Source organism: Girardinichthys multiradiatus, chromosome 3 (genome assembly GCF_021462225.1).
Source record: "Girardinichthys multiradiatus isolate DD_20200921_A chromosome 3, DD_fGirMul_XY1, whole genome shotgun sequence".
In the NCBI taxonomy this organism is placed as follows: Eukaryota; Metazoa; Chordata; class Actinopteri; order Cyprinodontiformes; family Goodeidae; genus Girardinichthys; species Girardinichthys multiradiatus.
In genome coordinates, this window is record NC_061796.1 from 8,661,308 (window position 1) to 8,949,665 (window position 288,358).

General features: G+C 39.3%; 7 protein-coding genes across 16 annotated transcripts; 1 reads left to right on the forward strand and 6 right to left on the reverse strand.

Annotated features, from left to right (window-relative positions):
- Positions 1 to 842: 842 nt before the first annotated feature.
- On the reverse strand, positions 843 to 52,731 carry sntb1 (syntrophin, basic 1). 2 transcript variants are annotated; one of them, XM_047361044.1, is made up of 8 exons: positions 51,449 to 52,717; positions 32,773 to 33,013; positions 22,562 to 22,679; positions 22,320 to 22,409; positions 20,416 to 20,552; positions 19,059 to 19,255; positions 6,777 to 7,006; positions 843 to 4,508 (listed from the first exon to the last, which is right to left on the reverse strand). In XM_047361044.1, exons 1-8 carry the CDS (start codon positions 51,984 to 51,986, stop codon positions 4,416 to 4,418), a joined length of 1,644 nt encoding a protein of 547 aa, XP_047217000.1. In that variant the 5' UTR covers positions 51,987 to 52,717; the 3' UTR covers positions 843 to 4,415. The 2 variants fall into 2 exon arrangements, with proteins under 2 accessions (XP_047217000.1, XP_047217001.1); XM_047361045.1 differs by lacking the exons at positions 843 to 4,508; positions 6,777 to 7,006 and adding an exon at positions 8,038 to 9,650 and having other exon boundaries at positions 51,449 to 52,731.
- Positions 52,732 to 63,007: 10,276 nt separating this feature from the next.
- On the forward strand, positions 63,008 to 71,361 carry LOC124863161 (E3 ubiquitin/ISG15 ligase TRIM25-like). 3 transcript variants are annotated; one of them, XM_047357443.1, is made up of 3 exons: positions 63,035 to 63,089; positions 63,669 to 67,178; positions 69,487 to 71,361. In XM_047357443.1, the coding sequence occupies exon 3, from the start codon at positions 69,489 to 69,491 to the stop codon at positions 70,647 to 70,649; it is 1,161 nt and encodes a 386-aa protein (XP_047213399.1). In that variant the 5' UTR covers positions 63,035 to 63,089; positions 63,669 to 67,178; positions 69,487 to 69,488; the 3' UTR covers positions 70,650 to 71,361. The 3 variants fall into 3 exon arrangements, with proteins under 3 accessions (XP_047213392.1, XP_047213399.1, XP_047213384.1); XM_047357436.1 differs by lacking the exon at positions 63,669 to 67,178 and having other exon boundaries at positions 63,008 to 63,089; XM_047357428.1 differs by having other exon boundaries at positions 63,669 to 71,361.
- A 14,409-nt stretch (positions 71,362 to 85,770) lies between these two features.
- On the reverse strand, positions 85,771 to 89,002 carry LOC124866173 (CCN family member 3-like). 2 transcript variants are annotated; one of them, XM_047361852.1, is made up of 5 exons: positions 88,841 to 89,002; positions 88,370 to 88,598; positions 88,023 to 88,277; positions 87,509 to 87,732; positions 85,771 to 86,588 (listed from the first exon to the last, which is right to left on the reverse strand). In XM_047361852.1, the coding sequence occupies exons 1-5, from the start codon at positions 88,889 to 88,891 to the stop codon at positions 86,295 to 86,297; spliced, it is 1,053 nt and encodes a 350-aa protein (XP_047217808.1). In that variant the 5' UTR covers positions 88,892 to 89,002; the 3' UTR covers positions 85,771 to 86,294. The 2 variants fall into 2 exon arrangements, with proteins under 2 accessions (XP_047217808.1, XP_047217807.1); XM_047361851.1 differs by having other exon boundaries at positions 85,771 to 86,591.
- Positions 89,003 to 97,748: 8,746 nt separating this feature from the next.
- On the reverse strand, positions 97,749 to 119,743 carry LOC124865275 (secretagogin-like). Its single transcript, XM_047360237.1, has 11 exons — positions 119,543 to 119,743; positions 119,153 to 119,223; positions 115,359 to 115,451; positions 109,357 to 109,446; positions 105,947 to 106,003; positions 103,926 to 104,003; positions 103,330 to 103,385; positions 103,173 to 103,218; positions 102,994 to 103,053; positions 99,750 to 99,818; positions 97,749 to 98,316 (listed from the first exon to the last, which is right to left on the reverse strand). The coding sequence occupies exons 1-11, from the start codon at positions 119,610 to 119,612 to the stop codon at positions 98,188 to 98,190; spliced, it is 819 nt and encodes a 272-aa protein (XP_047216193.1). The 5' UTR covers positions 119,613 to 119,743; the 3' UTR covers positions 97,749 to 98,187.
- Positions 119,744 to 119,900: 157 nt separating this feature from the next.
- On the reverse strand, positions 119,901 to 200,986 carry LOC124865643 (F-actin-uncapping protein LRRC16A-like). Of its 4 annotated transcripts, XM_047360904.1 has the most exons (40): positions 200,844 to 200,986; positions 200,456 to 200,687; positions 194,780 to 194,877; positions 167,717 to 167,767; positions 163,341 to 163,400; positions 160,036 to 160,157; positions 159,455 to 159,552; positions 159,190 to 159,260; positions 158,953 to 159,026; positions 158,642 to 158,717; positions 149,185 to 149,273; positions 148,764 to 148,858; positions 147,242 to 147,328; positions 145,977 to 146,080; positions 144,834 to 144,911; positions 144,204 to 144,280; positions 143,459 to 143,563; positions 143,222 to 143,291; positions 142,284 to 142,295; positions 141,224 to 141,305; positions 141,012 to 141,111; positions 140,389 to 140,443; positions 138,499 to 138,671; positions 138,073 to 138,141; positions 135,577 to 135,670; positions 135,336 to 135,434; positions 134,957 to 135,085; positions 134,604 to 134,735; positions 134,209 to 134,384; positions 133,973 to 134,060; positions 133,660 to 133,800; positions 130,652 to 130,718; positions 129,830 to 130,056; positions 129,529 to 129,641; positions 127,501 to 127,764; positions 127,213 to 127,426; positions 126,679 to 126,715; positions 125,270 to 125,530; positions 124,998 to 125,135; positions 119,901 to 123,390 (listed from the first exon to the last, which is right to left on the reverse strand). In XM_047360904.1, exons 2-40 carry the CDS (start codon positions 200,496 to 200,498, stop codon positions 123,224 to 123,226), a joined length of 4,236 nt encoding a protein of 1,411 aa, XP_047216860.1. In that variant the 5' UTR covers positions 200,499 to 200,687; positions 200,844 to 200,986; the 3' UTR covers positions 119,901 to 123,223. The 4 variants fall into 4 exon arrangements, with proteins under 4 accessions (XP_047216860.1, XP_047216863.1, XP_047216859.1 ...); XM_047360907.1 differs by lacking the exon at positions 200,844 to 200,986 and having other exon boundaries at positions 129,830 to 129,960; positions 200,456 to 200,832; XM_047360903.1 differs by lacking the exon at positions 200,844 to 200,986 and having other exon boundaries at positions 200,456 to 200,832.
- A 9,990-nt stretch (positions 200,987 to 210,976) lies between these two features.
- Positions 210,977 to 215,992, reverse strand: LOC124865939 (tumor necrosis factor receptor superfamily member 6B-like). Of its 2 annotated transcripts, none has more exons than XM_047361469.1 (5): positions 215,630 to 215,992; positions 212,229 to 212,604; positions 211,889 to 212,068; positions 211,672 to 211,753; positions 210,977 to 211,575 (listed from the first exon to the last, which is right to left on the reverse strand). In XM_047361469.1, the coding sequence occupies exons 1-5, from the start codon at positions 215,783 to 215,785 to the stop codon at positions 211,353 to 211,355; spliced, it is 1,017 nt and encodes a 338-aa protein (XP_047217425.1). In that variant the 5' UTR covers positions 215,786 to 215,992; the 3' UTR covers positions 210,977 to 211,352. The 2 variants fall into 2 exon arrangements, with proteins under 2 accessions (XP_047217425.1, XP_047217426.1); XM_047361470.1 differs by lacking the exon at positions 215,630 to 215,992 and adding an exon at positions 213,079 to 214,514 and having other exon boundaries at positions 211,028 to 211,575.
- Positions 215,993 to 217,239: 1,247 nt separating this feature from the next.
- On the reverse strand, positions 217,240 to 240,196 carry LOC124865347 (tumor necrosis factor receptor superfamily member 11B-like). Of its 2 annotated transcripts, none has more exons than XM_047360357.1 (6): positions 240,077 to 240,196; positions 229,150 to 229,377; positions 228,523 to 228,667; positions 220,835 to 221,050; positions 219,102 to 219,320; positions 217,240 to 218,544 (listed from the first exon to the last, which is right to left on the reverse strand). In XM_047360357.1, exons 1-6 carry the CDS (start codon positions 240,122 to 240,124, stop codon positions 218,150 to 218,152), a joined length of 1,251 nt encoding a protein of 416 aa, XP_047216313.1. In that variant the 5' UTR covers positions 240,125 to 240,196; the 3' UTR covers positions 217,240 to 218,149. The 2 variants fall into 2 exon arrangements, with proteins under 2 accessions (XP_047216313.1, XP_047216312.1); XM_047360356.1 differs by having other exon boundaries at positions 220,823 to 221,050.
- Positions 240,197 to 288,358: the final 48,162 nt, after the last annotated feature.

Here is a 288,358-nt window from a genome sequence, read left to right on the forward strand (position 1 = left end):
CTCAAAGCAAAGGACAACTATTTTGAAGAATCTAAAATATAAAAATGTTTCAGAGTTATTTCACACTTTTTGTTTATGACATATTTCCATGTGTGTTCATTCATAGTTTTGTTGCCTTTGTTGAGAATCTACAATTTAAATAGTCACGAAATTAAAGAGACCCATTAAGTGAGAAAGTGTATCTAAAACATTTGACCAAAGAGATAGATTTGATTTGGAAAGATGTTTTTCTGAATTTGTTATTTTGTATTGATATATTTTAACACATTATTTGAAATACCAGAATTTGCACAAAACTTTAATATTTTTGCTTGCCTGACTACATCATTGCTTATAAATGAAATCCATGTCTTGAGTAGCCTTTTGCCAAATACTTTTTTTCCTTCAAATTTTTTGGATGACTGCCTTTTACTTATGCTAGAGTAAAAACATATTGAACTTATGTAACTATTACTGGAGTACAAATATTTGACTACTCTACCCACTTCTGCACTGCATATTGCTTTGACACATCAAGGTGTGCTGGACAGAGTTGATGACAAAATGGATAGAGGGCAAGCTTGGAGCAAAACCTGTTACAGGCCACAGAGGACCTGGGACTAGTGTAGAGGTCTACCTTCCGGCTGGACACCAACTACCAGAACCAGAACTACAACGTAATTGTTTAGATTACAGCATATGCTGTCCAGTCAAAGTGCTGAAACTAAATCCAGTTCAAAATCAGAGGCCAAAACTTGCAAACACACCCTTTTTTATATCAACACAAAATATGAAAAAGTTCAACGGGTATAAATATGCTTGCAAGGCTCCGTAGTTTCAAATATAAAAAGCAAGAGTCAGTATTTATAGCAAACAGATTTAATTTAAATCTTTATATGACAGAGGTGATTTGTATTTCCTGCAGATGAAAAATAATAAATCACAGCTGCGGACAATAAAAAACAACTAATCAACTGTTGTTTATCACAGGGTTTATGTGCAACATCTGAATTAACAAGTCAGCATCATCATTCCGAGTGACAATACAGTACCTGCCGAAGGCATCAGAGCTCTGCATTCGAAAGCATCGTGTTACTCAGAGAGCTTCTCTTGACTTTACTTTATCAGCAATGCTGGATTCTTCAGTGTTACAAATCTTTACATCAACAAAACATATAGTTTTCTCAACAGTGTGCTACGACTGCAATGCATATATCACTTTGTACAGTGTATGTGTGTGTGGTATCTCTCTACAGAGGGCGGAGCATGTCATATAACCACCACTGAAGATTTATCGCTCATTATGCTCAAGCTGTAATTTCTAGTTAATTTATTTCAAAATTTAGACGTTTATTTTCCTCCAGTTTCTGCAAGAAGAAAGAGAAGAGAGCTGGCAGGTAGCCGCGGCAGAGACGCATAAGTCCACAGACGTGGATAGAATAATGGCCTGCACAGCTGCTGTGGGACTGACACAGGAAGCCAACATTGTGATGCCTCCGCGCTGTAACGATGATGCTGGATGTGATGTTATTTTATCTTTGTTATAAAGACTGGCCATCCATCAAATTACTAATAGCAATTATCATCTTGATGAATGTAAAACTGCCACGGTACGACTGTCATTGGTCCTGGGAAACATGATCTAGCAAGATGCGAGTTGATGAATGGTGCTCTCTGAAATAATGACAGAAGCACTAAACAGCATCATCATGTTGGATCAGACAAATAAAACTTAGATGAATATTTCAGCATCTTGAGAAAGAGTCAGTATTTTTCTTGAGCAGATTCTGATACGTTCGAGGTTGCTGTTTTATAGACCTCTCAAGCTCACCAGGTAAACTCTCTCTTTTGCTTAAACTGGACAAAACCAACCAACGTCAAGCTTTGCTCTAAAATAGGCTTGATGACAAAATAAAGTCGTCTAAAACCAAAACATTTTCAGTTTGAAGGTTGATATGTCATTGATATTTGGATATTTACTATTTGAAATAAACTGGAACTATTTGATGGTTTCTAAATATTTTTCATGTATGAAATGCAGGAGGTTATTTAGAGTACTGGAATTATCTAAATTAGTGTTTTCCCACAATCACAGATCTGCATTTTGGTGGCTCTGTCAGAGAGAGATTGCTTCAGAAATCTTTTAAGGACAAACTTACGTTTTAACTCACTGTTTCTGTATTTTTGGCTTGTGTTTAGGTAAATTATATTGTTTTCCTGCACAATATCAGCAGTATTATTGAATATTTTGCAATGAATCCACATTTGTCGCCTCCTTTCTTCTTACCATCATCATATGGTTCCCATCAATCTCCGTGAGCTTCAGCATCTATCATATTTGGGATCCAAAACAATGTGACTATCTAAATAGCCAAAAAAACAGTGTCCTCTGCAATTATCGTCAGTCCTTAAATTGATATTTTATTACAGAAGCATGATCTCATAGTGTCTGTAACCCATGACGTTTGTTTCCCTGGGGTATGAATATGACATCAGGTTGTATCATCATGCTACTAGGTTGGATAATGACCTATTTATTTTGAGTTATTTTGCCACCATGCACAGTGAATAGGATGTTAAGTAAAACAACCTCCGAATCTCTCTGTTACAGATCTGCAGCAAAGATTGGCATCTTAGGGTCACCAAATCTCCATAACAACCATTAGACGTCATGTATATACCTTTCTGTTGTTTGATACGCTAGCTAGAAAAATTCTCGCTTCTCCGATCAATGATATCATAAATGCACAGTTTGCAAAACACAAAAACTGGGACTTTAGCTGGAACTGTCTGCTTTGGTTGGATGAGACTAAAACTGATCTTGTTGGCAGCAACAACTCCAGGTGGGTTTAGTATTAAACAAAGCATGAATGTGTGGAAAAGCACTTCACGACAACTATTAAGTATGATGGGGGATCTGTGATGCTGTGGGCTCCCTGGGAACCACGTTAGAGTGCATGATATCATGGAGTCTTTGAAATAACAGGAGAAAACTGTCAGAAAACTGAAAATGTGTTGTCATTGGGTCTTTTAGCAGAATAATGATCCAAAAAATCTGAACAAATCAATACTGAAATAGTTCACTGTATGTAAAATCAACCATCTATCATAGACACCTCAATTCTAAAACCTAAAGCCTTTAAAAAATGCAGTGTGCTAAAAAGAAGAGTGCATAAGAGATGACCCAGGACTCTGGATGACCTAGGGAGATTGTGCAAAGAAGAATGGTCAAGCTCTCCCTCTCTGAATGCTCCAACTATGTAAAATATTATAGATGAAGACTAAAGGCCAATACATACACTGCAAGAACAGTACAACTCTTTTAATAAGTGCCAATAAGTGTACCACTGGGAATTTAATGTTAAAAGCATAATTTTAGTTAAATTGTATCTTAGCTGTCCTTTGTAATTTTAACACTGTGTGTGTTGACAGAGGTTCTGATTGTGATTTGATAAATGGTACAGTTCTGGTACACAATTTCAGACTCTGGTATAAGAAAGGTAATTTTGAAAACTAGATTATTTCTGTTATAGAATACCATGACTTTAAATCAGTTATTCATCTAATGCTGTGAGAATTTAATAATGATCATTTGGCTAAAAATATCAAATGTTTACCTTAAATTACTAGCTGAGACTATTCCCAAACTCTCCCTAGTCTTATGCTCCATCCAGGGAAAAATAAATCCTCTGTATCTTCCATCAGGTCCTTAGCCTTCATGTGTAAGTGTCACACTGGAGTACCTTAAAACACAGCATGGTCATCATGAGCAAGCTGTTAAAAGAAAGCTGTGACAGTTTAAATCTGAGTGAGCCGTCATTTTGTGGGAAAATGTGCCCCCCAGTCTGGATGACGAATGCCGACACTGATAACGAGACATCCCGGGGGGACTCTAATAAAGACTAATGTGCAAAGTTTCTCCACGATGTGTCATGTGTTTGAGGAAGACGGATGACGGGTGAAATTAAGAATGTCCTTTCAGAGATGGTGGTAAATAAATTATATAATTGGTAAATGGAAGGCAGGTTGCTATTACATTTTGATTGAATTAAAAGTGAATTAATCTCCACCCTGCTACATGAGGCCAGTCCTTCCCATCCTGGACGTGACAGTAATGCCCAATGTTCTCTTGTCATTATGTTGGTACGTCTCTCTATATATATATATCATCCATCTGCTTCAAGTCCAGTTCACCTTCTCTCTGGTTCTTCAGCCAACATTCTTGGAGCCCTGAAAGGGGGTCATTTACCCCGCCCCAAAATATGTCTGAAGTATAACCAGTTTCAGGCACCTTCTAAGACACAGAACCCAGAAAAGTTACAAATTACAAATAAAGGCCACATTCATTCAGTTCGGGTTTGTAAATGAAGAAACCAGATGAAGAAACAAGATGAGTTTGGTTTCAAAGGGGTTTGAAAGTCCTTGTAAGGAGTTGATCAGGCTACCAAACCCAGACGGGCGATCTTAGCAGACAGGAAAGAGTGGAGGATGAAGACAATTGGTTTTGGACACGAGTGAAGATCCAGCTGCTGGAAGTAGAAGGAAAAACATTAAAATTAAATAGCAGAATATTCATGAAAGAAAAAGGACAAAAAGACAAAATAAAGAAACTAAAGCCTTTGTTCTAAGACTTACAGAACGTTTTACTGTATACCAAGAACTAAGAACACAATATTATTAGAATTGTTTTTCATAAAAACTTAGAATAACATTAATTTGTTTTTTGACATCATGCTAAATTCTGTAGATCACATTTGAGCACCATGTAAAAATCATTAAAGATTACTAAGAACGGAGCCATCACTACAAACCACTCTACAGCTATGTGATCGGACTGATTTCAGCTGTACTGAAACTCATTTGTTCAACATCAATATATTTAACTTATACGTTTACCCTTAACTATTCTTTAAGTGGTCAGTTTATGTCAGAGGCCTCCTCATGTTGTGCCAACATAGTTCAAGTGAAACACAATCATGGACTGAGCAACAAATCTTAGCCAGCCAGAAATGTTTCCTGAACGGGTAGATCAGGGCAGCCCCATGAATTAGACATGCACAGTTCCTGCCAAGTCGATACTATAGTAAACAGTGAAAAAAACACCCAGCTGACTTTCAAACTCTGAGCTAATGAGCCGTCAGCTGCATTCACAAGTGCCTTAGGATTGTTTATAGTAGCTTGTCTGAAACTGTGCTTGGATTTAGAAATAATACAAACGCAGAAATCTGTACTGCTCAAGTAGCCAAGAGAAGGTTTTGAATCAGTGCTCAGAAGTCGGTGCTTATTTGCCTTGAGCATAATGAGAGCAGTGACAACTGAGTGTTTCTGTCTGAGAAACTGTATACAAGGACTGTTGCTACAGTTTGAAGCATTGATATAAATCACTTCAGTTTCCAATTTTCTAAATCTAAGGAGCTTAGGGAGTCCATATTTCAATTTTCAGAGTGACGTTTTATCCACTATATAGCAGCAGGCCTACACATTATGAATAATAAAACCTCTACCTCTTGGTAGAAAAAATAAAGATAAATAACCAATTAGATGTTAATATATTTGAGGTAAACACTGTGAATAAAAAAAACTAAACTTATTATATTGATAGAACCTGATTACTTTGCTCCCATGGGCCAGCCAGACTTTTTCCAGAGAGCTGCTGAAAGCTGCAAACAGATTAAAAGTCTTACAGTCAGCGACAGGCTAGCCTCCATCTGAAACTAGCTAGTGAAGTATATTTTATTCCAGGTGTTATTTTCTAACCAAGTGCTGTAATTTACTTTCAGCAGCACTCCCTTACTTCTTCTTGTCATGTACACTCTATACTGCAGTTTTTTTCTTGCATTATTTTCCAGAAGCCCGTCTTAGAGACAGAATGAGCTGCTCCTCTTCAGAGCAAGTTAGTGGCAGCCTCAGCCACACATCGGTAAAAGCATCCCAGCACACTCTAAAGCCATTAGTTTAATCGCAGGTCTGTTTAAGTGATATTTAATTTTAGCTTCAATTCAGTTAGTTTTTTCTCATAATTAAGCTCGACATGTTTTGCCCTGCATGTAGTATGTATAACTGTCTGATATTTTAAAGATAATTCTGAAGTGTTTGGATTGAATTACTGTTTTGCTCTGTTTTAGGTCAGTTAGGATTAACGCGATTATTTCTACTTGCTAAATGCCAGAAAAAATGCTAATTAGAGAAATTATTATTATTATCATATGATGGTTTGTTAGTCTTTAATTCACAATATTATCGAGGCATACTTGTAAGTGTATTTTTAGGCAAAATCTCACTCACTTCCTTTAGTGACATCAAGAGAAAATTGAATTATTCAACCAGGATTTAAAAAAAAGAGGATTGTAGGACTGTAGGATGCCTGAAGGTGCCACCTTCATCTGTTCAAACATAAACAAGTATAAACACCATGGGTAAGTCCAATGAAACCTTTCAGGAGGGAGATAGCTTCCATGTTGCAGGGATAAATGTTTTTGTTGAGTAATGTGTGAAGCAGCCTCAGAAAGACCTCATGGAGATGCTGCCTTTAGCATTCTACCAAATACTGAGAAAATCTATGTAAACTTCTACATTTTTTTTTTGATCCTAGTTGACCTAAAACAGGTCAGTGTAATAAAGTTTTAAAAATCTAAAACTACCCTCTATTAAGAGCTTGATATTTTTCCTCTCAAAAGAGGCTGAGTTTATTTATCCTGTTTGCTTTTAGTTGGACACCAGCACAGAAGAAAATTGTATTCAAGTTAAAGAAATACTGTTACATTTTAAATTTCAAACCAAAATTCTTGAGAACTTACAATCTCCCCCTCCTTTCCTCCAAAGTCCAGAAGGAGCATGCGTACTCCGTCGTCCGCGGACATTTTTAGTTTTTCAAAGGGATAGGAGAGGAGCACTTGGGGCTTGACCGATGTGTCGATTGCTCTCTCCTCATCGTCCTCCCCGTATCGTACTTTTGGGTCCGCCAGCACAGAGAAGCCCTTCTCATAGTGAATCACCAGCCGACACTCCTGACCGCTGTACAGGCAACCTAGAAAACAGAGATGATGCATTTATTTACGTTGCTCAGAAATAGATTTCCTGATCTAATAGGTTTTATTGGGACTTTATGTGACTGCAGTTTTCAAGCCTTGCCTCAAATTTGACTAAGCCATGCTAACACAGTTATTCCTTAAACTAAACCGATAAATTATAGCTCTGTCTGCATGTTTGGGGTCATTGTGGGGTCACAGCGCCTTGAGTGCCTTGTTGCTGAAAAGCGCTATATAAATAAACTTGACTTGATTGGCCTGCTGGAAGGTCAACCTCTACTCCAGTCTCAATTCTTTTGCAGACAGATTTTCTGTCAGGAAGGGTCCTGTATTTAGCTCTATCTATCTTCCCATCAAATCTCACCAGCTTCTCCATTCCTGCTAAGGAAAAAGCATCCCCACAGCATTATGCTTCCACCACCATGCTTCAAAGTAGGACTGATGCATTCAAGGGGTTGTGCAACACACTGTATTTTAAATGTAATCCAAAACATAAATAAATAAGTCTTGGTCTTATCTAACCAGAGCACTTTCTTCTACATTTGCTGCGTCCTCAACATTGCTTGTGGCAAACTGAATGTTCTTCGCAGGTTCAGTTGATGGACTGAACAGTACTCCAGAAGATGTTAATATCTTGGAATATTGTTTTATTTCCTAACCTTCCTTTACACTCTGCCTGGTGTGTTTCTTGCTCTTCGTTGTTCTCTGATATTCTCTAACAAACCACAGAAATGTTTTAAATTAAACACAGGATACTACTAGGTATTTAGGTAACTTCCTCAGGCATGTGGTAGCACTATATTTTTTTCGTGACTTTAAAGTAAAGGGGGATGAATTAAAATGGATGCCCTGCTTTTAAAATTTTTATTTGTTAAGAAAAGTTTAAACCATATATCATTTTCTTTCCACTTTACAATTATACACTACTCTGCATCAGAATCAGAATCAGAATCAGAAAAGCTTTATTGCCAAATACGTTTTTGGACATACAAGGAATTTGTTTTGGCGTAGTCGGTGCAATACAGTACAAATTAAACAGTATAAACATATCTATAATATAATATAAATTGGTCTATCACATAAAATCCCAACAATGTACAATAAATGTTTGTTGTAACGAGACAAAACATGAAAAAGTTCAGGGGATATGAAAACTTTAGCAAAGCACTGTACGTTTTTCCTGTAACTCATGTATCTAACATGTATTTACTTCAAGATCCACCTTTAGGCTGCAACATTTCAGTAACACACACCGCTCTCCTGTTGGAGATCGCTATAAGCAGAGAGTGCAATTTCTCAGATTTACACCATTTCTTGCCACTTATTTCCAGCTCCCCCTCCTTTCCTTTCTTCTTCTCACAGCAGGCGTCTTGCCTAAAAGCCGAGTGAGGCCCACCATCTTCATCAACTCTCGGTTAAAGTGTAGCTTCTATCATCTTTGTCTCAGTCCTGCACAGCATAATTGTGGCACACTTACTTTTGTTTGTCAAAAACAGCTGAGTACTCAATCCCTGGCAATGGCATTAAGGTCACTTGCCGAAAGGTTTTAGTGTACAATAAGCTCCTGTCTCAATGACATCTGATCTACCAGGCTGTGAGTTTGTTTGACAAAGAGACAACAAGCGAGAGGAGCTGTTATGTCTCCACTGTTTGCTAAAAGCCAGAGTAAGATGAGTGTGTGGATGTGTCTTTGTACAGCGGAGTGTGTTCATGCTGATAGCAAAAAAAAAAAGCTAATATGTGATAAAGAAACTAAGATACTGTGTTATGATTTGAAAGCATGGATGCATGTGTTTGTTTCCGCGTTGGATGTGTTATTTCCACGGCATCAAGCTGAAGGTTATCTCTGATTACTAACAGACCAATCCTCATACAGCCAATCATATTGGATGTCAAAGTTTGTGAGCTGCTCAACTCAGTAGAAAAATTAAGATAAAAAAACACACAAACATGGCTAAAAATATTCTTATAACATTGTTTTACCCATCAAAAGGTAATACAACAATTTCATGAAAACATTAAAATGCATGTTAAGTTAATTTTCCGGCCATGGACTTCTGGGAGATCAATTTATAAGCATGTTCACACACTTGTTCACAATTACAATCACTGCTAGTAAGCTGACTGCCACTTACAGTAGCAGCAGTTGTTCACTAAAAACAGTCCACCAATCAGAGCCTGAATGTAGAAATTTACCAAATCATTTTTATTTACAGAGCAAATTTTAAGCAAAAAAAGCTTACAAAGGTGATTTAAAATAAATGCTTAAAACAAACAAAAACAACATAAGTGAACACATTTCAAAAGACATAAAATCAGTAAAAACAGAACTAGATAAAAATTAAACATCATCCAAATGGTAAAAATACAAATTCTTTCAAGCACCAAGATACTAAATAGCAGGGAAAATATACCTATTTAAAGTAGTTTGAAAAATGCTTTATTACAAGATTCACAGACAGTAGGGAGGCTTTTCCTATGCTAGAGCAAAAGCACAATGGTCTACACGTAAAATATATTCTGGTGACAGAGCTGCAAAAACAAGCAAGATGATTTTAAAAGCAATTTGTAAGAGTAACAGAATCACGCAGCATGTCTGTTTCTGGATCCAGTCAGGAATCTGGCTTCATAATTTTGAACCACCTGCAGAAGAACATCATATCACATCAACATAAACGGGCTGATTCCAAAAACAAATTTACAGTGTGCCTAAAGCGGTGGTAATCCTGTTCATGTCAATGTGAGAACTGATCTGAGTTTTGAAATTTTTCTGATTTGTAAGAAACAATAAGAGTTCATCTGTATGTCAAACTTTAAATGTTCATCAAAAACAAGTGCTAAATTCCTGGCTTGGGTCAGAAGGATAAATGATGATGGCTAAGTGGCAAGCAAGGTTCAATGAGGTCTGAAAATGACCATCTCTCACTTACCATCATTTAAGTGTAGAACGTTATTAGTAGTCTAGGCTTTTTACTTCTTTAATAAAGAAAGCACAGAAAGCATATGTAATTAAAATTAAACTTGTCCAAAGATTAATTCCTGAGGGACACCTCAAATTACAACAGCATAATTTCCAGAAGTTGATATCTACAGGGGTTGGACAATGAAAATGAAACACCTGTCATTTTAGTGTGGGAGGTTTCATGGCTAAATTGGACCAGCCTGGTAGCCAGTCTTCATTGATTGCACATTGCACCAGTAAGAGCAGAGTGTGAAGGTTCAATTAGCAGGGTAAGAGCACAGTTTTGCTCAAAATATTGAAATGCACACAACATTATGGCTGACATACCAGAGTTCAGAAGAAGACAAATTGTTGGTGCACGTCTTGCTGGCGCATCTGTGACCAAGACAGCAAGTCTTTGTGATGTATCAAGAGCCACAGTATCCAGGGTAATGTCAGCATACCACCAAGAAGGACGAACCACATCCAACAGGATTAACTGTGGACGTAAGAGGAAGCTGTCTGAAAGGGATATTCGGGTGCTAACCCGGATTGTATCCAAAAAACATAAAACCACAGCTGCCCAAATCACAGCAGAATTAAATGTGCACCTCAACTCTCCTATTTCCACCAGAACTGTCCGTCAGGAGCTCCTCAGGGTCAATATACACGGCCGGGCTGCTATAGCCAAACCTTTGGTCACTCATGCCAATGCCAAACGTCGGTTTCAATGGTGCAAGGAGCGCAAATCTTGGGCTGTGGACAATGTGAAACATGTATTGTTCTCTGATGAGTCCACCTTTACTGTTTTCCCCACATCCGGGAGAGTTACGGTGTGGAGAAGCCCCAAAGAAGCGTACCACCCAGACTGTTGCATGCCCAGAGTGAAGCATGGGGGTGGATCAGTGATGGTTTGGGCTGCCATATCATGGCATTCCCTTGGCCCAATACTTGTGCTAGATGGGCGCGTCACTGCCAAGGACTACCGAACCATTCTTGAGGACCATGTGCATCCAATGGTTCAAACATTGTATCCTGAAGGTGGTGCCGTGTATCAGGATGACAATGCACCAATACACACAGCAAGACTGGTGAAAGATTGGTTTGATGAACATGAAAGTGAAGTTGAACATCTCCCATGGCCTGCACAGTCACCAGATCTAAATATTATTGATCCATTTTGGGGTGTTTTGGAGGAGCGAGTCAGGAAACGTTTTCCTCCACCAGTATCACGTAGTGACCTGGCCACTATCCTGCAAGAAGAATGGCTTAATATCCCCCTGACCACTGTGCAGGACTTGTATATGTCATTCCCAAGACAAATTGACGCTGTATTGGCCGCAAAAGGAGGCCCTACACCATACTAATAAATTAGTGTGGTCTAAAACCAGGTGTTTCAGTTTCATTGTCCAACCCCTGTAGCAGCAAATATTTAACAATATGGCTGAACAAGAAAGAAAGAAAATTAAAGTATTGTAATGTGGTTCTACAAGGTTAATCAGATTTCTACAACTACAACACAGACATCTATAATCAAATAAAAATATGTCCCAACAGTTGAATAACTGTATAATTCATAGCCAACTGTATAATACATACTAATGAATAGATCAGTGCACCTCTGATGGCATAAATTTGGCCATAAATTAAGCAAAGAGTGCTGATCTTCACTGGGATCAGGAGTGAATATCAAACCTGAAACCGTACTCTTCAATCTGAGAACATTGTTCTGGGGGGAAAGCAAGGTTTCCCTTCAGAATACGCTCTCACATAAAAGGGTTTTTCAGGCTGCGACAAAGACCCTTTTTCTGACACTGAGTGGAAGAGACAGAAGGAAAGATGGAGGATCAGAGAGTGATAACAGAGTGAGTGAATAAATCAGGGTAGAGTCAGACAGCAAGAGAGAAGAGACTACTTCTGGGACCACTTTAGGTCTAGCAACTAAAAGGTCACTAAAGACACTAATCTATTGTTTTTGTCAGGCTTGTAGGTCATCACAACCTGAAAAAGTATCTGAGATTTTGAAACTGCACACAACTTTAAGGGTCACAGCAGGTTAATAGATTAGTTTTTCACTACCGCTGAGGTAATTCGATTTTTAAGGAGCTTCAAGCCATTAAGCTGTTTACCTGTTCACCACCAAGACCACCTCAGTGACCCCAAATGCAATCAAACAAGTTTTAAAGTGTTCACTCAGACAACTTTAATAAAAGTTCAATACAGAGATGAGGGATTGCTGACTTGAAACAAATCTTCACATCTTTAACTTAAAGTAGATGTGCATCCTGACCTTTGAAAGAGAACTTAAGGGGACAAAACCACAAAAGATGTGTTTTGTCATTGGTATTTGAACAGTTTGGGTAGTTTAAAATAAATAGTTCAATTATTAAAAGGTTACATATAACTCTCTTGGTTGTTATCATTTAGTATAAATCCAGATGAGTTGAAGCTAGTGTTTTTTTGAGAGGGGCAAAGACCAAAATGGACTTGTAACATCCTAAACAATAACTCAATTTAAAGATCATCATATCAATTTATGTTACCACTATTTTACTAATCTTTGAATCTTCCTATGTGAAACAAACATGTAAATCTTTTCTGAACAGATAAACTACCAAAGTAAGGCTGTGTGTAAAAGAAAAACCCAAAACAAATGAATAAAATAGCATAAACCATAATAGCATAAAATTCACATAAACCACTATAATATATTGGTTTTTACATCACCTTTATGTCTTTTCCCATGCAACTCATTATTGGCTTTCTTATCAATAGCCACCCAATGCAAACAAATAGATAGTTTAAAAGTTTATAAATAGCGATCATACAAACCACTGACATATTTGAGACCGGATTTATTTTAGAACCGTAGAAGTCCACTTTGGTCTTGGTCTCTCTTTGACAGGGGGTTAGCTTCAGAACGACTAATCAGGCTGTTTTCAACTAAATTAAAACATCAACATAGTTGTCTATTGCAGGTAAGATATCTACTGCTTATAACATTTCAACACAACTTCACAGAGATCTGAACTAAAGCGTCAATATTACACAGAAATACTAGTTAAAGCTCTAAGTAATTTGATTTTCAGGATTTTCTTGGTCTTTTCCAGTTTACACTAAACCAGTAATAAGTTATTTGCTGAGTTTTCGCACTTCGAAATCTAAGTATGTACAGGTCCTTCTCAAAATATTAGCATATTGTGATAAAGTTAATTATTTTCCATAATGTAATGATGAAAATTTAACATTCATATATTTTAGATTCATTGCACACTAACTGAAATATTTCAGGTCTTTTATTGTCTTAATACGGATTATTTTAGCATACAGCTCATGAAAACCCAAAATTCCTATCTCACAAAATTAGCATATCATTAAAAGGGTCTCTAAACGAGCACTGGACTGTTGCTCAGTGGTCCAAAGTACTTTTTTCGGATGAAAGCAAATTCTGCATGTCATTCGGAAATCAAAGTGCCAGAGTCTGGAGGAAGACTGGGGAGAAGGAAATGCCAAAATGCCAGAAGTCCAGTGTCAAGTACCCACAGTCAGTGATGGTCTGGGGTGCCGTGTCAGCTGCTGGTGTTGGTCCACTGTGTTTTATCAAGGGCAGGGTCAATGCAGCTAGCTATCAGGAGATTTTGGAGCACTTCATGCTTCCATCTGCTGAAAAGCTTTATGGAGATGAAGATTTCATTTTTCAGCACGACCTGGCACCTGCTCACAGTGCCAAAACCACTGGTAAATGGTTTACTGACCATGGTATCACTGTGCTCAATTGGCCTGCCAACTCTCCTGACCTGAACCCCATAGAGAATCTGTGGGATATTGTGAAGAGAACGTTGAGAGACTCAAGACCCAACACTCTGGTTGAGCTAAAGGCCGCTATCGAAGCATCCTGGGCCTCCATAAGACCTCAGCAGTGCCACAGGCTGATTGCCTCCATGCCACGCCGCATTGAAGCAGTCATTTCTGCAAAAGGATTCCCGACCAAGTATTGAGTGCATAACTGTACATGATTATTTGAAGGTTGACGTTTTTTTTATTAAAAAGACTTTTCTTTTATTGGTCAGATGAAGTATGCTAATTTTGTGAGATAGGAATTTTGGGTTTTCATGAGCTGTATGCCAAAATCATCCGTATTAAGACAACAAAAGACCTGAAATATTTCAGTTAGTGTGTAATGAATCTAAAATATATGAATGTTAAATTTTCATCATGACATTATGGAAAATAATGAACTTTATCACAATATGCTAATATTTTGAGAAGGACCTGTATTATCAGGATGGCCAGGACAAAGAGATTACCAATCTCAATGGATTTATTTCCTTGAAAAATAAAGGTTTAATTAAATAAAATTTTTGGAAGGAGGCAATCAAGCAGTTTCCTCCTGTTTCCTTCTCCCCTCAGAGTCCACTGACTTTCCAAGTTTGAACTCTGACCTCAGGGTGCGTTCTTGTTGTATTTCCAATTTGGAAATCCAATTTTCAAGTACAAAAAGGAACCAGCATTATTGATCTCGTGTCCTTCATAATTACAAATCTACACCAATGTAGGCTATGTTTATTAGCATACTCTTTGAACTGAGCATAATATGATTTATTTTCAAACTGTTTAATTCCTTAGCGTTAATTAGGATAAGTAACTTGAAATACGTTTTATCAAGTAGGTCAATAGAATAAAACACCAGAACACACACGCCTGCTAATTGCGGAAATTATCAGTATGACCTCAGAAATGCCCAAATCAGAAAATAAGATATGCCACAAGGTCAAGTGAAATTTGATTTCAGAGCCATACAAATTACCTCCCCTTTACAATCCCCAAAGAATGTCTCAGCGCCTGCTGAGTGAGTATGAGTTGATCTATTTTCAAAGCAAACCTTTACTGTAAGCTCTGACAATGAATAAAGCATCAGAGTTGAGGATGTTGTACAGATAACTGACAAGGTCAGAGGGATGACTCCTGGCAAGTGCTTAAAACATGAGTGAATGTATTTTGTATGCAACGTCACACTCCTTCACAGGGAAGCGTAAATTACTCTCCTACCTTTGTACGATCCAATGAGAAACTGATGTATACACGAGTGTTTGAATAAGGTCACTTCATGAAATCCAGTTCAAATAAAAATTTAAGGTGAGTCAAAAACTAAATACTTTTTAAAATTAATAATTAACCTGCATTCAGAATCAGAATTAAATATGAGAGGTTTTATAGGACATGTCTTCATCTACAGTTTAGTTTAGCGAAGCTTTTTAAAGGTAATGTCGCTCCGGTGGTCAGCCAGACCTTTAGTAAAGTCTAACATTATGTAATTTATTGAAACACATGAAATTTTAAAAACTTTGTGATTTCCTAAATTGATGCCAAGATTCAGGCAACAAAATTGGCTTTTAGTATCACTATTAGGCTCAGAGAAATGTCACAACTGCTGAACAAAGAATAGATTAAAATCTTTCAACCAAATAAATTAGAATGAACCCATGAAATTGTCCCTTACATCATCTACTCAAAATGGTGCCTTCTGATGACAGCAGATCGACTGGATCTTGCATCTAAATTCAGCCTCAACAAAGATGAACATTTATTCATCAACAGAAGTCTTTATGAATCCCTTTCCGAACACATTTTTACATCGATGGAAGGCAATGTCATTCTTTCTCTATTTTTTCCAACAAAAGTCTTTCTTGTTGATTATTACTTTCAGGAATATTATAAATGTAGATTGTAGACAGTCTAGGGAAAGCCATCTGATGTCTTGAAGATCCTGGCTGCCCCTCAAAATATTTTCCCAATAAATAAAAAATAAATACTAAAACGGTCCAATTTCTAATGACTTGTTACAGTCGTATTATCTCACTTGTTCAAACAGATTAATATGCAGAAGGTCCTTTTGAAAATAGTTTCTTCCAAAATCCTTAAAAAAACTAGGCAGGTATTGCAAATGGATGGAAAAAATACCATATGTTTGTGGTGCACTGATAAATTGGCCAGCCGATCGATCAGCCCCAAGGTCCTTAATTTTGAGTGATACTTACATGTAAAACCTATATTATCAACTAATCTTATCTACCTCCGCAAAGGTGTGAAAATCACCCACTGTCCCCCTTAGGTCTGCCATGAGGGAGGGCTGACTGATGGATCCACCCACCAGGTCATGTCTGCCCGTGCGCAGTCCCCAACTGTATCAGTTATCAAGAAAATCGGTATCGACCAAAATTGGAATTGGGAGATCAGGCTTTTTAAAGATTGGTAATCGGTGATAGCCAGAAAACTCGGTGCACCCCTACTATATAATACTATGCTCTAATATAAAATATACAGTCAAAAGTAATCTATTAGGTTTTAATATGATATCATCCCACCCTTTTCACTAAAAACAGCTTCATATCTTCTAGGAAGGCTTTTCACAAAGTTTATGGGGGGGGTTTAAGAGAATCTTTGACCATTCTTCCATGTTGGAAGAGAAGTCCTAGCTTTCAGTCTCTGCTCTAATTCATCCTAAATGTGTTCTATCGGCTTGAGGTCAGGACACCAAAGTTGCTCAACCAATTCGAGCCTTGCGTTGTGCGCACTGGTGGACAGTCATGTTGTAAAAGGAAGGGACCATCCCCAAACTGCTCCCATGAAGTTGGGAGCATGAAATTGTCCTTTCAGTGGAACTAATGGGCCAAGCCAAACTCTGGAAAAACAGCTCCTTAAACAATGCAGTAAAGGCAAGAACCATTCTCCTGGCAATCCAGATTCATCCATTGGATTGCCAGACATAGAGTCATGATTCTTCACTCCAGAAAACATATCTCCGCTGCTCTAGAGTCCAGTGGTAGCATCTTACCCAACTGCAGACCCCAATACAGTTGCTCAGCTAGGGAAACTAATTCCATGAAGCTCTCTCCACATTGCTCTTGAGCTAACTGAAGGCCACATACAGTTTAGAGGTCTGTAGCAATTGGGTCGACACAAGGTTGCTGGCCTTTGTGTGCTCGGTGATTTTACAGAGTAGGTCCGTTTACTTTCATTTTGTTATGATGCCAACAGTTAACTAGTGGAATATTTTGTAGCGGGAAAAATTCAATTCACAAATTCGATTACAGTACAATGCTGAAATTCACTGAGCTCCTTAGAGCAAACTGTTTCTTCACAAATGTTTGTTTAAGCAGTCTGCATGCTTAGGTGCTGGATATTATGCACCTGTTTCTATGGAAGTGACTGGAACACCCAATTTCAATGATCTAGATAGGTGATTGAATACTTTTGACAACATAATGTATGCTGTCAGGGCAAAAGTTTTAAATCAGTCCTAATTTCTTTATGCTTTGCTCCAAGGAAGGCAGACCTTCCAGTAATCATCTAAAGTATTCTTCGCCAACAGATTTCCAAGATTTTCAAAAGTTTTTCAGTCTTTCTGTGGACTTTGCCTGCTTTTTAAAAAATGTTCAAACTTCTTGTTATACCATGGTACCTAAAAATTCAATTGGTCTACAAATTCTTTGGTGAACAATTGCCTGTTACATGCAAAAATAATACTCTTTCATTCAAAACAAACAAGTAGTAAGTGATCAGATACTGGACTGAAAATTGGTGAAAAAGCAACCAAAGTCCAAATAAAACATTTCAAAGACATTTAGAAAGCCTGAAGATTTTATAGTCAGGATCACAAGATGGAAAAATCGAAATGCAGCATGATTAAAAACTTTTGCACGGTGTTGTAAATAACTTCTCTATTTATGTATCTTCACATCCACCATCCTTTCAAATATATGCCTACCTACTGCAACGCCAAGAAAGCTAGAGCTGAACCCCAAAAACAGTGAGCCATAAACCAAAGAAGGAGGTTACAGGCAGCCGGTCAATTAATTTATACACAGATCATTGGAGACAGATGGAGATTAAAACACACACATCTATCAGGTACTCAGAAAGATGTCTTCTAATAGATACACTAGATTAACCTAATGGTGGAAACATAAAATAATGAATGAATTGCTCCATTAACCTAAAAAGCAATATAATGTTACTGCATTGTGTTTGAAGAATAAATTACGTGAATAAAAGTCCACCAAAGCTTGTTGCAACGGCTCTGAGTATGCCTGCAGGTGCTTTTACTGATTGGCCATCTTATCAACGTTAGGAATGAGACAGAATGAGTACAGAGCCAAGAAACAAGGAACACGCCAATCAAACAGTATCCACACACACAGTAACACCCCCTCTCCCACAGAAGAGGAAAAATTACGTGTTTGATTGCACCAAGGTTGTGGAGACTGTAAAACCTTATCTAAAGATGCTGATTTAAACAAGAAGATGTTAGCAACTTGTGACTTTCAGCTTACACCGTACATTTAACCTTTAATTTCACTTTGAATCAAGCTTCCCACATGTCAGAAACAACCTGCCAGTTACGGGAGACACTTTAGACCCAGAACAGTGGGTGCAAACCCACTTTAGGTATGTTTTAACAAGAACTTGGTGGCAAATGACAAAAACTACTATGTGTACCATATGCTGCTGGATACATGCCGTTTCATAGATATAGGAGAAAAATCTGAGGTAAAGCTTAATTCGGCACATAGAAAGAGCAGAAGGACCCAGGGGAGAGGAGCTTTTCCCAGGACATTTAGAGAAAGAGGAAAGCCATGGGAGAGGGGTGGGGCTGAGGGGGTTTATACCCAAATCCCCTAAACAACACATATTCAATGCCAAACTGCAAACACACACATTTGCACACACATAATTCCTTACTTTAAATAGCAAGTGCTTTGTCCACATCTTCCATATGGCTGTCATATTATATCAAAGCACCTTTTCTAGCTCACAGGATGTGGGAGTCTGCACTTACATGTATACATACTGCTTTATGCAGTGAATCCAGGCTTGCTTGACCTAAGGCAGTGCTCACCACTGCAGCCTCTTAAATCTCTCTGGATGTGTTGTGTCACTACATGGAAGAACAAATCTAAGGAAGTGTTGCAGAAACCCATAAAGTGACCAGGACAGCTCACCTTGCTCCTTCAAAACGAACCCATATGCTTTTTCTGTCTTTATGTTCTCTAAAGTATCCCTTTCTGTGTGTCTTCCAATTATATAACATCACTTGTAATGAAACTCACTTGTCGTGACTTCTTTAATCATCTCAGCTGATGTATGACATCCGTTGACGATGTGTCTGGTCCACAGGGACAAATCCTTAGTGGTCTCAGCCCGGAGAAGGTGAGTTTCGATTCCAAGTCGCGTGCCGGTCCGAGTGGCAAAAAACAGCTCAGTACCAGAGCATGGTGATCCCCGGTCAGGACCGGAGTGGACCAGACTATAAGAATGAAACTTGTTATCATCAGGCATATCATATGTACATTTATAATGTCCAATATTTTTAATACCCAGAAAACAAAGATTGTATGACTCTAACATCCAACTGGGTTTGCAGGTAGAAAGGAAGTGAACAGGGTAATTTAATGCTCTGAAAATCACAGAGGTAAGTACTGTATAAAAAATGTTTCAGCTTTTAAAAATGTTCTGTTTTTTTCTCTCACACTGACAGATCAATAATTTTATCAGGTTTTTTTTTTTTTAGCCATTCAGAGGTAAGATTGTCCTCCTACATAAGCCAACTCTGTTTGAGCTTCAAGCCCCAAAACTGGTGCCTGGACATTTTCCTTGAGGATTTTCTAACCGAGAGATCATCGCACTAACGTCACCATGTTTGACTTTCGGTAGTAGTGTGTCAGTTTTCCAACTTTTACCTTTTTTTTCTCATCAGTTTGCAAAATAATTCCCAAAAGTGTTGGGAATCAGAGATATATTTTTTAGCAAATATGAGACGGGTCTGTTCTTTTTCGTCAGCTGTGTTTTTATCCCTGGAACTCAGTTATTTATGATTTTACAAGGGGGAGAGAATTGTTTTAGACAGGGTCAGGTTGACTGGAATAGCTTTATCCATTAATAAATGAAACCATTTTTGGAAAACTGCATTTTGTACAGTCTTTCTTTAGGTTGCCTTTGTCTGATAATAAATTATGTAAAAAAAAAAAAAACATCAAATCACAGAAGAATTCTGTTCGAGGGCAAACTACTTTTTCACAGCACTGTCAAGTCAAAATAATGGCACAGATGTTATCTTTCCGTACGGAAATAAGCCGTAGCATATACAACTTACAGCTGCTTTTGACAATAAAAAAAAAAAAACAAAATAGAAAAAGGGGCACGTAAATAATCCAAACAAGGCCAAGTTGCAAATGGTGTGCTAATGATCTTTATAAATATTTTCAAACTTTAATAAAAAATGTGATCAAACTATGAGAACTAGTTCATTTTTTTGTTTATTTATTTTATTCTGTATGTTACGGTAATTAACTATGAAAAGAAATTAATTCAGTTTCAACCTGTGTGAGCTAGAACTACCTGTTGTTAAGCGAGGACTTGCAAACCTGAATATTTCCCCTCCTTGTAAAACTGAATTAAAGGACCTACCGTGTTGCTAAAAGTGGAAAATTATGTGCAGGGCTTTGCCAAGCATCTTTGCTTCGAGGCAAACTGTCGTACAGCAACAAGTCCTTCTCTGTCACCACCACCAACACCGGCTTCCAACACTGCTTCCCGCTCTCCGTCTGCCGTATAAACAGATAAACAATGAGCCAGGAACAGCTGCTCCCATCTAGCCATATGCTGGGTAATAAGGCAGTGTGCAATAAAAGAAATGAGGTAAAAAACAGAGGTGAAAAACATGCAACCTGTGCATTTAATTCAGGTTAGTTATTTTGCACAATACAAACGTTGCCATGATATGATACATTATTCTTTGCATTTTCTTTGCCTTGTTTTGCTGATTTGTTTCTTTTCTCACTTTGACACTCATTGAAATGATTACACTAATCAGGGAGATTTAACTGCCAACACCAGGTAATTGTGGATTTGTTTGTCTCAAGTCATGCACGATAATATTCAGCAGTCTAATTATGTAAATTGTGCAAATTTACAATAAAAATAACTTTTTATCCCATACATTCCCAACCCATAAATAGTCTGACCAGTAGAAAAATACTAATTTAATGAGTACGAGATGAATGATTAATTTAAACTGAACAAGTGATTATTGAAAGCTGAATGTAATGTCAAGGGACCAACTAAACAATTAATCCTGCAGGGTCACTTAAGTTGTATTTGATTAGTTGCACGCTGCACAGAACACAGAACATTTGACGTACCTGTTTTTGTGTTTAATGTATAAAATATCTACAAAATACATAAAAAATGCTGGTAATCCATGGTAATCCGTAGCTTTGTATTGTGTATCCAACAGGAAATGAACTAAAAAGCTATTGTGAAGATGCTGGTCCACATTTTTTTATCCCAGAGCTTTGCCCCCTCACCCACTCATCTCCACAAGCCTCTCACTTACACTCTTTTGCTCTCTGTCTCACACACACATCCCCATCACATGCACACACACAGACGATTCATGGGCATTTTATGCGACAATGCTCCAGAACTCTTCTCATTATGAGAGCTTATCTGCAGCCGAACCAAGGAATCCAAAGCAGCTCTTTGAAGTTCTGCTTCAACCAATCACTCCGTGGGACTCACAGGGTCAAGGGTCAGCTTTCTGACATAATGAGGATATGTTGCTAAGTAACTGTATTGTACTGCATTTGGAGGATCAAATATTGGCAAATTCATGAGGACTAAATTAGATAGATATGGATGTGTGCGTCTGTTTGCACAGGTGCTTGTATATGAAAGAGAGAGTGAAGCTGTGGATGTGGGAAATTCACAGATATGTCGCATGTGTGTTTGCAGGAGTTGAAGATAATTCCTAATTTGAATGCAGCCTCAGGTAGATGCACACAAACACAAATAAACACTGAATATTTTCGTCTGATCCAATCTTATTGAGGTCCTCTTAAACACACTTATCTGATACATTTTTGACATGCAGAAAGCCAATCTCACATTTTCTGCAACAAGAGAAAGGGTGACAAAGTACAAACTTATGAATTATAGGACTGGATTTTCTAGCTGCTTTAACGTGGGGTTGTTTTTATTTACTTCCAGGACAGAATTATTGGATTATGTAGCTTAATCAAACATGTGTAAATGTTAAACACACACACTATATCTGTGACATTATAATAACACTTGGCCAAATTAAAGCAAATTAACCGTAGGCATGGGCTGGTATGAGATTGTATGATAACCTTAGTAAAAGTACCAGTTTCATGGTATTCATAGTATAGTCTCATATTTCCACCAACCCCTCGTTAGTATTAAATTCATTGCTGTGCCTTATGAGGACATGTTTTCCCTACCACAAAGCCCAACAGTATGACTGCAAAAAGACAAATTCATTTCTGAGTTGTTGAAGCACACACACCTACCTTCTCTGCCAGCCATCCCAGGTGTCGAATCTCTTTGCTGCCAGCTACTCCGGTCCTGGATGTATTCTGGACGACCTCCGCCACCGCCCGCTGTGATGGGGTGACAGGTTTAAGCCTGGATGATTATTCATCATGTAGACCCTCAAAGCAGTGCAGAGGAGCCGAGCAACGGTCACTGACACATCTAAATGTACTGTGATAATAGGAGCTTCCAGTGAAAAAGATTCACAGTAAAAACAGACCTGTGCCAGCGCGGATGTGACCGAGTGCATGGAAGAGAACCAGGACAGGGCAGATGGTTGGTCTGGGCACCGGAGCACGATGGTGTGCCTGGCATCAGGACTGTGCAGCTCTAGTTGTCTGGAGGAGGAGATAAGGAAAAGTTAGGAAAGCTTTTACCTCTCTGTTCTCACAAGGGGGAAAAATCCTTTTAAAAAACAAAAATATTTTGTACTTGAATCAGGCAACCCTATTTTGGTCTAGTAACGAAAAAGTTTCCAAATTACATATCAGCTTCAACAGATGCTCCACTTATCCCATCCGCTTTACTATGGGCATTCAGTTAAAACAATGAATAAAAGTGTGTTCAAATTTGAGTTAATTCAAGCAAGCTGAAAACAGTAAAACAGCAATATCCATGCATTTTGTGTGGGAGAGATGATAAATAGCTGTATCTCAGTATATTTCCATAAACAATCTGCTCAGTTCATATGGGAGCGTTTCTGGTCTGGAGAGGCCAAGCATTCGCTTCTCGATCTCTCTGGATGGAGCTTTGATTGTTCGCTCTCTGAGTTTGAATTTTTTAAAAAGGTGCATGTGGTTGCTGCTAAAGAACATTCCAGCTACCTCATGCTTTACTGTGAAGGATGGAATATTCAAATATGTAAGTAAAACATGCATGAACAGGCGAAGGTGGGCTGGTACTACAGTGTTTAAGACAAAAATTACCGAACAAATCTTTTAATTTCAAACAGAGATTCTGTAGTCATATAAATGCCTGACATTTATCTATGCTGAAAGTACAGTACTGTGCAAAAGTTTTAGGCAGGTGTGAAAAAATGCTGGAAAGAATGCTTTCAAAAATGGAAATGTTGATCATTTATTTTCATCAATCAACAAAATGCAGTGAATGAACAAAAGAGTAATCTAAATCAAATCAATATTTGGTGTGATCACCCTTTGCCTTCAAAACAGCATCGGTTCTTCTAGATAGACTTGCACACAGTTTTTGAAGGAACTCGGCTAGTAGGTTGATCCAAACATCTTGGAGAACTAACCACAGATCTTCTGTGGATGTAGACTTTCTCAAATCCTTCTGTCTCTTCATGTAATCCCAGACACTCCATGATGTTGAGATCAGGGCTCTGTGGGGGCCATACCATCACTTCCAGTAACTCTTGTTCTTCTTTGCGCTGAAGATAGTTCCTAATGACTTTGGCTGTATGTTTGGGTTTGCTCATTTTGTAAATTGATAAAAATAAAACAACGATCATTTACATTTCTGAAAGCATTCTTCGTTTACAGCATTTTTTCCCACACCTGCCTAAAACCTTTGCACAGTACTGATTTTAAATTGTTCAATGCTGTGTGTGTATGAAAAGAAAGCTACAACATTTGCAAATAAAGCTCTGAAAAAGACATATTGAATTTCATCATTTATTAATATAGATAACACCATTTGTTTTTGCCCAAAAAGAGGTACCAATGATAAAGCAAAAAACATGGGCTGAAAATAAAGATAAAACAATGTATTGATACTGAAGGCTTATTCTCTGTGCCGTGCTGGTTGAGGAGGAAAATTATGCATTTTCTATTTATTCACATCACTGTGAGCAAACAACATAATCTACATTAAATGAACTCCTGGCACTATTCTCTGGGTTAAAATTTAGCACAGGTTCCTGTAAAGGGCAGGTGTATAAAGAACAGGCCTAGGGGAAGCAGATCACAGAAACTTGAGAGGCAGATCTGTGTTTGTCAGTGGAGATTCTTTAAATATGTTGCTTTGGCATCAGGTTAATCAGCAACATTTACACAAGAGCGTACAGAAATACAGAAAACAAGGATTTGGAGTGAGAACAGAACATTAGATTACATTGCTGCAATGCTTTTACAAAATCATTTTCTTCACGTGGCTGTTCTCAAAGGAATGTTGCTATCTTCCTGCAACAGACTCTCAATTGGATTTTGGTCTGTACTTTGACTGGGCCATTGTTATGCATAAGTATACTTTGATCTAAATCATTCAGTTGTAGCTCTGGCTTTATGTTCAGGGACATCTTTTGGCAGCCTCCAACAGGTTTCCTTCCAGGATTGCCCTGTGCTACGCTCCATCCAGGTTACCTGTCTATGCTGGTGAAAGGCATTACCTCAACATGATGCTGTGGAGACCATGTTTTATGGAGGGGTCCAGGCTGACTTTCTGTTAAAAATTTTCTTTCTAACATTCTTCCATCAAGACCTGATTTGTAAGGAGGTAAACTAATAATTGTCCAGTCAAAAAATTATCCTACCTGAGTCGTGGAACTTGTTGCCTGGCTTGGTTTGCAGTTGTTATATTCAATTTAGTTATATTCAAAAATACTATATTAATTCCAAAAGAAAATAAAATGTTTTAGCTCATGTTATGCAGATTTCTTTAAAGAGCCGTTGTAGATGCTGATGGCTGTGGGCAGGAAGGATCTCCTGTAGCGCTCCGTCTTACAGCAGATCTGAAGAAGCTTCTGACTGAAGACACTCTGTTGTTGTAAGACAGTCTCATGAAGAGGATGCTCAAGGTTCTTCATTTTATGAAGAATCCTTCCAATATTCTCTTATATAATATATTATTTTCATAATCAAATAATGGATTGAACATTGCTCTGAAATGTTCAAAGCTTGAGATATTGCATTAAAACCTATTCCTTCTTTAAACCTCTCCACAAGGTTCTCCCTGACCTGTCTGAAGTGTTCCTGAGTCTTCATGATGCAGTTTGTTCACTAATGTTCTCTAAAAAAGCATCTTAAACCGTCACAGAACAGCTAGATTCATACTGAGATTAAACATGTTATGGACAATTTAGTAATTATGTGACTTTGTTTAGAGTTAAAGAATATACATGCACACCATTTATTTACTTTACAGTTATGTGCTGCTTTGTGAATTGAAATGAAATATGACATTTGCAACATGAAAAAACTTAACGTAAAGTATAAGAGCAGCGAATACCCTTGCAAGTTACTGTAGATATCGTCCATGCCATGACTTTATTACAAATAAGAACTGACTCAATTTGTATTCTTAGCAGTAAAAAGATCCATTTTAATGTTTTCCTTGTTAGGAAAACCTTGTTAGGGAGTTTTTTTCATGTATCCCCACTTACCTTTCACTAACCAGAGCATGCTGGGTGATCTTTGAACTGTAGAGCTGCCTGAGGCAATTTCTTTTTTACTATTAATAATGTACAACATACCTGAAATAACTTGGCTTGATTTAAAAATCCCATTTCTTCCCGGGATTAATACATGATATGTACAGGTCCTTCTCAAAATATTAGCATATTGTGATAAAGTTCATTATTTTCCATAATGTAATGATGAAAATTTAACATTCATATATTTTAGATTCATTGCACACTAACTGAAATATTTCAGGTCTTTTATTGTCTTAATACGGATGATTTTGGCATACAGCTCATGAAAACCCAAAATTCCTATCTCACAAAATTAGCATATCATTAAAAGGGTCTCTAAACGAGCTATGAACCTAATCATCTGAATCAACGAGTTAACTCTAAACACCTGCAAAAGATTCCTGAGGCCTTTAAAACTCCCAGCCTGGTTCATCACTCAAAACCCCAATCATGGGTAAGACTGCCGACCTGACTGCTGTCCAGAAGGCCACTATTGACACCCTCAAGCAAGAGGGTAAGACACAGAAAGAAATTTCTGAACGAATAGGCTGTTCCCAGAGTTCTGTATCAAGGCACCTCAGTGGGAAGTCTGTGGGAAGGAAAAAGTGTGGCAGAAAACACTGCACAACGAGAAGAGGTGACCGGACCCTGAGGAAGATTGTGGAGGAGGGCCGATTCCAGACCTTGGGGGACCTGCGGAAGCAGTGGACTGAGTCTGGAGTAGAAACATCCAGAGCCACCGTGCACAGGCGTGTGCAGGAAATGGGCTACAGGTGCCGCATTCCCCAGGTCAAGCCACTTTTGAACCAGAAACAGCGGCAGAAGCGCCTGACCTGGGCTACAGAGAAGCAGCACTGGACTGTTGCTCAGTGGTCCAAAGTACCTTTTTCGGATGAAAGCAAATTCTGCATGTCATTCGGAAATCAAGGTGCCAGAGTCTGGAGGAAGACTGGGGAGAAGGAAATGCCAAAATGCCAGAAGTCCAATGTCAAGTACCCACAGTCAGTGATGGTCTGGGGTGCCGTGTCAGCTGCTGGTGTTGGTCCACTGTGTTTTATCAAGGGCAGGGTCAATGCAGCTAGCTATCAGGAGATTTTGGAGCACTTCATGCTTCCATCTGCTGAAAAGCTTTATGGAGATGAAGATTTCATTTTTCAGGACGACCTGGCACCTGCTCACAGTGCCAAAACCACTGGTAAATGGTTTACTGACCATGGTATCACTGTGCTCAATTGGCCTGCCAACTCTCCTGACCTGAACCCCATAGAAAATCTGTGGGATATTGTGAAGAGAACGTTGAGAGACTCAAGACCCAACACTCTGGATGAGCTAAAGGCCGCTATCGAAGCATCCTGGGCCTCCATAAGACCTCAGCAGTGCCACAGGCTGATTGCCTCCATGCCACGCCGCATTGAAGCAGTCATTTCTGCAAAAGGATTCCCGACCAAGTATTGAGTGCATAACTGTACATGATTATTTGAAGGTTGATGTTTTTTTTATTAAAAACACTTTTCTTTTATTGGTTGGGTGAAATATGCTAATTTTGTGAGATAGGATATTTTTGTTTTTTCATGAGCTGTATGCCAAAATCATCCGTATTAAGACAATAAAAGACCTGAAATATTTCAGTTAGTGTGCAATGAATCTAAAATATATGAATGTTAAATTTTCATCATGACATTATGGAAAATAATGAACTTTATCACAATATGCTAATATTTTGAGAAGGACCTGTATCTGAGAATGTTAGGTCAGGATAATGACATTAGGATGAACACTTTTTTTGAATTCTTGAAGGTACACATAAGGAATTTAAATCAAGTCTACTTTTATTCCAAAGCAAAACTCATCTCACCACTTCTTTAGCATTGTTTTCTATCGGTTCTTTTCATCGCTGTGTGTGTACTGCCTTTTCTCAAGGCCCGCTCTTGTGTATTTTCTCTTGGGCTTACACATGGTTTATACATCATCTGGTGAAATGAATTGAAACCCCTCAGGGAGATGCAACATTGCACTGAGTCTAGAAAAGGAAGATAAGCCAGTCATCTGTCACTTAACATAAACCCTTCTAAACCATTTTATCCTTGAAAGCCAAATAAGAAAAACAGAAACCTGGCTTACAGGCTCACATTGCGATCTTTGACTTTAGCCTACTACCTAGGGACAAACAAAGGCTGAGAAACATCCAACTTTCCAGGATAAACATGAGCTCATTTCCTGGATTAAGAAAAGTGAATAGATTTCAACTTGGGTGAATTTCCGTTTAAACATTTACTAAACTTTATCTGGGCGAGTCAATCAGGAATTTGTTTTGGCTGTGAAGATACGGAAAAGACTTCATAAAATCCTGCTGGTCAAGATAAATTTGTCTAAGGAGTACATCTTCATCCACAAATCTGCTTGAAATATTCACAAAGCGATGCACAGTGCAATCTGTGTACAACAAACCTTTGCTGTGACTGTGAAATGGGGCATTGACCTTAACTCCTCATATAACTCACCGATAAAGTCAAAGTTATGGGCAACAAAGTCAATGTTCAACTCGAGGTGCTCTAAAATAGTTTAAAATTAAGCTTTACCTGAAACTTTATCTAAACAGTCTTAGGTGATTTTTAAAGTCATGACAGAATTTTAAAGGGTTGTTTTATTTATAATGTTGAAACTCCTGAGGTACATCTATGAGACAATATTCTAGAAACTAACGCTGAATTAATGTGAAAAGCGAACAAGGGCCTCCGAGGTACAGACACCTTGGGTCCTTAAGCCAAAAACAGTCTGAAAATACCAGAGGAATGCCAATATTATGCCAAGATTGTACACGGATGTTAATACACTAACAAAACTGCAGGAAAATGAAACTGGTGAGGGATTGGAAATAAGGGAACCATACAGAAGAAAAAAGAATCTGGTTTTTAAAACTATGGAAAATCTGAGTCTCTGCATTTCTCTGTAATTAAGTCTTATTATTTGCATGTTTTGTGGTGGATCCTATCATATTTGTATGGGTCCTGGGTTCTTATTATAGGTCCTATTATATGTATCATATGCCCCTCGTGGCTTGCCAGCTTTTTAAACAATGTTACCTTAATAAGAGAGATGGGTGCCGCTCCTTTTAGCTGGCGCAATGCTTTCAGCCTTTTTTAGCAATCTGACTGGCAGTGCACACAGCAACAGGACATTCTGAGCTGTGTTACTCTATTCTCCAAACAGCTGGAGAAAAAGTAACTTTTTCGTCTCATGTGAAAAACTTTCATCCAAAGGAATATGTGATGGAAACTGTTACACCTTGATACTGATGACCAAGCCATGTCTAGTCCATCCTGAGGTGCAGCAGGAATTTGTCAGGGTTGTGAAAATGAACTCAAGTAGGCAGGACTCATGCTGTCTGTACATATACATTTCTAATTCTAAGGCGAAAAATCTTTCTTTGTAAGTTAGTCTAAAATCAATCATTTGGTTTATGTGTTAAACCCACCATTAAAGAAAAACTTTCAGCAAGCCTTGTTTTGATGAGAAGAATTTGAAAACAAGTTTTTCAAGTGAAGTTTCAGGAATAAAGAAAGATGGAAGCAAACGTGTTATGTTTTTTTCTTCTGTGTGTGTAAAAAATCTTTTATCTACACTTGGCTTGACATGAATCTTAAAAATGTATTTTCACAGAAATATTTGAATATGCTTTGAGACAAAAATTGTTTGCTTTCATGAAAATTTAATATGTTCAGGAGAGCAATTTAGTTTACACTCTTCCCCAGACGCCTTTCAAACAAGTTCATTACAGCATGAGATTGCTCTGTTAAGGATGCACATCACAGCTAGAAAAAAAGGAGGAAGAAGAGACATGGAAGAGTTTCTCTGCTGTGTAAGAAACAGAATCTGATGCAAAGAGCTTGGTGTGGAAATCATTACAATTTTTTTGCAACACAACAAGGATGAGTAACAAGGCCCACTGACAGTATTTGAGTTTCGGTCACTATAGGACATCTGAAACATGTGCAACTTATTTGCCGAGGATGTGATAAAAGATTACACACATCCAAAATGTCTGGAACAAATGTTGCATTCATCTGCATTTCCTTTTATGGGAAATCCTGTAATGTAAACTTCGTAAACTTAATTTAGAGTTCATTTTGTTGATTTTTGTGCAGCTTTTTGTTTTACAAACGGAATATTGAAGAATAAAGATGCACATTTGGTAACTTTAAGGGCACTGTTTACTGTTGCATTTTGGCTTCATTATGCAAAGCCTTCGAGATAAAAAAAACAACCAACTCTGCGGAGACGGGCATACAGATAAATGGACAGAATCACAGGGAGATCACTGAGTGATCTGGTGAGAACAAAAATAAATCAAACAACTGAAAAGGCTGAATGGCAGGAAGACAGGCTCGAATTTCGGTGCAGGGAGATGATGAAAGAGAGGAAAAGATGAGGACAGCAGGAAGTCGTCGGGGGCAGAAAAACAAACAAGTTCAAAAGACTGAAACGCAGACACGAGAGAGCAACAAGGAGAAAGTATTGCACGTGGAGAAAAAAGGAGACCATATTAAAGAGGGCAGAAGTACACAGCACAGAAAGTGAAAAGAGTAAAGTAAATCACTCCTGTGTATCTTTGCTGTTTGAATGAACCACCCTCAAATGACCAACCTATCAGCTTAATGACACCTAAGAGCTACTTCAAATGTCTGTCCATAAGGACAATTGCCTGAAAAACTCACTTTAGTATTTCTTTTTTTCAAGATAGAGATAAAGCTCTCCTTAAGTTCCATAAAATGCCCAAAACCAGTGTGAGTTTGCATGATTACAAATCCTATAAATGGCACTCTACTTCTCCAACACATTGCATTACAACCACAAAATTCTATGTATTTTATTGGAATTTTACTTGATACAGCAGCACAAATAAGACATAATTATAAGCGAAGGGAAAGTGACAGGGTTTTCAAACCGATTTACAAGAAAACTCTGAAATAAGCAGTTTTCATATATATTGACAAATCCTTTACTCTGATACTATTAAAGAAAATTCTGTGCAACCAGGCCTTAGAGGTTTGCTAGAGTAAACAACAGAAAGATCAGGGATAAAGTTAAGGAGATGTCTAGGGCAGGATAAGTTATAAAACAACATCACAAGCTTTGAACATTGGACTGAGAAATGAGAAGAGTTCGGCACATGAGCCTTACCAACAGGACACAAGGAAGGAGGTGTTATGACTAGATGAAACCAAATTGAACATTTTGATCTAAATACAAAACCTTTCATGTTGGAAAACTGACATGGCACATAACTGCAAACAGAATATCCTGACAATGAGACATATCTGTAAACACCATGTCATAATTGGCTGTCTGAGACCAATTTAGCACACTAACATCCAAAGATGACATTCAGTAAATATTAAGGAGTCTATAAAAAAGTTCCAGGGAATTTGTGCATTGACTGCTGCAACAACTAACAACTGACAAGATTATTGTCCTCGTTTCCCCTCCTCCTCTCACCTGTTTTAGAGTGTGACTCTGAAATAAGAACACCCAAAAATTGGTGTCCATTCATTGTTGCACTAAAATCTCCATCAGATCAGTCTGACGTGATTCTGCTGCACCAACTAATCGGCAGTCTGGCATGCTATCATATTTAGCTCACACATTGTCCCTTGTCAACTGCTGGGCTTTAGAGACTAAAAAAGACTTAAGACTGTGGTGGAGTTTCAACTTCAACAGACAGAGCTTATAAAGGGATGGTTTAGATGAGGGCTGCAGGATTTCAAAAATTTTTTTAATTGCAACACTATTTAGGAAAAGTGCGACAAATATATTAATTACGAATAACTCTCATTTTCTGAACACTTTTTTTTTACCATTACACAATGTCCTGACTTCTCTCTATGAGCTGTAGCATTTCAGCCAATAAGGACATAAACCTGGTATGGGCATTAGGGACACTAGACGTCTACATTGTCAAATATAGCCCCTTTTCCATTCCAGGGACTTTAAGCCATTATCTAGGATTTTAAAAACCCTCTTCATGTTTCAACCTATTTTTGTCCAAGTTATTTCAATTTAGGTAGGACTTTCAGATTACCCCAGGTTATATGTTGACCAACAGTGATTTTTGACATTAAGACATTCAGCCGGATTTTGAGTCGGCGACATGGAATGATAGCATGTAGTCAAAACAATATCTTATTACTGCCACCCGCAGGATTGGAGGTGTAGTGCAGTTATCTTCACAACTTCCACATGTGTCATTAGTCTGATTTAAATACATTTTCTGCTGCCTTGTAGAGCAGCCGATACAGATAGCACACAAATTACCCAGGATTCCTTTTACCCGGGTAAAAAAATCGCAGGTATTTAAATCCTGGGACTTTTGGTGGAAAAGGGGCAAATGGTATAGATATGCATGAACACATGACACTGGAAACATTACATCTTACCAAATATTGCATCCAAGCAGTCTTTTGGGATTGAAACATTGCACACATGGTTTAAAATTTTAATGCAAAATATTTTTTCTTCCACTTTACAACTATACACTATTTTGTGTGGATCTACCTCATGAAATCTAAAGTTTATTGTTGTAACAAGACAACAAAATGCAAAAGAATCCCTCAAATGGTGTGACTATTTTTGCAAGGCACTGGACAGCGTCAGTTAAGGATGTTGTTAATGAAAGACCTAATGTAACAATTTTGAATTTGATGAAGAAATACAAGTGAATCCAGGAGGAACCTGTTAAGGGACAGTTTATTTAAAAGTGCGGGGAAAAAACTTTCAGGGTTTTTAAATGTTGACCATCTCAATTGCTGGCAATGTTGTTTTATTTTCTTCAACTCCTGTTCAAATGTCCGTAAGGGGAAAGACAGACTATAATTACCACAAACGTGTTGGATGAATAATTCCCAGTTTTTAAAGTTGGCTTCATCATAGCAGCCTGAAATCCAGTGAGACAATAAAGATGGGATACATTTCCAGACTTAAAAGACAGGGGGAGTGTGATTGGTACAACTGCATCAAGCTTTGACATAAATTGGTTAATTTCATTCCAGTGAGCTTCTACTTACCTGTTCTCAGGATCTGCTCTGGTCATGGCTCGTGTTACACAAGCCATCTTCAGTGGTATGCACCTCCTATCACCATTCAGAGACAAGGAGGGCTGGTAGGGAGAGCTTGGCGAGGAGGAGAAGAAGGAAGTGACTGGAGGACTGCTGGGGCGTGGAGACTCAGGAGGAGGCGTCTCCCAGCTAATCTCTGACACAGGGGAGCCTTTTTTGACATACGGTGTAGCCTCACGCATGTACTTAACTGGGAAGAAAAGAAAAGAAGCAAATTCTTGAGTGTAAAAAGAAAACACAATTAGGAGTGCTTAAAAACTTAATATAAAACAGATATTGGTAAGATAAACTTTTATTTGTCATAACTATTCACTATCTTGATAACCAAGGAATACAACAGGCAGGTCAGTTGAAATTTAGGATTAGGTTATAAACAATACATTAAGCTTTGAACATCTTAGGGTTCATCAGTTTCTAGATGTGAAAGTTGTTACTAATTATAGACCTAGGTGGTGGAATACAAATAAATACGTTTTTGGACTTTCTTTGTAAAATCAGTCAAAAACCATGTCTCTTTTTTTTTAACATTTCATAATTATAAACTGCTTTGTGCTGGTCTACCACATAAAATTGAAACAAAATACAGGGATGTGGGTTGTTATGTGACAAATGTCTCCTCCAATCGCAGCGTTTTGCTGCATGTTTGATGCAACTTTACTTTCAGCTGTCCAAAGATGCAGCAAAAATATCTTAACAAAGTAGACAACTTGTGACATTATGATTAAAAAGCATGCAAATAAAAGGGCTCCTGTTTGTTGCAGAGACAGGAGGAGACTCTGTGAGATGATTACCGTTTGCCTCGTCTATTACAATGAACTGGCACAGGCTGCCAGTCTGAAACGAAAGCAGAGATCGCAAACATGCCAAAAAGCCCAAACACCCTGCTGTCTTTTTTATCTCCCAATTAATTTGTTATATTTATATATTTATTTTACCTTCATCTCGCCATGAAATTCCCACTGAGATCAAAATCTCTTTTAGAAAACGGACCTGGTTGAGTGCAGCATTACAGACATGGTATAAATCCATAATGTTGCATAATGTTGATTTATGCAACTATGTCTAAGCAGCAACAATGATGGATAATTAAGGATTGAAACAAAAAAGAGATGAAAAAACCCCTTTTGAAACCTCTGCTACTGATCTGACACGAGCAGCTGATGCTGCAAACCTGGGACGCTCTCCAAGAGAACAGAGAGCTCTACATGTAAAATTCAAACTGTGCATCACTGCAAGCTTGATAGTGACTTTAAACGCTTCATATCCTTATCTGGAGAGGGAAACAAACAAGAGAAAATAAATGGTGAGACTCAAGAAAAAGTGGGTGTTCTGCCTATTCTCTGTGTACTGAACGTTCCGGATGCCTGGTATGGATGTTGGATGTTTAATTGGATACCCAGAGCCGGGAATAATTGGAAAATAGCTCTTACCATTTGTAACACAGCTTGTGAACTATTCTGGGTAAAGAAAAAATCACCATAGATTCCTGTGAGATGGCTTAACGGGCCTTACTGCCAACCTGTAGAGGAGGGATGACTGACTCATAGCATAGAGGAGGAGACGGGGAAGATGTAAGGAAGTCCTCAGCGGACCCTCTACGACGACATGATCCAGTTACAAACCAGATTCATCCACGCAGACAGATTAGATTAGAGGGCTTTAAAAAAGGGCTGATACATTTGTTGCAATGTATTGGAACAACCGAGGTCAGTGGATGGGAAAGATAAAAATCTGTTGCAATCAGCTGAGGACAGCCTTGTCTGGCTTTGCCTGTAAAGAGCCCCAGCTACAGTACTGAGTGGGATTTGAATTCAGAAAGGAAGAATAAAAACATACAGCTAACACAGTGAGCACCTTAATCTATGGTGATGAAACATGATGAAGAAAAATAAGTCCATAAGCAGGCACAGCTACAGGGGTTGGACAATGAAACTGAAACACTTGTCATTGTAGTGTGGGAGGTTTCATGGCTAAATTGGACCAGCCTTGTAGCCAGTCTTCATTGATTGCACATTGCACCAGTAAGAGCAAAGTGTGAAGGTTCAATTAGCAGGGTAAGAGCACAGTTTTGCTCAAAATATTGAAATGCACACAACATTATGGGTGACATACCAAAGTTCAAAAGACGACAAATTGTTGGTGCACGTCTTGCTGGTGCATCTGTGACCAAGACAGCAAGTCTTTGTGATGTATCAAGAGCCACGGTATCCAGGGTAATGTCAGCATACCACCAAGAAGGACGAACCACATCCAACAGGATTAACTGTGGATGCAAGAGGAAGCTGTCTGAAAGGGATGTTCGGGTGCTAACCCAGATTGTATCCAAAAAACATAAAACCACGGCTGCCCAAATCATGGCAGAATTAAATGTGCACCTCAACTCTCCTGTTTCCACCAGAACTGTCCGTCAGGAGCTCCACAAGGTCAATATACACGACCAGGCTGCTATAGCCAAACCTTTGGTCACTCATGCCAATGCCAAACGTCGGTTTCAATGGTGCAAGGAGCACAAATCTTGGGCTGAGGACAATTTGCAGTTTTATCAGAATATCCATATGAAAAAAACATAGTCCTTGAAGAAAGTAAAAATGTTGTCCAAATAGTATTTCTGAACTAAATTTCACCTTGTTTGCAGTTTGTGCACAACTTTCTGTAAGTATGCATGCAATGCCAGTCAGTTTATATACAACCATAAGCATCTCAGATTAATTTAAAGCTTTTATAGAAAGAATCAGAATCAACTTTATCGGTCACGTTTGTGTGCGCAAACAAGAAATTCGCTTTGCATCATTCACAATTTCTACCAACATCAATCCAAACAACAACCAAAAGTTAAAAAAAAAACCCACTTAAATAAATAATAATAAAACGGATAAATAAATTAGGACAAGGAGAAGCATTTACAAGTGTTGTGGGGGGTGTTCTCCAGAAGTCCACTATCATCTCCACTGTCGGGTGGAGATAATAATGGGTTTAGCTGAAGGCGGTTCTGAGCGCACCACTAGACCAGCCGATCCACCGCATGTCTGTATGCAGACTGGCCACGGTCCTGGATCAGACCAATAACGGTGTTGAAAGCCGAGATGAAGTCTACAAACAGGATCCTGGCTTATTTGCCAAGGTGGTCGAGGTGACCAGTATGAAGTGTGGATCTGAGTTGATTGCATCATCTGGTTACCCGTTTGCCTGGTAAGCAAACTGGGGTCCAGCACGGGTCCTGGGATGTCCTTCAGAAGCTTCAGCACCAGACGTTCAAAAGATTTAATGACCATAGACATCAGAGTAACAGGCCTGTTATGGTGCGTTTCTGGGGGACCAGGAGCATTTCAACCAGGAAGGAACCTCACACAGCTCCAGAGACTTATTAAAGATATATTTGATATATTTATATTTGAACCACAAAATCTTTTTCCATAAAGGGATACATAAGCAACGTTAATAAACACAACTGCTTAATTTAGAGGTTTTATTTTATTAAGATTTTTCCCTAATCCACACAGGTTAAAATGACGTAGAAAAGCTAACATTTCTGCATACACGTCCTACATATATTCAGGTAAATATTGGAGAGAAAGTACCGTTCTTTTGGACCTGTCCTGATGCAACACTCAGATGTGACCAACTTTCAACCAGCTTAAAACCAACCAAGCCGAAGGGGGTAGTTGCGGACAGTGACACTTGTACTGCAGTTAATGACAGGCTTGAACCTTGGTGGTTCTTCAACATTTTAACCAACTTCCTGTAATCTGAGGTCTGTTTGGTCAGATGAGTGAAACTTGGATGCAACTGCGTGTTCCAACAGGACAATTGATCCCAAACAAACAACCAAACTGGTTTTGGAATGGCCAAAATAAGGTTTATAGAAAAGCAGCAACTTCTACACTGTTAAAAATGCATGCTCCAGGCACGGTGCTGGTGGTGTAGGGGTTGAGCGTGTGACCCATATACGACAGCTTCAATCCTCAACGCAGCCGTCCTTGATTTAAGTCCCGGCCTAAGCGACATTTAGTGTATGTCTTCCCCCTCTCTCTCTCTCTGCTCCCATTTCCTGTCTGCCTACTTTGAAAAAACAATTCAGTAAAAATAAAGGCCACTATTGCTGCAAAAATAATCTTTTAAAATAATCAAAAAAGCATGATCATGGATCATGCTTTTTTGATCTAAGACACGTCTGTACCACAAAACCAACAAATTGAAATAAAATCTACTATTGCTGATAAGAGAAGTGGCCAAACATCCAGACGAATTATGCAAGGATGCCAACAATTACGAGTTCACCAAATTCCTGCTTTTTAAATGATTTGAAGGTTGATGTTGCATCATCATTGCAGCCTGGTACAAGGCACAGTTCAAGTAGTTTATCAAAAGCCAATAATTGTTATGACATTCACGCTGACAACGGGTTTATGTAAACTTCTGACTGGCCTGACACTTAAAACCTGAAGCAAACTCAATCTCAGACTTTTTTTGCCTAAATCAAAAAATATATTTTATATAACAATAAACAGCAATAACAATACATCAAAGCCAGTTTCCAGAACTGTAGGAAAAGGGGGAAAATAACACAGCTGTAGCTGTCCATTTGTGCAAGATCTTAGAACAACAACGGATCGAATGTGCCACATAGAAAATATCACGACCTCTCTGCTTAGGCAGGTCATCAACGTGTTGTGTTCCTCCATGATCCAATGTCCTTTAAGGGCTGCAGCTACAATTATTTTAGTAATCGAGTATTCTATCGATTTTTCTGACACTTAATCGAGTAATTGATGAAAAAAATTGGCACACTGCAGATTTTGTATTTAACTATTGAAGCTTATTTTAGGAGAAATATAAATACATAAAAGAGCAAATGGATGTAAACAAATAATTAAATTCCTTTATTAAAGACAAAAATCAACATTGTATTGCCTAAAATGCAATAACAAAACATGTCATTATTGCACATTTGAACATTTGTAGCAAGAATACATCTGCAGCAAAAATGAGAAGTTTGAACATCAACATGTCAAAGGCTCAGCCCTTTCTGGTTGACCAATACAGTGCCAGCTGCCTCTGTAGTGAAATTGGTCACAAACTAAAAAGTGCATAGTGTCACTTGCATATTAAATTGTGGATTTTTAAAGAGATTTTTTTTTTACATCAGAAAAGCATGTTATCCAGATAAAATACAACCCTTGCAGTGTTTTTGAGAAGAGTTACACTCAGTTTTGACTTATTTACTCACAATTATTTCAATAATCACCTATAATTGTTAGACAGAAAACAGGTTCAACTCAGTTGAGAAGGTTCAAACTTCTTTTATATTTAATACAGCTAGATATACCTGTATTTATTATGTCTATATTTGGTATAATATATAATGGTATTGCGAATTAAACCCCCAGATTGATTGGAACCCTGAAAAATATTGTGCTCCACATGGTAAAATAAGAGTTTCTTTATTTGCACTGCAGCTAGACCACAGTGGATAGACGAGCAGCAACAAAACACCTCCTCTAAAATGAAAGCGAGCAGCTAACTTGTACAACGCATGAATACACCTCATGGAAACCACTGTGGTTCATCTGCCTGTGTTTCATCTTTGTGGTGTATGCACATCAGAAAAAAATCACGAAAACATCATGATGTGAGAAGAAAACAAGCTCAATTACCTCTTTCTTTTCAGTCACACGCACGTAGACAAGCAATCCCCATTGTCATTTCTCCTGTTATTGCTGTTCATTTGTTTTCACAAAAACATCCTCAATTGAAACTGTATGAGATTCCTAAAAATAACTATGAATATGTTTTGAGTCATGTTGGTTATTTTACTGATCATAAGGAAAAGAAGACTTCTGAATCAAACAAATGATACTATTTCATCCCATTTACAGGGCTCATCCTCAGGAATCAGTTGAACCCCATTTATTTGGTTCAATTTCATTTATTTGGTTCAATTTCATCAGCCACACCAGGCCCGATGAGTACCTGACCCATAGAATCAAGAAATCTCTTGAATAGAACCCATCTCACAATATGAAGTAGGCTAAGAAATCCCAAAAAGCAACACGTGATGTTCTGACCTTAAGGAATTCCAGAGCAGGGATTCAGGATTAAAGGAAACATGTAACAAGGGTGAACCTTCCAAGAGGTGGATGACCTACAATAGTGTCTCCACAAGGGCATCAATGACTGATCCAGGAGAACCCAGATCAGCATCTAAAGTACTGCACGCCTCACAAGTTAAGGTCCGTGCTTATAATTCAACAATAAGAAAGAGAGACTGAACAATACTGGCATCCATGTGAGAGTTCCAAAACCACTGCTGACCAACAAGGAACACCTCATGTTTGCCCAAATGAATCTTGATGATCCACAAGACTTTTGGAAAAATAATCTCGGGACTGACGAGACAAAAGTGAAAATTGTTGTATAAAGCGTGTCCTATTAAATCTAAAGTAAATCTAGCACAGCATTTCAGAAAAAAACTAAACAAAATACCAACAGTCAAAGATGGTGGTGGTTTACTTGTCTGGGGCAGCTTTGCTCCTTCAGAGCCTGGACAACTACATACATCATGCTCTCTATCAAAAAATCCAGAAGAAAAATATCCAGCTGTCAGCTCTGACTTTAAACTCACTTGGATAATGCAGCAGAACAAAGATCTGTAACACACCAACAAGTTCACGTCTGAGTGGCTCAAAACAGATAAACATTAAGAATATTTTAAATGGGCCTGGACTTAAACCTGGGCTTTAACCAAAACCCAGGCTCAAAACTCTCCAATGTGGCTGTAATAAAACATAAAGGGGGCAAACTTTCCTCCACAATGACTGCTAGTTATCACAAAAACTTGAAAGCTGGTATTGCTGCTATGGGTGGCACAACCAGTTATCAGGTTTAGGGGTGCCATTACTTTTTCAATGAAAAATGAATACTGCATTTACCAAGGCTCTCTTTGTCTGATAATAAAATAATTTTCATAATCTGAAACATTTAAGTGGGACTAAAAAGCAACAACAGAAGAAACCTGTCAACAAACTAAGATGATTTATTTATTTATTTATTTATTTTTTTGCAAAATGACAAGATATTCTATCGGGAGCAACTTTAATCGTGACCAGTGTAACTATCCACAGATAAGAAAGCGGTAAGTGCGAGCGGGGATAAATGGGAAGTAGTTCATGTAGTCGTGACCCTGGAAGTGTCTACAAGTGGGTCTCCCTTGGGTCATGTTTCTATTTCACTCCAACACAGCCAACTCTGCACAATAACCTCAACAGCAGAAGATGAAATTGGAGAGATTATCATGCTACTTGAGCCTTCGTTTGAAACGAGCCGGCTTTGCATGTTACATAACTCCAACCAAAAGAATCTGAATAAAGGCCTGCCCTCCCCCATCTGTTTGACTTTATTTTCCTTTTTTTTCCTGGCCCAGGCATGTGGATGCATGCATAACAAAATCTTTGTCATGACTCCATTTCTTCAATGCATTTTTAAATAAGAACAGGCTGTAAATGCAGAGGCTCTTGCTCTCTTTTTTTATTTTATGCATAACAGTCAAATTAGTTTATTTTAATCTTTATTCACTCCTTCGTTTGCATATTTTGCAACTGATAAAATACATTTATTTCCTGCTTTTGGAGCTGCAGGATCTCAGTCCATATTAAACAATGACAAACCAAGGCGCAGCCCCATACTTTGGCGAGTTTGTTCATTTTGTGCCAACCCTCTTGACAAACATACACTGCACTCTAAAATAACAGGTATAACTACAATATCTGTCACTTATTTAATGGTGTTTAGGAGTACTTAATGAAGTCTAAAGTCAGAGTACTTTCTACCACATGCTTTGAATGTGATTTTGTCTTGGTGAGATAATACGCCACAGGTTGATGGAGGCCTCCTCTCATTAAAGCTTGTGGGAGAGGAGCAGAGGGTGGAAAGAGAACTCATCAGAGCAAAGGGAGTACAGAAGAAGAAATAGACTCTGACTGCCTAATGAGGCATTGCAAGCCACTGTTGATATCTGAGTACCAGAGCAACACAAAATGGGCATTAAAAATCCACCCCTGAGGCATCTGTTATTGAAAGATTCTGATGAATGTACCAAAGACTCCATATACTGTCAAACCTATACAATCTACCAAGACAAATCATCTATTAACAGAGGAAAAGTGTCATTAAAATTTGCAGTAAATGCAAAGATCAATGACACAAAAATTTAGAAAGTGATGAACTTCACATGCAAAGCCAGAATATATGTTATATGTTTATATCTAATTAAAATAGTTGATAATCATCTTCTAAATATTAAAATAAATACTGTATAACTATTAACAAAAGACAAAACTCCTGCTTTATTTTAAATGTAAAAACGTTATCCTGATGCCATTTTAGGGGACAACATAAACAGGGTTGGTGCTGTATGAACAAAGACACCAGAAAAAATCTGTATCCTCAGGCTCTACTTTTGATAATTTGTTTAAAAATAAAATAAGCTGTGATTTTAATAAATTCTTGTGTAACAGCCCAGGACCTTGCAGCTACAAAGTGCAGGGAAAATATGAGATTTCTAAACCAGAAGTGGGACAATAATTGGTGAAGGAATAGTGAATCAGCAGAATGGCTGGAAATGACCCTGAACTAGATCTGGATAAAGAAAAACAAGCAGTGGATAATGTGATCCCAAATCAGGCTCAATTCAGAAGGTTATTTATTTATTTAGCTATTATGGTCACTTTAACAACTTGCTATGTACATCTTAGTCATTTATTCAAAATAATTCAGATAACTTTTATCATAGAGTCAAGCATCGGTGTCCTAATTAGAAATGCACCACCCAGAATTTTGTGCCAGATTTCGGATCTCCACATTTTGTGAAGCTCTGACTTACCAATACCGATTTCAATTAAATCAGATCTGTCTTTTAAAACTAACATAGAAGGAGATTTATGGACAACATCGAGAAAATTTCTTTCAAGGGTTTTCTCTTTAGGGTTTTACAAACATTTGAAAACAAAGACAAAATAATTATGGAGTTAACATTTTATTCTGTTTTTAGCATTTTATACGAGCAATTAATCCAGTTATTTGGACTACCATTACATACCAAAGAGTGTCAGCATGACTTTAAATATGGTGCATTCACAGATGTATTATATATATATATTTTGTTTAGTTCCCAACCCAACGTTCAGATTTGATCAGGCTGATCAACACAGTGAAAATATAACATATAAGAGCTGTTCGACCGATAACTTTATGTTTTTTTAACAACAGCGCGATGTTGCATCCGGCTATCTGCTGTAGACATGGTATATCTGCAGTTCTTTAAAGAAAACCTACAATCCAACAACATACATACATCATTTTCTTCATATCACTTCTGTTAGTCCCAAAACATTTTTATGAGCAGCAGGCAATTTTATATGAAATACTATACTTTTATTAGCTCTATGTTGTAATTGTAACTTTAACATGAACAATTTGATACAGCTAAATTAACTGTACATTTTTTTTTTGCATATCTAATTATCAACTTTATTAGTAACTAAGAACTATAATGTCAAGCTCTTACCAGAACAACTTCTTCTAAAAGCTCTATGAACATCGTATATGGTGTTTCAGCCACTGAAAGTATTTTACCCAGTGAAGAAGACCAATTCTGCTTTTAAAAAGTGGAAATAGAGTACTCTGAGATTGCAGAAGAATGGCAAATTGTCCATAAATCTGTCAGTCTAACATCACAAAAGCCAGTAGGCCCATTAAGTAGACCAGCGAAAACACCAAATCTGCTTTAAAATTGCCTTGGAGAATAAAAGTAGAATTGATGCTACCTGAGGACAAGATGGTGCCTAATCAACCCTCTTCTTTAGAGAAGTGAGAGGGGCTGATTTTTAAAGCAATAAATACAAAGGGAAGCATTGGAAATGTACATGTAGACTGGGGATGGGCAATATGGGCTTAAAAAGTTGTTTTAATAATATATATTGCAATGACAATAAAAGTGATAAAATATGTTAAAAATCCAACACATCTTTATGACTACAAATCTCTCACTGCATACAGTTGGACTTCAAACATACGTATTCCTCTAAAACTAAAAAAGGTACCCATCAAGAGGTTATTCACAACACTATTTACTTTAAGTACTGCAAACTAGAACACAATATTTACACCAAATCTTGTGTTGAATCATAAATGCTAACTTTGTTCATGATCTAACCAAACTTACAGTGGGAAAATGGTTTCACACAATCTATGATCTCTATAACGATATTTTCAATCCATTAAAAATATGGTTGGTTAAAAATCAAATTAATGTAAAATCAATGCTGGTATCAAATGGGGAAATATTGTACATGTTACAGGGTTCCTACATTTGTTTTAAATGTAATAAATTCCTACCTTTCCAGAGTTTCCAGAAAAGGAAACAAAGAAAAAAAAAGGGGGAATAGAAGAAAGGGAAGGAAAGGAAAGAAGGGATGGCACAAATGCTTTCTTTTTGTTTTAGGAGATGTTTTTGGCACTAGCAGCCTTTATTGAGCAGTTATCAGACAGGAAAGCAGGTGGAGAGAGAAGGAAATGACATGCAGCAAATGACCCGGGACTTGGAGTCGAACCCAGGACAACCGTGTCGAGGACTATAGCCTCTGCACATGGTGTGCAAGCTCTTCCAACTGAACCAGAGAAAGGATAAAAAGTATGTAAAAGAGATAAAAAGAAGTGGCTATTTAGATAAGGAATAGGGCATAAAGCCTGGAAATACAAATATTTTTTCATATTCTCATATTATTTTTCTATACTTCTAAATAAATAAAAATTTTTCCCTTTTCCAGACTTTTAAAATTTACTCAATTTTGTTTACAAAAGGTAGAAATAATAAATGTTAAAAAAGCTGAGAAAAGGGGATAACTTGGGCATGGTGTTGTAAGGCGCCATTTATTCTGTTTAAGTGCAAAAATTAACATCTGCAGCACTTTCTGGTATCAAAATCAAAATGCTTCCATAAAAGTACTTACTTAGCAGCACAGAAAGCCTGATGCTATCGCCACGGTAATGTTTTCCAAATTTCCTAAATTAGCAACATTAACCACCTCACTTCCTGAAAAAAACCACAGACTTATTTGCTGTGTGAACATTTGGTAGGTTTCACACCTCACAATGTTGTGTTTTCAGCTGACACAAATTCAAATGAGGTCAGTGATGTGTGACTCAAAATATCTTTTATCCATCATCTCGGCCACTCATCTTTTAATCTAGTGTATAATGTTATAGTAACTCCAAAACTGAAAAGCTTCTCTAACATAGAAAACAGTTACATTTATAGATGAGCTTGACAGATGACCCGACTGTTCAATTTGAGTTTTGTTTCTCTTAAAGTCTACAGGAGGAGGCCAAGTCTTACCCACAGGTCTATGGTTTTGTTTTGGCTGTATAAACATTTAAACACGACAAGGACTGAGTGATTCAATCTGTTGCCTTTGCCACAATAATCACCAGTGCAACGCCACAGCTGCTGTTATGATCATCCCCGTCTTCCACTGAGTCAGAACCTGCACGCAGTAACAAAGCAAGGAGATGATAGTTTCTCTGATGGCATAAAGAGTCAGCTGGTAGACACAGTGACTTCGTCTCACACCCACATCATGCCGTAAACCACACACACACAATCTCTGAGGCATCAGTCTAGACTACACTGCTGGGGCCTCAACTCTCATTGGCACAAATGAATACACGTACAATAAAGCACATGTTCAAAGACAAATACAGGGGGGCAGCCAGAGTGCTGACAGTGGCACACCCACATCCACACACACAAAGACCCTCCAGCCATCAGCCAATGACAGGTTTGGTTCGTTAAGGACTCACCATAAGAACTTACAGGACACTGACTCATTTCCTGCCTACTGAAGCTTTGCAGGTGTTTTTTTTTGTTGTTGTCTAATTTTTAACAGTTTGCTCGTCCACCTTCTTCCTAGGGCTTAGTCATGAACTTCTTACATATTTTGTCAAGTTTAAACCAAAAACTCATTGTCGTTTCCTGGGATTCTATGTGATAGACCAACATAAAGTACGACATAATTGTGAAGTGGAAATAAACAAATTTGACCACATTAAGCTCCAATTACAGCTACATGTTTTTGGAGCATGTCACCAGTTCTGATTAAGTTCTGATTAAGTTCAGACAGAATGGATAAAGAGGGCCTATGAAAATCAGTTTTCACGTCTTGCCAGAATCTGTCATTTGGATTTAGGCCTGGACATTGACGGGGGAATTCAAACTTAGAAATGTGCTTAAAGGGTGAACCATGGCTGCACTTTCAAGTGCTTTGCATCTGCTGAAAGGCTTACTTTCAGGATTGTTCTGTTTTCAACACCATCTTTTTTCCACTAAACTCTGGACAGCCATCTTGTCCTCGCTGAAGAAAGCCACTCATGTGGTAAGTTCCTTGAGGTTTGTTTACTGGGGGTATCACTTATTTTCAAGATTTTCATTTGTAAAAAAAAAAAAAATTAAAAACAGGTTTTCCTTTCTTAAATTTACATGTATGTCAGTGTCTGTCACATGACAAAATGTGAATAGAAGAACAAGGAGTATGAGTAACTTTGCAAGACTCTGTAAAATATGGTGAGGTACAACTTACTAGTACATTTCATCTGTAAAGGTAATGTTGCAATAATTGGCTTGCCAAATCAGATGCAAACTGCAAGCTTGATTTGGGTTTTCAGCTAAAAGATAGCTGAACGGAAAGGTAAATGTCTTCTTCTAATTCTATAATCTTGGAAAAATAAGAAATTAATACAAAAACAAATGACGCCATGAAGTCTAAACTCTCCCGATTCAATATTTTAATCAATCAGCCTGTCACAATAAACCCCTGATTTTTCCTTTTAGTACTACTCTAGGGTTTTGGTTGCATAAACCTAATTGGAGACAGTGTGAACAGTAAAGAACGACACCTGAACCCACAATGTGCTTGAGAAAAAAACAAGACGATAAACTCCCTTCTGCCTAGCTGTTAAACTGATAAAGTTGCAACTGTACATGATGAGGGTTGCATGATCAGGGTCTTTAAAATAATGATTCCACATAAACACAAAGAATGTGCATTAACTGAAGCTGGGGCTGTCTTCTTCAGCCGGGTCAGAGTTGAAACCCGGTCAGAGTTGATGTGAAGATGAACAAGTAAAATGCAGGGTAACCATGGAGGAAAAAAACTGTTAGAGGTTGCAGAAGACTAGAGACTAGGGCACAAGTTCATCTTCCAGTAGGACAAGAACCTTAAAACTTACAGTCAGAGTTACGAGGGCATGCTTTAGATCAAAGCATATTCATGTGTTACGATGGCCCGGTCAAGGTCCAGACCTAATTCCTACTAAGAATCTTTGGCATGACTTAAAATTTGATGTTCACAGGCAGTCTCCACTCTCTGAACTATTTTGCAAAGAAGAAAAAACAATAATTGCAGTGTCCAGTTGTGCAAACTTGCTAGAGACATACCCTAGAAGACTTATAGCTGTAAATGTGGCAAAAGAAGATTCTAAATTGTATTTACTCAGTGGGGGCTGAATACAAATGCACATGTTTATGTTGGTCCATTATATGAATTCCTAGTGAAATACATCAAAACCTGTAGCTGTACTGTTACAAACATGATGGGGTATGAAGACTTTTGCAAGGCACTGTATGTACAGCAAGAACATTACTTCTTTAAGGAAAATGTTTTAACTTCCATCTTAAATTACTCTTTAATATGATAGTAAAAATAAACTCCCTACTTACATGGCTGAAATAAATTAATTATTGCAGAAAACATTAGTTGAAAATGAAGGCATAAAAAAACGTCCTCATTCCTCTAGAGCCAGATCTATATGTTGGCCCTGTGTCTCCTATGGAGGCTTGATATTATGAGTGGAGGTGTTCGCATATAAAAAGCAGTCAAAGTCCTTAGGGATCATGTGAAAGAGAGATTATGCTGCCCGTGTACTGAGTCACGGGAATCAAACATCGTCGAAAAGCCAAAAAGTGAGAGAAGCTGCAAATGATGGCCCTCCACTGGCTGCCTAACGATCTCTCCACCTTTAAATGTTTCCTAAATGAATCATGCAGATGGAGAAAATGCTACATCTTCATAGGTGGCTTCAGTGGTGATGCTCCGTGGTGCTCAAAGCTCCAGAGAAGCTGTCTCTTTTTTATTTCTTCTTAGCCATTAAGCCCTCATCACAGAAGACGTTTTGACATGTTATAGCTGGAAAAGTACAGGAGCAAATAAAAAATAATGGCTTCTCATATCTCTTATGTTCACTATGACATGTCAAAACGTCACAACTGAAGCTCAAACTAGGGGTTTTATTACTCTGACTTGCTGTATGTTGTCATTTAGGGGTATTTGAAGAGGTAGTGGGCCAAGAGGACCTAATTATAAAACAATATGTCAAGTTGAAAAGGTGCAGCAGAAGATGGGATAGTTTTAGACTTGATCTCACAAATTTCTGCACATAAATCCCACTGTTTTATTCAACACTACTTTTATCAGTATATATTATGATCTTCTTTTATTTTATTTCTCAAAGGCAGTTTTGCATTGAACCACCATAAGACCACTGGCTGTGATGGTTGCTGGGAGCAGAGACAGCTACAGAACTGTACTCCCCGGAGCATTTCCCATTTGGCTCATCTGTTCACACACAGGGAGCACTGAGCACAAACAGCCTATTTAGGTGACACTTGAACAAAGAAGAGCCTCTCTGGGACTGTTAGGAGGTGCTGCAAATTATGTGTCCTAGGTGATTCTATCAAAAGTGGACTGCAGTAAATGCAGGTGTGAAAGCATTCAGAACAGACTGACAATACATTAATCACTGGATTGATCCAAACTGATGCCTGTGGTGGGATTCGCTTTGGTTTTAGATCCTATTTTTTACTTTTGTGGTAATGATGACCCTTGACTGTACTTCGCATCTGAATGCATTTCTGATTTTAAAGAAACATCAGCCAACTAAATGGAGATCTCCTGTTTGTTGCTAAGCTGACCGCTGATCCTTTGACATAGGCGGCAACTTCGTTTGCATGTTGGCCAGGTAGCTAGGTTCAAGTTACAAAGAGTCACCCATGATGAATATAAACCTCTAATATAAACAGGGCCTTTTACATCTGAGTTTAAACTTGGTTCTGCAGTTGGAGTGCAGGTTTAAACCTCAGAGTCAAACCGCTGTCTTTTAACTGCTCATGTCTGTGCAGACCCTATCACTTTCTATCTTTGAAACTATAAATTCACACCACTTTATATGGTGCTGGCCAAATTTATCGAGACCCATGGTAAAAGTGGTCAAAAAGGCTTCATAACAACAGATTTATTGCAGCATCATAACCTGGCACTGCCCATTTTTGAAAAGTCAAAACTAAAATAACTCTTCTTTTCAGCTCAGCCTACTGCTTTTCTATGATATTTATTGTGAGGGACTGATATGGCTATGGAAAAAAGTGGATTTTGGGTGATGTTAACCATTTTAATTTGATCTGGCTGTTTATCATTAGCTTGTAGAAAGACCTGACGGAAAATCATTTTCAATTTTCTGTCAGAGGCCAACAGATTTGTAATTTAAAATGTTCTGGTATTTCAAACACTTCATGAAAGCAAACACTCTAATGAGGTTCCCACAGCTACTGACAGGTAAACAGGCCCACAGCATCATAGATCCTTCCTTATATACAAAACAATGGACATGAGGTGCTTTTTTATTTGTCCATCCTTTGTTTTATGCTAAACCCACCTGGAGTGTTTGGAAAAAGCTGAATCTTAGTCGCATCTAACCAACCGAAGCAGTTTTAGTTTAGGTCGCAGTAAAGTTTAGAACTGTAGCTATATTATTGGAACTTGGGAAAACCAGATTGCCTTTCCCTAAAGCATATGGGTCTTTGTGTTATATTTATACCCCAGGGAATCAAATTAGTAAATAAATAATTTGAATATCATCGAGATCCACTCAAGAAAATGAAGCATAATAAAGAATAAAACACTTTAGTTACATTTATTTTATAGGAACCTGTGATTTTATTAAAATAGTTTTTTTTTATTTTATTTTATTAAAAAGTCTTTTTTTGAATACTCAAATTTAAGGTGGATGCTAGTGCTACGAAAGATGAATTTATATGAAGAATTTGTGCAAGTCTTTACCACATGTGTATTTCCAGAAACACTAATCTTTGCTTCAGTAAAATACACAGACATGCTCAAGGAAGCACAGTTCGATACACAAAAACACACAGCAAGCATGCATAAAGTAATGGCAGCACACACATCATTCCCAAGGGACAGGTACTTTCCTCTGCAATAACTCAGATGTGTTCCCTTGATCTCTTTCGTCATGTGATACAATCTGTCTCTCAAATTTTCACTGCGACTTTTGCACAGGAAGTAGTGAGGAAATATCACTCATTTTTCTGGCTATCACAGAACTCATCATCATACTGACGTCAATTTGTGCATGATACAAAGGATGTTCAGCACAAGTCTCACATCTCACAGACACATATCTGATATAACTCAAATGTTTTGTCACATTTGTATAATGCAAATGATCTTTGTTAATTTGCATTTATCTAAAAACACATTCTTTTTATCATCTCGAAGCAAACTGTCAGCACTTTCCCTATTAAATTCACATTTCAGCTCTGTGCCCTCCCACTTCCCTCTCCTTGAGCCCCCCTGCTCTCTGCCCTCTCTCTCCTTCTCTCTTATATCTGGATAACTTCCCACAAGGGACCAGCTTTTTCCTCTACAGTGCAACCAGTGGGTCTCCTTGGCCAGGACCATCTCTTTGTTTGCATGTGAGAGTGAAGCACTTCATTCTTACGAGTTTCGCTGAAACGGGAACAACAAACTCAGAAGCAGAAGCTTGTACATGTATGGTTGTTAGCAGTTGTCAAAAGGGTTTGCATTAAGCAACTCATACCAGGAAGTATGTTGCCACTTTATAGAGTCTGAATAGGCATGATTACACAGAGGAAAGGTGAAGATCAGAATTGGTAGGCAGATCATCATGAAATCGGGATTTGAAATCTGCTAAATGATCTCTGATTTGTGCATCTCTGATATAAACAGGTGGATGAAATCTGTGTCTATAAAAACCTCAACTGTTCTTTTTTTGGGACGAGGACCGGCAAAACGCAAAATTAAAATTAAACATCTATTGTGGGAGAAAGGTGAACTTTACCCTTTATTCATACTTTTCAGAGACGACATGGACTACATGGTAAATAATTTAACTGCTGGGTAAAGGGTAAAAATAATTATACAGGATTTACTTAAGCCCTGAGATCCAAAAGCCAGGCTTACCTTACAGGTGCGTCTCAATCAATCAGAATGTCATTTAAGTTTAACATTTTTTCACTACTTCACTTCAAATAGTGAAACTTATATTATCTAGGTTCATTTTTCACATGTTGATGTATTTGCTTGTTATTTCTGATTATTATTACCTAAAGCTCATGAAAGCTAACTTTCTCAAAAACTTAGAATATCACCTATAGCATCACAAAAGTATGTCTATGTAGTCTACAAAACAGGCACTCCATACTTCTCCTTTTATATGAATTACACCATCAATGCAGTGCGGCATGGAGATGATCAGCCTGTGGCTCTGTTGACGTGTTTAGGAAAAAGAAGAGCCTTCAGCTCATCTGGAAGGGCCCGAGACATTAGTCTCTCATTTTCCTCTTGACAAAACTCCATAGATTCCCTACATTGTTTAGAACAGGTGGTCAATAAAGCACTGAGATATAATGGTCATTAAAGCAGGTACTGGTACATTTGGCATTATGGAGAGGTGCCAAGTCCTGCTGGAAAATGAAATCAGTATCTCCATATAGCTTGATTTAGAGTGCCATGTCATCTGGTGGGACCATGATTTCATAAATATATGTAAAGTTTACTTTCATTTAAAAAAAGAAGACTTTAGACTGATGGGCAACAGTACAGTCTTTTTTTCCTTAGGTAAAAAAAAAAAAAAAAAAGCCTAACGCTGTCTCTGGTTCAGGAGTGGCTTGACAAAAGTAAAACTGTTACGGTCCATATCCTGCTTGGTATCTCTTGAAGAACCAATTCCAGCTGCAGTCAGCACTTTGCAATTCTGTCCAAAATTCTTAAGTGGCAATTGCTTCCCTATCTCTCTTACGGCTATGGTAGTCATACTGTAGTTGCTTGTGTCCCACTTTTTTCTTCCACTCAATTTTCCATTTAAATACTTGTGTGCAGTGCTCTGTGAACAGCCAGGCTCCAAACCAACGACCTGTTGTGACTTATCCAGTTTGAGGAGGGTGTTCATAACTGTCTGCTGGACAACTGTCAAGTCTGCATTATTTCCCATGATTGTGTAGGCTGTAGCATAACTTATGCATCATTTTTTTTTTACCTGGTCTAATGTAATATTCAGATTTTAGGTTTTATTAGCTGAAACACAAACGCTTGAAACATCAGTCTGTGTGTACTGAATCTATTCACTTTCACTTTTTTGAATTAATTCACTGAATTAAATTAACTTCTCAATGATTTTCTGACTTATTGAGATGTATCTGTAAACTGCAATAAATTTGTAATCTCTTGTGCCCCCCTCCTCCAGTGATGCTCTATCCTACCTTCTAGTGTCACCTCCTTTCCTGCTCGTTTCAGCGCCTGCACAGCCTCGTCGTGCGTCGCGTCCCGCAGGTTCATGCCGTTCACGGAGAGGATGGCGTCCCCTACATAAAGAGCTTGGGTCTGATCCGCTGCAAGCCCCTTGAATATCTTGCTGATGAGTATGGGCATTTTGTTTTCCTTCCCACCTTTAATGCTTATGCCGAGTCCTCCGATTTCCTGCTTGGTCACCTTGACGCACCGCTTTATGTTGGCGATCGTCTCGGGCACTCGCTCCGGGAGGTCCGTGAAAGCGGTGCGCACGGCCTGGGGGCCGTTGTTGGAGTTAGTGTTGCTGTTGTCCAGGTAAGATCCGTTGGTAACCCCGTTGGAGCTGACGGTTTCGTTAACGCCGCAGTCCTCGCAGCTCAACGAGAGCGCCTCCTCGCTCAAGTTGGCCAAAACTTTGTGCCAGCTCTCCCGCACCAAAACCTCCACAAATCCACTTTTATGCACCCCGGAGCCACTTGAGACTCCGGATCCCGCTGCTACCACCGCCATCTTTGGAGCATTGCTGTGAAAGAACTCACAGGTGATTAAGTTCCAGCGCGCCCTCACACACTTTCTCACTCATTCGCTCACACACCTCGAGCTCAGGCTGGACTTTGGTCCCTGTGGAGTTCTCCGCGGACTCGTCACGCACGGCGCGCAGCCTGCCAGAGCTCACTCTGCACGGGCTGCGCTCCGCCTGCCAGAGGATCCTGAAGCTGCGGGGTGGAGTTTCTTCCGCGCTTCGCTGTCAACGCATTTTTAAACATAAAAACGGATCTTTTTAACATTTGCAGCCACGTACCGATCAAAGGGTAAATGCGTCAACAAAAAAATTACTAGGAAAATGATCCATATCTGGTTACAGACATGAAACCACTATAACACAATAAACTATTTAAATTCAACAAAATTAGTCTGAATGTTTTAGTTTTGTGTGTAATCCGGACACGAAACTGAAGGGAATAAAATGTGTCCTTTTTGGGGTTTTTTTACTTAAAAAAAATATTATCTTTCTCTTCTTTAGTACTTTAAAGGATCAACTATCTGGTAAGACCACCTTTACTAAAACTTCACTCACACCACTGAACGGTTGCCTGCGTACAGGAATGCGCCGGGCACGGCTTTGACTTTTAACGAAATAAAACAAACAAAAACGTAGGCTACATTTGATCGAGCAGTTTAAACGGTCATTCTCTTATTTCTTGCAAAGGAATTCTCCACCAATACGCGATCCTGATAGTTAATTTAATGTATTTGGTCCGTGAGGCATCCCCAGCATCTGACCAGTCCTGCTGGTCTAAGATCTTATCATTTGCAACCCAGAGACAACAAGGATGCAGACAAATGCAGCGAGTCTGATCACTATTTCAGAGAGGAAAACGAATGTGCATCATCTCTTATTGTAACGAAAGCTGCAATCCCATCGCTAGTAATACTTTGGATGAAAAATATTTAGCTGTACTCAATTTTCTAATTTAAAATGTCTTTTGCATCCATTTTTCCACCTTTTGCATCCATCTCTCAGAAGACGTTTTAAATGTTCGATGAAAAGTTAGCGCTTCACACAAATGTTAAAGCAACGTGACAGCGACATCTACTGGTGAACTAAGAACTATGGTTATCTGGTGATTACCTGCAGTGCCGTTTCAACCACAAACCCTTTTTATACTTTAATATATAGTTTAAACATTGAGAAAATCCTTGAACCACCACCTTAACGTGGTGGAGGGGTTTGAGTGCTCAACTGATCCTAGAGGCTATGTTGTCTGGGACCTAAATGCCCCTGGTAGGGTCTCCCATGGCAAACAGGCTCTAGGTGATGGGTCAGACAAAGAGTGGTTCAAGGATCCCTCATGAAGAACAAAATATCGAGGTACGTGACGTCGCCCGGTACGGCGGAGCCGGGTTCCCACCCTGGAGCCAGGCCTGGGGTCTGGAACCCATCTCCTTGAGAGGGGTTGGACTCTGTTCTACTCTGGAGTGGCCAACGGGGAGAGGCGGCGGGCTGGTGTGGGTTTGCTTGTTGCCCCCCAGCACAGCCGTCTCGTGTTGGGGTTTACCCCAGTGGATGAGAGGGTCGTATCCCTGCGCCTTCGGGTTGGGGAGAGGTCTCTGACTATCATTTCAGCCTACGGGCCGAGTGGCAGTGCAGAGTACCCGGCCTTCTTGCCGTCCCTGTCGGGGGTGCTGGATAGTGCCCCTCCCGGGGACTCCATTATTCTGCTGGGGGACTTCAACGCCCACGTGGGGAACGACAGTGACACCTGGAGAGGCGTGATCGGGAGGAATGGCCTCCCCGATCTGAATCCGAGTGGTGTTTTGTTATTGGACTTCTGTGCTAGTCACGGATTGTCCATAACGAACACCATGTTCAAACATAAGGGTGTCCATCAGTGGACTTGGCACCAGGACACCCTAGGCAGGAGGTCAATGATCGACTTTGTTGTCGTATCATCAGACCTTCGGGCGCATGTTTTGGACACTCGGGTGAAGAGAGGGGCTGAGCTGTCCACTGATCATCACCTGGTGGTGAGTTGGATCCGCTGGAGGAGGAGAAAGCCGGACAGACTTGGCAGGCCCAAGCGCATAGTGAGGGTCTGCTGGGAACGCCTGGCAGAGCCCTCGGCCAGGGATGTATTGAAGTCGACCAGATCCCGGGGGATGTTGGAGACATAGAGTCCGAGTGGACCATGTTCTCCGCATCTATTGTCGATGCTGCTGCCCGTAGCTGTGGCCGAAAGGTCTGCGGTGCCTGTCGCGGCGGCAATTCCAGAACCCGGTGGTGGACACCGGCAGTAAGGGATGCTGTTAAGCTGAAGAAGGAGTCTTATCGGCTGTGGTTGGCTTGTGGGACTCCTGAGGCGGCTGACGGGTACCGTGAGGCCAAGCGTGCTGCGGCCCGGGCTGTGGCAGAGGCAAAAACTCGGGCCTGGGAGGAGTTCGGTGAGGCCATGGAGAAGGACTACCGGTTGGCCTCGAAGCGATTCTGGCAAACCGTCCGTTGCCTCAGGAGGGGGAAGCAGTGCTTCGCCAACACTGTTTATAGTGGGGGCGGGAGACTGCTGACCTCGACTGAGGACATTATCGGGCGGTGGAAGGAGTACTTCGAGGATCTCCTCAATCCTGCCATCACGCATTCCGTGGTGGAAACAGAGGCTGGGGACTCGGGGTTGGACTCTTTCATCACCCAGGCTGAAGTCACCGAGGTGGTTAAAAAGCTCCGCGGTGGCAAGGCTTCGGGGGTGGATGAGATCCGCCCTGAGTACCTCAAGTCTCTGGATGTTGTAGGGCTGTCATGGTTGACACGTCTCTTCAACATTGCGTGGCGGTCGGGGACAGTGCCTCTGGACTGGCAGACTGGGGTGGTGGTCCCCCTTCATAGGGGGACCGGAGGGTGTGTTCCAACTACAGGGGGATCACACTCCTCAGCCTCCCTGGTAAGGCCTACGCCAGGGTATTGGAGAGGAGAGTCTGACCGATAGTCGAACCTCGGCTTCAGGAGGAGCAGTGTGGTTTTCGTCCCGGCCGTGGAACACTGGACCAGCTCTATACCTTCTACAGGGTGCTCGAGGGTTCATGGGAGTTTGCCCAACCGGTTCACATGTGTTTTGTGGACCTGGAGAAGGCATTCGACTGTGTCCCTCGTGATGCCCTGTGGGGGGTGCTCCAGGAGTATGGAATCGGGGGCCCTTTACTAGGGGCCATCCGGTCCCTGTACTGAGCGGAGCAGGAGTTTGGTCCGCATTGCCGGCACTAAGTCGGACCTGTTCCCAGTGCATGTTGGACTCCGGCAGGGCTGCCCTTTGTCACCGGTCCTGTTCATAACTTTTATGGACAGGATTTCTAGACGCAGCCAAGGGCCGGAGGGGGTCGGGTTTGGGGACCAGTGGATTTCGTGTCTTCTTTTTGCAGATGACGTGGTCCTGCTGGCCCCCTCTAGCCAAGATCTACAGCATGCGCTGTGGCGGTTCGCAGCCGAGTGTGAAGCGGCTGGGATGAGGATCAGCTCCTCCAAGTCCGAGGCCATGGTACTCGACCGGAAAAGGGTGGCTTGTCCTCTTCAGGTTGGAGGGGAGTTCCTGACTCAAGTGGAGGAGTTTAAGTATCTCGGGGTCTTGTTCACGAGTGAGGGAAGAATGGAGCGGGAGGTCGACAGACGGATCGGTGCGGCTGCCACAGTAATGGGGGCGCTGTGCCGGTCCGTTGTGGTGAAGAGAGAGCTGAGCCGAAAAGCAAAGCTCTCAATTTACTGGTCGGTCTACGTTCCTACCCTCACCTATGGCCATGAACTTTGGGTCATGACCGAAAGAACGAGATCTCGGATACAAGTGGCTGAAATGAGCTTCCTCCGTAGGGTGGCCGGGCACTCCCTTAGAGACAGGGTGAGGAGCTCGGCCATCCGGGAGGGGCTCGGAGTAGAGCTGCTGATCCTCCACATCGAGAGGAGCCAGTTGAGGTGGCTCGGGCATCTATACCGGATGCCTCCTGGACGCCTTCCTCGGGAGGAGGCCCAGGGGACGGCCCAGGACACGCTGGAGGGACTATGTCTCTCGGCTGGCCTGGGAACGCCTTGGGCTCCCTCTGGAGGAACTGGAGGAGGTGTCTGGAGAGAGGGACGTCTGGGCATCTCTGTTGAGTCTGCTGCCCCCGCGACCCGGTCCCGGATAAGCGGAAGACGACGAGTACGAGTACGAGTATATACTTTAATATATTTTATGTCGTAGACAACAGAGGGTAATGCATGAGAGGAAGCAAACTGATGCTTGGTGTTCAAATGTTGTTGAAATAAAAATCTGAAAAGTTCGGAGGGCATTTGTATTCAGTTATGTCTACTAATCTCAAACTCAGTTAGGAGGTGAAAGTTTTTATTATTATTTTTTTTTTTACAGACTTTGCACTGTATTTTGCTAAATCCATCTTCACATCAACTCTGATCATCTTCCCTGTTCCGGCTGAAGAAACGTAGGTTCTCAGCATGATGCTGCCAACACCTCAGGGTTTTCATTGGGTAATGTGTATTCAAGGGAAATAGCTATTGTTATTTTTTTTGCACAGTATTTGTAAGCTAAATCCATGTAAAATTATTGTCTCATCTCACCAGAGCACCGTTACATGTTTGCAGTGTCCTTTATATTTCTTGTTACAAACCTTAAATGGGCCTTCATGTTGCTTTCTTTTAACTATAGCTTTCTTCTCACAGGTCTACCAGAAAGATCAGATTTGTGGAGAGTACAATAAATAGTTTTTCTTTTTTTAACCAACATATTGCCTGGGTGTCCTGACCTGTGGATTTTCATTACTATTGGCCTCCTGGCTGATTCTCTGATCCATGCTGTTATATTATCCAGACTGTTAGTTTAGCTTGATGACCATGTCTTGGTAGGTTTGCAGTAGTGTTGTGCTATTTTCATTTCTACATGATGAATCAAAGAGTGCTCATGGGATGTTCCAGGCTTGGAATAACTCTGCTTTAAACTTCCCCTCAGCCTTATCCCTGACTTGTCTGCTGTGTGCCTTGGTTTTCATGATGCTGTTTGTTCACTAATGTTCTCTAACAAACCTCTGAGGCCTCCACAGAACAGCGGGATTTATATTAAGATTAAATTACGCAGAGGTGGACTCTAAATACTACTTACTTAAGTGATTTCTGTTGGTTGCACTAGATTTTAATTAGGGATATCTGAGTAGAAGGGGCTGGATACAAATGACCACCATACTTCAGATTAAATTTTCTTCCACTTCACAGGTTTACACTACTTAGTTTTGGTCTATCACACAAAATCCCAATTAAATACATTGAAATAATTTTTTTAATGTGATAAAATGTGAAAAGGTTCACTCTACAGCCTATAAGGCAGAGTGAAGATTAATTATGTATCTTTCTCTGAAACAACCTTTGTGGTGTATTCATTTAGTTTAATTTAAACTGACAAACAGACCACAGTTTGTGAGACTGAAGGGTTGTGAGTCTAACCAGGTAGTCAGCAGCACAGGAACACCACAGGGGACTATACTCTCACCATTCCTTTTCACTCTGTACACCTCAGACTTCCAGTACAAGACAGACTCCTGTCATCTGCAGAAATACTCAGATGATTCTGCAGTCATGGGGTGGATCAGAGATGGGCAAGAAGCTGAGTACAGGAAGGTGGTGGACCACTTTGTGGCATGGTGTGGAAACAATCATCTCATTTTGAACGTGACTAAAACAAAGGAGATGATTGTAGATTTTAAGAGAAACAGGAATAAGTCGAAAACTATTTCTATCATGGGAGAAGAAGTGGAGGTGGTGGAGGAGTATAAATACCTCGGTGTTCACCTGGACAACAGACTAGAGTGGAGATGCAACTGTGAAGCCATCTACAAGAAGGGACAGAGCAGACTGTACTTCTTGAGGAAGCTTAGGTCCTTTGGTGTTTGCAGCAAGATGCTGCATATCTTCTATAAATCTGTTGTGGAGAGTGTGATCTCTTCTGCCATCATCTGCTGGGGAAGCAGCATCAGAGCCAGGGACTTACAAAAGCTCAACAAGCTGATAAAAAAGGCTGGCTCTGTTCTAGGGACTCCTCTAGAACTTCTGGAGATCATTGTGGAAAGACGGATTCTTCATAAAACGAAGAACATTATGGAGAACCCTGAGCATCCTCTTCATGAGACTGTCCTACAACAACAGAGTGTCTTCAGTCAGAGGCTTCTTCAGATCTGCTGTAAGATGGAGCGCTACAGGAGATCCTTCCTGCCCACAGCCATCAGCATCTACAACGGCTCTTTGAGGAAACCTTCAAAATATGAACTATAACAACATTTAATTTCCCTTTGGGATTAATAAAGTAATTTTGAATTTAAGTTTCTCATATTTTTATTGGTCAATTGTAATTGTTTAGAAATAAAAAAAATAAATTGCATCAAATCACTTTAAAGGTAGCCTGTTTTTCTTGTAGTTCTACGTTTTTATCGAGACTATGAGTTGAATTTGGTTTATATGTTCTGGAGTGTTGGAGGATCTTTTGGACATTTCTCTTAATGTTTCTTTGTGTCACATATGTTGGACCACATGTTGTGCTGAATATTGGACCATTTGCACGTTGCTGGACGCTACCTGGCCGTTTGGCGTCATCGGCCATTTTGTATCCCAGGATAGCCGCTACTACGAATCCCAGCGGACACTGCGGCTGATATGACGGGGCGTCCCAAGTCTGACGTCACGGGAAAGCATAAATGAAGGTGGCCCCTTTAAAAGCTTTGCTTTTACGCTGGAAACTGGACCAGTAACTGAAGCATCCCTCTGGAGAAGAAGAGGTCCCACGTGGATTCTTCATTTATTCTCCTTCGTTGACCAACGAAAAATTCATGAAAGAGGTTTCTGGAATAAGAAGGCCAAAAATTTCACTTTGCCGATCGAAGACGTGAGTTTAACACGTAACAGAAGAAAAACCCTCACAGTGGTTTCAAGGAGACAGATCGCCACCTTGTTTTGTTCTAGTCGACTGCTGACGGTCAGATCATATTTTTCCTTTTCGCCAAGGAGGCCAAAAGACGGAGATTGACCACTTTCTTGGAGTTTAACTGCGGACGCGCAGGAACTCTTCACCCCCTTTTCTCTCTCACTCGCTGCCCCAGAAGGAAGACTTCAACAAGTAAAATCCACCTTTTATTTTCATTTTTTTATTAGGAATAGCTTGGGCAGGGTAGAGGAGATTTAGTGTGATGTAGAATCGCCACTTAGAGTCTAAGGTGTTCTGAATTGTATGTGCATGCCATTGTTCTTTTGAAACGTGATTACTGTTTTCTGAGGCCGCCGAGTCTCGCAGTATTGTGCTTTTACTGTGTAAACACCTGAGAGCAGGTGCACTGTGAAACTGCACCGTTATAATAACCTTATGGTGAAAATCAATCATTTTCTTTGTCTTATAACCCTTTGTGTTCTGTAACATCCCCAGCGGCGGGGGAAGTTTTATGACTGCCTGTATCTCACTGAGCTACACTTTCTGGTGGACTGCGCTCCCAAAGCTTCGTCCAACCATATTCCCTTTGTACTTTTGCCATAACTGCTGGTTTGATTTCATACACACTCACTGCTGTTTTTATTTTGTGTAGTTAGATATTTTACCCTTTTGTGTAGAACTTTGCATGTTTAAGTAGGTGAAGATTATTGAATCGAAGAGTTGATTGTGTCTGGCTGATTGGTTTAATAAATTTTCATGTAGATAAAGAGAAGTCGTTTGTGTTTATTTTGTGCAAGAGTGATTTGTCAGTCAAAATAAGGTTAAAGTTCCCCAAGTTTCAGCAGAAAAGGTTGATTAAACAGTGAAATCTCTGGTAATAGTTATTACTGAGTATTTAACGGTTGTAATTATCAAAGGCGTTGAGCCACAATTACAACACCAGAAGACATCTCTGGTTTCGATTCATAAATGAGGATTTTTGGTTAAGAAATTAATTCTCAAATTATGATTTTTAATTATAATTATTGGTAAATATTATTTAATCAATAATCATAATCCCAACACATTTCTTTGATTTTCTTAAATAACGTGATCAAGTACAAAGAAAATTTTACATTTATATCTGTCATAATGTTTCGAACAATTCAGGAGACAGAGCAATTCAGGAGACAGAGTTTAACAGTAAGGAGTTTTACAGTATGTTGAAATGTGCAGGAAACTGGAACCGGGATACCAACTGTAAAATAAACAGAACAGTAAGCAAGGGGAAACTCTGGACCTATGTTCTTAAATGATAATTCTGTCTTACTGATTTGAAGGAGAGATCCACCAGAGAGGGGTGGAGAAACCAGGAAGTTGTTTACCCGTGGGACTGGAGACTGTGAATACTGGTGTGCCAGGATGATAAATGGTCCAAGAGTTTCTGTAGTTGGTGTAAGAAGGAGGGTGGACAGGGTTCGCAGAAGGAGATCCACGGAACGAAGGAATCAGGAGACTGCCAGCTGGTTTGATCCAATGAGGTAACAGGAGGCTTGAGTCTTGGTTCATGGAGCTGGATAATTTCTTTCCAGAAGACGGTAATCCAGGCAGGGTTCGATGCTGAAGGCAAAGTCAGGTTCAGGTAACCTGCAAGGCAACAAATCCAAAATTACAAAGAGCAAAGCAAGGTCAAGGTAATGTGGATGAGCTGTACCACAAAGGGCAACACTCTGGCAGTGAGTTGCTGGCAGCCTCCTCCTTAAATACTCCTCAGCAGATCATCAAGAAGATAGAGAACACCTGTCACCTCTCCTCCGGTTCCAGCGCCATCTAGAGGCTAAGAACATTAACAGCAACAAGCAGACAGACATGGCACAGATCCTGACAATATCATATGTAGATCTGGACTCATCTTAAAGGATGTTTGCAATTAAGAAAGAGAATGAATGAAACTGCACAATACTTGGAATGCCGGCATGCTGTGTGTTTTCTTTTAGAGCCAAGCAATGTTACATTTTCACTCTGTGATCTGGATTTGGGTCGTTATATCCGAACTGTGCCAAAGTGTAGATTAATTAGTTTTGAGAAAAAAAAAATATTTACAAATGTTTTGGTTTAATGAGGTGGAGGAGGTACAATAAATATTTTTTTACTTTTATGTGGAAATGAGCTATCAGATAAAATAGTGCATTCCTTCTTGTGGTAATTACCTACAAAATAAACAAATAAAGTGGAGTCCTACAAGAGGTGTGTGTAATTAACAGCTGGTAATAAAACTTGCTTTAATCTTCAGTGAGCTCAGCATTTGGAGCTCACTGTTTGTTTTCATAGCAGCAGGAAGCAGCTGCAGAGAGGTGTGGTTGTACAAAAACACATGGGGGAGGAATTTCTGGTTGGAAAACTGTCTCTCTGGGATGATTAAAAAAGTGAGGAACTGATCTGAATAGATTTTGAGACATATGTGTTTTCTATTCATACCGTCATTGATTTGGTTTCAAAACAGCAGCTACATATAGATTATCACAATCTATATGCTTCTTTTACTCTCCAGTCAGGAGTCACGCTGAACAAAGACATGTTTGACTTGTTCCCTAAAACATCTCACCCATGTTTTCATCCAGTCTGATGCTTTAAATTAACCAGTTAGCATGAAAATATTGTGTCTATTGTGTTCAATGATCATCACTCAATAATCTCACTGGATTTCAACAAATAAATAGCTTACTTAAGATCATAAAGAAAAAATACATTTAGTAGGTAATTGTCTAAATCAATTCAGTTTATTTATTTAGCGCCAATTCGCAACGAAATGTCGTCTCAACTTTACAAAGAAAGTCAATTTAATCCAATCACACAGACATGCTCAAAGTTAATTTCATATATTCCAAACTGATCCTAGTTATCAAACAACACTCAGTGTATACTTACTACTAATGTATTAAATTAATGCTAAAGCAAATAAACATGCAAGCCTACTCAACTGCGAAGCAGGGTAATTACATTTTTTTTTAAGCAGGACACTTCATTAATAAAAATTTTTCAAAAAGGCACATTAAAACCCTATAAAGGGCCAATATTCTGTTTGACATTTTATGACATAAGAATAATTTTGCAATAAGTTGAGAGAGGATGACTAAATGAAAGAATCAGCCAGTTTGTTATCTAGCTTTTTATAATTTTTTCTGGTTGTATTACATTATTAAGATATTATTTTTATTGTTTCAGTATAGTTTGTATTTGCTGATTAAGTTAACATTTATTTTATACTGTGTGCTGCACTTTGGTCAACTGTTGCTGTTTTAATTCTTCTATAAAAGCTAACTTTCATGTCACTTTTTAGTTTTGGGCATCACAGGAGGTGTGGCGTATTATACAACCAATGAGTTTAAGGGAGTTCCTCTGTCACACCAGAGAATCTCACAGATGTGAAAACACTGGCTGCCAGGAGTTGCTTTGCACATTAAAGGTATCTTCACAAGGAATCATTTCAGTTCCACACTCAGAACTTTGGCCTAAGAAATATTCAGCGTTGAACCTTTACTATGATTAGATGTGGATTTTATTTAGGTCATTAACATTCATGAACTTGTATTTTGTTTAATAGGACAGTCCTGAGCAGTTACAGGTAGCTTTCTATAAACAGAATTCGGAGAAGTGATTTTTTGTTTGTGAAACATTTTTGGTTTTGCTGACTATAAGTTGAATGTGTCTAATTAAAACATGTATGTATATCACAATTTAATTTGATTTAGTAATTTTACTCATCACTTTATAAGGTAAAGCAGCTAGTCACAATAACAAATAATGTAGGCATGTCAAGATCCCTGCTTACATTATTGGTAGACATAGACATCTAAGGTTTGGCCTGTTTTATAGTGGATGTTGACTTAATTGACTAAGTTGTTAATTTCATTGAAACAGACACTATATCAAAGCCGATAACCATAATCAATAGTTTACCAGCTGACAGTTTTCCCTAAATCCAGGTAAATTTATGCTATAATATGTCTTACAGCTGCTACTGATATATTCTTACATAACAAGAGTAAAACATGTGACCATATGGGAGGAGCACGTCTGCATCATTTTCAGAGAAATGAAACTAAATGTTGCTGTTGTTCTCTCCACTGATAAACACCAGTCAGTTTGTACTCAGATACAGAGGATCCTGACTTTACACCTGGAACAGGTTAAGTTTAACTTTTCGGTTTTATTTGTTTATGATTAGTTTAAGCATATATCATAAAACTGCATTTAGTGGAGTGCAATAAATAGGTTTAATCCCTAATTGAATACATTTTCATTGCAAGGTAAACAGTATGCTGCTTTGTCTGTGTTTATTGAAGGGATTTCCTTTTACTACACAGCACATCATTCATGTGTGCTCAATATGTGCACACATTCACCCATGTGAGCACATATTGAGCTTACTTTATGCAAATCAAAGTGAAAACTTTTATAAAGACCTGAAGGTCAATCTGCCTTTTAAATTGGTTTTAATTCTTAAAAGGCCAATCATTAGCTGTTTACGAGAGGTAGACACACTTATTTTAGTTGTCATAAAACACACATTTGTGTATGTGTGTGTGTGTGTGTGTGTGTGTTTTGTGTGTGTGTGTGTGTGTGTGTTTGAGTGTGACCCAGTTTTATTTGTCTCATGTCACATAGCAGAATACTGAAGACGTTGCTCTATTTTTAAGAACTGGTGGTTTCTAAGGACTTAATACTGATTCTGTGTTAATTTTCTGTATGAAACTATTTGTTGCAGTGATCATCCTAAGAATGACTCCAACTTAACTTGTAAGAACAGGCCTAGACTCGTTTGCAGCGTGGCATTTTACAGCTGACTGACTTCCTATTTTTGTGCTTCCGTCGAACACAAAACATTTGTTTTCACCAGTGGGTGACGGCAATGGTGTCAAGAGGTGTGGTTTATGAAGATGAACCCAAATGCAGACAGGAGGGCAGGAACTGCCCGGTGATTTACAAAATGTTCATGAAAAAAAAGGAAAAACCCACTGCATGGCACAAGGAGAATGAGACATGGATCATGGGTAAAAAACAATAGAGCAAAGAAGAAGAACCGGGCATGGAAACTGATCTGTAAAAGAACAGAGCAAAGAGAATGATCAAAATAGAGACAAAAGAAAATCAAAACCCAAACAACTCGAGATCGTGACAAAGAGGTCATGATTCCTACATTATCCACGATCACATTTACATTTTTCCGCATTTATTTAGTAATTTTTACAAGTAGTAAGAGGCAAAACAGCTATATTTGAAGTGATTTGTATGTGTTTATACAGAATTTTAATATTGAAAACTACTTTAAGACCTAGTTGGAAATAATCTGATCTGTGTACGTTGTACTTTTTTTGGCTGTTATCGCGATGCCACCGGGGTATAATTTATATATTTCATCTTAACTTAAAAAAAAACAAACTATTATTTTATTTAAGCTGAGTAAAAAGTGAAATCAGTGTTGGCCTGCGACCACACTTTAAGAATGGTACAAATTTGGTCTGCCAACACAGGCAGTTGATGCTGAAAAAAATGTTTTTGCTATTTTCTTTGGGTGAAAATCTGACTGTGGTGATTGCCCTCCTTGGTGAAATTCTTTAAGTGGTGCAAACAAGAAAAAAAAAACAAAATACTAGTATTTTATAAACCACACTTTTTACTTTTATTTTAATTTCATGTAAGGTTTCTTGTTCTTTTACATTTTTACGTTCGGCATTTTGGTCAGTGCTTGCTGTTTTCAACAGTGCTTTACCTACAAAGCTTACTTGGCTTGGTAAAAAGGTGCCACAAACATCCAGTGAGTTATTTGAAAGAAGACTTGCTTACACCCATTCATTAAACTTGGCTAAATAAAGTGTGTTTTTGAAGAAAGTGTGACCCATATCCCATTGTTGTTGCTGAGTGTAATGAAGGTCTACTTTACTATTATTGAGACACATTTAAATGTCAATTTGTTTGCATTAAATGAAATAATACTGAAGCATTTTTATTGCTGTTGTTTGTAGTTGTGCTCTGGCAGCTTCTTCTTGGCTATCGCTGTAGAAGGCCAGTCCTGTAAACAAACAAATGGATAACAAGTAGTGGTGTGTCCTTCTGTGTCGAGGCTTCGAAGCATGAGTTCAGTAATCCAGGGAGATTTTTATGAAGCTTGTATCGAGGCTTGTGTTCATGTAAGTGGTGACGTTCGAGTTCAATTCCCCTGTCACATTTTGTTGTCTTGGGATTGTATTGTGGGTGCCTAGCAATCTATTTGAGTGTTTGTTTTTTTGCTTTGGAATCAGCAAGAAAGAGGAGAGTATTGGAACTGACAGAAGGATGTTTATCCAAATGTATATATTAACCATAGCTTTTCTGCCTCCCTTGCTTCATCTGTGTCCTGTGAAAGCGTGATTTCTAAATCATTTTGAATACATGTTCCCTGGTGGTCTAGGGGTTAAGGTTCGGCGCTTTGCCCTCGGAATACAGCATTCCAAATCTATTTTGAAAAAGAAATTATTAATCTCAATGAGGCTTTATCTGATTAATTAAAAGGTCATTATTATAAGCAGGTTACAAAGTACGACCAGCAAATTCACGTCAAAACCTTCTCCCCTATCTCTCTACACGGTACCCTTTGATCCAGGCATTGTATTGCAAATAGAGACTAAGATTATATTGAGACCATATTCAGAATTTATTTATTGGCATCACAAACACCGTTGTTCTTTTTATTGTGATGGCCCCCTCCTGTCTACTAGGTATCTCTGTCTCATTTTCAATCAGGAAGCAGTTGGATGGCTTGGCTGCCTAATTGAATACACTGGGCTGGCTTTCAGCCAGTTACGACCCTGCTTGGTTTGGCTTCCAGATTAGACCTGGTTGCAGCGGGCAGCAGTGCTTGTGCACTCATTCCTCAGACTGGCTGTTGTTGATCCTCACATAGTTTTTTTTCTTAATAAATTATTTTTCTCATCGATCTGCTCTTCTGTTTCCCATTTTTGTCATAGCCTGTGAGCCGGGCGTGACATTATTTAATTTGAAGCTTCACAGCCCTGTCATTTTGATCACTCTGCCTGTTTTACATTTATTGTCCACTCGATGGCATAGTAGAGCAAATAAAGCATCATGGCGCTTCGGCTTATTAGTCGAAAGCTTCAGCTCTTCACGAGACATCATCTCGCTATCACTAATAACAAGTACTACTTTAATCTTGGAAATGAGTTGTTTAAGACTGATGTTTTAAAGTGTATTGTAGTAGTTGTTGTACAGGTGACTTACCTGTCTCTTCCTCTGCAGGGTGTTCAGGCTGAAAGATATCCCCCAGGGTCCTGATCACCTTTTAAAGGTTCTTGAAGAGAACATTTATGGATTGAGAAGCGGGGAAAGTAAACTTTGCACTTTAGGATTTAGCATCATAGATTTAAATCTGGAAATGGAAAAGTGTTTTTAGATATTTTAGTGAAAGATAATGTTTTTTTGAAGGTTTTGACATTTTAGCCATTTTGTAGATATTTGTTAGTGTAAATATGTTGTGTTTACTCTGTTTATAATTAGGTCTTGGAGAATGTAGTGGGCTATAAAAGGCAGCCAGTTAAGATCATTGTAAGCTGCTGCTGAGATCTTGTGTGACCTACTAAACAGGACTCTCTTCCTGTTTGTGTACCTGCTCAATGTGAGTGAATAAATACTTGGTTGGTCTGCACCTCATCTTTACCTCAAACCTGCTGCTTAATCCAGCTGCTAAAGGCCATTCTAACACCGAGAATAGAATAAAAGAAATTCTAGAAAACAATCAATCCAAAAACCCTATTTTCAACTAAATCAGACTTTTGTTTGTTTCATTCAAATAAAAAAAATAACAAAAAATGCTCTGCGTTTTCATAAAAAAAAATAAAAAAAATTTGTGGCCGACAATTACTTTTGACCTAATGATTCTGGCCCACAAAACAAAGAGTTTTGTCAGTGGCAATAAGTCAACACATATTATGTCCTGAGGAGCTGTAGCAGGAACCAAACACAGACAAGAAGATGGCAAACTCATGAAGGGTGATTTATTTATTTTTGCGGTACTAGTGGCCTTTATTTTTGTTATTTTCCCAAAGTAGGTAGACAGGAAGAGGGGTGGAGAGAGGGGGAAGACATGCAGCAGAGGTTTCTGGGGTCAGGACTGCATTGAGGACTAAGGCCTCTGTATCTGCGCCGCGCACTCTACCACAATGCCACACACCCCGCCCCACGAAGGGTGATTTATCAGGAAGAAAAGGCTGGAGACACAAAGGTAAAACAATGGAGGAAATAGGAGATAAAGGCTGACAGACAGAATACACCGAGAACCACAGAAGCATAGACACAGAAACTTGTAAGGCACGCAACCCAGAAACACAACCGATCAGGATTCCAAAGAAAAGGCAACAAAGAAACACGGAAACAGGAGTTACAGAAAAACATAAAGTAGAACATCAAGGAAAGATAAATAAAACAGAAATTTGCCTCAACAGAGAATAACTTCAACTAAAGATTGCAACCCAGAGCAAGTGACAAATAAAAATAAAAAATAAAAACACAAAACCACAGATCAAAAGATCATTACAAATTTGTGTAAATAGAAAGGAAAATAATACATGGTTTGCAAAATGTTTTACAAATAGAAATCTGAAATGTGTGGTTGGCATTTGTATTAAACCCCCTCCCTCTCTTGATTTAAAACTTTGTAGAACCACCTTTTGCTATATTTACAGTTGATATAATGGGGTATAAATGTATCAGCTTTGCATATCTGGACACAAAATTGTTTGCCCATTCTCCTGTCTGGCAGTGTAGCTCTCAGAATTGTTGTCTGAGTGCCAAAACTAAGCTCAACAGATGTGACAAGTGGAGCATTACAGCTTTCGCAATATTGTTCCTCTTGATATATATGTAAAAAAACTATTGCTTTGGGATTATTTCAAATGCAAAAGACATGGAAATGAAAAGGAAAAAAGAATAAAGACATGGACAGAGGTGGGGCAAAAAGTTAAAAGCGAGAGAAGATAAGAATAGAGGAGAGAAAAGAAGGATGAAGAGAATACATGATAACAGCATAGAAGTCTGCTTCTACACCTGCAGAAAGAGAGAGAGAACGCAGGAAAAAACACAAAACACCGGGACAAATGTTAAACGCATATTTAACAATAACAAATTACTGAAAAGTACACGGTACTAAATAATACAAGGTGTATTTAGTAGCAACCACACATCAATATAGAGTATTTCTGTGTATCTGCAAACACCTGAATCCAAACATCTGTAGGTGTATGTGTGAGCACACTTGTGTATATAAGGTCTCTCCATAAGAATATTCAATAGCAGGCATGAGGAGCCACAGACCTGCCCCCAAGGACCCCAGAGAGAGATTTTAGCCACAGAGATCCAAAGGTCCCCCAGAGCCCAGGAACCCAGGGACAACCTCCCCAACCACCCCAGAGAATAGAAGATTACAGCCCCGGAGTAACCACCTAGCAGCCACAGTGCAGAAGCCACAGGGAGCTGCAGCGAAGAGCCCACAGGCACTGTCGGCAGCCGGCTATGCTGGAGCAGATCCAGCAAAGGACCTAGATCTGACTCCCAAGGGCACACAACCCCCCAAGCAGAGGCTCGACAGAGCCAGGGGACCCATGCCCTGCCTAGCAGCCACCAGGAGTGAGCCGGCACACACCTGAGCACCCATCCCCAGACACCGAGAACCTACATGTCAAAGATGTCAAGAACTTTGCATTTCAAAACATGTCACATATTCTCAATTGGATCTTGGTCTGGACTTTGACTACACCATTTCATCACATCACTATGCTTTGATCTAAACACAAGCTCTGACATTATGGTTAGGGCCTTTGGTATATTGGAAGGTGAACTTCCACCCCAGTCTCAAGTCTCTTGGCTGCTTCTCTCAATGGTCTTTCTAATTCCCATTAAGCATGTTCAGACACCAGTGGTTTCCGCAAACAAATTTATTAAAAATCAACATGTAAAAACTGAAGAAAACACATAGACAAAACAACAATTATCTCTTAAGAAAAATTAAACACAAAACTCAATATTAAACGCTTGTACATGTATTAGAAAACAAACTAAAGATATAAGACATAAACATACCTCGTTGGATGTGTGCTACCAAAGGAATTAGGCTTGTTTCTTCATTTCAGATTCCTGTTGTCTTTAACTATAATCCCTTCGTACTTGATGCTAATCTTTCAGCATTGCATCTGTCTGACTTCTTCTGGTTGCTTTTCGCATACTTGAATTCAACGCCATCTGAAGGAGGTGTGTAATACTTTATGTAATAAAACAAAGCACAAGCCAAATGAACATGAAGCATAAAATAAAATGCGTGGCCCAGCAAAAAGCATAGTCATGCCTGAGTAGTTTTACATTAGCTTAACTATCATGCACTCCTTTGTGTTAGTCTCTCAAATGAAATCCAAGTAAATACATTGAGGTTTGTGGTTGTGGCATGGCACAAAGTGAAATAGTTGGTATGGATACTTTATGTAACATTCTGTAGTTTATGGTTTACTCAGTGGCTTAAACTGTAAAAATCTGCCCTTTAGGCATGGCCACATCCAGCGATTTCCTGTCTGAGAATCAGTTCTGCTGCTCCATTTGTCTGGACATCTTCACTGAGCCTGTTTCTACTCCATGTGGACACACCTTCTGCAAGACCTGTCTGGCTAGGCACTGGTCCGGGAAGCAAGAATGTCATTGTCCTTTGTGCAAAAAGAAGTTCAGCAAAGACCTCAAATTATCCGTCAACACCACTTTCAGGGAGGTTGTGGAGAATTTTAAGAAACATCACGTGACAGCTGACGCTACATCCTCAGTGAAACCTGGGGAGGTGTCATGTGACATTTGCCCAGCGAACAAGCTCAAAGCTTCAAAAACCTGCTTGGTGTGCTTAGCTTCTTTTTGTGACAAACATTTGGAGTCTCACCTGAGAGTGGCTGCCTTGCAAAGACACAAACTGTCAAATCCTGTTTCCAACCTGGAGGAGAGAATTTGCAGGGAACACAACCGGATTTTTGAGTTTCTCTGTTTGAATGATAACATTCATTTTTGTGCCCTGTGCACAGAACATACTGGTCATGACACAATTAATTTGAATGAAACACATGTACACCTACCTCACATCAAGAGGAGGAATGGGAATGTACAGAAAACTAATAAAAAGAATGAAAGGGTACAGAGTAAAAAGAAGGCTAAAGGTGAAAGAGCAGAGAATGTGAATACTCATCAAACGACAGCCCCACATCATTTGAATGGATATAACTGCATGTTTGATCATCTCGGTATCATCACAGGAAAAGCTATTTATGAGTTTCAAGTCCACAGAAGTGTTGGTTGTGATTTAGCAGCAGTTAGAGCGTCAACTTTAGGAACAATGACTTTCCCATCGAACTGGGATGGATGCTGCATTTTGAGATTTACGCTTAGGAGGAACACTAAGAAAATACTCCTGCTTGTAGATTATGATAATGGCCTTGTACTTTTCCTTGATCCAGATAATGACATCTGGATGTATCAACTTACAGGCCGTCCTTTCAATGAGCCAATTTTACTGTGCTTCATCCCCAGCCAACATAAACTTTTAAGCTGGGTGCAGAGCTTAAAAAGAAGAATTCAGAAGATACCAGGTCATGTAGATCCTTTCTGCTTTTGGCTTGGTTTTTTTGTGATTCTTTACATCTTAGGTTTGCTTTTAAGCTTGCCAAGTTAAACCAACTTTAGATGGGGATTTCCTGAGACTAGACATAAACAAGCTATATATGCAGTATGTCATCAGATCAATAACCTGAGTCATACATTTTGAAATACTTATATCATTTAAGGTTTGCATTTAATAAATTTTTTTCTTTTTCATGTATTTTATTTCTGTTCATTTTTGAGTACCTGTGTATGTTAAAGAAGTAATCTACAGTATATACACAGTTGAAGTAAAATACAAATCCCTCTTTTTATGGGGTTTTATGGGAGTGGTATGTACTATTGTACTGTATACATAAAATTCTGTTGGTTAAAAAACATCGGTCTTGAAAGTTTGTGCATTGTGTAACAAGATTATATGGCTTTTAATATAGTAAATATGTGCAATGTATTATGTTTCTGGGACTTTGCATTGCTGCTTATAATGGTGAATGACATGCATGCTCAGTATGAGGGATTCCTGCAAAGTCAACGCCAGTCACTGTCCACTGTCTCTACATGCTCATCCGGGAGGAGGGAATGCTGCAAGTCACTGACTGGATGCAATCTGCTGGGTTTCCTTAGACAGAAAAACTTTTTATCCCATTTGAATAAAAAGCTAACTCCGACTGCACTGTTCAATTGTAAGGATTAATTGGAGTGTATGGACCTGACTGTTGTGAAGTGCCTTGAGACAACATGTGTTGTGAATTGGCGCTATATAAATAAAACTGAATTGAATTGAATTGAATTGAGTTGATTTCATGTGTATGTCAGTATTGCACAAAAAGTACATCACAAAATTATGTCTTTTCTGTTAAACTAATCAATCACCCTAGACTTTCTCAGATTTGCACTTTCCTGACTTGTCCCATGTTTTATTAAGTCTTTTTGAAACTAGAAATGATACACATTTTACCGCTTTGTGCATTATATAATTTTACAACAAGGATCAGTCTCATTTTATTCATTTATCAATAAGTGTAACCTATTGTCAATCTGAATTTTTGAATATTTTACCTTCCCACTGAAGGATTTGTTTTGACCTGCCACAAAGACCATAATAAATAAAGGAAAACCATGCAGAGGAAAATTCCAACTTTGCAGCTTGCAAGGTCTTTGCACCTCCAGGTGACAAATTCACAATCACACATACCTACTGCAATCAAATTCAGAAATGTGTCAAGTCATTCATTGAATTAATCAATCTTCTGGCAAAACCACAGACCGATTTCTAAACTTATTTGCCTTTTTTGACAACTTCCAAACACGTTTTTCAAGCTCTGTGATGCACCTCTGAAGTATATTATGTGCCCCACAAGGGGAAAGAGGAACACAATTAAAATAGAGATGTCACAAAACAAACACAGTGTCTCAAAACATTTAAAAATAGAGATGTGACAACCTACATAAGGCAATTCAGGATGTGGTTGGTTAGACATTTACACCAATAATGGACAGACACCAAGTTCTAGAAGACATGCAAGCTGCTTGAATGCTCCACGTTTGGTAGTGCAGACCACTGAAGTAAAATGAATAGTTTTTGGTCTGAGTTCAAAGTAATTCTGCCACAGGGGAGACTAAAGTCTCTTGTAATTCTGGTAAAGGAAGCTGTATCTTATGCACAAAACATTAATAGACTCGTTGCCAGGAAGTGATGTCAAGCATGCTCTTCAGACAAAAGGCACACATTTTGTAGTTCATGTTGTGTTTTTTGATTCTTCTCGCAAGAACAAGAGCTTCAACTTTACACCAGCCATTTATTATAAGCTAAATATTGCTCTTGCTTGAAAAAAGAATTCTGAATATTAAACAGCGATTTTATTTTCAGGATTAAACATCTATCGTGTTTGGCCCATACAATAGTCCATGTTTCAACTCTGGCACCTTCTCTAATTTAATTTGACACCTCTGCAGGTCTGAGACAGATTTTTCAACAAAGACTGATCTGTCATGGTTGTCAGTAGTCAGCATTTGCTCCAAAAGGAGTTTTTAATTCTACTATGTGTTTTAGCTTTTACTTAATTACTGATATAACAAATGACTGAAACTAGGAGGAGCAAATCTGAATCATTTGCTGAGAAGTGAAAGTAAACATTGCAAACAAAAACTGATGAACACAAGTCCATTACACACAGACACAGGAACTCACTTTACAAAGCCTGAAAGGTGAGATAAAACTTTTTTTTATCAAAGGTAAATTTGATCCTTTATGATAAATTCAAAATTCAAACTATTGTTGGATATTTCGAAAAATAACCTTTGCTGGATGACTTTTTTGTTCTACTTTCAGTTTGGTTTTACAAGTCCTGAAGACTTGTTCCTCAAGAAACTCACCAAAAGTAGTATATTTCATTTGACTGTTGTGCAGACCTGGAGGTAAATAACCTGTTTAAAACTGTTTTATTTCTGACATATTAGTAGCTGTTTAGGGCTGCACGGTGGCGCAGTTAGTTGCACTGCTGGCTTGCAGCAAGAAAGTCCTGGGTTGGTCTTTCTGCATGGAGTTTGCAAGTTCTCCCCGTACATGCCTGGGTTCTTTCCGGGTACTCCGGCTTTCTCCCACAGTCCAAAAACATGACTGTTTATTGGTTTCTTTAAATTGCCCTTAGGTGTGAATGAATGTGTGCATGATTGTTTGTCCTGTGTGTAAGGATTATGATTATTGATTAATTAATATTCATCAAGAATTATAATTTAAAATCATAATTTCAATTTTTTTTATTTCTTAACCAAAAATCATTACTTACGAATAGAAATCAGAGATGTCCTCTGGTGTTGTGATTATGGGCTCAAAGCTCTTTAATAATTACAAATTATTAACCAAAACCACCAACTGTCACTGTTTATTCAACCACTTCACTGAAGGTGCGGGAACTTCGACCTTGTTTTGACAGATAAATCACTCTTGCACGAAATAAACACAAACGCTTCTCTTAATTATATATATGAAGATTTATTGAAGCCAAATGATCCTGATATACCATTATTCTGGTCTAAAAACCTTCACCTAACTAACAAGCACCATTCTGCACAAAGGGAATAAAAATGACTACCTAACAATGACAATAAAAGAAAAATATATATGCGCATTTAGTGTCTATGAAGATCAAACCAGCAGTTTTATGGACAAAATGTGTAATTTGGGTTAAATAGAAAGAAATCCTCTTGTCGTGTTGATGTCTCAATTGCAGCGATCAGCTGATAAAACGGTGGAGCCACGCCCCTTTAGCCACAACCAGCTGATCGCTCCAAATCTTGACAAAGAGTCATAAACTCTGAGGCGGGAACTCAGTGGAAAATCTCCAGCAATAAAACTGGAACAAAGAGTGGTCGGGTGAGGCCCAGTTGCTTTGAATGAAAAACTTTTAAAATCCAACTTCTAAAAACATTAACTACACACAATTCAGCAGCAAATCAAAACACAGCTCAGCATATCATAATTCAATCATTATTGCAGGCAACAAGTTAATACCTGAGATTAACTACTGGTGATCCTACATCACCTTAACTGCCTCATCCTGCCCAGACCTCTAAATGCACCTATCCGGTTTAATATGAAAAGAATAAAATGATGTTGAGGTTGATTTCTGCTCTCTGATCGTGGAGGGATCAGGTCTGAAGAAAAGGAGGGGAGGGGGACCACGCGTCCGTGATCAAATTAAAGAAAAGAAACGGTAATTTCTCATCCGTCCAGGAGGGGAAAAGATTAACCTTTAGTCGACTGAATCTCCATAAAGCTTTTCAGCAGATGGAAGCATGAAGTGCTCCAAAATCTCCTGATAGCTAGCTGCATTGACCCTGCCCTTGATAAAACACAGTGGACCAACACCAGCAGCTGACACGGCACCCCAGACCATCACTGACTGTGGGTACTTGACACTGGACTTCTGGCATTTTGGCATTTCCTTCTCCCCAGTCTTCCTCCAGACTCTGGCACCTTGATTTCCGAATGACATGCAGAATTTGCTTTCATCCAAAAAAAGTACTTTGGACCACTGAGCAACAGTCCAGTGCTGCTTCTCTGTAGCCCAGGTCAGGCGCTTCTGCCGCTGTTTCTGGTTCAAAAGTGGCTTGACTTGGGGAATGCGGCACCTGTAGCCCATTTCCTGCACACGCCTGTGCACGGTGGCTCTGGATGTTTCTACTCCAGACTCAGTCCACTGCTTCCGCAGGTCCCCCAAGGTCTGGAATTGGCCCTTCTCCACAATCTTCCTCAGGGTCCGGTCACCTCTTCTCGTTGTGCAGCGTTTTCTGCCACACTTTTTCCTTCCCACAGACTTCCCACTGAGGTGCCTTGATACAGCACTCTGGGAACAGCCTATTCGTTCAGAAATTTCTTTCTGTGTCTTACCCTCTTGCTTGAGGGTGTCAATAGTGGCCTTCTGGACAGCAGTCAGGTCGGCAGTCTTACCCATGATTGGGGTTTTGAGTGATGAACCAGGCTGGGAGTTTTAAAGGCCTCAGGAATCTTTTGCAGGTGTTTAGAGTTAACTCGTTGATTCAGATGATTAGGTTCATAGCTCGTTTAGAGACCCTTTTAATGATATGCTAATTTTGTGAGATAGGAATTTTGGGTTTTCATGAGCTGTATGCCAAAATCATCCGTATTAAGACAATTAAAGACCTGAAATATTCAGTTAGTGTGCAATGAATCTAAAATATATGAATGTTAAATTTTCATCATGACATTATGGAAAATAATGAACTTTATCACAATATGCTAATTTTTTGAGAAGGACCTGTATAAGTTCAGTCCATTTACCATTACCATAATTAAACATGAATATCTAATCGCTATTCACTGAGTCCTAATGATATATACAAAAATAGGCATAACACATTTTTTGTTCCTTCTAAGACTTGGGAGGACTGTGAAGATAACATGTCAATATATAAAGATCCAACCTCCCCCCATTAAAAATATTTTAAGGACCTTCTTAGGGAGGCTAATCATCATCTTATTTTTTCTCACTTGTGTTTGTATTTAGATCATTTTAGTATTGATTTTTATTGCCACTATGCTCTTTCCATATTATGCTGTTCCCTTCTGTTTGAGTTTCTTAGTTATTCCCTGTGTTCTGTTCCCAGTTCCATTTTGGTTTTGACTCTTCTTTTAGTGTTGGTCTTTCTCCCCTTGGTTAAAAGCTCCTTTTGTGTTTTGCTTCAGTTTCCTATGTGTTTTCTGTTAATAAGTCGCCTTCGCTCTGCTCCCAAATCCCCACTCTCTCTCAGCTGTTCAACATTCCTCTGATTCAACTCACCTGGTTTCTATGTCACCTGGTTTCATTATTCCTCAGTATTAATGCTCCTTGGTTCTCATTGCTCTCCCCTTTTTTCTTTTGTTGCGTCCACCTTGTTTCCATACAGCCCGTCAGTCTGTTTTTGGTTCCTCTACTAACATCAATCATGACACAAACAAAAAGGATAGATTTTTGCATATCAGTTCTGGTGCAAAATATACTGTCATCTCATGTACAGTACAGACCAAAAGTTTGGACACTCCTTCTCATTCAAAGACTTTTCTTTATTTTCATGACTATGAATATCTTTGAAGGTTGACGTTTTTTGTATTAAAAACACTTTTCTTTTATTGGGCGGATGAAATATGCTATTTTGTGAGATAGGAATTTTGGGTTTTCATGAGCTGTATGCCAAAATCATCCGTATTAAGACATTAAAGACCTGAAATATTCAGTTAGTGTGCATGAATCTAAAATATATGAATGTTAAATTTTCATCATTACATTATGGAAAATAATGAACTTTATCACAATATGCTAATATTTGAGAAGGACCTTAAATGGTGGTGGGACCATCAGTTGTGTTTGGCAGGAGGTGGATACAGTACACAGCTGATGTCTATTGAATAGACTGTTAGAATTTGTATTATGGCAAGAAAAAAGCAGCTATGTAAAGAACAACGAGTGGCCATCATTACTTTAAGAAATGAAGGTCAGTCAGTCCGAACAATTGGGAAAACTTTGAAAGTGTCCCCAAGTGCAGTCGCAAAAACCATCAAGCGCTACAAAGAAACTGGCTCACATGAGGACCGCCCCCGGAAGGGAAGACCAAGAGTCACCTCTGCTGCGGACGATAAGTTCATCCGAGTCACCAGCCTCAGAAATTGCAGGTTAACAGCAGCTCAGATTAGAGAACAGGTCAATGCCACACAGAGTTCTAGCAGCAGACACATCTCTAGAACAACTGTTAAGAGGAGACTGTGTGAATCAGGCCTTCATGGTAAAATAGCTGCTAGGAAACCACTGCTGAGGACAGGCAACAAGCAGAAGAGACTTGTTTGGGCTAAAGAACTCAAGGAATGGACATTAGACCAGTGGAAATCTGTCCTTTGGTCTGATGAGTCCAAGTTTGAGATCTTTGGTTCCAACCACCGTGTCTTTGTGTGGCGCAGAAGAGGTGAACGGATGGACTCTATATGCCTGGTTCCCACCGTGAAGCATGGAGGAGGAGGTGTGATGGTGTGGGGGTGCTTTGCTGGTGACACTGTTGGGGATTTATTCAAAATTGAAGACATACTGAACCAGCATGGCTACCGCAGCATCTTGCAGCGGCATGCTATTCCATCCGGTTTGTGTTTAGTTGGACCATCATTTATTTTTCAACAGGACAATGACTCCAAACACACCTCCAGGCTGTGTAAGGGCTATTTGACCAAGAAGGAGAGTGATGGGGTGCTGCGACAGATGACCTGGCCTCCACAGTCACCTGACCTGAACCCAATTGAGATGGTTTGGAGTGAGCTGGACCGCAGAGTGAAGGTAAAAGGGCCAACAAGTGCTAAGCATCTCTGGGAACTCTTTCAAGACTGTTGGAAAACCATTTCAGGTGACTACCTCTTGAAGCTCATCAACAGAATGCCAAGAGTGTGCGGAGCAGTAATCAAAGCAAAAGGTGGCTACTTTGAAGAACCTTTAATATAAGAAATATTTTCAGTTGTTTCACACTTTTTTGTTCAGTATATAATTCCACATGTGTTAATTCATAGTTTTGATGCCTTCAGTGTGAAGCTACGATATTCATAGTCATGAAAATAAAGAAAACTCTTTGAATGAGAAGGTGTGTCCAAACATTTGGTCTGTACTGTATGTTATTTTAAGTTATTTGCTTTTTATCCTTGGTTTTATAACTTTTTAATTTAATAAGATTCAGTGTAATATGGAGACCACAGACATTATACCCGTTTAGTACACATATTTGGTGTTCTTTTAAAACTTTTAGAAAATTATTATTTGTATGTTGTGTAAAGTGACTTCACACCATGAGTTACCTAGCTTGTGTATTAACTGATGGAACATAACATTAAATATTCTTCATTTAGATATGGCCAAATCCTGCTGTGGTTGCCTGTCTGAGGATCAGTTATGCTGCTCCATCTGTCTGGAAATCTTCAACAAGCCTGTTTCTATTCCATGTGGACACACTTTCTGAAAGGCATGTTTGACTTGGTGGAAATGGAAGCAAAAATGTCCACTGTGTAATGCAAAGTTCAATAAAGGGCTCATATTAGTTGTTAACATCACAATTAGGGAGATTGTGGATAACTTTAAGAAACAGCATGTGAAATCTGACATCATACCATCAATAAAACCTCGGAGGCAGTCAAGTAATCTCTGCCCATCGATCAAGTGAAGAGCAGCAAATATACGGTTGGTTGTCCCCAAACAGTCTAAGCATTTTAGCTGGACCAGAGGTTAAAAAGAGGAGTTCAGGGTCTATCAGAACTCTTATACAGCTTTTTTAATTGCATAGACCCAACTACCTATTGGATTTTTATATATCCTTTGTTATGGCGAAATTAAAGAAGAGCCAGATGTCAAACCTCTATGAGGTAATTTTCTCAGTTGAAGTAAAGTATAAATGGAGTTCTGGGGAGTAGTATGTACTATTATATTGTTTACAGAAAGTTCTGTGGGTTAGGAAGTATGTCTTATTTGTTATTACATTGTGTTACTGCTCAGGTTAAGATTTGTACTTCCTTACCTTCATGAGAACCACCTTATATTGAATAAGGGACATTATGCCTCTGCTGTAACAGCCCCCAAACTCTGGAACAACCTTCCATTTTTAATAAAGCTGCCCCCTTTGTTGAGGTATTTAAATCATTACTGAAAACACATTATTCCCCTTTGTTTTTTAATACAAATTATGTTTTTCCTTTAATGTAGTTTATCTTATAAGTCCAAGCTTTAATTATTTGCTTGATATTGCTTTGAGAGTAGAGAGTTAATGTACAGCACTTTGGTCACCCATGGTTGTTTTTTAAGCGAGCTTAAGAAATAAAGTTGATTGATTGATTGAAACAGGTATACCCTACAGTGATTGTCGAAAGCAGGCAGATAAAACTAATTATTTTCCATGATCGATATAAGTGTGTTGAAGAAAAAAACAATTACAATCAGTACAAATCCAAAGCAATACAACACAATAATTTAACTGTTGTCACTACTTCATCAGAAGACAGTTAAAGTTCACCTTGCTGGTATCATCAAGTTGGTAAGTCTGGATACTGGCAACAGGTGAATAGGTAAAGATAAGAATCAGGAGTTGACCGAACCAGCAATCTTCCAGATGAAGGAGTTGTCTTGAAAAGCTCCCAGGAGTTGATGGAGGTGAAAACCAAGGACTGATGTCGAGGGCTCCGAATGGCATTCAAAGAAATATACACCGAGAGGGGAGAAGGGAACCTCAGAAAAGGTAGAAGAACTCCCAGAAGTAGTCTAGGCATTAGCAGATCAGTGGGTGATTCTGGTGTGAGACCAAAAGGAGATAGGAAAGGGAAGGTCCCTCACTTTAATCTTATCCTTACAACTTTTTTGTTAATATAAATTAAAGTGTACCTTATTAATGGTGAAAAGAATAAACTTAAAAAATGTATTTATAAAATGAAAATTAATATTTATACTAATTTCCCAATTCTTATGTCAAACCTAAACAGATTAAAACACAAAACAGTGATGAATATCTCAAAAAATTATAATAGCTGATAGAATTGATTATAACATGAGGGCAAAAAACATCTCAAAATATCAAAATTGATTATATTCACAAGGAGCGGACTGATGGATTGATGACCTCTTCTAAGTCAGTCATCTTTCTCAAAGCAGAGAAGATCAGGTTTGTTGTTATATTAGATCACAATATATCTTCTTTGAAGGACAGATCATTTTCATGCACCCTGGTGCCCAACCCCTCCTCCCTCACATACAGCATTACGCAGCAGTGGGGTCTTGGGATGTGGGATTATAGACCTTGTGGGCTATACACTGTCAGTATAAGTTTTCACTTTTGTTATTTCTTGTGTTATTTTTCCTGTGCATTTTGTTTTTTTGCTTAAATTAGTATTAGGCTTTTCCCCTTTTTTAGTTTCTAGTTCATTTTGTGTTTTGATTCAGCTCCTTCTATTTTCTCTGTATTAGTAAGTCTCCTTCCCTCTATTTCTCTGCTCGGTACTCTCCCTCAGCTGTTTAGCATTCTCCTGATTAAACTCACCTGGCTTCCATGTCACTAATCATAGTATTTAAACTGCTTGGTTGCATTTTCCCCTGCTGGTTCTTTGTATCCTGCCTGGTGTCTTGTCCCGTTCTCCTTGTGTCTTACCAGTAATGTTGTGTTTTATTATCCTTAAATCTGCTCCCAAACCTCTGCTACAACCTCGCAGAACATAACATGTTGGTATTTGTTCAAGATAGAAATTTTAACATTTTGAGAATAAAGCCAACAATTCACATCAAACCCATTAATGTTTCAAACTCTCAAATGAGTACTACAAAAACACAGTCAATAGTATCCAAATCAAATTTTAATTTGAGGATTTCATTTGTGGGTTAAACCTAAAGTATTTAAAACTGCACTGCATTCATTTTATGGATGTGTGGAACAGAAATATATCGTTTCAGGTTTGATGTCTTTAGTTGGTTCGACCAATAATGTAGTCTAAGATCCCTCAGCAGATGCAGTTGTTGAGTGTGTGTGATCCTCAGTCTGTAAAGACTATGAAAGTCATGTATAGGTACACTTCAAAAATTAGAATATCATGAAAAAGTTTAATATTTTTTGTCAGTCATTTCAGAGTGAAACTCATGTAGATTCATTACACATATAGTTAGATATTTCAAGCCTTTATTTCTTGTAATTTTGATGATTTAATTATTTGACATGTTTGTCTCTTAATAATATTTTTTGTACAACCCTTTGGTCAGCCTTGGTGTCGTTTTTAAAGCGCTTTATATATAAAGTGGTAAGGTTATCACAAAACGGATCACAGAGATCTTGACAGAGGCAGAGCTGTTAGCTGATGTGTTGGCCACAGTCTGGTCCCCAAGTTTCCAAATTCAGGAAATCTTGCTGTCTTGCAGGAAATAGGTTTTCTTTTCTTCCATTACGACCTGGCTGTGTGGGGTCAGGGAAAGATGTCAGAGGGTCTCTTCCCCAAAGCTGGAGGGACTGATTAGCCTCCCTAAGATGGTCCTTCAAATATTTTTAAGGGGGGTTGGATATTTATATATTGACATATTATCTGCACAGTCCTCACAGCAGATATAGTATCATAATTTAAATATTGTGGACAAACTGGAGTAAGAAGTTATAAAAATAGGATGCTTGTGCAGAGGTTTGGGTGAAAACTAAGTCTGTTTTTTCAGCCTGATGGAGACTAATATACAGAATGTTAATGACAAAATAAGGCAGGCTGCAAGGTTCAGCTTATCACAACAAGACGAAGTCTGCATAAATTGCTAAATCCTAAAACCTGATCCCTGCGCAAAAGTACGGAAGAACATGGCAACAGTGAATTTTTCAAGAAAAGAACGTGTTATTGCCATTAAAGAAATGGTTAATGGGAAATGGAAGTTCTTCTTTTGTTTACTGTGCACAAATGTGGACAAGCATGAATTTGCATAAGTATGTGTTTTGCGATAGCATGTGTGCACATGCACCCAAGGGTCATGTGAACGCCCCGCTACCCATCAGGTAGGGGGCGTTAAATTTTTCTTCTCACATATCCTCATAAATCTTTTCATCTACCAATATCAGTTCAATAAAACATTTCATTAAATGTACTTTAGATCTTAAAAATTTATTTCAATTTTTGAAATAATATTCAGAAAAAAACAGAAGTAAGTTCAATCAATTGTAGTGAAGGTAAAAAAACACATCACATATAACATACAATATTAACATTGTGTATTTGATACACAGTCAAGCAAGCTATCACAGAAAAATATGTTATGAAATATGTTATGTACACATAAAAAAATAATGAACCTGACCAAATGGGAAAAATAACATAAAATTAAGAAATAATGTTCTAAGAAAATATTTATTAAGACAATGGTGATATTTCAGAGATGTTAAAAGTGACACTGAGACACTACAGTGACCTCTCTTTCATAGGACAAGCCTCTTTTGGGGTCCATGTTAAGGTACAAACTTCGGTTATTCCTATTATGTGACTTATAGATAAAGAATTTGGAAGAAAGTTGAGTTAAAAAAAAATCATCCCCCTTTTACAAGCTTTTAGGCGGTGGGCTGGGGTGGGTTTGCTTGTTGCCCCCCAGCTCAGCCGTCTCGTGTTGGGTTTTACTCCAGTGGATGAGAGGGTCGCATCCTTGCGCCTTCGGGTTGGGGACAGGTCTCTTTGTTGTTTCGGACAACAGGAGTACCCCCTGTTGGGGGTGCTGGATAGTGCCCCTCCCAGGGACTCCATTATTCTGCTGGGGGATTTCAACGCCCACGTGGGAAATGACTGTGACACCTGGAGAGGCGTGATAGGGAGGAATGGCCTCCCCGATCTGAATCCGAGTGGTGTTTTGTTATTGGACTTCTGTGCTAGTCATGGATTGTACATAATGAACACCATGTTCAACCATAAGGGTGTCCATCAGTGCACTTGGCACCAGGACACCCTAGGCAGGAGGTCAATGATCGACTTTATTGTCATATCGTCAGACCTTTGGTCGCATGTTTTGGACACTCGGGTGAAGAGAGGGGCTGAGCTGTCCACTGATCACCACCTGGTGGTGAGTTGGATCCGCTGGAAGAGGAGAAAGCCAGACAAACTTGGCAGGCCCAAGCTCATAGTGAGGATCTGCTGGGAATATCTGGCAGAGGCCTCGGCCAGGGACGTGTTCAACTCCCACCTCCGGGAGAGCTTTGACCAGATTCCGGGGTATGTTGGAGACATAGAGTCCAAGTGGACCATGTTCCCCGCATCTATTGTCGATGCTGCTGCTCGTTGCTGTGGCCATAAGGTCTGCGGTGCCTGTTGCGGCGGCAATCCCCGAACCTGGTGGTGGACACCGGCAGTAAGGGACACTGTCAAATTGAAGAAGGAGTCCTATCAGCTGTGGTTGGCTTGTGGGACTCCTGAGGCGGCTGATGGGTACCGTGAGGCCAAATCCGGGCCTGGGAGGAGGTTGGTGAGGCCATGGAGAAGGACTACCAGTTGGCCTCGAAGCGATTCTGGCTAACCGTCCGGCGCCTCAGGTGGGGGAAGCAGTGCTTCGCCAACACTGTTTACAGTGGGGGTGGGAGGCTGCTGACCTCAACTGGGGACATCATTGGGCGGTGGAAGGAGTACTTCGAGGATCTCCTCAATCCTGCCATCACGCATTCCCTAGTGGAAACACAGGATGGGGACTCGGGGTTGGACTCTTTCATCACCCAGGCTGAAGTCACCGAGGTGGTTAAAACGCTCCGCTGTGGCAGGGCTTCGGGGGTGGATGAGATCCACCCTGAGTACCTCAAGTCTCTGGATGTTGTAGGGCTGTCATGGTTGACACGCCTCTTCAACATTGCGTGGCGGTCGGGGACAGTGCCTCTGGACTGGCAGACTGGGGTGGTGGTCCCCCTTCATAAGAAGGATGACCGGAGAGTGTGTTCCAACTACAGGGGGATCACACTCCTCAGCTTCCCTGGTAAGACCAATCCCAGGGTATTGGAGAGGAGAGTCGAACCTCGGCTTCAGGTGGAGCAGTACTGTTTTCGTCCCAGCCATGGAACTCTGGACCAGCTCTATACCCTCTACACGGTACTCGAGGGTTCATGGGAGTTTGCCCAACCGGTCCACATGTGTTTTGTGGACCTGGAGAAAGCATTCGACTGTGTCCCTTTGACTGTGTCCCTCATGGTGCCGTGTGGGTAGTGCTCGAGGAGTATGGAATCGGGGGCCCTTTTTTAGGGGCCATCCGGTCTCTGTACAGGCGGAGCAGGAGTTTGGTCAGCATCGTCAGCACTAAGTCGGACCTGTTCCCGGTGCATCCTGTCCATAAAAATTATGGACAGGATGGACAGGATACCCTCACCTATGGCATGAACTTTGGGTCATGACCGAAAGAACGAGATCCCGGATACAAGCGGCTGAAATGAACTTCCTTTGTAGGGAAGGAAGGGTGAGGAGCTCGGCCATCCGGGAGGGGCTCGGAGTAGAGCCGCTGCTCCTCCACATCGAGAGGAGCCAGTTGAGGTGGTTCGGGCATCTATATCGGATGCCTCCTGGACGCCTTCCTCTGGAGGTGTTCCAGGCATGTCCCACCGGGAGGAGGCCCAGGGGATGGCCCAGGACACGCTGGGGAGACTATGTCTCTTGGCTGGCCTGGGAACACCTTGTGCTCCCCCCCGGAGGAGCTGTAGGAGGTGTCTGGGAAGAGGGACGTCTGGGCGTCTCTGTTGAGTCTGCTGTCCACCCCCCAACCTGGTCCCGGATAAAGCGGAAGGCGACAAGTACGACGAGAAAATAAGTCGCTTTTTTTTAACTTTATTAACTCTTTAACTCAGGTTGTTTTAAATTAACATCTATTTACAAACACCTATCAAGCACAGTCTGTTTGGAAAGCATTGCAGAACTCCCTGCAGCACTTTTGAGAGAACAATTTAAGTGCTTTCTTAGAATTCAGTAATAGTTCACACCGACTAAATTGTCCTCAGGATGCAACACAATTATATCTCTCTCCTGGGGAGATAGACATATTCACTTCTCTTTGAATTCAAACATAGGATATTCATTCAAAATTAGCAAGGATCCCCTTTTATACCACTGGTTTTGACAGGGCCTGCCCAAGATGGCAAATAATTGATTCATGGCACCACTTCAAGTTTTGACCCATCAGACAGCACAGCACCAGTAATATAATTTTAAACATTGTCTAATCTTAATCATTAAGTGTAGTGCATTTCCCTAAAAGGCACTCAAAAGGTAATGGTTCGCATGAGGCGACTGAGCTCAGTTTGAAATTATTTTGAAATTATTTTGAAATTAGAACATGGGTTCAATTCCAGTTTCCTTCTGCCAGATGTTGAAGTGCCCCTTTGGGAAAGCACTTAACCTCATGCTGGCCAAAGTTGGCTTGTTGCTCTACGTATCGGTGTTTGGGCGTGAGCGCATTTGTGAGTGCTATTGGACGAGATAGGCTCTGGTGTAAAGAGCTTTGATTGGTGGGTATGATTAGAAAAGTACTTTATAAATTCATCCCATTTACTATTGTGAGTCAACAAATAAGTCAACAAATAAATTCATTGCAGAGTCGATGTCCCTCTGATTATTCACTTGACATTATTTAATAAACAGTGGCAGTAAATAGACTGTTGAGACAATGTTATTTCTCTCACTGACCCGTTTGGTTTGGCAGTGTCCAAAGGACAGTGGGTTATATTGAACCCATCGGAGTTGGGAAGGAGGGCCAATTTTATTGGTTGTGCTTACAGTAATATATTTATATATGATAATAATTTTTTTATCCACTACATTATTTGCTGTTATGTTGTGTGTTAAATGAAAAAAACAGCAGAAATGATGAACAAATTATGGACTGAATTTAAACTGTTAACAATAGGAGTTCACGGATTGATCGACCGCCTGATCGATCAGCCCTTATTTCGTTAATTTTGGGAGATCGGTGATCGACCGATACTTAAATGTGAAACCGATTTTATCTCCTTTTCTAACCTATTGTTCAAGTTTTGTTTCTTTGTAAAATGTGACAAATAAAAGACTAAAGGAACTGCAATGCTCTACATGTTGTATTTATATTTGAGAGCACTGCCTCATGTGCAGTTAAGACAAGTTTGTATTTTTGTACAGGTATTGTTTATCAGAATCAGAATCAGCTTTATTGCCAAGTTCGTACATACAAACAAGGAATTTTACTCCGGTACACTTTGCTCTCTGGTTTTATGTTTTTGCATAAAATAAGATTGGAACTTTGAAGGTGTATTGTGACCTTATAACACCTGACAGTGTCAGTTATAAAAAATAGGTATCTGTGAAAATTGCAAACAGCAGGTCAGGCTTCTTAAAGATTGGTAATCGGCCAGAAAACTGCAATCGGTGCACCCCTAGATAACAGACATTACAGTTAGTGTAGTCATCAGTTTATTAAAAATTCCTTGAAACTGTAAATAATTTTGAATTATTTTAATTTAGCTTATTATAAGCGTAAATATTAATTTGAAGTTTTGACATCTGTAGTCTGTGTTGAGCACTCTTTGGGGCCCCCTGCTGATCTGGCAGGCCTAAGTATTATTTTTGCCACAGTCTGTTGTTTTTTTTCCAGAAATCATAGGCAGCATTAAATACTGTACTGTATAATGTTAGGCCCATATTTTGGAGAAAAGACTTGTGTTTCAATAATTTGAAGTCCACAGCTGCAATCTAGAATCATCACTGTCTCATGTCACTGTATGGGAGCTGTGATGGCTCCCACACAGTGTTATCTCGAGGGCAATGGGTGTGGCAAACGCAGGTCAGGATCGCCATCACTGGCTTACGGCTCATTTTACCGTTTGAACACTGGAACTCCACCAAATTGGTCTTGGTTCTGTAAGGAGTGCAGCAGCGGCCGTCTGTGCAGGAGCCACAGTAGCGAGGTTTGTAGGCCAGAACACTGGTGCAGTTCTTATACGAGAGGTGAACAGCTTTGTCACTCCTTACCACTCTCTGGCATCTGCTGCCTCTCTGCTGGGGAAGGAAGACATGATATCTTGAAAACTAAAAAAAAATAATAATTTTGTTTTGAAAATGTCAACATGTTGCTATTGATAGTAAACATTATGTATTTTTACAAAGTTAATTGAAATGGGCAAATTAGCTACAACGCTACAACACACTACTGAAAGCATGTTGGTTAACAGCAGCTTGTTTGCAAATATTAGCTAAAATGCTAACATAAACACACTAGGTAGTAAACGTGAGCATTAACCACTATGGTAAAGTTAGATAATATATCCTAGCATTTGCTATTATGATCACATTAGCGAAAAGTGTACTTGTGTATGTTAGCTAACACTAGGAAAAACTATCTACTATGGTAACAGCACCTTTTGTGCTATGATTAGCTAAAATGCTAACTTTAGATTACAAACCTAGCAAAGTCTATTTGGCCAACACTAGCAGGTTAGCTAACAAAATCTTTATTATGGTTCTCTCATGTCACACAACCCCATAATAAAGGTGTTTGGAAATTGCTGTTAACAGCAAACATGCCATTATAGCATGTTGCTATCAACAGCAGTTATGTATAATGCTAAAGTTAGTCATACGTGTACAAGTTAAAATGCTAGTATTTGCCAATAAGCTACTAAAAGGATGTCATCAAACTGCAGCTTATGTGCCAAGACAAGCTAAATTAATACATTATTGTTAGCCAGTGTTGGCTAATATGCTGACCTTACCATGTTGGTTAACATTAGCATAACTGGCAATGACATTAACTCTATCTACTATACTAACAGCTAATTATATGCTATCATTAGCAAAAATGTTACATTAGCTAACATTAACATTCATTGCTATTGTGGGCACCAACGTGTAGTGTGTATTTCTCTGGAACATAGGAAGTTACTTGCTAAATTAATGAATAACTAAGTGACGCTTACCATTAGTGCAACCTGAGTCGGCTGTCCCTGCAGCTCGTTACAGGGTCTGATCAAACACAAGCGGCTCTGTTTTACCATCTCACAGCGATCGTTCTTGTTTGTGACCCTGGTGGACACCCCAATGCCACATGTTTCAGAGCAGGCACCCCACTCTGTGGTTTGCTCAATGCAGTTCAGCCTTGGGTCCCAGCCGTCAAAGCTCACAGACTCTTCCTGACGAAAGGCTGAATGAACACAGAAGAATCAAGGGTTAGATTGTGTTAAAACGAAAAGATCTCCCAGGGGAAAAAAACCTTTTCTAAATGTACTTTCTCAATGTACTTCTATCACACGGTGTAAACACATTACAAACATGATTAACCCATCATTCTTCTCCTCATTTCCCAGTCTTTACTGTTTTCTCTGTTTTTTCACTGATTCTTAGTTCTACCTTAACCCTACAACACTAAAATATACATAACATGTCAGATATATGTGTAAAGCTCAAGTTCCATCACAGTATCCACTCACTCACCGGCCATGGCAAAGCCCCCCAGTGCACTGGATTCAGCCTGGGGCTCACACACCCACTTCTCGCAGCATTCTCCAGGCACCTGGACCTTGCGTGGCATTGGACAATCGGGCCCAGGAAGCATGATATCCAGGTTGCAGCGAGGAATGCAGGCTATCTGACCATTCTGGCACACACACTGGTATTTACAGCTGGGGAAGAAGATCTGTCCATGCTGATAGACTAAACCATCCAAAGCACACACATTACCCACACTGACTGGAGGAAAGAGACAAGAAATTGTGTTATGGTTTTTAGAAACAAACAACAATCGCTAGTATCGGAATGTCCATTGTGTACAGCCCACTCACCTGCACAAATACCAGTCCTCTTGTGAACATCCACTGAGTAATCACACTGCAGCCCTTTATGTGTGTCACAGGGTTTCATTTCAGAGCAGATTTGGCCCTTTTGACCCGCGCAAACCAGACAGCATGCACAGTCATCCAGGACCAGGGGTACCCCGGGGAGGCACATAGGGACCTCCTCAGGACAGAGGCATCTCCGAGGACATACCTGAGCCCAGGTAGTTGTGAAAAGCTGAATGGAAAGTAGACTTTGTTTTAAGATTCCAGAATGAAACAAGATAACTAAATGCAAAACGATGTGATTTAATGTTGATTTATTAAACTCTACATACATCTCCCAGAAACTTAGAAACACTATAGAGGAAGCTGTAATTTTCTACATTTTATAGCTTTTTCACTTGTAAATAACATAAAACTGATCAATTTAAGTGAAATGTCCATAGAGTTAACTTGACAAGTAACTTTAGTTCTTACCTGTGCAGTCACAAAGAAGACTAAAACAGCTTTAACTAAAATATTTGCCATCTTCCTGTGGTAAAGAGCAAAAATCAAAATACTTATGAAGTAAAAAGTCTACCAAGTCCTGTGGTTCAGGATTTAATCTCCTGTCCTCTTTGGAGTGAAGCAGAAGGTTAATCTGTCTTTGTCGCTCTGGCTCAGGACTCAGGAGAGGAAGACCTTATATAGCAGAGGCTGTCCTGCTGCCATCATGACGACAGAAAGGAAGGAATGCTGAAGATTTGGATCAAGCTGAAAGTCACATTTTGTTGTCAAATTCTTTAAAAGAAGTGATGATAAGCACGAGAGGTTTCTAACATCCTGACGTTTCAATTTACACATGAATTGATCATTGTCAATTACTCGTATCAAGCTGGAACTACACTGGATCATTGCTTAAGGTCCCAAACTGGTGACTGGAAATTCTTCTAACGTATTTTCTTCTAAAGAGCAAAATTCGTGGTTCCACAGGTAATTCTTTCCAGACTGATAGATGCCGATATCTTTGTTTGTCATTTATTCTTGATTTTTTTTTTTAGATTGCATTGTTCTCAGACAGATTATGTTTAGGTGGGATTCTACAGGTCAGACTCTTATCGGACCTTGGTGTGGCTAGTGAAATGGAAACAAAACGATGTGGCTAATTGCAGTTAATGCATAACTAACAACAAGGGGCAATTATATTTTATCATAGTGGTTGATTTGGATAGCTTTTTTTCTCTCAATAACTGGAATTATTTGTGAAAATGTATTTACTCACTTTGTCTTTGCCTAATTTTTTTATCTAAAGTATGACAAAAAAGCAAAGCAGAAGTAATATGTAATGTGACTAAACTTTTTTCACAGTAATGTAGGTTTTGTTCTTTGTTGAAGATCCCCTCTCTTTGGAACAGTGTTTTTTTTTTATGACATGCATCCCACCAGTTTCCTTTTTTTAGAACCTTTGACCTCTCCAACCTGGGAGGTCACAGTGGAAAATCATCTTATTCCCTGCAGAAATGTTTCTGTTTCTTAAAATAGCTGTACGGTGGAAACTTCTGTCAAGGATGAATCTAGGGGCTTGGAATAACATCTTTGTTGGCACATCTGGTTAAAGGAGTGTCATGGTGCTCTCTGAGCAAACGTTTATGTGCAGGTTATAGAGTAAAGATGACTGGAACAGTGGCTGGAATAAGTAGAGTAAAGCTGGAAGAAAACCAGTTAGAGGCTGCAAAAATCTAGAGACTTGGATGAAGGTTCACTTTTAAGCAGGTGTTACAATCACTTCCATGATTGCAGGTGTATAAAGTTTCGGGGGGAGAATCTTGACTGGCCTACACAGATTCCTGACCTCAATCTTCTTGAACACCTTTAGGATGAATTAGAGCAGAGGCTGCAATTCTGGTTTTCTCATCTAACTATGAACACACTCCTAAACCCTGTGGAAGATGTTTACAGAATAGTTAAAGTTGCTATTGCTGGCAACTGTGGGTACATCAATAAATTGGACCTTATAGATTCAGATTAGGAAAATAAAGTTTCATGTAAAAGTAGACAGACAAATAACTTTGGGAATATGGTGTATGATTTCTTTATCCACTTTCTTGGAAGACTTTGTCCCCATATGCATAAAAAAAATTGGCATGGGCTTGCTGCCTATTCTCTGTGGGTTTTCTCTCCCAGATTCAGCAAAAAGAAGTAAGTTTTATGTAAGTAATTCCTGTGAGTGTGGACGGTTGCTAGTTTAGCCAAAATCTTGATTCAGTGCTATTTAAACAGTTTTGCCAGTGGATGTTGAAGAATGTCAAACTTCACAAAATGGCTTTCTCTGTCTAGTCTGTTTAGATTTCTGCTTTTCTACCCCATCTATGTCAGTGTTCACTATAATATACAGCTGCTGAACAGAGTAACAAGTGGCCATTTGTACCAAACATTTGATCATATATCATGAGAGGATCCCATATAAATGGGAGTTATGTATCAAGGACATTATAACCATTCAAACTATGTTGTTGGAGTATCCAGCATTCCTCCCTACATTTTCCCTCATAGCTTCAAAATGGCTGAGTGAAGTTAGAATTTCCCATGCCCTTGTACTTCTCTGTTAGATAAGCCAGGTCACATTTAGCTTTGGGTAAATATCCTATCTTTCTGGAAACAAGACAATTATTGACTACAGAAAAAAAGTTACCAAGTACATTAAATATGGTGGAAAAGAAAACCAAATTTTAAAAAAAGAAGCAAAGAACACATTGTTTCATGCCTCCCTTGCAAACATGTCCCTATGGGCCCGACATGGGTTTTCTCTGGTGCAGCAAATCTGCACCTATTCCAGATATGACTCACAATGAGCTTGTGTAGCAATCACCTTATAGAGCCCACGGAAATGTTACCACTTTGGGCCCCTGTTGGAGATTCCTGTGGGGAACCCAAAGCTGAACTTTTTTGCATGTGAGATGTACTCAGTTGTGAATCAGGTTTGAACAAACATATTGTGTAAAATGCGAGATAACAATTTTGAGGCAGAAACTACAGTAAGTAACATAAAAAAAAAAACACTTTGACCGATGTTCAGAAAAAAAAAAAAATTACAGTCAAACTAGAAAACTGTATTTCCTTTAAGAAATATGCAAACGTGGGGCCCATATGTGAGGACACTGCAGGCAAAAACCTTGGCTCATGCATTGCTTCCCTCAGTGGATCCATTGGTGCCCCCATCAGTTACAGTATGATATGCCCACTGGGTTAAAACTGGGTTGTTCCACTTGGGACCTAATTGAGCCCAACAATGAGTCGGCCGTACTTGCCCCAAATTTTGCAGCAGTACCTGAGTCCACAGAAATGGACAACCCACAGAGGTCACACTTAGGTGTTGTGCTGTGGGGAGCCCCACATGGACAGGTTTTTCAAGAATGCCTGAACCCACAGAAATGGGAAGCCCACCATAGGCTCCCTAAACATTTTTTTTACAGAATCATATGTATTTTATTTACAGTGCCTGCTTTATTAATTTGGATGACACAATTTTCTTTAAGTTACCCATCTCCATGTCATTGTTAGAAATTATATCAGTTTAGATGTGATTAAAGTGGGCCTTAACATTTTTAAAGCATTTGCATGAGTTTTACTGTCATGTAAACACCTTTTATACAGAGATCCCAAACTTCAGGATACCATGTCTGGAATAGTTGGCTTCACATGTGTTTGTGGTTTGCTTCATTACTAAGGGGGGAAAATACCGTGGTTTGCTTTTTACCATTCTATAAGTAATTTGAATCGACATTGGGGGAAATCCCAAATTACAATCTATTTGTTTCATGTTGTGTGTTTAGACTGGTAGGTTTCTTAATGTTTCAAACCTGCGGCGAGCCACTTGAATGTGAGTCCTGAAAAAAATTTGGGGAATGCCGGGGCCCCACACTGTAGGGTCCAAGTGGGGCAATAGGGGTCTGCTCAGTTCTTTGGGCCTAGGTGGCTGTGTCAAATATGGGGCAGATGAGGGGCCCATGTTGTTGGGCCAAAGTAGGTCCATGTAAGGTCTTGAGTGAGAGAGCCCATTATGAGCATTTAATCTATTTTGACTATGGGCTCATACAAGCGGCCAAATGTTTTCCCCACAGTGGCCCCTCATGGGGTCCGTCTAAGGCATGTTTGCTGGGTCTGCATTGAGAGGGTTGGGGCATAGACAGAAGCTGCTGATACTTTGCGCTTTGTGCTATTTTCAGGCATCCTCTGTTTACCTCTTGAATGCATTTTATGATTCAGTAGTTTGTCAAACTCCAAATTAAAGGTTAAACAGTTGTTTTAGACAACAGCAGGTCACACGGTCCGAATCTTTCACTATCGATGGCCTGCGGGCTGTTGAATCTGAACTGTACTTTGGAGCTTCAAACCTTCGCCATGTGGTCAGGCCACACAGGGGATGCCTCCGCTAGGTTTACATGGATACTCAGGCAACATTGTGCGCAAAATAATACAATATTGTTTGCGGTCAGCAGTGTGTGTGGCACAGTGTGGTGAGGATTCACACATTTACTCCTGTAAATTCTGATGTACTTTTCACAGTTTTGCTTTATGGTTTTTTTTTCTTCTCAGTTTTTTTATAGGCTTCTTTTATGAGTTTAGGTTAGAGCTTAAATTAGTTCACTATTTAAAAGCAGGATTTGGCTAAACAGTTCACTAGCTTGGCAAACACTTGTGATGAACTCCATCAGGGCATTGTTGTATGTTGAACTGGAACAGTGTCCACCACCTCACCAGCTGAAAGCCATATGCAACAAGTCATATGGATCCAAACATCTGGAAGATCTGAAGAAGGCTGTGAAGTTTGCACTCTTTGTCCCAGAATAATATAATTATAGGCACATGCTGTTGTCTTTAGAATCACCGCATAGGAAAATCCTTTTTTGTATGATGTCATCATTTTCTCCAGTTTTACAGTGCATTAAAAATATTCTTATGACTTGCAATTTTACAGATTTTTCTTACAATAGCACTAGAAACTATTTGCTAGACCAACACATACTAGCATAATTGTGAATGGGAAGGAAAAATATGTATGGTTCATTGTTTTTTTTCAAATGTAAATCTGAAAATGTTGCATGCCTGAATTCCAGCCCTATTTTGTAGAACCTTATGTTTCCACAGAGTTGCAATTAGATTCAGGTTTGGACTTTGACTATAGGTCATTGTAACACATAAACAAGCTATGATCTAAGCTTTTCTATTCTTTTTTGGCTGTATGTTTTAGGGTCATCACTCTACTTTGTGTTGCTTTATCACATACAGTCCCAGTGATTATTGAACTTTGTAGCTGTTATGTGACAAAATCTGATAAAATGATCAGATTAAGCAGGCAAAGTTCAGGTTTGTTAAAATATCTTTCTGTCATATGTTTCATGCATACTGTGACATGATAGTTTATATTTTGTTCAAAGTGTGTGAAAGAGGTATGCCTTTTAAAAATTTTACTTTACACTCCACTTTCAAACAGTGTTTGCCTTTGCCCTGACCCGTCTCTTATGTCTTCCATGTCCAAATAAGTGTTTGCACTGTTTTCCCAGCCATTCATGTGTCGGATCATGAGTGGTCATTTAGCTTTTCTTTACAAATGGCCAGTCAGTGGAAATAACAGCTTGGGGGGCCCCCACAAATCTCTCACCCATAGTTTATTTGCTCCATGCCACTGTACATGAACTGAATCACAGAGAGTGAGGCAACTATCTTTTATGGTGGGTGGCTTTCCACTACTATAACATATTTCATGGAAAAACCTCAAGGTGCATTTCATTGGATGGGAAAAGAGTGGCTTGCTTTCTCAAAACGAGAATTGGCTTCTTCCTTCCTGGAGGGGGGTGGTCTTGGAAATATTTTTTAAATATGAAGCCTCTGTTGAACTGCTGAAAATGGTCATAGGGATGCATGTAGGACTGATTACCATTTAAAATCATATCAGAAAATGTACCAATCAGGATTATAGCATTAACTTTTATTCTTCTCAATCTGAAAGTACTTTCTAACTCCTGCTGTGTATTTCTAAAGCGAAAAACCCTTTTATGTTTTCCTAGATGATTTTTAATAGCAACCTTTTATCATAAAGTACAGGTACGCTGAGCAAAATGGCGGGTTCTAACCTCTTTCTAATTCTTCGTTAGTGTACATCTGAAATTAGCTGCACATATTTTTTTAGAGTACAGCCAATGAAAAACCTTGATGTTTTCATCAAGCTCGCTGAGCATAATAAATATGATGGAGAAAGCAGCAGATGCAGCATAAAGGTTTGCATTGCAAACATTTTGGGATGGATAAAGGACATAAAACACTTGCAGTGTAAACTAAACGCAGCTGTGGCAACTCTTGCCCTGTAAACTCCAGCTGACAGCCCTGTGACTCAAATGACCGATTATGGGAGAAAATCCAAATTTCACTCCTGTTGCCAAAGCTGAACCTGACTGATAAACCAAGAATCTTCCAAGGAACAGAGTCTCTTATACTTACATCTCTTCTAGAGGACCGATACCAGCATTACATTTTACTATTTCTGCACCATTTATTGTTGGAGCAGATGGTGGATGTTGATATGCACCAATACTGGTGAAAGTGTTGGTGCAGATATACCTTCAAAGAAGTTACACCTGACCTGGTGTTTCTCTTTAACTGTGACACCTTCATGGAGGGTGGCATCAACTGAGCTATGGTGGCCAATAACTTCCTGTGCAGAATTCCGTTTATTGGCCCGTGAGCTGTATTTACCACTGGTGTTTTAAGAAAGAGAGGGCCAGGCTTCACCAAGGAGAGGAACAAAAACATATCCTGAAGGAGATGACTTATATGGTCAAAGTTTACAGAACTTTGTTTGCCATTTACACAAAGAGGCAGACATCGTCCCTGTGAGGAGCCTGGTGCCAGCCATTGTTTTCAGTCAAAAAGCGTATGGCACCACACAGCTGTTTATCTGCAAGCTGTTTGTATAATACTGGCAGTTCATGACCTTCAGACACAAAGTGATGACAAGCATTTGTTTCAGTCTGATTAACACCGTATGTTCAAACAAAGGTTAGCTACAAACAACAGTTGGTGGTAGCTAGCTCACTGCTGATCTGATTCTACACATTGCTAAAGCCTGGGCATTTTACTTTTTGATTCATTTTACTTTGGTGTTACAGACACCATACAAATGTCTGTTTGCTAGTCATGGCCATAGAGCTCCCTGTAAAGTATAAATACGTCTTGAACGTTTTGTCAAATTTACATTTTGTTGTTTTACCCGGGTTTTCTGGGATGATATTCTGACAAAGTAGCACATACTTATGGAGAGGAAGTGTAAAAAATATTTTAGAGTTTCAAATTGTAGTTATTTCTCATATCTAATTATTTTTTAGTCGCAGCAGCAGAGAGCAAGGGCCCGCCCTTCTTATAGAGTTCGGTATGTCTTTAAATTCACGATTCAGAGGCTACAAGGCTGCAGTTTTGCCGCCAGGTGGCAGCATTGTACAGCATGCAAAAAGCAGATGCTTTTCTTTTTCATATTTACAGCATAAGCTCGACAGACTTTAGTATTGAAAGGACCACCTGGAAATATAGTTACAAGGTATGCAGATGTAGTCTTAGCATAGCCCTTTACTAGTTTAGTATGTACTGGTTAGAAAGCCAACAGTACATTGATATATCTCTTCAGACTGAGTGTAACTTGTGACTTTAGTTGTACATTAATTTAATTTATAAAGATGTATTCAATTAGGATCAACAAGGATACAAACATGGCGCTCTATTTGGCCATCACTCCCCTCTTTTTCCTGCTTTAATGTTTCTGATGTTTCGGGTATCCAGTCCTGGTGCAAGGCCTCAGGTGAAGGTATGAGGATGATCACTGTTCAAATGCATTTTGGTAGGTCATTACTTATTGGCTGAAGATACCTTTAGTATCTCAGACTAACACTGGTTACCAGCGGTTTTAAAGCCATGTTTCTCAAGGATCCTTGCAAAAAAGATGTGTAAACTTATAAAATGCACTGAAAATAAGTCATTCTATAGAAAAGATTGAGAAAATAAGCAAGCAGCACAAGTTGTTTTGCCAATTTTGCCAAATTCATCAGAAAATAGAAGATCAAACTATTAAAACATAATTCTCTGAAAATTCCCCACATATCAAAATCTGTGAGCTAAGTTTTAATTCATTTTATGTTTAACTTCACTTCAAAAACAAGTAAAGAAAATACACAATAGCCCCACTGATTCTAAATTATTCTGTGCTTTAACCCTGATGATTCGTTTCATTCAAATCTCCTGCCCCATAGTACATGTTAACACCCATTGAGCTCAGTGTTTGCTTTACAGCAGCTGCCTGTGTCTCAGCTCCTCCTCTCACACAAAAACAATCATAAACCAGACTGGGACACTGTATACAGGCAACCAAATCCACTTCCTGTACAGTAACAATACATTTAAACTGTTTGTAGTGGTGATGGTCTGTTTATTTGAAGAGATAGAGACCAAATCAAAAGCACTCACTATATGTTTGTTTTGACTCAAAGTGCACCTCAGTGTGATGGAGAAAGCTTTTATGTCTGCACCATCAGGTCCCTTTTAGTCGCTGAAAAGATTTCCACCTACTTGGTTTAAATTTTCTCTCAAACTTGGAAAATTGCCTGTAATTTAGCCATAGTGAAAGTCACCGTATGTTGAAGTTTGCGCAGTGGTGTGAAAAAGCCTTTATCCCTTCAGATTTCCTTTTTTATTTGTCACACTTTCATGTTTCAGATCAAACACATTTTAATATAACCAAAATAACTACAAATAGGAGTTTTCAAAGGATTTTATTTAGGTGAAAAAGCTATTCAAACCAACTTAGCCATATGTGATAAAGTAACTGCACCCTAAACCTAATGACTGGTTGTTTCATCCGTGTTGGGAAGAACTGCAATCAAGCGTTTGGTATAATTGTAGTCTTTTACATCACTGAGGGGAATGTTCACCCCCTTGTCTTCAAAGAATTGGTTTTATTTAGTCACAAACATGACTGCTTTCACCCTATATATGAATCACATTAAAGTTCATACTTTGACTAAGCCACTTAAAAACCTTTCTTGTTGAGCCAATCAGAGGTGGACTAACTGGTGTCCCTTGCATACCCACCGTTTCCTTGAGCTTAATTCTTTTCTAGTAAAGAGCAGAAATCATGGTTCCATCAATCACAGCCGTTCTCATTTTGGATTGGACCTTTATACATTTATCATAGCTCCATAGGGTTACATACTATATTGATCTAATTAAAACGAGATGGCACCACCAAATGTATTTGAAATATATATATTTTTTAATTTCTTTAGCATTTCCAGTGTGAGGATGCTGGAGAAAAAAGAAAATATCTGAAACATTTTGAAATAAGGACAAATAAACATCAGTATGCCATCATATGCCATTTTTTATTTTCTTTATAGCCCATTACTGTAAAACATACACTACACAACAAACCGTTACATTTTAATATAGAAACATGCAAATATAATTTAATTTATTAAGCTTCCAGAAGACTTTATACTATTTGGCAAGTGTCCACAGTAAAAGAGACTTTCACTTTGCTGACCAGCATACCAAGTTATACCAAATAGGTTTTATACCAGCAAACATGAACGTTTTACTGTTGGCCCTAAATAATGCACAGGAAACCAGTATCAAACCAGATGAGACAAGATCCTAATTGGTCATAAAGTTGAGTTTGTCATTCAAGAATTAGGTAAAACGTCATGCATGATAAATTAATTTGATATGGATGACATTCTGATGTTATCAATGATAATTAATACAGTCAGTGTTTCATAAAAAGAATGGTCTTAAGAGTTTTTTTAAGGTTTTGGCTTCACTCCCAGACATAGAGCCAACTCATTTTTCTGGATCTTCCCATCTTTGTTGACGTCACAGTGACGCAACAGAACGACTCGCAGCTTGTCGAGATCAGGACCTGTTATGTTGGGCTAAAGTGAAAAGAATTTAGGTAGGAAGCAGTACATTAATTAGTAAATGTGAAATTAACAATAACAGAAAACAAATATTTTACTAAAACTTTGTAGCTTTCCATTAAGTTGTTTCAGCATGTCAAACTCTACATTATACTCTAAAATGTTTGGATCACAAATCCCGTCCCTGCTTTAGCACAGATGCTCCTTTATAGGGAAGCATTTATAGAAACCATTTTAATTTTGTTGAGAAAAAGCTGAGATAGACCCCCGGGCACACTTGAAAACACTAGACCTGGGTTTATTTTTAAACTTAGCAGTAAAACAAAATGAGTATTATGTAGAAGATGTTTGTCGTTTCCATGCCAATATCAGTGGAGGTCTCTCCAGAGTAAGTTTTCATTGTTCTATTGAACATAGGATCTATAGTATATAGATATCTATAGGATAGAATATTTGAGGTTGGTTGCTTGCAGTTGGACAATTACTGTGGGGAAACAGTTCTGACTGTATACGGTCATTCTGAACAATAAAAACAAGCTATTGTGTCAGCAGTTTCTAGAAGAAACGTATGACTGAAGGTTTTTTACCAAATATTTTAACACTTGGTCTGAACTAGACTGCTTTAAAATGGGGCAAAACAAATTTCATAGGTCATTTTACTTTCCTAGAAAAAAACAAAACAGTGAACTAATACAAAATGTGTAGCTTTAACTACTGTTGCGCAAGTTACCAGAAAACCACTTTCTGGTCTAGATGCTTTGTAGAATAAAGTCTCATCAATGCAGCCCCTTCCACTTAGGACCTAGATGGTGGGAAGCGGTCCGCAAACACCAAAGCCACTTGTGGCTCTCTAGGTCGCCAAAGTTAAAAATCTTAAATTATTAAGGCTAACTTTAACAGATTTTCTTAGTATTTTCAAGCAATTTCTACATAAAAATTCCACATCAGGAGGACACAAATAATACAGAAATCCTTTTTCTAAATTTCCATTTTCTCTTTCTTTAACAGGCCACAAGAATTAATTTTATATTTTTTCCCCACATATATGTAATGTTCCATTCAGGACAAAGTATTATTTTTCCATTTGTGAACATATTTCTTGATTTTAACATGTAAACATTGAAATAAGCCCATCAACATACAATTTTATATAGCCGGTATAGAATTTGATAAGCTATCTTTTTCCAAAGCTTCAGGTTGGTTTTGTGACTCTGGACAAATATTTATTAGGTGCGAGAGTGAAAATGGCTACTTGGACAGTAAAGATTGTCGAGAAGTGACTCTGGATCATAGAATAAAATGACAATTCAGAAAATGTCTTATGTCATGTAAACTAATATTCCAATAGCTAATTTATACCAAGTGAACTTAAGTGTAATACTGTTTTGAATAAATATTAAGTGGTACTCTGAGTTTTACAGTGGAAAATGACTAACTACGGCTCTTACCCTGACTAGCTCCATCATGTCTTTGACAAACCCATCCACCTCAGGACCCTCTAGGGCTCCGGTCTTACTCTGAAGATGGAAAACCAGAGAGAGGCAGAATAAGGAGAGGGAAAAAGACAAAATAAACTGTTGAGAATCATGATGCAGGAAAATATGTTTTTTTTCTTCCAAAATCCTATAGAGCTTCAGTGTTATTTCTTCACACAGACAAAAAAGGCTAACAAGGCATACATAAGCAGAAGAAAAATGAATCATTGCATACTAAAATCTGATTGATGGCTGCTGTGAACCTTTTTAAGAGACTTTCAAATTATATGGGGAAAAGAATTAACTCCTACACCTTTGTGTGACACATCTCATTGTACAAACATCAATCTTTTCGCCCCACTAAATGACAACTGTTCATGCACACAGCACTCACTCTGTTGCTAAGCCCAGATTTGACTTTTGTCCATTCACATTTTGCCTGGAGTTTGATATAATTCAGGTCAACATCAGTACAAGCATAAGGATAAAGATGTTTTACACTGAATTACACTGGTCCTACTATTGTGAACATTACCTTTATTAAAGCCAACAGGTTCAGTAACTGGGGGGCCTTGAAGCTTTTCAAGATTAAATTGTGCATAAGCAGAAGAGGTTCTTAGACATTGATGTCATTTGGTTTCACAGTCAAGAAATATGAATACACCCAGAAGCTTGTTCAAGAGACATTATTTTACTAGACAGAATGAACCAGAGTGTGTCTTCACCACATTTTGGCTGTTTTGCATTTTATTACATAAAATTAAGTAAGTGGACTCATTTGCTCTATGCTGAGCTTTGTGCACATTTGAAAATCTGACCAATTAGCTGACATACATTATAGCCGGAGATTTACATTTAAATTTAAAGAGTAACAAATTACCAGTTTGTTGGCTTCAGCTCTGATAAAAACAAGAAATGACAATCTTGAAACTATGTTTCATTTTTTTAAACGGGCAAAACAGTTTTGAGGCTTAAGATAGTCTAATTTTGTGTTAGAATATTTTTATGTGTGAATAAAAGTGTCTTGAGACACCCCTTCACATTTTGAAGCAGAATACCTAATAGCTAGAGAAAGACAAGGTCCTTTTCCATCATTTGACCTATCAAGCCAAAACTTTATACTAATTACACCCCAGAAAGTGCATTCAGACATTGTGCAGATGAACAGGCATCTTTAACATCTCCCTCAGTCAAGTGTGTCACTAGATACTTTAAACCTTCAACAGAGGGTAATAAAGAAACTTCTCCTCTCTTTTTAAGCATTTTTGTGGATGTGACTAAAAGGAACTGATTGAGTGTCTATGACAGGAACAAAAACTAAAAACATGCTTTTAAATATGCTCCTCTCCAAACTGTTTCATGTATGGTCAAATTAAACACAGGGACCATTGTACTTGGAAATATACACTACCGTCACTTAATAGGTCACTTTATTTTCATGACTATTTGAATTGTAGATTCTTACCAAAGGCAACAAAACTATGAAGGAATATATATGGAATTATGTAGTAAACAAAAAGTGTGAAATAACTCTAAACATTTTTATATTTTAGATTCTTCAAAATAGCCGCCCTTTGCTTTCATCACTGCTTTGCTCTCTTGGCGTTCTCTCCATGAGCTTCATGAGGTGGTCACCTGAGATGGTTTTCCAAAGAGTCTTGAAAGAACTTCCCAGACGTTCATTGAGAGACGACCAAAGGTTAATATTTCAGTCATCACAGCAAAGGGTGGCTACTTGAAGGAATCTAAAATATAAAACATATATAAAGTTCTTTTACAATTTGTTGTTTGCTACAAAATTTAATTTGTGTTCGTTCACTGTTTTCATGCCTTCAGTGAAAATCTACATACAATGTAAGTAGTCATAAACATAAAGAAGGCCATTAAGTGAGAAAGTTTGCCAAACATTTGACCGGTAGTGTATATTAAAAAACTAAACAAACCAAGACTTTTGCAGTACTGTATATATGCACAGCGAGGAAAATGGAATGAATTTATCTCTCATTCTCATAAAATACACACCAGATGTGGGCACAACCCAAAAAAAAAATACACATATAAAAAAATCAAAGAAAATTAGTCCACAAATGATGTTACACGTACAATCCCTTTAAATATTCCTTTGCCGTCTCTGTAAAAAAACCTACAATGGACACCTGGCCATTGCTGGTTTAAGCTGGATTGGTGTTTCTTTCGACTTCCGGATTATGGGTCCAATGGTGCTCACTGGAACATTCATAGGTTCTGAAATGTAACTGTAACAAGGAGTGTCACTTTGTATGTTTCGCAACACTAAGACTGTCTTTAAGGTCTCTTGGCTTTTCCTAGTTGTACCATTCTTTGTAATATTTTGGTAATGACAAACCTTTTTATTAGCTAACAGTTCATAACAAACCAGCTCATATTATTTTGCATATAGCGACAAGAATGCTTTTCAAATACTAACAAATTTCAGCCTGCTTTTTGTCTTTCTATGCCCTTTTTGCACATAATTTTCTTAATGTGGGCAACACTTATTCCCAGTACCTTTCCACTTCATTAAACAATTTATGGACAAATTTACTTTGATTTCTTTTTATGTTCAGATTACTTGGGTTGTTACCAGCATCTAGATTGAATTTTATGTCAGTAGCCCCATTAGAGAAGCTTAAACTGGAAAAAACGTTGACATTTGAATTGTTTCATGGCAGACATGGCCTCTCGCCCGCAGTCTACGGGCGAGAGGCAGGGTACACCCTGTACTGGTCGTTAATCCATTGCAGGGCAACACAGAGACATAAAGGACAAACAACCACGCACACTCCCATTCACACCTAAGGGCAATTTAGAGAGACCAATTAACCTAACAGTCATGTTTTTGGAGTGTGGGAGGAAGCCGGAGGACCTGGTGAGAACCCACCCATACACGGGGAGAACATGCAAACTCCATACAGAAAGACCCCTCGCCGGGAGTCAAACCCAGGACCATCTTACTCGAAGGCAACAGTGCTACCAACTGCACCACCATGCAGCCCATGGTTCCAACCATGTTTTCTTAATTTATTTACTGTATTTATGTCCAGATTTAGATATTAACATTTTATGCAAATCCCATTGTAAGCTGCTAAAGTTTGGCTCATCCTACATTTTCCATATAACATTTGTTGTACAAACTTTACACATTAAAAGGATGATTTTATAGTGGAAATGTTCAGACCAAGCTTCTTAATGAACTTACAACATCATAATGGTCAAAGATCTTGTCAAAGTCCCTCTTCCTCTCCTCCTTACTGCAAGCCTTAAATAAGATTAGGAAAGGTGTCTTTAATCAAAGAAATAGGAAGATAAGGCAAATATAACATAATAATTAGGTTTATGCTTTTTTCATTGGTTTTTCAAACTGAATAATGAACTTACATCCATCTGGAACTGGAGCATGAAATTCTCTTCCAATGCCAAGATCCTTCAATATAAACCCAAGTATTAATTGAATTGCTCATAACTGGAAAACAATGTAACATGAACAAGCTTTACACAGCTTCAACTTTTAGCACCAAAACTTTGCAAAATGTACCTGGCTAAGTCATTCAGATCCAAACGGCCATCTTTATTTTTGTCAAAGATTTTCATCTGCAAAAGAATAAGATGTATTTACTATTAATTGTCAAAAACCTGTCCATGCAAATTGACATCTGCTGTTTCTTTTTATTATGGCTTAAAACAATCTGCAAGTCAGTTCAGTTTTACAAAATGTAGATGTATGAAATCAGAATAAAGTCATGATGCGTCTGGAAGGTTTGTAGCGACTGTAACCAAGACTTTAAAATGTTGGCTCTTTACAACAATAAAATGAATCATACCGAAAAAGTTTACAGTTTTTAGTACTGTTAGTTAATACACAACATAACTCCATAACTGGAAGATTTAACTCAAATTATAGGAGTTTGTAAAACAATATTTTTTAAAAAGGTCTTATTCTTTTCCTAATCCATTTTACTTAGGGAACAGAAAAAATGAAATGCCTAAAATGTTTCAGAGATAAACTGTATTATATTATAGCTGTGAATAAATTATTATATAGACCATTTATAAACAGCATGGTGTTGCTATATGACATGGACACCAGCCAAGCTTTAATAAAACGAGAGAGAGCATGGATATTTCATATACCATGGCGTCGGTGTATTCTTCCAGTTTGTCAGGGGACACTTGTTTATGGTGCTGCTGAAATAAATCTTTCAAGAAAGCCTGGAAGGGAAAAAAATACAAAAACAGCAAAAACACTTTCATTCACTGAGCCCAATTACCTGCAGAAGAAACTGTTAATGATCATTCTCTCAGATCATTGCCATCCTTTCTCCTCCACATCTTCCAAACAAGCAGACCCAACCTCTTTGATCAGCTGATCAGCATATCTTACTTTTTACCTCCCAAATGCAGTAAATTTGTAGTAAAAAAGTGATAAGATACTTCAAGTATCTTCTAGTTTTACTACATTTATTTTGGATTACATTTGGATTAATTACTGCCAGGCAGCTTGAAGGTATTTTAGACCAAGACCTGTCTGAGCAACTGCCTACACAAAAATATACAGGGGTTGGACAATGAAACTGAAACACCTGTCCTTTTAGTGTGGGAGGTTTCATGGCTAAATTGGACCAACCTGGTAGCCAGTCTTCATTGATTGCACATTGCACCAGTAAGAGCAGAGTGTGAAGGTTCAATTAGCAGGGTAAGAGCACAGTTTTGCTCAAAATATTGAAATGCACATAACATTATGGGTGACATACCAGAGTTCAAAAGAGGACAAATTGTTGGTGCACGTCTTGCTGGCGCATCTGTGACCAAGACAGCAAGTCTTTGTGATGTATCAAGAGCCATGGTATCCAGCCCAATGTCAGCATACCACCAAGAAGGACGAACCACATCCAACAGGATTAACTGTGGATGCAAGAGGAAGCTGTCTGAAAGGGATGTTCGGGTGCTAACCCGGATTGTATCCAAAAAACATAAAACCACAGCTGCCCAAATCACGGCAGAATTAAATGTGCACCTCAACTCTCCTGTTTCCACCAGAACTGTCCGTCGGGAGCTCCACAGAGGCAATATACACAGCCGGGCTGCTATAGCCAAACCTTTGGTCACTCATGCCAATGCCAAACGTCGGTTTCAATGGTGCAAGGAGTGCAAATCTTGGTCTGTGGACAATGTGAAACATGTATTGTTCTCTGATGAGTCCACCTTTACTGTTTTCCCCACATCCGGGAGAGTTACGGTGTGGAGAAACCCCAAAGAAGCGAACCACCCAGACTGTTGCATGCCCAGAGTGAAGCATGGGGGTGGATCAGTGATGGTTTGGGCTGCCATATCATGGCATTCCCTTGGCCCAATACTTGTGCTAGATGGGCGCGTCACTGTCAAGGACTACCGAACCATTCTTGAGGACCATGTGCATCCAGTGGTTCAAACATTGTATCCTGAAGGCGGTGCCATGTATCAGGATGACAATGCACCAATACACACAGCAAGACTGGTGAAAGATTGGTTTGATGAACATGAAAGTGAAGTTGAACATCTCCCATGGCCTGCACAGTCACCAGATCTAAATATTATCGAGCCACTTTGGGGTGTTTTGGAGGAGTGAGTCAGGAAACGTTTTCCGTCACCAGTATCACGTAGTGACCTGGCCACTATCCTGCAAGAAGAATGGCTTAAAATCCCTCTGACCACTGTGCAGGACTTGTATGTCATTCCCAAGACGAATCGACGCTGTATTGGCCGCAAAAGGAGGCCCTACACCATACTAATAAATTATTGTGGTCTAAAACCAGGTGTTTCAGTTTCATTGTCCAACCCCTGTATATATTATTGGGAACATTCTAACTGTGCAACTTTAACAAATTTGGAAACATCCTTCCCAAAAGTGCTATAAATGTGGTTCTTCTAGGTTCAACTATTAATTTTCTTCCATGAGAATGTTGAAAGAAATAATTGAAAAACTGATTTCAAACACTGGCTCAAGCACTGTGATGAGAATAAGAAATGATGTAAGGTTTGCCCACCACTATTTGGCTAACTGCAAAATAAAATGTAATTAATATTTTTTTTCCAACATGTGCATTTCTTCTAGCTAAGCTCCAAGATATTTAAGATTTTTTTTTAAACTAGCTGATTTTTGGTCAGAGCCTCACCTTTAGCTCCAGGGCTGATATGTAGCCACTGCAATCAAGGTCATACTTCCTCCATATCTGCAGCAAGACAGGTAAAAGAAAATATTTTAAAAGAAATATTAAATCATGTCAGCCAATAAAGTTATTCGGTTCGGTTCGGTTCTGTCCGTCCGTCCGTCCATCCATCGTCTTCTGCTCATCCGGGACCGGGTTGCAGGGGCAGCAGCATAAGCAGAGAGACCCAGACTTCCCTCTCCCCAGCCACTTGGGCCAGCTTGGGGGAATACCAATGCGTTCCCAGGCCAGCTGAGAAAAATAGTCCCTCCAGCGTGTCCTGGGTCTTCCTCTGGGCCTCCTCCCGGTGGGACCTGCCTGGAACACCTCACCAGGAAGCGTCCAGGAGGCATCCTAATCAGATGCCCGAGCCAGCTCAACTGGCTCCTCTCAACGTGGAGAAGCAGCGGCTCTACTCTGAGTCCCTCCCAGATGACCGAGCTTCTCACCCTATCTCTAAGGGAGAGCCCAGACACCCAAAGCTCATGACCATAGATGAGGGTAAGAAAGTAGATTGACCGGTAAATCGAGAGCTTCGCTTTTTGACTTAGCTCTCTCTTCACCACAACAGACTGGTACAGCGCCCGCATCACTGCTGACGCTGCACCAATCTGTCTATCACTCATACGCTCCATTTTTCCCTCATTCGTGTACAAGACTCCTAGATACTTGTACTCCTCCATTTGAGGCAGGACGTCCCCCCCGACCCAGAGAAGGCATTCTACCCTTTTCCGACTCAAGACCATGGCCTCGGACTTGGAGGCACTGATTCTCATCCTGGCCGCTTCACACTCGGCTGCAAACTACTCCAGTGAGAGCTGTAGATCACCAGCTGATGAAGCCAATAGGACCACATCGTCCGCAAAAAGCAGAGACGCAATCCTATGGCCACCAAAACCGATCTCCTCAACTCCTTGGCTGCGCCAAGAAATTCTGTTCATAGCTGCTATGGACAGAATCGAACCAAGCTCTGACACCGGTCGTACAGGGACCTAACAGCCCGTATCAATGGGCCTGGTACCCCATACCCCCCAAGTACCCCCCACAAGATTCCCCAAGGGACACGGTTGACACAAAGCAGATGTAGACTGGTTGGGCGAACTCCCATGAACCCTCCAGGACCCTGCTGAGGGTACAGAGCTAGTCCAGTGTTCCACGGCCAAGACAAAAACCACACTGCTCTTCCTGAATCTGACGGAGCCTCCTCTCCAGAACCCCCAAATAGACCTTACCAAGGAGGCTTAAAAGTGTGACTCCCCTATAATTGGAACACACTTTTTGAATAGGGGGACCACCACCCCGGTCTATCAATCCAGTGAAACTGCCTCCGATGTCCACGCGATCCTGGAGAGCCGTGTTAACCAACACAATCCTCCAGCATCCAGAGCCTTAAGGTACTTCGGGCGAATCTCATCCACCCCCGGGGCCTCACCACCGAAGAGCTTTTTATCACCTCGGTGACCTCAGCCCCAGAGATTGGAGAGCCTGCCCCAAGCTCCCCTGGCTCTGCTTCCTCAGTGGAAAACATGTCGGTGGGATTGAGGAGGTCTTCAAAATACTCTGCCCACCGACCCACAACATCCCGAGTTGAGGTCAGCAGCACACCTTCCCCACTGTAAACAACTCCCACCTCTCCCGGACGTGGGAGTTGAAGCTCTGCCTCACGGGAGACTCAGCCAGGCATTCCCAGCAGACCCTCAAGCTTTGTTTAGGTCTGCCAGGTCTGACCGGCATCCTCCCCCACTATTGGAGCCAGCTCACCACCAGGTAGTGGTCAGTGGAAAGCTCCACTCCCCTCTTCACCCGAGTGTCCAAGACATGCGGCCGCAGATCAGATGACACGACAAAAAAGTCGATCATCGACCTGCGGCCTAGGGTGTCCTGGTGCCAAGAGCACATATGGACACCCTAATACTTGAACATGGTGTTATTTATGGACAATCCATGATGAGCACAGAAGTCCAATAACAAAACACCACTCAGGTTCAGAACGGGAGGGACATTCCTCCCAACCACACCCCTCCAGGTCTCACTGTCATTGCCAACGGGACCGTTGAAGTCCCCCAGGAGAACAAGGGAGCGCCCCAACATCCCCTCCAAGGACTCTAAATAGGGTGGGGCGTCTGAACTGCCGTTTGGTGCATAAGCACAAAAACGTCAGAACCCGTCCCCCAACCCGTAGGCGAAGGGAGGCTACCCTCTCGTTCATCGGGGTGAACCCCAACGTACAGGCAACAAGGTAGGGGGCAACAAATATGCCCACCCCAGCTCGGCGCATCTCACCAAGGGCAACTCCAGAGTGGAAGAGTGTCCAACCCCTTTCAAGGAGACTGGTTCCAGAGCCGTGCGTCGAGTTTAGCCGACTATTTCTAGCCAGAACCTCTCTACCTCGCCAACTTAGGCTCCTTCCCCACCAGAGAGGAGACATTCCACGTCCCAAGAGCCAGTTTTTGCAGCCGAGAATCAGACCACCAAGGTCTCCGCCTTTGGCCGCCACCCATACCACAAGTTAATTTGACAAGGGTTTCCAGACTTCACAATAAAAAGGTCTAAATCTGATATGTAAATAAGGTCAAAGATCTGAAATGGCTAGCGCTGCAGCAAAAAAAATAAAAATATGCCACTTCTTGCCTCCAGTAAGTATTTGTTTCAGACTCTAAGCCACTCTTAAGTTTTGACAATTACGTGCAATGGTTTCCCATTTTTTAAGTCTCTACAAACAAAGATATCTTTACACACAATAACAGAAAAAATAAACTACATTTAAAGTGCAACTAGATGCAGTTACATCAAAACAACTGTGGTAAAAGAAATACCCAGAGACAGTTGTACCACATACAGCCTGGAAAAAGAAAAACAGCAACATCTGGATTCTTATGAGCTGCCCATTTATTCACAAATTCACAAAAGTTTTATGGGTTCTTATTCTTTTCAGAATTCAACATTTTACAAAATAAACATGATACTGCAACCAATCAGGTGGAGACTGCATGATTTTCCGTAAAGCATTTTAAAACATGTTTTCAAATCTTAAACTGCATCCTGAAATTAATAGGAAGCCATTGTAGAAAGGTTGAGTGTTCATACTGTCTTCTTCCGATCAACAAGCGAGCAACAGCATTTACCACAGGGTTGACTGATCTGAGTCACAGTCCAAAGATGTACTACTCTAGACAAGATGTCAAATGTGTGGATGACTTGCACAAACTTGTTTTGAGGAAGGTATTTACACCAAAGTGCAACAGCATGAGGCTAGCATACCATGAAACCTATCAAACCCATCCAGCTGATCATTAATGCTCGTCTTTTCATCATGTAAAATGTGCCAGATTTACCCTACAGTTTTATGTACCTCATTTAAATGTCTGCATCCATACCTTCATAAAATCAACACTGTTGTCCAATGGAGCTTCTCTTCGGAAAATTAACAAGAAGTTTTCCTCTTTGGGCAGAATCATGTTGGCCAGCTGAAAAACAACGAAGCAAGCACAGATCTCAGTGAAAAGATGAACTCAGAGTTATGTTTTACAGAAATAAAATGCTAGAGAAAAGTCTACTCTGTTTCAGTTTTATCTTTTAATCTTGTTAAGACAAGACTGTGTTATTAAGAACCACTTCCTGCCAAACATATCTCGAAATAATTGTCTCTGCGGTAACATTTGGAGACATCTTTCTAAATAACTGGTGCATTGTACAAAATAAATCTATTCTACTTTATTAAATTAAGGTGGAAAAAGCTATAGATTAAAAGAAATCTATTTGGGTAGCAGGAAACTGTTAGGGATAATTCACAAACCCACCACTGAACGACCTCTGCACCAGCTCTCCTGGCTCCACTACAGTTCTTGTTAAGCCTGTAAGGCGTCTTAAAGTCAGGTCTACATTAGTAGATTAAACTGTCCCTGATGATAATGATAAAAAGAGTGCAACCCATCAAAAGACAAAGATGAAGTCTTAACAAGGACAATGCGCCAACGGTATTGCTCCCTGCAGAGAGCCAATTCCCTTTAAGGCCTTGCTACCGGAGGACTGAGAAGACACTTTAGAACACGGATTGGAATTAATTATTAAAGTTGATTTTCTAAACAAGTGACCACTAAAGACACATTCAGGTTTTTGCAAATGATAATTGTGTCCACAATAATAGATGTGTTCTCCTTATGGAGAACCAAAAAAGGATTTCCAGTCTTACTGGTAAAACTGCATCTACGTCGTGGCTTTACGTCACCAATGTGAGGTATTTACTGTTAAACATGAAAGTACTGTTCACAATGTAGTGACAGTTGATCAGTTTGACTCAAGTGGTCATCGTTAAACTTTCCTATGCTAGGAAAGCATTAACTTTGCTAGTTTATCCTTTTCAATAATGAGACTATAGCAGCTAAAGCTGGTTTATTTCTGTTTCCACTTAAGTGAACAGATACTGAAGGTGTACCAGCATTTAGGGAGCTATAACAGGATCTTGTGGTTTGAAGATAAAATTGCTGACTTCCTTTTTGACTTCCATGCATATGTAAACACATGTCTTGACACATGCTTTCAAGACGGTAAAACCTTTTGTAAGCACAGAGAATATCAAATGTAGAGAAGTGACTCTCGCAACATTGAAGTTTATTTGTGCAAAATAAATCTATTTAAATATGCATCTCTGCATTAGATAGCTTAGAGGAAAATTGCTCCACAAACAGCACATTGAATAGTAATAAATGTTGCTTACTAATGGTCAGCATCCTGTTTAGCTTTTCCTGTTGCCCCAAAAAACATTAGTAATGTTGTTGTGAATACTACTTTAAAAGCTGGTAATATTTAGGGAGATTAACATTTTTAACACTGAACTGCTGTTATTAAACTGTAATAAAACTTTGCTGCACACAAACTGTGTGTTTAACTTTTTTAAAGTTATTTTTCGGGTTTGATGGTCTTTATTATTTTTTCAAAGTATTTTTTGACAGTAGTGAGACAGGAAATGCTGTGGAAGGAGCGGGGTAAGGGAGCGCAGAAAGCGTCAACGGGCCGAGAACCGATCCTGCAAAACCCTGCGTCGGGAACTAAAGCCTCTGTACAGGTTTGCTTGCAATTTTTTTATTATGTCACCTTTCAATTGACTGGTTCTGATTCCTGTATGAGCTAAGCTGATTCAAAATAGGAGACATTAGGTCCCCTGACCAAAGCAAAATAATCTTGTGTCTTCTTGCTGATGGATTTACAGGACTGCAACAGACCGTGTAGCGGCCATCACAGCTGGTGCAAAGCTCCCCCCAAGATGGACATGAATTAATGCAAAATGCCTTGTTCAACAGAACCAGGTGAGCCAAATGGGGATCACAACCATAACTAATACAATTAATGTGTAATATGTACAACCTTTAATAAATATGCAAATAAACTCAATTATACTTCAAATTTGAAGATTTGTGTGATGATCTAACTCAATAAGTCAACCAGAAATAATTTCAGTGCCAAGAAAAACAAAGTGACAATACGCAAATAGAAATAAACAAATTTATTTATAGAAAGATAACGGTTCCCAAACGGGAAGGAAGCACACACTAAAAGGGAATTGACTTGGAACATCTCCTGCACCCTCTATTTGTAGCTAAAAGAACCACAGTAACATTGTAGATCTAGTACTGTTACAATTTTTGCATTTACATGGCATCCTGTCAAGGGTTCCTGTGACATCACACCTTCAGCTTGTGAACACATTGCTGCTAACCAATTGGCTATGAAGGAACGTTATGTCCACCAACACAGTTACTCTTTGAAGCCTGATATAGAAAAGCATTGGGTGTTACTGATGGGTTTACTGGATGATTTTAAGTATTGTTCTTCCTTTAAAATTAACACCTGGATTTCTCAACCTGTTCTACCATAATTGATATGCATTATGCATTCATAGCTTTGTTTTTAGCATATTTTCTGAATCAAAAGTAACTGAATATTGTGCCTTAAAAACTTAGTAAGTAACCCATTAAATGCAACAGACTAAACACCTAAAGAATCCCAAATAATACCTTCACTTTTCGCAGTTTTTCTGAAAAAAATAAAAATAAAAAACACCCCAAAAAATCTTCATGATAACAGGCTCATTTCTTTCCCCAATTCCTTTAATTTCAAAAGAAAGCCTTTAAACTTAATTAAAGAGAAGGTCTGTTTGGCTATCTGTGACTCAGATCTTTCACCAGAAGGCAGAAGACATGAACAGGATTAGATAGAGCAGGTTTTGTGGAAACTTTGTTACTGCTATAGAGATCTCAGAAATATGCATATTGAAAAGTATGGGTTTAGCATTACAAGACAAAGTGAATTATATAACAAATCTGAACACCTATACACATACATAAAACTTCCACCGAAAACCAATTTAAAAAAAAGTTGCAACTGCGTAGGAGCTACACAAGAGATACCTGATTCATCTTGGTAAAATAAGTGCATGTTGATTTAAAATATAGAGCTTGTTCCTTGTTAACAATCAGAGAGCTATAACAGCAATCGTTGGAGCGGATTCTTGGCAGGAACTGTGATTAATGGATTCAGAAGATGGTTTTTATATATAAATATCAGATAGGGAGAGGTCCACAATGTTGCTCTCTGTTTCTCCATCAACCACAATGAATCATTGCCTGTAACAGGCCACTTATAAAAGGCACATATTGATTTCAGCTTTCACTATTAGAGGAAGTTGAAGCCAAGGAGTCTGGGGGAGTAATTCATCAAAGGAGTGATCCAATGAATGATTTCTTTCCAGGAGAATAAAGCCTTTTCACTTAGTTCTTCGGAGCTTGTGAGAACACATGGTTTAGATGGCAGTTCTTTCATATGTTCTACAATGTAGATGTTTAGTTTAAATGCTTTTATATTTGCAGGAACATAATTGACATGATTGGCCCATAGCAGTTTCAGAGCTACTTGTTCTGCAGTTCTTGAATTTAATTAAAAATTTGACTAACGGAGAATAATTTGACTTACTTCTGTATTCCGATTTGTCCAAAGCACAATTAGTACTGAAGAGTTACTGTTTACATGGTCATGTTGAAGCAATTCTTATTTGTAGTTTGTCATACTTGTTTGTGTGCCAAGCCTGAAGCTTAAACACCAAACTAAGCAGCCATAATAACACACACTTGGAAATAACTCTGGTAAAGGATATGTGCAATTAAAAACAATTTAACTTCAATTCTTACAGGAGCTGATATAATGTGACCTGACAATCACTGTGAATCATAGTTAATATTCACCTTTATTTAGCTTTACCTTTCACCTTTTTTGCATACAAAATTAGTCCATTATCATTAAAAAAAATAAAACACATGTGGACATCAATCTTCAAGCAGGCAAACCTATCACCAAACATACAGATACTTCCAATGTTTATAAAAGCTTGACACATACTTGCACAATGATCACCTGCACTGTTGTGCTGCTCTGGCATCCTATACTGCTCTACATTTACTCTCACTCACTTAAAACTGTGCACATATATATATATTATATTGTAGATATGTTTATACTGTTTAATTTGTACTGTATTGCACCGACTACGCCAAAACAAATTCCTTGTTTGTCCAAAAACGTACTTGGCAATAAAGCTTTTCTGATTCTGATTCTGTGTCACCATGTGTCAAATGGCACAAATGTACACATATAGTTCCTCAGTAAGGAATGAAAAGTTGGGAGATTTTCTTGACAAATTTGACTTGCAGATGTCCATCTGGGAACATTCTAAATGCATCCTGAAAAGCCACTTGCAGTTTTTTCATTATGACTCAACATCGTCTGTGCACATGTAAGATTTACGTGACAACATATCACCTTACACGTACAACTTGCAGCACTGTCGCTTCTACATCATCAGCACAAAGATTACTTCTAAAAGATGTGACTTTGCTCACTACATTCAATACTTGGACCGCTAAATAAAAAGATGGAAAATTTAGCTTCTGACCTCCATTAGGTGCAGCAATCATAAGAACACCCTTTTAGGGTTAAACAAAATATCATACTGGGCACCAGAAGTAGCACAGACTCTGTGTAGCTGCTGAAAACCAGCACTGCATGGGGGAGGAATAACCAAATCAACAGCATACATAAAATGATCAGCAAGGTTACCCACTATAGAACAGACTTACAATCATTCAGCCCGGCAGCAGCTAAATGGTGTTAAACGTTTGCTGATTAAAAAATCCCTAAATACAAAAATATACAGCCGGAGATAGAAGGTGAATAACACTAATCATCTTTTCCTCATTTTACCTGTTAATGGGTGGAATCCATTAGGAAGCAACAGCCCCCTGAATGCTGGTGAACTGATAGCAGGGTCATGGGTGACAACTGGCCCAATCGAACAGCTCAGCTTTTTAACAGCGCTGAATGAACACGCACTGGAATGAATATTTTAAATCAACACTGAAAACATTTTGTTGACAACTGTTTTGCCTGGTACAAGCGTAAAAACTAGATTTCGATGGGATATACATTTTAAATTAAACTACAAGCTAAAGTCAGATTTAAATTTGCCTTTAATGTCGATTATTTAACATCAGTTTCTTTTATGTAAATGCTTTATGGTTTGTGGTTTCCATTTTGTCTTTTCTTTGATTTCCTATTAACAACTTTGGATTGCCTTGTGTATGAATGGTGCTATTTAAATAAACTTGCCTTACCCTTTAAACCGTTTATGTCCAGTGTTCAGAAAAAAGCTTCTTAAAGAAGTTTGGTGCTACCTGGATGTCTAAATGAACTTTCCTAGATAAACTGGAGCCACATTAATGTTAATTCTGATAGAAAGGTGTCAGAATACACAGTGTATCACAATTTGTTTTATATGGGGATGCAGAGTGCCCCTGCTGACTCCGGTCCACTCCCAAAAGAACCAAAAATGGACATGTGAATATCAGAACAAGATCACAGAGCAATGGAAGCAGATGGCCTGGTCTGATGAACCAGGAACACATGGCACCAGGATGCATTATGGGAAGAAGACAAGCTGTCAGAGGCACTCCAGTCCTGCCGTTAAATTATTTGATGTGTCTTGACCTGGCCTCCAAATTCTCAAGATCTCAACCCAATCAAACATCTGTAGGATGAGCTGAACAAACAAGTCTGATCCATGGAGGCCCCACCTCACAATTTACTGGACTTAAAGAATCTGCAGCTGCCGTCTTGATGCCAGAAACCAAAGCAAACCATCAAAGGTCTAAATGAGTTTATGCCTCATTGGGTCAGGGTAGGTGGACCAAGGATCTATTATCAGCTGTAAAAAAACCACTGTATCACCACTTCTGTGTAACTGAAGCAGCATTTTGTTAGAAATGTCTGTAACTGAGTCTGTGTGAATGACATAAATAAGGCGTGAACTCAGACTCATAAGCAACAGTACCTCTTGAATCTGTAGTTTCCCATCAGCAGTCACATCGTAGGCAGACATGAACCTCTGCTTCAGTCCCTGAACTCTCTCCTCAGTGGCTTTCTCCTGTAAACAAACAGCAAATTAAAATTAAATCGCTGACTTTTTGTCTCCTTTCCCTCCAAATCTAAGACAGGATGAATAAAGTGTGATTTTGAATGAACTGTTGCACAAAAGTATTTTTTGAAATAAACTCTTTTAAACCAGCGTGCATGAAAATTAACATCTCTGGCTTAGTTAGACTTTTTTTTGGCAATGTCTCCATGGATACTCCTTTAAATGCAAGACTTTTTTCTCCCTCAAGGTCTCCTCTCTGAACTCAAACAATCTGACCAGCTCTACAGTTCACTGTGCGGCACTTGACCTAACCATGTTGTCCCACACAGAGAGGAGGAATTTTATATATTTCGAGTAAAGCACACAGAAATCCTTCATTAAGCATTTAGTACTCTGCAAATTAACCGTTCAAATCAAATGCTTGCTTTGTGAGATGTGGAAATCTGTACATTTATAAAAAGGTATCAGTGTAAGTGTAATCTGCAAACCACAGACATAATTTAACAGTCAGATGGCAAAGGTCCAATAAAGGGCTGCAGATAGACTGAATGCAACATTTCAGTTCCCATGTGACCCACTGATCCCATGTGTTCCTCATCGCACTAATTAAGAAGCAGGGGAGTCATAGCCTCACCAAAAAGGGACCTGCAGGGGTCAGCACTGCCTGTCTACACATTCCAGCCAAAAATAAATAGGAACAAATAGCACTTAGAAATTGCTGATAGATTAAAAGTATGTGCAAAACACATTCGGCATGTAAACAATTGTTGAGACGGAGCACAAAGTAAGATCCAGTCACTTCTGAAGTTAAATATAATTTCAGGTGCTGAACTTATGCCACTTAACAACCAAGTTTCCTAATTGTTTGCTCTAATTATCAGTCACCTTCCTGTAACTATGGAAACATGTTGGTCCATGGTGCTTAAAGCTGAATCATAACTTTGTGCAGAGCAGAAGAAACAGTCTGCAGACAATAAGGTGCCTGAGAGACATTGTGAATCAAGATCAAGAGACACACTGACTAAGGGAGACTTCAACAATGACACTAAAAACAAAAACAGGCATAACATCTGGCCCCTAATGGGTCTTAGATAAATACAGCCGGATTTTGCCAAACCACCTACAACGTTAATAAGACATTCTGTTATATTCAAACCTTAACTGAATAATTTTAATACCATTTAGACATCTGAATTTCCCCACTGTGGGACAATAAAGGATATTTGTATTTGTATTTCTATACCCTGCTATACATTTCCTGTTATGCCAAATCTCTGTCCAGCTGGGTGAAGAAACACCAACAGTTCTTTGACAGATGCTACATTTCAGCCTGGGTTATAAAGAGAACATAAATGATTCACAGTCTGCAATGTGTTCAGGTCACATGACAAAAAAAAAAAACACATCATTAATGAACTCTCAACCTCCGTGCTCAACAATTGCACGACGTGTTTCAAAGATGCTGTATTTAGTTTACAAAAGAAAGTGAAGATGTGCATCAAGTACAAATATTTTCACGTTAGTCGCCTCATATTAAAGGACATTTCCAGAAATCCTCTGGTTTATTAATATAAACAATGAAAACACAACTCATGCTGCCAAATATCAGTTAGACCTTGTTGACTGTACCATGTATTTTCTGTAGCAGATTCCAAAGTGCTTGAACCTTATAAGTTTCACAGATTGGTGGGCAGCGACAGTTCTATCTCAGATATTATTGCATTGATAAATACCTGAAGCATTTAAAACAGCAGCTACAACTTCTGCTTTAACAGACGCGTTTAGACCAGTCTGAAAGAAGTCCTGCTAAAATCCGCCGATTTCTATTTAGTAACGTTGTAGTTCTCGTTTTTATCAGATGCTTTTGGAGAAATTACATGAGGCTGCCAGCCACTAGACGTTTGTTTCTTGCTAATTGGTATTCACTAGGGGGATGTCTACTTACTGCTTTTACAGACAAGGACTTTAAGTAATTTTCCATAATGTACTGATAGTCAACTGCAAGGATTTCTTTTGTGACCGGAATAAAAAATATCTACCAGTAAGAGTTATTTTGGATTTCTTTTGTTGATTTTTTTTGTTGAGTCATAATCTTTCATATTTCATAGGAGTCAACATGTTTGATTTCAGCATTTTTATTACTATCAAATGCAAATACTTAACGACAAAGAAAAAAAAAAAAAGTGATCCTTGGTGGTTTAGGTAAATGGTTACAAAACAATCATCATCATAAAACCAAAGGAGGCTTTAAAAGTTTGCCTATTTTTTTATGTGCATTTTGCCACAGGTTGTATAGTGTTTCCTTAATTTCAAACCTGAAGAGGATCAAGAGATGTTTGTTTCCTGATGTACACTTTTTTTTATAACCGAGATGAAGACTTCATTTATTATTTTATACTCAAGGACCATTTTGGTTCTAATTACGTCATTTTGTTTAGGTAAACACATTGTAATTTGAGTTTTCTATTTTAAAATTTTTACTTAACAGTAAGTTGTGGGGTTTTATTATCTGTATGTTCGCCAAAGCATGAGGGCTTTTCTTCTTTTTAACCATGAATCCATGTGGTTGTAATTATTAAATTTTGACGAAGTGAACACATCATCATTTAAAGAGACAAAATGTTACCTCCACATCAAATAAAATTAAAATTTTACTGATACAGTAGTGTTGTAGAGCACAAATAAAATTTTCTTTCCTTTTTAAACATTTTGTTTCTGGTTTTGCGCCCCTGGTACGGCAAAAATCCACAAGGGAGGGAGGGAGGCCCCTGAGGTCGGACTACAAAACGAATGAAACAGAGAACAAAATAGCTGGCAAACCAATGTAACAAATGGCATCAGAATAATGCACTAAAGTACACAGCAACAACAGATGGGATCGCTGTGGAGTGTCTTTGTAGCTTGACAGAAATCCATTGAACACCATCCCTCCTGAGGGCATTAGTGCTGGAAAGCAAACATTGGAAAGGACAGAGTAATACAACTGCGGTGATCTGTTTGTTGTAGCACAATCCAATTAGTATCCATGGGAGTCTGCTCAGAATGCTGAAATGAACAAATGTATTCTCATTGGAGTTTCCATTAAAACTGGTCAGGGAAAAGGGCTCGGCCATTACTCAGCTTAACCACATTTAACTTTGGTCTGCAAACATGATGTGCCATTAATGAACATGCTCTTTTCTCCACATCTCAATTTGAAACTGTATCAATTTAAATTGTTCTTTGGTATTTTCCTGAATGTTTAATTCTATTGTCCAACATCATTACAGAGATCTCGCCCATTCAGAGAGCTGCAAGCATCTTCAGCTGCCCACACAGCAGAGGTTTAAATTTCTGGACCGTTCAAGGTCATTTACAGGAAATTATGTTAAGCTTTAATTTTCTCAGACTGTGTCCCATGAAGATATGAACCTAATCATTAAAAATATGGAAAACAAATGACAGAACAACTTGATTTTAGAGACAATTACAAGTACTTGAAAAACAAATCACTATGAAAAAAACTGAAAGCAAAATAAACTATTTACCAGCCATTTGCATTTTACATAGATCGCTGCACTATAAAACCACACTGTTGCAACTTTAAGGTTAAGGCATCAATAACACCTGCAAATGATGCCACAAACTGTTGCTTGCTGTCTGTGAAAATGTATTAAAATTTTGTCAAAATAAGTCAGAGATATATTCCTGCAGATCAAACATTTGCTCACCTGTGGACCCAGTCTTTCCATCATGTGCCGGAAAAAATCATCAAGCTCCTTGCCCTCGATGTAGCCATTATCTACCAAAATGACAACACAAATCAAAAAGTTGGGTGTGCGTAAGGCAGTTTTTTGTTTTTGTAGATGAAAGCTAGTTAAATTTCACAAAAGATTTTCAAGCAAATACAGAACAAAAAAATCAATTCATTTTCTTACTTTTTCTGGTACTTATATATGACATCACAGTTACCTCCTACACCCATCAATTTAAGTAAGCCTTCTAAGGTCCAATAATGTCAGCCCAGAAAAATGGTCAAATCTAAGAGTGAAACTGCTTCATATTAAAAGATTAACGCATATAGATGAAAAAAATAGCAAGATGCCACAAAATGTCCTTACCATCTGCATCAAAGTGTTGCCAGATTTCCAAGAAACCTGCTGCATCCAGGTTGTCAAAAGTACTGTCCATCTTACTAGAGAAAAGGCAGCTTAAAACCTTTGGGCGTTAAAAACCAGAACGTCTGAAAAAATGAACCGTGCTGCACCCCTCAGCAGCCTGCTTGGTTGACATATGCTCTTTCTTACCAACTAAAAACCACACCTCCTCTTTCTGTATGTCAGTAAGTGTGTATGAATGTTAGGTGTTAGGTTAGGTGACAAAACACATGTGCCATCTAGTGGATAAATTGTTACACTGCAAAGCAAATCGTTAAGCTTTCTTCCTGGAACTGTGCCAAATGAGACCAATGAAAACATGTGACAGCATGTAAAATAATTTTAATCAGTATTAATAGTTGCATAAAAAATCCCAACACAAGGATTACTTAAACATGCCGACCCATGACACAATACGAAATGATTTAATTAAATAAATGAGCAAACATGCAATTTCTATCAGGTACTCCCAGTTAAACAGTTTCTTTTCTAAAACAAGTTCAAAGGGTCAACAAACATCAAAATCAACAAAGAACAGCCATCAGTTGCTTTATTTTATTTCAAATAAGTTACAAACAGATCCCTAGTATAGTAGTGTACTTAGTACCAAAACAACACAGGATTTCATGTTTTCACATAGGCGTGTGAGTATATTACATGTGCTTATGTTACGCATACATAAACACGCAGGCCTATATGTAGGAAACCACATATATACATACAGAAGAACTCACGGCCACATCATGCAGTCACACACAGACACACGTCTAGACTGAATGCTATCGAGTACTGGCATGTTTGTACACTGAACAGCAACAGAAAGAAGATGCTCATGTGGTAGAATAATTCTCAACTTATTTTCAGTCTCTAAAACAATGCAACAGAAGCTGTGCTCTGTTGTGCTGCAGCTACACTAAAAAGGTCAGAAGTAGCAACTGAACACAGCCACAGATGAATATTTAATTTAGACAACATGCGATGTAGAGCACCCGTCATTTTTAGCATTCTGGTAAACTTCGGGGACAAAAAAGATGATCCAATCTTGACTATATACAGCAAAAACAGTGTTATCTGGAAACAGTGATGAGTGACAAGGAAGGACCGTCCCAACACCATAGAAGGGCACCAACAGACACCACATTGTGGGAAAGGTGGACCAGTCAGAGCTCTGGACCTAACTTCAAAAAAATAAGACGCACATAAAAATCACTTAGTGCAGTTTTTGTTGATGTTGCAAACTGTTAAAAAAAATTTATCAAGATCTCACCAATGTTTGTAGATTATACAGAGGTCCCTACAAATTTCTCATTTAAACAACTTGGATCCCATCTGTTTTAAAATCAAAACACTTAACTTTTCACAATCTGGACTGGATTAGTTTGGATTATGCAGATGATTTACAGCAAAATTCATGATCTGGCATAACTAATTTGCTTGCAAAGTTTCAAGAACAGAAATAGGAGAGCTAATACTTTCTTTGACATTTAGACCTGAACGGGTAGATTATGTTAATGTAGCTAAAAATCACTGGGTTTTTCACTGGGCTCCGTCAGTAATCCAAAAAGCAAAATAGCCAATGAGGTGAACTAAAACATACGTTTTCATTTGGTAAATCAAAGATAAAGAATGGCAGCAATGAATAAATCAAAGCTCTTGATGTTTTCTGAGATTTTGCCTTTCTTTAGATTATGTGATAATAAATACAGTCTAGTTACTCTGACTTTTTCTATGCATAATTGTCTTTTTTCCAGATTTACCCAGACAGGAAAAGTGATTAAAATTGAGTCAAGACTATGTAGGAACCCTGTACATAATGTTACTGGGAAGTCTACCATTATAGTTCATCAATCTGTTTTTACCCAGTAACAATGATGCCTTCTTGTATGTCTATAGCGCTTCACCATAGTTACAGAAAATTGAGAATTACCCCAACAGAAGCATGACAGAGATGCTGCAGAACAGAATTAAAATGAACATCCCAAACTGTGTTCCTGTGTAACATTGAAAAATTTGAGAAAACAATCAAATGTTAAAGTTGTTAAAGCGGTTTGAGTTCTTGGAAAAACAATTTAAAAACAGAAGAATCAGCCTGATGGCCACGTTGATGTCACACAGTAAATATACACCTACCCACAGTTCACTTTCACGCCACACAGTGCATTATTGTTTTTTCTTTTAAACAAGCAGTATGATTGCTGCCTTATGCTGTGCGTTTCTTTTTTCTTAGGCATAAGAATTAAGACATTTTCCAAATTTCTAATGAAAAGAAGAAAGATGAGGCAGATCAAAAAGAAACTGAGGGAGATTATGAAGGCTGGAGTTCCTTCAGTGTTTTGCTTTTGCACAAAGAACACACTGAAACGATGTCAAACTTTATCTTTCTACTGAGAATTCCTTAAATAATAGTCCTCTTTTACAGTAGGTTCCTTGCTTTCACTGGACATGTAGGAGACTAGTGAAATCTTAATGAATTGACTTGTTCTGAAAGCGAAGGATCCTTGTCTTTTTAAGAGCAAATCAGAGTTCCAATGTTATTTATTTGCAAAAATAACAAAAGTAGAGCTCAAAACTTATTTAACAATTTACACGAAAGATATGCTCCAGGAAGGACCCAACACAACTCTCTATTGCACTTTTATTATATTCCCAAAGCTCCTTTCCCAGATAAATAGAAAAAGAAATCATGTTTTCCACAGTGTTTGAATATAAAGGAGCAATTATTTAACAGTGCTGAAGCCATACTGATTATCAGTAAAGTCAAAGTGTACCACAGTGCTCACAAAGCAATAACACATCATATGGCCACTCCAGCTCTTACACGGAGAAAAACTCTGTATTACTTGGTGTTCTTCAGTCTGCAGCTCTTCCACTTATAAAGTAAACACAAGATCTCTGATTTGTGTCTTTGCTTAGACACTCGACTGAAACCTGCTTGTTCCTGTAGATTAAAAAAGAAATTGCATAACATTTTCAGTCACTTTGAAGCCTGGACTTGTTAAGCTGAACATACTGAAAACAGAGTGTTAGAAAATCCATCAAAAATATATCAGAAAAGGTCCTTGTTTCCTAATATGTTTTGGCTTCAAGTACAGTGATCCTTGTATGGCGGTTATTGTTGCGTTTGGTCCCTGGGTGTCAGGCTATGGCAGCAAGCAGTAAAAAAATAGTAGACTGTTAGTTTTAATCACAGTCTCTTAAAGCACCCTGCTTTATTTTTTAGAGACTCTAAACCTTGACTAGACTTCATGATTTTTTATTTATGGTCTAAGGGAGTTGGAACAACCCCTGATGATTCATCTTCTCGGACACTGAAGTGTTAGAAAGAAAAGTGAGGATGAGCAAGGTTGACACCACATCTAGGGAAAATGCTGTTTGGACCAAGGAAGCTCTCTTCGGACCAAGCGCAGTTTTGGTTTTGCTTTGGAGGCATACTGCATCCAGAGTGGTTAATATCTGTCATGCATTATAAGGTTTAAACTTTGAGTTTCTTCTTCTAGAGCAGAACTCACGCCTACCAAATCTGATTTGTACTTTGTAGTCAAACACGACTTGTAGGGATGTATCATACTGTAAATAAATGAATCATGGAAGTTTTGTTCCCTTGGTTTAGTTTTCTATAAAGGAGCCCGAGACCTGGTAAGTTGCTCATATTAATATAAAGTCCTTGTCTGCCTCTTCCCCTGAGTCTGAGGACTTCTTGCTGGTTGCCTTGTCTGGGTTTGGACATTTGTCCTTGGTTTTGACGGAGCCGGGATCGTCAGAGTTGGTGCAGTGAGGCCTGGATCTCTGAGCAGGGTCTGATGCTGACTTCGCTGAGAACAACACAAATAGAAAAATAATTAATTAATTGAAAAAAATGGAAATTAAAATAAGAGGATACCAAATGAAGCAGAAAACCTAAATCTAAACAGATATTCCTCAATATTTCTATGAACTAATCTCCAAAGAGCAACTGACCGTTTAGTGAGTTTTACAGGATTTGGTAATAGACAACTAGAGGAGACGTGTTTTCTTGGGATTTAAACTAAGTATCAGGCTCTGGGGTGGACATTTGTTTCCTTTTTCCTGCCACTGTAGCTGAAAGGAACCTAGATCAGCCACTCCAAATTTTTACAATCCATTATTCGTTTCAAACACACTTTTCTGTAATATTTGTTTTGGTTAAACAAACAAATAAATACATGGCATAAAAAACATTTAAAATTGTTTACAGAATAATACTGAGGTCATTTTTGCTTATTTTTATAAAAACACAAACTGTACTATAAAAGAAAATGTGTGTAGTCCAAGGTGCTACTTAATACACTTTATAATCTAATATTCTGGTCTGTTTTCTTTTTTGAATTAATGGTTTAGAAATGCATACATTTATGTGACAAGCTTCGGTATTCATGTACAAATGAAATGACAAAGGTTCAATAGAAAAATAACCCAAATTTCATTAGAGTAAATTAATAATCAAATGATTCTCATGATCTACCTGTATTTTTGTAATTAGACGGGGAGCATGCATATTTATTATTAAATAGGCAACGGATAGCAGTACAAGCACTTGAAGGCCGTCATCAGGGTTTAAAACCGTCAGTCTGACAATATCATTGTGATTTCTGCATATCGTTCTCTTTTTTTCATTAAAATAAAAGTCAGAAGGTTTTTGGTTTGGACCCACTGAAAAAATGATCTCCATGACTGCTTGATCCAAAGGAAGACACAATGGATAATAATAGTTTGCATGTCTGATTCATTATGCATTACAGATAAAAGACTGTTTAATAAGTAACACTTTTGACCTGAATCTATCAGTCACGTCTGTTACTTGCTTGACATACAGCAGCAACATGAGATCAGAGAGGGAGCCAACACTGTCAGATTATCACTGTTAAAGGCATTCAAAAGGGGCTGACTTTATTTTTTAGCTGCTCACATTGGACTGTGTCTGTGTGTGTGCGCATGTATATATAAATTTATGTGGATCAATCCCTGACAGGACACCAACATTGTATATATAGCCAAACCTTTGGTCACTCATGCCAATGCCAAACGTCGGTTTCAATGGTGCAAGGAGCACAAATCTTGGGCTGTGGACAATTTGAAACATGTATTGTTCTCTGATGAGTCCACCTTTACTGTTTTCCCCACATCCGGGAGAGTTATATAGCAAAAGGAGGCCCTACACCATACTAATAAATTATTGTGGTCTAAAACCAGGTGTTTCCGTTTCATTGTCCAACCCCTGTATATACTGGTAAGGGTGGGTTTAGGGTAAGGGTCAGGGCTAGGCTACAGCAATGAATGGAAGTCAAAGCAAGGTCCCTGTAATGATAGCAAGACGTTACATAGGTGTGTGAGTGTGTGAGAGAGAGAGAGAAATAACACCATGAGGGGTTCTCTAAAGGTTTGAGCTGATTTTGTGACTCACCTTCCTGAGTGGTTTTGTTGGTGGAAACTCTTGTCTGAAGGCTGGACTCCTTGTCTTTCTCTGACAGCGCCCTCTTTAGGGTGGAGGGGAGAACTTTAGGAGACACATGGCCACTGCTGGGGGAAGCTGAACTCTCATCTATATGAACAGAAATAAGCATAAAATGTAACTTTGTTAAATTTGTATGTTTTTTTTTTAAAACAATGTAAAATGACTAACATATATAGTATAAAAGCTGCCTATGCAGACTGTGGACTCTGACAGGCGCATACCTATGCTCCTGCTGCTGCTGGTCCTTGGCTTTTGGGGGATGGTGGGCCGAGCAGCCAGGGTTGGCTTTGCTCCTTGTGGCACTGGTGGTTTAGGGTTTACTGGTCCTGCAGGGGAAGTTGAGGAAGATGTTGCTCTGAGACGAGAGGCTGGTTCAGGCTTAGTTTCACCACGTGCTAAGGGCTTTTCAGAAGGAGCAGCGTTGGATTTGTTAACGGAACAACTGGAAGGATTGCTCTCGGTAGCTGTGGACTGAGGCTTGGCTGCCAACACATGCAAAAAAGACAAATTAAAAAGTATTACAATTACCAGCAAAGAAATATTCAAGTTCAGTCCCTTGCAAAAAAGTATTCCCTTAAGGTACATCACATTTGGTCACAATACAAAACATCAGTGTACTGTAATACAAAGTTGCACATGATTGCAAAAGAGAATAAACAGCATAGATAATTTTTTTGAATGATTTACAAAAAAATATTGCAAAGGTGTGGTCTACATTTGTAATCAACCCCTATGGGTAAATACTTTGTACAGCAATGACAGCTGCAAGTCATTTGGGCTCTACCAGCTTTCCAAACCCAGAAACTGAATTACTGCCCATTCCTCTTTGCAAAATAGCTCAAGCTCAGTCTATCTGATGACTATTTTTTCATTGCCTTAGTTGTATGTTTAGAGTTGCTGACCCTGCTGGAAGGTAAGCCTGAAAACAGATTCTCCCATCTGAGCTGAATTGTGCATCTTTGCAGCTCCTCCAGAGTTAGTATGGGCCTCCCAACCCGCAGTTTGGGTGGATGCCCGTGTCTTAGTAGCTTTCCAGCTGTGTCATACTCTTGCCTCTTTCATATGCTGATAGAACAGTGGTCTGTGAAATGTTCATTTTTAACCTTTCTTGTTTAAAAATTCTCCAAAACTTTCTCCCTGATGCTTCTACTGTGTGCCTTGGTCTTCATGACGCTGTTTGTTCACTAATGTTCTCTAACAAAGTTCTGAGGTCTTCACATAATAACTGTGTGTATACTGACATTAGATGACCTACTGGAGGACTAATTAGGTGACTTCTGAAGGCAATTTGTTGCAGCTGATTTGCAGGGGTATCAGAGCAAAGGGGGCTACATACAAATGTATGCCACCGTTTTTAAAAAAGTACTTGTGAAAATAAGTTTGAAAAACCATGTATGCTTTTCCTTCCACATCACAATTCTGCACTACTTTGTGTAGTTGTGTACGTGTTGATCTAATAAATAAAAACCAAATAAAACACGTTAACACAAAAGGTATGACTATTTTTACAATGGCTGTCGCTGCCTTTAAAACAGTCATACTTAATCAACTTCATATACAAGGATCATCAACCATTTGTCATCTTTTTCCAGATTTTAAATCTTAAATCTCGCCCCACATCCGATCTTACCTGATGCATTGCTGTCTGGCCTGTCAGGGCTGGAAGACTACAAGACATACAAAGACAAAATATGGAGTCACTGAGTATTGCAAGCAGATATTGATATCATCTTTAATGCACAGCTTTCTGAAGCTGGGTGATCTGGAGAATGTGAAGCAGGTGACATATTTCCAGGATTATTCCCTGCTGTGAATCATACCAGAACTGGAGTGTCAACACTATATCCCCCATGGACCCAACACACTTTCCCTATCTATCTATCTATCTATCTATCTATCTATCTATCTATCTATCTATCTATCTATCTATCTATCTATCTATCTATCTATCTATCTATCTATCTAGTTTATAGATGTTTTGCTGCAACATGTTGGATTCATGTTAATGTGCGTTTAAAGAAATTACTTTGAAATAAAAAAAAAGTATTAAAAAAGTCTAATTAACCAAAAATCGCGCAACACCCCCCCTGCAGTACCTACCCTAGGGGTCGCTTCCCTGGTTCTAATCCACAACATGATGTTTGCTTCACCTGACATTATTCACCTTATATGCTCTCCTCTCGTGTTTAGCCTTCATCTCTGCCAGGAGGCCACTTCCCATCATCTGCACCCCTGTGTACCTCTTCCCGCCTTGAGGACTTCCCCTGCCATCTGAACCCTCCCAGGGTTCATCTATGGAGTCTGGAGTCCTCAGCTCCTCAGACCGGTCTGAGCTGCTGCTGTAGTCTGTAGTGGGCTGTGAGCGGGTGGAGGAGTCTCTGAATTGGAGACAGGAACATTAGGGGAGATGAAACTGAGGTTCACATCAGGTGTGATTAGGTGTTAACTATACCTCGACTTTGGTTCAGGGGGCGGGCTCCTGACTGCCACCTTTGGGGAGGAGGGCTCCTCTGGGATCACAGATGCTGCAGCAGAAGCTGCAGAGACTGAGGATGCACCACAGGATGTTGGAGCTGCTTGACCTTTCTCCAACTTATCTGATTTGTCAGACTTATCAGACTTATCAGATTTGGAAGATCGCTTGATGAGATTCAGAAATCCTCCTTTACTCTTTTTCTTCTCTCCATCTTGAGATTCTGAACTCTTTAAGGAACGTCTTACAGATAGAGCAGATCATAAGACTCATGTAATATTTATAAAACTCAACAGATGATCAAATAGAATATATTATTGGAATACATACATGTTAAAATTATGTATATACAGGTCCTTCTCAAAATATTAGCATATTGTGATAAAGTTCATTATTTTCCATAATGTCATGATGAAAATTTAACATTCATATATTTTAGATTCATTGCACACTAACTGAAATATTTCAGGTCTTTTATTGTCTTAATACGGATGATTTTGGCATACAGCTCATGAAAACCCAAAATTCCTATCTCACAAAATTAGCATATTTCATCCGACCAATAAAATAAAAGTGTTTTTAATACAAAAAACGTCAACCTTCAAATAATCATGTACAGTTATGGACTCAATACTTGGTCGGGAATCCTTTTGCAGAAATGACTGCTTCAATGCGGCGTGGCATGGAGGCAATCAGCCTGTGGCACTGCTGAGGTCTTATGGAGGCCCAGGATGCTTCGATAGCGGCCTTTAGCTCATCCAGAGTGTTGGGTCTTGAGTCTCTCAACGTTCTCTTCACAATATCCCACAGATTCTCTATGGGGTTCAGGTCAGGAGAGTTGGCAGGCCAATTGAGCACAGTGATACCATGGTCAGTAAACCATTTACCAGTGGGTTTGGCACTGTGAGCAGGTGCCAGGTCGTGCTGAAAAATGAAATCTTCATCTCCATAAAGCTTTTCAGCAGATTGAAGCATGAAGTGCTCCAAAATCTCCTGATAGCTAGCTGCATTGACCCTGCCCTTGATAAAACACAGTGGACCAACACCAGCAGCTGACACGGCACCCCAGACCATCAATGACTGTGGGTACTTGACACTGGACTTCTGGCATTTCCTTCTCCCCAGTCTTCCTCCAGACTCTGGCACCTTGATTTCCGAATGACATGCAGAATTTGCTTTCATCTGAAAAATGTACTTTGGACCACTGAGCAACAGTCCAGTGCTGCTTCTCTGTAGCCCAGGTCAGGCGCTTCTGCCGCTGTTTCTGGTTCAAAAGTGGCTTGACCTGGGGAATGCGGCACCTGTAGCCCATTTCCTGCACACGCCTGTGCACGGTGGCTCTGGATGTTTCTACTCCAGACTCAGTCCACTGCTTCCGCAGGTCCCCCAAGGTCTGGAATCGGCCCTTCTCCACAATCTTCCTCAGGGTCCGGTCACCTCTTCTCGTTGTGCAGCGTTTTCTGCCACACTTTTTCCTTCCCACAGACTTCCCACTGAGGTACCTTGATACAGCACTCTGGGAACAGCCTATTCGTTCAGAAATGTCTTTCTGTGTCTTACCCTCTTGCTTGAGGGTGTCAATAGTGGCCTTCTGGACAGCAGTCAGGTCGGCAGTCTTACCCATGATTGGGGTTTTGAGTGATGAACCAGGCTGGGAGTTTTAAAGGCCTCAGGAATCTTTTGCAGGTGTTTAGAGTTAACTCGTTGATTCAGATGATTAGGTTCATAGCTCGTTTAGAGACCCTTTTAATGATATGCTAATTTTGTGAGATAGGAATTTTGGGTTTTCATGAGCTGTATGCCAAAATCATCCATATTAAGACAATAAAAGACCTGAAATATTTCAGTTAGTGTGCAATGAATCTAAAATATATGAATGTTAAATTTTCATCATGACATTATGGAAAATAATGAACTTTATCACAATATGCTAATATTTTGAGAAGGACCTGTACATGTATTTGGAAAAATTTGATCTATCTCATTTATGACAAGAATATGCCTCACTTTGAATCCATCTTGGTAACTTTCTTAGAAAAGAATTCATCCACTCCTTCATCCACTCTGCCCATGAGGCCATTCTGCTCGCTGCCATCCTGAGATGGAGTGTTGTTAATTTGCTGCAAGAAATAAAAAGCATCTCATATCTTTCCAGAATACATTGTCAAACAGAAGATCTGCTCTTTTTCTGTTTTTTTCTGCACTTGCAAGGTCCAACAACTTAAATTACCGACAAATGACTTCAATATATTTAAACTATAGATTTATCCTGAATTTAAGTTGTAAAAGAGAGCAGTGCTTTACTTACAGCTACTTTGCTAGAATGCATCTTTTTGTTCCTCCGAGGTCGTAGTTTGGTGAAGTGTTGCAGTTTCTTCTCTTCTTGGGACGGCAGCTCTGCGATCGCTCCTGATGGACGCTGCTCTGCTTTGGACCCACCTATAGATAGGGTGGGAGGAGTTTGGGATGAAGTGGAGGCGTCTTCCATGTAGATGGGAATGTCCTCCAGGGCCTTGTCAAGATCAAACTCCATCTCTGCATGTTTGTAATTTTATAGGATCATTAAACATGTAAACATTGTGCCATTAACTTTATTAGCCTCACGCAGAAAAATTTAGAACAAATAAAACCTCTGACACAGAAATATACGTGTCTGCTCAGATGTTTAGATTAACTCATCAAGGACATCAGTCTCATTCATTTTGGGCTTTTCTTGATTTATTTAAAAAATTTTTTGTGTTTGGGATCAATGTCCTGCTGAAATATCCAATGTGTCCAAAGTTCAATCATCTGACCCTAATTGTCCGTCTCAAACGAACGCAAAAGGGTTGGAAAGATCAGGTACGATCTAGGAACGCTGCAGGATTTGCCCACATGGACAAGCCAAATGGCAAATCCGTGAACTAAGCTTAAAAAAGGTCTGAAAATAAACCAACCATTTTTTTATTTATTCTACTGTTTCTTCCAAGAGCAGTGACCGAAAATCCTGCAAGCAATACAAGATGAACATGACATTCATAGGCATGATGAGTATATAAACCTATGACTAGCACTGTGTCTAAGCGTATTGTTTTTTAAAAAGCTTACTGTTACATTAAAGTTAAACTCATACTGATCAGAAACAACTTACCAAAGGCACGAGACACAGGTCGCAGCATTCTGCTGTGGATGCTTTTCCTTTTGGACTTAGGGGTCATCTGGAGAGACAAGAAACAGTTAGACTAGCATCTCAACTGGAAAAACAATTGAACATTTCTAAAATCCATTAGTGAGTTCATTAAGTACTAGTATGTGCCAAAAAAACAAAACAAAAACTATTAAAAACAAAAGAGGCATTCCTTATACATCAATATCACCAAACCTGGAGCTGCTGAATCTGACAACTGTTCACAAGGAGAAATCCGGTTAAAACCATATAATAAAACACTGCTGTTTTATCCCTCACTATATAATGATTAATCGAAGTAAACTTTTCTGTTTGAGGTTAGAATTACCAAAATGCCAGAATGAGAAAGATTTGTTTTTAGATAATTTCTTATTACATTTTTATAAACAATATGATTACTATGCCTTTATTAATTTTTTGGAAAGCATTAGCCTTAGATCTTAGTTGCATAGAAAATTGGTGGGCAGAGCTGAAAAGGTGTTTGGAAGCAAGGTGCCCAACAAACCTGACTCAGTTTCATCAAGTCTGTCAGGAGGAATAGGCCAAAACTTCAGGAAATTGTTGTGAAAACCTAGTGGAAGGATACCCAGAACATCTGACCCGGTCAGAATTTAACAGGAAACATTAACAAAATATAAACTTTTAAATAAAGAAAAAGTAAATCTCATTATTCTGGTATTTGGTCAAACAACCAAACGTTTGATAATCCTATCTGACCTAAACCTGGAAACCTTTCATCTGATTCAATGTTTGACAGTGATCATGGAAGCTTACAGGTCTTTTTTACAGTGAGCTGTCACATTCTGTCCTCCACCATGGTTCTTTATAGCTGCTAACTGGAACGTTTGGTAGAGCTCACTTAACTATGTTGTCTGCAATTATTTCCTCCAATGCTAATACGAAAAAACAAAACATTTCACTAATTAAAATGTTGATCTATACATCCCTCACTACCAGGCAAACATAGAGAAAAACCTGAGCACTTTTACAGGCCATCAAATAACAAAACATATATAAAATGCCAACAAAACATGTAGATCATATAACACTATTATCTAAAAACTGGATAATATTAGAATATTAAATGACTGAAATGGGATATATCTCCAGGTCATAACATGCACTCTGTTCATACTGACTTCTCGATGTAACCCATTTTGATTCTGACCCACATTCACATAGTGACAATGACAAACAGTGTACTTCTTGAAGAGGAGCAGAGCAGTGTGACAAAAAAAAAAAACTAGTGTCAGCATTAATGAAATCAACTGCTCATCAAGATGATAGGAAGAACATGTCACAGCCAAATAAAGAGCATTTTCTGTGTCGATTTTTAAGCGGATGAAACAGCGCAGTTTATAAGACACAGAAGCCTGAACAGCAAGCAAGCACATCAGAGAGAGAGGTATATGAATAAATAAATAAAGTGGGAAAAAAGGGGAAGAAAGGGAAGTACAGAGGGACAGTGCTGTGTTACGTACGCTAGTGCAGCACAGAGTCTCCAAGGAGCAAAGGTAGAAAGGGCATGAAGGAACAGAGGAGATGTTTGAAGACAAAATAACACACAGTAAGACTTAAGGAGGAAAATAAAAAAAACGTATGCAGCAAGAGGAGGAAGGACAGGAAGAAAGAGGACCAAGAGCAGGGGTACAATGTAATAAAGAGACAAAAAGAATAATAAATGTGTTAGGAGACTGTGCTGCTTGTGCTACTGCAGACTGTACTAAGACCTCCCTGCCAAGTGATTACAACTATTGTTTTACTAACTGAAATGCCACCAAAGTAAATTAGATAAAAAATTAACATCTCAAGCTAAAGTTAAGATCATTCCCTGGAAAATATTCTAAAAACACCCAGAGAAGTAGAAAATGAATCTTCAGGCTTTCTATTCATTTATTTCGATCCATTAGTTCAGTTTAGTCTGTTTGTTGAAATGATTTAAAGTGTAGTGGAAAAATGTTCAATAATTAACCTTCTTTTATAAAATCAAGGCAAATTAATTCATTTATGTATATTAATACCAATCAATGAAAACCTAAGTAAATAATATTGCTTTGTATTTTAAATATAAAAAAAAATGAAACATCTCAGATCAAAGGACACCAATAATGAAATGAAATGTAAAAAAAAAAAAAAGTAGAGTAGTAATAAACATGTCAGAAGAGATATACTGACAATATAAAACTAATTATTCTTAATTCTGAGCATGTGCAGATGAATAGGGAGTCATCAACTCTGCCACATTTTATGTTGGAAGTACCATGTTCTATTTTATATGTTCTTTACTGGAGGCAGAGAGGCCAGCACCCAGATGGTGTGTAAATATTTGCTTTTACATCAAAACCTGAGCTGCTGAATTCTGCCCCATGTGAGGAGCACAGAAACTCTCGTTAGGTCACCTGATCAAACAACTTTCCAGTATTCTAACCTGTATACTACGGCATTTTCTCGAGTAGAAGCACCATTAAATGACAGGATTGGTCTAATCTTTGCAATTTTCCTGAGAAGGAAAAGAAGGATATTTTAATCAATGTTTTAGGCTGTTATTGCAGTGGCTCACAAACGCATGCAGAGACAGAACAAAATGATCATGATTGTTTAGTTTAGCTGGACTAAAGACAATCATCTCTGCTTTTAGCAGAGAAATGTGACAGTTTTTAAAAGCACCCCGACAGAAGCCTCACAAGCCTCAAGTGTATAAATGTAACCCATTCTTTTAGGACTACAGGCAAATACAACCAAATAATCTGCATAGATGTCAAAGCAAACCCTGAATGATCAAATTATACAACCCAACGTACCATGTACAAAGAAAACAAACTGTGAACTTAATACAATCCTCTGAGACCCAATGGCTGATGGCAAGAGATTCTGATGCTGACTGAGTCTACAGCCAATAATTAATCCTTCTCCACTTTTGAGAGTTGTGTCTGTGGAATGGTTTACCCACAGAATACTAAATAATCACCTACCATACATGTTTCCAGATCCTCAAGTCTTTCTGCCTCCAGGATTTCAGCCGATGCTCGTTTAGGAATCTTCTCCTCGTGCACGTCCAGATCCACAGACTCCTGCTGCACCAAGGGGCGACCTCGTCGTACCAGATGGTCTGCCTGATGAGATGAGTTAGAAGAACAACAATCGTGAACTTAAACAATAGTAGCAAACATCAGGTGTTAACATAAGAATCCCAGGCTTTCGACACCAACTTGGATCAGGCTTTGTTTGATTTTTTTAAATACAACGTTGTCTGAGGTATGCAGAGGTGCAATGCTCTCATCTTACCAGTGTAAGCTGTGATGTGGAGAGAGCCTCCAAGATCTCATCAACAATTCGATCAGACAGAAAGGAGGCCAGACTTAGTTTCACCTCACTGAATGATTTTCAGAAGGTATGCAAAGATGAGGAGAGAAAATAAATAGTTATTAAAGAGCACTTCTTTATTTATCCTTCAAAACTAGTCAAGTGGAGATAACAGTGCATATACAAATACTGTGCCCTCCACAGGCAAATGTACAGACCTGATCTTGTTGAGAATATCCACCCCAGACTGCTCCAGGAGGGTTTGAGTGACAAAGCTTTTAGGTACAACCATCTTGGCTGAGCTTGCCTTCATCAACTCAGGACGAAGATTTCCCCTCTTCATCACATGAGGACATAGGGACTCTGCAGTGTCCATCATAGACCCCAGGAGAGTCTGAAAGGCAAGTATGAAAATAAGTGAATACAGCACATGTCAGAGACCTAATGAACCTGCCTCAAACATTCACACATTTCAGACAAGCCACTGGCTACTCCTGTGATCTTTGTACCCTAAACTACTTCACAGAATGGCCATGCCAACTTTGTTTTAGCATTGTTTGCAACAGTTAACAAATAATTCATTTTTTCCAGATCTTCAGCCAAAACATCCCACCTGCAGTTGCTGATCCATGACGGTGGTGACCTCCCCAGCCATGGACTGCAGTTTCTCCTGGATGGGACCTGCTGATGAACTGTTCAGCTGCTCTCTGGATGCTGATCCAAGGTGGTAAAGGTTACGGAGCAGCTAAAAGCACACAGAAAAGACAATATTCACAACAATAACACAAACATCTTGATTCATTCTAAAAACTATTCTTAGGATAAACTATATTAACCATGTTTGTATTCCTGTAGTATAATCACACAGTCACCAAAGTATATAAAACTAGATTATTTTGTGAACCTAAAATATTGTTGCTTCTAGTTTTTGTAAATAAAAGTCAAGTTTATTGCACGTTTCCTCACCGTTTTAGAGTTTCTTGCGTCTTTGATTAGATTTTCCGCAGATCTAACATCTTCCAAGATGGCATCAGCCTCAGAGTTCTTCAGAGAGTTCAGGTGGTCCTGGACCTTGACACAAATCCGGTCTATCATCTAGAAAACAAGCACCAGACGTAAATGTTGGTTGTTTATTAAATAAATCGCATACAATAAACAGTCAAACCCCCATTAAAGATAAATCCGTAACAAACAAGCGCAACTTAACACGGAAAAGAACTGAACAGAAATTGATGAAGGTCTAAAACCTTTTGAAAACAAACTATAGCATGAATATGGAATAAAGTAAAACAGATTATTGTGCACGAATGGGAACCTGTGTCTTTGTCCATTTGTATTCACTCACCTGCTGAGTGGTTGTGGTTACGATTCCCTGCTGAAGGCGATAAGCCTGCTCCTGGAGGTACTTTCTAGTTTCATGATTCCTGTATAAATACGTCTCAATCTGGGAAGAAAAGAAAAAAACAGCAAATACCTGGTTAATAAACACTAGTAGTGCAAATCTAAACTAGAGTTGGTTGTTTTGTTGATTTCACAGCATTTATAACAAGGTAAAAAAAGAAGAAACTTGTTTAACCTTAGTGTACCTTTAGTAAGGCATCCTCTGTTTTCTCAGGGCTGGCTTTCAGGGCCTGGGAGGCATCGATGATGGGGATGGGCATGAAGCGAATGGTGAAGTTTCTAATTCGCACAGAGAGAACATCATTCCAGTGTGTGTTTGCATTATAGAGGAGGAGAAAAATATGCAGAGATGAACAGAAATAGAAAGAAAAATGTTTCCTGATGTTGCAAAAGGAATTCAATAGACTATTTGTATTTACGAATAATTGGAATAAACTGACTTATGGACAGAAGTAAGGATGGATGGATGGATGAAAAGAATAGATGGATAATTACAACATTTTGACCACAGCCCAGTGTATAAAGTTTGAAAACACACATCGTACTCTATTTTGTTTTTTCACACTTATGAGAATACTTAAATCAAATTCTAGACTTTTCCAGACTCCACAAGATCCTGATAAAACGCTTGTTCTAACACAAACATAAATCTAACCTTCTGTGCAGTATTGAAATTTAGAAAGAAACCTAAAATGAGTGAATAGAGCAGCAGCGACAGAAGCACACTGAATGAATGAAGAAAAAAACATACATAACAGCCCTGCTGTACAGAATCAAGATCAGGGACGAAGAAGGACAAAAAGGCATTATTCTTTGAATAATGCAACAAAACAACTCAAAGTGGAAATGGGAATGCACTATGCCGGGAGAATCAGAGGAAAGAAGTGGATGTTCAGATGTTTGTCCCAGAAATTAATGTTCAAAATATTCAACATTTAGACAGAAGCGTCAAAAGACAGATATCTGATCTGTTTAAGACTAGATGTTTTTCTTTTTCCTCCCTGCCTTCCTTCATTCTCTCTCCTTCCTGTCTAAAAGCTCCGCTAGGTTTCTTCCTGCTCAGCGTGAACATAGAGGAAACCGCTGCTGTAACACAGATTTTAATATAGTAAACCAGGGGATGTTTAACGTTAGGAGGTAGAATAGCTGTATGATGTTCTTCATCGTTTCACCTGCTGTGCATTTGTTACAGAGGTTTTTACTCGAGGCACAGGCTCAGTTTAACGATGTGAGAGCCTAATTTCAAAATCACAGCATGAATGCTCATTAAAGCCCTGATTTTAAGATCAGCCTTTTCATCAGGATGCACATTGCTTTTAGCAGTAACATTGTGAAAACCTGTCTGTGAAAAAGCCAAACATATACAGGGGTTGGACAATGAAACTGAAACACCTGGGTTTAGACCACATTAATTTATTAGTATGGTGTAGGGCCTCCTTTTGCGGCCAATACAGCGTCAATTCGTCTTGGGAATGACATATACAAGTCCTGCACAGTGGTCAGAGGGATTTTAAGCCATTATTCTTGCAGGATTGTGGCCAGGTCACTACGTGATACTGGTGGAGGAAAACGTTTCCTGACTCACTCCTCCAAAACACCCCAAAGTGGCTCAATAATATTTAGATCTAGTGACTGTGCAGGCCATGGGAGATGTTCAACTTCACTTTCATGTTCATCAAACCAATCTTTCACCAGTCTTGCTGTGTGTAATGGTGCATTGTCATCCTGATACACGGCACCGCCTTCAGGATACAATGTTTGAACCATTGGATGCACATGGTCCTCAAGAATGGTTCGGTAGTCCTTGGCAGTGACGTGTCCATCTAGCACAAGTATTGGGCCAAGGGAATGCCATGATATGGCAGCCCAAACCATCACTGATCTACCCCCATGCTTCACTCTGGGCATGCAACAGTCTGGGTGGTACGCTTCTTTGGGGCTTCTCCACACCGTAACTCTCCCGGATGTGGGGAAAACCGTAAAGGTGGACTCATCAGAGAACAATACATGTTTCACATTGTCCACAGCCCAATATTTGCGCTCCTTGCACCATTGAAACCGATGTTTGGCATTGGCATGAGTGACCAAAGGTTTGGCTATAGCAGCCCGGCCGTGTATATTGACCCTGTGGAGCTCCCGACGGACAGTTCTGGTGGAAACAGGAGAGTTGAGGTGCACATTTAATTCTGCCGTGATTTGGGGAGCCTTGGTTTTATGTTTTTTGGATACAATCCAGGTTAGCACCCAAACATCCCTTTCAGACAGCTTCCTCTTGGGTCCACAGTTAATCCTGTTGGATGTGGTTCGTCCTTCTTGGTGGTATGCTGACATTACCCTGGATACCGTGGCTCTTGATACATCACAAAGACTTGCTGTCTTGGTCACAGATGCGCCAGCAAGACGTGCACCAACAATTTGTCCTCTTTTGAACTCTGGTATGTCACCCATAATGTTGTGTGCATTTCAATAATTTGAGCAAAACTGTGCTCTTACCCTGCTAATTGAACCTTCACACTCTGCTCTTACTGGTGCAATGTGCAATCAATGAAGACTGGCTACCAGGCTGGTCCAATTTAGCCATGAAACCTCCCACACTAAAATGACAGGTGTTTCAGTTTCATTGTCCAACCCCTGTATATACGTGTGCATGAAGCATGCAAAAGATTTACAGTGCTACTTACTTCTCCAGAGCAGCTGCTACATCCTGAAGACCCTGAGGGCTGGTGTTGTTCTTATCCCAGATTACAGTCCTGTGCAAACAAAAACACACACCATTTTAATCACCAGAATTAAAGGGCATGGATTGGTTTTCATTGCACGCAATTATTGAAAATTTGTGCTGCATAAAGGTAAGTAAACTAAAACTTTGTTTTTGAACCACTTTGTTTTGTAATCACCTTAAAGTTCTGAGGTAGTTACAATTGTATTTAAGCGATTCATACTGCTTATTAATAACTCCTCCAACAACAACAATTAATGGGAGTATAATATCTGCTGTAGGAAGAAGAAAGATGATTACTCCCTGCATTTAGAAGAAATAGCTTGACGAGTCTATAGTTGACAGACATGTGGGATGGTTTATTTTTCCCGAACACACTGTAGATAACCTGAGTTTCGAGTTGATTTGCAATGCCTTCGCCAGCATCTTAGCTCCCATGTCTCCCATGGCGTTACCGCTGATGTCCAACCTGGTGAGCGTGGAGTTGCTACCGAGCGCGTTGAGAACAATGGTCAGGTCACTTTTGAGTCTGGAGTCTGCTAAAGACAGAGAGGTGAGGGGCTGGGGTGAAGGGGAAGGAATGACAGAGGGGGAAAAGGAAGAGCACAATATATCAAATCACAATCCTCATCGCAGTCTCTCTGTCCGAAAGAACTGTTTGGGATAAATATTCAGTAGGCCTAAATATTTCAGGTGCCATCAGCTATGGCCATTTGGATGGCAATCACTGTCCTTTATTTGTTGGAATACTGACCAAAATTATTAGAATGGCAGCAGATAGTATGACAATCCCCTCCAAGCAACTTAATATTCTCATTCTGGTGTGTCTCTACAATAACTTCCTTTAAAACATATCTTAGCAATGCAAAAGATTTATGTTTTAATACTAATATTATGACCAGATGGTTTTTCCCTGCAGCAAAACACCCACTGAATATGATGCTGGCACCCTTATATTTATTCTGACTAAACACTTTAATTTGTTGTTTCAACAGACCACAGGACATACAGTTAAGCAATAAATGTTTACATCTGGCATTTTTAGGCTTAAGTAATCTTTTGATTTCAACTACATGTTTCTTCTGACTGGGAGTAATGCTAACATTCTGGAGTTGCTTAGCCAGAGTCTCGCCTTGAATCTGAGCAAGGAACTAAAGATTAGGGTAATGGCAAGGAGGCTTTTCCAACCTCAAAGACTTGTAGCTCATCACCAAAGATAAATCATCAAAACACCGGTGGAAACATGAACCAAAAAAAAAGTTCAGCAATTATACAAAACTTAAACATGTACACTGTTTTGTCTTTTGGGAGACGTTTGTTTCATTTCTAATCATAAAAGATCTTGGTTGAATAAAAACAATTTAAAAACTAAATCTGCCAGGGATTTATTTATAATTCTGGGCTTAACTATGTCCCCAAAAATAAAGTATTTGTCCCTGGGTGCGCTTGCACACAGTAATGTGTCTTTTTATGTTGCTTTTGGAGTAATGGCTTCTTCCTCTCTGAGAGGCCTTTGAGTTCATGTAGGTGGAGGACTTGCTTTAGATGCTGTGGATAATGTCACCCTCTTACCAGCTTTAGCCACCATCTGCACGTAAAAAATGTAATACTTAAAGTAAAAGAATAATTATGTCTACAGCAGTGTATTAACTGTAAAAAAACACACATAAGCATATTACCTCAACAAGTCACCACTTGACTAATCTATAACAATATATCCTTGCTTATCTCAGTCTGCTCACACACTGAACATATTTTGATTTATCATCGTCCTCCACCTCCCACCTTTTCCCCCACTATCCACCTTGTGTTCTGCACAGCCAAAATAGCAGCTTTTTTAAGATTTACAACCCCCCACCCCCCCCCCACCCCGCACAAATAATGATGCACCTGCATTATTGCTGTACTAGCACTGAGAGAGCATTTGAACTCATAGCAGCACAAAAGGACCATCAATCCATCACATCCATCATGGGGGTGGAAAAAGGAGGGCAGACACCACGGTAAAACTTGTTACAGCTCTCATTACAGGGTGAGATAAGACGACGCAGATGGATAGAGGGACTGTAGAAGTTTAGGCTATCACTCATGGTTAATTCTTAAACTCTACATACAGAGAAGGATTCATCACACAAGACAGTTCCTTGACATGACAGGTTACACAAGTCCTTCACTTCCTTTCATTTACTTTGTGGGTCACAAATGTAGCCTTTTACATAGATAGATAATGTTGAAGTGAAGCTACCAGAGAAGGTGGTGGATAAAATGACATACTTACTGACTCCTCCTCTTGAATCATGTGAACCACGCCATCCAGTACTGGAGCAAGGTTTCTAATACAAACAACACAGACAAGAGAGAGAAAGAATCGGCAAACTATTTTTTTTGACAGACGGTGTATTGCAGAAGTACTTTAACTTTTATTACATTTTATTATGTTACAACCACAAACCTCTGTGCTTTTATTTAGTACATAATTGTAAAGTGGAATAAAAATGATTTTAACTAATAAAAATCTGAGTATTGTGCCCCCCAGTGTCCATTCTTTTTAGGACCACGCCTAAGTGCAATCATAGCTGCAAGTCTTATTGGGGTATGCTAGGTGACTGGGCACTGCAAATGACATTTTTAACTTAGTGTGGTTATTTTAGCAACATAAAAATGAACTTGTAGGAATTCATGTTGTGGTAAACAAGCCTCAGCAACTTCAGCAGCACATAAAATCTTGCCAAGAGAGAGTTTAGTATGTTTTTAAACTCACTTTGTCCGTGCACTGCTTCAACTTCAAACAGAAAACCAGTCAGATCAAATTTTATCATCAAGCTCATTTTAGTCTGAAACAGACATATCTCTCCCTATGCAAAAACCTGAACATAACAGTCCCCCCCATTAAATGCTTACTTTGACTTGATGTTGTTGAAGTTCTTTCCCAAAGACAGATGTTTGATGGAGCGGTTCTTGGCTAACCAAACAAGAAGAGTGGACAGCTCCGAGTCCAGGCCTAAACGGAGAGAAAGTTAAGATCCTTACATATCTATTGATTTTATTTTCACAATGTTTTGTAACTTTTGGCTTTGTACAGCAGTGAAAAAGTATAGGCATTGCCATCGCACCATTATCTGAGAGGTCCAGGCTGGAAATGTTTGGGATCTCTGCAATACAGCCTTCAAGGATCTGAGAACCGCCCGATCGAAGCTGAAAACAAAAAGAGAACAGAGGCTTAGGTAGTAATGTTACTCTTCATTTTAATTGGGTGATTTTAGTTTTCACCTACTTTACAGCTGGAATTAGAGTTAGGTACATTCAGTTCAGAGTAAAGGTACAAATTTAAACAACAACAAAACATTTTGTAAAAATTATCTGACTAAAACTGTTCATTCATTTTTTTTAAACACATCAAATATGTAGAAATAGACAAAGAAATGGGCTGGTGAGACAGGAAATAGTCATTTTAAAGCCTGACTGGCTCTGACTGGTGGTAGGCTGGTCGGTAACTAAAAAGTCTGATCTTTTTCAGATCATTGAACACATCATACCTAAGTGCTACCATGTAGGCCAAACAACAACATTGCTCAGTTTCAGTGAGGTGTTAAAGCGTGAGGTCAGAAGGAAATGTAGATGGAAGAAGCTGTATGTAAACGATTGTTTATGAAATCATTCAACAGGTCTGTGGGTCGGTCAAGCTGCATAAGAGTGAGACAGAGCGTGACTTCAGCAGATATTTAGGGCATATACACATATCCACTCTAATGCTAGCCACGTTAGCCCTTAATATCAAAACCTAAACACAGTGACATCATCACTTCATCACTGACATCTTTGTTTTAAAATAAAACTACGTATGCCAACTTCTCTCTCTCACACAAACTCATAAACACAAACACAGTGTGCTCTGCAATGATTGTTCAAGGCACAATGACCAGAAAGAAATAATTTGAATGTTGTTTTTTTGTTAAATTGAGTTATTAAAGAGAAATTGAATTGAATAAAACTAGTATGGCCAAGTCCAGGTTTTACAAAATCCAGAGATGGAAAATCTGCTATAAAGGTCTGATTTGCCTGATTTATTTATACAAATGCTTTTTAGGTGAGAGGTACAGGTAGAGAGTCCTAAAGCAAATGTAAAGAAAGAACAAGACATTTATTAAAAGTAATGAGCGCATAGATACTTACACAATGGCCAATCTTACAGAAGCATTGGGAGGAGAAAACAACATGTTAAAGCTCAGCCAGCAATTACCAACAATGAAACCCACAGATGCTTAATGACCATTCTTGTATTTAAACACAAACACACTGGCATGCAAAACATGCTCAACAGGGAGTTGCAGAAATTCAGGATTTTTCACACTGTTTTGCTCGCTTAGAGCAGCTCGGGGTAGCCTCTATTGAACGGTTCATCGGAGGCTATGAAAAGCATCATTTCACCCTGAAGTTGGAGATGATTTTTAGAAGAAGACATCCTGTATAATTTGTATTCATAAGCTATCTTTAGCCATTATGTTCTGTAGCAATCTGTCTCTGTTCAAACAAGGGGGAAGGAGATGGCAGCAAGCCTCAGTGCATCGTCTGATGAAACAGAGGGAAACTAAACTCCCCTTTCTCTGTTCTCCGCCCCCTTCCATCACCCACTGCCTCCCGTTTGCCAACGAGTCCATTTATGCAGCCTCTTGGCACTGCCTCTGGCATGTCAAGTGTTTTTTTTTTAATGGCATCCTAAAAAGCTCATCGCAATAAAAAGAGAAATAATTTCAAATTTAGGAAAACTGAAATCAATAAACTGTTGCTAATAAAAGGATTTCAACCAGAGCAGAGTACAATCAGGCAGGCAAAACATTAGATCCAATGGTTAAGTATTTAGATTCACCCAATAAAGCTCACACCAACTAATAATAAGGTTTAATTATGCTATCAGCAGCATTATTGCTATTCAATAATATCTAATGGATGTTAGAAGTCCTAATCATACAGATGTGTTAGTGCTCCCATTATTTAGATTTATTCTTAACACGGTGCGAGCTTGTTTCCAGATTTTTGGTTGTGCAAACTGAGCAACTGAACTGGAAATTCTTTAACCTAGAACATATGCGTGATTATGCACTGGGTCTTACCTCACAACAGCTGAGATCCAGTGAGACATCCTTCAAACTGGGATTACTGGCCAGGCCAAGCAGAAGTGCTCTGTTGAAATTTTACAAAATGAAAACAGAACAAAATAACTTGACAAAATATAAAAAGGTATATATACATATATATATATAGCTTTTATAGGAGAACCATCCTATAAAAGAATTACGGCTAAGATGTTGAGGGAAGAATATGAACTTGTGAATGAATTACTGTCTTACTTGAGAGCCTCTGGCGGGAGCTTGGTTCCTGACACATTAATGGAGCTGAGAGACGTGGCACTGCTGAAGAAATGCTTAAATGATGGAGGTACCTCTTTGCCTTTCCTGCACAACCCAAAAGAAAACAGAAAGAAAGAAAAAAATAAAATGGCTATGATCTGAAATTCAGACCAGCATTAGCATTCTATTGTTCTTTTCACAAAGAACCAACCTATGACCCAGACTGTTTTATTTAGCCTTTAAAAACATATCTCTGCACTCCACAAACCATGTTATATCACCTGAATTTTAAGGAATGAGAGCTGCACAATACATGGAGACAGACAGGAAAGAGAGAGATGCATTCTAGATTTACAAAACCACAAACACCAAACAATAAGGGTACTTTCCCTTGTATGTATTAACCCATTGCACTTGTTGACCAGCAGGTGTCACACACTAACATGAGTACTGTGATATGAAAGTGCAAGATTGCAAGAAGGAAAAATACAAGGGGAAACTCTCAGTGGAATGCTGAATTACTACAGTTTTGTACATTTTTCATTACAAAATTTCAGATTTTCCAGACTCAAATTTCTTAACACAACCCTCCACTTTAGCATTGATTTGGTATTTGGTGCTTTGTCAACTATTATTTTAATTGACTCCTCTCGTATGGGTTTCTTTGTTTAGGGAATGATAAGTACCCAGAAGATACAAATGCCCTCATTCAGATTAAGATGATAAAATGTCGACATTTATTTACCTGTGAGGGAAAATACTTTTGGACACATTCAGAACAGAGAGGTGTTGAACTGAGCCTCGCAGCAGAGCTGAACAAACCTGGAACACAAACATAATCCACAATTACTGGAATTTGTCTCTGAAACTTTGTTTTGGCCTTTAAATATCAGTGAGTTTCAATATGTAAGCAGTTTTTTTTTATTAACAGCCAATGCCCCTGTCCACACTAAAATCTGACTGAAAAGACAAAATATGATTTAGAGGCTAATCGATGAGTTCAGTGACTGTCTGACAGTTGGCTACATCTCAAACTAATCAATAAGCCGTGGCTGGCTCTCAGACCTACGTCAATATGTCACTAACACTATTCAGACCACTTCATCGCGCAGTGACCTGCAACAACAAATTGAATGGGTGTGCAAAATTGGATTAAATCTCCTGCAACAAAGTTATTCATGGCTGGCGTTTCATTTTCTTGTTAGCTACAACTAACAGCTTGTTACGGTTTACAGAAAGCAGTGTTGTAGATTTTAGGAGCATGTTCTGTCGAAGGGTGCGTTCTGTTATCATGATGGATGGAAACATTTGCTCAGTACAAATACATTTCATTTAGCTACTTTTTGTTTCTCGTGTATCTGCCTGGGGGCCTCACCTGATCCAGTGAGCAGTCTGTGTTGGAGAGGTCAAGGGTTGCCAGGTTGTTGGGTTGACCGAGGAAGTTATAGAAATGCTAGAAAATGGATAAAATGACAGCAATGTTTTAAATAACATATCTGATGGAAAACAGACATCACCCCAGAAAAAAAACACCCTCTCCACCATGGAATGTTTTTTTTTTTTTCTCCATTGGTTAGAGTTTATGGGAATAAGGATGGAGCTAAATAAAGAAAAAGTATGGAAAAACACCTGTTAGAGGCTATGAAAGACTTTATTCTGGCGTGGAGGTTCACCTTCGATAAGGACAATGACTCTAAATGTACAATCAGAACTACAATGGAATGGTTTCAACCAAAGCACAGTCATGTTTTGGAACGTCCTACTTAAAGTCTAGATCTGAATCTATTTAAGACTATGCGGCAAAACCTGCTCATTTATGTTCTACAGTTCCTCTTCACCCAACCTAAACTGGTTTAATTAATGTTTTCCTAACAAGAATTGGTAAAAATGTTTGTTTCTAGATGTACAAAGCTGGTAGAGGGACAACCCAAAGGGCTTTTAGCGACTGCAGTAAACAAATTGGCTTAATTGGGGCTAAATACAAATACTACCAAAATGTTTCAACTTGTATTTGCAGATAATTATTAAAGTAGGTATAATTTTCCCTCCACTTTTACAGTTATGCACTACTTTGTGTAAGTCTATCACATACACACAATCAAGTACAGGATAATAATTTTTGATTTGTTCTGTTACTTAAAAATTGAATCAGGTTGAATACTAAAATAGAATGAATTGAACTAAAGTTTCTCTGTGTTCTTTTACAACAGTGTAGCCAAAAGTTGTATTTGGTAGTCTTTATATAAAACAGTGTAACTGGAACTATATTTTATCCATTTTCTTTTCTTTTAAACATGCACCTAAGCTCTTTAATAAAACATAACGTTCTTTCTTTTTTTCAGTTACTAGACTTAAACATGTCTAGAGAAAGAACAGATAAACTTCTTATGTGCAGGTTACACAGGCCACTGAGCATTTTCCAACATATTAGCTATTACTAATCTATTACCCTTATTTTGTTTTTGCTTTTTGTTACTTATAATCATAGTGAATGGTTAAACTTGAAAGGGGTATTCACCTGCATGTCGTCTCCTCGAAGCATATTCCCTGAGAGGTCCAGATGGACTAGGCTGCTGGCGATGGATGGGTTGGCACTCAGTGACTGGCAAAGGCTGTTCACCCCTAAACCCCCCCCCCCACACACACACACATATATATATAGAAACAGCCCTGCAGTGTCAGCTTTATCACTACGTTCAAATCTCTACTTTAAGTTTTTGACAGCATAGTGAAGGAAATGAGCTGTGTGTGAAGGCTGGAAATAAGAGGATCTGATTTTGAATAAGATGATTCAGTATTTTTATGGTCGGAAAATGTCCTGCTACACTCATTGACTTCCATTTTACTTCCATTTTATGCTCTAAAAGCCGCCAAAATTAAAATGGAAAGGTATGTGTACAGATTTGAGACGCGTTAACCCTTCAGAAGCGCTCCTGTGGTTTGTGGTTTATGTATTTGAGAGGTGGAAACTGCTTCTATGGCAGCCTGATGGTGACATATTGTGTGTTCAGCCACAGATCTGTGTCATGTCCATTACATGGCTTACATGCTGACCTGACACATTTAAACAGTGAAGTCCTGACAGACTGTCAAATCCAGTTACTGTTCTGATCAAGTTAGACAGGTGGAAAAGAATATAGCCAGTATAGAAAAATAAACAGCTAAAAATATATTTAAAAGGTGCCCTCAATACTCTAGGGGCACAGAATATGGATTGAGCCAACAGCAAGAAAATCAAGCTACAGTTTAGGCAGCACAAGACCTTTCAAACCCACAGAGTGGAAATATGATAGCTCCATTGATTGGCCGAGAGCAAAACGTGTTGGCAGTGAGTCCTGACAGGCTGTGCCTGGTACTGAGAGCAGGAATAGGAAACATGAGGAATGTTATCCGCGAGTAATGTTTGACAAAATACGCATTATTTTAAAAAAGGACTTTTTATGATGTAAAAATATGCATAGATCAATTAACTAAAGTCAAATGCTGCAGAGAACACTCTTTATGCGAATAGAAATGCACATTATGCTACTAAACGGTCTCATCCTCACTCACTATATTAGTGCAGTAGTATGTCTCAGTGGCATGTAAAGCTGGAGATGCAATCAGATTAATGAAAGATATGAATTGTATTGGGTAATAACGGAAATTAAAACAGCAACAGTTTAAAACAAGATGAGCACAAAACACTCATATTTAATGCCTCTATCAAAACATTAGCTTCATTACCAACATTACATTATCTGCTCCTCTTTCTACAGCGGTGTGGGGGGAAACTCCACATACCTTTGGGTGAGAGTGAGGTTTTGGAAAAGTTTAAATGCTTGAGCCCCAAACAAAGTTTTGCAAACTGAGCACTGAGTGAATAAACACCTGCAGCAAGAAAGAAGAAAACAATGATTACATAACATTTGACCATTAAATACAAAAGTACTTTACAGGCTATTTTAGCATGAATATCATTATGTTTTGACTTTTTTAAAGATGTATTTAACTGATCTTTTTGCAAAGTGGGCTGACCTGAAACCAACAGATTAATGGCTGTAACTTTGATACAATTTGATACAGTTCCAACATGACAATGACCTAAAACACGCATTAAAACTGGATTTTCAAAAGAAAAAGTAGGCTAACAATGAGATTCTGCATTTGCCTCAATGTCAACCCTATTGAAAATGTATAGACTATCCCAACCTGTTTTAAATTAACTGCCAATTGTGTAGAGTGGTTACATTTCCAGCTAATATTATCCTAGAAGCTTGGCTACAATAAAGTGTGTGGTTTCTCTGACAACTGCTAAGGAAGATTTAGTGAAGGCATATGTATTTATTTAAGCCTGTATGTATAATTTCAATCGCATTTGGATTACAGAAAATCCATAATAATATCAAAGCTGCGCTTCTAGTTCCAGTTTTTGAAATTCATAGATGTTGTGTATCATCTTCCTCATTCCATCATATAAAAAAAAAAAAAAAGAAAGCCCAAATAAATTCATTCTGAGGATGAGTTATGTGAACTGCTAAAAAGAAGTATATGATTTTTATTTATTTTCATAAATACATATTATAGTGCATCATTGGTCTAAATACACAAAATATAATGACCAAAGGGAATAAAACACTAAGTTGGTCAAGATGCCAAAATAAAGTAGTAAAATATAAAACATTTACAAATTACTGACAAGTCACTGACTGGATGCAATCTGTTGGGTTTCCTTAGATAGAAAAACGTTTTATCCAATTTGAATAAAAAGCTAACTCCGACTGCACTGTTCAATGGTTAGGATTAATTGGAATGTATGTACCTCATTGTTGTGAAGTGCCTTGAGACGACATGTGTTGTGAATTGTGGCTATATAAATAAAACTGAATTGAATTGAATTGAATTAGTAAAAAAAAGTAGTAAATTAAATATATAACTAAATACTTCAATAGATATTTGGGATATAAGTAGCAGTATTCATGCAGGCTTTATTTAACAATGTGCTTTCTATTATATTGTGCTTAATATTTTGTCAGCTCACAATGTTTTGTCATCACAAACAGTATTTTTACATGTAGTTCTAGTTATATTACTCTAATATAGAAAAACAATATAAAAGTACAGAGAATAAACAGAATAAAGACAGAGTCTTAAGTATCTCTTCTTACTAGATTTTGTTATCTTAAATATGAAGAGAGTTTTAACCATTGAAGGATGAAACAGAAAAGCAGCACAGTAAAATAAGGTAGTGGTTGTAAAAGACCAGAAAAGAAACTTTAAAACCGTAATGAGTCGAACAGAGAGTGGATCACAACACTGACTGTACCTCTGTCCTCCAGTGGGTTGTTAGCAAGATTAATGGAAGTAAGTCCTGAGCTGGCATTGTGGGCCAGGGCAGCAGCGAGCTTCTGGGCAAACTCTCTGTAATTTGTGAAGGGGTTTAATGATAACAACATTCATCCATCCATGGAAAGACTCAAACACAAAATGATTAAATATCGGTATAAAGTAGAAATGTGCAAAATCAGACAAAATTAAAATTAGGATTATTTAAAATGTCTGAAAACAACCTCAAACAGCATTCTGTTGGTTTATCTATCTCATTGCAAAATGAATGCTTAATTTACGGCAAATAACCCTGCTTTTTATTTCCTGGATTTAACAAACTTATGCTACAACAGACATGGGCAGAGGGATGCTTCCATGACTAAAATGAAGCAGAAATATGATGAAAAGAGTCTCGTTACGTTTTGAGTCCGGCGTTGTCCAACACCAGCTCTTCCAGTCGACTGGATCGAGACACCACCCGAAGAATCTGCTCACATACGTCTGCAGACTAAGGGTACATGAGACAAAATGATCAGAATTACATTCTATAGTAGTCTTTATAAAAGGACCTTTTCATAACCAAACAAGTCAGGAACTATATAGTAGCACCATCACACAGTGATGAGCAAAACAATATATGCACTGAATCCAAATATGAGCAATTAAAAGGATGATTTATGTAAATAAAGCACAGAGTGACATTTTGGTATCAGCCAACATCGAGATTAGAAATAAAGTTTGAAAGTAAATAATGGCATAATAATGGCAACAATAATGGGTGTGCTTTGATTCAAAAGCAGAAAGTTACTGGCTTCAGAATAAAGCCCTGTCCACATGCAGATGAGCTTACATGTATCCGCAGAGGTATTTTGTCTTTTAGGTGTTGCATCCACACGAATCCACTATTTTGGGAAACCAAAAACAATCATTTTTGAAAACAAGTCCTAGAGTGGAAACATTTTAAAATGCCTTTTCTGAAACAATGAAGCCGTAGCTCCGCCGCTCTCTGTAACCCGCCGCATTTTCACAAGAAGAACAAACATGGTGCCGTTCAGTGTTGCGTTCATACAAAGGCGAATGCTGGCTTTGTCATGGCAGTGACAGCAGAATCTACCGCTCCACTTCTATAACTACGACTTCATCATCAGTCCAGTAAAAGCTCTCCTTCGAAGCTTGATTGTTCTTGTTGATCGCCATGTTGCTATGTTTATCCCGTAGGAGGTGTTCGCGCATGCCTGGTGTTTTTGTCGAACTGCTTTTGGTGTGTTTTTGTGGCAAGTGTCACAGCGCCACCAATGGGCCAGGCAAACAGACTACAGCGTTTTCAGTGGTGCTGGATACTCTCATGTGGGGACACATTTCTTGTAATACGGTGCCATCTTTACGGAAATCATTTTTGAAACGATACCGTTTTTGACTTTCTGTGAAGTAGGCCTAAGTCTGCTATTTTAGTAACAAGGACAAGTTTATGTAAAATAAATTTCCTTCCACTATTGAATATAACCCTAACTACCTGAAATGCTTCATTCATAGTCCTGACTTTTCTTTCATTGCTTGCCCTTATAACCAAGTGAAACATTTGCAAAACACATGGCTATTTGGACTTTTTTGCCACATTCTACAAAATAAAAAAAAAACAACCTCACCAACATTTTTAATAAATACACCGATATATGTAAAGCTGTGTAATAACTCTCATCCTGCTGTTCTATTAACATGGTTTGATTTTCTATACTTCAATGAATTAAATAAATAAAAATAATCTCATTAATTTTATATCAGCCTTAGATTTAATTCTCCCCGTGTTGCAAAACGGAAGACTGAAGTATTCAAGGTCACAATAACAGCCTGCAGAACCCCTCAGGTGTTTGTTTGCAAAAAGCCCTTCACAAAGTTGCCAATTAAAACTGTGCAGCAGAATGTGAAAAAGAAACAAGCAGATGAATTCTCTGTCATACACCTGAAACTATTCATGTGTGACAAAACATTGGGGAGAGCAGATCCCAGGGAGGAAGAAGTTGCCTTTCTTCTGTGGTCTCAGCACAACAGGAGAACCCGTATTTAGACAGAATTAAAAATTCAACAGCTAAAAGTCCAAGCTCCTCCTAGATGTTCACTGACCCGCTTCACTATGTGCTGCGTCATAGCCAGGAATGAACTGTATGATGCATCAACACATTCAGAATGAGTTTTTCAAGTTTTTAGAGTTGGCACAAACAGTTTCCATTATGATGACAAAACGTTACTGGAACGTTGTGTTATTATTCCTGATTAACAACATCAGCGCTACAAGGACTGCTTCTGTTTGCCTGATGCCTCAGTGTGGCAGAGACAGGGGAAGCTTTGTTTGACAGGATTCAGTGGCCAGGAGGAGAGAGAGGCAGGAGTGATATTGGAAAAGAGAGACAATGACAGGACAACACAGAAGAAGAGGGCTGTTGTTCACACAGCTATCCCGGAGAACCATGAGCATTAAAGAGGCAGAAGGATGGACGGCAGCAAACTGAGTGGAAAAAAACATGAGTGGTGAGGGGTGAAACGTGAGAAAATAGTCAAGCAGAAAACACACAAAGAAGTCAGTATTTTCCACAGCAGTCACACCAACACAGTCAGGCCAGCACAGTGACCCTGTCACCATGTGTACTCTACTACAGGTCCTTCTCAAAATATTAGCATATTGTGATAAAGTTCATTATTTTCCATAATTTCATGATGAAAATTTAACATTCATATATTTTAGATTCATTGCACACTAACTGAAATATTTCAGGTCTTTTATTGTCTTAATACGGATGATTTTGGCATAAAGCTCATGAAAACCCAAAATTCCTATCTCACAAAATTAGCATATCATTAAAAGGGTATCTAAATGAGCTATGAACCTCATCATCTGAATCAACGAGTTAACTCTAAACACCTGCAAAAGATTCCTGAGGCCTTTAAAACTCCCAGCCTGGTTCATCACTCAAAGCCCCAATCATGGGTAAGACTGCCGACCTGACTGCTGTCCAGAAGGCCATTATTGACACCCTCAAGCAAGAGGGTAAGACACAGAAAGAAATTTCTGAACGAATAGGCTGTTCCCAGAGTGCTGTATCAAGGCACCTCAGTGGGAAGTCTGTGGGAAGGAAAAGGTGTGGCAGAAAACGCTGCACAACGAGAAGAGGTGACCGGACCCTGAGGAAGATTGTGGAGAAGGGCCGATTCCAGACCTTGGGGGACCTGCGGAAGCAGTGGACTGAGTCTGGAGTAGAAACATCCAGAGCCACCGTGCACAGGCGTGTGCAGGAAATGGGCTACAGGTGCCGCATTCCCCAGGTCAAGCCACTTTTGAACCAGAAACAGCGGCAGAAGCGCCTGACCTGGGCTACAGAGAAGCAGCACTGGACTGTTGCTCAGTGGTCCAAAGTACTTTTTTCAGATGAAAGCAAATTCTGCATGTCATTCGGAAATCAAGGTGCCAGAGTCTGGAGGAAGACTGGGGAGAAGGAAATGCCAAAATGCCAGAAGTCCAGTGTCAAGTACCCACAGTCAGTGATGGTCTGGGGTGCCGTGTCAGCTGCTGGTGTTGGTCCACTGTGTTTTATCAAGGGCAGGGTCAATGCAGCTAGCTATCAGGAGATTTTGGAGCACTTCAGGCTTCCATCTGCTGAAAAGCTTTATGGAGATGAAGATTTCATTTTTCAGCACGACCTGGCACCTGCTCACAGTGCCAAAACCACTGGTAAATGGTTTACTAACCATGGTATCACTGTGCTCAATTGGCCTGCCAACTCTCCTGACCTGAACCCCATAGAGAATCTGTGGGATATTGTGAAGAGAACGTTGAGAGACTCAAGACCCAACACTCTGGATGAGCTAAAGGCCGCTATCGAAGCATCCTGGGCCTCCATAAGACCTCAGCAGTGCCACAGGCTGATTGCCTCCATGCCGCATTGAAGCAGTCATTTCTGCAAAAGGATTCCCGACCAAGTATTGAGTGCATAACTGTACATGATTATTTGAAGGTTGACATTTTTTGTGTTAAAAACACTTTTCTTTTATTGGTCGGATGAAATATGCTAATTTTGTGAGATAGGAATTTTGGGTTTTCATGAGCTGTATGCCAAAATCATCCGTATTAAGACAATAAAAGACCTGAAATATTTCAGTTAGTGTGCAATGAATCTAAAATATATGAATGTTATATTTTCATCATGACATTATGGAAAATATTGAACTTTATCACAATATGCTAATATTTTGAGAAGGACCTGTATTTACCACTTATTAAATACCAGCATGGTTATAATTTGCTGTCCTGACCCTACATCGGGTCAAACTGCACATCTTTTCACACATACTGTCCAATCATGAGGAAACCAGAAAGCTAGTCCTCTTATCACTGCAGTCCGCTCATCCTCCCTTCTTATCTCAGTTTTGGCTCAACATCTTGATTGAACTGGGGATGAGTAGCATAATCCTACGCTGTGAAAGCCGGCTGTGTGTGCATGGTGTGTGTGTGTGTCTGTGTGTGAGAATAAGTACAAGTTGCTTATCTAATCAACAGCACAAAGTTTCTTTATCTGTTTGACTGAGGTGGTCAGAATGCAATATGCTCATCTTCTCACCAACGTTCTTCTCTCTTCATGCTCTACACACAACCATTTTATTCCTTATGATACATTTTAAATGTTCATTAGCACAGATATGGTGTTGAACATCTGTAACTTTGTATGCTTAATTCTCACTGGTTTTGGAGGCATAACAATTCTAGTTTGTCTTTTCTATTTTCCTTCCATTCTTCCAAAGTTTTTTTCAACTTTTTTCCAAACTCTAACCTGTCTTCTCTCCGAGGCCCCGCTACTTCTCAGTCTGCTATGTCATCACTTTTTTCCCCCGCCTTCACTCATATCCTTGTGATTTCCCATATATATATATATACAATAAAAACAACACAAGATATTTGCAATATCCTGGATATTTACAGTAAATTCTTCCGTCCAATGTCATTTTAATCTGTTTAAAATGCTTTAATAAAGTCTACTGATAAAAACAAGCTAGGTTTCGTCACACAAGTCAGGATGTAAAACTTTGCTATGGCTGGGCCGAAATAAAAACGTTCACTAAAACCTAAGGCACATATATCTGCAGTGGTCAATATTCAAATATGGCACCTGCAAGAACCACATGGAAAGACATATGATGGATGTCGGATGGATTAAAGCACATAACCAGGTCCCAGTGTTCGAAATCGAAACTCTCTCTCTTATATCTATATAGATATATATCTATATCTATATAGATGTATATATAGATGTATATCTATATACAGATATACATCTATATATATCTATATCTATATAGATGTATATCTATATATATCAGTGGCAGATGCCGGTCTTTCAAGGAGGGAAAGCTCAATTTCAAGATCGCTGATTCGCTCATTTTGCTGTCAATCAAAAAGGGATTCAGCCTCAGACAGATCATCCAATCATCATGCAGAAGCTGAGCGTCCAAGCCAGCCGGGGCCAACCCACTGCCCCATAGACCCCCAGAGATGCTGATCGTCCGATGGGCTAGACCAAGCCCAGCATTCTTGCTTTGCTATTGAACTCACTGTTTAAAGCACTGTGAAGCTGTGGGAATGAATGAGAGGAAAGCTGCATCGTTACCAGTGATAAGAAGCTGATTCTGAACAAAAGTTGAGCGCGTTGTAGCGCATATTTAGTCAATGACATGTACACACAACAGTATATATTTGATCACTTAATTTTTGACATTTTAGGAGAAGCTGAGCTTCCCTTGCAGTCTTAGAGCAATCGCCACTACACTGAAAGTGTAGAGAGAGAGAGACAAAATACATACAATTCAGTTTCAAATACCGAGGAGGGGTGTAACAGTCGGCCCTAACTAATGCCCCTTTTCCATTAGTACCTAATCTATTCAGGTCGGGTCAGGTCAGTTTAACACGATTTAATTAATTTTCCAGCACATTAGAGTACCATCCAATGGGGACGGGATAGTTCATAGCAAAGCGACCCCATGGTCCGAAGTGATGTGATAGAGACACAAAAAAACACAACAGCAGCCTAGACTGCTGCTCCTTTTTATCAATGAAATACGAGAGACAGAGAAGACTCTGGCCAGCAAGACCCGAATCACTGTGGTAAGTACAGGAGAGAGAGAGGGAAACCATGCGGTGTCAACCGGAATGATACGAACCAGAGCATGTGTGAGGGTTAGCTAATGCTACCTAATGCTAGCTTGCTACAGTGGTCATACACACAATAAGCCTAGCGTAAAACCATTGAACAGTTGAAGATTTTAGTTATTAAAATACGCTGTGACAAGTGACACCCCCCCTTACCCAATCAGTGACCGACTGTTTTCTGAGGTCGTGTATTCAGAGCCACTCGGAACAGTAGGAACCACAAGCAAGCAGGTACTAAAAAAATTCCATGTAAATGTTACTGATGGAAAAGCCGAAAAGTAGGGACTAGTTAAAAAAAAAGGGCACAAGAGATGTCCCAAATGACTAGTCCTCTTATTGGCAAAAATAGGAAGACTCGTAAAGCCTTGGCCTACAGTCAGTTTCACAACTTGTGCCAATGTTTGATGACACATTTTTGATCTCTTTAGGTAAAGGGGAAAATTTAGTAGCCAATAGAATGTTTGAGTCCCTATAGAAGGGAGGTTTAGAGACCAATACTTCATCCCTGCTAAGATTCATAACTTTATCATAACAATTCTTCAATACTAGGTCATCATACCCTCTATCTCTAAATATTTTGCATAAATCTTTAGCTTGTTTGTCAAAAGCTTCCACAGTGCGGCAGATTCTTCTGATTCTCAACAACTGGCTGTAAGGTCTTTTTCATACTAGAACGATAACTGCTGTAGTGTAAGAAAGTGTGCCTGTTAGTAGGTTTTCTAAACTTTGTTCTTAAGAACAAAGTTTTTTACCAAGAGGCCAAGGAATAAAAAACACTGATTCTCTGCATTATTCCAATGAAAATTTCAAAGTAGGCATTTTAGAAGCCTTTAAACTCTTCCAAGTTATTCAACAGTGCCGCAGAATAAAGAATATATTATCTATATCAGTGTTTCTTCACCCTGGTCTTCTGTCCCACATTCATTTATGTTTTAGATGTGTCCCTGCTCCAGCACACCTGGTTAAAATGATTGCATTACTTCCTCAGGTGCCCTCAAGAGCCACAGAAGCCTGTTAATTACCCATTCATTTAAGTCAGGTGCGTGGCAGCAGGGAAACCCCTGAAACATGCAGGACACTGGGCCCTGAGGACCAAGTTTAAGAAACCTGGATCTGTATAATGAAACCAACATTACAACTTTGGCTAAAAAGGATTATTGTGATAAACATGGTCTTCTTCAAGCAGATTCCAATCCAAGGATAACCATTCAGTATTGTCGAAAGTGCACAGAGATTTACTTTTTGGGTTGACTGCCTGATCTGCTTCTGCTTATGAGTGTTATCTGGTCTGTGTATGAATTCGTTTGTTAGTTTTTCCATTTGTAAATCTCTGAAGACGGCATCTAGCCAAAATGCATACACCTTGCCCTCGTTAAAGAGATAAGTAAGAATACGGAGTACTGGTTATCTATTTTTTTTACTGTTGAGCCCTTATCTTCATGTGAATAACTCCTTTACCTTTTGCAACAGGTGTGTAGAATTTCTTTACCTAAACCAAGAAAAGCACATTTATGGCCCTGTATAGACCACTTCCTTTTCCTCAATACGTCATAGTAGAGAAGGTGGTGCAGTAATCTAGCAGTATGTTTCTTTAAAGCTATGGTGCAATTTAATTCAACCTATATTCTTACAGTGTGCTTTGTTAAAATGGCCATGCTGATCTGAAGTATGAATTAATAAAAAAAAAAAAAGACTATCTACAATTGATGCATTGTTACAAAGAGCACATTCTGGTTGGATTTTTGATAAACAGATCTGTTGGACCAGCCAACCAAAACCGTGAAATGGACTTTCTCCAGATTCTGCATCATCAAAAAACATCTGCACCACATATGAATGAGACACCAAGGGACATGCTAAATAAGTGCTACCCAAAAGCCTTAGTCAAACATATGCCTGTAGGAACAACTGTTCCTTCAATCTTGAAATGCCATGGAGAGGGACTGCTTTTTAAATTTCTATACAAAGGGAAATGTCTGTGACGGAGGAGTGAGGTAATTGTTTAGACAGAGGAAGCTGCGTGTGATAATTTATGAGACTGAGAGAAGCTTTAGATGCAGAGTTGGTAATGGAGTGCTGAACTAGGGGTGGGGGGCGGCAACAGCCTGAGACACCGAACCTCTTTGTCTCATCTGGATTAGGAGTCTTATCACACAAGAACATTGCACTGATCCTCAGTCAAAACACTGCAGGGGAAGACTGAAAAAAGAAAATATTCTCTAAAGAAAGAGAGATTTGGCTATACACAGTCCGACACTGTGGAGGAAGAGATGAGCATAAATTCACACATGGGAATAAACATAGAAAGTAAGTATGGACTCCGAAAGTGATAGGAAAACAGAAGTAAACAAAAGTACCAAACAGTAGAATTGATCACTTTTTCTCAGGGTCAAGCTGTGTTTTCCAGCCTCAACTCAGTAGAAACAGCCTCACAGTATAAGTGGATGTCTATCTCCTGGCAAAATTATGTTGTTTTAGTTTTTTTTGAGCAACAAATAGCTGAATATTTTTGAATGATGCCCTGAGTGAGAAACATTTGGAAGGCTGACGTCAGTTCTAGAGAATAACACAAATGGCTGACGCTCTACTTGTGAATGAGATTTGTTTAAAACATTTTAGTATTGCTGTAATAAGGAAAACTAGTGTGGGCCAGTATGATATTCTAATGTATGGTAACCCTCAGCAAAAATGACATGTTTCATTGTATTAAAGCAAAAAATATGTTTTGTTAAATACATAAAACGTTCTGTGTCATTTAGAAATACAAAAAGCTTTGTACTATTGGCCGTAACCTTAAAAATCGATTGTTGACTGTATTACACTCTTAAGGTGAATGCTGTCTTTCATTCCAAGGAATGATTAAAGGTTTAAAAGAATTACGTATGATTTGCTGGCATTTTTTTTTATCTCTTTTAGTCTGAAGGTGTTTAATGAAACAAATGATAATCCATTTTTCTTTTGGCTAATGTACCAGAACTGACAGCCTGCCCGTAACCTCTAGGCCAACAGAACCCGCCGCTTATCCAGGGACCCAGATCCAAATCCTGAGATATATATATATAAATTTCCTCCTTGTGCTGAGTGGCAATGTAAAAATCCATTCTGCAGAATGAGTTTTAGATTATGGGAGTTGATAGTTTTTAAATAGATTACAAAACTGGCTGCTATATGACGATGCCTTAAACTCAAAGTAGCTCCGTTTTGCTACATGGGAGAAAAGTTTAGCTTGTTTGCCTTTTAATAGCAGGTCACAGCAACACTTAGAAGAGGGGAGTGCTTCACCTCCTCCATACAGTCCAAGAAAACTGTCATGCTTTCAATAAAAAAAAACCTAAACAGGAAAAGTATGGTGCGGCACATGGTGTAGAGTGTGCAACCCATATACGGAGGCTTTAGTTCTCAATTCAGCTGTCCCTGGTTCGAGTCCCAACCCCGGCAACCTGTGATGCATGTCTTGCAACTCTCTTCACCCCACTTTCTGTCTGCTTGCTTTTAAATAACAAAAATAAAGCCCACTAGTGCAGCAAAAAATAGCTTTAAAAAATAGAAACAATAAAAACAGTAAAAGTACAAGAAAAGAATTCTAGTTCTTTTGAATTTCATTTCTTTTGAATAACTTCAAACCAGAAACTGGTTAAAACTTGATGCTTTTTTCTGAATTTCTGAGCTTAGGAGGTACTGACCAGTTTGTAATCCTTGGTAGACAGCTTGGTGAACCACTGGTTGAACTCCAGGACTGCTATGATAGCTACCAGATCCCTGATGACACACAGAGAAGAGAAAAGGTCCGAGCCAACACTGAATATTGTTTCAGTAACATTCAATATGGCCATACTTGCTTTTCCTTTTTTATGATATAAATTATTATTCTTACCCCTCCAAAGCACGTTGATTTTGCTTAGTGCAAAATGATTTTTTTTCAACGTAAATAACCTGAATTCTGACATCTTGATGGTGTCTTTTGGTGATATCTAAAAAAGAAAAAAAAACTCGCCTGTTCTCTAGATGGCTGAAGTCCTGCAGGTTGAGCTCTCTGCTGTCTTGTGTCAAGTAGATGGTATCGACATCCTGCAGAGGGCACAATCAATTATGCATTCATCATATTGTTGTTGCTCTCCTATTTATTAAAAGGGCTGTATTCAGTTTTATTTAGCCAGTAGACAGCAGCAAAACACAGTGGCGCACAGCTCTGATGTGCAACTCCACCAGCATGAAAGTGAGCCATCCTTACCCACTGCACTTCTTCTCTGTAAGGCAGTCCTAACCAGTCACACACACATCTGTACATCTGAGAAAACCCACCTACAGGCAGAGATAGAGAGGCATAAAGAACTATATAAGGTGGAGTGACTGACATAATCACAGTTAAGATGAACTTGTGCAGGGGGAGTAAAGCACCAGCAGTAACTAGTGATGATTTCACATTAACACACACTCGCTTTTTCATATTAACTTATAAAGGCAGACAGGATTAAAGCAAAGTGACAGGATCCTACCACAGGGTCCAGGTTCAGCAGGCTTGTTGTTTTCCCACAGAGTCTGCATGGAGCTCAGCCGGTCTGGAGGCTCCATGCAAAGCTTCTTCATCATCTTACTGTTAAGAGAGGTGAAAACGTTTAGTTAGTCCGTGTCTGTGTTGCAGAGGATGAAAGACTCAGAAATTATCCTCCTCAGAAAGAAATTTGCAGCTTCGTTTGAGTCTGTTAGGGATTTAAAATGTCATCAAAGGACCTACAGCAGGCTCTTACTACTGTAGACTGTAGTCAGGCTGTGGAAACAACTTTCCCTTTATGGGACAATAAAGATATCTATCTATCTATCTATCTATCTATCTATCTATCTATCTATCTATCTATCTATCTATCTATCTATCTATCTATATATATATGACTGTACAATCAGGAAGAATGTACAAACATGCAGAAGTTTAACTTTCATGGGTGTTGTGCAAGGGGGAAAAACAAAGGACAGACAAATTTTGCAGAGAGAATGCAGGCAAATTGCAGAAAAAATTTTATTTGGAAAGAAGAGTATAAAACGGAATTATCTGAGATAAATCTATACTGACTAAACATACCTCGGGGGCAGACCAGGACATATCCTCAGCAGACAGTTTCCTATTTGGGCGACCACATTGTTCACCTCCTCTGTGGAGGGCAGCTTCAAAGAGAACGAGCCTCGCTCGTACTCTACAAGTAGCTAAAAGCAGATATTGATAATGAATGATCCATACAACAGTTAGTGAAACCACCCGCTCATAAAGCTGACCCCAGAGGGCCTCTGTTCTTAAGAATATGTTTGAGAGACATGGGCAACAACAGGATTCAACATGGACATATTTCCTGTTAACTTGTTTTTATTTAATTCTCCATCTTTCATCTAAAATGAATTTTACAACACAGTAGCTCAGTCCTGTTTGTTTTATTAACACTTGCCATTTCAACAGTTGCACAGAAACAAACTAAAGTTAAGGATTTAATACATATAGGTATGGACTTAACATAACCAAGGTTGTTAACCATTTCAGTGTTTACTGCAATTATGCAAATACTGACACACGTACTTCCTCTGTGGGCTAGAATTACCATAATCTTCCTGGCAGGGACACAAGAGACCCTCAGGAAAAATACTGAGAGGACTGACAGTAAAAATGAGCAGGACAGGGCTTCAGCTACAGGAACAGGATGGTCTGTGACAAATTATTAGTGTCTGAATGTTGGTTCTGCTGACCGGCAGCTTGCTCGCTCCAGTCAAAAAGCCTTTAGGGGCTCAGCCTAGATATGTCTGCTATTAATGAGGTTTAAGGATTATAGGAGGATTCAGATATTGAAAGGGTATATTTCCAGATTTGTCCATTTCATCTCTTCATTAAAAATGTATTGTGATTTTATGGATGATTTTCAGAGCAGAGATGGAAGATTTAACCAAACGTTAAGGAAAAAGCCTTTCAGGTGAACTGACGCTTCACAGGATACTGAGTTATCAAAATCCTCAAAAATAAAGTACTTCACAATTTTTTTTATGCTTTTTCACTGATGAGTCAAAATATTACAATCTAACAAAAAAGAAGCTAACAAAGTACATTTTTTTATAGCATCTAACCAGGTCATGGATAAATTAAACTGCGATTAGGCTGCTATTTTTTAACTAAGAATGAAGGACATAAGGCTAACTGCTAATAGTATGTGTATATGTGCAGGAACTCTGTGTCTGATACTTGTAGAGTTTAAATTTAGAAACCAGCACACTTTCATGAGCTTTTCAGTGGTAGTGTTCATTACTTGGTTTCCTGCTTCATACACACTGCTGAGATATGTTGTTTCAGTGTCATTATTATGTTCTTTGCTAGTTTTACAACATCAGCAAGATTAAATCTCTATTACTTTTGACAGTTTTACAGGTAGATATTCAGTACACCTTTGGACTAGGTCATACACAGATAAGTAGTACCTAGATGTAGTAGAAGAAGTACTTTGAATGTTTTTAGTGGTGTAACGATACACGCATTCATATCGAAAATGTCATGTACAGCCCTGTCAGTTCGCTACACACCTGTACCAAACCAAACAAAAACAGCGTTATTTAATACCTGAACACATGCAAAATGTTGATGTGCCAAACTAAGAGCGCAATGCGACATCCTGTAGCGCAACTTTTAAATGTGACACCAAAACAAAACAGAGCGGACTTCTATGGGGTAAGAACGCTGTCAAAAACAATGTGAATGTAAAGACGGAAATGTGTGCATATTAGTCAATAGTTGTGCGTAAGTAAAATCCAAAAGAGCTATTGTATATTTTCTCTATAAGAATACAAAATAAAATGTTACAGCTTCAAGAAATTACAAACACAAAGTTCAAGTTTACAGTTGTGGTTTATTCTTTATGAATACAAACTGCTATAACAGTTTGTGAAAACAATTTCTTTTCTATGAGAATACAAATTTACATCAGCAACTTGGTGTCACGTGATCTCAGGCTCAGAATATAGTGGGTGGAGTTATACAATGATGTACAGTAGGTGGCAGTATGCACCTCTGAATTTGTTGCGAACTGCCAGCAGAAGAAGAGAAGAAGAAGAAGAAGCAGCACTAGCGCCAAATAAACGGACCAAACGGTACAAAGCCAGGTAATGTTAAAAAGTTTATATATGTCTTAATGTCGTTAAGATATGCTCTTGGTCCGTTTATTTGGCGCTAGTGCTTCTTCTTCTTCATTCAGAGGTGCATACTGCCACCTACTGTACATCATTGTATAACTCCACCCACTATATTCTGAGCCTGAGATCACGTGACACCAAGTCGCTGATGTAAATTCGTATTCTCATAGAAAAGAAATCGTATTCACAAACTGTTATAGCATATTGTATTCATAACGAATAAACCTCAACTTTAAACTTGAACTTTGTGTTTGTAATTTCTTGAAGCTGTAACATCTTATTTTGTATTCTTATAGAGAAAATATACAATACCTCTTTTGGATTTTACTTATGCACAACTATTGACTAATATGCACGCATTTTCGTCTTTACATACATATTGTTTTTGACAGTGTTCTTACCCCATAGGACTCCCATCTATCACTAAATTTGGGAAAATTAAAGTTTCTCATGCAGCTATAGTGGAGAAAAAAGGTGGGCCGAACCAAACCTTTATATCCTTGTATGCATTTTTCAACAGCAAAAAGCTATGTATCACTTAACTGAATTTTTTTCAACTGAAACGATGTCAAGCTGAATATAAACATCATAAATACTGGAGAAAAAACACATAAAACATAAAAACCCAGGTTTGTGGTTGTAAAATGACCTAATTAGAATAAATTCAAATCAGTTTCAAGCAGAGGTGGCTAGAGTAGCCTAAAATTGTATTCAAGTAACTCAATGTTTTCACTCAAGTAAAAGTCGAAAGTATTCATCCAAGAAATAACTCCAGAATAAAAAGCATTTGGTAAAAAGGCTACTCAAGTACTGAGTAACGGATCATAACATCTGATTTAATTTCTAAAAAAAAATATAAAAAGGTATGATAAAATTCTGGTATTTTCAAGAATAAAATAAATATGAGAAAAAATTTACATCACCTACAAAAAAAAAAAAGAAATTCAAGCAGAAGAAACATTCATTGCCAAATCTGATTTTTTTCAACATAAAGCTTTTGAAACTAATAACTAAAGACATTAATGTTTAGAACAAAGAAGCTTGTGTTTATGCAAAAAGTCAGGCTTTTTGCATAAACACTTTGTTGGTTTGTGCATACAGTTTTAAACAATCCCCTCTGAGTCTATGAGTCAGTTTTCTTCTACTCTGAACAAAAACTTAGTTTTAATTCCTAAAATGTAGAGTTTTCTGTTATATTTTATGTTTGTAGGCAATGTGCAGTACCTGTGTTGGCTTGCTGCAAGCAATTCCCTGGATTTCCAGATAATTAAATGAATGTTCCACCTAAAAATAAAAACAAAAAGCAGGTAAAAAAAAACAAACTATTCTAACACACAAAGCAAGATGCGTTTAATTCAATCGAAAAGAAATCCTTTTCTTTTTATATGTTGTTTTTAATTTCCAGAAATCTTCTTCTTTCCACAGTTTAAGTTTGTTTAGCATTGCCATTTTCCAGCAAAAAAGGGTAATCCACTCTTGCACTAACATGTTCTATTTGTGTTTAAAGAGGACATTTTAGGGCAAAGTAAACAAGGAAAAACCTCATGGCTCATCATCTCATGTCTAAGAAGCGACCAAAATAAGTTATTTTATGTGAGATGGGAATCCTGCACACAATCATAATGAGCACATTTTCCACTGCTTCTTCCTCTTTTAGAAAGGCAAACAGTGGAGAGCCTGAGGGCAGGCCAGGCAGCGGGGCCAGACTATATCAGGTGGGAACTCTGTTTCTGAGGCTTGGCTCAGAGATGACAGGGTTGAAGAGGAAGCAGTCTGTCTACTGTCTGACTACAGTATAGAGTGTATGTGTGTTTCTTTTCCCAATGGCATTAACCCCATTGTCAAAGATGTGAACCATAACACTTCGTCTGTTTGCATATGGCATAAATGGATGCCCCAACCCTTGATTCCCATTCTATGTTGTAATCATTTAGATTCTCTTCTAAAAAGGAAATTAATAAATGCAAAAAAAGGTTAAAAAAATGAAATCAATCAGAGATAGGCCCTACTTAGTGACGTGTTACCATAATCAAAAAGACAAAGCTTGGCTCATCATCATAGTTTTAACATCAGATTGTGTACAGTTTGAAATTAAAACAAAAAACCCAAAAACCGAAAAAGGTAACTTTATCAACCATTGTAATATATGCATGCTTCTTGGTTCTTTGTCAAACATCATTTCACATAAGCATAGGCTTAAAGGCTACACATATTAACTTTAGTGAACATTGTACAGTGAGAGGCTTAAATTATGGGCCCCTGTAGCCACAGGCTCCTTGTTATCAATACATCTACTTAAGTGACTGTGCTACAGCTTTGCTACTTAGTGCTGCTCCTGATAAGATGCATCGTTTGTGTTAAGCACAATGTTCCAGGTTTATCAACACGTCCAATCGGTGCAGTTTCTACCAATGCCTTGTGATCTAACACTAATCTTCTTTTACACAAACTGCACACTACAACAATTGTTACTCTTTCTTGTGCGTGATCGTGAATAATGCAAGAGTTGTTTTTTTTCTATTGCTTATTTTAAGCATGGATTTTTTTATCGCTTTATTTGCAATTTTAACTACTTCTGCTATCCAATGACAGGACAGCTCTCTGAACTTTCTGAAGTCAATGTTGTGATAAATGTAAGCTAACCAATGGCTCAGGTGTCATACTGGGAGGTGTATGGAGGAACCAAATGCTGTTCAATCATTCATTTACTGTCCATTTGTCAGCTTATTTCGTTATCTTTCTATGTTTGTTGTGTTTTCCTGTATCTATGATCATGTAAGTTTTATTGTCTGATGCAAAAAAATTAATGAAAACCAGTTACAACTAATCACTTCAGGGAACTTTAGTTTTTATTTCTATAATTTTAAGTATATCTTAAAGTATTTGTTAAAAATATATGAAGATGAAATGCTGCAAGTCTAAGACAAAAGGATTTGAATAGTGAGAAACACTTTACTCTTTAGATATTTTGTTTTCTTTTAAGCAAAGTATAATAAATAAAGTCTGGAAACTTAATAAGATTTCGTTCTTCCATACGTATACAGACCTGGAAATTGCTAAAAGATAATCCCAGACTATTCCAAACTGCGCAGGAACCATGGTACGAAAACAGTGGGGAAAAAGGCAGGAAGAAGACATGAATGAATATGTGTGAGAAACAGACTGTGAACGCTTCGGAGCACTCACAGACTGTTGAGCCCTGAAGCTTTTTACAAGAGGAGCCAAATCATCAATCGAAGAGACTCACACAGGAAAACCCGCTGAGAAGACAATAAAAGAGCTACAGGCAGTTTTCAGCGCTGAATTTACAGCCAGGGGCAAACAGAGTTGCCATACTGAAACACAGTAAGTCAATGCCGAAGCATTGTACTTCTAAAAATCAATAAATCCAAGAAAATAAAGACAAAAGGCAGGATAAATTCAGATTTAACTGAGCTTTAATAAGCTGAATGAACAATAAAGACTCAGTAGCTTAGGAATCAGTCGTCATCTGCTGCAGACGTCATGTTAAAGCTTCAACAGTTCATGCACTGTTGCCTTTAAGAAAGGAGGTCCTGGGTTCAAAACTTGGTCTGTGGTTATTCTGCATGGAGTTTGCATGTTCTCCCCTTGCATGCATGGGTTCTCTCAAAGTACTATTTCTCCCTCCCACAGTTCAAAAACATGACTGTTAGGTTAAATGGTCTTTCTGAGTCATCTTTAGGTAAGAATGTTCTCCTGTGTGTCTCTGTGCTGCCCTGTGATGGACGGGGGACTTACCCAGGGTGTACCCCACCTCTCACCCAATGACTATGGAGACAGGCACTGGCCCTGATCAGTGATCAGGTAACAAGTTTCTGTGTGAATGATACCTTTGTGAAAATGTATTTTTATCCAACTAAAACTGATAATGTATCATTTCAGCAGCATATATGATCACATTTTCTGTGGATTGCCTACTAAAAGGATGTATGTTTTTTTTACATTAAGATATGGATTTAAATTATAAAATTATAAAAAATATCTAGTAAATTAACCAAACAATTAAAAGGGAAGAAAATTCTTTTCTGTAAGTTTTGTAAACTGGGATAAAAATATATATATTTAAATATTTATTCTCACTTAAAATGGTTAACAAACAGATCAATCAGATAAATCACCCATTCCAATGTACGGAAACATAATCTAAATGTCAAGGACATTCAAAACAACTGCCAACATGTCCAGGTCTAGCCATCAAAGCAGGTTCACCCTGACAGTTCAGCGCCAAATGGTAAAAGAAGTCTCCGAAAACCTAAAATCACACAATGGGGTCTCTAGTAGGCTCTCGCTACTGCTGACATGAAAGTGAGATTACACAAGATGAACTTTCATGGGAGGTGCCACAGAGAATGTAGACAAATAGCAGAACTTCTGGAATAATGTTCTTTGGACATATGAGTTAAAAATGTAATTGTTCGTTCACCACAACAGAGGACATGTTTGGCATAAACCAAATACAGCAGTTCGAGGAAAGCATTCACTTTCCAACTGTGAAGCATGTCATGGTTTTGGGATGCCTTGCTTCAGCAGGTCCTGGCCAGATTTCCTTCATAGTATCATTCCACCATGGATTCCACTGTGCATCAGAGGGTGCTGAAGTTTGAGGTCATCTTTTAAACCATTTAAGTGGAAGCACAATTAGACCCTGCAACATGACAATGACCCAAAACATACCACCAAGGACTGCCTGAGAATTACCAAATGGAAAGACCAGGTCTAAGCGCAGATCTTGAGATGTTGAGGGGAGACTAGAAAAAAGCTGAACATACAGAAAACACTCAAACATCTCACAGCTGAAAGTGAGGAGTGGGGCAAACTATCTTCACACTATCAGAAACTGGTAGAGGGCTACAAGAAGTGGCTTAATGACGTTAATTCAAACATAGGGGGTAAAACTTAGCGGTAGAGGGATTCATTGACTTCTGTTGTTTAATTAGTAAAATAACACCTTTCTTATCTAAAGCTAAGATTAGAGATGGGATTTTTTTTTTTAAAGATTAGAGATTAATATGTAAACATTTATTTTCAAACAATAATACTTATAGTTAATGGGGTGTCTAATTTTTCCACATGACTGTGCCTATACCAGACTGATTACAAAGATTCGCAAACTAATCTTTCTTCATGTGCATCAACAGAGTAACTGACAAGTTTTTCTTGATTTGATTTATAAACACATTATGACTGTTTCTCATAAATTGTCTGAACGACAATAAAACTAAAAGGAGATCAGTATTTCATACCTCACAGACATGTTCATGATCTCAAAACATAGTTAATAGGGAAGTGTGGTCTTTAGAAGTTGCTGAACTTCACCTCAGATTAAATTAATGTGGTTTGCCACACCTTCAATAAAAACAGAATATTACTGAACCTTGTCATTTGGACGCTAACAATCTTGATCATAACTTCAAAAAATTTATTTTCAAGCAATTCATGTATAGTCTGTTTTTTAAGATTCACATGACATAAATGTACCCTCTTGTTTCAGCCCAGTTCAAACATTACACTGGTGTTATTTAAAGAGAAAGAAAATTCCTCTGACTGCCAGCCGATTACAGCTGACCTGTTGTTCTTACCTTGGCTGGAATGCGTGCAGTTAGGAGGTAGGCGCGGTGAGTCGCAAGAGCCTAGGAGAGAGAGAGAACAGAGGGATTAAGGAGTGTGTTGCAGGAGATGTATATAATTAGCAGCTGTAAAGAGACTCTGAGCAACAAGAGCAAGAAAATGACAAGGAACACGGAGGAATGTCCAGCTGAGTCAAGAGAGCTTCAGACATGTGACTCATACATTTCTGTAAAAAACACAAAACAAGGAAGGATGAGAAGAAGGAATCAATGCATTAAAAAGGAACTTTAGGAGCTTGTTAACATGCAATAACCCAATAAAATTACTTGAACACCACTTCTTAGAGTGATGCAATCATAGATATGTGTGTACATTTAGCAGATTTTGCCTGCTGAACAGAGCACCTAAAGCCCAGATAAAAGGAAACGTACAGGGGTTGGACAATGAAACTGAAACACCTGTCATTTTAGTGTGGGAGGTTTCATGGCTAAATTGGACCAGCCTGGTAGCCAGTCTTCATTGATTGCACATTGCACCAGTAAGAGCAGAGTATGATGGTTCAATTAGCAGTAAGAGCACAGTTTTGCTCAAAATATTGAAATGCACACAACATTATGGGTGACATACCAGAGTTCAAAAGAGGACAAATTGTTGGAGCACGTCTTGCTGGCGCATCTGTGACCAAGACAGCAAGTCTTTGTGATGTATCAAGAGCCACGGTATCCAGGGTAATGTCAGCATACCACCAAGAAGGACGAATCACATCCAACAGGATTAACTGTGGACGCAAGGGGAAGCTGTCTGAAAGGGATGTTCGGGTGCTAACCCGGATTGTATCCAAAAAACATAAAACCACGGCTGCCCAAATCACAGCAGAATTAAATGTGCACCTCAACTCTCCTGTTTCCACCAGAACTGTCCATCGGGAGCTCCACAGGGTCAATATACACAACCGGGCTGCTATAGCCAAACCTTTGGTCACTCATGCCAATGCCAAACGTCGGTTTCAATGGTGTAAGGAGCGCAAATCTTGGGCTGAGGACAATGTGAAACATGTATTGTTCTCTGATGAGTCCACCTTTACTGTTTTCCCTACATCCAGGAGAGTTACGGTGTGGAGAAGCTCCAAAGAAGCGTACCACCCAGACTGTTGCATGCCCAGAGTGAAGCATGGGGGTGGATCAGTGATGGTATGGGCTGCCATATCATGGCATTCCCTTGGCCCAATACTTGTGCTAGATGGGCGCGTCACTGCCAAGGACTACCGAACCATTCTTGAGGACCATGTGCATCCAATGGTTCAAACATTGTATCCTGAAGGCGGTGCCGTGTATCAGGATGACAATGCACCAATACACACAGCAAGACTGGTGAAAGATTGGTTTGATGAACATGAAAGTGAAGTTGAACATCTCCCATGGCCTGCACAGTCACCAGATCTAAATATTATTGAGCCACTTTGGGGTGTTTTGGAGGAGCGAGTCAAGAAACGTTTTCCTCCACCAGTATCTCGTAGTGACCTGGCCACTATCCTGCAAGAAGAATGGCTTAAAATCCCTGTGACCACTGTACAGAACTTGTATATGTCATTCCCAAGACGAATTGACGCTGTATTGGCCGCAAAAGGAGGCCCTACACCATACTAATAAATTATTGTGGTCTAAAACCAGGTGTTTCAGTGTCATTGTCCAACCCATGTATATTCTTGGAACCCAAAAGACATTTATGGCCACAAGGCTAATTTACTGAAGCAGCTACCTCTGGATAAAATGTATTGGTCATCATGACTAACACATGACTTATGTAACTACTTTGTGTCCATAAGACAGCCATAAGAAAATGGTAATGTGTCCTAAAGTAACATCTTAAAGGATGTGCTTCTGACACAAAAAATCCCAACACACTAAAAGCTGAACTTTAAATAATCAAAGAGAGACTTCCACCTTCTTTATACAGAACAGCTGTGATGGTCAGAAACTTTCCAACAGTCCAATCATTTAAATATCTGGACATAAAAATTTCAACAAATGACTGTGTTCAAGCATTCCAGTTTAAGTAAAAGCTATTTAGCTTCAGCAAAACAACAGCCAGGAGTGGAGTGATAATGATGCCTGAGGGAAAGAATATTTATGGAAGGTGGTTTAGCTGCGTGAACAAATCCAGCAACAAGGAAAAGGAGAGCTAAAACGAAGCAAAGCAACATTAAGGGGTAACAGGATTTCTAAAACTGACAATATTTCTAAAAGATGTGAATAAAACAGAAGTGTGTGAGATAAGGCTAAAAAAGGATGACAGTGCTTTCTAGCCCTCTGCGGGTCAGCTCCACTGGCAGCGTTTGCATGTTTTGATGTGATGGGGACAGACAGGCAGGCCTGTATGGCCAAAGATAACCTCTTCTAAAGAGCAAGAGTCACGACTAGTTTGCTCAGCCTTTCCTCTCGGTGCACTCTGGTTCCTGTGCGGTGGTGCTTACGTACTGTGTGCTTGCAGGGAAAGGGATTCTGACAAAGCATCGCAGGATGATAGCTCACACCACCTTAGTATGTTAATGGGCCTGCTTAATTACCACAAAATAAGCAGGTCAGCTTGAATAATTTACATTTATACATTCTTTTTTCTTTTGACAAAAAGTGTAGTTAGCTGGCCGGTTATCTCTTATTTGATTTCTTATTTATATATTTAAAATAGGACAATGCATATTAATTAACATGAGCACAAGTTCACATGTAAATATATCAGATTTAGCCATTAAGGCTAATTTTCATCTGCAGTTTAGTGACAGATTTACTCTGATAAATAGCATTTAGGGGTTTAACATAGACTCTTTGGGGTGTACTTAATTTTCGCAAACATTTCATTTTGGCTTAATCTTTGTCTAATAAAATAAATCATTCACTTGGGACTTGACTGAAAAATTTTATAACCTTGATAAGGTCAATACAGCTCCCTCACTGACTTTAACACCGATGAGAACAACCCAAGATGTTTTGGACACTCGGGTGAAGAGAGGGGCTGAGCTGTCCACTGATCATCACCTGGTGGTGAGTTGGATCCGCTGGAGGAGGAGAAAGCCAGTCAGACTTGGCAGGCCCAAGCGCATAGTGAGGGTCTGCTGGGAACGTCTGGCGGAGCCCTCGGCCAGGGATGTATTCAACTCCCACCTCCGGGAGAGCTTCGACCAGATCCCGGGGGATGTTGGAGACAGAGTCCGAGTGGACCATGTTCTCCGCATCTATTGTCGATGCTGCTGCCCGTAGCTGTGGCCGTAAGGTCTGCGGTGCCTGTCGCGGCGGCAATCCCAGAACCCGTGGTGGACACCGGCAGTAAGGGATGCTGTTAAGCTAAAGAAGGAGTCCTATCGGCTGTGGTTGGCTTGTGGGACTCCTGACGGGTACCGTGAGGCCAAGCGTGCTGCGGCCCGGGCTGTGGCAGAGGCAAAAACACGGGCCTGGGAGGAGTTCGGTGAGGCCATGGAGAAGGACTACCGGTTGGCCTCGAAGCGATTCTGGCAAACCGTCCGTCGCCTCGGGAGGGGAAAGCAGTGCTTCGCCAACACTGTTTATAGTGGGGGCGGGGGACTGCTGACCTCGACTGAGGACATTATCGGGCGGTGGAAGGAGTACTTCGAGGATCTCCTCAATCCTGCCATCACGCATTCCGTGGTGGAAACAGAGGCTGGGGACTCGGGGTCGGACTCTTTCATCACCCAGGCTGAAGTCACCAAGGTGGTTAAAAAGCTCCGCGGTGGCAGGGCTTCGGGGGTGGATGAGATCCGCCCTGAGTACCTCAAGTCTCTGGATGTTCTAGGGCTGTCATGGTTGACACGTCTCTTCAACATTGCGTGGTGGTTGGGGACAGTGCCTCTGGACTGGCAGACTGGGGTGGTGGACCGGAGGGTGTGTTCCAACTACAGGGGGATCACACTCCTCAGCCTCCCTGGTAAGGCCTACGCCAGGGTATTGGAGAGGAGAGTCCGACCGATAGTCGAACCTCGGCTTCAGGAGGAGCAGTGTGGTTTTCGTCCCGGCCGTGGAACACTGGACCAGCTCTATACCCTCTACAGGGTGCTCGAGGGTTTATGGGAGTTTGCCCAACCGGTTCACATGTGTTTTATGGACCTGGAGAAGGCATTCGACTGTGTCCCTCGTGATGCCCTGTGGGGGGTGCTCCAGGAGTATGGAATCGAGGGCCCTTTACTAGGGGCCATCCGGTCCCTGTACGAGCGGAGCAGGAGTTTGGTCCGCATTGCCGGCACTAAGTCGGACCTGTTCCCGGTGCATGTTAGACTCCGGCAGGGCTGCCCTTTGTCACCGGTCCTGTTCATAACTTTTATGGACAGGATTTCTAAACGCAGCCAAGGGCCGGAGGGGGTCGGGTTTGGGGACCAGTGGATTTCGTCTCTTCGTTTTGCAGATGACGTGGTCCTGCTGGCCCCCTCTAGCCAAGACCTACAGCATGCGCTGTGGCGGTTCGCAGCCGAGTGTGAAGCGGCTGGGATGAGGATCAGCTCCTCCAAGTCCGAGGCCATGGTACTCGACCGGAAAAGGGTGGCTTGTCCTCTTCAGGTTGGAGGGGAGTTCCTGCCTCAAGTGGAGGAGTTTAAGTATCTCGGGGTCTTGTTCACGAGTGAGGGAAGAATGGAGCGGGAGATCGACAGACGGATCGGTGCGGCTGCCACAGTAATGGGGGCGCTGTGCCGGTCCGTTGTGGTGAAGAGAGAGCTGAGCCGAAAAGCAAAGCTCTCAATTTACTGGTCGGTGTACGTTCCTACCCTCACTTATGGCCATGAACTTTGGGTCATGACTGAAAGAACGAGATCCCGGATACAAGCGGCTGAAATGAGCTTCCTCCGTAGGGTGGCCGGGCACTCCCTTAGAGATAGGGTGAGGAGCTCGGCCATCCGGGAGGGGCTCGGAGTAGAGCCGCTGCTCCTCCACATCGAGAGGAGCCAGTTGAGGTGGCTCGGGCATCTATACCGGATGCCTCCTGGACGCCTTCCTTGGGAGGTGTTCCAGGCACGTCCCACCGGGGGGAGGCCCAGGGGACGGCCCAGGACACGCTGGAGGGACTATGTCTCTCGGCTGGCCTAGGAACGCCTTGGGCTCCCCCTGGAGGAACTGGAGGAGGTATCTGGAGAGAGGGACGTCTGGGCGTCTCTGTTGAGTCTGCTGCCCCCGCGACCCGGTCCCGGATAAAGCGGAAGACGACGAGTACGAGTACGAGTACGAGTACGAGAACAACGTGCTGCAGGTTCTGTGACAGAGGTCACAGTTCTGAATCAAGAAATAAGAATGAACAGATATTCCACATTAAGGCATCAAAGTACTTCTGACCTTTATCTTACTTTTAATAAATGAAAAGCATTTTGAAATACATGTTTGTTGCTTGATGAATTTGAGTTTTTAGTATCAATAAATTTAATGCAAAGCATAACAATGAACTTGTTTTGATGGGAAAATCGGTTTGCTCTATTTACATATCCATTAGCTTTTGAACCATTTATGTCGTCATGCTGTTTATAAGCATTTATTTTACAATGCAGTCATATAAATGATGTCAGGATTTCTGGACCTCAGCTGATAAGCTTTTATAATCATTTGCATCATTCTAGTACTACACATTAGGTGACTACAATGCAGAAATTCCTGAGCTTTCCTCTTTTAATCCATTCAGATCTAAGACACCTTATAGCTGTGAAACTGAAAATAAACAAATCATTTTCTCAGGTTCCTCAGTAGAAGTTTAAGTTCTCATAGAAAATACGGAGATTTTAAGATTATATCCCAATTTACACAAAAACACACATCACTCTAACCTTTAGCTGATTTCTAGTACACTCCAGCTGTATTAAAGCCCATGCGTTTCCGAACAGGGAAATAAAATCAAAATGACCAACTTCAATCACGAGTCGACTGACTGTTGCATCAATATTTGTAATCATATTTTTGGACATCAGGTCTCACCACAGGTGAACAAGACAATATGCCATTTATTACATGTGCTTTGATTATTGCATAAGAACATTAAAAACCAGAAACTAACTTGTTCAAATATTTTATCTGCTTAGTATGAATTTGGCATGACCTCTCAGAGTTTATTTTAGCTTGTAAACATGCTATAATCTCCGTCAATGCATGACTGCCCCACTCAACTCTTCCATCTGCCCTTTCAAATGGACAAAGGCATTACACTCCATGATCTCCACACCACCCCACCCCCCCCACTTACCGCTCTCCATCTCTCCTCACTATCTTAAGTGGATTTAAGCCTTGAGCCTTCCCATCCATCAGTGATTTCACAGCGACCAGCGCTGTGCCCTCAGCTACGCTCACACAAACAGATGGCAGTGGCATTGGAGCATGTGTACGCGGCCGAGGAGAGCATCTGCCATTACTCTATCACTCACTGTAATACACACAACTTACCACACACTGGTGGTTTCCATACAAAAGCACGGCGACCAGCTGTACTGCACCATTTTTCTCGTTGGGCTGCGACACGGAGCCCACACAAACAGTGACACGGAGATTAACCGATTGCTCAGCAGGTGACTGGAATCGGCCGATTTTCAGCTTGACTGGACTGACCGATGACCAAAAAATCCAACAATAAAAAAAAGAAAGAAGAAAAAGATAAGAAATATCAGTGCGCCTTTTACATTGCTGTTCATGTTAAAAGTGCAGGAAAACAAGGTATTTCACAGCTTCTATTTTCTGTCCCTGTGTGAGGTGAATACAGAGCAGCACACCATCAACACTAATCTTTAATAACTACAACTTCAGAGCAAGGCAATTACACTTAAAAAGAAGAGAGCAACTCTTTCAGTACGTTTCGTTTGCACACAAGAATGATTGGAACCGCAATGAGGATAGCCAAATAATCAACCCGGAGCATTTCATGTTTCGGTGAACTGTGCAAAGATTTGCTTAAAGATTCACCTTTCGGAGAAACCAAAACGAGTCATTAAAGGCTTCACAATGGAACAAGGTGCCAGAGAGTTTGATACTTCCTGAGGCAGAATTATTTAGCATGCAGCCCTAATGCCAGAAAATCAGCTGAAAACATACAGCAGCCATAACATTAATTCCTAGCTCCACTGCTGGCAGGCTCTTTGTTGCATAATTATTGCCAGCATGTCCTTCACGTGCAGGCAAATCTAACATTAATGAGTTGTGATGTGGCAACTACAAACTTAAACTGTCATCACAGCATGACAGAAGGGACTATTTTTAGTGCCATGCACAAAAGGAGGGACACATCACAGTCAAAGACCAACTACTGCCACAAAGATACAAAAGGAGGCCATGATTAAATAAAGGGACACAGAGGATGAAAAAATTTGAAATTATTAACTAGATTCATAATTCTGTTGAGCCAAACCAGAGCACCTGTTGAACTCTAATGAGAGTTGAGCATATTTGTTCAAGTGAAAAGTTTAAAAGCTTTTTTATCTTTCAAAAAACCAATGCTGCTAGAAGGATCTGTTATAGTTTATGGTTATCATTTAGCTTTCTGTGGAAGAACATCAGATTTTTCTTCTTACTGTTTGTTTTTTTCATTTGCATCTACTTTTTTTCATAACCTCTTTATACCCTCATGCTTGTTCGACCATATCATCTCAGTGTATTTAAAACATAACATATGGCAATAACATATGTAATTTATGTATACATTGTTAGGTCGATGTGTAAGACTTGTCATCTTGTAAGATGAGATATCCAAATCATACTTTACACAGGAAGGTAGGAAATGCTCCGTTTTGTGCATTTTGTGCCGCCACTGTGTCTTTTATCTTGAATTAAATGCCATCTGAACAGTGGCAGGAAAAGATTTATAAAGTCCGTACTGAACAAACAACAAATCACAAAGTGGAAACAGAAATGATTTTTCTTGTTTCATTTTTAATGCCCTCTGTCCTGTTGATAATATAAATGGCGTAGCTGTAAGGACTTTGTGTGTAAATGAGACAGAGCAAGAACAAAGTCAAATCATAAAAGCTAAATCTTGAATTCATTACATATTGTTAAAAACTAATATTTTTACTTCTGTGTAAACGGAGAAAACAGAAAGCCAAACTGATGCTGAAATAATGGTTACTTAGTTGTTGATATTAACCTATTGAAACATAAGGAAGAGCCATTCTGAGCATGTTTATGATTTTCTTAAAAATAGCACCTTATTTGTTATTTTACATTGTTACCTAGAGCTGCCGTGATTACAAATTCGTGGTTGATTAATAACATATCTGTGATTTACTGACATGAATTTGGCCGATTTGTATTGCTTTTTTTTTTTACCGTGTCCTGTCCCGCAGATTATCGCTCAGAATTGTTGTCTGAGTGCCAAGAAATTGCCCAACAGATTTACTTTCACAAGCGGAGCATCACAGCTAATGCTTTAAAGCTCTGCTTCATATTTATAAAAGAAACTTTATTATAAACTTCTTTGGGAATATTTCAATTGTTACAGACACGGAGACTGAAATGAAAAGGAAAACAGAAGCTTGAAAGAGAGAGAGATGGGGAAAAAGGGAAAAAGGGGTTAAAAGAAGGAAAGAGTGGAGGAGAGAAAGAAGGATGAAGAGAATAAAAGATTACACCCTGCTTGCTTATACACCTGCAGCTGTTTTTTTGTTTTTTTTAACAAAATATCACACAGTATTTACGAATGTAAAATGTACTTAGTGAGAGGTGCAGCCCAACACCTGAAGCTTAACACCTGTGAGTATGAGTGTGGACGCGCTTTGTATACAAGGTTTCTCCACAAACATATGCAATAGCGAGTGTGAGGACCCACCGACCTGCCCCATGGTCCCCCGGGCGGACACTGAGGAGATCCGAGCCACATGCATCCAAAGGCCCCCCAAAGCACAGGAACCCCAGGAGAACCACCGCCGGGACTACCGCAACCCCCCAGAGAAGAGCAGTGGAGAGTCCCAGGGGAGCCACCCAGCAGCGACAATGCAGAAGCCCCAGGGAGCCAGAGCGACGAGCCCACAGGCCCCGCCGGCAGCCATCCACGCCCGAGCAGATCCAGCCATGGGCCCAGAGACCCCCGGGACACACCACCCCCCAAGCAGAGGCCCGACAGAGCCCAGGGGGCCAGGCCCCAGCAAGCATCCCCCGGGAGTGAGCCAGCCCACACCAAAGCACCCAGCCCTGGACACCGAGGGAGACTAAATGTACATCCTTCAATCAAACGAGGTGTGAAAAGTTTGACAGGTGGGCGGGACTTCCGGTGGCTGGGACATCCTAGGGCGGGACTTCCGGTGGTGGGCCTTCCTGTGACGTAACCGGATATCATCATTAATCGGAGGTTGTCATTAGCCGGATGTTGTCATTAGCCGGATGTTGTCATTAGCCGGATGTTGTCATTACAAGGAAGCGAATCTTTCTAATTGTATGTTTTTAGATGTTTTTTACATCTAAAAACAAAACATGTAGTTTATCCACTTTAAAGGTACACTCAGGTTAATGCAGGCACGGAAGACAAAAAGTAGATACAGAAACTTTCTTCCTCTGCTCAAAATGTTTGAGTAATCTAATCTGCACCAGTAACTTGTAGAGATGATCTAAAAAACAGAGAAATAAATGAACTGAAAAAAAAAAAAAAGTTAAAAGTACTCAGACATGTCACTGTTTGTTGAATTAAGGCATCCACAGCTGTTTCTTGCGTATTGTCTCAGACAGTCTTCACACCAACTGTAGTCAAAGTAATTAAGAGGAATTTGCTCCTTCCCTGCCCAAAGTGTCGACCATTGTCTCAGACAATCCACATCCACTGTTTATTGAACAGGTGATCAGACCTCAGACACATCAGTGTTTGTTGAATTAAGGAGTTGTCTCGAGAGCTGTGTGTATATTCTTCAATGCGAAAAAAAAAAAAAAAAACAGAGAGCAAAGTGTACCGGAGTCAAATTCCTTGTTTGTACATACGAACTTGGCAATATAGCTGATTCTGATTCTGATTAAGGGAATGGAGAGAGGATTTGTCAGCTTAACTGTCAAATAACAAATATTTGAAATAAATGCATTTTTTCCTGCCTTTGTGTGAGCATCTTTCCGTCAGTCATTCTCCGTTAATTTCATTTCATATTTTTGGCCCATTAGTGCTAACAGTCGTCATTCTCTGTAATGCTGGCAGACTATCTAAAATATGTCTTGCTTACAGATAAGCGCTTCTCTCTAAACCTCCCAGGAAAAAAAAAAGGACATTTAAAAATTGCTGTCATTTCCTTTCCTCAAGGCACCTGAGCAAGTCTTTTGTACTTGTTGTAATAGGGAGCCAGGGTTTCATTAACATAACTTTTAAATATCTTTGCCGTGAATTGGGGATGGGTTTGGTTCCTCACTGATCACTTTAGAGACACCTGCAAAATTTCTTTCAATCTAATTAAATTTAAAGTAAACACAGGATTAAGCCACAGTTTAGCACAGTCAATATGACATGACTAGTGAATGCATGATGGGGTAATAAAACACCTGGTTCTCTTTTTACTTCTTCACAAAACTTCCACTACTATTATAAACTTTATTCTTTATCATCAGCCTCATATTAAATTATTCAAGATTTGATATTTCATTTAATAATTATTTCATTTAATAATTATTTCATTTGGCATATCTTGCTTTTTCTGTTATTCAATCTCTACAGACTAATTTTGCATTTTTTCTCCAGGAGAAAAGACACCATCTACTGATTCAATCTATTGAGATACAACTGATTCAAATAATTAAAGAGAATAAAAATAATTAAAACAATAAGATGATAAAAAACATAAAAAATTTAAAATTAATGATAATATGATTGATAAAAAAAAATGAATGGACTGAAATTTATTTATTGATTTACTGAATAACAAAAGTATTTTAAAGTCTATTCTTTGAGATATGGTTAGCCAATGTAATGACATTAGAACTGGGGTGATGTGCTTCACTTTCTAACTTTTAGTGAGGACTAGAGGGTGACACGGGAGTGGATTTTCTCTCCTGTCCCATCCCGCTCCCACAGAAAAATGCCTTGTACCATCCCAATCCAGGCCAGCATAAAAAATAAAAAAAATCCTGTCCCGTCCCACTCCTGGTAAATTGACTCCCACTCCCATCCCGCTCCCATTTAGAACGACTCCCACTCCTGTGCCACTCCCATTTTTGTTTTCTACATTTAGTCTTTTGGCAATTTCTTTGAAAGACCAGTTAGGTCCCTGTTTTTAGCTGTAGTAAAGGCCAGTTAAAGTAAAAAGAATAATAATCAAGAAATAAAATATCAAACAAGGAAACAGACCATGCCTATCTTAGTTGAATAAACAAAATGTACATAGTTGTATTTTACTCATTTATTAAGTGATTTCCTTTGAACAATGACATTACTTTTATGTTTCAAGTTGCTGAAATGAAAGAAAAATGCACCTAGCAAGAGAACTGTACTCAGTGAACAAAAGTGCAAAAAGGCATTACCTTCACAATTTAGAAACTGTACCTCAATGGTTCACATCCCTGGTCCTCAGGGACCCCTTCTCTGCAAGTTTTAGATGTGTGTCTGCTCCAGAACACCTGATTCAAATTCTGACATGACCTCCTATACAGGCATCAAGAATGGAGGGTCAAACTGGACAAAATTAAAACAATAAAATTATCATTAAATATTAAGTGTACCACTAATTATGTCATGTCATCTTTAAAGTTATACTTAATTATTCAGTGGCACATTTAATGGTACATTACATTTTTTCTATTTCACAACGTATTTATTTAATATCTTCCCTTTATAAAGCCTTTCCCCTCTACTGTGGCAAAGGCGCTGTGTAAATGCTTAGAAGAAATCAATGCTTGGAAACACTGAAGGTGCTAGGGTGTTAGGGTAGATATCCAATTTTTTCCAGTGAAGTTGATGTGGGACCAATTTCTGAGATGAAACATGTTCAATAAGTGGAAGGAAGGATTGAAGAGTTATTATGAATTAAGCAAATAAATCATATAGATGCAGTACGGTGGATTATGCAGTGTGGAAATAGACATACATGTGGACAATCTTTGGTTATTTCTAATGTCATCAGTGGTACTCCAGAATTTGCTCTTGTAAAAAACAGATATATTGCAAATGCATCAGAGTATTGCTTTGAAAGCCAACCTCTCTCTACAGTTGGTTGGAATAATAATTATTTAGCTTATGAGGTAGAAATTCCCTACCTCGCTCAAGCCAATATTTTCATGGATGCCAACAAACTTATTGATTATACACCATACTCCTATATGAATTTCAATGACAGCTAGTACATTGCAGTGAACTATGACCTCAGACACCATCAAATGTCAGTCTTGAATCAGTGGTGAGTCTGTGTATTTGGACCAAACAATGTTTTAAAGTATTGCCAATTACTGTAGTACTGTACTGTAGCTGTCTTCTTTCCAAATCACGTGAACGTTTGGTTTGACAGAAATGTTTTCAAAATAGCTACACTTATGGAATGTTTTGTAATGCACTGTGAGTTGGGTATGCTGTTGATATGCAGTTATCAATAAAGCAGATTTATCTTAATTCAAGTTAATTATTTTTCTTGAAACAAGACACTCAATGCCATATGTCAGCACAAGGTCCAGAGAATGAAGACAAAGGTGGGTAGGTTTGTTAATGTTTTGAGCAAAGCCAATTGAGTCTAAGATAACCTGAATATAGCGTTTAATGCTATCACTTTCAGCGTCTACATGAATGTTAAAATCCCCCACTATAATAACTTTATCTGTATTTAACACTAAATCAGATAAAAGGTCTGAAAACTGATCTAAAAATTGAGAGTAAGGGCCTGGTGGACGGTACAAAACAACAAACAGAAGAGGTTTTAGTGCTTTGCAATTTGGATGAGGAAAACTAAGGATTGAATATTCAAGAGTTGTAGCTATTGATTGGTCTAGGACTAATCAATAAATCCGACTGAAAGATGGTTGCTACTCCTCCTCCTCGCCCAGTAATTCGAGGAATGTGAAAATTTAAATAATTAGTAGGAGTTGACTCATTTATAGTAACATAATCCTCTTGCTGCAGCCAGGTTTCTGTGAGGCAAAATAAATCAATCTGATTGTCACAAATCAGTTCACTAACTAGTCTTTGAAGAGAGAGATTTTATGTTCAGTAAGCCACATTTAATTGTTTTCTTTTTCTTTTAAGTCTGAGTTGTTTATTTTTATTAGATATTCCTGATTTCCTCATTTTAGATTATTTGTTAATCTATAAAATGTTTGCCTTGGGTGAGACACTGTCTTAATAGGGTAATGGGTGAGTAGCAGTACAGAAGCTGCAGAGAGGAGTGTTAAACTACGACCCTTCTTCCTGGTCTGAACCCTGGGTTGTCAGAGGTTTGGAGAACTAATAAATTCGGCCAGATTCCTAGAAAGAAGAGCTGCTCCATCCAAAGTGGGATGGATGCCGTCTCTCCGGATCAGACCAGGTTTCCCCCAAAATGTTCGCCAATTATCAATGTAGCCCACATCGTTTTCTGGACACCACCTAGACAGCCAGCAGTTGAATGACAGCATGCGGCTAAACATGTCGTCACTGGTCAGATCAGGGAGGGGACCAGAGAAACTTACAGAGTCTGACATTGTTTTGGCAAACTTACACACCGAAGCAAAACTAACTTTGGTGACCTCCTATTGACGTAACTGGGTGTCATTACCGCCAGCGTGAATAACAATCTTACTGTATTTACACTTATCCTTAGCCAGCAGTTTCAGGTAGGATTTGATGTCGCCCATTCTGGCCCGTGGCAGACATTTGACTATGGTCGCTGGTGTCTCTAGTGCCATGTTTCTGACTATGGAGCTGCCAATTACCAGAGATGGCTTCTCAGCGGGTGTGTCGCTGAGCAGGGAAAATCTATTAGAAACCAGATGGGTTGGTGGTGACCTGTGGGCTGGGATCTAGGACTATGCTTTGTACGTACGTCACCCAGCCGGCCTGAGGCCCCAGCTGCACGGGCTCTGTTGGAGGACTGCTCCGGGGAGCTACCCTCGGTGGCTCCGCGCTGGCTAAGGGGCCTCGGCTATCTGCTGGTGTTTCAACAGCGCAGAGCCGGGCCTCCAATTCCGACACCCTCGCCTCCAAAGCTACAAAAATGCTACATTTATTACACGTTCCATTATCACTAAAGCAGGCAGAGGAGTAACTGAACATCTGACACAGAGAGCAGGAGAGAGGAGGAGACTCAGAAAGAGAAACAGCAGAACGGGTAGTCATGGTGGAGCTAACGCTAAGCTAGCGACCACTTACCATAACTAGAAAAACCGTGTAAGACACGGAGAGTCCCCAAACGTTAAATACAGCAACAGAAAGTATGTGTTTTAACGTCCTTATGTATTAGAACAAGCAAGAGGTATCACTGTAGAGAGAAATCAGATCAAACGAGAGAGCCTTCACACACCAAACAATCCACCGAGTGCAACAGCGAAAACAGGAAGTGACGAAGACGCCTTACAATTCTCTCAGTCATAGTATCCACAACCAAGAGTTTTGTAATCCCTGTGACATGATAACATTTATGTATAGTGCATGCACTGGTCAGAAAAATATCAAAGTTTTGCGATTCTGACTGTCCGTTCACCGATTAGACCTGATCAAGCTGAAAGCTGGCGGATTCTGGTCACACAATTTCTCAGTGAATCTCTCATTTTATTATTTCAGTAAAACAAAACAAAAAAATAGACGTCACAGACAAAGTCTAATGACATCAAGGTCATGAGAAAGCTTACCATTTGTAAAATTGGATCATTCTTGTGGTTTCCACCGCATGCTTAAAATACCAAGCAACACTGCCCACAATATTTTCCAAAAACCTCAGCGTAGAGTGTAGTGAATGTGAATGACAGAGACAAACACATTTGAACTCTTACTGAGTGTGACCATAGATCTGGGCCTCTGAGCAAACAAAGAAAGACTCTAAGATACTATGCAGGGCAAAGACATTGTGCAGCACTGTATGCTAGTAGAGCTTATTATGCATGAGAAACATACATTAACCTAATCTCACTGGGACAGTTACAGTCTGACAGCAATGAGTAATAGATGTATGCATCACATGTAATATCATTAAACACGATAAGAAGAAGGCATTTTAGGTAATGTGCATCATTTCTTTTTTGTCCCCAAAGCACCAACAGTCATACACAGAATAAACACCAATGATCTGCTGGATAACACTTGTCCCTAATTATTACAGTATTTAAAGCAAAACAGAGATTATAAAGTAATTCCCCTTTTCCACTGGCTCTAGTTGGGTGGCGTGGCTCCACTCGGTTTCGCTCTGCTTGGGACAGTACCTGTTGTGTTTCCACTGGCCCACAGGCCGTCAGTGTGCCCTGTGCTGCTATTAACCTTACTGTGTGACAATGTTACATTAAAATAATTTGCGAGGAACGATACAGGGTAAAAAACTGTTAGTTTTGTCTTCATGGCCACCAGAAACAAGAAATTAAGAGCCAAATTATCAAGTCATCTCCCTCTCTAAGACCTTCAGCAGACGTGAGATGTGCATTTACTGAAGACTTTTTAAAGCCGTTTGGACTGGGTTAGGTTTTAGAAATGAATAACACAATAATTATCTTTATCAGTTATTTATTAAGTGGAACACAATATACAATGCTACTGTAAGCTACTCATATTTACTTTCATATTATAAACACGTGCTACTTGTTTCGCAAAATATATTTACAAAAAACTGGTTTGTTTGTATAAGCTAACTGATTTCTCAGATTTGATTTCATCCCAATACATTTAGATGTTTTTTAAATTGCTGAACTTGTATTAATTTACCTTATGAATAGCTACCTTTGAGCTGTTTATATTTACTTCAAAAACATGGTATTTATATAAATAAAAAGGTAGAACAAAATAACATTTGAGAAAAATTAAAGCATAATTTGGAGAAAAATGTCAAAGATTTGATAGGGTTCTAGGAGCCATAGAGATCATTCCCATGGGCTTTAAGACGTGGTCAACCTGGACCTAAACTGATGTTAGAGTTCAAGCTAAAGCAGAGAAAATCACTTGTTTTACATTAATTCTCCGCAAGAAAGACAAGCTGCTGAAAGTGCCGCTGAAGCTCCTACTGTAACGTCTGCAGACTTGCACTGCACCAAAACCATAGATCAATCTATACAGGTAATCATGGCAAAACATGCTTAAAGGTTATAGCAGAGGAGAAAACAGAGAATTATTAATGCATATCATAAATGTCTCACCATATAAAATTATTTCTAGCATCTGTGGTTTAATAAAAAGCTTTACCCCAGTAAGAATAAATGCCTACAAGAGAAAACAATTGGGAGCAAAAATGCTTAAAATAAAATTTTTCTAAGTGAAGCATTCTCAGATTCCACAGATACAAATCAGGCAGGCAGCATGAGACCACTTTTTTAATACTAAAGCTGAGACTATTATCATTCTCATAAGCTTTGCTGGCAACCACTGTAAAAATAAAAAGACATCAATTTTCCTTTATCACTACCCTGCTCATCATTATGTGTTTAGTGCTGGAGAGGGAAGCTCAGAGAAGAACAAAGGCAGCTGACAGTGGTGCTTCCTGAACCGATTTGATTGGCTGGTTTTATCAGACCACAGCTGCAGTGAACTGAGGCATGTGGTGTCTGACTGTGTTACATTTCATTCTTTATTTTAATGCAGTTTTTGGTGTTGCAGCTGGTTCTGTTTTTACTCAGTGTATAAACTGCCATTGCATACATGCTGCATTATGAATAAATGAAATAACCTACATTTTAGTGATGAAAAATACATGGGAGCAACTCGGAGATAATAAAATCCCATGTCGCGCATAAAAAAAAATATGCTGCATATCTAAAATATCCAGACGACCTCCTTCGCCAAAAACCCAACTGGGACCAATCAAACAAACAAAAAGGCAGGATGAGGGATTATTCGGGCTTTTAGATTAGGATTATAGGTTCTGGCTCCAGGATATATGTAGATAGATAGATCTGTGTTTTTTAAAGCAAATGATGGTGGGAATGAAACAGATTGCTCTTTGTTTCGAGCTGCAGAAACCGACTAGAGACATTTGTGCCTGTTTAGTTAGAATAAAAATCCTGTTCATTCATCAGTATTCCAGCTACAGATAATGGGGAGGACACGGGTTTGGGCTATGTCTGTGCAGCAATGTGATTCTGAGTCAGGGCTTCTAGGTAAATAAGCAATCACTGCAGACCACAGGGATAAACAAGACAGGCAGAGAAAAGCTGAGGTACAAACAACAGCACAGGAGGAGTATACATGTTACAACTCACTGAAATTAAAGTGGAAAATGCCCTCATACTGGAACATAATAGCGTGTTACTGACAAAGACACATACTGTATGTAGGACAAAAATAAAAACTAAAAATTAGATAAAAGCAGAGTAACATGGAGAAGAGAGAGGAGGTGTCGATCATGTTTGGTGTGGACAGTACCTTTTGAGATAGTATCAGCCAACACTGCGAAGACACATAGATAAACACAAACCTACTGCTCAGCACTAAGATAATCCCACTACAGAGTGATAAATGTTCAATATCATCAGGGTTGTGGAATCAAATATGAATTAATAAAGAGCTGTAACAAGATATAAACAGTTAATACGAGGTTTCAGTCAGTAGCTAAAAGGGAGCAAGAACCGTACAAGAAATTTTTAATGCCATACCCAGGATTTCACCAAAATATCAACATTTGAAAACAAGCAAAAAAACTACTGTTTCTGTGATGTGAACAGCTGGTTAAATTGGTGTCATAAAAGGATCATTCAAATGGCAAAAGATATTGAAAACAAGAAACAAAGAGATCAATTTTTGTACAATTCAATGCTATATGTAGCCGAAACAAGTTCACCTTGCCCAAAGATACACAGTGAGTACTGTATCAAAACAAATAAAAAAACTGACATGGAGCTTTATTTTTCAGAGGATGAACAGCATGTTTAAAAGATCCCAAAAGATGTGAACTAGTCTCATTAAAATCCTCAATGTTGGTGCATAAGATAAACAGGATAAACAGCAGACTATTACTTTGCTGACAATGGTAAAAAAAGATATTCTGGTTCTGTTATACAAGTTATGTGGCTAGATTTCGAACTTGTTTTTACCTGGTGTCAAATCCTTTTTTCTTTCTCAATAAATGTATTGGGGGGAAACAAACATGTATACAAATACCACAATTAGAGAAAAATCATAACTATGCAAATTCACACATGACACATATAAACACTGAATTGGTGCAGTTTTTACCAAAACATTTTTTTTATTATTAAACCAGATCCTTTTTCAGATCAGGTCAAAAGAAACTTTAGGGTCTACAACTGTATACTGCTGATGTATCTAAAAGGTATTGTAAAGGTAAAAATGCAAAACATACTAATAAATGTTCTTAAATATCTGCAGAAATATACAAACACAGTATGTCAGCAAAACAAAACGCCGTAAAACCCAACAAAGCACCAAAAGCTGTGTAGTGAATTAACCGTGAAGTAGCTTAATGTGTTCAACTTTCTATGACACAGTCTTTGAAAACAAACTAAGGTGGTAAACATGATTAGATTCTCCTCTGGTCTGAGGTGGTGGTAAAATCCCTGCTTAAAATCCAATCAATCAAAGAAAATGGAACTGGTCAGGAGGGTCAAGTATAAATCGTTTTCTTTCCTGAATCTTTCTTCAGTATTCTAAACAAAAAACATATTCAGCCATATTGTTTTCTGTTTGTCTAATATAATATGGACTGTAGTGTCATCATTTTTAATTCTGATTGCTTCTGTGACCTACAAACGTAGTTCAATTACACCAAGTGAGAAACACACAGACCCACTGCGATATCAGAATACATTTTCTATAATGCTGTTAGACCCGATGTCGCAAAAAGGCACTGGACCAGCTGGACAGGAAAACAAGAATGTGTATAAACCAAACTTTAAAGTATTACTTAAAGAGAAGTCAATAAAACACAAAAGTTTGCCCCTTTGATGACAAGGTGAAACTATATTTACTAGAAATCAACTATATAAAGTTATCAAAAGAAAATCATTCAGGTCACGGATCTAAAACAGGGTTAATTTCATCACAAAGATGATGTGTTTGACAATGACCCTGACCTCTGAGATAATTAAGATAAATGCCTGAGGAGCTTGGAGCCAGGCAAAAGAGAAAGATAATATGTTTTCAGGGAAGCTTTGCTGGAGATTGTAAATTGGGAATCTTATTTTATTAAGATCTTGTCTAGAGAAGAATTTTCTCTAGACAATTTTTGTTCATAATTTCATACAGTGGGGGCAAACATGGGATGCTAACCAGTATCAAGGTATACTAAGGTTGTAAAAGGTCACAGTGTCAAACCACTGAGATTTTCTGTACTACCATTCCTTTAGTTTAGACTGGGGATGATCAGATGGTAAAATACCAAAATAATTTCCTATTTAATAAAGCATTAAAACTAAGACACTGACACACCATTTTTGAGAACCAACATGCACTTGATGCAATTTGTGCAATATAACAATCACAGGAATGTTAAAATTGTTAGCAGGCAAAAAAAGTCTATATGTATTAAAACTCTCTTCTTAACCAATAATTTATTCAACGACTTTGAAGAACAGTCACTGTCTTTATGGCCAGACTTTTGTAGATCTTAGTGAGCAAGATCATAAAGTTCAGGATCTATGTTAGATATTGTCACCAAAATATAGAACAATATTATTGCAATTTCATGTTTTTCTAATATCATACAGTCCTATTAGGCACATACATGCTTTGATGCATACATGGAAAATCTTGTAATTCCATAATTCTGCAAGCTACTACTAATATTAAAGAACCTGCAGCACACTTCATTTTATAATCCTTAGAGAAAAAAAAGAAGAAAAAAACAACCCAAAATCGGCAGTATCAGACCTCAAACAAAAAAATACATCGGGATTTGTCAACAGAAGCCTGATCAATGCTGTGTTTTTCTCCATTCCTCATTGGTTACTGCACACTGCTGGTCAGATGGCTGAAGGCTCACACAACTCCAATATTTGGTTACGGAAAACAGAATCATGACAACGAGCTGCACCCATCACTAAGGGAACACTTATTTACAATTACAGTTGGCCAGCTAAGAGGCATTTCTGATAGCAGGGTGCCAAACTGAGCAGACATGCTGATTTGTCAGCTCGTTATACTTGTTAGTATTTAAAAGAACAGCAAAAAGAAATTATTTTCTTAACATTAAGCCCATTCATGTTTTGAATTTGTTGTTGTTTGTTGTTATTTAACCACCTTCAGATTTTGTAGGTTTGCTTCCTCACAAAGACATTTTTATCAGAATTGTGTCCATCATGGACCCGGTCAAAAACAGCCAAGCAGTTAGCTTGGCACTGCAGTGCAGGGCAATGTGACCTCTCTGGCATAGTTTTTCAGCCTGGTTAACCCTGAATGTCAATCCAATTATACAAATAACCAGCTAAATATAATGATGAAAACACAAAGGACCTTGAAGGAAAATGAACACTTTAATCAAAAAAAAATGTAGTGGGTGGTAAAAACTGAAGCTGAACTCAGGGCGAAGCTCAAAAGAAAAAAAACTGATTTTTTTTTTTTTTTTTTTTTCCTGGTGAACAGGAACATAAAAAGATTTCCAACCTCAGAAATGAAATGTAATCTAATGTTAGATTTATCTCGGCAGGAAAGACCCCTGCAAGATCATTGTGGTTTTTTTCTGTCCCATTTTGCTCCGACCACATGTCTGAGAATACAAACAGCAGCTGGATGATATGTGCCTAGTACCAAAAACAGAGTGTGGTACCTAAAGACATACACCATGCAGAGAAAAAGTCATCTTCATTCCTAACAGATTTCTTATGGTTTTGCTTTAGCGATACATCTAAAGTGTTTTCATGAAATTAATATTTATATCAGACAAACATAAGCGGAGTAAAAATGGAAAGAGCAACCATTCCAATCTGGTCCAGTTTGAAATAAGTAATTTCTTCTTTTTAAATCATTTAACTGTGATCAACGACAATTTTGAATAGAATTTTACTAGTCACACTCACACCCAATTACTGCCAAACCTGTAGATTCAAGAAATAACCTAAATAGAACCTGTTTGACGACATGAAGTAGGTTGGAGATTCTGTAAGGCAACTCTTTTTACTCCAATCTAAAGAAATTCAATAGTCAAAGAGAAACAAAGAAAAACAAAGTCAGTGACATCTCTCAGCCTAGAAAGGAATACAAAGTGATTTCTAAGGCTTTGGGACTCAAGTGAACCATGCTGAGTATCAGTATCCAGTATCCACAAATGGAGAAAACATGGAGCAGCAGTAGAAGGTTGGCCACTTCTACATTGTAGTAGTGACCAACCTACCAAAACTACCTCAAGAGCACATAAATGACTTGTACAGGAGATCACAAAAAACAGATCAACAACTAAAAATCTGCATTTAATAATAAAGAGAAGGCTGAGGAAAAATGGTATCCATGGGGTAGGTTCACAGCCAAACCACCTGCTAGCCAAAACAAACACAAAGGCCTGTCTAATATTTGTGAAAACATACTAATGACCCCCAAAATGTTTGGGACAAAAGTGAATGGTTGTGGAAGGTGTGCATCTAGCATAAATCTAGCCGAAAACTAAAAGGAGGATTTTCAAAAAGATCATCATTAAAATGGTCAAACATGGTGGTGGTAGTGTGATGGTCTGGGGTTGTTTTGCATATGGAATGAATTCTAATCTTAAGCAGAAAATCCTAAAGGAGAATCTCTGGCCATCAGTTCAAGCACAATTTATTCATCAAGCAAAACAATTGTCTGAAGACCACCTCACTCTAAAAAAACACCAAAACAAGTTACAAGGTTTGGAGTGGACATTCACAGGTTAGCCTTTTTTCCTTTAATAAAAATGGCGATCATGAAGGCAAGGCTGTTGCTCAGATTGCTGGTTCCTGTAAATGCAACAAGTAACTATCACAGCGTGAAGAAATTGGTTACTTTTACTTTCTAGATGCCCTCAAATAGTTTGGTCAAAGAAAAGGATTTTAGACTGTGGTCTTAGTTTAACACCATATGTAATTTCTTCCCTCATAAACCATAAACCACTGTTACACTTCAAGATTATTCTCAATTCATTGTCATCCCCTTTCATGCCCTGAGCCCTGTACAGAGTATTTTGATGGCTCTGTCTCCATTTATCTCTTCCCGAGGGTGTGTTTGATGGACTGATGTTATTATCACTAGCCCCTTCAATCCCTAATCTTTAAAGAAGAGTGACTACTGTATCCATCAAGACTGAGTGTGCTTAAGAGACACCTCGGCCATTGGGGCACTTCGGTCCTAGGTTGTGCAAAGAGAGAAAGGCCTGTGAATATTTCAAATAGAAACTAATTGTATTTCTACATCCAAAGCAAGTAATCGTACTGTAAATGGATATGCCAAAATAGACATAAATAGCTGAAACTGGCAATAAAGTGAGTGATCGTCTGCTGACCCAAGTCAGCTGATTTTACCCTTGATCGGAAAGTTAAAACTCTTTTTCTGATCAGTGAACGCCCCCCCACAAGCAAGCGTTATATCCTCACAATGGCAGCAACCCTTCAAGGTCTGGAAGTTGCTGCTGTAGGAAGAAGACCTAATCTTCGATGTTACTGAGCGAAGGAGCGAATTGACCCTATCTAACTTCAGCAGATTCTAGGAAGACTGGATGTTTTACAGCTTAGTTGCTCTGTTGTATCGTTTTAAGCTTTCAGCCTGAACATGCTGGTTCTGGGGATTGGCAATCTTTGGACATATCAATGTTAAGAAAATGATTTACATTCTGTAGGTTATTCCCTTGTGAGGTTATGCTAAGAAAATAAATGACTCTTCAAAACCCTTAGCTGCATCCTGTCTGTAGACCCCTGAGAAACTCTTAAAACTAGTGTTTGATCACAACCTCTGATCTCCAAACCATCTGTAAATAAAATGCTCTGTCATCATGTCTCATTAGACCAACACTCGCAAGTTACAACCCAATGACAAGTTTGTTTTCTCTCCAAACAACTTCCTCCAAAATGCCTCTTCAAACTCAGTTTTTCTGCAACAACAAACAAACATTTGTTCAGTTCAGTGATGCGGACAAACCCATGCTCTGCGTCAGGATGAAATACCACAGCCGCTCCACTGGAATTCCTTACTTCCAAGTACTGACTCCCACTCCGCTACATTTTTTTCCTTAGCATGTGCATGCACTACTATGGACTCTGTGTCCTGTTCCCATGTGATGACGTTGCGATGTCCATTTCAACATGATTTCAAAACCAAAAGCCAAGACAGACTTTATAGGATATGAAAGAAAACTGTCAAAATGTTAGGGAACTTTTTAATCCCCAAAAAATGTATTGTTTGAAAATAAAAATAAAATAAAAAAAACAAGCATTTAAAATCACAATCACTATTTTCTTATAACACCTGATCCACCTATAATCCACCTGAAAGGTGGGACATTCATTATTTCATTTAGATGTGGGAAGGCATGAGCTGGATATCTAGTACCAAGGTTTCAATGGTGCAGATAATTTCCATCATTGCATTGCTAAGGGCTATAAAGCCTTTTTTATGAGATGCAGAAAACTTGCTGTAGTGACCAGTTTTTTGTTTTATAAAGCAAAGAGTACAGTGCAGCCCCTCCCCCACCTTTTTGCTGTGTACTTGCAGTCCAGCTGGCTGAAGAAAGGCTGCTACACTTTTCCTTTGCTTTCAGAAAGATAAAACCAGCTGTTTGGAAGGATTTCCAGTAACTAAAAACACAGACAGTCATAGTGTGGAAAGAAACCTGTCCTTCCTGTTAAGTCATCACAATAAAAAAAAACACTGTACTGTACTGGAAAACTGTGAACAGGATGTCTGTTAAGTAGGTGACTGAAGGTTGGCCACTGCAGCAAATTGCAGAACTAATAGATTTTATAATGCCTGCTTGTTAAACCCCCACAGTTTTTCTATTAAGAACAAAAAAGTATAACAATGTGTCTGTAAATACTATTAAATCTAGCCGGTATTTGTTTCCCTTTTTGGTTTGGTCCTTGTATCAAAATTACATGAACTATAATGAACTGTGATAGAATTAGAACAATAATATTCACTATGATATACACTACTTGTCAAAGGTTTTAGAAACATTTAATGGTTTTCTTCGTGTTTATGACTATTTACACTGTACGTAGATTCTCACTGAAGGCATCAAAACAGTGAATGAACACATATGGAATTATGTAGCAAACAAATAATTGTAAAAGAACTTTAAAAATGTTTTATATTTTAGATTCCTTAAAGTAGCCGACCTTTGCTGTGATGACTGAAATATTAACCTTTGGCCCTCTATCAGTGAACCTCTGGGAAGAACTTTCATGAAGCTCATGGAGAGAATGCTAAGGGTGCAAAGCAGTGATCAAAGCAAAGGGTGGCTATTTTGAAGAATCTAAAATATAAAAATGTTTAGAGTTATTTCACATTTTTTGTTTACTATATGTGTGTGCATTCACAGTTTTGTTGCCTTTGGTGAGAATCAACTATTCAAATAGCCATAAAAATAAAGAGACCCATTAAGTGAGAAAGTATATCTATCTATCTAGTGTAGTATTTAGCAGCAAATGAATGACTGATTTTTGTTTCATATAAAACACCAGAACCAAAACAGTAAATATTCCTGTTTTACATTTTTTTCGCTAATACTGAAGCCATGACATTTTTAATCAAGCCATGATTTGTCAGAAATAGTGTGCGGGGTTCTTTATGGTCACACAAAATGTAGATTGATTGTTCACCCTCTCAGGTGCCAGCTGTCGGTCAGCAGTATCCAATGACTGGAGGTTGGAAAACTTAAATACTTTTCAATTGTTTGAGAAAGATGAGTTCAGTTGTTCCATCATTTCTCAGTTTGTGAAAAACATAGCGGCTGCTTACAGCCAGAGGAGAACCACCAATCAGTAATGATTCTTTAAAACAACAAATGATAACAACGTGATAGTATAATGATTATGATGATAATAATGGTTTCTATGTGATTTATTTTTTAAACAATTTAGTTTTAATGCTGCCATATTACAAAATCGTGGTATTTACGTTTAAAGAAGAATCGTATACTGGCCTCTGAGGAGGCTAACAGTTCCTTCCTATTCCTACCTATTCAAATATAGCTCTATTTGAGCATTAGCTGGTAATTTAATTGAACTAAATATAAGCAATTATTTCTCATGATCACAAATGTTACATCAATCCATCAATCAAAAAAATCATATTGCTTTCAAAAAATTTGGAACTTCAGATTGCAAAGATAATACTTTCTCTCACTTCAGTTACTGAATTTTTCAAATGGCTAGAATATTTTTGTTTTTTTGTTTGCTAAGCAGACTTTCACATAGCAAGGGATATGCACTGTGTTTGCTACTGGATTAGGGCTCTGAGCTGGGGAGAAGGAAAAATAAATATTTTGTCATTTATTTAAGGGGAACAAGAAGCTATGAGGGAAATGTCACATTTCAGGGTAGTTTGCAGTTTTTCTTATAAATGCTATGTTTTTCCAAACTACTTGACTAATTGTTTAAAGAACTGTGATTTTATCCGTGAGCAACAGTAATCGTGATTAGAAATTATTTTCCATAACTGAGCAGCCCTATCTTCCATCACACAACACATACCTAAGAATGGGTTTGAAGCGGTGCGGTGCGCCCACTGCCTTTTATCTGAACGCCTCATAAGGAAACTTGTTCAGCTCTCCGGTTTCTCACCTCAGTCTTTTCCCAGAGCATTTACCAAGTAAAGAGGGTGTGGTCGCTAGAGGACTTCCAAAGAGTAACATTTAGGTTTCCTAAAACAGTCAATAATGTTTGGAAATGCTGGAACTATTGAGTATAAACCAACATCATCTTATTATCCCTGTTCTTCTCAGAGGGAGTTAATATGCATTTGTAATCATCTACCAAGTATTAATTATTCAGCCGTTGATGGATTTATGTCTCTCAACCAAAAGGTAATAACTGAAGCAGCCATTTCCACCTGCTTTGAAGGGCTGATGTTTAAACACAGCTAGAGCTGTTACCAGATGAATATATTGACCAAGTATGTGAATTAAACAGGTGCAGAAAAGAACATCCCTTGTTAATCAACACAGATAATTTTGGCTTTTAAATAAAGCATATATGTCTAAAATGTATTTTATGTCCATATTGTTCAACTGCATAAACATTCCTTTCCTGATTTGGAATGCAAACACCATCAAAATGTGCAGTTTTGTTGAAAACAGAACTTTGCCCAGAGGAATTGACCAAAATCAGATGATTTAAGCTTGACTAGGATAACCTGTTGGCAACTACAAAATCATACCATTTTCAAATCACTGAATGCGCCAAACCAAAACATTACCCAATCGAGGTAACATCAATGCTAACTTTGCTTTGCAAAAAGAATACATTTACAAATTGGAAATGAATTCAATTTGCAATCATTTATTTTTTTTTATTAATATTTGTTTTTTTACGGCACTGGAGACCTTTATTTTTCATTTTTTTCCGACAGTAGGTAGACAGGAAAGAGGGCAAAGAGAGGGGGAGACATTCGGCAAACGTCACCGGGTCTGGGTCACAAACCTGGGACAGCCCCATTGAGGAATGTAGCCTCATTAGAAGGTCGCACGCTTAACCCCTACACCACCAGCACCGCGCCCCTATTTGCAACCATTTATAAATGTTTTTTCAATGTTAAGTTGCACCAAAGCATGCCTTAACAAAGAACATGTTTCGCTATTCTGACCAGATGTCAATCAGTTAGTTCTGAAATTGTTGGAAATTGACCCAAAATTTAGGTACTGAATCAAATCAAAGAAACAATTTATTACATTTAAAAAATACAATTAGAGTGGTAATGACAATAGCTAGAAACGCTGGAAAATTGTGTTCAAAACAAAAACTGTATATCTTGAGAAAAGGAATAGATTGTATTTGACAGATGATTTTACAACATTTAATGAACATCACCTTAAAGATTTTACAACAATTAATGAGGGAGGACTTTAAAAGCCTTTAAATTTGACTCACCAAAACTCTGTTCTCCGTCTTGTCTCCTTTGATCTCTAGTTTGACTTTCTTCCTCAGTGACAGGTTCACCTTCCTGCCCACTGCATCCCTCACACTCTCTACATAGACACAAGAAAAAGGAGAAAATGAGACAAGATTTAGGTTCATGAGGAAACTTTGTCATATGGTTTCTCAAACGAGGACGAGGAGAGGAGAGGAGAGGAGAGGAGAGGAGAGGAGAGGAGAGGAGAGGAGAGGAGAGTTTTAGCTCTGCTTTCATTGGCCAACACAAATCAGGATGCTATGGCCACGGGGGGGATGGGGGAGGGGGGGGGGCGATAACTCCATATTTCTGCTAATTAGAAAAAAGTAGATATATTTAATGAAACAATCATCAAATCCAATTTTAATCAACTATAGGAAGGCAAGTTTTTAGTAAATTTCATTTAATCTCTCCATCTGAAATCCCCCCCTGTGGGGATATTTTTGTGGAGTTGTGTATGTAGGTGGGATGTCAGCAGTCAACAGAAGAACTTCTCACATAAATCCTTCCATATACGATAAATGCTTTACTAACCTTGCAACTGTTCTAGATCATGTTCAAAGGACAGGTTTAAAACTAGACAACTTGCACTACTTCCATTTCTTTTGTAACCTTAATGAAAAGGTAGTTTTAAAATTTGTATCATAGTTTCTCTCAGACATTCTTGATGCAAATCAGTCTTTCTTAATTTGTTTTTTTTTTTTACACTTAGGCCAAATATTTGCATCCTATCACCTTAAAATATGGAGGCTAAGGCTGCATGATATTAGGAAAAACCTGTAATGTGCTATAATTGTGGTGAAAGCTGCAATAATGACATGACTTGTGATAAATAAAGAATAATTATGATAACAATGAATAGTTTATGCAATACTGGAAAATACATCAATATTTCCTTACAACACCAAGTTTTTTTTAAGTTTCTTTAAGCCAAAGTCAGTTCTTATGGCATTGAAACAACTTAGAAGTAGACTTTACCACCTTTACCATTTCACAAGTTTCATCAAATATATAAAAGCCATAGGAAGTCTTAATCTAGGGTACTTAAATAATTGGCTAACATTTACTATAGTCCAAGCGGTTCCATGCGACAGTCATATTGCAATTATAAACTTGTAATATATTGTGCAGCCCTAAGAGAGGTCACATGACTTGTTGTTTCTTTACTATGCAGATGACACTCAGTTGTACTCTGTAGTCACACCAGATTATCTGATGTTGTTAGATAGGTTCACAAACTATCTCTGATATGTCCAAATAGGTGAAGGACCCCAACCCTCAATTAATCTATTAAAGTTATCTTTAACTGTATTAGAGCCACACAATATATCATGAGTATATCGTCATCATAGTATCACTGTGCACAATATTAATATTGTGCCGGGCAACTTGGGATGTAATAACTATTGGCTATTATATTACTGTTAAGTGTCAACAGTTCACATTTTGCATGCCAATTCAACATTGAGTCTCACTGCCTACATCGAACACAGATTGCAGTGCCCACAATGCCGAACTTCACAAAAAGTGATGGAAGAACAAATGGAAAAGATTAGTTTGGAAAAGGTGGATTTAATGTCACTGCAATATTTTCTGATAGCACAATTGCATGAAAAATTGGGATGTTTTTCTAATATATGTGAAGATGGGGTGTTTAATATCAATTTTAACAATACTGAAAACTTTCAAGTAATAAAAACTCAACCAAGCTGAATAAAATTTCTGTAGAATGTAACAGAAATGTAATTTATCCTGACAAATGAAATTAGAGTGAACACAATGGTAAGTTAAAAATAGTTGTCTGAGGCCTTCAGAAAGAACGATGTATTAGCTATGAGTCTTTTATGACAGATGTCCCCAACCAGTGGGTAGTAGTATGCGTGGTAATTTTGCCGATATTAAATAGAGGACCTTGTGAGTGATTTTATTTTTGAAAAAGCCAGAAGCATTCCTCATCTGAGATCATCACAGGTCTGGCTGTGCAAGTAAGTTCATTGTGAAAGCAAACTGCAAGATGCTAAAGTCTCCAAAATTCTAAGAGTAATAACAGTATAAGACCTACATTAGGCTGTTGGTACTGTTGATGTGAAAATGCATGCTTTTATAATCGGAAAGAAACTGCACATGTTTAACTTTCAAGACAGGTGTGCAGGGAAGAAAGCTTTGGACATGAGTCCAAAATTGAATTATTTGGTCACCAAAATACTTGTTCAATGAAAGAACCTCGACCAATTGTTAAGCACGGAGTTACAAGTGTTGGTGTTTGGGGATGTTTTACTATAGGCAAACCTAGCCTGCTCACTATAATAAAATTCCATTACTTTAGAATCTCTGCATCGACAACTGATGTATATTTTTAGCTGAAGGAAGCCAATCAAAAATGATGGAGGCACTATTTAATAATAAGGAAGGAAAGTGTCGGAAAAGTATGTGGTAATCAAAATCGACACTTTCATCACAAAATTCTGCAACAGTACTGCAATTAGTACTGCAGCCATATTCAACACAAAGGTTCTCTGTGTTTTTCCTTACCAAAATATTTTTAAAAACATTTGTCTTTCTTGTAAGTATATCTGCTGCAAGCCTTTATTCAGGGAGCTCACTCAGCAGTGCACAGCAACATGTGTAGGAGGGGCATCACTGTGCCAGTCTATGCACCATACAGCCAGAGAAGACTTTGGTCTTAAAAAGAATTTAAACCTTAGAAACTGTATGGCAGTTTAGTTTAGTGGTTTTAAAACTGTATCTTTACTAACCCTGTATACCTGGAAACCGCTGTCTGGCTCATGCGAATTTGGATCTTAAAAGCCAAACAAAAAGATACAAGAGGCTGTATGTTGAATCATGTGGTTTCCTGCTCAGATTAATTGTTCACACCCAATAGGATTGTCAACAGGCAGACAACCGATTTAAAAAGGTATAACTGGGTCAACCACCTCTTCACACTACTCACTAACTTCATACACACATTACAGCTGACATCCAACAGTCTGTGCACGTGTGTGACACGGCCAGTATTTCTAAGAGTGTACATCTGTGTTTGCATGCATGCATCCCCACCTCCAGGCTTCCTCCCACCATCATCAGATCAAAGGAACACTAATAATTAGGTGCAAGGCAAGAATGGTTCATCTGCCTGCCTGAAGCTTCCAAAAATAAACATCACCAGAAATGTGCAGCTTTATCTACAGCAGAATTGCCACCACACAAGCACAAAGTAAAAGTCAGAGTTGTGTTGTTAATGTTTTATCCAAATATTAGCTATATTCTGAGTTAACAAGCCTTGACAGTTAGGGATCACATGCAGAAGGTGGCTAACATGGTTTCCCTGCCAATTACTAAAATATAGTATTCATTTATCTCAAAATGAAAGGTGGTATGTGCTCTACATTACAAAATGTTGGTGAAATATGACACCAAAGACTATTATACAGCCTAATTAAACTATTCAAAAACTAAGATACTCACCTTTCTGTTTTTACCTGATCACATGTCAGCAAAGACGGACATGTGGCTCGGTTGTAGATTTTATAAATTTATCTCCTATCCCATCTTATACTGTGGTTAAAAAGTATTTGGCCCCTTAAAGATTTATTTTGTTTTTGCCTTCTTTGCCACACTTAAATGATTTCAGATAATTAAATGAGTTTTAAGACTGGATAAAATCCCCTTGATGAATATAAACTGTCTACCAAAGTGAATGTTGGAGTCACTTTGGTAGACCGCCATGGTGGGAAGGGTTACCACTGTTTCGTATTGTTTTTTTTTACTTGTGGATAATGACTCTCACTGTAGTTTGCTGGAGTTCCAAAGCCTTTGAAATGGTTTTGTAGATGTCAATGACTTTGTTCAGTCAGCAGAATTGTGAAGAATTTGCCTATAAGCTGCATGCCAAGAGGGATAATGCATGATGGCAAATCATAGGCAGCATGGTAGCTACCAACAAATGGGTGTAGCTCTTGAGACAACAGCTCATGACACGGAGTCATGACTTGCTTGGTTTCCTATTCCTATGGTACATGCACAGAATTGAACCAAAACCTTAGCAAGAATTTAAAGAAATTCCAATCATGAGAGATGAAGTTTCGAATATTAATATTAATTTAAAATGTTTTGGCTGCCTTAAAAAAAAAAGACTCTGCAAGTGCAGGATTTTCCAATTTTAATGAAATTTGATCTTTTACTTCAAAATTACAACTGAAGAACTCTTACATATCAATGTGACTGACCTACATTATATACCAAAAAAAAAAAACGACATATCCACCAACTGATCGGGTCTACACTAATCTGCCATTTTATTAGGTACACCTGTCCTATTGCTTGTAACATAGAGACAAATCAGCAGCCAATCACTTGGCAGCAACTGAATGCATTTAGGCACCTAGCTGTGGCAAAAACAACTAGCTAAGATAAAACTTCCCTTCCTGCAGTTGTCAGAAATTCTGTCTCGTGTTTCCATTGGTGCCCCACAGGAACAGGAAAACATGCAATAGCAATATTATAACAGTTTGATTGCAATTAAGCTAATTTTCTTCACTTTGTTCTTATTTTAACTCATCATGATTTCTTCGTAGCTTTCTGTAAGCTTACACATATCAGACCGCCAAGTCTGTAACAGGTTTGGGCATCGAGGCCAGCGACAGTACATCCAACTGGCCAGATCATTTGCATGCAGAGCTTTGATGCATGTCATTTAAATTACAATTGTGACTGTGATTTGATATCATGTGCAGCTGTAGTTTCCATCTTAGTCAAAAGTGAGACTCAAGGCATCGACAAAATCCTCTGATTCTCAGTTATCGGATTGAAAGTTCATTCTGGAGTCTTCTTCTGTCTTTAGACATAAACTTTATCCTGGAGATTGTTACATAACTTTGCCTCAACTCTCAGTTTGGCAGAGGGAAGAGTTAAGCCAACTATACAGAGAACACTGAGAAGGAAAAAAACCTTAATGATATTCTACCACAATTAAAAAATTATAATACGCCAAAAGCATCTTGGGTTTGTAAGAAATGAGGACTGAGGCCTACTCAACACTTACACTGAGGTGACAGACACTGAATTACTCTCCCAAACAAAGAAATCTTAATTTGCTCCCAAAGAGCTGCAGGACTCAGAGGTTGGACCCTAATCAGGACAAATTAGTGATAAAACAGAAATAATGAATCTGCTAGGAATGTTAAAACTCTAGGACAGAGTTGGAAGACTGATCCAGGCTTTCTGTATGGGAAAAATGATCCTGTGAGTAATGTGCACATCCCAGACAGGCTGACCACTCACATCTAAACTATTTGGCTTTTCTTCCTAATATAGTCCACATAATGAGAGTGAGCGTTCAGTGGCAGAGCTCCATAGATAAACAGCTTCATGCAGCTGAAAAACCTTCAGTTTTTAAAGTCTGCATAAATTGCATCTATTCAGAAAGAAAATAGCAAACCCTACAATAATATGAAATGTGCGTCAGAAAACCGTTGTCCTGCAGAGTTTAATGTTGCATGTTTAGGAAGATAATAACACAACTTTAAAGGTCATAATGAATAGCCGCTCACTCTAACCCCGCATGGAGCGAATGATCTGAGTGGAATAAAGCAGCAGGATCAGTGATTGTTTGCAGGAGGAACACATGGTTACAAATCTCTGTCTCTTCTTACCCAGAAGCTCTTTAGGAACATCTGACGATTCTTCGCTCATCATGCTGGAGATAAATATCCCAAACAGTGCCGAGAAGTGAGTCAACACATGGAGAAGCCCGTAATTTGGAGGGGAATAATGAGGAAAGAGGAAGGGAAGTGTCAGGTGGTGGCGGTGCGGTTCTCCCGGTTACATGCTTCTCTCCTCCGCTCCTGTCCGGACAATGTATCCGCGTTTTGGTGGGCGCATCTCCTATGGGTTGAAATGCGCCGGGTTCCGAAGTCGTATAAGAAAAACAGAGAAAGAAAACAACAAGCTGAAGTACTGTTTAAATCATATCAAACCCCGGAGCTTCGGGAACATAAAAGGACCACCGCTATGGCACATCGTTTTCGGCCGTGGCCCTACCGGAAAGCTGTCGGTATTACAGTGCGACCCAGTAGTAATGAACGGAGCCCCTCCCAGCTCTGTGATGCCACAGCCGGGAGCCGATACGATGCCGGGGCGTCGTGGCTTGGCAGAAGGGGGCGGCGGTGTTGGTGGTGACAGACTGTTATTAATAAGGCGTCTACACAGGCGGATTCTATGAAATAGTGACCTCTAGAGGTCATTCAAGGGTACTGATCCATAGACCTGAAGTCAACCATAAATTGACAGTTCCTTTAATGTAAGTATTCTGTTGTAGTCTGTTGCACATATCATCTGCCTCAACATTTTTTTGCTTTTGCCTCCATCAACAATTGATGTTGTCATAATGTTAAGCTGTAATAATATTTTCATTCTTCATAGGAAACCCATAAATATGATTTTAAATCTCAGTGGTCTTGTGGTCTCTGTGTATACCAATTTCAAAGTGGAGCCACCATCATCCAACTACATGAATGACATCAAGCAGTATGCTAAGTATGAACGAGGCAAGAACTCACGATGCCAATCACACTAGATAAGTGTGGCCGAATGGTATTCAAAAGGTTCAACCACTAGAAGCCAACATATAGTGCTATTAAAAAAAAAGTGTTAGCCATTTCAAGACTTTCTCTGTTTTGGCTTTTTTGTCACACTTAAATGTTTCAGATCATCAAACTAGTTAAAATTTTGGATAACCTAAGTAAATGCAAAAGGCAGTTTTTAAGTTTTGATTTTATTTATTTCATGATTTTGTTGATGTGCTCTTGGAGAATTTTGATTGACCGACCTCTCTGGGTAGATTAATCACTTCTGCATGTTTTCTCCAGCTGTGGATTATGGTTTTCACTTTGGTTCACTAGCCTCCCAAAGTCTTAGAAATGGCTTTGTAACCCTTTTCAGACTGATGGATGCAGATGACTGTTTTCTACTGTTTTTGATTTTTGTTTTTTATTATTATTATATGTTGCTCTTCAAAATCTTTCATTTGTTAGGTTCTTTTCAAATTATTGGTTATATCTGTTGGTGAGGTAATAACCAGGGATGTGCTTGGCTTGGAAACCTCTAAAAATGTAGTTCAATCACAGTTAATCTACGATTTAACAAGGGGGACAATTACTTGTCCCAGAGGGTCAGGTAGGTTTGGATAACTTTTTCACTCCAATTTAATTTAATTCAATTCAATTCAATTCAAATTACTTTATCAATCCCAAAGGGAAATTAAATGTTGTTGTAGCTCATATTATGAAGGTTTCCTCAAAGAGCCGTTGTAGATGCTGATGGCTGTGGGCAGGAAGGATCTCCTGTAGCGCTCCGTCTTACAGCAGATCTGAAGAAGCCTCTGATTGAAGACACTCTGTTGTTGTAGGACAGTCTCATGAAGAGGATGCTCAGAGTTCTCCATAATGTTCTTCATTTTATGAAGAATCCTTCATTGCACAATGATCTCCAGAGGTTCCAGAGGAGTTCCCAGAACAGAGCCAGCCTTCTTTATCAGCTTGTTGAGCGTTTTTGAGTCACTGCCTCTGATGCTGCTTCCCCAGCAGATGATGGCAGAAGAGATCACACTTTCCACAACAGACTTATAGAAGATATGCAGTATCTTGCTGCAAACACCAAAGGACCTAAGCTTCCTCAGGAAGTACAGTCTGCTCTGTCCCTTCTTGTAGATGGCTTCACAGTTGCATCTCCACTCTAGTCTGTTGTCCAGGTGAACACCGAGGTATTTATACTCCTCCACCACCTCCACTTATTCTCCCATGATGGAAATCATCTCCTTTGTTTTATTCGTGTTTAACATGAGATGAGTTTCCACACCATGCCACAAAGCGGTCCACCAGCTCCCTGTACCCAGCTTCTTGTCCATCTCTGATTCACCCCACGACTGCATCCGAGTATTTCTGCAGATGACAGGGTTTGTACTGGAAATCTCAGTTGTACAGAGTGAAAAGAAATGGAGAGACAACAGTCCCCTTTAGTCTCATAAACTGTGGTCTGTTTGTCAGGTAGTCTTTATCCAGGAGATTGTTGAGTTCTCCTGATTCTTCTGCAGTTTCAGAATGAATTGTATTAAATGCACTGGAGAAATCAAAGAACATGATCCTCACAGTGCTACTGGCTTTGTCCACATGACAGTGGGTTTGTTGAAGCAGGTGTATGATGGCATCTTCAACTTCAAATCCACAACAATAAGCAAACTGAAGGGGGTCCTGATAGTTTACTGTTTACTTACTCAGGTGGGTCAACAGGAGTCTCTCTAGGACCTTCATGATGTGAGATGTCAGGGCAACAAGTCTATAGTCATTGAGGACTGATGGGTGAGTTTTCTTTGGTACCAGAACAAGACAAGAGGTCTTCCACAACACCGGAACCTTCTTCTGGGCCAGGCTAAGGTTGAAGAGGTGCTGCATAATTCCATAGAGCTTCTCTGTGCAGACCTTAAGGACTATAGGGCTGACACCATTTGGACTTGCAGCCTTATTCCATTTCAGTCTATCTAGCTGCCTCTTCACCTGACTTTTAAAAACACACAGGTGGAAGGGGGAAGCAAAGGGAGCATCAGCATCTTCTGATTTGGTTGAAGACAAACATGTAGAAGCAAAAGGCTCTAGGGCTGAGGTGAAAAATAAAACATTTGAGGTGTTACTGGACAGCTGTGGGTCAAAAGAGGGTGGGATGTCTGTTTGGCTGTGAGCAGGAGAGGAGGATGCTGAGCTTGTTTCTGAACTGAACCTATTGAAGAATGTGTTCAGTTCATTGGTTCTGTCCAGACCTCCATTGGTCTGATCATCCTTCTGCTTAAGGCCTGTGATCTTCTTCATCCCTGACCACGCATTTCTGATATCATTTTGCTGAAGCTGCTCTCCAGCTTTTTCTTGTACATCTCCTTGCTGTCTCTTATTTTGACTATAGGTGGCTTCTGTATAGTTCTCAATAATTCCCTGTCTCCCTCTCTGAAGGCTCGTTTGTCTTGTTAAGCAGGTCCTTCAGATCACTGGTGATCCAGGGTTTGTTATTGGGGAAACTTCCTAGCGTTCGGGTGGGGATGTTGGTATCCACACGGAAGTTTATGTAGTCGGTCACACACTGTCATGGCATTGATGTCCTCTCCATGTGGCTGGCACTGTGCATCCCAGTCTGTAGCCTCAAAGTTACCTCGCAGGGCTTCTTCAGCTTCCTGGGACCTGGGACCTTCTTCTGACAGTTCTTTATTGCAGGCTGCCTCTGAACAAGGGGGTAATATTTCTAGCAGAGAAAAACAAGATTGTGATCTGATTTGCCTAGAGGAGGTCTTGCTTTAGAGATGTACGAGTCCTTGACCCATCATTTGAAAACTGCTTTTTTATTTACTCAGGTTATCTTTATCCAGTATCAAAATTAGTTTGATGATCTGAAACATGCAAGATCCCACAGACAATCGGCAGCCTTGATAAGGGTCAGGAAGTCAGCAACAACCAAGTACCTACAAAGAGTCATCGACCACATTAGGTTAACGAGACTGGCAAAAAAAACTTTCTCCAAGGAAAAACATTTTGTTAGCAACAGTCCTGTAGTTTAGGTAAATCCCCATTAGTATGGCTTATTATGTGGAGATTATTTTGACTTGAACAACCACTGCATAGGTCTCTGAGATAGAATAGGTTATACAGTTGTTGTGAGGAATGTGTCTGTGCACATGGGAGTAACAAGGCTGGTCAGAACTGGAGCAGAAACTATGTCTACCAAAATGCTGCCAAAATTTTAAATTACAGTTATTTTTTCAGGTTTTACTGCAGTAAATTGCAGTCTGATTGGGGACTGTTAAAATCCCTCCATAGTGTCAGTTTGTCAGGTCTCCAAGCTGCTGATCTGAGAAAACATTTGTCAGTAACTTCTCATTACTGGATACTATACCATATACATCTTCACTTTATGTTATATTAAAGCTAGAAAATCTGATACTACATTTGTCTTGGGCAGTTTTCAACTGTGGCCTTGGCAACCTTTTTACATCTGACTTGCTACTGTGAGCTACAACTCTGACCACATCTGAAAAAGTTGTAAAAATTATGAAACCTTTAATTAAATTATAATTTACCTTTGATCTAACCAAATGTGGCATTTAGCTCTCACAGTGATTCAGTGTTGAAAAATACAAATAACTGTTTAAAGAAAACTACAAATCTAAAACAATAGATTTATTTGACTGAATAGGAAAGAGTATTTGGCTGGTGAGCCCAGACTGTATTCATAGTCAAATAAGGAGCCTTTTATTTGAATATCTCTGTTTTTCCTGTGGTGAATTAAGTTGTAAGAAAATACATTGGAAAGGTCAAACGTCTTTACCATCTAATGGAAAGTTTTGCTTTTGAGTTATAAATCAAGCTTATAAGTAAATCCTGTTAAAGTTTCCTGCTATGTGTGATTCAGTAGCAGGTGAACTTGTTTAATTTTTTAATTTTTTGTTTTGATTTTTTACATTTTTTTGTTCTCTCAGTATTAGTATGCACAATTAAATGATGCTGTGGGTCTAAGATCGAAAGACAAATAGACAAATGTTTAACTGATTCACACCTAATGTTTGTGTTACTTTGAGAATCATATATGAATCAATTTGAAAATGGAAACTACTCTCATAAATGTCTCTCCTGGTCAGACTCAAGCCTGTACTTTAATGTCTGTTACATCTCCATGCAGACCAGAGAAAAGTGTCCAATTATTTTATTATTGGATGTTAAAAAACAGAGACATTTACACTGCATCATGATACTCAAAACTGCCAAAACAGTAGTGTTTTTCTATCTTTTTTTTTGTTTAACAAACATATGAAGAAAACTTATCTGTTTTCTTGCACAGCTTACCTTTGAGTAAAATAATGTGGGATTTTAAACAAAAATAAAGAAGGCCGTAGTTGTCAAGGAAAATGCATACAAGGTAAATTTTAAGTTTAAACGAACCAGACTAAGGCTTGAGTTTTCTGGACAGAAACTGACACACTCTGGACCAGCACAGTCAAGGTTGTTTAAAAAGAGTGTTTTTCATGCAAAATACTCCTCCTGTGCCCGTAGAAAGTAGAAACAACGCCACCCCGTGTCTAAATATTATAACTACACACAGAGAGAGGACTGCTCAGCCGGTCAAAACAACTTGAACTTTATTTTGGTGCAGTGCATGAACTGTTTAACGTTTCAAATTAATTCATAAAAGTTTTCACAGGCTTTTCATGACTTTTAACAAACATATTTTTGATTTATATTTCAGTGATGTCTCATTGCAACGCTGAAGATATAGACATCAGCTTGAGAGTTTAAGTGGGCATAGACAATTGATGGATGTTGCATTCCTCCATGTAGGTATAAATTAGCCCCATCATAAAGGAAGCAATCATAACAACTGCGACAAGTAAAACAATTTAACTGCTTTCAAAAATCTTTTTTTCAGTCTGTAGAGAAATTAATGTGAGGTTTTTGACAATACTCATACCTAGTTTTATTGTCTGTGTATATCTCTATACCTCTCTATCAAAATATATGCAGCAAGCAGCAAAATAATAAGTTTATTTCTTTTTTCTAGAGCTGTGAACAAGAAATGGGCAGCACAATGGTTTAGTCGTTAGTACTGTTGCCCTTGGGTAAAAACACAAGCCAGGGCCTTACTGCATGAAGTTTGCATGTTCTTCCCATACATGCATGTTTTCTCCCTGATTAGGTCAGCTTCCATTCACAGTGACCACTGGTGATAAGTACCACCCCCCTGTGACCCTACATGAATAAGCAGGTAGAATAAATCAATGTAAATAAGAAACAGGTGTTTGAAATCATTTCATACCAACTGCATTTTCACTCTATACCTACAGCATTGATATTTACTGTTATCTGACAGAATGGATGTTTTACAGGTAAATAATGAGTTACCTATCATCTGATCAAACTTGCCATTTAGTTCCCACCATGACCCCCCAGTGTTGAAAAATACAAATAAGTCTGTAGTTTAATGTCACTGCAAGTCTAATTTAGGTTCAAAACAGAAACACTTTGAGGCCACTAATTGAAATACAAATAAATAAAAATGTTATTCACTCTACAGCCCTTATGCACATAATTACCTGACTCATGATGTTTTCACTTCTGTTAGAGGGCTTTGAAAGTGGGACCTTGTTTATTATTATTTCCAGTCAGATAAGGAACTCATCTGTATGCGTGGGTGGTTTCCTGCAGTCTAATGAGTCATAAAATCTACATTAGAAAGGTCAAACTTCTTTCCATGTTATGGAATGTTCATGCTTTTAGATGTGCATGACAATAACAGAGAAAAAGGGTGTTGGAAGATTTGTACATTAATTATTAAAAGACATTTTCATTTATTTATTTGGGTGAACTTTGATAGAAGTGGTTTGAATACTTTTCACAAATGTTTTTTGATCTTTACTTTTATGAACTATTAACACAATTGTCATCTTGTCTTAGAGTTGCATTTGGGTGGTTGCTATGCAGACTGAGCAGGAACTTGTGTGTGTGGAGGAGTTCTGGGAAGCAGCCCGTTGGCACCCCAGCTAATCTTGGTGTCCTTGGATGCCAGATGTGGAAGTGTGGGCTGTATCAGTATATGGACAGAACCAGTTTTATTCAGTAGGATATGTATTTGTGAAACTGTGTGTAGCCACACCCACGATTCTGTAACATGAGTGTTCTTTCTGTCCTTAATAAAAAGCTGTGACACAGGGCAGCTCCTTTGAGAGAATGAACTCTCTGCCTGGCCAGCCAAAGATAACTTTGACTCGCTTGTGTCTTCATTGCATACCTTCTCTAAGTTTATCATTATGTCTAACTCTGACATTTCTTTGGTCCTTCGAGCCGGATCACAGGTGTCCCTGTTCCGAGGAGCCCGGTGCCTGACTGAGGGTTAAGTCTGCATGCAGCCACGTCTGGGGAACCAAAAACCTCTACAGTAAATTCTGTGTGGGTAACCGCTCCGTGGGCCGTGGGACTCCGGACTGTAGACCAACGTGATCCCGAACAGAAGGTGTGATTGAACGCACGAGGTAAAAAGTTAAACCTGGGTAAAACGCAGGCAGAGGCCTGGCGTCTGCGGTAAAAAGAGCTCTAAAAAGAAGTGTTGCGTAAATAGGAGTCTTGAGTTTCGCTGCCGGCCCCCATAGACGTGCTTACTAAAAATAAATGTTGCGCAAATATGGAGTCATCGATTCCATATAAAAAAAAAGGAAGAAGATCTCTAAATAAACTTAAAGTTGTTCTCCACTGAACCTGTGCTGTAGGGAATTCTGATTTGTGTTATAGGCATTTTACCAGTAACAGTCTAAAACCTCTTTCACCTCTGGGATTAGAACCCTAAGTGGAAAACCGGATGAAAACCAGGGTTTTCATCTAGAAGCCTGTTTTCCGGGAGGAATTGAGGGTCCGGTGAGAAATTCTGTTTGCTGGTGGATACACATACATATTTTATGTTCTGAAAGTAAATGAGATAATAATAATTAGTTAAATCAGAAACAAATAAGATAATAATTAGTTAAAGAAAGATAATAATAATACACAGTTAAAAGTTATTGATCGGGAACTATTAATTAAAATATAAAATTAGTATATAACCTCTCCAAAGATGGGCAGCTGCGTCCGGAAGCAGCCCCCGTTGGAGGGAGATGCGAAGTTCATGCATTCAAAAGATCCAAACCTTGCTAAATGGCAGAAAGGTTATAGTTTCAAAGGGACTTCTCAGTCTCTGCTGCAGACAGTTGATAAACAGATTAAAACAAAAAGATGAATTAAAAAACAGCAAGAGTAGCCGTTAACTAACATAGCCATAATACTGAGGCCTTAAGAAAAGCACAGGGCAAAAAACTTTCAGCTTAACTGAAAACAAAAAAAAGGGGGGCAGACCGCCACCCATCCCAGTTCAGAATACCGAGGTAGACCCAAATTATTCAGTTGACGTCCCTCTCCTGGATGGAAAGAGCCATCCTCGGCGTGGGTAGGGGGCTGGTGGGGGGGAACTTCAGGGTGGGGGTTGGAGGTGCCAAGGCCCCTCTTGAGGTTGGGGAGGTGGATTGTGGCTGCAGTTGTTGGGGGGTGTCATGTGGGATGGTTGCAGGACTGTCCCTTTGTCTTTCAAAGCGGCAGTAGAACTCGTTCAGGTCGCACCTTTGACCAGAATGTCCAAATATTCCAGAGCAGTAGGCAGAAAAGTGGGAAATAACTCCTCTCCTCGCACATTTTGACACACGCAGCTTAACAGACGTCGCAGCTCTGACGTCACTGGGAGTATAAACCAGCTGAGATGCAGGGTTTCGTTGCCATTTCCCGCCTGTCTCACAGGACAGCGCAACGGAGGCGCTTATCTGGAGAAACAAAAGCTTGCAAGCAAACTTTTGCTCCACAAGGCCATTCCCGGAAGAGCTTGAAAGCTGGAAATCTGTCTGATACGAGAAGATCAGAGGATTTATTTACCAATCGAAGACCACGCCGACACCTGGCGCAGGTGGAAACCTACAGAGGTTCTATGTCCAAGGACATGAGTTTTCCTCCTTGTTGATTCAATCGACTAAAGGTTCATCTTTTCCCCTCCTGGACGGATGAGAAATTACCGTTTCTTTTCTTTAATTTGATCATGGACGCGTGGTCCCCCTCCCCTCCTTTTCTTCAGACCTGATCCCTCCTGGATCAGAGAGCAGAAATCAACCTCAACATAATTTCGTTCTTTTCATATTAAACCGGATAGGTGCATTTAGGCCCTGCGATGGACTGGCGATCTGTCCAGGGTGTACCCTGCCTCTCGCCCATAGACTGCTGGAGATAGGCACCAGCTCCCCCGCGACCCACTATGGAATAAGCGGTAGAAAATGACAGACAGGTGCATTTAGAGGTCTGGACAGGATGAGGCAGTTAAGATGATGTAGGATCACCAGTAGTTAATCTCAGGTATTAACTTGTTGACTGCAATACTGATTGAATTATATTATGCTGAGCTGTGTTTTGATTTGCTGCTGAATTGTGGGTGGTTAATGTTTTTTCCGGCTGATCCCAAATCAGCCAGGAGTTAGACACTGGACTTTTAAAAGTTTTTCATTCAAAGCAACTGGGCCTCACCCGACCACTCTTTGTTCCAGTTTTATTGCTGGAGATTTTCCACTGAGTTCCTGCCTCAGAGTTTATGACTCTTTGTCAAGATTTGGAGCGATCAGCTGATAGAGGCTAAAGGGGCGTGGCACCACCGTTTTATCAGCTGATCGCTGCAATTGAGACATCAACACAACAGGAGGATTTCTTTCTATTTAACCCAAATTACACATTTTGTCCATAAAACTGCTGGTTTGATCTTCATAGACACTAAATGCGCATATATATTTTTCTTTTATTGTCATTGTTAGGTAGTCATTTTTATTCCCTTTGTGTAGAATGGTGCTTGTTAGTTAGGTGAAGGTTTTTGGACCAAAATAATGGTATATCAGGATTATGTGGCTTCAATAAATCTTCATATATATAATTAAGAGAAGCGTTTGTGTTTATTTCGTGCAAGAGTGATTTATCTGTCAAAACAAGGTTGAAGTTCCCGCACCTTCAGTGAAGTGAATAAACAGTGACAGTTGGTGGTTTTGGTTAATAATTTGTAATTATTAAAGAGCTTTGAGCCCATAATCACAACACCAGAGGACATCTCTGATTTCTATTTGTAAGTAATGATTTTTGGTTAAGAAATACATTTTTTTCAAATTATAATTTTAAATTATAATTCTTGATGAATATTAATTAATCAATAATCATAATCCTTACAACACCAAAACGAGTTGCTCTCAGACGCACCTCAGAACAGGAGTAAAAGAGGGGCCTGTGGAGCTACAATAACAAGGAATTCAGACCAAAGCATCGCAGTTCTACTTTATCTAGACCACAACTGAATGAAAAGGAAGAATTTAAAAACATGATATGTCTGCTTTAAGTGGGTTGGTCTCAAACCTAAAAAAATGATTCCCATCCCGCAATGTTCATGGTCTCTGAGAAGTTTTAAATAAAAAATAGATTTTTGAGGCCACAAAGAAGAAAAACAACTTCACATGGTGTCCATATATTAAAATTACACATGGTGACAGGACTCCCGAGTCAGTTAAAACAACTAACTTTACCTTTGTTGCTGTGTGAGAACAGTTTCATATGTCAGTTTTATTTTAAACAGTTTAATAAAACATTTTACATTCCTTTCATACAAGCTTATTTTATTACTCAAATATATTTCAGTGTCCCATTGGGATATTCAAAACATTTGCAGTCATTATTTATACATTTAAATTAAGCCATCACATTGGAAACACTAACAATTTTTAATGATAAAAAACTATTTAACACCTGTAAAAAAAATACTTTTTTTAACATTTGGTAATACTGATGAGTTTAGCTGTCAATAATGTTACAGATTATTCTAAAATGAAATCCAGTAATTGTTTAAAAATATTTTCAATAAACAGAAATAATAAGAAAGGTTGCTTCAGTCCAGAATGGTTTCCCCACATGGAGTTTTGAAACTTTATAGACTGCAGCCAGGGTTCTGTCGCTTAATTTCTTTAAGAATGCTATCTAGTCTATTTCCTATGGAGCTAAACTGAGGAAGCCTCAGGGTGTTTGGAAGTTCTTTAAGCTGCTCTGCAGAAGCCTGGGCCAGCCATGCTATGATCTGATCCACAAGAGGGCCTTTATGCTTCGGTAGAGCTGAGTCCCCGTTACGCTCATCCTCTTTCTTATGAAGGATCCTGTTGTGGGAATAAAGATGTTTTAAGTTTTAGCAAGAGATGAACAGAAAATAGAAGAGAACATTTTATAGCAGAAAATTCTAAGTGTAATCTTACCTGTGAACAAATCTTTTTAAATCTCTTTTTTGTATCCTGTTCCCGCTAAATAATGCAGACAGGACTGCCCTGAGATCATCACCTGTGGATGAGAATGCCAAATGTTTGAAATAAAGTCAAAATTTCTTGTCTTACATAAATGTACTAAACTACTTTGTGAATTTTAATAGTTTTTTGAGTGCTGATAACATAAAACTCCAGAAAACAATATTCGCACCTCCATTTGCAAAACTGTCACAGGTGCCACACACTTTGTCGTAGAACGCTGAACCGTGGAGGAGCATGACGTTGCCGCTTGAGCAATCCCGATGTTTTACACACAGATCTAGAGTAGACGATGAGCTGGAAAAATACCCCTTGGGGCATTTTTCACACACAGTGTCCTCTGTTCGTGTACCTACAGCAGGATAATAAAAATGTATAATTATATTGAATTGGGAACAAGAAGAGTGAACATTAAGTTCAGCTGTAAAATAAAAGATCTCATAAAGATGCCTTTATGATGTGCACATGATCGTATTATTAGCCTTGACTATGTTTATTAAAGGTGGTGTTACCTATGGTCTGAACTCCATGTCCGGGGCCACACTGTGAGTGTCTGACACAGAAGTCATCTATCATGTAAAAGCCTTCTTTGCAACGACAGACTCTGTTGTTGACCGGGGAGCACTCTCTCTCCACCTCCTGGTTTTGTGTGCAGAAGATATTGCAGTACAGACACCTGGGCAGGTAGTTCCACAGCTCCGTGAAGTGGCTGCTCTGGCACGGTTTACACTTTGTGGGTGTGGTGGCAGTGCAGTGAGCGGTCATGTGACTCCCCGGTGGGCACTTGTTACACTCGAGCATTTCACCAGTTAACCGGTCTTGATGCTTATAGGTGGGTACTGCCAAGGCGATGCAGAGAACGCCAGGGAGCAGGACTGCTAGGGAGAACTGAGGAGAGAATCATTAATGGATGAGAAATTAATAGATCCCTGCTAATGCCACCTTCTTTAAAACAAACTTCATAGCAGGTCTCACTGCCATCATAAAACATCTTGTGCACCGTCCACTGCTTTGAAAGGTTAACCCCAGCTCCTTAAACTCACCCACCTTTAATTCCCCTGATCCCTGCATGAAATGCGTTTAATTCTTACATCAGCATGTTTGGTTTGCAAACTCGTTCTCATAAACTGACTTTTGGAAACTACCTACTGAATAACTCAATCAAGATAACTGGGTATTGCAGTTGCTGTAAAAGGCAAAAAGAAGTAAAAAAATTATCATACACCAGTGGCATAAAATTATTAGTTAAATGTATGTATAAGTAATTTGTCCTACATAGTTCAAATAGTTCTGTTTGTTCAGGATCAAAATAGTTTAAGTATAAAATTAAATTTCATTCATTATTAAAGCTCTAACACTCACCAGGCTCATGATGTCTTCACTTCTGCGGAGAGGGTTTGACATCGGGACCAATCTGAATTTATAGTGACAGAGACGAGGAAGTCTCTTTTTGCGTGGGTGTTTTTTTGTGATCTAATGATTTGTTAAACATGTCAGAAAGGTCAAACTACTTCCCAGGTGATGGAAAGTAAATGGTTAGAGATGTATTTCCTGTTGTTAATGTACACTTTGTTAAAAGTGACTTCTGTGTGTGATTAAGTAACTAAGAAATAGTTAAAATGAGTAGAAAACTGCTCATTTTCTGGAATTTTATTGCTTGCTGTATAAGTACATGCAACATTAAATCATACTGTTGTTCTAATACAAATATGTTTCTCCTGCCTTCATGAAAATTAAGAAAATAAATAAAGCAAATTACAATAAACAGCAACATGATGATCATAAAGACTCAGGTTTGGTTTGCAGTTTTGTATCATTACGTGGACTCTGGTGTTGGTTTTATGCCTTAATGTTTTGATTTTTACTCATATGTATGCATTCCAGTTCAGCCGCTTCTTTCTCAGGTCCACCTGGTAGCTTTGGCCAGGTACGATTTCCAAATGCTTGAAGTTGATACGTTCATCTGTGCAAACAGTTGAATTCAAGCATACATACCATGGGGATGTCCTGCCATCTTACTGTGCAAACTGCGCTTATCTACGTCTGAACAGAAGCAGAAGACTTAGTGAAGATCCTGGCCGAAGATGGTAAGAGAGTTTTATTATCATCAGTGAAGTCTCGGGCTGATATGGGCTGAAAGGCCACTCAGCAAGGAAGAAGTAAGTTCTACCCAAAGCAATATAGAAAGGCAAAATTACAGTGTGCAAATGCACACAGGGTCAAAGAGACACGCCCCGCTGTCTGGTGAAATAAAAATTAAAGTATTTGGCTATAATGACTATGGAAGCCTCAGAACATCATTCCATCTGTAAAGTAGGAGGTTGGCTGTGTCATATTGTGCGGTGAATTTTGCTGCATGAAGGACTGGTGCACTTTACAAATTAAAATGTAATATCATGAACTTTATATAGAAATATTGAAGCAACATCTCAAGACATTAACGAGGAAGACTAAACTCTGGGGCAAATTGGTCTTCCAAATGAACATATTGACAAAATAATTACAAAGTCTGTACTTTGGAGGGGCCATCACAAAGTCCTGATAGAAAAGGTGTGTGAGACCAATGAGGCCTACAAACCTTACTCAGTTACTCTATTTTTGATTGTTCAGATGGAAAGCCAATTGGATGTGCTTGAGATTAGCTTGGCTACAATGGGATAATGCATGTGAAATGCATCCCTGATAAATAAACCTAAGCAGAATTTATTTTTGGCATTTAAATGATCAAATTAATTCACATTTACAGAGTTTTTAAAGAATGCAATATGCTGAAGAGACATGGGCAAAACACTGACACAGACAGGCTCATCTCTCCTCTACGTGCTCTTTCCAGCCTCACTGCAAATAAGTGTCTGATTATAGGGTTTGAATTAACAGACAGACATTTCCATTGTCAGTACACTGTTTCATGACATTTGACTTCCCTGAGATAAAAGTAAATGTCACTCTTTAAAGTCAATAACTGCAACTGCTCTTTTTTTCCACCAAAACTACATGAAATTGGTAGAGCACTATTTTTTCTCTAATTTCATTCATTGTTGAAGTAAAAAGTTTTTAACAACTAAGTTTCAAGAAATTGTCCTTTTTTGCACAATTTGAAAGACTCCGGCTTCCTCATCTTCCAAGAAATGTCTCTTCTCATACATTTGCAAGAGTATGTGTAATTTTGCACTACTTTGTAATGTTTGAAAAACCTGAATGATCTTTTTTTGCCTGCTGATGTAAATGAGGCTGATAAGTTCCTGCTGTCCTTTGAAGAACATGTTGGTGACTCAAAGGTATGTAAAGTGTAACGATTTGCTGTGTTTGACAAAAAGTCGTTGTTTCAGTATATGAGTGTTCTGTGAGTCAGATAGATACACGTGGCATCTCTTCCTGTTTCCGCAGAACACTACATTCACGAAATGCAGCGTCGGATTTAAATGAGCTTACTGACATTTTATATGCAAAAATCTGTTATTTTTCCAAAATACACTGAGCTACGTGTATTTTAAACTATAAAAAGGGGCATAATTCCTTTTACACATACTGTCAAAAAAGCCTTAATGCAAGCCACCTTTCAAAAAATATTTTGAATTAAAAAACATTAATACAACATTACTTAATTATATTTTCCAGATCATAAAGCATTTACTGTTTGTCTAAGTAAAATATTAACTTCATATTGGTATACATTTCAAGAATCGGCAAAATATTTAATGTCAGTGCAGCGAATATAAAAAAAATAAATAAATCAAATCTACCCTTCTGCTTACTAAGCAGAGCTATGTCGATAGGTTGGACAGCACCTATGAGAATAACATGCAAACTTATTTTCCACGTACGTATGATTTCCCCTTCTTCTCCACCCTCTCCTGGCAAACCACTATTCTATAAAGGCCACTAGTGCCAAAAAATCCAAAAAGAAAATTACCTTAGATATTCCGTTTTTCCAGTTCTGGGCTTGCACGTAGGGTTGCTTCAACTGCCCGAAAGGATGAGGATAACTACATTCCAGTAAAAGAGCGCAAGCTTTCACTTCCATCAAAAGCTCCAACTGACCATGGTCTGTCAATAAAACTGCAGCCATCAGTCTCTTTCACTTTCAGCAGTGGCACACAAGCATGGAAGACATTCCTTTGGTAGCCAGACGACTGCAGACATAGGACTTGGAAGAAAAAGCTACCATTTCAAGTTATCCAGGAGTGAACTTTTCAGGAAATATAAGTGACCAGAATCATTCTTTAGAGTTTTAAAAAAGGACAGTCTGAGTAGTATTGGTCTTGCATAAGAGGCGCTCTCATTTGTTTACCCTGATGCATCAGTCACACAAATGGAGTTCTGACGAAAATTCAACCTGGAAGACTCACCTCTACTTCCGGCTACATCTAACTACTCCACCACGTTCTCCACGCCAACCAATCAGCTCCTGGTCCGCATTCCTCTTCAGCCAATCATCCCTACAGGCTTCACTTTAAAAGACCTTCATACGCAGATTCTCCTGCTCTTTAGCTGAGCTTCGATCCTCCTCCACCTCATCTCCACCATCAGGCTTCAAACTCTTTACGACTCCCTTATGTCCTCAGGCCTCCACTCCACCACCAGCCTCCACCTCATGCCTTCCACTGGGGTCCGAGGGCCAAAAGAAAGCAAACATCAGCTAATAATACATAAACTCCTCTGATTGCTATCTCTGTGTTTCTCTCATTGTGAGTCTTTCCAGGTTGAAATCTCCATTATCTCTCTTATGTACCAGTACTACACATTTTAGATTATTATTCCACTCTTCCCAAGAACCATTGATTTGTTATCTTTATACCAAGAGTGGTTGAAAAACATAAGGTTATCATCCAGACTCTGATATCCAAGAAGCTAACTGGTCATAGCATAGGTTTAGAACTAGCTATTTAATAGCTATTTGACTGATAAACATCCTTAACTAAAATTTTGAGTAGGTTCAGTTCAATGATTTGTGATATATCTTCAGAGTTAAAGTGGCAGATCCATCCTCTCTCAACTCATTTTTGTGTTCCAGTCAGCCATCTTGTTACGTCACAGTGACCACACCAACAGGTGTCAGCTGCCGTCAGTAGCCAGTACTTGCACAACCCACACTCAGAAGCACTTACGTTAAGACCTCCTCGGAGATGACACATCCTGCTAGTATGCGACAGTGTTTATTAGGTTGGACATGGCAGATTTGAATCATTGCTATATTTTTTTAAAATTCAGTGGTGAGTTTTAAACAGGAAGTGATAATTTGTGTTTGAGTGCTTGCTGGTTGAAAAGCCTGAATTCAAGTTTTCATTAATTTGCACTATAGATGCTGTACTACTTCCTGTTCTCCGGTTGATGCCACAAGAAATAAATTTTATTAATAATTAACAGCTCCCTTTAGACACTCTTACAGCTAGACCCGCTCCTGACGTGACAGCACATGGCGCACCTTATTGGTTATGTTCTTTTTAACAACATGCTGCTGGAAGAGAAAAACCTTTTTAGGTCAGGATTTTAGTTGACAACAGAAAAGTAAAGGCAGGTCAATCTTTTTTTCTGTTCAATGCTTATTTATAATAAAACAAGACATTTTTTACAAACTAATTGTCATTTGAGTTTTAGAAATGTTCACAACTTAGTTATACAAGCTCAAAGAGAACTAGACAGGCATATATACAACTCAGACCATCCACTTCTAATATAAAAGTGACAAAACAAAATATAAAAAAATATCACTTCATGAACTTGCAGCATGTCAGAATCCAGTATTTACGATAAAAGTAATAAAAACAAGCTTTTACACTTTAAAAAAGAAATATTACACTTTAAATAAAAAAACAAGCAATTGCACTCCTTTATACATTCATATAACTGACCAAAAAAGAAAATATAAAAACAGCTTTAGTTTCAGCAGTCCAGAACAAATAAAAATGGACAGCTAAGGAAAATAAATGTATTTCATTATGAAATCAAATTCTTGCTCTCAAACAGCGAGAAAGCTCTAATAGTACAAACCAGAATCTGCCGGCCTTTTTATTCCTATAAAACAGCCTGTTATTTATATCTTAACAAGATTTTAATTTTTAAGACTCTAGTCAAGCTCTTTCTAGGAAACAGATGTGTGAACACATTAGCTATGGGAGTTTTTTTTCTTCCTGTTTTCAGGCTAAATAGTAAATCCAGGTTGACAATATTTGCATCTGATCTTATCTGTAGAACAGCAAAGAATTTACCTTCTGTAGGCTTTGCCTATACCTCTATGCGTCAATGTGCTTTGCTTGGTGTTGTTTTTTCCTCCTTGACACCATTTTTTTTATGAATGAATGTTTAGCTGTCCAATGGTTCCAGTGTCCTCATGCTTCTTATGTATCTTATACTACATTTTCAATCAGACAATGCATGTGTGTTTTTGTAATGCTGTGGGCTGCAAAGTTTCTTGTTTGCACACTTTAGGACCTCATTCATTTAGTGGCTTATAAGCTTTAAAGCATGACTCATCCTGAAACATGCTCATAAACATCTTCTCATATTTCTTGTGCGCTGACGAGGTTCCTATGATGCGATTGATTTTCTTGAGGCCTTTGATTAGATAGCGTGGAGCCCCTTGGTTGCGCAGCACCCTCAGACTATGAGACAGACCTTTGGCTAGATCCAGGTTGTAGTTTGTGGTTTTCCACAGGTGGAGGATCTGTAGGAGGTACTGCCTGGGCAGGCAGGTAGAGACAACGGCCTTGATATCCCGCTCCTGGATTTTTATCCCCGGCAGGCTGTTGGCCACCTTAATTAGGTCATCTATGGTCAGGTTTTTTAGAGCGTTGCAGCGGGAGACTTTCCTCTCACAGTGGTTCACACCTGGTGAAATGCAGTAACAATATTAATATGTACAACCAACCATTTAAAATAAAAGTGTGCAGCAGCTTCCATATTTTATCGGCTTCCCTGGTTCAGACAGCTTTTTAAACCCCACCTTTCGATTTAGCTGCAAAAAATACATACAATACATTATTTTTGTAACTACAGCATTTTAGTTGTTTTAAACTTTAGTTTTTAAGTTGATCAGAGCATCCAAGGATTTTTAGTTTCTAAACTACTACTTCCTGTTCCCCCGTGGTATAAATAGAAACAGAGGCGCATTTCTCCTAGCAACTCTGCAAAAACATAACATAACATAAACACATCCACACTTGTAAGGCAGATGTGCATTGATCTTCATAATTTAGGAAGCGGTTACAATATAATAGTTGCTCCTTTCAAAAAACCAAAGCAATTACCAATGCGGACCCAATTTTTTTATTTCACAAACACTATGTGAGTCTCCATAACAACCATTCCTTTTAAAGCATTTCTACACCTCTTTACCAGGGTTGCTAATGATTATAGCTTGTGATGGATGAGTTTCTTATCCATACCTTGTATGATGCCATACAACGCGTCTTTGTTCTGCTCCCTCCATAGTCGCAGCACGTGCAGGACCTGCTGCTGGGGAGAGCACACCTTCTTCAGCCTCTCAAGGCTCTTGAGATCCACCTTCTGCCCAGGAAGACTCTCAAGGATCTGCTCCAGAGGCACCGAGGACAGAGGCAGTGAGGCCAGAGATTCGAAAACTGCCTCCTCGCAAAGAGTCACATCTGGGAGGAATTATATAACAGAAAATATTGGTGGATTTCAGCAATCAAACCCTGTTTATATTTGCTGACCCGCTTTTTGTATGTTTCCACTGGTATTTTGACAATGCATCTTTGGTGATGAGCTCCACATCTTTGAGACTGGAGGCCTACTCATCATCACCGTAATCTTTTGCTTCCTCCACAGATTCAGAGTCCACTGGTTGGTTCACTCCAAAATGTTAATATTACTTCCAGTCAGAAGAAACTTGTTGATAAAATTACATTTACTTTAAATCTGAATTTACCAGGAGTCTGAAGATTTTTAAGCCTAACTGTATACTTCTTATTCAGAATATAATATATTCCATCAGACTACACGTCTTTTCCTGTCTGCATGTGGTAAATGTGTTTTTAACGTGTTATCATAACAGCTCAGTCTTCTGTCTGATGAGCGAAGCGAAAGCAAATAAGCTGCACAAAAGTGATGGTCTAAAGCTGCAGATAATTCCTTATAAGGCAAAGTAAAAATTGCAAAGAGCAGGGTTTTTTCAGGTAAATTTAGATATTATAAAATGTAAATCATCCTGTCACTGAGGACAGTCCCGACTTACATTTGACATTCAGAGTTGAAAGTAATCAGAAAACTATAGACTTTTAGATTCATGAATTTGATCAAGTCATGAAGCATTTCTGTGCATATGTGTGGTTTTCTGATCAATTTGCAAATATTAAGTTTCAGGCATGAGCAAAAAGAAGGTTTTTGTAAAACTAGTGGTTGGAATGGCATTTCAATAATCACACTGATCTTATTTTCTCATATTTGTTAAAACTGCTCAACCGATGCAGGATTATAAGCAGTTTGCGGCTAAGTGCCTAAAAGGCAGACAGCTGGTGAATGAATGTTTGAGGGAAGCATCATTCTTTTTGAGGGATGAGAGCTTTGTGACTGTTCCTTAAAATATTCTACAGACTGTGCAGAAGTGTGCCCGGGCTTGGACATGCTTGTGATTTCTAAAGCTGCAGGAATTCAGCATCATATTTGAGGCTTTGCCTTCCAAATTATATTTCAGCATAAATCATAGCTGTAGTCTGAGTAACAAAGCCCCAAAAGCTTGGCTTGTGCCTCCTTTTGACTCCGTTTCCTCTGTTATTGTGTTTGAGGATGTCACAGTTAAACGGGTAATTGATCCATCATGGGGTCATTCTGAACTTAGTGCCATAAACATTTGCTGCAACCCCTGGTGTTTCTCTCTGGAGCTGGTTTTCAGACATGCAAGGATTTGTGAAAAACCCTGGAATCTGGAAGAGGAACCTAACCGAGGAAATCCCCTGCCTCAGGAAATGAAATTGACCACAAGTCTGAAATAGCTCAGCTTGGAATGATTCAAGTTGTTGACAATTGAGATTTACTCTAAACATGCTTACTATGCCTGTGTGAAGGGGGGTATGTGGTGGATATAAACTAACCCCTGCTGCATTGGTTCTAAAAGGTTTCACATAATTCCAGTCCTTTTGACCCATACCTATGTTCTCACCATTATGACACAGAGTGTAATGCTGGGAGCAGTCCAGTCTTGCTTTAATGTCAGGAGATCCACACAGGCTGTCTGAAGTGGATGTGCCCCGTTTCAGAGTCTTCATGCCAAAATCCCCACAGTTTCTGTGCAGCTGACATGGCTCGGTGGAGGAACTGCCAGCAGAGAAAGAACCATCCGGACAGCGTTCGCACAAGGTGTCACTTTCTGGTGTGCCTGCAAGTCATCCACAAATAATTCTTTTGATTTTAAACTGGCAGAATGGATTCCACTCATTTTAAAAATTCTCAACAAGAAAACCCCAAATGCAGTACAGTAAAATTATAACTTACTCATTCTAGCCTCTTCCACCACTATGTGTCATTGAGACACTTAACTACATTTCCTACCAATCTCAATATTGGTGTTTAAATGTTTGTGTCTATGTGAGTCTGGCTCTATTGTGAAGACTTTTAAGTGGTCAGAAACACTAGAAAAAAACACTATATAAATTCAGTCTATTTATTATTTGTTGAAATATCACATCAACCTGAACACCCCAACCCTCCATGCAACGTGGTGGTGTTAGCATCACAAAGCATGCTGAAGGCATACATTTTCTTCAGCAGGGACAGTGAAAACACAGTGGATGGAGCCAAATACAGGGCAATCCTGGAAGAAAATGTGTCAGCAGAATGTGGAGGATCACATTCCAGCCAGACAAATGACTCTGAACATACAACCAGAGCCACAATGCAAAAGGTTAGATCATGGGTGGCCCGTTGAATAATTTTCTTCAGTCCCTGACCACAATTCAAGAATGGAGCTAATGTGGTCTGCAAAATGTTCACATTTATTAAGGGGAGATTTTCACAGACAAATAAAATCTTCTTAAAATAAAAATAAATGCTAAGTACAACACAAAGTATTAATATTTTATTAACCATGTTCTATTGTTCCATTTTAATTTTGTAGTAAATAGAACATCTAGTCTCCCCTGCTTCTTGTAGCGAAGCATAGTAAAAAAAAAATCTAGCCCAAAAACTATCGACACAAAGAAAATCTGAATTGTATGCCTGTCTTTTCATAAAGCAATTATGCAAGACTCTCTTTATGTTTTGGATCATCAGCAAATTACAGATTATTTAAAAAAATGTTTATTGCTTTGTTCATTTTATTAAAACCTTGCATGTTTGGTATAATGAGCAGGAAAAAAAAATCATAAAAAATCAATTTTTCTGTTTTTACACTTTTGTGGCCCGCTTGTGCTTTCAACGTGATTTTGAGTGAAGCTTAGAACTAAATGTGGCACTGCCTTGTGTTGGCCTATGGCATAAAATCCCTGGAAAATACACTGAATTTGTGATGTGACAAAGAATGAAGAAGTGCCCAGAGAATGAAAACCTCTGCAAGACACCATAGCAGATTTATGGTCATCTTACAAACAGAAAGCCATCATTTCCTTTCCCATCCTCCACATGTCGAAACTACTCTATCACAGGTTTTCACACAAAACAATCCAGTAGAGCACCTTCTTGAACCACAGGAAGCTAAAAAGATGTTGCATCAGTTTCGATAATTTACCGTCAACCTTTCTTTTTATCTGACACACACGTTTTAAATGTGTGAAAATTATCTACTTTGTGAAACTCATGAATTAATCTGACGTAATTCCAAGAACTAAGCCCGCAAACATGTGATGATCAAGCAAAGCCGCAGAGCACTGTATGGGAATCACTCATGCATGTCATCCTCAAGACACCCACATATAGTTTCTATTGCTTGCACTGTATCCACTGCTACTACTATGACAACATGAGATGTGAACCTTAGAGTTCTACTAAAGAAATTTCAGATTTTTCTAAATCTAAAAAGCTAGATTTTATTGTGCTTCTTTTTTCATAAAATGCTATTTTCATATCCTATAACATGAGAATGGAGTCTACTGATTGAAACCCACATTATAGATGGTATTGAGGGGTTCCCAGTAGGTTATATTACAATAAAGGCTCTCAGCTTCTGGTATTTTACCCTGCAGATCACATGACTGCCTGTATGTAACAGAAATAGTGGTTTAATCACTTCTCCTTTTAATTGAAGTCTTAACCAAAGAAGTGAAAATGCGTGGGAAGACACCATGCTTCCAATGTGACCTTTTCATCTGTTTCCATCTCACATGGTATGGCGTGTGCTGCCTTTTAATCAGTACGCAAAAACAAGGAAACACTTGCTGATATGCATACGGCAAACGTTTCCTGCACCGCTGATGACAAAGCACGCACAGTACAGACTTGTAAATGTGGCAGGTGATTTAAAACATATGCTGACATTAGTGATTTTTGCTTCTGGAAATTTACTTCATGCCGAATTGTCCCTTTGTCAGAATGCTTTATAGACATGTTTTAGAATAAAACTGCTTAAACCAAAAGTACATTTAAAAAAAAGTTACCATACATAGAAGAGGAATTGTTGATAACAGTAAAATTCAGTAGTTGTAAGCCCATGTAAACTAGTACTTGAATAATCTGTTCATTGAATTGTTTTGAAGCATCGTGCTTTTATGTTCAATCAAAAACCAAAGAAACAGGGGAAACTAATAGTTCCAGCTAAGATCAACGATCAACTCATGCTTCTGCAGCTTTAATGGAATCCCTCCGTGCTCAATTGAGATGATTAAACATGAGTTGGAAAGGAAGGCACAGGTTCATATGGCGACTCACAGATGACCATTCATATCAGAGCTGAAACCAAGAAATGAAGTCAAAGAAATTGCCTGTAAGACCAGATTGTGTGAAACCACAAATTTGGGGAAGGATAGTAAAACAGTTGCCAGTTTTGGATGTCTCCTAAAACACTGCAGTCTCTATTATTTGAAAATGGAAGATGTACAGAAACACAGGGACCTTCCCATAGATTTAGCCACTTGACCAGACTGGTTAATCGGAGAGGAAAGGCCACTCTTGGGGTCAGGTGACAAACCTGGGTGAACTGGGTGTCTAGCCTGCATTGAGGCTAAGATGACAGCAGCCAAATATAGACAGACTGTTTAAGAAAACCTGTTCCAGACTGCTCTGGGACTCAGACGTGGGTGACCTGTCATCTTCCAGCATGACAATTAGCAGATTAACAAAACCAAGGAAACAAAAGAATTGCTTCAGCAGCTGTCTGTGTATGTCCTTTGGTGGTCCATCCAGAGCCTGAACTTAAATCCAATTAAACATCTTTGGAAATACCTCAAAAATGCTGTTTACTACTGTTACCCATCCAGCCTGACTGACATTGTAAAGATCTGCAAAGATGAACAGAAAAATATCACTAACCTTGTGTGCCAACCTTGTAGAGAAAACCCATGTTTCAACAAAGTATTGAGGCAATAGGTAAATGTTAAATTTAAATAGTTCCATTTTTCTTTTTTTGGCTCTTGTGGCCTTACTTTTGTAAGTTGACCGACAGGAAATAGGGTGGCGAGAGAGAGGGGAAGTCATGCAGCAACGATCAACGGGCCGGGATTTTAACCCATGACGGCTGCGTCGAGGAGTTTGGCCTCCGTACATGGGTCATGCGCTCCACCTCTGCGCCACTGTCATGCCCCCATTTTTAATAAATAAATGTCAATAAACATGTTTTTACTTTTACACTTTGGACTATTTTGTGTAGATTCTTTAAAAAGAATTATTCTGACAACTAAATCAAACAATTATCTAATGAACAGCATAAACCTAACTTTTTGTATTGGTTGAATTATCTTTATGGTTTATTACCAATTATTCACTCAGCTATGACAATGAAAATCAGCTCAGATGTCTTCATTTCATTTAGCTGCAAAAAACAAAGCCAGAAACAACTTAATGAGAGCCCGACGGAAAAACAGCACACTTATAAACAGAATGGGGTTCAGCGAGACTGGACCAGCAACTTGTGGTTTAAAAATCTAAACCACAAGTTGAGGTCTTGTGCAATGATTCCTTCTGGTTCACAAGAACCCCCCCCCCCTCCAAATGAACAAACTGACAGCATGACTCTCCAAGTCTGAATAAAGGAGTATTCATGACAGATTTTATATTAACTAGCATGGGCCAAATTTCAGTGAAGTCAAAGAGGAAGCAGTCTCAGAAATTCAGTGGAATGATTGTCATTTTATTGAGACTAAGCAAATGTTTTGCCCCCTAGTTTCCCTTTTACCTCAGCTGTGATGTACGTATGACAGGAACAATGACTGTTTAAAAATGTCAGTGATCTCTGACATTTAATCGAGTGACATTAAGAGATACTTTGACCCAAAAAGCTCTTTACACATGGCTGTTTAATTTCTTGATCAAACACTGTAGCTGAAAATTCTAGGGTTGATCCAATTTTTATTTTAGAAATTGTACTACTGGAGAACACATTTATAGTATACTTAGAGTGAAACCTACATGCCATTAATCATGAACAGATACTGTGAAGAGCAGGAACAAGAGGTGATGCAACAGAAAGACACATGCATCATTTTCAACTAATATTTCACCAGGGAGTTTATTTTTTTTTTTATCACATTCAATAAAGTTAATTCAGACTTAGTCACTTTTCTTCAACGAAACTAAACTGTATTGATTCAACACTGCAAGTTTCAATATCATTACTACAGACTGATAAATGTACATTGGTTTTGCTATGAAGAACTAAGATAATGTTGAACAGATAACATTTCATGTAATCCATCTAAACAGAACTTAAAGAAAGATTTAAAAATATTAAACACAGAACTCCTTAAAGGAGTTATAGTTTAAATCTTACATTAACATGCCATGTATGAAAACAACATTTTCTAATTTCTTTCAAATATTTCTAAACTTCTAGACTAACTTTTTCTGTTTTAGATCAACAAAAATGATTTTTATTTGCTAAATGCCAGAATTATGACTATTTTAAGAGATGTTTTTTGGTTTCTTCCATTTCAGAAGTTTAAATACACTGAGGTTACCTTTGTAAGCTACTATCAGCTTAGATCACAACATATAAGTTATTTAGAGGGAGTTTAAGGTATTTTAAGGCGAGACCTTCAACACAGTGCTTCCTTGTGTGACACCATAGAATAATCAAAAGAAATAAGCCAAGTTATCAGGAAGAGAATTGTGGACCTTCACAAGACATTTCCATCCTTTGACACAATTTACAAACGTCTGAAGATGTCCCGTTAATTTCTTCAAACAATCATATGCAATTAAAAACACTATGTGAATGTCCAGCCATCATACTTCTTAGGAATATGAATATGTGCATTTGTTTTTGGAATGTTTTTTAACATTTTAAGTTAATGTAGGAATTAATTAATTATTCTTTTAATTAATTATAATTACAATTAATTATACTTTTATGTAATTAATTATATACTATATACTATTTCGCCAGACTTCTGTTGGAAAAATATTTTAATGCAATGCTGATGATCAAACAGAGTACTTTAAAAAATACACGTTTCCCTAAGATTGTCTTTTCATGTAAACCTACCTCAGTGGAGTGAGAACTCCACCTATGCAGACAGGTCTGCAGGAGAAGAGGCCACAATTCCAGGTTTGGATGCAATTTCCCAAAACCTTCCAGTAATCCTCTTCACCTTTGTGTCCTGCCATCGACTAATCCACTGGCTACGCATCTTCTACTTTATATTAATATTTGCTTATGATTAGACAATCAAGGTATCAATTCCCTGTACTTCTGGAATGACTGTTTTTTATTCTACGGTACAAGCAGACATCATTCTGCTTGTACCGTAGAATAACTGAAATGAATTTGCCCTATAATAAAAGAAAAACAAGTGTGTTAATCAGTGTAGTTGTAAAGCAACATCTCTGGCCTGATGCAGGTTGGTAAAAGATTAAATATGAAATAATGATTTAAACGTTTCCTGCTTATGGATCCAGTGCAACTTAAGGAATAATGGAAGGAATGAATCAACTGTATAACTTTCCTCACCTATTAATTATCAGCTGGAAGAAAAACTAATTTATTTGCTAAGAATGTTTTAAAAGGAGTAAAGGAGTATAGCCATCTACTGGAGTGAAGGTGTAGTGCAGTTTTCTTCACAACTTCCCCATACATCATTAGGCTGACTTAAATAAATTGTCTGTGGCCTGTCTGAACAATAGAAAAAGAACGTACACCATACCCTGGGATTCCTCTTAAAGTTTGACTCATACATATTGAGTCCAGGCGTGCTCTGGCATTCGACAAAAATAGACTCTGGTTGAATTAGATGGCCGTCTGCACGTCACAGCACTAAAGTCAATGTTTTGGAGTCCTGATCTCAGTAACATATATAGGGTATGTAAATATCTGGTGTCAGCTGAACATCTTGGTGTGATGAGCTGTGAGAGTCATGAATATTGGAAGGAACTCAGTCAGCTTCACATATGCTGCAGTGTCCTTATGCAGTGTTTTACTGTCTAACCACAGTTCATGTGGTGGTTACAGACAATAAAAAATTAGAGTTTAACAATATAGAGAGATACTTAAGCTAAATAACAGTCTAATAATGTTAAATACACATCTGTATGTTTTTTGAACATAGTTCCAATATTCAGAGAAATAAATGCTGACACAATGAGTAATTTTTTAGTCATAAGAATTTTATGATGAAGCTAAATCAGCATATCAGTTGACTCACATTATTTCCTGGTATCTGTTTGCCACTTTAAGGTATTATCGGTCCTATGTAAAACATTTAGAGGAATAATGAGCAGGAACGTGCTTTTTAGATGTAAAGCTGTACCTAACTTAACTTGATCAACGAACATTAAACAAATGAAAACTATTGTAAAATGACAACTTCATCATATATTTTACCAAGTAGAATTTGACACCAATGTTTGGAGTTCTTTCAGCATTGTTAGGATTAAACATAAGCAGCAATAAGGTTTAGCAAAAGCTAAATACCCCTAAATAAAATCCTGTCCACATAATTGTACTTTAAAAACCTACAAAGATATGTTTGACCATCTAAACTGACAAGCTGGCTAAGAAGAGATTAACTAGAGAAGCAACCAAGACACTCATGATAACTCTGGAGGAGTTGCAGAGATCTACAGCTCATGTGAAGGAATTTTTTCTACAGGGCAACTATTAGTCCTGCAATCCACAAATCTGGCTTTTGTTGGAGAGTAAGAAGAAGAAAGTCCTTGTTGAAAGAAAGCTTGTGTAATGTTATCTACAAGTTATTAAGGAACATAACAAACATTTAAAAAATAGATGCTCTGGTCGGATTCAAATTCAAAAATGCTTAATTAATCCCAAAGGGAAATTAAATGTTGTTGTAGCTCATAGTATATAGGTTTCTTCAAAGAGCCGTTGTAGATGCTGATGAGAAAAAAATCAAGTGTTAAGCCCTAAATGGAAAATGCTACAATATGTGTGGAGAAAAACAAACTCTGCGCATCATCCTGAACCTCGCATTTCCCACTGTGACACATGGTGGTGGCAGGATTAATTATTTAAATCCATTTCTCATTTTCCTTCCACTTCACATTTATGCAATACTTTTTCTATGCCTATCACATCACTTTCTAGGAAAATTCTATGAAGTTTGTGGTTGTAATGTGACAACATTTGGAAAGGTTTAAGTGAGTATGCAGACTATTTCACTGTAGTCTGCATACATGTTTCTTTCAGCTGTACACCTAGTTGAAAGAAACCTGATTGTTTTGTAACAAAAGGGAGAATATTAGACCTACCCAAAGCTTTGACTCCGTATCCAGGCGGACAGGTACTGTGTGCAATGCAGAATTCCACCACTAGATGGTAGCCTAGCTCGCATTCACAGAGCTGGTCATGCGTGCTGTTGCACTGCTGTTTAACTAGCTGCCTCTCCTTACACACCTAAACACAACAGACATTGGTCACATATATACAGACACATATATACTTCCATAAGTACACAGTAGTTTTCTGTTTTAGACTAAAACAGGTCATTATGGTTTTAATTTTTCACGGTTTGGCTTCATGAGCAACCTTGATGATTTGCTGTGTCAAAATGATACATAAAAGGCAAACATCCTGGGAAATATGCTTTAAAAAAGAGTTGTAAAAAGTGGCAATTATTAGGTGAGGATTAATTTACTTCAATGAATATAAAACTAACAGCATAAGCTAAGGGTTGGACAACAACAAAAAAGCTAAATGTGCTTTCAGAAAAGGTTTTGAGTATTACAACATTAGGGAAATTAGGGAAAAAATCTCACATTACTTAGGAAAGCAATATTTAAATTGAAATCCTGAATGTACAGTAAAATATCAAAAATAAAAAATAAACTGTCTGAAATTGGGGTGTCTGTTAACCAATTTCAACGGCCAATACTTACTGAGGTACAATATTGGCACATATCCCCCCAGTGCCAGTTCTCAGCAAAATGCCTCTCAGGACAGGGCTGGCACTCGGTGGGTGTCTCAGCGGTGCAGTGTCGTTTCACGGATGTACCGGGGGGGCACTGGTCACAAGAACGGACTTGAGACGTCACGGGATCTCTGTACTGGTACTTTGGTGGCACGGCTTGCTGCTGGAAGGCCCATGAAAAAGAAGCCGTGAAGAGCTGCAAGAGAAAGGAATTCAGTTTTGTGAGTTATTTAAGAGCAGGGTTAAAATCCCCCGATACAACCAGCCTCATGCACAGCTCTTCCTTGCCAAAAAGATTAAAACATTTTTCATTTGTGAATTTATGAATTCCTGTCAAACCAAACCGTCCAGTAAGAATGACCTCAAATAAAAACCTGAGAAGAAACTTGACAACAGCTTCACTGCTTGTGACAACTGCACTGAGACAACATAATCAGCTCCCCAATTGAAGCCGTTGCCTATTGGTCAAGCAACATTGCCTCTTGAGGAAATATAACAATGTTATTTGGCACATGGCAGCTGTCAGTAAGACTCCTGCCACAAGCCAGTTTAGATATTCCTTTAACAGGCTCACATGTCACTGTTTGAGCACGATGTGCAAAGCTTTAGTCAGGCCACAAACACAGGACATTAATTGGTAAGCATGTTTGACATGGATCCATGAAGCAGGACCAGGCCACATGCAGACCAGATGTCACCCACCAGGCTCCTTCCTCTAAGGGCCTCAGCCATTTGCTCTGCGGACTTTCCCATTGGTCGGGGTTCATCCTCACTGCCTGGATAGTTAACAATATGTTTTGCATCCATTGTTTGTGTGTATATTTAAAAAAAATTAAATGTGCACCTACAAAACCATTTTAACAAACAACAAAACATCAGAACACGTGAGTGCAATGGTGTGGTCACTCAGGAATGTGTTTTTTACTATATTGTGTGTTTGTTGCCTGTTTGTTAAGCTTCATGTACAATTACGGTCTTCCTTAGTTTTAGTCTTTGAGCTCTGTGGCCTCTGTCCTGGCTGGAGCACGTAAAGGGAGCTGCTAGAGGTTTGCTGGGCTTTCCCCTGTTTGCCACCAGAGTACAAAACAGTCTGTTCTAAAGTTTACCAAACTTTAAACTAGTGATTTTTTCCTGCGTGTGTGCATCCGTGCTTGTGATTTATCACAAAACACAGTTTAGTATTTGTTGATGTGTCTGAAACAAGATGGCCATCAGTGAACAGGAGGGTTGTTTTAAAGGGGAACTTCTCCATGTTTTTCATATTATTTATAAGAGAAATGCATGCACCATCATGCTGGGTTGTGAGTGTGAAGGAGGTTTCATTGTGCATGTGTCCCATCCTAACAAACACAGATGAAAACAGGTGATTACATATAATGCATAAAAAGACACATTACATGTTTTTTTCTTTACTGTCTGACATTAAATCAGATGAACTATTTTCCAGTTTTTGATAATTTAGGATAACTTGCTAGACACCAGAATAATGATGGAGAATTTATCATTAGACCAACACCACATGTCTACAAAAGTGATTGTCTTTGTCCCTGAGTGCATTTGTGGACTGTAATCTGGGCTTTTTTATGTTGCTATTTCTAGTAATGGTTTCTTCCTCGCTAAATGGTATTGCATCCCAAGGTCTTCTGCTTTTGTTCTGGAGGTCGATTCACACATTTTAACCAAAATAACCTTCATCTCTGGGACACAGAGCCTGTCTCCCTCTAGAACTGTAATCAAATATTGTGAATGAACTTATCAGAAGCTTCCAAAGCTATGACATTATCAACTGGGCTTTCACAAATTGTTTAAAAGCTTAATAATCTTATTGTATGTGAACATCTGAATTTGAAGAATAACCAATTCTCAAAATAAAATTCTCTCACTCTCATTCTGACATAATTTTGGTAATCGTAACTGAAAAGGGGATCTGAGAAAGGAACATTTTATTCTAAGTTAACATCAGTGACAAATAAGCTTATGTGTATTTTTATACGGTGTATGTAAATATCAGGTTTAGTTGTATTCGGTATTAAATGTCAAATGCAAAATAAATTTATTAAGTAGGTGAGTTATTTCACACTCACACCCAACATAAAGATACATGTTTAAAAACAATGTTTCTAGTTAAAAACAAAAATAATAAAAAAAAAAATGTGACCAGATATTCTATTGTGCAAAGGCAAAACGACAAATGAAATTTTATGTCTTTATATATCGAGTATGTACAAGTGTGGTTTCAATTGCATGTTCCTTTAGCTTTAAACTGCTTTGAGCTTTCCTTCTTACCAATTTATTACAGTTTATGCAGTGTGCATATAATTTAGTGCTGAATACTGCTCATTTTTTTTTTTTTTATCTGTTATTGCTTCTCTTTGCAATGTTATTCACTAAAGAGGATGGTAAAAATAGATGAACGATTTTTAAACACCATAATAGAAACCCAAGCTTCAAACAATCTGGCGAGTTCAGCGGTTTTCCCGGCAAAACCTATCGAACTCTGAACACAGCGTTTTAGGGGAAAGCTTTCATCTACAGCTGCTCACTGAGGAGCATAACTGCACGAGTTTGTTTGTAGTCTGGGTGGCCCCATCAGGGCTCAAACCCACAATCACAGTGTATACATTTGTTATTAGGGCTGTGAAGCCACATCCTATTAAGTTTAGAAATGTCAGGAACTACTCATGATGTGTGCTGATGTAGTGGCAGAGGGTCACCAGAGGGTTTTTCAGCCTAATTACTGGGACGAGTAAATAGACGAGTGCATAGAGCGAAGCAATTACATGAATGGATAAAAGGCAGCAAGAGCAAGTTAACCTGAATTTTCAGAGATGCTTATATAAAAAAAAGACAGAATGTTAGAAATGTCTCTGAAACTATTAAAATAACCATAACAGATTGATGATTCAGGGCAACTGTCAACATTTGATTTTTCATTTATGTGAATCCATACTGAACTTTGAGAACTCTACAAAAGGTGTTGCAGATTTCGTAAGATTAACAGATGAACTGACTTAAGACAAACATTACAATGTATGTGATCTACTCCCCAACGCTCTACACCAGTGGTTCTCCAGATTTTTAAAACAAGCGCCACCAGAAACTACGAAGGTTTCCAGCTAACACCACGCAGAACTTTGAAAAGAGTGATAAATCATAACTTGAACATTTCAGATTACTTAGATGAAAAACAAAAATCATAAACAGGAATGTCCCCTGTTGTCTGAGTTTTGTTAACAACCCATACCTCAAATCCAATATGGCTACATTATATACACTATATTGCTAAAAGTATTGGGTCACACCACCAAATCAATGAATTCTGGTGTTACAATCCCTTCCATGGCTGCAGGTGTATTACGTTTGGTGTAGAGAGACGTGACTGGCTTGCACAGAGTCCTGACCCCAACCTTCTTGAACTAGAGCATAGGCTGCAATTCAGGTTTTCTCATCTAATTATGAACACACTCCTAAACCTTGTGGAAGATGTTTACAGAATAGTTAAAGTTACTATTGCTGGCAACAGTGGGTGCATCAACAAACTGAACCTCTATAGATTAAGAACAGGATGTCATCAAGCTCATGTACATGTAAAAGTAGACAGACTAGTAATTTTGGCAATATAGTGTATGAAATGTAATTTTCTGGAATTTAAAAAGATTGCACTGCACAATCAATGTTAGTGAACATGTTATTTACTGTTTAAGTATAAAAAAAAAGGGAAATGAAATGTACTGACATTAACTAGTATTGCAAATTATTAGCTTGTCACTTAGCAGCATATCTCACAACGGTTAAGTTGGGTATGAGGTTATTCCAAGATCCATGTAGTAAAGTGGTTGTCACCAACACCTCTACATTCTTCCTTACACTTACAGTGAAACTTTTATTTCAAATTAAAACCATTAAGTTGTTGTAGTGTTCAAGAACACCCCAAATCTGACCCTTCACACATTGAACTGCTTTCACCAAGGTCCTTCAAAATGTCCTTGCTGGTCTCCTAGATTAGGCAAAAGACCCTCCTACTCTACGCTGATGGTATCCTGAATTTTCAACATATGAGTGTTATAATCACCCTGAAGTAACAGTGCTGTCCAAATGCCATTAATAAGTGACAAAGTATTTTGTATTTGAATAATCTTATTTTGCTCATTTAGAATTTCAGAAAAGTTTTTAAAATGATCCATTATTACCTGATTTTAAATTGCAATTAATGATTGATATGAAAGTGATTTTGTCTTTTTATTCTTTAGAATAATTAAAGTTGGAAACCTTGTCTTTTTAACAGCTTCACTGAGGACTCTATATCTTGATAATAGTATGTTTACCTTCCAGGCATCTCTCTAGTTCAGAGAATGTGATAAAAAAATATTCTATTTTCATTCTTGGAAACCTTCATGGACCCATGGTTCCTAAAGTCAGCCCCTGATTGGCCAGTCAGGTCCACTTACCATCTCTTTTCCGGAGGCTGATATTTCCTAGTGAGATGCTATGTCCTGAGAAACTGAGAAGGAAACGGTATCACAGAATCAGCAAGAGGCTCCCCAGCTAAGTTAGGACCACCTTGGCAAACTCGGTTGTGATAAATGTTTGTCTTGCATTGATTACTTTGCTTCTTTTGTTTAATTTTTGTGTTTTGCTTTATTTTTTCTCCACACCACTGACGTGCTTGGAGTCACACTGCAACTTTCTTCAAGCTTTTTATTTTTTTGTGTATGATTTGTTTCTGAATCCAAAATAACAAACTACTTAGTGATCCAACTAACTCAACCACCACCGAACTACTTTGCCAAGATTTCCTAGTTAGCTGAGCTGAAGAAAAAGTAAAACTATTGATGGTATCTTTGTTTTAACTTGTTTTGTTTTGCAGTTTTGTTTTTTTTTATTAAATAAAGAACTACAGGTCCTTCTCAAAATATTAGCATATTGTGATAAAGTTAATTATTTTCCATAATGTCATGATGAAAATTTAACATTCATATATTTTAGATTCATTGCACACTAACTGAAATATTTCAGGTCTTTTATTGTCTTAATACGGATGATTTTGGCATACAGCTCATGAAAATCCCAAATTCCTATCTCACAAAATTAGCATATCATTAAAAGGGTCTCTAAACGAGCTATGAACCTAATCATCTGAATCAACGAGTTAACTCTAAACACCTGCAAAAGATTCCTGAGGCCTTTAAAACTCCCAGCCTGGTTCATCACTCAAAACCCCAATCATGGGTAAGACTGCCGACCTGACTGCTGTCCAGAAGGCCACTATTGACACCCTCAAGCAAGAGGGTAAGACACAGAAAGAAATGTCTGAATGAATAGGCTGTTCCCAGAGTGCTGTATCAAGGCACCTCAGTGGGAAGTCTGTGGGAAGGAAAAAGTGTGGCAGAAAACGCTGCACAACGAGAAGAGGTGACCGGACCCTGAGGAAGATTGTGGAGAAGGGCCGATTCCAGACCTTGGGGGACCCGCGGAAGGAGTGGACTGAGTCTGGAGTAGAAACATCCAGAGCCAACATGCACAGGCGTGTGCAGGAAATGGGCTACAGGTGCCGCATTCCCCAGGTCAAGCCACTTTTGAACCAGAAACAGTGGCAGAAGCGCCTGACCTGGGCTACAGAGAAGCAGCACTGGACTGTTGCTCAGTGGTCCAAAGTACTTTTTTCGGATGAAAGCAAATTCTGCATGTCATTCAGAAATCAAGGTGCCAGAGTTTGGAGGAAGACTGGGGAGAAGGAAATGCCAAAATGCCAGAAGTCCAGTGTCAAGTACCCACAGTCAGTGATGGTCTGGGGTGCCGTGTCAGCTGCTGGTGTTGGTCCACTGTGTTTTATCAAGGGCAGGGTCAATGCAGCTAGCTATCAGGAGATTTTGGAGCACTTCATGCTTCCATCTGCTGAAAAGCTTTATGGAGATGAAGATTTCATTTTTCAGCACGACCTGGCACCTGCTCACAGTGCCAAAACCACTAGTAAATGGTTTACTGACCATGGTATCACTGTGCTCAATTGGCCTGCCAACTCTCCTGACCTGAACCCCATAGAGAATCTGTGGGATATTGTGAAGAGAACGTTGAGAGACTCAAGACCCAACACTCTGGATGAGCTAAAGGCCGCTATCGAAGCATCCTGGGCCTCCATAAGACCTCAGCAGTGCCACAGGCTGATTGCCTCCATGCCACGCCGCATTGAAGCAGTCATTTCTGCTAAATGATTCCCGACCAAGTATTGAGTGCATAACTGTACATGATTATTTGAAAGTTGACGTTTTTTGTATTAAAAACACTTTTCTTTTATTGGTCGGATGAAATATGCTAATTTTGTGAGATAGGAATTTTGGGTTTTCATGAGATGTATGCCAAAATCATCCGTATTAAGAAAATAAAAGACCTGAAATATTTCAGTTAGTGTGCAATGAATCTAAAATATATGAATGTTAAATTTTCATCATGACATTATGGAAAATAATTAACTTTATCACAATATGCTAATATTTTGAGAAGGACCTGTATGTGTTGTCATTATGTGCAGTAAATGTAAATGAATTTTCCGAAACACAAGATACCTCATTGCTTAATTCAATGTGTGATTAAATCATTTATTGAGATAGTTGTACTGTTATACTGATAATTTTACTGTCACAATTTTCTGAGAAATCATGGAGCTCATCAAGCTGAGAGAAAAGGATGGATGAAGGTATGATTGGGAGCTTTATTTTTAAATAACCTATATAAGAGTGCTTGAAAAAGGCAAGGAAGGGTTTCAGCAATTTATAAATAAACTCTTTTATGTAAAACTGCTTGATGGAGAAACAGACCTCCATAGGCTGTGAGGCAAACATGCTCAGATCCAGACAGATGTTTACTGACTGTGAGATGATGTCGAGTGAGCAAAGCCTGAGTTGTTCACTCTGTTTATATATCACTGGGCTGATACACTTCAACTGGAATCTTAAGTAATGTATAAAGCTGTCTATTGGTTAGATGGCGCCAAAAGACTTAAGAGAGTTGATCCTTCTTTGATCAATCCAATGACAGAGCTGAAAACTACCTTAGGCAATGGATGAGAGATGGGCATGGACAGAGAGTTCAAACAAAACTACACTTTAAAGACGATTAAACAAGCTTTGATAATTAGGTCAGGAATGATGTTTACATCAGCAAACAGTGAATTTGTGGATGGCTAGTTGTTTTTAGTTAGAATTAATTAATAAATTAATAAAACCTTAATGTTTTGTGTCTCTGATGCAAATGTTCACTGGTGAAGCATCTTTTAACAAGCACATTTAAAGAGTTAGAGTTACATGATACTTCCAGCATTACTGACATGTAACACAGGACCAAACTCCATATTTGGCCTGCCTTGGGGTTAGCTTTAAAGTCATGGCACGAGGAGAAGACCAATGGCACAAAGGGAGCAAACCACACCACACCAGCTCATGCACTAAGCACATGGATTCAGTTAACTGTAGAGCGCAGGTGGTCTGACGGGGGATTCCAGCTCACTGGTGTGTGTGTGCGTGTGTGTTTGCGTTAGTTCACATGAATATCAAATCAGTCATTTTTTTAAAACCACACAGAGATCTGGAGCGACTTTGGGACACGCTGTCAGGCCACATCACATTATACTTGCTCCATCTTCTCGATACAGGGGGGCTTGGTCTTTGCTGCTAGAAGTCTTAGAAATTACAGGCTGTTATGGAGTTTTTTTTAGGCATGTGAGTTAATGTGAGATTTGTAAAAAGGTCCGTATGATACAGCCAATTAGTTAAAGCCAGATAGTCTGCCAATTTGCAAAAGTCAGTTATGACAGTTTAGGATTAGATTCGGTTTCTACGGAAGTTATAATTTTCCTGTATTGGTGCTGGCCAGGGAATGTGTGCAAAATGAGCATGTTCAAGTTGGCTTTGTGAAATCTTATTTCTAATATTTTATAAACAAATTGTAATTGCAGATTAACGTAAAAAGAAAATATCAATAATACGCTACATTAAAATTGACAGGGAAATCAGGACTATATTTTTATTAGGTTTCAAAAAGAGGCTAAAATGATCAAAGGCTTTAAAAATCTTTAAATAATATTCAGAGGGTTCAAATTATATTGAGGAGGTAAGAACTGATTTAATTTTATAGTAAGATCACACAGAGGGCAACAGATTTTAGCTTTAAAGGCATTGCACCTTAGACACAATAAAATTCAAGCACTTGGAAGATGATGTTCTTAGATGTTGTACTTCCCTTTGAGTAATAAAATATTAACTGGAAAGTTTTCCCTGTTTCATCTGAAGATTAAGTCAATATAAAACATAAAAGTGTAATATTTTATCTGAGTAACTAAATAAATCAATTAGAAAGCATATAAATAATAAATGAGTAGGTACCACTTGTCACATTTTAATATATTTAACTGTCTTTCAACTGTTAACGTTACATAATTTCTAGTCAAATCAAAATCTAAAAAGATAAAATGTATGCAAATAGTTTTGCCAGTTTTATTGAATACAATCTAATAGTTTGTTTTATCAGAGTAGCAAAACCAAAAAAGAACAAGTTGGCCAGTCTGGGTAACAGCACAAAACAAACTCAATATCAGTTTCAAGCACTGGTGGGTAAAATTTAGGCACAAACAAAATGTGACTTAAAAGAAAAGCTAAATAAGTCAAATAAAGCAAACCCATCTTGTTTAACAAAGAAAGTGTTACTGTAGAAACTTGCATCCCCTTTTAATATGGTGGATAGAGTGTTAAAATTAAAAACAAAGATGAAAGCTTGTGTTGGATTTTAAACTTTTGCAGCAATTACTGTATTTTTTTGTTTCATCTACTACTTTCTGTCTTCTACTCAATGCCAACATACAGTGCCAAATAAACGCCACACTTTTAATATTCTTTCTTTTTAACTTTTTAAACTATGTATCATTTTCCTTTAAAAATGTATGAACTACTTTGTGTTGGTCTACCACATAAAATTCGAGAAATACACAGAAGTTTGTGGGTGCACTGTGATGAAATGTGAAAGGTCCAAAGGGTGTGAATACTTTTACAGGATCGGTTAGTTCGTCACAGCTGCACAGCACTCATAAACCCTCACAAACACACAGACAGGTACAGACTTCTGCTATCAGAGCTGCTGTTGATAGAAAAGGGGAAGTTAGGTGTGAGGAAGCAGCTTACATTCTGAATCCACTACAACTTGTTTGGTTGTTGTACAGTCCTAGACCTTCACACACACAAGAGCTCTTTATTTCTCTCTGGCCCATGCACCTCCAAGCCCTTGCTCCTATGTTTTTTAATAAAGAAAAACAAAGAGGTCAGTATTGGTGACTAATTTGTCTCTCTGCACATGCTCCCCCCACTGTGTGCAAAGTTGCCACCACATTTAAGGAAGTTAGTGCAGCTTCAGCCAACGGCCACAACAGAGACTTAAGTAGGGAGGTCGCAGAGATAAGGACACAAAGATAGTACATAGCACATAACAAAGAGGAGGGATACGGTTTACTTCTGCATACGGATTTAAGTGGTGAGTAGGGTCTGGACTGGAAGAAAAACTCCTGCTGTCTTCTGGCTCCCCACCTGCTTAGACTATTTTGCAGTACTCATATATAAACATATTTTCTCATACAAATAGACCTGCATTCGGTTTTCCACTGACTACTTCTAGGAAAAAAACCCAAGCAAACTGTGTTTGTTTTAGAAAAGAAGAACATGCATCAGGAACAGGCAGTAAGATACCAAATCAGACAGGTGAGGAAGGAATATGCCCTCTTTGATTTAACCAAATGAAAGCTCTGAGCATCATGGGCTACTGAAATTAATGATGCAGGGAGCAAAAGGTTTAGTTGAGTTAAAGGAGCTAAACTGTAAACATGAAACCTTATTGTGTGAACGCACAAAGTACATGTGCACCTCACAGTTCATTTGCATGTAAACCCCCTGGTCCTTTGAACACATCACACAAACAGAATCACTAACCGACCAGGGTTGTTCCAAAATACAGGCTCTCTTCACAGTTGTGTGACAGACACAAAAACATCCAGACCGCAGAGACAGATAGTGAAGTTAATATTCTAGGTCACAGAGTGTGATCTGTTTCTGACCTGATACACATCGCAGCTATTACCATATGCAAAACCTGAAAGAGCTCCGATGGAACAGTGTATGCAAAGCACAGTATAGAGGGGAGATGGGTCACCCTGAGAGTAAAATATCATTCAAGGTACCTGAGCAAAAGCAATGAAATGTGAACTAGTGTAAGCAATCATTCAGGGATAAATTATAGATCTAGTTTGGAGATGTTTAGATTTCATAGATCTGACATGTTACTGGCATTTACATTGATATAATTGATATAAAACTGTAAAGTCAGTATTTCATAACAAAGACGCATAGGTCTACACAATGCAAAACAACTGATACCACGCAGCCCTATGATGTTCCGCCAGTTTTGCATCCCATTACAACCTATTTTAGGTATTAATACACAATTCTTCATAATAACGATAACGCTCAGATAATAATGCCAATATAAACGAAAGGGAAGGAAACTAAATAATAATTTAAAAAGCTCAGGGATAGCTAAATTAAAAGAGGAAGGTGGATAATTGTGGCGAACATAATAATCTGGAGCCCGGAAAGCTACCTGCACCGACGCACGCTCCACAGTTCAACACTAAACCAGGAAATATTGCGTTTTCCCCACATTTTTACAATAAATATCTGAGATTGTTATTTGATGGCGCTCTGAAAAGGGTAAAGTGAAAGAAAGAAAAGCCCTACATACACATTCAAAAGCGTACAAGTTAAGATGAAACAAACTGATTTACTCATTTCCTTAGAAGAACATCTGTACTCCAGCTGTTCAGGAAGAAAAGCCCAGAGAGCAAAATTCTGGTTACTCACCACTATCAGTTTCATGGCGGGGTTGGATTTCATTATCCGTGTGCTCATCTCTGCGTAGCAGCGAACTGCAGTGTGATGGGGTCTCCATAACAGTTCAGCTCTTATATGGCTCAGAAAGAGGGAGGGAAAGACAGAGGTTTGTGCCCACCCAGCACGTTGTCCCAAAAAAAGGGCGCACCCACAGCGATTGTGAAAAGTGGAGATCATGTAGGTGTACAGCATCAGGTATACCCCCCCCCCCCCCCCCCAAAAAAAAAGAAATAAAAAAACAAAAAAAAAAAGAAAGTCAAGCTGTGATTCAAACACACGTGGCACCATTTTTGGGAAGTATTAGGCTGTTAGGCACCCCATTAAGGAAAAATGGATGAGAATGCATGCTTGATTGATGCAAGATTGATTCAGTTAATACAGTAAAACGACACAGGTACAGGCATACATGATTAATATGTAAACAAAACTAAGATGGTAACCATCTTACCTGTAATCTCATATGTTTCACATAGGCATCACATGGTACTATTAGTGGTTTCTGGTTTCACATTTACATCAGATATGTTTCTATGGGTTTCACATGGGATTTTACAAGGGAGTGATGTCCGTAGTCCCAACCAGTCCTTGGTGGATGTACGTTTATCTTTTAGGTCATTGTCACATTTAAGTGTGTGGTTCTGAACACAAAATCCATGTTTGGTTTATGCCAAATTGTCACTTGTTCTAATATCTAAGTAATTTCATGTCAGACTCATCTGTGAAAAGCAAGAGTTTTTGAAGACTTCTTTGAGGATCTTACAGTCTGCTGTCAGGGTGATTTTGCTTACGCAATCAGACCTTGGTGTGTTTCAAGTTGTTTTAAATGTCTGCCACTTGTAGACTACTTTCTGTACAGTGGAATGGGGGACTACAAAGTCTTTTGAGACCTCTTTGAATTCATTACCAGACTTATAAACTGCTACAATCTTGTTTCTGAAGCCTCAGATAAATCTTTCTATCTTATATGGTGTTCACCCCCACTGCAACAGTTAGGAGGACACAAAATGACATGTTTGAGGTTAAACCTAATTTAAAATGATAATTATCAGTGTTCTGATCATATTCACTGGATGTCACACACTTATGTGTGATTTTAGCCATTTAAATGTTGCAGTGTTCTACATTGTTCCTCATCAGCAATAGATTTTTTTATTGCATGTCACAGATAGTCTAAAGGTATTTTTCTTCAGTCTTCATTATTTATTTATATAGCTACAATTCATCAGTTTGGTTTAAATGTATATTAAATACTCATGTGTCCAAATATGTTATAAAAACATACATGCTGTCATTGGGTGTCCTGATTTGTTCACGTCTTAACTTCAAATATAAAGCTAAAAAGGGACAGCAGACACATGTAAATGTATGTCTAAACTAAATGTCTGAAATTATTTTGCTAGGCAAAAACTTGGACATTCATGATTTCAACAATTGATGTGTGACACTATTTCTCATGTTCAAACATGCTTTTAAGGAGGAAGGACTATTGGAAGAAATTGTTGTTTATACAATATATTTCTGGTTTAAGTATAATAACTTATTTTTATTTTATTTGTTTGTTTTTCACCTGTTACACCTAACATTTCACTTCACTGTTACTTGGCAAATTGTTGATTTAAGAAATGAAAGTACATAATAAAGCTGGAATTAATCTACATGGTTAAACTTAGTCACTGGGTTTAGCTTATAAAATACATAATTAGTATTAAAACCTTGAAGTGAATATTAAATAAAGGCAAATACAGATTTTATGTTGATGACTGCACCTGTTGTAAATAACTAGTTTAAACAAGCCTTGTCTAATATTTTATTTTACAATAAAACACATAATACACCTAGAATGAAGTTAGATGGCGATATTGTAGACATAAGTTTTACAATCTACAAATCTGGAAAGATGGAAACTGAAGGATGCCACTAGTGTAAAAACAATTAGTAAAAAGCAGGAATTTAACATAATCATCAGCACTAAACTCTAACATTCTCCAGCGCCAACTCCATTCAATCAACTAAACTCAACAAAAAGAAAATCACTCTAAAATGGCCAAAAAAAGTTTTAATGGTTCAACTGAAATCTAGATATCAAAGAAAAGTAACACCATTGCATGTCATAACAACTGAAGTTGAGAACAAATTCATGGATATGAGACAAATGATGAATTTTTGCCAGGATCAGCTTCAGACTATTATACCTAAAAATAAACAAAGGTAATATATATTTTCATGACTAAATTTCAGTGAGAATATTTTTTAAATAAACACAAAAATTGCCTGGATTGCTCATGAAAAATAAAAGCCAATTTACGATATAAAACTACACATAAACCAAATTGAAATGTAAAAGAGACACGCTATCTATCCCTTTTATATAAACAACAAAAATACACCAACACTGAAACTCTAAAATAAACCTCATCAATGCATAAAAGTCTCATGTACAAGCATACATTTTGTCTGTCTGTTGAATATAGGTGAGGACTAACTGAAGCAGTCACTGGCTGTTTTGAAACATAGATGCATTTCTCATGATCTATAACAGATCATTAGGTCCTCACACCTGCTGACTATCTCCTAATTTGGCTGCTGGAGATTTAAGGAGCTGTGTGACAACTGTTCTTCACCTGATGGGTAACCTTTCTGGGTAGAGCTAAGTCGTGGTACTTCCTCTCCAAGAAAAACCTTTCGAGTTCATTTTTAAAGGTCATGTTCTTGGGGTTCCTTCCTAGAGCTCATCTCCTAGTGATCTCTGCATTTCCCAGGTTGAAGACTCCTCGCTGGTTTCCACGCCGAGCCAAACCTTTCTCAAGAATCCTCACGTAAAACAGTCATCCAAAGGAACAAAACAGGACACCCCAAGGAGCTCCTCTTTGTCCAGCAACCCCTGACAGCCCGCTGTCCTAAAACATCAAGATCTCAAACCCTCATCAGACCTCAAACCTATCTTCAGCCTTTCTAGACCCTCTTTCATCTCTTTGCCGCCAGGATCAGCTCCCCCCTCTGTCCTCGACGTCAACCTGAATATAGTAAGCTTTCTGCTTCACTTTCACCTATTTACACTGATACCACCAGAGAGAGAGAAGCATATAATCGGGTGAGACAATTGACATTGTTCGAAAACATTTTGTGTTTGTAAGTGATTAAAAAAATATTTTCCCTACATTTTTATGAAAACATTTCAAAGAAATTATAATCTTGTCATATGACTTAATTTCATAAAGGTTTTCGCAGAAAAGGGAACCACTTAAATTTTGTCAAAATGTATGACAATCACACCCACACACTGATGTCAACACTGCCCCAATGAAACTAGACGTCTGACGTGAAAAGACCCAAAAACAAATCTGGTTTTCCAGTTTGTCTTTATTTGTAGCTGTCCAGTCCAGCCCATGCAGAGGGATGACCAGATGTCACACAGATGACATAGAAGCAAAGGTCTCAACGTCATATACAGAAATACACACTCGCCCCCGCACAAGCCGCTGAGGCGTGTAATGGAAATGTTAGAGATGAGGTAAAAACTCACCACAGCATGACCAAATACACACATACACACACTGGCACAATCATGACTACAAAAGACTGAAACAAATACACAGGCTGCAGAGATCTCTTAGCACAGAGGTCAGGAGAGACCACAACAAGGGTATCACAAACTCTCAGGGTTTAACCTCTTAAACACACAATTTTAAACACGCATCAAAACACATATATGGCATCTCTTTATGAAATGAGTTTCATAGTATAGAAGTGGGATACTAGTGGGTGTAAAGATGTAAATAATTTTTACATGTTTATATATGGTTAAGGCTAAATGTTTTTCTGTAAGATCTAAATGCAAAACATCATTGATTCCCTGAATGGAGCTGTCCTGGAGTGAGTGGTACATAGGCTTTAGGAATGGACCTGTTCTTCCCACATGTTATCAGGTACCATCAGACAGCTACCTGGTGTATTCAGAGACCAGGTGAAATTCTAACATGATTATGCTTTCAATTTTCTCAGTGTTTTTTTCAGCTTCCAATGATGTTGCTGTGCTTACCCACACTGCTGGATTTTGCAGCAGATTGTTTTCCGGCAAGATAAGTTGTTTTCATCAGTTTGTCAGTCCGTTTATCATAATGTAATGGCTGATGGGCTGATGTCTTAATGAGCTCGTCTGCTTTCACACACATATGGTTTGAGAGACCTTACATTCTTAATCCACAGGGCTTAATATGATGTCGACCCACAGTTTCAACTCCTCTGGTAAGGCTTTCCACAAGGTTTACAAGTATGTTTATGGGAAATTTTTATTTTCTTCTGGAAGCACATTTGTGAGGTCAGACACTGATGTTGGATAAGAAAGCCTGGCTTGCAACTCCCCTTTAATTCTTCTCAAATATGCTTTTTTTTGGTGAGATTGTGTCTCTACACATGTTTTCTCTCTCAAACTCACTCATCCATGTCTTTATGGACCTTGCTTTGTGCACTATTGTGCAGTTATGCTGGAGCTGAACTTTTAAACCTTTGCCAAACCTTTGTCTAAAAGGTGTCAGCATGACATATGCCAAAATGTCTTGTTTGAAGCATTACGAGTTTCTTTTACTGGAACTAAATGATTAACATGAACAACAGATAAACAACAGATAGAAACTGTGAATCTGCAAAAGATAAATGGTTTCAGTGTACACTCCCTCCTGTTACCTTCTTTGCTGCAGTTATTGTTGCAACGCTGCTATAGCATAAAATCCTACAATCCTAAATATTCAGGAATAACTTGCAGTCACAATTTGGGTAACAAGTCATTTTTTGTCATTTTAAACATATCAAAACAATACACAGTGGAACATAGTTCTCTTACCGGGGGATATCAGTAAAAGGTAAGTTCCCTCAGTCGTAGGAGACCAAATCACTTGGAAGAGGAAGAAAACCTTTCACATTTCTTGATGCCCAGGCAGCAGCTGGAGTTTCCTAAAAAAACAGTAAGTTTTTCCACCAAAGCAGTTCCAGTTCTTAACCACGGCTGGTGCTAGAGGCAGTTCTTAACTGATTCTATCAAGAAGTGGTTTAGTTTTCCACAGTCAGAGATAGCTAAGAACCACATCGATGCATCATTATAAATGTCTCATCTAGTAAATATTTGATCCCCCATCAGTTTTTTGTATTTTTATGGAGGATCATAATGCAGGGAGACAGTTTAACTTCACAAATTCCAAATCTTTATCTCAGCATCCATCCAATAAATTGCCCTATTATTACCAGCTTAACCTATTAACACTGTATTAAACATCAAATCAAAGCAGGTAAAGGTTTTATAATCCTGACCAGCTGATTTCAGATCTGATCAGTATCAGCACTGCTGCAAGAGTCAGCAGAACATAGAGCTCAATGTAGGATTTATTATACTACCCAACAATATTAAAAGACATCCAAGATGGTGCCAAAGATAGCAGCTTTTGTACTTCACTCTCTTAAACTTTGAGTGTTTTTGTGTGCTTTTTCTGCTCTCTGCCACCATTCTGTGGTCACTTACACTGGAAGGAACTCCTCTTTTTGCATTTCTTCTCCATTTTACATACACCCCAACTTTACTCAGAGCTTGGTTGGAAATGCAGCTGCTCTCTATGGGATTTACCAGAGACCCAGAAGAGGTAAATGGGCATTGCACTTGTGAAGCTTTGACAACGGGGACTTTGCAGACCTTTACCCTCAATATACCTGGCTAATGTTCACTGCCTGGCTAAAAAAATGGATGAACTGCGGCTTCTCAGCCCTAAAAACTCTGATCTGACGCCCTCTGTTTCCCCAAAACCTGGTTTGGTTAACACATCCAAGACTACGCACTACAGATGCCGGGCTTCCAGGTGTTTCGACCAGACCAGCACTCAGGGAAAAAAGAGGAGTTGGTGTACTGATGTCACAGCGTTTAAGAAGACATGTGACCCTCACCAGGGGTTATTTTGTATAGACTGTGAACCTTTTTATTCACACAGGAAGTGCCAGTGTTTACATCCCACCACAAGCCTGCACATCAGAGGCTGAAAAGCATCTCACTGAGCTGATAACAAATGTGAAGAATAAACTCACAGACTCTCTCATCATTATTCTTGGGTATATTAACAGCACAAACCTCTTCAATTAATGTCCAAAATACAGACAGCAAACCAGCAAATGGCAGACCAGGGATCAAAACACACTGGACCATTGCTACACAGCTTCAAAAGATTATATAGCATTGTCACCAGGGCTGCTTTGGGACTTTGTGATCACTGTCTGCTTCATCCAATTCCAACCAACAAAGCAGATATTACAGGACTGCTTTGACTGCACAGATTGGAGTGTTTTTGAAGCCTCAGCCTCTGGCCTAAATAACTTGCTGAAACTGTCACTTCATACATCAGTTTTTGTGAGGACATGCGTGTGCAGACCTTTCGCACATACAACAAACCACAGTTCACATCTGAGGAAACTGTATAAGAACAAGGAAAAGACTTACAGCAGTATAGACTGGGCTCTGTAAAAGCACGTCAGAAACAAACTTAACAACGAGATCAGGGCAGCTAAGTGAAGCTACAATGAGAAGCTAAAAAGCAGCAATTATTCAGTCTGTCCTGTGTTCATCCATCACTGTGTGGCTTGACTCATCCACAAAACAGAACAGGTCCAAACTACAACGAACAATTGGGATTGCAGAGAGGATCATCAGGGGTGACTTGCCCTCCATCCAGGACTTGTACATATCTAGTGTCAAAAACCAGCTTCCACTGAAACAGACTCTTTCCCCAGACTGTTTCTCTTGTGAACACAGTCAGAGTGTCCAGATCAATTCCATGTCTGTTTGCACTTAACCAGGGCTTTCTCTCTTTGTAAAAGTTTTGTATATACACATTTACAAAAACCATTTTTATTTCACTTCTTATATATTTATATTTAAAATGTCTTCATTGAGAGCAGTGGAACCAAAGTTAGGGAATAAAGCTAATTCTGATTGTTTTTCCCAAAGGCCAATTTTGTTTAAGAACTAACTTAGAATAGCAACTGTGGGTACAGTTCTGTGCATTTTAGTGGGTGTACCGAGTTAAACTACACAGTACTTTACTTGGCTGATATTAAAAGATACAGTAGGAAGATAAGCGAATGTGAGTTCATGTTATTCAATAGCAAATTGGACTTTTTATTGAAGTTGCAGTTTTCACTGTTCTGTGTCTTAAATTCTGGAAATCAAAAGCTAAACTAACATAGGTTTAACTATGGCACTCAAACATTTTGACTGGGTGTTGGGGGTGTTGGTCTACATCAGTCCTCTTTCAGCTAGTGATGGAAGCAGTTCATTCCTCTGGTCTAGCTAAGACCTGAAGAAAAGATAGCACCAGTGTACTTCATAGCTACACTCACTGGTGCCAGTGTGTGTGGCTGTGGAAACACATCAAACTGTAAACAGTTTGGCGGAAAAGCCCCCACAGAGACTACTTTTTTTTCAACATCTGCATTCAGTCTCCGTGGTAACCAACTGTCCCGCTGGCTTATGGGTGGTGATAGTCTCCATTACTTCCATTACTGTTTTAGGTTTTAACTTGGATATACATTACAGGATGAAGATATAGGTTTTGCAACAAACCCACTGCTTTGTAGTTTACCCCGAAGGAGAGCTTGCCATGGGGCTGGTCAAAAACAAAAACACACCCGTCTCTTACTCGCAGACATACATCATGCTTTGTCTGTACTTGCAGTTCCAAATAATCTATCCTGTTAGTCACGGGACAAACACTAGCATGACAAAAGCTGTTATGTAGCAATTTCCTGCAGATCAACTTTAAGGTGTAGCTGTAAAGCACGCGCCCCATAAACAGAGGCTATAGTCCTTGACTCAGCTGTCCTGGGTTTGAATCCTGACCTTGAGAACTTTGCTGCATATCTTCAACCCTTCTCTCTCTGCCCATTTTCTGTCAGGTAACTGTGAATGTAGGCCAGTAGTGCTAAAAAAAATAGTTTTACTGCTAATGTCTGTCTTCACACACATGGCATTCATTGCGTCCTCACTTGGTCAGCTGACTGTTTCCTCAGCTTTGTCGTGAAACTTCTCCTACATATTCTTATGATCTTTCAAACATCAATGACAGACTCATAAAAAAGGTAGCTAGGAATTTAATTTGAGGTTATCAGCTCAAATAAATGAATACACTAATGATAATAAAATGTAATCTAAATAAAGGTGACTGTGCTTAAACTGACAGAAGGCTTTTGTCTCTGTTTTTCTCTCGCATTCTTTCATATTTTCCATTAAAACTTACAAAATTAAATATTTTGGTGGCACTTTTGGCTCGCATTTTATTTCAAACCCTGTAATCTAGAAAAAGCATATGATGACAGAGTATGTTTTAAAATAAACCATGATACTTTCTTGACCTTACCAAAGTTGATTATAATGGCTAACACTGTTCCTTTTTAACACGCAACCTTCACCACAAGTGTTTAAAGCTACAACTTTCCAAAAACAAACCCAAAACCAAAAAAGGAGTTTTAAAGTACATTTAAAGTTCAAAAAACACTCGTAGAGACATTGATTTATGGAACATTGTGTCTGGTCATTTAAAAAAAGAAACACAAGAAATCTGTGTTTGGACTTGTATTATTACATTGAGTCATGTTCAATAAATTAGAATTGAAAAGTTTTATTTATTTCAGTAACTTTCAGTAACTTTGCAGTAAAACATTATTAATTACACACAAGCTGATGTTTTCAAGCCTTTATTCCTGTTAATTATGATGAAAACATGACATTCAAGGTTAGAATATTACATCTGACCAATTAGAAAAAACTATTTTCATACTATTTTGTTTAATACCTGCTTAAAGCTGTTATTGTCAAAGGATATTTTGAATCTGACAAATGAGCTTCATCAGAACACATTGTCTAATTTTTTGAATATGACTGTATATAAGGAATCTTGCTATCTGACTTGATTTTTGAATGATCAGCATAGATTGATGTGGTGTTTGTGTTGACCAGTACATGTAATGATTTATTTCAAGAAATTATACAATTATCTGCTTCCAACATTTTTTCATTCATGACAATATAAAACAGTTGCAGTAGCTCACAATTAGAAATATTAAAAACAGTCATCTCTTCCAGACTGGAACCCTGTTTTGAAAATCGTAACTGTGAATTTATGATTCATACATGTTAAAGCACCTATTTTTCACTGGTAACAGAGTCCTTGTGCGGCAGCTAAGCCGTCTCTGTGCTGGGCTGCTCTCCAGTCCTTGTGACGGTGTATTGCAGTGGTCTAAACACGAGGTAAGGGTCTCGTCCAGAAGCTTTGACTTTGTGTAGCAGTCTATTTGGGATTTTAACCCCCAATTCGGCTTTTCCATTACTCTATGGGTAACGTGGAGATGAGGTTTTGTGCTCAAACTCCCACAGCTGAGTAAATCTTCCGAACTCCTGGAATGCATATTGAGGTCCATTGTCCAAAAGTACTGTGTTTGGGATGCTGTATCGGGCAAAATCCACTTTTATCTTTATCACTGTGACAGCCTTAGTATCTGGCAAAAAGTCTATTTCCCAATATTTGGAATAATAGTCCACAGTTACATGGTAGTTCTTGTTGTCAAACTGAAATTGATCAACGCCCACTTTGGCCCGTTGCCTGCTTGGCACATTGTGTGGATTTAAAGTCTCGTGTTGTCTGTCATCTGCTGACCTGCAGATATCACAGCGAGTTATGTGTGTCTTTATGTGGTTGTTCATGCCAATCCAGTAGACACATTCTCTGGCTCTCCAAAGACATCCTTCTGCCCCGAGATGAGAGGAGTGCAGACGGCGAGTGATTTCTTTTTGCACGGATGATGATCACCACGAAACACCACGAAACACAATGCCATCCAGGTAACTTAGTTCCTCCTGGAATGAGTAGTAGAGTTTAATTTCCTGTGGTACGGCCCTTTTGTCTGATGGCCATCCTTTCATCATCATTGGATCAGTTTGTAGTGTATAATCGTCTTTTGTAGCTATCCTAATCTGGCTCAAACTGTCACCTGAAATGGATAGGTGTTGCGCCATGTTAACCGTCTCTATTTCAGCTTCAACTGAGCCTTGCGATGAGCATTCTGGGAGATACGCTCTGCTTAAAGTGTCAGCTAGTAACATGTCTTTGCCTGGAACACACACTACAGTCAAGTCATATTTCTGCATCCATAACATCATCCGTTGAAGTGTCTTGAGTGCACTCAAATGTGGTTTCTTCCCTATGGTCTCTAATGGCTTATGGTCGGATTGAACAGTAACTTTGCGGCCATATGTGTACTGATGAAACTTCTCCACACTAAACACCATAGCTAAAAACGTCTTCTCAAATTGGGCATAACCCCTCTCCGACTGTGTGAGTGCTCTGCTTGCGTATGCAATGGGCTTACCCGTCTGCATGAGTGCTGCTTCCAAACCTGTGTCTAATGCGTCACACTGTACTACCAGGTCCTCCTCTGGGCAGTAGTACTTCAGGACTGGTGCCTCTGCAATAGATTTTTTTAATGTCATGAAAGCACTCTCATGCTGTTCTGTCCAGTCCCAGTCCCAGTTTGTGTGTCAACTGTCGCAACACTGCACACTGATCTGAAAGGTGTGGGCAGAACTTAGCTAAGTAGTTTACCTTACCTAACCTTCTCTGTACAGCTACATCTGTAGGTTTCGGCATATATTCGATGGCACGAACCTTGTCTGGATCTACTTTCAGTCCATCAGATGTCAAACGATGTCCTATGTGCACTCACTTTGTCTCAGTTTGAACTTGTCTGGGTTCAGTTTAATGTTCTTTTGTCTGCATTTTTCCAGGATCAGTTTCAACTTTGCATCATGGTGTCATTGTTTTTCTAGCTGCTTTGACCCACATGCAGAAATACTCTCAGGAAAACAGGAAAAGTTTTAACAAGTTTATTAAGAAATATTGCGATTGCTGGAAAAACAGGAACTCGCCGAGAGGGTGATTAGGAGATCTGCCAGGGGGGAGGAGAAGGTAGATGATGGATATTCCGGGAGAGTGTCGGGTAAGTGAAAGGTCCAGGTAATTTTGTTTTACTTGCACTTGAGGTGGTGGTGGCACCAGGTGGATGATCTTGGAGGGGAGCATGGTGGAGGGTGAGCTAGGTTCATTCACAGGTAGCGAGAGGAGACTTGAAACCCAAATACAGCCAATTGAGAAGATAATCCGTGAAGTTCTCTTGTGGAGAGAGAGTCTGGATTTTCTCTCATACACCAACTGGATAAGAAGCTCAGAACTGGAGGTAACCTGGGAAGGAGGACACGAGAAGTGCAGGCCATGGGAGATGTTCAACTTCACTTTCATGTTCATCAAACCAATCTTTCACCTGTCTTGCTGTGTGTATTGGTGCCTTGTCATCCTGATACACGGCACCGCCTTCAGGATACAATGTTTGAACAATTGGATGCACATGGTCCTCAAGAATGGTTCGGTAGTCCTTGGCAGTGACATGCCCATCTAGCACAAGTATTGGGCCAAGGGAATGCCATGATATGGCAGCCCAAACCATAACTGATCCACACCCATGCTTCACTCTGGGCATGCAATAGTCTGGGTGGTACGCTTCTTTGAGGCTTCTCCACACCGTAATTCTCCCGGATATGGGGAAAAGAGTAAAAGTGGACTCATCAGAGAACAATACATGTTTCACATTGTCCACAGCCCAAGATGTGCGCTCCTTGCACCATTGAAACCAACGTTTGGCATTGGCATGAGTGACCAAAGGTTTGGCTATAACAGCCCGGCCGTGTATATTGACCCTGTGGAGCTCCCGACGGACAGTTCTGGTGGAAACAGGAGAGTTGAGGTGCACATTTAATTCTGCCATGATTTGGGCAGCTGTGGTTTTATGTTTTTTGAATACAATCCGGGTTAGCACCCGAACATCCCTTTCAGACAGCTTCCTCTTGTGTCCACAGTTAATCCTGTTGGATGTGGTTCGTCCTTCTTGGTGGTATGCTGACATTACCCTAGATACCGTGGCTCTTGATACATCACAAAGACTTGCTGTCTTGGTCACAGATGCGCCAGCAAGACGTGCACCAACAATTTGTCCTCTTTTGAACTCTGGTATGTCACCCATAATGTTGTGTGCATTTCAATATTTTGAGCAAAACTGTGCTCTTACCCTGCTAATTGAACCTTCACACTCTGCTCTTACTGGTGCAATGTGCAATCAATGAAGACTGGCTACCAGGCTGTTCCAATTTAGCCATGTAACCTCCCACACTAAAATGACAGGTGTTTCAGTTTTATTGTCCAACCCCTGTAAGTTTCATAGCCTCACTGGCTCTTTTAGTGGTACTGTGCAATCATTGTCAACTTAAAACTCTAACTGGCATAGTTTTTGATTTCTAGGGTTTCTTAGTTTCACTTTACATTTACCCAGTGGCTTTACTTTGCTCCCATTCTACATCATCAACACAGTTTTAGTGTCCTCAGACTTGGCATCTGTGCTAAACATGTTAGTAGGCAAAACATTACGTGCCTTTACAGATGTTAGAGTAAGCAGCATTTACCTTTTCACTTTCTGCTCGATCTCTAACACACAGTATGTCCTTGTATTCATTTTCACATTCAGTCACCTTGTGCACATATCTCTTCTTCTTTGGTTTCGTGCAGGTTTTACACTTAACTGCAAAGTGGTTTTCCTTACCGCATCTTTTGCATTTCTTTCAAAATGCCAGATACTTTTGCTTGCTCTTCTCATGTCTCTTGCCACAAAACTTACAATCCACAGAGTCGTCCTTCTGCTTGTGACATGAAGCTTCTTCAATACGTGCATTCAAGCTGAATGCACGTATCCAATGTCATGGCTTTCTCCTTTAACAGTCTCCTTCGCATGGTGCTGCTGTTAATCCCATATACAATTCTGTCATGGATAAGCGAGTCTCTTTACACCCCAAAGTTACATGTTTTCGCCAGTAGCTTCAGTTCAGTAACATAGCCATCAATAGATTCACTGGTACCTTGATTTGTGGTAAAGAATTTGTACCGCTACACTGTCTCGTTCATTGTCGGGCTGCAGTAGTTTTCAATCTTCTCAATAATGTCCTTTATCTTCCAATCGGAATGTGCTGTGTCTCCCATTGGCGTATGTAGAAATTCTCTGTCACTCTCACCGACTAGATAACGGAAGAGCATGAGTTTCTTCTTCTTGTCATCTTCAGCTACGGTCAATTTGATATACAGCTCAAACTCGTCCCTCCTCAATTTCCACGTTTTCGACAAGTTACTCATCTCCAAAGACAGCTTCTGCGGAGGTCTCAGGCCATCCATGCTGTTAGCGTTAGCTTATCCCCCTCAATGCCAATCTTCGCTATCTGTTATAGCCCTTTGCCGTTCTCAGACCTCACCGATAGCTCCGCAACAACCCTTCAAAACTTTGGCACAAATCCACTGCTGCTGCCACCATGTTTAAGTGTGGGTTCTTCACACAACACGGAGTCCATATTCATTGCTATGGCCCAATAGGGTCAGTATTTTATTGAACACAGCACCAGCATACACGAAGCTCTGGACCTACATCTCTGGCTTACTGCTTCAACACAACACATGTTCGCCCCCTAGCGGTGGGTCTATGCTGAACAGTACATTACAATACCCCATATAGTTACAAAGCCCATGTCAACAGTACCTATAAAGCAGTCATAGGGGACACTTTGCCTACTAATTCCCTTTCACCATCTAAAACACATCAGTTTCATGTTTCTTTTTCACTGGAGAAACACTTAGTATTTTTTATGCCACTAAATATCAGAGTGAAAAATTTCTCTGGTCCTATTGCTCTTGTAATATTTTTTCATGGGAAACATAATAGAGGAGCGAAATAAAAGATGATTTTGCTGAAACTTGTAGGAGTGATAGAATTTTGGTGCTTGCATATGAAGTCAGAAGTTCAAAAGTCTTTCAGTAGGTCAACCTTACTGACTGGAAGTCAGTGGGATAAGGTGACCCTAAGATTTTCTGAAAATCTCACTTTCATGTGTGTTGTTGGGGATCTTGACCTTCTCATATTTGATGGTTGGCCTTCCTGCGGTCCACCTCAGAGGTCTTGTTTCAGTATACTTTTTATTTCACATTGCCCAGGCCCTTCAGATAGATATCAACGTGAACATGTTTTTATTTTTCAAACTGATGACAAAGCTTCAACATGCAAATTAGTGTGGGGTGAAGATGGTTAAAGTCAATGTAGAGTCATAAGGGAAAATGTGTTGGAGCTGAGTAAAAAATAAAATAGGAAAGACTAAGTAGCCAAACACTTTCTTTAAAGAGGGTGAAAAGGAACCAGTAGCAGAGAGAAACAGCCAGACTGGGCTGAAAATAAGAAGGCGAAGAGGTCTAGCAGACTTTGTGCCGAGTGTTGGAAGTGTTGCCAGTTAAAGCAGTGAGTCACATGTGACCTTGAGAGAAGAAATAACACCAGAGGGATCCCTGGATTTCCACAGCAGCTGATGTGGTCACCTTGTTTTCTCGGGTGAGGTTTCTGAAAATGATTTAGGGGAAACTCTTCTGGGCTTATGACCTGTGTGGTGTTCAGAGTGACGCATACAACGAGCCTCAATCTGAGGACACGCTTCAATGCCTTATCTGAAGGAGAAGTGTCACTTTTATGGTGCTCTTAGAATCACTTTCATTCAGTAATGAAAGGCTAAAGTAACAGAAGTCTTATTCCATTTGGACAGCGCAACTGGTTAGTTTACAGACTTACTGTGCTAGAACAAAAATGGTAGATCCCAAATTGTGTGTGCAATAATAATTTTAAGTGGCCACATATATTTGCAAAATCCCTGGCAATACAATGCATATATTTGGTTCCAGTAAACACATTTTTAAATGATCCCCATTAGTCCCTTTCTTAACTCACAATACTGGATGAACTGAGGCCACAGGTAGCTACCAACAACATTGTAAGAGATAGCTGCATTCTGTTGGTCATAGAGACCTGATTACTCTCAACCATCACTGGTGCTTTTCACACTAAACTCTTTAAAACGTTTTGTACTGTGCCAGTCTGGTTTCTGGTACTGGATCACACTAGTGTGAACCCATCCTCGACCCTGAAACGGACCAGAGAACCATACTCGGGCACGGTTACAACTGCCGGTCTCAGCACGGCAAATCAGGACCCCGGAGTAGTTCACTTGCAGTGTGAAGACAAGCTGGGCCAACGTACCAAAAGCAGGAAGAGAGGATGTAATGTAAGAGCAGTGCATTTGAGTAAAAGAAGAAATAGAGGAAAAACAAAGTAAGATTGCGAATCCGAAGACTAAAGTGTCTTGTGGGGCTAGTAGTGAAGAGGTGCAGGCGCACAACTATTGAACACCGCAAAGTAGCAACAGAAACCCTGATGAGGTGGTCTTTTTTTTCTTCATGATCAGCACAATACTGTCCCCAAAACGATCCATTGCAACTGCATGATTTTGTTTGGGCCAGTTTAAAAAATCTCTGTGTGAAAGTAAAATACGGGAATTAAAGGTGTGAATTTGTGCCCTGATTCTGCTATTGAGCTAGCAGCCTACAATGCGGAGAGTATGATGTGGGGACTCTCCAGACACAGTGCTCCCCAAACTCCACCATCATGTAAAGTGGACAAGGTCTACAGCAGCATCAGGCTAGGTTACAAGGGTAAGTCGCTACCACCTGGGCCAGTCTGACCACTTGTCCCTGTTTATAATCCCTGCTTATGCCCCCCTCAGTAAAACTGCTACCACCACTAAAAACTGTTAAAACTTGCTCCGATGATGCCTCCCAACAGCTGCAGGATTGCTGGGAGGTACATTTTAAAAATCACCCTACTCAGCTGAATAGATCTGCTGTAAGACAAACCACTACAGGAGATCCTTCCTGCCTACAGCCACCAGCATCTACAATGGCTCTTTGAGCAACAATACAGTAACAATGAATTTCTCTTTGGGACTAATAAAGTATTTTTTAATTTGAATTTCTTTTAATCTGTAAAACTGTACAGTTTATTTTTTTACTTATGCAGTAGATTTTTCCTTTACTGTCTATTCTCTTATTCTTATTTTAAATTTTTATATTTTTTACCTTTGTGTGCATCTGCATGCTTTCATTTGCCTTTCACTTAGCTACTGCTACACCTCAATTTCCCCACTGGATACTTCTAATGTAATCTCTTCTTTGACAGGACCAACTAGGAGAGTTTTGAAGACCCAGACCTGGAGATGTTCACAGACAGTGTTCTATGTTACATTAAGACCTGCATAGACACTGCTACTGTGGAGAAACACACCCAGGTGTACCCTATCAAGAAGCCCTGGATGACCAAGGAGGTCCAGTAGCTCCTGAGGAAGAGAAACAAGGCCTTCATGTCAGGCAAAAAGGGTCTTTACAGCACAGCCTGAGCAAACCTTAAGAGGGGTTTTAAAAATGTCCAGTCAGACTATAAGAGGAGGATCGAGAAACCATATGGAAATCAACAACAGGAGGCAGGTGTGGCAAGGGATCCAGCAGCTCACCAACTACAAGACTGACCTCAGTGCTGCTGACAGTGACGCCTTCCTGACAGTGGAGCTGAACGTCTTCTTTGCCTGCTTTGAGGTGGTGCCACCACAGGCAGCTGCACTATACCCTACAGCCCACAGCAGTTTTACCCTCACTGTGGAGGAGCATGTGAGGTGTACACTTCGGGCTGTCAAACTGAGGAAGTGTCGGGTTGTTACACCAAGGAGGAAGCTTAAAAAAAAGATTATTTGTTATTTTTATAATTATATTATTTAGGTAGTGCAAACATAGACATCTCATAAACTGCATCTGTTAAGACTTTTAAAAGGTTTTATTTTGGGGTTTTATTTACTTTTCTGCCAGTCACATCACAGGACAGACCCATCCATTCATACATCTATCTATTGTCTGTATCCGCTGATCCTTGCAGGGTTATAGGGGGTATGCTTGCAAGCATTTTGGTCCATGAAAACCACAATATTTAATAAAAAATAACTGTTAATAAAGATTTTATTTATTAACCTTTGTTGACATGAATTAAACATTAACCAACACCAACAATGATTGAAGTGTTAGTAAACAGCTGCCTTTGTGATGAATTTAGACATGTAGTAGTACCTCAATATAACTAGTAGTCAATTACTAAATATATTTGGCAAGGTAAAAAAAATAAACTTAGGTTCAATTATTCTATTCCAAATTTAACTTGTCATTAATTGGCTGGTAAGAGTGGAGTGATTTTATGCAAAAAATATTGTGTTGAAAAAAATAAGGAAATTTCCAATGATAATCTGACAAATTAATATGACCTTTCTGGTAGTGAACAGTATGTGCTGCCAGTAACGTCTCATACAGCAACACAAGAGAAGGGTCCATAATTATTGTTCTGGACAAAAATGTAATACTGAACCTTATAGCCATGATACTAGACCGTGAGCTATGTGCTAATAGGAATGTTAGAAGCAACAACATTCTTGAAGGTGTACTGAAGCATTGCTGGTATAAGAAAAGAGAGCCTCACTGTATTCACTTTTAAGAATGAATGGTGATGTTTACAGACAATTCTTTGCTGGGAAGCTCTTGCTTCCTGTAAAAACGTATTTTAAATAAACATGCAATTGAATTACAAGGATGCATTTTACAGGTTTTTCATTATTTTGCCGCCGGCAGGGGAAAAGTGATGGTTGGGAAAAGTCAACAGACAAGAGTCGGCAGCCTGCTGCCTTGTTTATGTAATTTGTTTAATGAAAGGATCACTCAATGTGTGTATTTGTGTCAAATGTTTGCCATCCAAAATGAGCCCGTGGCAAAGAAGGCCTTACTCACCGACCACAATCTACAGTGGCATGGACCCAAAGTAAAGATGGCTTAACTGTGCAGCTACTGTACTGTGTTTAGGCTTCACCTCTGTTACACCTCATAAAAAGATAAAACTTAAACACAAATGTATGATTGACCAATTAAGAATTACGTTTAGACTTCCCATGGCACTTTTCCAACAGAAAACATTAGAAGAAACATTACAACTAAATTATCAAATGGGACTATGCTGTATATAAACCGCAAAAACTGTGCACAAATTGGCGTTTACAAGAGATGAAACCCTCAAATGGTTTGCTATATTTAACATCTGACTAAGTTGAAAAGGATATTTTATCCAGTCAGTGCAACTGTATTTAATCAAATTGGCTGGGAATAATCTGGAATACCACAGCAGTCTTTTTAAGGTGTTTACTTTCCATAACCCCTATAACTCGATAAAAATCTCAGGAGCTCAGGAACCTAGCTCTCCAGTCAGCTGCAGTCAAAGATTAGGGAAAAAGTGAAAAGCTTCCAAAGAAATGCAGCACTCAAAATTTCCAAAGACACAGAAGTTTCCATCAGTTAAACCCTAACCCTAACCCAGATTTTGGAAATACACATCACATAGTTCTGGGTCTATCAATTTTAGGATTAGAAACCTTAAAACTAAACTGCAAAACAGTATCTGAGCATCAGCAGTAACTGTTTGCTGGATCAGAACAAATACCTGCTTTAAAGGGTTAGTTTGGATTTTTTTAAGTGAGGTTCTTTGACATTGTTATAGGTAATTGTTAGCTTTTTGTTAAGTTAGTCAGACGAAAGCTGTTTAAATCTACCTCATTAGCTGATTTGGTGAATCAGCTGATCATGAGTCAGTTGGATTTAAAGGTGTAACTATGCTAAAAATCACTGTTGGACCTTGGTTTAAAGTTCACGGTTTGTTCATGTTCAGTACATTGAGGGAACAAACAGCAGGTGTCGCAGCATTGGAGCATGCGGCCCATGTACGGAGGCTTGAGACCACCACAAAGACCACTGGTGCCGCAAAACAAAAACCTAAAAAGAAAAAACTCTAACAGCTCTAATGACATTTAAAAACAAACTAAAAGAAACTAAAACTGCTCACAGTAAATTCACCAAGACAATATGATCAAATAACATAAAAATGTATATGATAAAATTAAAAAACAGCTTAAATATTTTCTTTTTGGGAAAGTGCAACATCTTTCACTTTCTCTTTTTAGGAAATAAATCATGCAAACAAATGCAACAACAAAAAAACAGGTTTCATGAATATTTTCTATTTTTAGATAATTAATGTTGCATATTTCCAAGTGCGTTATTAAGAGTTCCAGCTTGTAGTCCCGTTCAAGTTCATTCATTCTTCATGTTTTGTTGACAACAACTGAATATGGCCTTAAATCTGCTATGAAAACACAAAAGGCATTTGTTATTGCTTTGGTTCCATGTAAAGAGCATAGAAGAACGTTTCAATGTGGCTGGAAGCTGCGTTTGCATTGCACTAGTTTTTTTTTTTCTTACTGCGCTGCTATTAACGTTTGCATTGTGCCATTTCAAATAGTTAACAAGTTTACATACTGACAAAAATATACCCAATTTCGTTGTCCAATCACCTAACCCCTCCCTCCTACCTCCCTATGTCTAAAGAGATTGCTCAATCCAGCTCTCCATCCAACAGGTCTGGACTTCCCTAAACCTGAAAGGTCTTACTAAGCAGGTTTACTGAAAGTTCTGTTTAAGCTGGTGTCGGGAAATGACTCGCCTAGCCTCTGACAGCCTTCATACAAAAGTCTCACCCTTCTTCAACTGGTGGTCTGGACGATTGAGTTGCATATCGCAGTCATCCACACTTTCGACAGTCACTTTTGTTCACGGCTGCTCATTCCCTAATTTTACAACTGGCTCTTGGTATATGGGCTAGGTTAATTTTAGTAGCTCAGCATGAGCTCAAGGGCGTTGTTTTAACAAACTTGACTAAGGCAACCTATAAAAACCTCCTAAAATATCTTAGAACCAGGCAACAAGACTTTTTTACCACCAATGAAAAACCAAAAATACGGTGACTTAAATAATTGAATGTCCACGATTTAACTAGAATTTTATATGCTTTCTTTAATTAGTAACACTTTTGCAGCTTAAATTTGGCAACACAAAATAATTTCAATAATAGAAATGAATCAATCAACTCAACCTGTCTTTCCCTGATGCTGAAACTAGTGGATTTGAAGAGGCTTTGAAGACGGAGGCTCATCCATGCACCTGATGGAGAAGTTTCTTCTGGTAACAACGAGTGGTTTCTTGAAGGGAATACGACTTAATCTTCAGTTATCTTCCTTTAAGTGGCAGGTACTGATGCTCCAGGCTTTGATGGTTAAACATGATCTTTGTTGCCATATATCTCTGAAGACAGTATTTTCCAGAGGCTGAAGAGTTGAAGGAAACCCGGACACATAAATGAGGTTGATTCAGGACTTCCAGAAGCCTGAAACTTAGAGCAATCAGCTGTTCCCTTCTGTTGTCTGGATAAAAAGGGTTTAGATGAAATCAGATTCTTAATTTTGAGGCACAGTCCTTTCTGGGCACACGGGTTGATCCTCTTTTTTAATGCAGTCAATCAGTGGGGCTGTGTCTCTGTTCCTTTTCCATCTGAGCTTCTTTTCTCCGTCCGATCTTCTTCGCTGGTCTTCTGCGAGGAAACAACCCCATTCCCTCCTTCAGCATTGCTTTTATGATGCTTGATGCTTTCACCAGTCAGCCCCTTATTAGGCTTCTCAGTTATTGCACAACCTATTCAGCTCAGCTTCTTGGTTATTGCTCAATACTTTAGTCATGGTCATTGTGACCTACTGATGCTGTGTCTCGGCCTTGGAGATGCCGGTAATAGCCACGCAGCTGGCTGTAGTCGCATCCTCCCTTCCTCCCGTTAGCCTTCAAAAGGTTCAATGTCAGCATGCAGCTGGCTCTCGTCACTCCTAGTCATCCTCCAGTTCTTTCCCTAATCTGCTCAGTTTTAAACTTTACACAGTATTACACATTCTGTTCTCAGCTTTCTGCATTTACTTTAAAACACAGTTACAAAACCATCTCTTCATTCTTTTTATTCATGCTTCACAAATGATTATCTCTTTCATATATAGCTGATTGAGAATGTCAAACCTTAATGTTTTTTTTTTTTTTTTTACTTTAATTCTCAGTTCTTACCCACATTTCAATCATATATCTTTTTACTTAATGATCACAGATTACTGATTGCATTTAAAACTTGTAAAAGCATTGTACATCATTGGATACTTGTTTATACTTCTGCAAAAGATAAGACAGATAATACAGGTCCTTCTCAAAATATTAGCATATTGTGATAAAGTTAATTATTTTCCATAATGTTATGATGAAAATTTAACATTCATATATTTTAGATTCATTGCACACTAACTGAAATATTTCAGGTCTTTTATTGTCTTAATACGGATGATTTTGGCATACAGCTCATGAAAACCCAAAATTCCTATCTCACAAAATTAGCATATATCATCCGACCAATAAAAGAAAAGTGTTTTTAATACAAAAAACATCAACCTTCAAATAATCATGTACAGTTATGCACTCAATACTTGGTCGGGAATCCTTTTGCAGAAATGACTGCTTCAATGCGGCGTGGCATGGAGGCAATCAGCCTGTGGCACTGCTGAGGTCTTATGGAGGCCCAGGATGCTTCGATAGCGGCCTTTAGCTCATCCAGAGTGTTGGGTCTTGAGTCTCTCAACGTTCTCTTCACAATATCCCACAGATTCTCTATGGGGTTCAGGTAAGGAGAGTTGGCAGGCCAATTGAGCACAGTGATACCGTTCGTTCGTTCGTTCGATCGTCGTCTTCCGCTTATCCAGGACCGGGTCGCGGGGGCAGCAGACTCAGCAGAGACGCCCAGACGTCCCTCTCTCCAGACACCTCCTCCAGTTCCTCCAGGGGGAGCCCAAGGCGTTCCCAGGCCAGCCGAGAGACATAGTCCCTCCAGCGTGTCCTGGGCCGTCCCCTGGGCCTCCTCCCGGTGGGACGTGCCTGGAACACCTCCCGAGGAAGGCGTCCAGGAGGCATCCGGTATAGATGCCCGAGCCACCTCAACTGGCTCCTCTCGATGTGGAGGAGCAGCGGCTCTACTCCGAGCCCCTCCCGGATGGCCGAGCTCCTCACCCTATCTCTAAGGGAGTGCCCGGCCACCCTACGGAGGAAGCTCATTTCAGCCGCTTGTATCCGTGATCTCGTTCTTTCGGTCATGACCCAAAGTTCATGGCCATAGGTGAGGGTAGGAACGTAGACCGACCAGTAAATTGAGAGCTTTGCTTTTCGGCTCAGCTCTCTCTTCACCACAATGGACCGGCACAGCGCCCCCATAACTGTGGCAGCTGCACCGATCCGTCTGTCGATCTCCCGCTACATTCTTCCCTCACTCGTGAACAAGACCCCGAGATACTTAAACTCCTCCACTTGAGGCAGGAACTCCCCTCCAACCTGAAGAGGACAAGCCACCCTTTTCCGGTCGAGTACCATGGCCTCGGACTTGGAGGAGCTGATCCTCATCCCAGCCGCTTCACACTCGGCTGCGAACCGCCACAGCGCATGCTGTAGGTCTTGGCTAGAGGGGGCCAGCAAGACCACGTCATCCGCAAAAAGAAGAGACGAAATCCACTGGTCCCCAAACCAGACCCCCTCCGGCCCTTGGCTGCGTCTAGAAATCCTGTCCATAAAAGTTATGAACAGGACCGGCGACAAAGGGCAGCCCTGCCGGAGTCCAACATGCACTGGGAACAGGTCCGACTTAGTGCCGGCAATGCGGACCAAACTTCTGCTCCGCTCGTACAGGGACCGGATGGCCCCTAATAAAGGGCCCCCGATTCCATACTCCTGGAGCACCCCCCACAGGGCATCACGAGGGACACAGTCGAATGCCTTCTCCAGGTCCACAAAACACATGTGAACCGGTTGGGCAAACTCCCATGAACCCTCGAGCACCCTGTAGAGGGTATAGAGCTGGTCCAGTGTTCCACGGCTGGGACGAAAACCACACTGTTCCTCCTGAAGCCGAGGTTCGACTATCGGTCGGACTCTCCTCTCCAATACCCTGGCGTAGGCCTTACCAGGGAGGCTGAGGAGTGTGATCCCCCTGTAGTTGGAACACACCCTCCGGTCCCCCTTCTTATAAAGGGGGACCACCACCCCAGTCTGCCAGTCCAGAGGCACTGTCCCCGACCGCCACGCAATGTTGAAGAGGCGTGTCAACCATGACAGCCCTACAACATCCAGAGACTTGAGGTACTCAGGGCGGATCTCATCCACCCCCGAAGCCTTGCCACCGCGGAGCTTTTTAACCACCTCGGTGACTTCAGCCTGGGTGATGAAAGAGTCCAACCCCGAGTCCCCAGCCTCTGTTTCCACCACGGAATGCGTGATGGCAGGATTGAGGAGATCCTCGAAGTACTCCTTCCACCGCCCGATAATGTCCTCAGTCGAGGTCAGCAGTCTCCCGCCCCCACTATAAACAGTGTTGGCAAAGCACTGCTTCCCCCTCCTGAGGCGTCGGACGGTTTGCCAGAATCGCTTCGAGGCCAACCGGTAGTCCTTCTCCATGGCCTCACCGAACTCTTCCCAGGCCCGTGTTTTTGCCTCTGCCACAGCCCGGGCCGCAGCACGCTTGGCCTCACGGTCACAGTGATACCATGGTCAGTAAACCATTTACCAGTGGTTTTGGCACTGTGAGCAGGTGCCAGGTCGTGCTGAAAAATGAAATCTTCATCTCCATAAAGCTTTTCAGCAGATGGAAGCATGAAGTGCTCCAAAATCTCCTGATAGCTAGCTGCATTGACCCTGCCCTTGATAAAACACAGTGGACCAACACCAGCAGCTGACACGGCACCCCAGACCATCACTGACTGTGGGTACTTGACACTGGACTTCTGGCATTTTGGCATTTCCTTCTCCCCAGTCTTCCTCCAGACACCTTGATTTCCGAATGACATGCAGAATTTGCTTTCATCCGAAAAAAGTACTTTGGACCACTGACCAACAGTCCAGTGCTGCTTCTCTGTAGCCCAGGTCAGGCGCTTCTGCCGCTGTTTCTGGTTCAAAAGTGGCTTGACCTGGGGAATGCGGCACCTGTAGCCCATTTCCTGCACACGCCTGTGCACGGTGGCTCTGGATGTTTCTACTCCAGACTCAGTCCACTGCTTCCGCAGGTCCCCCAAGGTCTGGAATCGGCTCTTCTCCACAATCTTCCTCAGGTTCCGGTCACCTCTTCTCGTTGTGCAGCGTTTTCTGCCACACTTTTTCCTTCCCACAGACTTCCCACTGAGGTGCCTTGATACAGCACTCTGGGAACAGCCTAGTCGTTCAGAAATTTCTTTCTGTGTCTTACCCTCTTGCTTGAGGGTGTCAATAGTGGCCTTCTGGACAGCAGTCAGGTCGGCAGTCTTACCCATGATTGGGGTTTTGAGTGATGAACCAGGCTGGGAGTTTTAAAGGCCTCAGGAATCTTTTGCAGGTGTTTAGAGTTAACTCGTTGATTCAGATGATTAGGTTCATAGCTCGTTTAGAGACCCTTTTAATGATATGCTAATTTTGTGAGATAGGAATTTTAGGTTTTCATGAGCTGTATGCCAAAATCATCTGTATTAAGACAATAAAAGACCTGAAATATTTCAGTTAGTGTGCAATGAATCTAAAATATATGAATGTTAAATTTTCATCATGACATTATGGAAAATAATGAACGTTATCACAATATGCTAATATTTTGAGAAGGACCTGTATGTGGCAGATAATATGTGGCTCCACACAGGCCTCTCCAGTCTCTCAGCTCCAGAATATGAGAACATGCTTGTTTCACTCTACTGCTTCAACTGGGTGTTTTGATAATTATTGCATGGATTACTCATAAGGATTTAAGGACATTTATTGTAACTTTTATGGAGTTAACTGTGAGCAGTTACTGAATGTTGCATGGATTACATGGAAAGATCTCACCTTATTTTGACACCAAACCTCGACTGAACAATGCCGACACACTGTTTTTGTCTTATCCAGTTGTGCTTGCCCATTTAAATAGTTCACTGAGAAGTTGAAGTGTTCCCAAACGGAACACCTCAACGGAAGTGTTCCGACGGAAGAAGGTTTTCAAGCAGTTGCTAGCTATGGAATCCACTTACTAAAGGCTGAGCTAAACTGTATTTTTTGACAGAGTAGAAATCTGCGGTTAGAATGCAAAGCACTGAAACGTCCATGTGGAAACAAGGTACAAATATTCTATACTGACAAATACATGTACGTTACATCACTTGTTGGAGTAATTTCCAAACAGCTACAACACCTAGAACATGGGGACACAAAATCCAAAAGTTTATTTAGTTCTTGGAAAAGCTAGAGATGACTGAAGAGTCGCAGCTGATCTGGTGGGCTGATACAGCAGCAAGGATAAACAAACGTAACAAATTTACAAACAGTCTGTTGTGCAATAATAGACTGTTAGTATGTGCTAGTATGGCTTTGCATACCACAGATTTTTGAGTTGATTTATATTGCTTAAATCAGCTAAAACATTTTGACTGGCTGTTAACCACCCTCCGGTGTGATGGTGTATTTAATTTCCAACAAATGTATGGTGATGTGATATCTTTACACTACAGGTAAGGGAACTCTTAGCGATATTGACACAGAGCCTCACTTCAAAAAAATTAGCTAACCCTCTAATGATCTAGGAAAGAATCAAGGTCAATAGTCGGATTTTACTTAGAAAGTCAGAAAGATTTATAAAAATTTTAAGTAAATTTTTATTTAAATGTAAACTTCAATGTGGATTTTTCAATGTGGAATGCTAATGATTATACTGCATTCTTTAACAATCCTCTGCCAACAGTTCTTATTCCTGATTAAAAGTGACCGGAGGTTGCCATCAGATAACGTAAGAATGGACTCAATATAACAAGAATAAAACATTTTCATTAAACAGGACTGCTGTGATGGACTGGCGACCTGTCCAGGGTGTACCCCGCCTCTCGCCCATAGACTGCTGGAGATAGGCACCAGCTTCCCCGCGACCCACTATGGACGAAGCGGTATAGAAAATGACTGACTGACAAAACAGGACTGCCATTAAAGGTGTAAAGTTTCTGATAAAAGTGCAAACACTGGTGTGCTTTTGTTTCCAGTGACTTTGCCTGTGGGACCGAAGCTCAATTTATCATCAAAAAGTACTCCCATGTATTTATATTGTGGAACCAGCTCAACGTTTTGATTGTTGATCACTACTGAAATGATCGAGGTTGAGGCTTTTAGTGAAGTCAATGCACATTTCTTTTATCTTATCCACATTTATGTTTATACAGGGAATTTCACACCATTTTAAAAAGTTATTAACTACCAGGACATGTTACATGTTTTCACTACTTAAAAGCAACATAATGACAGAATTATCTGCAAACTAGTAATGTGGTACCCCATGTAATGGCTCTGGCAGTCATTTATGCACAAAACAAATAAAAGGGGGGAGAGGACACAACCCTGGAGTGACCTGATTGATGAAGAGAAGGCCTCAGATAAAACCTGATTAACTCTGACCCGGTGTATGTCCTATCCTGTACTATGTCCAACAGCACCTCCTTTATTCATTTCTCAAATATCTTCCTGACTAAAAATGTCAAAGCCACTGGTCTAAAATCATTAAATTACTTTGGTATTTTGGACTTTGGGGCAGGTACAATCATTAACTCCTCCCATTGACAAGTAACTCTATGGAAATGCACAAACATTTGGAAAATAAAATTAAATGTATCTGCGAGCTGTGAGGCACAGTTTTTTAAGAGAAATCTTCAAAGACGTCAGGATCAGGACTTTTCTCTTCTGTGACTTCACGAAAGAGCTTCCTGTCAAAGGTAAAGAATGTAGTGTGAAATTCAAACCAGGATATCTTAAAATGATTATAAAAAACATTCATTTTGTTTGAGAGATCCAGATCAGTTTGGCCTTTGAAAGAGATTACAGAATTTTTGGTCTGCATCCTTATCATGTTTTTAAGTCCTTTCCATGCAGGAAAATAAACTGCCTGATCGCAACAGTACCCCCCCTTTGTCTTTGTATGCACCTGTTTGGTGCGTTCCTCATGTAGGTTATTGTTTCCTTGGTTAAAACATACATTCTTCCTAATAATAATATCCTTAACTGATAAGGTGATCTAAAGCTTTGAGAAATAATATATAGTGAATTTTTTGGAATAACCAAAGGAAATATAAGCAGACACTGTTTCTGTCAGGTCATCTAAGTCCATGTTTAAAAACATTCCAGTCTAGAAAGGAAACACTCTTGAAGGCACTGGATAGACTGCTAAGTCCAAGTAGGGAATAATCTTTGTTCCACCTTCGTTCTCTTCAGGACCATTTTGTAGGTCGGAAGGAGGTAAATGACTCGACATTCACAGATAAGCTATATGAAGAAATTTAAATGCTTCCTTAATATTCCAAAAGAGAGATCCAAACATTTGGAGTGACGAGTTGGGCAAGTAACATACTGATAACAGCTACTGAGGGACTTAGCTGGCTCACAGAGATTAAAGTCACCCATCAACGACACCGGGGTGTCTGGAGCAGTCCTCCGTAGCCCCTGCATGGACTTGGCCAGGGCTTGGGTTGCTATGTTTAAGTAGAGACATAAGCTTCCACCAAGTAACTTATCGGTCACTTGTGCTCTTTGTCCAAGCAGTAGGGATTTCCAAAACCACTGATTTCCAAATCGGAGTCCAAGTCATGCTACTTCAGCCATGTTTCAGTAAAAGCCAAGAGACATGAGTTTTTGTATTCCACCACAAGCTTATCGATTCCCTGAAGTCCATCCAACTTGTTGAGGAGGAACTTGATGTTGGTGAGAATGATGGTTAGGAGGGGAATCCTCCGGTGCCCCAACCTCTGCAGCTGGTGCCGCACACCGACACATCATCCACGTTCTGTTGTGGTAGTTCTGGTGCTAATTGCTGATGGATCAAAGCTGGTTCCAAAGCTAGGTTCTATCGCCTGTTTTTTTTTCCTTTCCCATTTCAGTTTGAAGATGGCTATTAAAGTCAGAATCAGGCCACAAAACATTTTCATTAGGCTTCTCTTGATAACGTTTAGGCCTTAATCCAGTTTTCAGGTGGCACCATTGGGATTTATTAGTTTCTTTCACCAGCTAGTAGTGGGTGTGTTTACAAACCTTGACTGAAACCGTGTGCCAAACTCCAGTTTACTGCATGTTTAAAAAGATCAATCAGTCAAAAGATATAGCATGGCAAAAACAATTTAAAACATTAACTGTTTAAAAACTATTTGAACAAGAAATCTTTTTTTATGTGATGCAATAATTTCACACCAAGCTGGCTGTCTGCCTATTAAAAACGAGCTGGTTTCTGCTTTTTGTACCATTAGTAAAGAACTGCACTTTAGCACCACCAACTATTTAGAACTTAAACTCATAATGGTGAAAAACATTATATTTTTCCATTGGAAACAAAATCACCCAGTTAGTGTTTGGATCGAACGAAAGCCTACAAATCCAGGTAAAGAACTAAACATGGTTATCCGCAAGGTTTAGGAATGTATTCATAGTTGGATGTGAAAAACCCGAATTTCAGCTTCTGCTGTAATTCATCCCAAAGGTTGAAGTCAGGACTCAGTCACGTTTTTCCACATCAAACTTTAAACACCTGCAGCCATGGAAGGGATTGTAATACAGGAATTCACCAATTTAGTGGTGTGACCCAAGACTTGTGGCAATATAGTGAATGTCAAGTATTCTTTTTAAAAAGATTAAAAAATCTTCAGTTTGACAAAAGCCTTTCCACTTGACTCAATGTCTTTTGATGATGTCTTTTTCCATCATTATCTCGGAGTATTTTCCACTTGGATAATCTGCAGTTTCTGGTTACCTTGGAAAAGATGACAAATATTCCAGCAGCCCTTGACACAGCAGCAAGCTTTCCTGCTCACTCCAGGATGCCCTTGGCACACATGCCGTAGGCTCCTAGCTCAGCCGAAAGGAAAGGCCCGTCTCTCTGTGTGTTTGCATGCCTATGGAAGGCAGTGTTACGGTGGGCATATGTGTTAATTGGGTGATAAAGACAGCTACTAGAGGGAGTGAGTGAGTGTGTGCTGTGTAAAATAAATGACTTTTTTATTTTTATTTTGAGCTTATTATTGGTGTCATTTAACCTACAATTTGTTGTTTCTTTAAATTGTATCTATAGAGATATTTTCAATGCCAGAAAAATATTCACTATGGTGGTATTGTTTCAGTCACATGATGTGTGAGACACAATGCCTCTCAAAACTGCACACATACTTGTAGAAATGCTGAGTTTTGGAGATATAAGAAAGATTATCATAACATATTTCAAGGTTTTTCCAAATATACTGTAACATATATGTCCTATACCAGGGGTCATTACACTCCTGGCTGTGCTGACATGTCAAAAAAAATCTTTTTTATTTCCATTTGCAGGTAAGAGTTTTCAAAAAAAGGAAAATCAACATTTTAAGATTCTTTATTTAGCACTTTTTTCTAGTAGCGTAGCCTTGGCTTATTGTTGATGTTTTGTTATGACAAACTGTCTTTGATCTACCTGAAGAAGAGCAGATTTATTTTTATATGCCAAAAGTCAACGGATTAGAAGCATGATGCTTGATTATCCTAACCAAGATCTGGATTTGATCAGAAATTTGAAAGAATTTTCTTCCTTATGTCAGACTCTATCTGTAAGTTTTACTTTAACAAACAATGCAAACTAAATGTGTTTATGTTTTAAGGCAGCATATTCTTTGTCACTGTTTAAATGGCCATCCACATTGATATACTTGACCTTTTGACTGAATAAATGAACAACTTGTTAATATACTGGAAGCTATTTGCTTTTGATACTCTTTCAGTCAAAAGTCTCATGAGGTCATCAGCTGCCGAGGAAGTTTATCTTCCCCCTTCCCATTACCCCTCTGTTTAATTACAGAAGTTCCTGGTATGCTGGAGCAGTGCACAGCCGATTTTCATTCCTCTCCACCTATAAGAACGGCGCTCAACAACACCTCTATGCCAGATCTTCTGACTAGTTACACAAATACTGCTAGCTGCTTCTGAAAAGTGCTTTAGCTGAAAAAAAGATGAGTTATCTTGCATGTTTCTCTTTCTACAGATTTGCAATGTCTGGTAACACCTTGGACTCAGCTGCAGTATCAAGCTGAAGAACCATCCAGAACACCCGTCTCTGAGTTAGAAAACCTTCAAAGCAGCCTTCAACACTTGGTCTGCTTTTGGGTTCTCAAGTCTAGTTTATGATAGAAAGGCTTGTTTGGACATGCTGCTCTTTAGAAAATTTAGCTAACATAAGGTTGCCAACTTTTGAGTGTAGCTTGGAGTGAGACTCAGATTTAACAGCGGTCGGTGCATATCAAAAAAGGAAAAACTGTCACTGTGTTAAATATGAAGGTATTTTATTATGAAATAAACCTTGTTTATATTGGAGCTGAATGTGTGGCTATAAAAGGGGCTCCTGAATGGGTCTAAAATGAAATATGCCCTTTGTTATCCTTATATTCAATGCTATTTGTGCTTTCTCAGATAGCTTTAATGCAATTCAATATTTATTATTTATGTTAACATGATTTTAAAACGTAGTTAAAGCATAATGTATTGAATTCAGAATATGCCCACCCTTTAAAAATCTTTTCGGAACAATTTACCAGTAACCATAAGAAATGGTAAGGGAGAAAACTGTTTAACTGAAGTTTCTTGCATTTACTTGCTTATTTCTACTAGGATATGCCTTTTAAGGTGGCCAGATAATAAAAGCATGACTTCCAGTCATTCTCCCTCCTCCATTTACAACCAATTATACGTTTGCTTTTCTGATTTGACATTCGATCTGAATGCGAGTGGTGTTTTGTTACTGGACTTCTGTGCTAGTCACAGATTGTCCATAATGAACACCATGTTCAAACATAAGGGTGTCCATCACTGCACTTGGCACCAGGACACCCTAGGCAGGAGGTCAATGATCAACTTTGTTGTCGTATCATCAGACCTTCGGCCGCATGTTTGGGACACTCGGGTGAAGAGAGGGGCTGAGCTGTCCACTGATCACTAACTGGTGGTGAGTTCAATTCAATTCAATTCAGTTTATTTAAATAGCGCCAATTCAAAACACATGATGTCTCAAGGCACTTCACAAAAGTCAGGTACATACATTCCAATTAATCCTAATCATTGAACAGTGCAGTCAGATTCAGTTATTTATTCAAATTGGATAAAATGTTTTTCTGTCTAATGAAACCCAGCAGATTGCATCGAGTCAGAGATTTGTAGCATTCACTCCTCCTGGATGAGCATGTAGAGACAGTGGACAGTCACTGGCGTTGACTTTGCAGCAATCCCTCATACTGAGCATGCATGTGGCAACAGTGGAGAGGAAAAGCTCCCTTTTAACAGGAAGAAACCTCCAGCAGAACCAGGCTCAGTGTGAGCGGCCATCTGCCACAACCGAGGGGGTTTTAGAGAACAGAGCAGAGACACAAAGAGAACAAAGAAGCACTGATCCAGGAGTACTTTCTATGGGAAGGAAAAGTAAATGTTAATGGATGTAGCTTCTTTATTCGTTTCCCCTAGAAAGAAAGAACAAATAAACTCTGACCCAGTTTTCAAGGTTAGAGTCTGAAAGAGAGCACATAGAGTTAGTCACAGTAAAAGCTCATTCAATTCCCATGTCTAGGAGAGAGAAAGGGTTAAACACTGAAAGACAGGGCCATGTGGATCATCGGTAGAAGGTGAGCATTAAGTTGTTGCCAGCGAAGCTTGGGCATTGCACCTCTCCAGAAAGGTGTCACAGGTAGACACAGAGTCAGGCCAGGTGTAGCTTCTAGGAAGAGAAAAGAGGGAGAACATAAAGTTAAAAACTGAAATAACAGCAAATAATGCAGAATTAGAGAGTAGTGTGAGAATGTAGCGAAGAGGGTGAAAGTGGTCATTATGTCCTCCAGCAGCCTAAGATAGCTCAGGATAACCTAAGCCACTCTAACCATAAGCTTTATCAAAAAGGAAAGTTTTAAGCCTAGCCTTAAAAGTAGACAGGGTATCTGCCTCACGGACTAAAACTGGGAGCTGATTCCACAGGAGAGGAGCCTGATAATTAAAGGATCTGCCTCCCATTCTACTTCTAGAGACTCTAGGAACCACCAGTAAACCTGCAGTCTGAGAACGAAGTCCTCTGTTAGGAACATATGGAACAATCAGATCTCTGATGTATGATGGAGCTAGATCATTAAGAGCTTTATATGTGAGGAGGAGAATTTTAAATTCTATTCTGGATTTAACAGGGAGCCACTGAAGGGAAGCTAAAATAGGAGAAATATGATCTCTCTTTTTAATTTTCATCAGAATTCTTGCTGCAGTATTTTGAATCAGCTGAAGGCTTTTAACTGCATTTTGTGGACATCCTGATGGTAACGAATTACAATAGTCCAGCATTGAAGTAACAAACGCATGGACTAGTTTTTCAGCGTCACTCCTGGACAGGATATTTCTAATTTTGGCAATGTTCCGGAGATGAAAGAAGGAAACCCTAGAAACCTCTTTAATATGGGATTTAAATGATATGTCCTGGTCAAAAATAACGCCAAGGTTTTTTACTTTATTATTGGAGGTCAATTTAATGCAATCCAGGTTAAGTGATTGACTAAGCAGTTTCTTTTTTAAAGACTCCGGTCCAAAGACGACAATTTCTGTCTTGTCTGAATTTAGAAGCAGAAAATTTAAAGTCATCCAAGTTTATATGTCTTTAAGACATGCTTGTAGTCTATGTAACTGGTTGGGCTCATCAGGATTCTAGGATAAGTAAAGCTGAGTGTCATCAGCGTAAAGTGAAAATTTATTCTATGCTGCCTGATAATTTTGCCTATTGGAAGCATATATATAGTAGAGAATTGGCCCAAGTACTGAACCCTGTGGTACTCCACAATTAATTCTGGAGTTTAAAGATGATTTATCATTTACATTAACAAACTGGAATCTGTCAGACAAATAAGATTTAAACCAGCCTAGCGTTGTTCCCCTGATCCCTACAGCATATTCCAGCCTTTCTAAGAGAATATTGTGATCGACTGTATCAAATGCAGCACTGAGATCTAACAGGACAAGTACAGACACAAGTCCGTTATCTGAGGCCATAAGAATATCATTAGTGATGTTCAGCAGAGCTATGATGAGCTCTGAACCCTGACTGAAACTCTTCAAACAGGTAATTGCTGTGTAAATGCTCACACATTTGATTAGCAACTATTTTCTCAAGAATTTTAGATAAGAATTGAAGATTGGATATAGGTCTGTAACTTTTCAAGTCATCTCGATCAAGCGAAGGTTTCTTGAGTAAAGGTTTAATTACAGCTACCTTAAAAGCCTGTGGTACATGTACATTTACTAAGGATAGATTAATCATACCGAAAATGGGGCTGGTAATCAGAGGGAACACTTCCTTAAATAATTTGGTTGGGATTGGGTCTAACATACAAGTTGAAGGTTTAGATGAAGCTAATATTTCTGATAACTCAGGAAGCTCCACAGGATCAAAACAGTCCAAACACAGATCAGGTTCTACAGTTACTTCCAATGTTTTCTGACTTGCTGAGGATGAAGTAATCATCTTCGGGAGTATGTCAAAGATTTTCTTTTTAATGCACCATGCAATGATGATGTAACACTATGAACAAGAGAATCAATTTGTGAAGGGGAAGAAACAAAATTATTGCCCTCCACTGTGCTATTCTGTGATAATGAGGAAATCAAAAGTGAAACAGATTACTTAAAGGTTGTTACAGCATTGTCTGATAACGATCTACTTTAATGGAATTTTCTTTCAGGTGTGGAGTACTCGGTTAAATTAAACTCAAAGGTTATTAAAAAATGGTCAGACAGGATAGGGTTATGAGGAAATATTGTTATGTCTTTACAATCAATGCCATATGTCAGCACAAGGTCCAGAGAATGAAGACAAAGGTGGGTAGGTTTGTTAAAGTTTGGAGCAAAGCCAATTGAGTCCAAGATAGCATTAAAGACTACATTTAAGCTATCAGTTTCAGTGTCAACATGAATGTTAAAATCCCCCACTATAATAACCTTATCTGTATTTAACACTAAATCAGATATAAGGTCTGAAAACTGATCTAAAAATTGAGAGTAAGGGCCTGGTGGACAATACAAAACAACAAACAGAAGTGGTTTTGGTGCTTTGCAATTTGGATGAGGAAAATGAAGAATTAAATATTCAAAAGAGTTGTAGCTATTGATTGGTTTCTGTGAGGCAAAATAAACATATCTGATTGTCACAGATCAGGTCACTAACTAATAAAGTATTTGAAGAGAGAGATCTTATGTTCAGTAAGCCACATTTAATTGTTTTATTTTTCTTTTTAGTCTGAGTTGTGTTTATTTTTGTTAGATTTTCCTGATTTCCTCATTTGAGATTATTTTTTAATCTATTAAATTTTGACTGTGGGCGAGACACTGTCTTAATAGGGTAATGGTTGGGTCGCAGTACAGAAGCTGCAGAGAGGAGTGTTAAACTACGACCCTGCTTCCTGGTCTGAACCCTGGGTTGTCAGAGGTTTGGAGAACTAATAAATTTGGCCAGATTCCTAGAAAGAAGAGCTGCTCCATCCAAAGTGGGATGGATGTCGTCTCTCCGGATCAGACCAGGTTTCCCCCAAAATGTTCGCCAATTATCAATGTAACCCACATCGTTTTCTGGACACTATCCAGACAGCCAGCGGTTGAATGACAGCATACGGCTAAACGTGTCGTCGCTGGTCAGATCGGGTAGGGGACCAGAGAAAATTAGTCTGACATTGTTTTAGCAAACTTACACACCGAAGCATCACTAACTTTGGTGACCTCCGATTGACGTAACCGGGTGTCATTACCACCAGCGTGAATAACAATCTTACTGTATTTATGCTTATCCTTAGCCAGCAGTTTCAGGTAGGATTTGATGTCGCCCGTTCTGGCCCCTGGCAGACATTTGACTATGGTCGCTGGTGTCTCTAGTGCCATGTTTCTGACTATGGAGTTGGCTTCTCAGCGGGTGTGTTGCTGAGCAGGGAAAATCTGTTAGATCGCACACTGGTTGGTGGTGACCTGTGGGGTGGGATCTAGGACTATGCTTTGTACGTACTGTCACCCAGCCGGCCTGAGGCTGCGCGGGCTCTGTTGGAGGACTGCTACGGAGACCTACCCTCGGTGGCTCCACGCTGGCTAAGGGGCCTCGGCTATCTGCTGGTTTTTCAACAGCGCAGAACCGGGCCTCCAATTCCGACACCCTTGCCTCCAAAGCTACAAAAATGCTACATTTATTACACGTACCATTATCACTAAAGGAGGCAAAGGAGTAACTGAACATCTGACAGAGAGAGCAGGAGAGAGGAGGAGACTCAGAGAGAGAAACAGCAGAATGGGCAGCCATGGTGGAGCTAAAGCTAATGCTAAGCTAGCAACCCCTTACCACTACTAGAAAAAACCGTGTAAAACACGGAGAGTCCCCAAACTTTAAAAGCAGCAACAGAAAGCATGTTTTTTAACATGCTTGTGTATTAGAACAAGTAAGAGGTATCACAGTAGAGAGAAATCAGATCAAACGAGTGAGCCTTCACACACCAAACAATCCACCGAGTGCAACAGCGAAAACAGGAAGTGACGAATACGCCTTACCACACCTGTCCAGCAGAGTTGGATCCGCTAGAGGAGGAGGAAGCCGGACAGACTTGGCAGGCCCAAGCGCATAGTGAGGGTCTGCTGGGAACGTCTGGCGGAGCCCTTGGCCAGGGATGTATTCAACTCCCAACTCCGGGACCAGATTGCGGGGTATGTTGGAGACACAGAGTCCAAGCGGACCATGTTCTCCGCATCTATTGTCGATGCTGCTGCCCGTAGCCGCGGTCGTAAGGTCTGCGGCTCCTGTCGCGGCGACAATCCCCGAACCCGGTGGTGGACACCGGCAGTAAGGGACGCTGTCAAGCTGTAGAAGGAATCCTATTGGCTGTGTTTGGCTTGTGGTACTCCTGGGTCGGCTGACGGGTACCGTGAAGCCAAGCGGGCCGCGGCCCGGGCGGTGGCAGAGGCAAAAACCCGGGCCTGGGTGCAGTTTGGTGAGGCCATGGAGAAGGACTACCGGTTGGCCTCGAAGCGATTCAGGCAAACCCTCCGGCACCTCAGGAGGGGGAAGCAGTGGGGGTGGGAGGCTGCTGACCTCAACTGGGGACATTATTGGGCGGTGGAAGGAGTACTTCAAGGATCTCCTCAATCCTGCCATCACGCATTCCCTGGTGGAAAAAGAGGCTGGGGACTCGGGGTTGGACTCTTTCAACTCCCAGGCTGAAGTCACTAAGGTGGTTAAAAAGCTCCGCGGTGGCAAGGCTTCGGGGATGGATGAGATCTGTCCTGAGTACCTTAAGTCTCTAGATGTTGTGGGGATGTTGTGGGGCTGTTGACACGCCTCTTCAACATTGCGTAGCGGTCGGGGACAGTGCCTCTGGACTGGCACAAAGGGGTGGTGGTCCCCCTTCATAAGAAGGGTGACCAGAGAGTGTGTTCCAACTACAAGGGGATCACACTCCTCAGCCTCCCTGGTAAGGCCTACGCCAGGGTATTGGAGAGGAGAGTCCGGCCGATAGTCGAACCTCGGCTTCAGGAGGAGCAGTGTAGTTTCCGTCGCGGCCGTGGAACACTGGACCAGCTCTATACCCTCTACTGGGTATTCAAGGGTTCATGGGAGTTTGCCCAACCGGTCCACATGTGTTTTGTGGACCTGGAGAAAGGATTTGAGTGTGTCCCTCGTGATGCCCTGTGGGGGGTGCTCCAGGAGTATGGAGTCGGGGGCCCTTTATTAGGGGCCATCCGGTCTCTGTACAAGCGGAGCAGGAGTTTGGCTCACATTGCTGGCACTAAGTCGGACCTGTTCCCGGTGCATGTTGGACTCCGGCAGGGCTGCCCTTTGTCACCGGTCCTGTTCATAACTTTTATGGACAGGATTTCTAGGTGCAGCCAAGGGTTGGAGGGGGTCTGGTTCGGGGACCAGAGGATTTTGTCTCTTCTTTTTGCAGATGATGTGGTCCTGCTGGCCCCCTCTAGCCAAGACCTACAGCATGCGCTAGGTCGGTTCACAGGCAAGTGTGAAGTGGCTGGGATGAGGATTGGCTCCTCCAAGTCCGAGGCCATGGTTCTCGACCGGAAAAGGGTGGCTTGTCCGCTTCCGGTTGGAAGGGAGTTCCTGCCTTAAGTGGAGGAGTTTAAGTATCTCGGTGTCTTGTTCACAAGGGAGGGAAGAATCGGGAAATCAACAGACGGATCGGTGCGGCTGCCACAGTAACGGGGGCGCTGTGCCAGTCCGTTGTGGTGAAGAGAGCTGAGCTGAAAAGCGAAGCTCTCGATTTACTGGTCAGTCTACGTTCCTACCCTCACCTATGGCCATGAACTTTGGGTCATGACCAAAAGAACGAGATCCCAGATACAAGCGGCTGAAATGAGCTTCCTCCGTAGGGTGGCCGGGCACTCTCTTAGAGATAGGGTGACGAACTCGGCCATCCGGGAGGGGCTTGGAGTAGAGCCGCTGCTCCTCCACATCGAGGGGAGCCAGTTGAGGTGGCAGGGGCATCTATACCGGATACCTCCTGGACGACTTCCTCAGGAGGTGTTCCAGGCACGTCCCACCGGGAGGAGGCCCAGGGGATGGCCCAGGACACGCTGGAGGGACTATGTCTCTCGGCTGGACTGGGAACGCCTTGGGCTCCCCCCGGAGGAGCTGGAGGAGGTGTCTGGGGAGAGGGACATCTGGGTGTCTCTGCTGAGTCTGCTGGCCCCGTGACATGGTCCCTGATAAGCGGAAGACGACGAGTACGAGCTTTTCTGATTTACCTAAGCTGATGTTAATTTTACGCTGATGATAAACTTTGGAAATGTGAACACAGAACAGCACCAGGTTCCAATCTCAGACATGCTTTCTTACATGCTAAATTACCATTCAGCAGGGAGTATTTGCAATACCCACTGAGGGATTCACTGTCACTACAAGTATTAAAATTACTCATCTGAGCAGAAGTCTGACTTACTAGAAATGGCATGGAGAAGAAAAATGACTAGAGAGAAAAAATGCCAGAAAAATAAGAAATGAGGCAGAGAGAAAAATATGGGGGAAAGGGAACAAGTGGGAAATAAATACAGGTCAAGGTGATCTGATATGTTGATTTGGACAGATGACAAGTAAGGAATAAGAAATCTTTGGAAAGGGAGATTAAGTAAATATTAGTAAACGTACTCCACTGGTTTAACAGAGGTTGTCAGGAGGAGACGTATGGGGAAGCTTTATGCAGGCAATCCACGGGAGGATTCCCTCTGTGACCACAGTGGCGGACAGCTAAAGGTTATGTTGGGGCTAAATTCCATTCTTAAGCTGGTAACCTTTCTTTGGAAGAGTCATCAAGACAAGACAACATGAGGAGAAGGAAAGAACAGGCAGGCTGGGAAAACAGCTGACATAAAAAACACTTTAGTAGAACAATGGCGTTATATCACGAGTGAGAGAATACATAGATAAAAACGATAGTAATTTTATTTATGCAGGACTACATGGGATGAGAAGATAATATGTTGGTTAGTATAAGTACTAAAAGGAAAAGGAGTCAACTCAAAGATCACGTTTACAGGACGTGGACAACCTATTGGTACCTTTGGTAAAGATACAGTATGTAAAAGGTTTGTTTCTTTAAACTTCTAATTGGTAATCTGTGATTTTCTATTTTCCTGGGTTTAAATACAACATGACACAGAGACCAGCTTCATTCAACCACTGGCCATGAGGAAGGAACCATATTTATCTTACCACCAAGCATAATGAGCAGGTTTCTTCTGACCATCAAAAATGGTAATATGCGGAAGGTGATCAACTGTATTGGGAACCTAGCTGGAAAAGTGTATTTGGTTAGTTAAAATGGAATTGAACTCATTATTAACAAACACTCCAGGTGGGTCAGTAGTGAGACAAGGAATGCACGGATGAAAAAGCACCTGACATCATATGCTAAGTATGGTGGAGGTTCTGTGATGCTGTGGGCCTGTTTCTGCTTCATACGACCCTAGGAATCTCATTTACGGTGCACGGCACTTATTAACTCTTTGAAATACCAAGAAATTTGAATTTAAAAACTGGTGGACAACAGTAAATGTATTTCAGTTTAGAAACTACTGTTCAGTTTCTGAATGTTCTGTTACATGTAATCGAAGAAGAGACTCTGATTTCATTTCAAGCTGTGCCCAGCGTCTGCAGAGATCCAAGTTCCTGGAATGTATTGTGGTGCTGAGGGATTTGGACCTTAAGGCAAATATCCCAGTTTATTAGTTTGCCTCCCTACAACAGAAAAGGTGGGGTGAAGAAAAAAAGAATAATCTTTGTGCGCTGGAGCTCTTGGTCAGGTAATAAGGCTTTGAAAATAGGAAATAAGTCAAGGAACACCTACTGCAGCTACTCCTTCAAAGAGTTGGTTGTATAGGTTTAAGCACCTGATCAGGATTTCTCCTTGGCCAATCTCTTTGGAGATTAGATAGTCCTGGTAAGATGAAAGGAATGTCAATTAGCTATCTAGAGCTTCCTAAAGTAATTACGTTTTGACTGCTCTGTGTGTTGGGGCCATCCATTTTGGTCGCACATTTTGACACACGCAGCTCAACAGACGTCGCAGCTATGACATCACTGGGAGCATAAACCGGCTGAGATGCAGAGTTTCGTTGCCATTTCCCGCCTGTCTCAACTGAGGCGCTTATCTGGAGAGACAAAAGCTCGCAGGCGAACCTTTGCTCCACAAGGCCATTCCCGGAAGAGCTTGAAAGCTGGAAATCTGTCTGATACGAGAAGATCAGGAGATTTACACGTGGTCCCCCTCCCCTCCTTTTCTTCAGACCTGATCCCTCCTGGATCAGAGAGCAGAAATCAACCTCCACATAATTTTGTTCTTTTCATATTAAACCGGATAGGTGCATTTAGAGGTCTGGACAGGATGAGGCAGTTAAGGTGATGTAGGATCACCAGTAGTTAATCTCAGGTATTAACTTGTTGCCTGCAATACTGATTGAATTATGTTATGAGCTGTGTTTTGATTTGCTGTTGAATTGTGGGTGGTTAATGTTTTTTCCGTCTGATCCCAAATCAGCCAGGAGGTAGAAGTTGGACTTTTAAAAGTTTTTCATTCAAAGCAACTGGGCCTCGCCCGACCACTCTTTGTTCCAGTTTTATTGCTGGAGATTTTCCACTGAGTTCCTGCCTCAGAGTTTTATGACCCTTTGTCAAGATTTGGAGCGATCAGCTGGTTGTGACTAAAGGGGCTGATCGCTGCAATTGAGACATCAACACAACAAGAGGATTTCTCTTTCCATTTAACCCAAATTACACATTTTGTCCATAAAACTACTGGTTTGATCTTCATAGACACTAAATGGGCATATATATTTTTCCTTTATTATTATTGTTAGGTATTTTATCGCCTTTGTGTAGAATGGTGCTTGTTAGTTAGGTGAAGGTTTTGGACCAGAATAATGTTATATCAGGATTATTTGGCTTCAACAAATTGTCATATATATATAATTAAGAGAAGTGTTTGTGTTTATTTCGTGCAAGAGTGATTTATCTGTCAAAACAAGGTCGAAGTTCCCCCACCTTCGATGAAGTGGTTGAATAAACAGTGACAGTTGGTGGTTTTGGTTAATAATTTGTAATTATTAAAGAGCTTTGAGCCCATAATCACAATACCAGAGGATATCTCTGATTTCTATTTGTAAGTAATGATTTTTGGTTAAGAAATAAAAAAAATTCAAATTATGATTTTAAATTATAATACTTGATGAATATTAATTCATCAAGTATTATAATCCTTACATCTGAAAGTGGCCACAAATTCTTGCTGGCGAAGCTTTAAGAAAATGCTTTAGACATGAAGGCTTGTTTTGCTTGTGTTTTCATTTTGTCATTTAGTCTTCTCACAGTCTTGTCATTGGTGGGTCCATAAATAAATAGGACCTTATAAATTAAGAATAGGATGTCATCAAAGTTCATGTACATCATGTACAAGTAGACAAATACTGCAATATAGTCTATTTTCCCATTATGTTTCCGATTGCTCTTGGTTTACTTAAGTATCACTGACTTATTTTTTGTTGTTTTCTCATCTTTTCTGATTTGATATTTCACCTGTTTGAAAAATGACTTTAAAACTTGGTCTGATGTTAAGCACTGATTATGTGTTATTATTATGATTATGTGTTTGTTTTGCACTTTATAAGAAAGAAATGTCTAAAATCTTATTTATTTTGCAGATCATCCAACCTGAGTTATGGTTTGACATTTTTTGGCAGTACCCTAAGTGTTACAATTTTAATTAGCTGTGGAACTAACATTTTAGAGAAGGTCTAAGATTTATTGTAAATATTTCAAAATATTTATATCTGCAGCTGCCAAAAACCTATTTTTCTTTTCTCCAGGTTTGAACTATTGAACTATGCCTTGAAAAACATTGGCATCTAGAGCATTTTCCTATATTAGGTAAGGCTTTCAACTTTTTTGAGTCCAAGTCCTACCCAATGTTTCTGGTATTTATAAGTGGTTATTTTAGGCATTCCTAAAGTGGAATATTAGTTAAAACGTTTTGTTGTACAAACCAAAAGCCAGAAAATAAATTAAAATGATTGGACAATTACAAACTTTAAATGTAAAATATGGAATAGTTGTGATTTTGTAATAAAGTTACATAATGAGTGTAGAGAAAGTTCATGAACTGCTCTTTAAACAGTCTTTTCATCATGTTTTTGAAACCCAAAAAGGACTGAAAAGGCATGGTCCATGAAATAAGTAAATAGATAATTCAATCTTTCCAACTCTACATAATTCAGTTTATTTATACGGAGCCAATATACAACATGTGTTGTCTCCATACACATTACAAGACAAACAATGGATGTGTTGGCAAGAGGAGGTGGTAAGATGGTGTTGTGGGTAAAACTGCAATCTCACATCAAGAAGATCTCTGGTTTTAATCTTGGCTGTGCAGCATTTTTAATGTGGAGTTGCCTATTTTCTTAGGTCATGGCTTAGTTTCCATGGCAGTCTGGCTTTTACCCACAGACTATTGACATGGATGTTAAATTAATGATTCTAGATTAACTGTAGAAGTGAGTGTATGTGGTTTTGTTTCTGTGTAATTCTTGCCATAGATGTCCAGGCTGTACCCTGCCCCTCTTGCCCATTTAGAATGTTATATTTGTACAGTCTTTGGTCTCCCCTCTTGTTTTAAAAAATTGCTGGATATTTGCATATTCTGTCTGATATTAAATATCAGAGTAGACTTTTCTTTAAAGTAATTGCATTATAAGCAAAATATTTTTTCTACAGTTTAAATGATGACTTAGAGGCCATAATCAGCAACTTTCTGGCCATCCCTCTGAAAACAATTTAGCGATGCCTGTCTGGTCGGAAACTATTTACTCCCAATACAAAGGCAAAAGGAAACACAGATGAATGTTTCCCAGTGGAATCACAGAGTAGCATGGTGCTGGGAAGGCAGTGTGAGGGAGCCAGCTCAATTGCCATGAACTGCTTTGTGGGCCAGCCAGTTCCTCTACTGGTAATGCAAAGCAATGGGTGGTAGAGTGGTGGAGAGTTCCTATAAGTCAGGGGTGAATAAACAGTGAGGTCTGCTGCTGTAGGGGCTGGCAGGAGTCCTCACAGTTAGAATCTCTTTTATTGGCTTTAATGTACCATAGGGTAGACTTGGAAGGGATTCACTGCTGGAACTAGCAATTAATTCCTTCTTTGTAGCAATGCAGTGTTTGTTACCGACCAACATGGTAATGAGAGAGGCTGTTCATTCAGAGAAAATATTGCAAAGGTTTGATTTTCTTTGAGAGTATAGTTTGACTTTTCTTTGCAGTTATTGGGTTCTTAGCTTTTGTAATCATCAGTGTATTTCCCTGTCCATTGTTAGGAGCCTTTCTCAATTTATTATTTGATGTTTTATTTGATGTCATGCCTTCTCCTCACTCTCTCCCAGTATTTAACTGTTGGTTATCATTACTCTTTGCCAGAATCTCTTGTCACTCTGCTCCATGCGTGTCCTCCATTTCTTTGCCTGTTTCCCTACCTGTGTCCCGTGGTCATTACTGTAAGTTTGCTGCTTTATTTAATAATTACTCTCTCTATTGTTTGACCACGGTTCCTTGTTGTTGTTACAAGTCATTTTCAATTGCAAAGACACAAGACAACATAAACTTCTAAAATTGAGGTCAGTATAAAGAGGCTGTTATTAATGTTTCAATTCGGTTTGATATGTTAGCATGATATTGTAATGCTCTGTCACAGTATTACTTGCTATAGGTTAACAAGTAAAGATTTTTTGAGTAGCATCTACCACTGATTTAAAGAAACGTCATAAGATGCTTTACATAACAATAAAAAAAAAATGTGAAACACTGCTGCTGAGGACAGAAACAAACACAGTGGTGTTTTATCATGCACATCAAATTTGTTTAACCCTTTAGGAGAGAACATCTCTGAGAGATGTTTTTTTTATATAATGCTCTGTATTGACCCTTTTGACAAAGTGGTTCAGTTTGTGTTTACCACTTTTCCCTTATTCTTATTTCTGATTTATTTACTTTCGGTAGCTGGTCATAAAGCTTAAATTTAAACATTAGTTTGCAACTTTGCTTCACTTACTATCCCAGGTTTGTTTGTGTTAGCATTATGTTGCAGTTTCCATCTATTTATATGTTTGGGTTAAAGCTATTACTTCTGGACTATTGGTTGAATTTGTTTATTTTGTTTCAAAGTATATTCATGGTATTTGTTTTCCTTTTTATTCCCCACTGTTTGTCATAGTGTTTCCTGCTTGATTGGCTGGATGATGTCATTGATTACCTTGCTGGGTTCTACCAATTAGAGGGTTTTCTTTGGAGTATTGCTTTGTTTGTTTTTCTTTAAAGTAACTTTTGAGTTAACTTCTATTACATGGTATATTTTGCAGATCCTTTTATTATGAAGATGAGTTTGTAAATTAGATTAGTAATTTTGTTTTTCTAGTTTCTGTTTAGATTTTGTTTTTGTTTTTCCTGTCTAATTGTGGCTTGGTCCACTCAAGCGCAGGTGTGTTGCCAACTGGCTATACAAACCAGTGAGTGCTTGGAAGCTAAGGAAGAGAGGGGTCTGAGTCAAAAGGGACTAATAAAAAGTCAACAGAAGAATCTGAAACCGGTGGCGTATGCTGTTTTCTTGTTCACCTTGCTGCTCCTTGACAACACTACTTCACAACCCTGCAGAATTTAATTCCAAACCTGCTATCTGCTTGTTTTTTAAAAACTCTTTGATGTGTTGCATATGACTTCTTCATTGGTGACTAGTGAAGGAAGCACCAAATCTTTGTGTTTTAGTATGAAGCTATTTTATGAAAGAAAGTACCACCTGGGGTCCGGCTACAATGCCAAACAATGAGATGGGAGAAGGAAGGACTTCTTTAGTAAAGCAAAATTTTCATATTGCTTTTTTGTATGTTAACTAAAGAGGGCTAAAGAGTCTTTGGTTCATTCAGTGTTCTTCCAGTTTGTCTGTGATTAAATCTGGCAGACGTGACTCAGGAGTTAGTGTGGTTAAAACCTTGGCTTCCCCTGTATATATGTCAAATTTATGAACGTTCGTGCAAACGACTAAATGTGGCTTGTGCTGTGAAGCACTGTGGGTGTTTTACAAGGCTTAAAGAATGCAGGATGCGCAACACAAGCACACGTGGTTGCATCATAATGATGCATGTAAAATTCTTAAGTCATTCACCAAAAACCTTCAAAGGAGGCTTTTAGAAAATGTCCTTTTGTACAAAAATCAAAAACTTACTGTTATAGTTCAATTTGGTGATGGGCCAGGGGTGCAGGATGAGCAGAGACAGTTGGTGAGATGATCGCATGGAATAAAGGACAAAGATGAACTTAAATACAAATGAAGGTGGACATGAAACAATAGGGCAGGTAATCAGGGAAAACAGACACAGGTGTGGATCAGGCGTGCGAGGAGACAGAGGGACAGGTGAACCTTATTAGGGAGGGACGAGAACATGAGGAGCCAGACAAGACAAACTGTAAACAAACCCAAGGAAACCAGAACACAAGATAAAAGATCTAAGAATACAACTAAAAACCCAGTGAACAGAGCAAGCTAAACTAACAAACAAATCAATAAGAAATTGAAAACACACCTGAAGCAAAGAATCACGAAATAACCATACACTGAAGTAAACAGAAAAACACCTAACTGAATAAACGTAAACAAATACCAAACCAAAACACACCATGACACTTACATTCATTGTGGACTGGGACAGGAGACAAGTATTTCTCTGTAACCCACATTCACTTTTTTATTTACTGCATTTCATTTGTTGCCCTCCAAGCCTGAATAAGTTCATCATGGATGTAAAAAATTTATTTTCTATAAAAACTGGTTGTGCTGCTGAGATACTTTTAGTGGATTTGATATAGTTTTCCTTTTATTTTGTTTCCAAATTCATGGTGTGATTAAACCATTTTACATTTTAATATTTAGCACTAAAAAACATAATGTCTTCCTTCTTATTGGCATTTTCCTTGACATTCAAGCTGCACCTTTAATTTCCCACAATACCCTTCAGCAGCTCATCAAGCATGTTTCTTTTTTCATCACAACACATTTTCTCAATGAGAGCATACTTGGCAGAAAATAAGCCCAGACGTTCTTAAATTACTTGCTTTTGCCAATTCAGCCTTAAAATAAAGCTTAGATAAAAATGACTCAGCCTTATTAACAGACAACCTATAAAGCACAGTGTGAGCACTGGCTGGCATGGCAGACTGTGGCTAACCAAACACCATGGAGTTGCTACTGTAAGATGAGGTGGATCTGGGCTGCCTGGATCATATTAGATATTTGCGTGTTAATACAAATGCAGCACAGAGCATTTGTTTGCCCTCAAATAAAAGACTGACATTGTACAGACTTGCCATGAAAACATTTTTTCCCATGTAAAATAATTTTTCTGTTCAGGTTTTTTTTGTCACAGTTAAGTGTTTCAGACAAATATAACCCAAGTACAATTTCAAATGATGACTTCATTCATTAAGGTAAAAGGCAACCAACCTACCAAGATTACTCCAAGAGGAAATCAATGGCTAAGCTTAAAAGTCGCATAAGAACCAAAAACAACGTCTAAAGTACCTCAGGCTTTACTTGCATCAGTTAAGCTCTGTGTTTGTGATTCAACAATAAAAAAGAGCCTGGGAAAATGGCATCCATAGGAGAATCCCAAGGCAAAAACCTCTGTTGACCAAAAATAACACAAAGGCCCATATTTTACCGAAACATTGCCAAAAAATTAGACAGTCAAAACATGGTGATGCTAGTATGATAGTTCGGGGTTGCTTTGCTGCTTCAGTTGTACTTGAAGAATTTAATCTGTAGATTTAATGGATAATAAACAGTTTGATGGTTCTAATGGGATTCACACAGTGGTTATTAAAATAGAAAGACTGAACTGTACACCTCCATGTCAGCAGCAGTTGGCTTGTAGTAAGGTTTGAGAACTGTTCTGCTCATTGCAAAGAAAGCATCAGCATTTGAAATCTGATCTGTTTATTCCCAGAAATTTAACGATATCCAAAACACACAAGACCCAAATGAACCTGAATCTGGTGAAGTTAATGAATTAAAAGGGAGGGGGAATTTCTCCTACTGAAACCAATGTTTCACAGTTTTTCTACCAGCCTATAAGATCTGTTAGGATGTGGTTATTTGGGTGTGTGAAAAACACAAACTAATAGCTAGGTTGCATGATTCACTAGCAAACGTTGTGTGCTTTCACTTAAGTGGAACTGTCCATCATAGGAACTAAACAAGGCAAGATGTCCTTGGTCTATGACGAGGCCGAGTCATCACATATCTTCTGAGTGAATCATTGGTTTCTCTGTGGCTGTGCATTTTCACACTCTGATGTTGACTGATGTTTAGTGTAATTGCAGCTCACAGATGTTTTTGTGCTAGCAACATTGCATTGGTGACAAGAGTCTTCCTTCAACTCAGACTTTCACCAAACATCTTGAAATGATACTTAGTTTTTAGATGCAGAACACTATGCTGGGAAATGCACTTGTTCTCATCTCTGTCAAGCCAATAACGTGCTGTATTGAGCTTCTTACAGTTCTATAGAAAAGTATTTGCTTCCTTACAGTTTTTTTCCTTTTCACTTTTTTGTCACCCTTTAATATGTGAAATCATAATCTTAATATCAGACAAAGATAACTGAAAAAAATACAAAAAGCTGTTTTAAAATGATGATAACACCATCCTAGATCTGAATGAATGAAATATTCTCATTGAATACTTAGTTCTGTACAAAGTTGAATGTGCTGACAACAAAATCCCACAGAAATCATCAATGGAAATCAAATTTATTAACCAATAGAGGCCTGGAGGTCACACACAAAATTAAAGTGGGAAAAACACACTACAGGCTGATCCAACTTTGATGTAATGTCCTTAAAACAAGTCTAAATGAGGCTCAGTATTGTGTGTGGCCTCCATGTGCCTGTATGACCTCCCTACAACGCCTGGGCATGCTCCTGATGAGACGGTGGATGGTCTCCTGAGGGATCTCCTCCCAGACCTGGACTAAAGCATCCACCAACTCCTGGACAGTCTGTGATGCAACGTGAGGTTGGTGGATGGAGCGAGACATGATGTCCCAGATGTGCTCAATCGGATTCAGGTCTGGGGAACAGGCGGGCCAGTCCATAGCTTCAATGTCTCCATCTTGCAGGAACTGCTGACACACTCCAGCCACATGAGGTCTAACATTGTCCTGCATTAGGAGGAACCCAGGGCCAACCGCACCAGCATATAGTCTCACAAGGGGTCTGAGGATCTCATCTCGGTACCTAATGGCAGTCAGACTACCTCTGGCCAGCACATGGAGGGCCATGCGGCCCTCCAAAGGAATGGCACCCCACACCATTACTGACTCACTGCCAAACTGGTCATGCTGAAGGATGTTGTAGGCAGCAGATCTCTCTCCACGGTGTCTCCAGACTCTGTCACGTCTGTCACATGTGCTCAGTGTGAACCTGCTTTCATCTGTGAAGAACACAGGGCGCCAGTGGCGAATTTGCCAATTCTGGTGTTCTCTGGCAAATGCCAAGCGTCCTGCACGGTGTTGGGCTGTGAGCACAACCCCCATTTGTGGACTTCGGGCCCTCATACCATCCTCATGGAGTTGGTTTCTAACCGTTTGTGCAGACACATGCACATTTGTGGCCTGCTGGAGGTCATTTTGCAGGGCTCTGGCAG

Bases quoted from the DNA above. Each gene is read 5' to 3' on its own strand.
- sntb1 (XM_047361044.1), bottom strand. From the start codon at position 51,986: ATGGCGGTGGTAGCAGCGGGATCCGGAGTCTCAAGTGGCTCCGGGGTG. The intron at 33,014-51,448 runs GTAGGATAGAGC...TTTTCTTCCCAG, and splicing joins AAAGGAGGTGACACTAGAAG to TTAAGTACATGCGTGAGGCT. The intron at 7,007-19,058 runs GTGAGTTTCATT...TCTGTTTTCTAG, and splicing joins GATTAAAGAAGTCACGACAA to GTTGCCTGTACAGCGGTCAG.
- LOC124863161 (XM_047357436.1), top strand. From the start codon at position 69,489: ATGGCCACATCCAGCGATTTCCTGTCTGAGAATCAGTTCTGCTGCTCC.
- LOC124866173 (XM_047361851.1), bottom strand. From the start codon at position 88,891: ATGGCAAATATTTTAGTTAAAGCTGTTTTAGTCTTCTTTGTGACTGCA. The intron at 88,599-88,840 runs GTAAGAACTAAA...CTTTCCATTCAG, and splicing joins TCTTCTTTGTGACTGCACAG to CTTTTCACAACTACCTGGGC. The intron at 87,733-88,022 runs GTGAGTGAGTGG...GTGTTCATTCAG, and splicing joins GGGGGGCTTTGCCATGGCCG to CCTTTCGTCAGGAAGAGTCT.
- LOC124865275 (XM_047360237.1), bottom strand. From the start codon at position 119,612: ATGGACAGTACTTTTGACAACCTGGATGCAGCAGGTTTCTTGGAAATC. The intron at 106,004-109,356 runs GTATGGATGCAG...GTCTTGCTGCAG, and splicing joins ACAGTGTTGATTTTATGAAG to ATATGGAGGAAGTATGACCT. The intron at 103,219-103,329 runs GTACATTTTGCA...TTTATATTGAAG, and splicing joins GATCTGAATGACTTAGCCAG to GATCTTGGCATTGGAAGAGA.
- LOC124865643 (XM_047360904.1), bottom strand. From the start codon at position 200,498: ATGATGAGCGAAGAATCGTCAGATGTTCCTAAAGAGCTTCTGG. The intron at 144,912-145,976 runs GTGAATACCCCT...TCCATTTTCTAG, and splicing joins TTCGAGGAGACGACATGCAG to CATTTCTATAACTTCCTCGG. The intron at 134,061-134,208 runs GTCTGTACATTT...AAAATCATTCAG, and splicing joins GATATTCTCAACAAGATCAG to TGAGGTGAAACTAAGTCTGG.
- LOC124865939 (XM_047361469.1), bottom strand. From the start codon at position 215,785: ATGGCTGCAGTTTTATTGACAGACCATGGTCAGTTGGAGCTTTTGATG. The intron at 212,605-215,629 runs GTAATTTTCTTT...TTCTCTCCTCAG, and splicing joins GGAAAAACGGAATATCTAAG to TTCTCCCTAGCAGTCCTGCT. The intron at 211,576-211,671 runs GTAAGATTACAC...TTCCCACAACAG, and splicing joins TTAAAAAGATTTGTTCACAG to GATCCTTCATAAGAAAGAGG.
- LOC124865347 (XM_047360356.1), bottom strand. From the start codon at position 240,124: ATGAGCACACGGATAATGAAATCCAACCCCGCCATGAAACTGATAGTG. The intron at 228,668-229,149 runs GTAAGTATTGGC...TGTTGTGTTTAG, and splicing joins TGTGCCAATATTGTACCTCA to GTGTGTAAGGAGAGGCAGCT. The intron at 221,051-228,522 runs GTAGGTCTAATA...GATGACTTGCAG, and splicing joins ATACGGAGTCAAAGCTTTGG to GCACACCAGAAAGTGACACC.